Source organism: Tenrec ecaudatus, chromosome 12 (genome assembly GCF_050624435.1).
Source record: "Tenrec ecaudatus isolate mTenEca1 chromosome 12, mTenEca1.hap1, whole genome shotgun sequence".
Taxonomy (NCBI): Eukaryota; Metazoa; Chordata; class Mammalia; order Afrosoricida; family Tenrecidae; genus Tenrec; species Tenrec ecaudatus.
In genome coordinates, this window is record NC_134541.1 from 11,978,796 (window position 1) to 12,264,830 (window position 286,035).

Sequence of the window (286,035 nt, forward strand, 5' to 3'; positions counted from 1 at the left end):
GGTAGTGGTTACACATTGGGCTACAAACTGCAAGGTCAGCAGTTCAAAACTACCAGCCACTCCTCAGGAGAAAGAAGAGACTTTCTACTCCCATAAAGAGTGGCAGTCTCAGAAACCCACAAGGGTGGATCTATCCTACCCTATGGGGTCATTATGAGTTGGATCAACTCTATGGCAGTGACTTGGGTTGGGTTTTGCCTTCTAAATTGCAAGTGTTGGCATGGAAATGATTAGTGCAATATACTAATGAACAGGAATATCAGCTCCACAATCCTGAGACCAGAAGAACTAAATGGTGCCGGCCACCCCCACCAACTGCTCTGGAAGGGAATCGCATTAGAAGGTCCTGGATAGAGTAAGAGAAGAACGTAGAACAAAATTCAAACTGTTAAAAGGAGATCAGGCTTACTGCTCAGACAGAGCCTGGTGGAACGTGTGAAACCATGGCCTTTGGTCACCCTTTGGGTCTGGAGAGGAACTTCCCGCTACTGCTCAATTTCCAGCCAAACAATCAACAGGAAACAGCAACACCCTAGGAGGTACACACATCTTAGAATAATCAACCATTTGTGATGTCAGGGGCAGTATTTCCTAGGCTGGGAGAACTGGAAGCGGAAATCACAGGGAGGACGAGGGATAAGTGGTGTTTCATTGGGTGGATTACAATGAAACCCAAGAGAAAGTGCCAGAAGAGAGAGGGAGTCACTCCCATGCCTGTGGCTGTTAGGTGCCATGGAGTCAGCCTTGGTTGACAATGGACCCTGGGGCAGTGATCTGTCAGATCAGCAAGTCTCCCCCCCCCACCCCCGCAGAGCCGCAGGGGGGTTTAAACCGCCCACCTCTCAGTTTGCTGCAGAATCCTTAATCACCAGAGGCTTTCCTTCTTTCAGGCTTAAACAAAAGACCAAACCCACCGCTGTCAAGTCAATTCTGACTCATGGGCACACTAATGGAACCGTCCCATGGGGTTTCCAAGGCGGGGATCTTTATGGGAAGGGCCATGGTGACACAGGGATGAAGCACCAGGTTGCCAGCTGAAAGGTAAGGGGGCTGAAACCCACCAGGCAATCCTGGGGGGAAGTATGTGGCAGTCAGCGACCATAAAGGCTATACCGTTGGAAACCCCCTGGGCAGTTCCGCTCTGAGCAGACACCATCAGGGGCTGGGGGTGCAGCCCTGGGGGACAGCAGCAGCTGGCAGTTGCAGAGAGGGTGCTGAGGTGGGTGGCATCACTAGCATCCATCACCTCTCTCTCTCTCTCTCTCTCTCTCTCTCTCTCTCTCTCTCTCTCTCTCACACACACACACACACACACACACACACACACACACACTCCAGTCAGGGTACTGTTGGGCACTAACAGGCCTGTGATTGGGCAGAGAAGACAGTTTCCCCTGGCAATAGGAGAGGAGAGGTGCTGTGGGGAGCCATGAGGAGGGCAGGGTTGATGGAGTCGATTTGCAGGGGAGCCTCATAATTGGGGGGCGCAGTTGGGGAGGGTGTTGGTGACTCCAGTGGCTATATGTCACCATCAACTGGAGGACAATGGGTTGGGTTTGGGTTTTGTTTGTTTTTAACCTTTAAAGCAGCGGTTCTCAACCTGTGGGGTCGGGACCCTTTTGGGGGTCGAACAACCCTTTCACAGGGGTCACCTAAGACCCTCAGAAAACACATATTTCCCCGATGGTCTTAGGAACCAAGACAGGGCTCCTCTATCCGTCGCCAGGCAGGTCCACCCACATGCAGATATGCTCACCTGCAAGTCCCCGGTGTGAAGACTGGGGCCCAGGCTACAGCATGCTTCAAGACAACATTTCATTTATTTGTCATTAGAAGTAAATATTTCACAATATAGAATTACATATTGTTTTATAATTAAACATTATGCTTTAATTATATTCAATTTGTAACAGTGAAAATACACCCTGCCTATCAGATATTTACATTACGATTCATCACAGTAGCAAAATGACAGTTAGGAAGTAGCAATGAAAATAATTTTGTGGTTGGGGTCACCACAACTTGAGGAACTGTATGAAAGGGTCGCAGCATCAGGAAAGTTAAGAACCACTGTTTTAAAGGAAGCCACGGCCACACTTTCTCCTGCAGAGTTGCTGGTGACTTAGCGCCTGAGCACTTGTCCACTGTGCCATTAGGGCGCACTCTCCTGATTAACTAAAAAAACCAAACCTATGGTCATTGAGTGGATTCCAACTCATGGTGACCCCTATAGGACAGAGTAGAATTGCTTCCTAGGGTTTCCAAGCCTGTAACTCTCTAAGAGAGCAGACAGCCTCATCTTCCTCCCACTGAGGGACGGTGTGTTTGAACTGCCGACCTTGCAGGTAGCAGTTCAAGGCTTACAGTTGACTGTATCTCCAGGACAACGTCTGTCCATGATTCCAAAAACGCAAAACCAAACTCATTGCCACCAAGTTGGTGCTGCCTCACAGTAAATCTGTAGGACATATAACTGTCCCTGTGGGTTTCCAAGACTGTCACTCTTTATGGAAATAGAAAGCCCCATCTTTCTCCCACAGAGCGGCTGGTAATTTCAAACCGCTGACCTTGCCGTTAGCAGTCTTTTGAGACATCATCACAAAAAGGGTGTATCTTTTGTGGGCAGTACGTTCAAGGGATTGTTGGGGCTGTTTCTGAAGCTGCTCACCGAAGTTCCCTTCTCCATAAAATGCAGATGGCACAAAGGCAGTTACCAGGGTGGACTGATAGGAGGCCTACAAGACACCTAGCACACGCCTGACACACGATACGTTCCCCACACATCCTCCTCGGACTTCCTGGGACCACTGTTACCTGATATTTCTTTCATTTTGCCTTGCCCCCAGTTAGACACTTTTTCACTGATTGCTCCACTCCCCACAAATCGTCAACACTGCCAGCATACTGTGCAGGGTTGAGCCCTACAGGGCTCCCAACCATTGTGGTATTGAAATATGTTTCCTTCCTCCAAATGTCAATCAACTCCACCTTGGGACACGGTCGCTCCTGCTGCAAGTGTGCCCTTGACATTCACCTGCCTTCTTGTCCGAAGCCTCACAAGCACGTGTGTGTGCACGCATGTGAGCACAAGGCATCCATTTTCTGTCATGCCTTGATCCTAGAATTCATCACACTCTCTTGTCATTGCATTTAACTTCCCAGTCTCCTCTCCTGTGGGACCTGGCAGATTAGGGGTGCTGTTTTTAGTACTTAGTACTTATAGGTCCTCACCAGGAATAACCAATGCATCCTTAAAGTATTAAAAAGTAAAGATGCCATCTTGAGGACAAAGTTGCCCTCCCCTGAGCCACTGTCCATGCCAAAGCTAGATAATGAAGAAGGAAAGCCAAAGACCGGATGCCTTTGAATGACGGTGCTGGTGACGAAAGTGGAGTCCACCGTGGCTGGGCAGAAGAGCAAGCGCATCTGTGCTGGAAGCAGTGCACCCGAATGCTCCTGAGAAGCAAGGATGGTGAGCCTTGGCCTCATGTACTTTGGTTATGCTATCAGGAGGGCCCAGTTCCAGGGACAGGACATGGTGTTTGGTAAAGGAGACAGTCGCTGAAAAAGAAGCAGACCCTCAGTGAGATGGATTGGCACAACGGCTGCAGCAAGGGGCTCAACATAGCAAGGATTATGAGCACCCCACAGTGTTTCCTTCCCCAGTACAAAGTCATCGTGACTCAGAACCAACTTGGCAGCACCTAATGGCAACAACAACAGCAACAGACGTTTGGTAAACGCTCAACAAGTTCACGTTCATCATCACTGGTCTTTGGAAATGAGGATCTGCTCCTGGTTCTGCCTTGGGAGGTGGCTGGCTTCCCTCCCCTCATCTTCACAAACAGGAAGATTGTTTTAGTGCGATGCCTTTTCTATTGGCCTGCTTCCACCCCGGAGGACAGAAACGTGACTTGCCTTTCTTTCCTGGAAAACAGTCCAGAGCTTTACTCCAGGGGGATAAGGACGGGGAGGAGGGGGGGAGGCCCTTGCTGTGTGCCTGGAACACTCTTAAAGGAACAGGCAGAGGAGTTCATGGGAAGGGGTGTGTGTTAGTCTGGGTGGACTAGAGAAACAAATTAATAGATACTCATATGTGTATCAGAAACAGTTTTATATACAAGAGTAATTGAATATTGAGAAAACATCCTAGCCCAATCCAGATCAAGTCCATAAGTCCTATATAAGCCCATATGTCCAATGCCAATCTGTTTGGGCCGAGTCCAGACCATGCAGCCCCTTCCCCCAGCCTCTCAGAAAGACAGGGGATCTGCTGGACTTTGCAGGCCCTGCCTCCAGCATTCCAAGGAGCTTATCTCTCCAGGCAGGGTCCACACAGCCCCTTATCCCCCGCCTCTCAAGGCCAGAGCTGGACTGTACAGCCTCTTCCCCACATTCCAAGAAGCTGGTCTGTGAAGGACTCAGACTGCTGCTGCACACCAGGAAGCCTCCCTTCTCCTCGTTGGCACAAGCACCAGCAGCTCTCTTCACCTCATTTGCATATTTCCCTGACTTAAATCCTACAAATAGCCCACTGCCTCACTGATGGGCGTGATTTCCCTGACCTAACTCTTTGGATCTCGCAACTGCCCGGGAGCTCTAGATGTTCCCATCCCTTTCTCTGCTCTCCCTTCCCTCCCGGGAGCTCTTCCCTGCCCTAATAACGCCGCTCTTAACCTCGCATTCTTTGTCTCAATTCTATCTCCATTCCGTGTCTCAGTGTTGACCTCTCACAATCTATGAATTCCTCTTCAGACTCACAAAACACATGCAATGACGCGAAATGCAGGAAGATCACAGGCCAGTGGGTGGAAGGTCTTGTGGATCCAGTGGTGGTGTAAGCATCTCAGCGCTGGCAGGTGTCTCCACGTGGCTCCTCCAGCTCCAGAGCTCTGGCTCCATCAGTGTAGCTCCCTCATGCTCGTTGTCAGTAATGTCTCACAAGGAGTGAGTGTGTGTCCTGCTTCCAGTGAGCTATTTATCTCCTTAGCGCCTCCAAATGAGGTCATCAAGCTGCGACTAGATTGACAGGCTAAACTCCACCCCTTCATTCCTAAGCCTCAAATTGAGAACAGATTATGTAACTACCACAGGGGCACACCTATTGGGAACCTGGGTGCATCAGCAATGGAGGGGGACATGACAGAGTGAAGAGTCCCCACCACGGTCTCTGCATCAGCAGGAACTGGGGACAGCCTGGGAGCTGAAGCTCAGAAGTCTGTCTGTCAGGGCTTGAAACCTGCACTGCCACTTAGCACTGGTCACTTGGGGCAAGTTACTCAACCTCCCTGCAGCTGGTTCCTCCTCTGTCAAACATAAAGAGTCACCGTGCCTGCTGGAGGGGCAAGGGAGGGTGCTGACACAAAACCAAACTCCCGCCCAGCCAGTCCACTGTGACGTGTGGAGACCCTGTAGGAACAGGGTAGAACGGCACGTTGTAGGGTTCTGAGACTGTAACTCTTTACAGTAGAACTTGCCTCACCTTTCCCCTACAGAGCGGCTGGTGGTTTCGAACTGCAAACCTTGTAGTTAGCAGCACAATGCACAAGCCATGGCACCCCCAGGGCGCCTCGTGCTGAAACCGTGCTCCATAATAGTTGTTGTCACTGCTAGGTGCCATCGAGTCCCTCTGATATCACAGGGAGCGGTCACAGAGCAGAATCTTCCCCATAGAATCTTCTTGGCTATGACCTTCAGGAAGACACAGATCGCCACAGCTTTCTCCTGCTGGGCAGCTGGGTGGCTTCAAACGGGTGACCTTTCCATTAGCAGCTGAGTACCTCACCACTTGTACCACCAGGGCTCTGCAGCCACTGGTAACACTGTATTATTATTATTAACATCACTGAATTCAAAAAAAGGGAGAGGTAAGAAAGGGTGGGAGGAAGCAGAGAAGACGTCCTGGAAGAGGAGGGATTGAGGGAGGAATAACTGAATGGAGGAGGTTCCATTCAGCAGAAACGACTGAGGAGATGACACTGGGGGTAGAAATGGCACGGGCTGGAAGAGATCAAGGCAGGTTACAGGTTACGCCGCGCTTGCCACTCCTCAGCTCCCCTCACTCAGTACCCCACGTAACTGGTTGGTCATCAGGCCACTTGCCCTCTTTTCAAGGACCAATGGTCAAGGGCCCTGAGAACACCCCTCATCTCGCCCTTGGATTCTGAGACAGACTGTGTCCCCATCTCCATGCAGCATGCACCACCACCACCTAAAGGTGTTCCATGAACCCCAGGACTTAGGATGAACAAAATTCTTGATTTCCATCTTTTCCGCCCTGCGAGGGAAGCATGACTCTCCATGCAGTACAATCTATATAACCTGGGCAGCATCTGGGGCCCCGGAGTCCCTGACTCCTCCCCTCCCTCTGGGGGTGACTCACTCACTCACTGCCATTGAGTCAATTCGGACCTGTGACAACCCTGTTAGGACAGGGTGGAATGGCCCCTGTGGTTTCCAAGACGACAACTCTTTATGAGAGTAGAATGCCTCCTCGTCTTACTCCCTCAGAACAGCTGGTGGTTTCAAACAGCTAACCTGTGGTTAGCAGCCCAAGGAATAACCACTATGCCACCAGGACTCTTCTGGGGGTGATAGCAGAATTAAAAACCAAGCACACTCGGGATGCAGGGTAGAGTGTCAGCACAGTCAAACTAGAGACCATGTACTGAATGTCACACAGGAGAGGGACTTCAAAGTGTTCATGGGAAAACTCCCTTATCTTTTGATGTCATTTTGCCATGCACTTTCTGCAGCCCTCTTATCAATCTCCAGACCTTAGGCTCCTCCGTGGCACTGGGCTATATTCTCCCAGGCCAATGATCAGCTGAGCCGGGGAGTCGTTCATGCTGGTATAACGTGTTCATTCTGGTGGGGTTCATTCTAACTCATAGTGACCCTAATTAAGTACTGCAGGAGCTCAGTCCCCAGGAGAAGGAAATGGGACTACTGTGCCAGTCCTGGGCCTCCCTCACAATCATTGCTGTCTTTGAGCCCATTGTGTGGTCACTGCATCATGCCATCTCATCCAGGGTGTCCATTTCCCTGACGTCATGCTTACCGGGCATGATGGCCTCCTCCAGGGTCTGGTCCCTCCTGGTCACATGTCCAAGTGTGTGAGACAAAAATCTTACTCTTCTTGATTCTAAGTGGCACTCTGACTGCACTTCTTCCGAAGATAGATATGCGCATTCTCCTGGCATTCAATTGTCCTCCTCCGCACCAAGTAAAGGGTGTGCCCCCTTCCCACTCTGAAATTAGGACATGCCTTCTCTAGGTAACCGTAGCTCTCCATGGCCTCTCAGTCGGGTCCTCTGCCTGTTCACGAGTGGCCTCCTTCCCGTGGCCATTTCACTTTGTCACTCCGGTAATCACAGTGAGATAGGCAGAGATGAATCCCCAAGCCCACAGAGCTTGGAAACGGCAAGGAGGAACACTCGGAGACCCACACTGGTGCCTGCAAACAGCAGCCAGGGGCTCAACTCATCAGCCAGGACTCCAGGGGTCTTCCTGCAGGAGCTGACAGCTTTTATGTGCCTGCAGGGCTGGACACTGAGAGCTGAGTACCCGGGGAAAATAAATGGTACGTGCACACTCAAAGGGCCAGGAGACGTGGCCTGTCTGCCGAGCAGAGGGCGTGTTAAGCCAGACACAGACGAGGAAGAGGTCAAGGTGAGGGAGGTCTGTTGGAAGGACACTGTGCGACGTCTCAACTGCTGAGCTGAGCCTAGGCTTTTTTCACAGGAAGTACAGGGCTGTCCTTTAGGGTGAAAGTCCTGGTAACACCACACAGAAAGCTTTGGTTCAAAGCAGCAACAGCAATAACTCAGCTAACCAGCTCAGAGGACCCGGTCATTTGGGGAGTTACGGTAATGAAGAAATACAATCCCTAAATCCCAAAGAAATCTTTTCAATCCAGGCAGAATGCCAAAAACCAAGGAGCAATGAAGGAGGAGGGATTTTTGGCGCTCCTGGCTTGGCCTCTGTAGAGGAATGCGCTCCCTAACTTTAAAGTATTCTGAAATCCAATTTTCTAGTTCCTCCAGGCAGTGACGCAGCAGCTGGCCCGTTGTTGGGTGCCAGACTTGCACATGGATGAAGACAGGTCTGGCCACACTGTTCCAGACGTAAGCTCTCCCAGCAAGACTTCCCCCACCACCAGCCAGGCAAGGGGCCATGTTTCTCATCTGGATCTGCAAAGCAAAGTCAAGTTCCCTTCCTTCTTCAGAGACTGCTGGCTCGAAGCCCTCACTTGCCCAAATTGACAGGAGTCTAGACATTCCCCCAGTGGACACCCCCATCTGCTTATGAACCCACTCCGCATAAGCTGTTTACACTGATGATTGAATCTAGCCACAGGCCTGTCTTCAAGTGAGGTACTGTGTTTCAGGGGTAAAATTTTTGCCATCCACACAAGAGAAGACACGGGTTCAATTCCAGCCAATGAACCTTGTGTGCAGCCACCATGCAGGTCAGTGATGCCTTGTGGGCTGCTATAAACCTGCACAGGCTTCCGGGTTAAGGCAGACTAGGAGGAAAATGAAAAGAAATCCACAAGGACCAAAGTAGAACCTTGAGCAAATCCCACCTGAATTTAGAGACCATCTCAAGAACAGCTGTGACGCATCGAACACCAACGGCCGAAGGCCAGATGAGTCTGCATATACATCACGTGAACATCATGCATGGAGAAAACAAAGGCGCATTACAAAGACAGGAAAGAAAGAAACTACTAAAACGCATGTCAGAAGAGACGCTGAGATTTGCTCTTCAACACAGAGTCACTAAAGCAAATGGAAGACAAGATGACATGAAAGAGCTGGGAGTAGATTGTTTCAGTTTAGCTTTTATTTAAAAAGTAAAGCATTAGAATAAAATATGCAAAAATCTGGAGTTAGCAAACCAAAAGTTAAAGCATGTTGGCATTTCTCAAAATGAAAGAATGGAAGAAGAATCTTCAGATCACAAGTTGCAAGAGCAAGGATCCTGTGGGAGAAATGCTGAGCGATGCAGAAGCGTCCAAAGGCGATGAAAGGAGTACACTGAGTCCCTGTGCTAACAATAATTGTTAACTGTTCAGCCATTTCGGGGAGAGCATATGATCAAGAACCAATGGTATTAAAGGCAGAAATTCAAGCTGCACTAAAAGCCTTAACCAAGGCTCCAGGAATTGGAAGAATAGCAACAAATCATGTTCCTACAAGCAAGCACCATGCTAGAATTACTCTATGCCAGGAGATTGGCCAACCAACTGGAAGAGATCCAGACGTGTGCCCCTTACAAAGACAGGTGCCCCAACAGAATAGTAAATGATGGAACAATAGCGTGAAGATCGTGCACAAGTGAAATGGCTGACAGTAAGTCAAGCATGTGCAGCAGTATGTTGACAAGGAACTGTCGAAAATTCAAGAAGATATGGAATGAAGGATACCATTGCTGATATAAAACGAGCCTTAGCTGGAAGTGGAGAATACCGCTTTCCTGACTATGCAAAACACAACTGACTATGAAACACAACAAATTATGGATGACATTGTGAAGAATGGAGAACAGCTCTATTGTTATGTAGAACTGGACATGGGCAGTCTTCAAACAGCGAAAGGGGAAGGCAGCGTGGTTTCAAGTCTGGCCAGGTGTGTGTCCGGGTTTAATCCTTTCACCATACTTGTTCAGTCCGCATGCTGAGCCAGCAGTCCTGGGAGCTAGAGTATACAACGCACAATAGGATTGGAAGAAGACAGCACCTAGCATGCTGAAAGGGAGGGTGGCTTGAAGCACTTAGTGGTCAAGAGCAAAGACTGAAGCTTCCAGGGTGGGTAACGTGCCAATACAAAGAAAATGAACATCCTCACAATTGTACCACTAGGCAACATCGTGATAAACAAAGAAAATACTGAAGTTGTCAAGGGTTTCATTGTATTTGGCCCCACAATCAACACCCACAGAAGCCGCAGTCAAGAAATCAAATAACAATGAAAAAACGAGGAGCTGATACCAAGGGCTCAAGTAGAAAGCAAATGTTTTGAGAATGATGATGGCAACAAATATACAAAAGTGCTTGACACAATGGATGGATTGTGATTAGAGTTGGACTAGCCCCCATTAAAATGATTTTTTAAAGAAATCAAATAATGCATTGCCTTGGGAAAATTTGCTACAAAAGATCTCTGTAAAGTGTTTAAAAGCAAAGATGTTACTTTGATGACTAAGGTTCACTAACCCAAATCCTGGTATTCTCCATGGCCCCAAAAGTTGGACAATGAATAAGGAAAGACCCAAGAAGAAGCAATGTCTTTGAACTTCGGTGTTGTCCAAGAATATTGAAAGTATCATGGACTGTCAGAAGAGCTAACAAATCCAACTTGGAAGAAGGATGGCTTCTTCAAAGCAAAGATAGGGGGACTTGGTGTCTCAAACTTGGGACCTGCTGTCAGAAAAGACCAGTCTCTAAATAAGCAGCCATCTAGCTGAGAAGCAACAAAGTCCACATGGAAGAAGCACACCAGCCTGTGTAATCATGAGGTGTTGAAGGGATCAGGCATCAAAGACTTAGAACAAAAAATCATATCATTGTAAATGAGGGGGAGTGCGGAGCGGAGACCCAAAGTCCATCTGTAGATAATTGGACATCGCCTTACAGAAGGGTCAGAAGGAAGAGACAAGTAGTCAGGGTGCAGTATAGCACTGATGAAACATACAACTTCCCTCTAGTTCTTTAATGCTTCTTCTCCCCCCCCCACCCCACACACACACTATTGTGACCCCAATTCTACCTTGCAAATCCAGCTAGACCAGAGCATGTGCACAGGTACAGATAAGAGCTGAAAACATAAAGAGTCCAGGACAGATAAACCACTCAGGACCAATATTGAGAGTAGTCATATCAAGAGGGGAAGGGGAAAGTAGGGGTAGAAAGGGGGAACCCATCACAATGAGCTACATATAACCCCCAGGGGGATGAACAACAGAAAAGTGGGTGAAGAGAGACATCAGTCAGCATAAAACATGAAAAAATAACAATAATTTATAAATTATCAAGGGTTTCTGAGGAAGGGAAGGTGGGGGGTGGAGGGGAAAAATGAAGCGCTGATACCAAGGGCTCAAGTAGGAAGAAAATGTTTTGAAAAGGATGATGGCGACAAATGTACAGATGTGCTTGACACGATGGATGGATGGATGGATGGATGGATTGTGATAAGAGTTGCACGAGCCCCAAAAAAATAATTTTTAAAAATCATTAAAGTGGATCAGTAAAGTGGAAAAAGCAGAGGGTCCTCACTGAGAAAGACTGGCACAGCTGCCACGATCCATGCAACACGGGCAAGCCCACCAGGCTGGTAGGACCAGGTGAGGCTGCACTCTACAGCACATGAGGTCCCGGTGGGTTGCACCAACTCAATGGCACCAAATAAAACCAAAACTAGGAAGAAAGGCCTGGCGAGCTATTCCCAGAAATCAGCCAGGGATCGCAATGGCAGTGCCATTTGGGGCTGGCCTGGGAGCAGGCAGCATCCCATCTCGTTTCATGGGGTTGCCATGCATAGAAGGCCAACTCCATGCCAGTTAACAAGGACAAGCACCTGTTGCCCCATGGCTGCCTTCCGCAGGGCTCCATGCTTCAATCCAGCTCCCGACCTCATTTCCCATCTCTCTTCCCAGAACAACTGACAACAAGAGCATCCATTCTGCTGACAACCTACCCACCGTGGCTTCATCTGACAATCGCCAAAGAATCCACAGTGGAGGTGCTTCCCCACGTCTCAGCAATGCAAGTTCAGGTTCATTCAAGGGCAACCTTTTATGCACAGATTCTTGACATTGTGTGGGGGTGAGGGGGAAGGGGGGGGGTTCGTCTTTGTCTGTCAACCACTTGAATCTTGCATCGCGTTTGACAAGAACCTGCAGCCCTGAGTGCTTTCCAGAGCAAGAATGAGAAAATAGCCAGCCACGTGGCTCAGAGCAGGTGGGGTTGGTATCACTGGTTTGGCAGGAAGCGCGCCGGTTGCAGAAGTAGAGTCACCATGAATGCTGTGTGCGGAGACGCCGACTGCTGACGTGTCGCTGGGTTCCCTTGCTCCCCGGTGAAATATCATGGATGGGACTGTGATCGAGAACTGCATCGCAAACTTAATAAGGAAGGGGGGAAATCTTGTTAAGCGGAGAGTCGCCCTATATTTCATAGTAATTTTTCTGGAAGCATGATGAACTGTTGGGGAATAATTAGATATACTAACTGTATTGTTTATGTCTAACATCCCTGCCAAGACCCACTGCCGCATTTATAGATCTGAGGCGGGTTTTTGAACTTCCCAGTCTTTCCCAAAGGTCCTTATTTTCATCAGCCCTTCTCTCAGAGAAGCGCCATGATAGCTGGTGGACGCAGGGTGATCTATAGGGGTGCAGAGGGAATGCATTTTGGTTTCATTTTAATTGAATAATGCTGGGGAGTCTTGTACTTCTTTGGCTACCTTGGGTTTGTGGCTACGAAGGGAGAGTGGACTTCTATTTCCTATAGTGATTGAAAGCTTTAAGTGTTTGTTTTTTAATTTGAGTCTCTGAGTGGCACAAAGGATTAAGCACTTCATTGCTCATGGAAAGGTTGGTGGTTTGAAGCCGCTCGGAGGCACCAGAGAGCTGCTTCCCGAGAGCCACGGCCTTGAACCCCCTGGAGTCATTCTCCCCTGCACACATGGAGTCACCATGCGTCGGAATCGATTGGATAGCAAAGATCATTCCCCAACCCAGAGCCCTTGGCCATCAAGTTCATTCTGAATCAGAGGGCTTCCTAGGCTGCCATCTTCATGACTTCAGACTGATGCACATCTTTTCCATGGAGTGGCTGCTGGGCTTTCAGAGGAGCGGGGGGAGGGTTGGCAGGAGTTCAGAGGGACCCTCGGAATAAGGGTGCTTACAGCTAGCCTGGGTCCTCAGGGAGGCAGAGCCTAATCAAGACTTCTAGGGCCACTGGCCTTGTAGGTGTATGACCTGCACAGGGGCACAGGGCCCTGTGCCCAGAAGGACACTGTACTTGGACATCAAGGTCCATCAGTAGAACACAATCCCCAAAGACAGGAGCTCTGGTGGCGTACTGATTATGTGTTGGGCTGCCATCCGCAAGGTTGGCAGTTCCAAACCAGCAGTCGCTCCTTAGAAGAAAGGTAGGGCTTTCTACTCCCGTAAAGAGTTATAGTCTCAAAAAGTCACAGGGGCAGTTCTTCTGTGTCCTATTGGGTCGGGTCGCCATGAGTCAGAGTTGACTGGATGGTAGTGAGCAGAGCACAAAGACAATGTTCTCCATCTGACGGGTGAATCCAGGGTCTTAAAAGCTTGTGGAAGCCATGGGAGGGTCAACTCTGGGTCTCTCCCCACCCAGAGGAAAGAAACGCGAAGAGTGGAGAAAACAAAGGACACGTGCAAGCACCAAGTCCAGTGGACTTGTGTCACTATGTCAACAGCAGCCTCCACAACCCCGAGACCAGACGCATGTGGTTTAAAGCAACAGAAACGTATGATCCCTCAGCCCTGGAGGTCAATGTCCGAATTCGGGGTGTCAGCGGGGCTGAGCTTGATCAGAAGGCTCTAGGGAAGAGTCTCCCTCATCTCCTCTGGCTTCTTGTAGCCCTTGACATTCCCTGGCTTATTGAAGCATCTCTTCCGTGTCTGCTTCCACCTTCACCTGTCCAGCTTCCTCTGTGTCTCTCCTGTCCAACTGATTAAGACCCAGTCGACTGCCAACATGATGACTTCATGCTAACTAATGACATTCACAAAACTGCCATTTCCAACCCAAAATTTCAGCAGTGCTCAGGCTGGGGGAGGGACAGAAGGAAAACAAACAAAAAACCCTGGTCTAAAAACATAAGGTGTCACAGGTCATAGTACAACCCCAGATTAGAAAGTGACTGCTACCAAGATATGGAACCAAGGACTGGGGGAGCTGGGACTCATACGTGGGTGGCCTCCAGCAACCCCTGATTAGCCCCTGATTGAGAACGAGAATAGTCTCCAAGTCGCAAGCAGAGGAAAAGACACCTCTCCCTGAACCCCCACCAATAAACTCAGATCCATGACTCCTTATCAATGCTGGAGACTGACAGCAACCCGGGGTGTGGGGGGGCCTGGCTGTTAACCCCATGTCTGGGTACAAAATGCTTACTCTGCATATGAATGCCAAATCAGGACAGTGAGCTTCCTTCTGGGCTAGTGGCCCAGACTGCCAAAGAGACTGCCCTCTGCGGCTTACACCTTGGCAGTCTCAGGCAATGTGCCTGGCTCCCCTTGGAGCAGGGACCACAGGGTTCTGGCCATGGGGTATCTCAGACCAGCTAAAGTAGTGAAGGAACCCTGGTGCTTAAGTACTTGGCTATTAAAGGCTTTTAACCAAAAGTTGGCTATTTGAACCCATCCCAGTGGCTCCGTGGGAGAAAGACATTCTTTGAAGATTATCGCCTATAGGGGCATAGTCTCAGCATGTCTGTATCAATCGACCTAGCATGATTCTTACAAGCAATATTGCATGCTCTGTTTTAATGAGTATGGACTGGGGTTTTTTAAGTTGGAAAGCAGCCATCTGAGATAAATTATTGTTCTCTTGCCCCGTGGAGCACAGAATAGTGAAGGAAATGAAACTGAAGAGCAAAGAAAGACTCAAAAAGATAATTGGTCGAAGAAAGAATGGGCCACGTGACTCACAGTCTCCACGAGCCTGAGACTAGAACTAGATGGTGCCTGGACGGATGGAGCCCCGGGATGGAGCCCCGGGATGGAGCCCCCGAGACTAGGGTCCTTTGACACCCTTCACACCTGGAACTGAACCCACTCCGGAGATCACCTCTCAACGGAACAGTAGACAGGCCTATGCGGTGTGCACCAAACGCTCAAAGAGCATTTACTTAAAAACAAAGGCCCAGGAGCAGGAAGGGGCAGGAAAGAGGGAATGGGAAGATGGGACTGGGAAGCCAGAGAGGAAGCAGGAAGAGTAATGGTAATGATGAGGGGATTGAAACCTGCGTCACGTCGCAGGTGTACAAACTGTCGAATGGGAAGTGAATCTGCTCTGCAAATGTTCACCCTAAACCCCGATAAAGTGTTAAAAAGAAAAAATGACAGCCTAGGAAAAGCCATGGGACCGTTCTACTCTGTCACAATGGGTTGCTAGGAGTCAGACTCCACGATCCACAACATAAAGGAGTGTGTGAACCCCACCCCTCCAAATAATTCACTTCAGAAGACAGCGCTGAAGCTACAGCTCAGGGAGAGGGACATGTCTGATCAGAGCACACGGGAGCAAATGAAGGGGGAGGAAGAGAGAGTGGAGCACATCCTGGACCACCAAGCCTTGAGGACGATATCCCCACTCAGAGCAGCCAATGCACAGAGAGGACCACATGGACAGCCCCACTACAAGACACGACATTCCTCCTTGACCCATAACCCGACAGGGGACAACACTGGAGACAGAGTGTGGGAATTGTGCCCGATCTGACCCCACCACACCGAGGCAAAACACTAAGGACGTGCAACAGAATAGCAAGGGAGCAGAGCAAGGAAGTCCCGAGGGAAAACCAAATATAGACTTTGGGGCCAGGGCGTGGCACCCCATCAGACTCGACTGGAAAACACACCTAAAGATTAACAAACAGAACTTGAATTATTTACAAGTTTCTCTCTTTTTTTTGTCATTTTTATGTTGTTGTTTTGTTTTCTTTTGTTGATTTGTTTTGCTCTGTTTTGTTTTTCTATGCATATTATTATCTCTGTGGGTCTATCTAGAAAAGATAGGCTGGATAAACAATTTGGAGGAGGAAAAAAAGCAGGACCGATGGTTCTGGGGGAACATGGGAGAGGGGAGGTGGGGGAAAGGAAGTGGTGTTAACCAACCCATGGACAAGGGAACAACAAGTGATCCAAAATCAGTGGCAAGGAGGGTGTAAGAGGCCTGGTAGGGATTGATCAAGGGCAATGTAACCGAGGAATTACTGAAACCCAAATGAAGGCTGAGCATGATAGTGGGACAAGAGGAAAGTAAAAGGAAATAGAGGAAAGCACTAGAAGGCAAAGACCATTTAAAGAGGTCTAAATACAGGCATGTACATATGTAAATATATTTATATATGATGATGGGGAAATAGATCTATGTGCATATATGTATAGGTTTAGTATTAAGGTAGCAGATGGACATTGAGCCTCCACTCAAGTACTCCCTCAATGCAAGAACACTTTGTTCTATTAAAATGGCATTCCATGATACTCAACTTACTGACACGATTGCTGAAGACAAATGGGTGCATAAGAAAATGTGGTGAAGAACGCTGATGGTGCCCAGCTATCAAAAGATATAGCACCTGGGGTCTTAAAGTCTTGAAGATAAACAAGCAGCCATCCAGCTCAGCAGCAACAAAGCCCACATGGAAGAAGCACACCAGCCTTTGTGATCACAAGGTCAATGGGATCAGGCATCAAAGAACAAAAACTCATATCATTGTGAATGAGGGAGGTGCAGAGAGGAAACCCAAAGCCCATCTGTAGGCAACTGGTCATCCCCTTACAGAAGGGTCACGGGGAGGAGATTAGCCACAGGATGCAGTGTAGTGAAGAAACATACAACTTTCCTCTACGTCCTAAATGCTTCCTCCCTCCCCCCCAATATCATGATCCCAATTCTACCTTACAAACCCAGCTAGACCAGAGGATGTACACTGGTACAGATGAGAACTGGGAACACAGGGAATCCAGGGCGGATGATCCCTTCACGACCAGTGGTGAGAGTGGCAATACCGAGAGGGTGGAGGAAAGGTGGTATAGGAAGGGAGGAACCGATTACAAGGATCTACATATAACCTCCTCCCTGAGGGACAGACAACAGAAAAGTGGGTGAAGGGAGATGTCGGACAGTGTAAGATATGACAAAATAATAATAATTTATAAATTATCAAGGGTTTATGAGGGAGGGGGAGCAGAGAGGAAGGGGAAGAAAATGAAGAGCTGATACCAAAGGCTCAAATAAAAAGCAAATGTTTTGAGAATGATGAGGGCAACAAATGAACAAATGTGCTTGACACAACAGATATATGTATGGATCGTGATAGAGTTGTATGAGTCCCTAATAATAATGATTAAAAATGAAAGAGTGTGTGAGCCCAGAATACAGGATGGTCCATAGCCCCCTTCCAGAGAAGACAAGGCTTGCTACTTCCACTAAGAGTCACAGTTTGGGAAACCCACAGGGACAGTTCTACCCTGTCCCACAGGATGGCTCTGTGTCTGAGTGGACTCCGTGGCAGCGGGAAATAGATATGAGCTGAGTAGTCTCCCCCACGCTCTTTCTGCAGCGTCACAGGAAGCAGAAGCTGAGTCCTCAAGCTGCCTCCCTCCCTTACCCCACAGGCGATGTTCCCATTGGCTGGAGGGAAAGAGTGAGGAGAGCTAACCACCCTTTGAAGCTTTTAATAAATGGAATCAAGATCATGTTACAAGGCCCCCCAAAACTGAGGAACCTGCACATTGAGGGGTTTTCCATCGGAAACCACAGTAAGTGGACTGGATGGGCTAAGAGCGCCCCAGGCCCAGGCTTCCTACATCTTGCATCTATAGCTGGAAGTTCTGAATCAGCGATGAAAACATGCACAGGCTGCTGAGAAGTCTAAAATTACAAGGTACTTCTGAATCTCATTGCAGCTTCACCCCCACCTGGGGAGAGACGCCGAGGGAGCCGCACTCCATTTGACAGATGAGTTCTCTGGGCTCAGAAGACATCATGAATGACTTGCCCAAGGTCACACAGTGGGTAAGTGGCAGGGCAGGAGTTCACATTCAGGCTTCAGAATTCTCAGTCTTGTCATCATTACATACACACTGTGGGGAAGGTGAAAGCCTGCCCATCGTGATGGCCACATCTCTGGTGGAGCCCCAGAAATATCAGCGGGAGGAAGGATGCTGGAGACACATCAGGATGTCGGGGTTCCTCAACTCGCAGTCATCGGTCTTCTGGAAACAGTTCTCTTCCCGTGGCTATCCTGAATTCCAGTAATTATTCCCTTTGCTTGTTCCATCGAGCCTACAGGTGGTAACGGCTGCTCAGAATCCACAGTCTGTCAAATGGTAATAGAAAGCTAAGGAGAAAATGAACAGAGAATGGAGATGGAAAGATCTCAGAGTGAGGACGCTGTTACAACGTTAAGTCAGGAAAGGAAGGCCTCACCGTAACGGTGACATTTGAGCAGAGACTGAAAAAAGAAGAGAAAGATCACATCACGTAGCCCCCTTGGGAAAGAACTTTCCAGACAGAGAGAGCAAGCGCAAAGCCCCGGTGTGACAGACGAGGCGTCTGGTGTGTTGGCGCAACATTAAGAGGAGTTGGAGCAAAGAGCAAGATGAGGTCGAGGCTATGACTGGACTGATGGACCTTGGTAATGACCCAAGTGCTCTGGGGGATTGTAGATGGGACATGAGCCAAGGGCAGATGTAAGACTGAAGATGCCGCAGCACAGCCACTCTATGTAGTGAAGCATGCTACCTTGCCGAGATGATGTTCTCAAAGCACTCACAAGAAACAGATGTCACTATTCAGTGGCCCTCCAGAAAGTCAATGGGCAAAATGCCTTGGGCATCCAAAACTTTCTTGCCATGACCTTTGCTCTTGATCAGTCCACTTTTGCTTTGACTGGACCACGTCTTTTTCTTCGTGGCCACTGCTTTGATTGTGCTTTGTCTTCAGGATCGTACTGGTAAAGCCATGTTTCGTCTCCTATTATAATTCTTCAAAGACATGTGTTAGGACTTTGGCTCCACCTGTTTGAAATCTCCATGGAAAGCTCTGCTTTTGTCTGCGGCTGATCTGGGTGCAAGAGTGGGGCACTCAGGAAGCAAAGAGTTTGCTCAACTTTAATTTTTCAGTCAGAAAGTGTAAGATGAACCAACTAAGATGTCTATGTCTATAAGATCTCTTATTTTAGCAGAATTCATGTTGCTCTGATGGGGTCTCTTTTCAATTGATGTCTGGTCCTTCTTAATGCCTCAAACTAGTTCCTGTTCAGACAAGTTAGTATAAGTAAGCTAGATATATATATATATATATTTTTTAAATCCAAGTAGGGTTTTTTCTCATAATTTTCATTTCCCATGAACTTTCCTAAAATGACCCTTCCTATATGTGAGCCCTACCTACCACCAACCAAACCTACCTACCACCAACCTGCAACACCCTCAGGTCTTCAGAGTCAAACAAAGCTCTTACTTCCATTGACAGCTGCTCAGAGGCCCCTATGCGTCGCTCAGAAAGATGAGTGAGGGCCACCTACAGCAGAGATGGTGTTAAATGCTAACTGCTGAGGGGAAACCTTGTTAACAGCTTGACACACTCCCGAGGTCCACCCGCACCCCACTAATATGGATGCCCAGAGTGCTTCTGCAGGACTAAAAGTCTCAAATTCACCGAGTCGATTCTGATAGGGTAGAATGGCCCCTGTGGGTTTCCAAGACTGTAACTCTTTACGGGAGTAGAAAGCCTCATCTTGCTCCTGTGGAACACCTGGTGGTTTCGAACTGCTGACCTTGCAGTTAGCAACCCGACACGTAACCACTAGGCCACCCGGGGTCCAGTTACTACAGGAATAGTGGGGCAAAATCTCTACCCTGGGACCTGTATCTTCTCCTGTGCAGGTGACACAAGCACTGTACGGGTGACATAAGCAAGACTCAACCACCCTCATTTGTGCCAGAGAGATACAGAGGAGCGGTCACTACCAGGCAGACTAGAGCCAGCCTGGCCCAAAGTAGTGGTGGTTCACTAGACACTTGCCTCCAAATAACCATGATAGAAGGGAGGCTGTGGGGTTCAGAAATTCTCTTCTAGAAGAGGGGGTAGGATGGAAGCAACAGTCATTTGTTCATCCATCCGCTCATTCATACAGCTGCTCATTGGGCATTTTCTATGGGCCGGGAAATATGGCAGCCCCCGGGCTACTGCCACGAGGAAGAGAAATTAGACGCGAGTAGAGCGGCCAGGTGCTGCATACTTGGCAGGGGCAGCAAGGACAAAGAGGAGAGAAGTTAGTTGCCCAGACTGTGAAGGGTCTGGTTCACCCTGTTTGGAAGCCAGAGAGTTAACTTGTTTTCACGATGCTGCAGGCGACTTCTCTGTCAGAGACAAACTACTCGCAGTCATAGAATAACCAGAGGAGGCTTGCTTGGTTGTCCCCGTGCCCCCAAACCTAGTTCCCATAGGGCAATGCCAAGGCATGCCGTGAGGGGCATTACAGGTGAGAGCCCCTGAGCGCAGGGAGCCACTATGTTTCGATTGTCCTTTGATCCGGAGAGGGGACTTGCTTGCTTGCTTCCAAGGCTGTTTGTGACACAAGCACCCTCTGAAAGATCATTTGGGAAAAGGAATTCAGTGTCTCTGTTGACAAGACCTACAGAAACGTGACGGCCATGGGGAATGTTCTCTTAACCACTCTGAGGCCAGAAAGAGCTGTTCCTCCACCCAGCCCTCATTCAACACACGTCCCAGCCAGCAGCACAACCAACTGACTGATGGGGGGATGGGAGAGAGGATGGAGATGTTGATTCAGCTCTAACGGGGGACCTTGTGGGAACCCAGGGTCCTGGCTGGTGTTCAGAGGAAAGACTGTAAAGGGTGAGAGGGGACATGGCCATGAGTGACTGGGACTGGGGGTGCTTTCTATGGTGGTCAGATAAGGGGATCTTGGAGCTGAGACCCCAATGGAGAGAAGGTGTCACCCCATAATGCCGGTGGTCGGTGCATCAAAAGAGGTCCCCAGACCTGACAAAAGTTGAAGCCTATTATGTCTAGGAGTGACCCTGGTAGCCAGGAGACTAGCCTCAGCCACTCACTGTGCAATGCCTACTCCACCCTCGCCCTCTCTGGGCTTCATTGGAACTCCTAGAAAAGGGTGGACCAGATAGCCTCTGCAGCCTGTCCACTTAGGACGACCCCGGGGCATCTGACAGGACACAGCAAGAAAACATCGACTGCAGGACAGGGTCTCACCACAGCAGCAAGAGAAAACACACCCCGGGCCAAGGGGAGGAGGACTGAGACTCCCTGGCTCTGACAGCTTTACTGCTGCAAAATGAAGATGTTCCCCTGTCTCTGTCCCCGGCTGCAAGAACAAAACAAGGTGGCAGCGACCCAGAGCGCTCCCCTTAGCTGTCGGCAGCCCTCCGACCGGCTGCAGCCTTGGAAATAAATGGTGCCGTCAGCTGCCAGGGCGGGTGAGCTCAGGGTTTCAGATGAAAATGAAATCAGGGAACACAGCCCAGAAGCAATGCAAAGCAGCAGACGGGCACAAAATCTTCCACTGCAGCAAGTCGACGCAGGCCTGGAAGTGGGGGCACAGAGAGAATGAGCTCATGTGTCGGGGCAAGCTGGGGGGTTCCTGAGCTCTTGGGATCTCTGCAGTGTCCCAGGGACCCTGGCCCCGGGCCACTAGGACCACTGCTGTCTTGCCCCACCTCACACTCCTCTTGCTGAAAGCTTCACGCTGCTGTCTGTGAATCCAACGGTCTACCAAACCAGACACACGCACACCCCACTCAGGTGGGCCGGCCAGCGGACCCTGGGTGCAGAGAAGGAAGACGCAACCTGGCTGACTTCCGATGGCAGGAGGGAAACAGATGACAAGCGTAGGCAAGCGACAGCACAGGGCAGTCAGCCCTCCTTGCTTTGGGGCGGTGGGCAGACAATAATAAACACCGTGGTTAGCGGCTCAGGAGGAAAGACATGGCAAGCTGCAGTCCTAGAAAACCTCCGGGGCAGCTCCACTCTGTCACCTGGGACCTGACGAGCTGGAATCGCCTGGACAGCACGCCGCGGCACGGTCACTTCCAATCCTGCTGGGAAAAAAATAGTGTTCTGGAGGGTTACGTCTGTGTCGAAATGTGTTTTCTGGCTCTGGAATTCTGAGGAAATGGCATATTTGGGGTCTCCGTTCCCTCTTCTCTAAAGCAAGGGGAGGAAACAGCAATAGGGGCTCTGGTGCTGTGGCAGTTAAGCTTTCAGCTGCTAGCGCAAAGGGTGGAGGTTCAAATCCACCAGCTTCTGCAAAGGTCAGCAGTCTGGGAAAGCAATGGGGCAGTTCTACTCTGTCTGATAGGTTCGCTATGTGTGTCAGCCTCGGCGGACAGCACGGGCTTATCACATGCCAAAAAATCCAGCTCACTGCCATCGAGTCGATGGCACCTCGTGGCAACCCCCTAGGACAAGGTAACACTGCCCAGAGAATTTTTTGAGACCGTATCTGCCCCGTCTCGCTCCCTTATATGTTCACTCACTGTCACTGTCAATGCTGACTCATAGCGACCCTCTGGGTTTCAGAGACTGTATTTGTAGTAGAAAGCTCAGGCTTTCTGCAACAGAGCTGCTGGTGGTTTCGAACCAATGCTTAACCACTCCACCACCACATCTTCTTACGTGCAGTTACGTGATATTAAGTATGAAAACTCCCTGGCAGGTATCTGACACACGGTGAGTGCCCTCCACCAGTTAGCTCCTTCTCATTCTACAGGCAGAGCAACACAGGTCTATGTGCTAAAAGACCTAGGAAGAAAAGCCTGGTGATCTGTCCCCATAAACATGCCAGTCAAGGAAGCCCTATGGGGCCATTCTACTCTGTAGCACCTGGGGTCTCCGGGAGTCATGGCAACAGACTCTGGAGACCATGGACGGCACAAATGGTGAGGCCCTTGACTCCCAGCAGAAAGGTGAGCAGTTCACCAGCCAGGCCTGGTGATCTTGCTTCCGAAAGAGGACAGACAGCCTTGAAAACCCCATGGAGCAGTTCTGACCTGCACACAAGGGTCATCCTGTGTCAGAATGACCCCACATCAACTACCATCCACATGTACACACTCAAGACCCTGCAGGGCAGGGTAAACTCCCCGCTTTGAGTTCCCGAGGCTACAAACCTTTATAGAAGCAGAACACATCATCTTTCTCCCTGGAGCAATGGGTAGATTTGAACTGTTGATGCTGCAGTTAGCAGCCCAATGAGCAAACCGCTATGCGAGCGGGCCTCCCGCACATGTGCTATGTGATACTAAGTCCTGCCGGTGTAGACTGATAGTAAACCCCTACCTACCTACCTCGCCCCTACTCTCATCCACCCAATAATACCCTGCCCTTACACAATTTCCCGCACCCAGCTTCCCACTGGTGGGCTACCTTTCGTCTTTAAGAGAGAGAAGAGTTAAAATGCAGGGGTTAAAGGGACAAAACACAAGAACATCAGGCAAGCCCAGGAGGTATATTAGAGAGTACTGGCTTCAGCAAACTGGGCAGTTCATGCCTCCACTAGAGGAAACTGAGGCTGACAGCTCCAGCCAGTATGGGCCTGGCAGCAATGCAGGCTGGCACGAAGGGAAGCCAGAAATTCAGAATTTTGGGGTGACATCTCCTACTGTTCAAATATTGACCCATTACCCATCCTTTCCAAAACATGGAAGTGCTGACCAAATGACCCTATTCATACCCCCGGAGTCAAAAGGGACGGCGCCCCCCCCCCCCCAGTCTTTCTGACTGTGGCCTCGCGCTGCAAAGACTAGAACATCCTGGCTTGGGCAGAAGCAACCGGAAACTCTAGACAGATCTTAATTAAGCTCCAGGCGACACTGGCTATTCTCGGATAGAGTTTGTGAAGAAGGGTGGAGACAGGTGGCTGGAGGGGCACAGGGGAGGTGGGCTGGGGGCTGGCTTTCTGGGCTGACAGAGCGAGCCGCAGTTCAGAAGAGGACCCAAGCAAGACGAGAGGAGAGTAAGAATCGACTGGAAGGTTCTAAGCCGGAGGGCTGCCGGGGGAGAGCGGATCTAAAGTAGCATAGCAGCACTGTCGAGGGGGATTCTGTTAGGAAGAACAGACAGGGATCTGGGTGCTCCCCACCGGCTCTACTCCTCAGATACCAGCTTCTCCTGGAGCAGAGGCTGCTCTGCGGTTCTCCTGGGCTCTCCGCTTCTCCACAGCCCCCACCTCCTGCAGACTTGTCTGCACTGGCCGGTGCATGTGGCCTCTGCCTCTGTCCATCCTTCAGGGCTGGAAAGAGGTCTTTGGTATCCTGAATGCTTGCTCCAAACACATGAAACAGCCACCGCGTCAATTCTGACTCAAAGCAACCCTCGGTGTTTCTGTGACTGTCACGCCTCTTTCTCCCAGGGAGCGGCTGGTGGGTTTGAACTGCCGACCTTGAGGTGAGCAACCCAACGCCTAGCCCACAGCACCCCCACGGGGCTTGGCCAATAATCCATGACCATCGAGCGGATTTCAGCACCCGGTAACCCCATGTATGTCCCAGTAGAACTCTGCCCTGGAAGATTCTCGGCAGCTGCAGTCTTTCAGGAGTTTGCCAGGTCTTTCTTGGGTAGATTGGAACTGCCAACCTTTTGATTAAGAGCCAAGGGCTAAACTGCAGAGAGAGAGAGAGAGAGAGAGAGAGAGAGAGAGAGAGAGAGAGAGAGAGAGAGACTACTGCTTGGCAAAGACAAGGTCCTTACCGAACACCGTTGTAGGATTTGTCAAATGCAACCAAAGAACAAGAAGCAAGACATCACAGGAGAACATGCCCATGCTTCCAAAACTGAAACTGAGCCTCCCCACACCCACCCACCCCCAAACCCGCCCCTCCCCCCCACAGGGCAGCGAGAAGGAGCCCTGCTCTCAATGCTCACTGCAGAAGGTGACATGAAGACTTGTTTGTACACAGGAATATCTCACAGGTGGGGGGGGGGACCATGAAAAAGACCAAGACAATCCCTAATGACCGTAGTACATGAACTCTAAAACAGCCCCAGGCCCCTAGGAGATGGACATGCTGTACAAGGTAGTGGGTGTCCCAGATTGTCCTGGACTACAGCCAGGTTTGCTCCCATCCTGGATGCAATAAGCACTCCGGGCCCAAGAGGACTCCATCCAAAGCAAATCCAGTGGCATGCGCTGGACTAGACCCAGATCTCCTCACTCTCAGTTGAAGCTCTCTCCAAAGATCCCAGGACTAGGAGCAGGGCCACGGCTAGTGGGAGGGCAAGGGAAGTGCTCACCTGGGAAGCAAATATTCAAGGAGGTTCCAAAAGCTCGGTGAGCAAGATAAACCACATGTTGATACAATGGCATTGTTTTGTTTTTAATATCAAAATCAGAGCAAAATCAAAAAAGTAAAATCCATGGGGTACGGAATATCACATTTTAAAGATCCTTGAATCAAACAGGGCCCTTGAATGAGCTGGGACCCCTGCCCTCTCCCTGGTCCCGGCCGCTGGACCAGGGTTGGAAGGGTGGACACCTGGGTGGAGGTTTAGAGACACAGGCTGCAGCATGGCGGGCCAGGTCACCGCGTCTGGAGTATAGTGGCTGCGGGCAGATGGCAGGAGACTGCTCCTAACCCAGCCCTCTGCCGACTCCCAGAGCAGCTGTTTTCTTCAGCGATCTACACCCAGGGTCACTCCGTTAGCTCTCTGCCAGGGAAGCTACCTGGAAGAGCGAAGCCTCCCCCGCCACCCTCTCCCAGACTGCCCTCCTAACTCAATCTTTCCGATCTAGGTACGTCCATCTCAAGGCCAGATGGATGAGAACATTTAGACAGTGAGGGGGCCGGGGGGAAGCACACAGCCCTTCAGACTACAGAAAAACAGCCCAGGCCTTTATGACTTACTGACAGCGGGTTATGAATGGGAGAGAAAGCATAGCCTTAAAGCACTGACAGTAACTCCCTTTTAAGGCGTTTCCTTCGAGCCAAGGATGATACAGCCTCCTCCTGCCCCCCTTATGAACAGCAGCTTGTTGGTCAGGGACACTCTTGGGCTTTTTGGCCAGGGCAGGCCTGAATTGGGCTCCAGCCTGGCCATGTACTTTAGGACCCGTGACAATCTGCCAAAACACGGGTCCTCAATTCAGACCCTCCCAGGAGCCAGGCGGTCACTTCCATGAGCCTGTGTGGGTTGAAGGTCAAATGATCACACCCCCCCCCCAATAAAAACCAAAACCATGACTGTCAAGTCCATTCCGAGCCAGGATGGCCCTGAGGGCTGTGAAACAGGCCCACCTCCCAAAGGTTTTCAGGAGCAGGTCGCCAGGCCTTTCTGCAGCCTTGCTGGGCCGCTTGAACTGTCAACCTTTAGACGGGTAGTTGAGTGAAATCACCGGGGACCCTGGGGAATAATAAAACGGGGGTGGGGGCCCAGGAGAAGCGGGACACGCTGGGTACCGACAGACTGCTTGCATGAGAGATCTCAAAGCAACTTCCAATTTCTCAAACGAAAAACGCGTGTGAAATCTCCTGCTTTTTAAAGATGGGCAAATCTATATCTATTTTGATGTTTAACTCTCTAGGGTCACAAACGAACTCGCGTTCTAGACCAGAACCAATGGGCCCCACTTGCGCCCCTAATAGCTACACACCCTCCAGCCACTCATCTGGCCTCGCTAACTACTCAGCAGACCAGCCTCCTTCTGGTCTTTTTCTCCGAGCTTCCGAAGGCGCCCCCAGCATGGGCTGCCACACAACAGCTTGGGAAAGGCCGCCTCTCAGAAGGGAAAGGAAGCCGAGAAGAGAGCTGAAGATCTGGGCGGCTCTCTGGAAGGAGGATGTGCAATGTGGCAATACCTTAAAAGGATTTAAAGGGATTGTATTGGATGCCGTTGAACACGCGTCAGGGATAAGACCAAAACCAACCAAGCCCATCACCATGGAGTAGATTCCAACTCATAGTGAGCTTATCGGACGGAGTCGGCGTGCCCCGCGGGCTTCCAAAGCTGTTCGTGTTTGTGGAAGCAGGCGTCCAACCTCTTCCTCCCTCAGAGCGGCTGGTGGTTTTGAACCATCAACGTGTTGGTTAGCAGCAGAACATTTAACAGTGGCACCATGAGACCAGGCAGTCATGTAACCTAGGACATAGCAAGTGAATGTATGTCCAGGAGAGGGATGGCGAGGGAGTAGACGAAGGGGGTTTGTCCTTCCTTACTGACAATCCCCACAGAGTGTCCGCATGGGCTCTGTCTGCAAGTCACCCCAGCATTTGACTCAGGTGCACAGGGACTCTGATAGGTCCAACCCCCAGGGACAGTCCCTCTTAAGAGGTGGCCCAAGAGCCCACCTGTGCACAGACATAAGGCAGGAAAGCTGAGCCTCCCAGAAATCCTAGGAACTAACATGGGTTCCGAAGGTACGCTCAGCTGGGATCGGGTTTGGCATCCTCCCCACTCTCGAAGGGTGCTTGCTTCCCAGACCCCGCAGCATCAGTCTCAGATGGTCCCTGGAGCCCTGGTGAGTCAGATGCTTTGGGGGGTGGGGTTCCAGCAAGACTTGCAGGCCCGAAATAAAATAGCTGCTCTTCCTCCTCAAGCTGCCATCTCCCTGAAGCCATCAAAGCCCTGCCATACATACGACCCAGCTCAGTATGGGTCTGGCAATGTGGACAATGAGGGGGTGGGGGCAGCACACAGTCCCTGCCCTGATGGAGCTTGAAGTCCAATGGAGAAACCACGATCCACAAGTGGGCGGAAATGCCAACTTCCAGATGAGAGAAGCAGGCAGGGGTCAGACCCATCAGCCAGAGCTGCGGTTCTCGATCCAAGACCCCCTGACACCAAAGGCCACCTCCTGCAACCCCCTCTCCGAACCCTCACTTCTCCCTCAACCCCTTCCTTTCTCCTGCCTCAGGGCCTTTGCTTATGCTGTTTCAGGCACCTGCTCAGACCCTTCAAAGATGGATTCCTCCAAGATGTTGGGGGCTTGGTTGACCTGAAATCATTCTGTCTCACGGGATCAACATTCCTTCCCTGGCACTGTAGACCTCCATGCCCTCTCAACTCTGCCAGCCGCCCACTCTCTGCGTCTCCTCCAGCAGAAGCTGAGTTCTTGGGGGCAGTGGCCGGTCCCTGTGGCCAGTCCACCAGTGGCTTCCCATCACTGAATGCATGAACAACTCAATGCTGTTTCTTTTCCTGTCTCCACACCTCCCAGGCCTCCTTCTAACTCATAGTGAGAGGTCCCAGGCTGCACTCAGAGGTGGGTGGCAACTGAACTCAAAGAAAGGAAAGAAGAAGGCGGGGGCAGGCACTCTGGGGGGACCCTCTCCAGCAGACTACCCATATCTGAAGCTCCCAGCAGCAGCACGGGGCCTGCTCACCACCACATCGCTGGAGGACAAGCCTGCCCAGAGGCAGGGCAGCCAGGCCCCAGCTAGGGGGCACCAGCTAGGGCTGGGATGTGGTCTCTGGGGCATAGCAGGGACTCATGGGGTTCGTGCAACTCGGGGGGGGGGGGAGACAGTGGCTTAAAGAGTCACAGACAGTGATGCACGTGGACATTGTGGCCAAGGCACGTGCCATGGCCATGTGGCCCGGGGACAGTGGCGCTCCGCCAGGCACAGGTGCTCGCTAGTTGTGTTGGTCCCCGGAGATGGGTTTGCAGACTGGGTGGGCAGCGCTGCCCGGTAGCCGGCAGGGATGGGGACTGGGTGCAGGCCACTCCACCCCCCTGTCCTAGCGCCCCGACGACGCAGGGTCAGCGTCGCCCTGACTGGGTCCGGGCCGAGGGCGAGGCAGGAGCTGTGCTCTCCCCGCCCTGCGCGCAGTCCCTCCCTCCGTCCCGCCTCCTGCCCGCGTCCCTCCCTCGGCGGCAGCCCAGCCGCGCGGCGCACTGGAGCCGGCAGGGACCGGGAGGCAGAGGCGGGCTGGAGTGCTGGAGTGCCGAGGCGAGCCGGGCCGGGCCGGAACCGAAGTTTGGCCGCGGCGCGGGCGGCCGGGGCGGCCGGCCGGCTCTTGCGTCCTCGCGCGGGTCCCTTGGCCACGCGGGGGGCACGGACGCCGCGGCCCGGCCAACTCTGAAGCGGAGACGCCTCGCCGCGCCGGGAACTTGAGGTGGGAACTTCGCGCGCTGAGCCACCTAGTCGCGGCCAGGCCCCCCGCAGACCCCGTGGGACCATGACCCCAGGGCTGCTGCGGGAATCTCGAACCCCGCCGAGTAGGGAGGCCGCGGAGCAGCCGCAGGCGGTAGCGTGGAGCACGCTGGTCACGACCATGGACGTGGAGCCGGCTTCGGCGCATCGGGAGTGGACCCTGGGGTGTCAAGTGGGGGCATTCGGAGCCAAGGTGGCCGGGATGCCCCCTCCCCAGAAAAAGCGCACATCCTGGCTTCAGGCGCAGGGCAGAGTGGGGGGTGGCATGGAAGGGAGGGGAGATTCTCCAAAGGTGGGGAAGGAGGGGAATTTGGGGCACGTGTGTCACTCCCTAATTCACTCTCTCCATCACATCTGACTGGAACGTCCTGCCAGCAACTCATTCTGCCTTTATTGAGCGCCTACTGTGTGCTGGCCGCTGACCTGCAGGGACATCTCTGCTCTCTGGAGGCTTCTGTCTGCGGCAGGGGAGGTGGTGGCCCTCTCGCCCGCCCCCTCCCTGGGACTCCTTACAAAGGGACCCACCTGGGTGAATTGGAGTCTTGGGGTGGGGAAGGAAAAAGAGCTCATTCACCCTTCCTGGACTGGGCCCCAACTCAGCTGCCAAGTGCTTGGTGTCTGTTCCGACCCCTTCCACTCCTTCTTTCAGCAGACACGGCTGGGGCAGGACAGTGACCAAGGCCACGAGGTGGAGTAGGGTATGGTGGACAGCTGTCGGGCCTCTAGCGGGAAGGCCGGGTTGAGTTTCAGCCCCTCCCTGGAGGAGGCGTGCTGGGTGGGAGACCAGCCCAGCCCGCTGCAGGGTGCTCACAGACAAAGCTCACTGGACATGCAGCAGGGGCCATTGTTTGGTTCCTCTATGCTGTGCATGGGGGTGGAGACCAGAGCGGTTGGGGATGGGGGGAGGTCCTCCGGAGGCACCTGGGGAGGTGATGATGGGAGGAGCAAAGGCGGAAGACCGCTGGTTTGACCTTAATGATGCCCATGGACCACCAACCATGGGGCTACTGACAGCTGCACACACAGCTGGCATTTTCTGAAGCCCTAGCTCTATGTAAGTGCAGAGAGGGAGCCAGGGCCTGCTAAGGTGCCAAGGTCGCCCAGGTGGACAAGAAGATGGAGGCAGAGCCTAGACACCTCGGTTAAGTTCAGGGTGGCGTAGGTGCAGGGAGGGCCAAGAACTGCTCTGATTCCTAGGGGTGGGGCTGCCTTTGAGGGTCTGAATGTTGTATATGTACCCCTCAACCCCTACACACACCCACACTACACACACACACACTGGTAGTACGTTGCCAAGGGAGTTTGGCACTCAGAGAGGTGCAGGCACTATACTAGAGTGTGGGTTGGGCACCTCCCTACGCCACAGCCAGCTTTCTGGGGCAGACTGCTCTGGCCCATTCCTGCTATGGCTTTTGGAGCACTGTAGGGGAATTCACATGTGGGGAGGGAGGGGAGGTGTGTTGGGAAGGCAGACCAGCAATGGCCCCTGGGGGTGGCCTTCCCCTCCTAGACCAGCCCATTCCAGCAGAAAGTACCATGCTCTCCCCCCAGGGAGCCCTGAGTGCATTGGAAACTCCGAAGCCTGGTTCCTCCCCTGAGATTGAGGACTGAGGCTGGGGCGCCCCGGAGTCTGGATTGGGTTAGACTTGGGAGTGAGCCTCCGGTTGGGCTGCACCTTGGGATTCTCTGGGCTCTGGCATGTGGTAAGGGGAACACCCTGGGGATGGGAGAGCAGAGGGGTGATGTGGCCTGGAGGGTGAGCTGGAGGAATTCAGCCAGAACTCAGGAGAGCCCCCTACTGGGCCCCTAAAGTCTGTCTTGGGTGGCCTGTCCTGCCACCTCCCCTTTCCAAGTAGGTACAGGAGACTCAACATTTCCGGGCGTGGGGTCCACTCTTGGTTGACTCACTAAGTGCAGAAGCAGAGCCCCAGGTTGGGACTGGGTGCCGGGACTGAATGGAGAGGGAGAGGCAGGAGCGGGGACTGCCGGCCGTTTTTATCACAACAGAGCAGGCTGTGTTTGATGAACAGGAGCCGAGCATCAAGCGAATGTGCTGCAGAAGGGAGTCTGAATTGTGCCTGAGATACACACACACACACACACACACACACACAGTATGGTGACTTTGGCCTCACAGCCCCCATCCCTGCCAGCCAAGCAGACCCCAGAGACCATAGCATTGCAGGCTCCCTGCCTCAGGAGGCCCCCGTGGCTCCCCCTCACCTGCTCCTCCACCACCAGGAGGGCTGCCAGGAGGTAAGCACCGAGCAGGCTCCGGCTCCCACCCACACCTCCGGTGGAAGGCCAGCTTGCACTGTGTTGCTGCCAGCAGCAGAGCTGGGGGACCAAGGAGCGCTCAGTGTTGCTCACAGGGAGGAGACTCTGGTTCTTGTATTCATTTGGGGGGAAGAGACGGAAGAGGGAAGACCCCAACTCCTAGTAAACCACCCTGGAGGAAGCAGGCTTGAGGTCCAGCATGCTTGGACCGTGGCAAAGACAGCAAGTGGCCAAGCCAGGCTGATGCCCCACTCAGACTTAGCAGCTCTCAGACCCAGCATGCCAGGGCCTGGGCCAGGCTAATGGCTGGATCCTCTCCTGAGTCAGCCCAGCCAGGAGCCCTATCCCTGACAGATGACAGGGCCGCTGGCAGTGACAGGCAGCAGGACAAGGGGAAAGGCCAGGAGACAGCCCAGGTGCCCTGGGCTGGCGAATAGAGTTAGGGGATGACTCAGGTCAAGAGCCGTGGACCAGTGAAAGAAAACAAAGTCCAGGCGCCCAGAAAGGCAATGCTTGCCTTCTGGGAAGTTGCCTTGGAGTGGGTATGTGTTTCTCTGTGGCTACAGTGACAAATGACCACAAGGCAGCCGCTGAGCACCATGCAAGGGGTAGGGGTCTGAAGTCTGGCCTCACTAGACTGACAGGTGGTGGCAAGCCTGGGTCCCTTCCCAACCTGGGGAGAGGTGGGAGGCGGGGAGCAGAGAGTGTCTTGAGAGGTCACCTGCCTTCCTCAGCTAGTGTCCCTGCATCACTCCAGCTGCTACTTCCATCCTCCTGTCTCCTTCTCTGCCCCTGGCCCTCCTGCCTCCCTCCCCTAAAGACCCTGTGATGACAATCATCCCACTCATTGATTCCGGATACTGCCTTCATCTTCATCGCACCGGCCAAGTCCTTTCTACCGTCGGAGGTGTTCACCGGGCTTGGGGATTAGGAAAGGAGCCTTAGGTAACGGCTCGGCTGCTAACCGAAAGCTCAACAGTGTGAACCTACCTGCTACTCACTGCGAGAGCAAAAGATGCAGCCTCTGGAAAGCCCCGTGGGGCAGTTCTACGTGGATCTAGAGAGTCCCTATGAGTTCTAATCCATCAGCTTGACGGCAAGTGAGCGACATGTTTGGGTAGGGGGATGTGATCCTCTTGATGGCAGAGGTGTGTCTGGCTACCGTGTGACAGGCGAGGAAACAGGGCCCGTCCAGGTGAGTAGCTTGCCATCAGTGCCAGGTGAGAGGGCGAGCCAGCCCCAAAGCCCAGTCCCCTGGGAGGCATCCTCTTCCCACCTCCCTCTATGGAAGGAAAGGGTCCAAGCTTGCTGTCTGTCGCCGTCCTGGGACAAAACGCCTTTGTGCAGCCCTTACAGTGTAGCTGGCACAACAAACAAATGAGCTGATCCACAGCCTTGGGAGGCGGGAGCAGGGGTCACCCCAGTCCACAACACAGAGGGGAGGTCATCGGCCTCTAGGGGCACAGCTGGTAGGGTGGTGAGCTGGGCAGCCTGTTCCCCAGTGCCCACACCTGAGTCGGAGCTGGTGGCTGACTCCATCACATAAGAGCTCTTGGTCCAGAGACCATGTGGCAGCCTGGGGCTGACAGGACCCCAGGTCTAATGGCTCTCTTGCTCTTTATTTAGAAATAAAGATGGCCCCTCCCCCAAAATGGCAATTGATGGCTACTCTCCTACTCCCTTAGATTTCCTGAAGCTGATCTGTAAAAAATGGAGGCTGGAGACCCAGTTCCAAACTGGCCCCGCAGGCAGGAACCAGTGCCCCAGGGAGAATGGAAAACGCAGAGGTAACCAGGTCAGGCTCAGAGTCCCATAGAGCTGGCTTGAATCTGAATGATGTTTCTGAGAACAACTCCAGTTTTCTTGTCTATAAAATGAGGGTGTTCACAGGTGTGGCAGCCTCGGAGGAAGGGGGTGGGCTTATGGCAAAGGACAAACCGAACAGAGTCGGAGAGAACCAAGAGAGGGGCCGGGCCCCGGAAGGATATGAACTGCTGAGCTCAGTGCACTCAGTGGACCCTTTCTTGACCTTGCTGAATGTGGCCACGGGGTCTCAGCTAAGACCTGGACAGCCTCCATCCACTGCATCTGCACACCAGCCTGGGAGGTGGGCCCTGTGGCCATCCTTTGTGGGTAGGACACAGGTTCAGAGAGAGCAATTAACTCAGGAAGTGCACAGAGCATGGGTGATTCGCAGGGGGTCTTGCACCAACCACAGAGAAGTCTCGAGGGGTGGCTCCATGTGGAACCCAATCTGATTTAAATGATCGTTTACCTGTAGAAAGGTGTGAGCTGCCCGTCACAGCCTGTGAACGTCATCTTTTCCCCGAGATGAAATTGCCCTGGGAACGTAGCAGTGCTGTGGGCAGAGAAAGCAGAATTTCATTCAAATGAAAGCTCCCCCAGAGGGAAGACCCACAGAGCTTTCCAGGAGCCCCCCAAAAGGTTGAGAGGTTGGCCAGAACCAAGAGCAGCTCCTGTACTTCCAGCACCTGGAAGGGACACCCAGTCATTCTTATAACCCCACTTTCTCTCGCTCCTAAGCACTCGTACCTAGGACGCTCCCTGATACCAAGCCTCCCACCCCCACCCCCACCCCGGGATTCTGTTTGAAAAGACCTTGGGTGGAACCCTGGAGGGGGCATCTCCTCTAAGCTCATGGTGACTCCGAGGCCGGGCCCTTGTGTGAGTGCCCTTGGTTTGTTTGTGTGTTGAAGTCTCGTTTTAAACCAGGGTCCTGGTAGCCAGACCCTGCTGCACAGCACTCTTCCCAAGACCCCTCTTCTTTCTGCTCCCAGGGCTCAGTCCCCTCGACGCCCCGCCTATGCACACAGTTGCTATTGGGCCTCCAACATGCCCGGCATCCTGGTAAGTGATGCCATGTATATGCTGACGTACATGAATAGCAGGGTGCACTACACTTCTGCTGCTGTTTTTGCACTCGGCACTGCTAATTCATTGCTTGTCGCTCCGGCAGAGGGTTCTGCAGTCTGCAGCTACTCAGCCTGGCTTGTCCATTCCCCTGGGAAGACGGTGGGGGGCACCCACTCCCTAGCACCACAGACACACACACACCCTCACATACCTCCAACTCCCAGAAATCCGTCCTAAGTCAAGGGTTCGAGAGCAGACTATTTACTGTCTGAGGGCTGCCTTAAGCCCGAGTCTGGGAAATAGGCCCAGGGGTGGGGTGGAGGTGGTCACAGGACAGAGACAGCCCTCATCCCCCCTCTCCACTTTCGGATTAACAGGGGCTTTCTGAGGGAGGCTACACCCCTCCAGCAGTGGGTTTGAGAGTCAGACCATGCGGGGTTCAAATTCTGGTGCATCAGACCAAGAAAGGAGTTATTCTTGATGATGCAGGAGTCTCTAGGGGTGGGGTTGCTTCCTGGCATTTTCCAGCTCTTAGAGGTTGCCTGCACTCCTTGGGTCATGGCCCCTTCCTCTGTCTTCAGAGCCTGACCTCGGTTTCCATCATCACATGGCTCTCTCACAGGGTCCAAAGATTAAGACATGGACAACTTGGAGCGTGAGCATGTGTGTGTGTGTAAGATTCTACCCACCTCACAGAACCCCAGGGATGGTAACCTGCACTACCTTGTCGGGCCTGATCTGCTGCAGCTTCAGCCAGGAAGCAGTTGAAGTGTGGGCCAGGTATGGCCACCGCCCCTGGACAAATGCTTCTGTGTGTGGCTTCCTGCGCTTCCTCCCAGCTCCTTCAGGTCAAAGCTGCCCAGCTGGGCCAACTTGAGTTCCCCGACATCTGTTCTGGGTTGAGTGGTGCCTCCTCTCCCCCACGCTACCCCCCATACCCCCTTAAAAGACCTTGAAATCCTAACCCTATGTCCTTGAGACAGCGACCTTCTCTGGAAGTAGACTCTTTGAAGATGCGCTCAGCAAGCATGAGGTCAGACTGGGTTGGAGTAGCCCCCCCTCCCCCCGTGTCACTGGTGTCCTTACAAAGCAGGCGAGACACGGAGGAAGGTGCCCGTGTGACTACGGAGACGGACAATGGAGTGACGCATCTATGGGTCCAGGAAAGGGTTTCCCAGAACCATAGAAGCTGGACGGCATGGCCAGCCTCAATTCAGGCGCCTCCCCTCTGGGCAGAGGCGAAATATTTCTGCTTTACCTCAGCACGTTATTACAGCAGCCTATGAAACGATACATCAGCCACACACACGAGACGCCCCCGTGTTTGCTCTCTTCGCCCAACTTTGCCCACTTCCACCATCCCACAGCCGGGAAATGCTTCTGCCAGGGCGCCACCTATCTGCCGACACGGAACATGGCACCACCACAGCATCCTGGAGTGCTTCCCTCCCCCTGAACACCCTGTCCCTCACTCAGTTCTCCCTGGCTCCTGCACCCTGTGCCCGGGGCAGGCCTTTGTTTGGCGCCTTTCCAGAAAGATCCCAGCAGCGTTCAGCCTGATCTCCTCAGGCTGTCCAATCCTCTCCCCGCATAGGCAGCTACCCCTGGCCTCCCTGCCCCATGAAGAAGGAAATCCCACTAGATCCTGCCAGCCTGGCACTGTAGGACCCCAGGCCCACCCACCTTCCACCCCACCCTCCACTACCACCACCGTGGCCTTCTCTGTACTCTCTACCACCCAAGCCAATTTTCAGCATCGGGGAGAGCCCTCCTGCTGTGAACCTCCTCACCCCCAGACACCCTCTCCCTCTCCATGAGGCCCCGCCCCAAGGCCACCTCCTCCCAGAGGCCCTCCCTGACCACTCCCACCTCATCACTCTCTGTCCCTTGTTCGAGCGCCTTCACCCTGCTCCCCACAGCCTGAGATGCTCTGTGAACCTGCTTGATGACTGACTGCCTCCCTATAGAACGTCGGGTCCACGAGGACAGGGGACTCGGCCCGCCTTGTCCTCTGCCATGTGCTCTCACTAGGCACAGGGCCGACATGTGGGAAGGGTTCAAAATCCCGCAGACCCTGTGATGTTCTGTCAAGTCGACTGACTTGTGGCAACGCCACGTGCACTTCATGGGGAGTTCAAGGCTGCTGCTGGGGGAAGGAGCTCCCGGGGCCCTTCTGAAGTACCTCAGAGAGGATTTGAACCTCCCACCTGTGGGCTAGCAGCTAAGTACACTCACCATGTGCATCTAAGGGCTCGGTCATTGCTCCATCCATGAATGGAAGGTCCCTCTGGATTTCTCTTCCCCTCCCTTGCCCACTTTCTCAGCTTTCTCGTGAGTAGGCCCTCAGAAGGGGGATTATAACACTTCCATGTGCTTTAGAAGCCACTAAGCTCCTACTGCAGAGAAATTGTAAAAGACCGAGTCTTTGAATGGTTATCAAGCCAGTTGAAAGGTAGATTTGTCTCCCAGAAGCATAGGCTTCGGGCCTGTGTGGTTTGCAAACTGCCCGCCCGTTAGAGCACATGGGGCCGGGGAACAAATGTATGCCATTCCTCCCTTGGGAAATCCCAGGCGCTTCTGAGAGGGGTCCTCAACATGTTCACTGCCCCCATGTTGGAGCCCCCCATAGGAGACAGGACAGTTTTCCATATGGGATGCTGAGGCCCTATCTCACCATAGGGATGGCTGGGAGGGGAAACCAGGGGTCACTGATTGGGGAAGCTTGTGCTGCGGGGCAGAAAGACATTCTAGGCAAGAAGAGGTAATAGACCAGTGGGGATTTTGCCAGGTCCCCAAGGAGCTTAGAGAAGAAAGAAATACTCATTTCCTCTGTCACCATCCTCGCCAAGCAGAATGCCATCTTTCTCCCACTCTTGTCTTTGATGGCAGAGGGAGTATTGGCATGGAAAAGCGGTCTCACTAATGTGCAGTGCCTGGAAGGGATTCTAGCTCCAGGGACCCTGGCTGGCTTCGCTGGAGAGACGGCTTCCAGTTTGCTGTGAAAATCAACTCCTTTTTATTTCAAACACAGGTGTATCCTAGATGTATCCAAAACCCGATCTGTAGAACCGTAGATTTCTCCAAAGATTAGTGAGCGAAGTGGTGTGTGTGTGTGTGCGTGTGCTTTGTTTTTTGTTTTAAAGAATTCTTACAAAGCGCTCCTTTCAAGCGTGAAAGCATTAGTTGGGCTAACCATAAGGCCAGCAGTTTGAAACCACCGGCTGCTTTATGGGAGAAAGATGGACTTTCTGCTCCATAAAGATGTAGTCTTAGAAACCCCGGGGCAGTTCTCCTCCATCCCACCAGGTGGCTATGAGTTGGAATGGGCTCCGTGACACTGGGGTCCGGGGTGAAACCCTCCCTCTCCTGTGCCCCCCCCCCTTTGAAAACATGTCTTGCCCATGCAGAAGAGAGAGAGAGAGAGAGAGAGAGAGAGAGAGAGAGAGAGAGAGAGAGAGAGAGAGAGAGAGTCCTGCACATGTCCACAGCACAGACTGACCCTCGGGTATTGGAGATGGGTTTCCAGTTAGAATTCTGATGCACTTTGCTGGCAGCACTGGCTCCCTTTGGAGACTGGGCTAGGAGCGGGGACACTGGTTTTAAAAGGTGACATACGGGACTCTTGTTGCTTTGCTATGCATCGGCTTACTTCTGAAGAACATAAGCCAGGCATCTCAAACTCACATGGCTACAAGGTCAAATGTGCAGGAGTCGGAGTTGAGGGGATGTTAGGAAAGCGATGATAGGGAGTGGTGAGGACGGTAGTGGCTTGGCGCATGTGTGCTCCACCTAAAGGGGACAGCCATTTCTCAGCTGGTCCAAGTGCGGCCAGACTTTCAAAGGATCTTCAGGTGCAATTTGTCCATTTCAACCAAAGTATTTGTGACCCAAGTTCAGTGCATGACCTATGACTGAAATCAGACATTCCAGTCTAGCGCCCAACACTTAGCCTTGAAGGTCAGGAAGGGAGGAATCTAAACAAGGAACCTGCCCTCAGAGTCTCAGCCAGACCCTCATCAGCCTGGCCTTACCAACTGGAAACTGGTTCATGCCAAGAGCCTGTCTCTGAGTTTTTGAAGGGCTGGGTCCCAGAGGTAAGAAAGCACAGGTGCTGCCCACAGGTCGTGAGGAAGGCGTCACAGGATGCCATTTGGATGTTACTGGATGCCCCAAGGAAAGCTACCTGGAGGAGTGAGGGTGCCCATGTGCTGCGCCCGTGTCCTGAGGATCATGTTTGCTGGTACAGGAGCCAACCTGGCTCTCTTGATAATTTGGTATTCCTTTGTACTTTGCTGTATTTTATCCAGGAGGAAGTCTCTACTCCCCTGAGGAGCGTCCGTCCATCTCAGAAACTCACAGGGGCAGTTCTACCCTGTTCTATTGTGTTGCTATGAGTCAGCTTCGACTCAATGGCAGTGAGTTTGATTGGCCTTTTATTTATGAGAGGAACCCTGTGGCATCGTGACACCATGGGCTTTGATCCAAAAGGCTAACAGTTCAACACCACCAGCCACTCTAAGGGAGAAAGAGGAGGCTTTCTACTCCCGTAAACAGTTACAGTCTCAGAAACTCACAGGGGCAGTTCTGCCCTGTCCTATAGGGTCGCTGAGTCGGCATTGACTCAATGGCAGTGAACTTGGGTTTTATTTATGGCGAGTGCTGTGGGTTTTCCATTCATGAACGTGCCAGGGGCGTCTTACGATAAATCCTAGTATACTGTGGCAGGAACACACACCAGTTGCTACAGAGTGGCTTCTGAAGCTCGCATGTCTGTCAGAACAGCACGGTGCGCCAGGCTTGTCAGGGCCTGAGGTTTTAGAAGTAGGTCACCAGGCCTTTCTTCCGAGGCACCACAGGCAAATATGCCGGGCAGGGTGGTGCATGTTCGTATGTCCACAGTTCATTAAAACCTCTCAGTAATCCTGCAAAGTAGGCTTGAATACTGCCGCACTGTGCTACCTGCCTCTACGAGTTAAATAAGCAAAAACATTTCATCGATTTAAAAGAATAAGCAGCTAATAGTACAGGCACTGCATGTTGAAGGAGCCCTGGTGGCTCGTTGGCTAAGAGCTTGAACCTACTTGATGGGAGGAAGGTGTATCCATCTGTTTCCATAAAGGTTTTTGGTTTGTTTATTTATTTTAAGAAAAAAACAAGAGGGGAGGAAGGAGGGAGGGAAGGAAGGAAGGCGAGATAGAGAGAGAGAAAGGAAGAAAGAAAAAGAACCTACTGCCTGAGTCGTTTCTGAAGCCTTGGTCATCCTAGCAGACGGTTTGCTCAGTCCTATAAGGTCAGCTATGGGTCACAACTGACCCGACTGCCATGGACCTGGGGTTTGCTCCTGTTGGTTTGAAAGGACGGCCCCAGTCTTGAGGAGGCAACCCGCTGGATCTGTGTGCACTGCTGAGCGCAGTGTCCTGCTGTCAGACTGTGGAGCCTGCACTGTCAGCCAGATTCATGGGGCTCACTCCTGTCTCCCCCACAGGTCTGAGAGGGATGTGAAGACCCAAAATGACCCTCCTGCCGGGCGAGAACTCGGACTACGACTACAGTGCGCTGAGCTGCACCTCAGAACCCTCCTTGAACCCCGCCTTCTTCCAGCAGAGTCAGCCCCTCAAGGGCGCCTTCTACCGCAGGGCCCAGCGGCTCCGGCCGCAGGATGAGCCCCGCGCGAGCGGCCAGCCCCGCCGGATCATCATCAACGTGGGCGGCATCAAGTACTCGCTGCCCTGGACCACGCTGGACGACTTCCCGCTGACGCGCCTGGGCCAGCTCAAGGCCTGCACCAACTTCGACGACATCCTCAACCTGTGCGATGACTACGACGTGACCTGCAACGAGTTCTTCTTCGACCGCAACCCGGGCGCCTTCGGCACCATCCTGACCTTCCTGCGCGCCGGCAAGCTGCGGCTGCTGCGCGAGGTGTGCGCCCTGTCCTTCCAGGAGGAGCTGCTCTACTGGGGCGTCCCCGAGGACCACCTGGACGGCTGCTGCCGGCGCCGCTACCTGCAGAAGATCGAGGAGTTCGCCGAGATGGTGGGCCGGGACGACGAGGACGAGCCGCTGGACAGCGAGGACTGCGGCAGTGAGGGCCCGGCCGAGGGCGAGGGCCGGCTGGGCCACTGCATGCGGAGACTGCGCGACATGGTGGAGCGGCCGCACTCGGGGCTGCCGGGCAAGGTGTTCGCCTGCCTCTCGGTGCTCTTCGTCACCGTCACCGCCGTCAACCTGTCTGTCAGCACCTTGCCCAGCCTGAGGGAGGAGGAGGAGCAGGTAAGCGCCCACAGCCCGTGCAGCAGTTAGGGACAAGGACCCTGAGGACCGGGCAGCCAGCGTGCGCACATAGGCCCTGCTCCACATACGGGCCTGCGGGCATGTGGGCCGTCTGGGTCCCCCTGAAAACGCAACTTCCAGAGGACAATGGCCACGTCCATCTTCCTCGCTGCTGTGTCCCCAGGGTCCAGACCATGTCTGGCACAGCAGAGGGGCAGGATAGGCCGTCCTCCTGAGTCGGAGCAGTAACTACACCAACTGCCCCCAGTGCTGAGTCAGTGAATACTCCGAATACTGATACTAGCCCGCTTCACCCCCGTTGGCTCAGCAATCGCTACTCTGAGCATGCGCGTGTCCGCAGAACGCCCCCACCCCACCCACCACCCAAAGTGCCAGGAATGCTTTCAGGACTTATGCGCAGGTTCAGTAGGGTGGAACCCGCACATGCGCGAATCTGACAGTAACGAGCCAATGGGTGAATCTATTAAAAACAAAAATAAAATCTCACTGCCAGCAAGTCGATCACGACCCAGTCGACCTTGGCGGAAAGGGTAGAACTGCACCCCCGCCCCCCACCTCCTTGAGTTTCATTGGCTATGTTAACTATTTATGTCAGTAGAAAGCCTCATCGTTCTCCCTCAGGGTGGCTGGTGGTTTCGAACTGGTGACAAAGTTAGCAGCTGATCACACTCCCATGACAGATGCAGTCACGGAGGCCCAGCAGCTTGCGCAAATCCGCGTGGCTTCCGCAGAGCTACCTGGGGCCCCAGGGCCTCCTGAGGAAGGATGCGGTCAGCATACAGGGAGTTTCCTAAATATGCAAACTCCCAGCTTCTCTGAACAATGATGAGGCCAGACCCAGCCACTCTCAGTGGGACTCTAGCCCACGTGTAAGCAGTGCCCAGGTCAGCAGCCTGACTTTGAGTTGGTGGCCCCTTCCTCACACCTCGGAGTGCTGGTGGCACAGTGGTTAAGTGCTCAGCATTGTAAACCCAGCCACCCTTTGGGAGAGAGAGATGGCAGTCTGCTTCTGTCTTAATCACGCTGCCTCGGAAATGCTATCGGGCAGTTCTACTCTGTCCTCTAGGGTCCGTGAGTCCAAATGGACTCACTGGTAATGAGTCTGCAGCCCTTACACATGGGGGCTTCTGGGATCACGTTTTAAGAAAGACTGGAGGTTCTGGCAACCACAGGCATGAGTGAAATGAGCACAGACATAAATAACATGCCAGCCAGCATTCCCCGGGTTGCATTCCTGTGTGCACTGTGCTGTTGGCATTTCATGAATTCTAATTTAACTCAAGAAACACCGTGTTTCCACGTAGTCCATTATGAAGTAGCTATCGCTGTTTTATTTCTAACCCATAGAGGGTTTCGGTTATTTTCTTATGCATTGAAATATATATATATATAAACCCTTTTATTAGGACAGCAATTCAACAGTTCAGTCTTATCAAGAAGTGTTGTACAATTGCTACCACAATGCACCAAGTTTTTAAAAGGTATTACAATAAATAAAAACTGCACTCAACCAGTAAAATTAATGGTTGGTGAGAAGACTGAGTCTTGGTTTAAGAGGGCGGGCTGGAGCCAGACTGCCTGAATCCCAATCCCATGTCCAATCTCCACCCTGGTTCTGTAACTGAGGGCAACTCACCTAACCTCTCTGTGCTTCCATTTCCTCACTGGCCCCAGGGGGCAGTGAGCGATGCATTCAGTGAGTGAATGCCCGTCGGTGGCTTTGGCAGTGCCTGGCATATAGCCAGTGTGCCGCCCCTGCTCCCCACAGCGCTTTTGACTCCTGACTGGAAAGATCCATACTTGGAATTCATCTCTTCTCCGCTCTAGTATCTCTGATCCTGGTTTTATCCGCAAAGTTCTAATAAAACGTCTGTTTTATTTAACTTCGGATACTTGCCTTTTTTGTTGTTTTTTGTGAGACTCCCTGGAATTTTTCCGAAGCCCATGAAAATGATGTTCTTTCGCTTCCTTGCGAGGACCAGTGGGGTTCACGGTTCCAGTCCCTCCTTCTGCATGTACTTGAGTATCTAGTGTGTTCAAGTACCACAAGGGAAGCAAGGTGACCAGGAGTTGGAGGGGGGTGGAGGGGGGCTAGTGACAGTCACCAGAAACCTAAGGTGCAAGATGAGAGGGGTCTTGAGAGTCTCCCCAACAGTGCCCAGGACACTCAGAAGAGAGATCCAGGAAGGTTTCTCAGAGCACTAGCACTTAGTGACGTTAAAAAGTGCCACCACAGATTAACGCATACCTCCAGCTTCCAACCTCTTTCTGGGGAGAGAGATATGGCTCCAGGGGCCTTAGAACCCGGCCATCCCCCCGAACCTATACACTGCCCCAGACTAAAGCCTCTCACCCTTTCCCTCTGGGCAAAGGCCCCCTTGAACAGAAGGTTCAAAGCCACCATGAACTGTCCAGAATCCCAGGACTGTCCAGGATACTCAGACCAGAGAAACAAGTTGTCCCTGACTGAATCCACCACCATCTTTAATGAGGACATTCCTATAAGGGCCGGACTCCCAGTTTCTCCTTGAAGTCCAATGAGACAGCCTCCAGCCTTCTTTCTTGGGGGCAGTTGCCAGGCCGTGCTGGGCAGGACAGGCACAGACTCTCAGGGATGCCAACCCACTCAGCCCACCCCCAGTTTTCTTTGCTTTTCAGTTTGCAGGCCTGTCTGAACCCCAGTTCAACCCTCCCCCTTTCCTTCCCCTAGGCGCCAGGCCTGTTTTGGGTGCAGGGTGAGAGCAATGAACAGCTGGAGCCAACCACCCCACCTCGGAGGGGATGGGGCTCTAGTGCTCTGGGTGGGGCAGGCAGACAGTAAACCCAGCAGAGTTTGTTCAAAGGTGGCGAGTACTAAAAAAGGAGACTTGGGTAAGGAGAGGACCGAGAGGGGCATCTTCAACTAGAGGCTCACGACGCCTCAACAAGGGGTTGAACAAAGGCCTCGGGGAGAGAGGGGAATGATGTCAAGCTTTAGGGTGGAGCAGTCCAGCTGAGGGGCTGGGGTGCCCTGGAGTCTAGGGGAGCAGGGACGAAGCCCAGGAGGTCAGAGCAAGGGGGAGTGTAAGGAGGAAATCAGAAAGAGAGCGGCAGGGCTGGTGGGAGCCATGGATGGTGCTGGGCAGAGGATAGACAGACTCAGAGTTGGGCTCATACAGGACCCCTCTGGTTGCCATAGAGAGTGGGTGGTGCAGGGTGAGAGCTGAAGCTGAAGCTGGCCTAAGCAACTGCAAAGAGGGAATTGCCAAAAACCAAGAAGGGGACCCTCTGGGTGGTGCACGTGGCCAACACTCAGCAGCTAACAGGAAAGCTGTAGGTTTGAATCCACTCGGAGGCACATTAAAAGACCTGGTGAACTGCTTCCTTCCCCCCAGCCAACAACCACTGCCATCGAGTCAATTCCAACAGTCAACAGACCCTAAAGGGCAAAGTAGAACTGCCTCCCCCTCAGGAGTTCCAGAACCAGAACCTCTATGGAAGCAGACCGACCCGAGTTTCTCCCGCAGAGCAGCTAAGTGCTTCAGCCACTGAACCCCCCATGACCCCTTCAGAAAGATCCCTGACACTGAAAACCCTAGAAAGCACAGGGGGGACACACAAGGGCCATCAGGGGCCAGAATGGATTCACTCAACCAAAACTCGTGCTCTGAGATGGGAGGGCCAGAGGTGGGCGGGTTTGAGGTGTGGCCAGGCCCCTGGGGGACCCCGGCAGGAGTTGGAGAGAAGCCAGTGGTTGACAGTGTGGAAGTGGCACTCTGCCCCCAGGCCTGGGCGTGGTCACCCAGGGAGTGAAAGGGTCAGACGCCAGGAGGGGGACACCGCGGTGACCTCTCCCTCTCCCCCAGGGCCGGTGCTCCCGGATGTGCCACAACGTGTTCATCGTGGAGTCGGTGTGCGTGGGCTGGTTCTCCCTGGAGTTCCTCCTGCGGCTGGTCCAGGCGCCCAGCAAGTTCGCCTTCCTGCGCAGCCCTCTCACGCTTATCGACATGGTGGCCATCTTGCCCTACTATGTCACCCTGCTGGTGGACGGCACGGCCACGAGCCGCCACAAGCCGGGCACGGGCAACAGCTACCTGGACAAGGTGGGGCTGGTGCTGCGTGTGCTGCGGGCGCTGCGCATCCTGTACATGATGCGCCTGGCCCGCCACTCGCTGGGCCTGCAGACGCTGGGGCTCACGGCCCGCCGCTGCACCCGTGAGTTCGGCCTGCTGCTGCTCTTCCTGTGCGTGGCCATCGCCCTCTTCGCCCCGCTCCTCTACGTCATCGAGAACGAGATGGCCGAGAGCCCCGAGTTCACCAGCATCCCCGCCTGCTACTGGTGGGCCGTCATCACCATGACGACGGTGGGCTACGGGGACATGGTGCCCCGCAGCACACCGGGTCAGGTGGTGGCACTGAGCAGCATCCTCAGCGGCATCCTGCTCATGGCCTTCCCAGTGACCTCCATCTTCCACACCTTCTCCCGCTCCTACCTGGAGCTCAAGCAGGAGCAGGAGAGACTGATGTTCCGGAGGGCCCAGTTCCTCATCAAAACCAAGTCGCAGATCAGCACCACGTCCCAGGACAGTGACATCTTGTTTGGAAGTGCCTCCTCGGACACCCGAGACAACAACTGAACCCAGAGGGCACCACCGCCGCCAGGACACTCCCTGCCCGCCCACCCTGAGGCTTGAAGCTACGCCACCTGCGACGGGCCACGCTGCTTCCGAGGTCAGCGCTGGAACGGCTCTGACAGGCTGGCCCAGGGCGGACCCAGCCAACACTGAGGCCGTCGAGGGACCCCAGCACACGCCCACCCGCCTGCCCAGCCCCAGTGGTGCCTCCCCCGCAGAGGGATGGCCTAGTCTTTCTGCCATGTAAATAATATGCTTCTCGGAGCTGCCTGGAGAAAAATACAAGCAGCAACACCCTGTCTGCCTGTGTGTGCCTCTTTTCAATTACACAGTGGTTCTCGACCTTCCTGATGTCTCCACCCTTGAATGCAGTTCCTCATGTGGTGGTGACCCCCCAACCATAAAATCATTTCCTTGTTGCTTCATCACTGTCATTTTGCTGCTGTTACGAATCTGGTGACCCCTGTGAGAGGGTCGTTCAACCCCCAAAGGGGTCACAACCCACAGGTTGAGAACCACTGAATCAGCGCACACCAGAAAGAGCGCTCCCACTGGGTGCTCTTCAAAGAGGAAGCTCTGTTTCCCTATATGGTGCCCTGGTGATGGAGTGGTTACTCGTGGGCTGTTATACCCACAAGGTGAGCAGTTCAAACCCACCAGCAGCTCCACCAGAGAAAGATTGGGCTTTCTACTCCTGTAAAGAGTTGCAGTTTCGGAAACTCACAGGGGCAGTTCTACCCTGTCCTAGAGAGGCACTAGGAGTCAGCATCGACTCGATGGCGCCGAGTTTTCATTTTGTTTTTGAAGTTTGGGTGGTATCTTGTGGTTGGCTCCCACAAAGATGACAGCCTTGGAGCCGTTAAAGGGCAGTTCTGTTCTGTGCGGTAGGATGAGTTTGGACCGTTTTGTTTCGTGGTGCTGGAGAGTGCCACAATGGCACATGTGGCTGCTAACTGAAAGCCCACCTGAGGCACCTTAGAAGGAAGGCCTGGCGATCTGCTTCCTAAAGACCTGCCTTTGAAAAACCCGTGGCACACAGTGCTGTCTTGGCACTCATGCGCAGCCAGCCTCTACTCGACGCCAGGCGCCAGCCTCTACTCGACGGTTTTGCTCGTCCACTTCCCAGCCAGGCCAGCCTGCAGGTCCCGGAAGTGAATGTCCAGGCTGGCTGGGAGCCCATGAAGTTAAGGACCAAGGGGAAGAACAGATACTTTTAGGGAATTTGCCACTGACTACAAGATCCGTCCCACCTGGTTTCTTTTTGGATTTACCGGCCCGCCCCGCCCCACCCCGCAAGGCCATCCTTGCTCCCTGCTTTTTCTCCTCCTCTACCTGCCCCCTCCCACCATTCTCGTTTCTCCAACATTTCCTCCAAGGGACCTCCCACCCTTGAGAAGCAGCCCCAGAGACCTTCCAAGGTGGCTGACGGCAAGGCTCCGTTGTACCGATTTAAAACTGTGTGGATCTTCCACTCCACTTCCTGCGTAGTTCAAATATCGCATAAAAGGCTTTAAACCGCTGATCCAAATCTAAGTTTGAACTGAATGTGGGGTCATTGAGCCTCAGAGCATCCCCCACCACCCCAACCCCTTCTTCCTCATTCTCTCCCCTCCTCTCCCTCCTTCTCCTAAGCTCTCCCTCTCATCTCGCCCTCCCTCCCTGCCTTCCCTCTTGGGGTGAGCTCAGCCTACTGGTAGCCACGTGGTGACAGAGAGCGGAAATACCATCTGAGTCACGAGGGCCTCATTAAGAGCTCCCCTGACACCTGCTTCCAGTGACTCCTGCCTGAAAAGTAAGTTTGCAGACTAATTATCTCCCCCTCCCCAGCCCTGTGGGTGCCTTAACAATCTGCATGGCCATCATCAAAGTCACACCTGAGATTTATGAAGTGGCCTTTCCCCTCCAAAGTGGCTCCCGGAGGCAGGAGGCGATTGGAAATGCTAAGCAGGAATGTCGCTGAGTGTCAAGTGGAACCCTTCTAGACTTGAGAGGGGGAGGGGAGGGGAGCCAGGCAGGGCTCTGCCCCCCACACTGAGGACAATGCTGGGGCTGGGCACAAGAAGCAGGTCCCCAAGGACCTGTGTGTTCTTGGCATTCCTGCCAGGTCGCCGAGGCAGACACCTGGTTGTAGGCACCCCCAGACCTCACTGCAGGGTCCCAAGAGGGACCCTCACACCCTGGGTGGGACTGGTGGGCCTGCCCCAAATGAATAAGCAGGGCGGTGGCCCCAGTGTTTCCATGCCCCCTACATCCGCTGGCTCACAAGGGATGGGAAGCCCTCCCAGAGACAAGCCAGAAAAGTCCCTGTACAAGGAAGACAGGGCCGCCCAAGTGGGGGTCAGGGCTGACCTGGAGCCACCTGCCTCTCCCCTCTGTCCTTACCAGCAGTGGCTGTGAGACCTTCCGGTGGTGGAAACGTTTCTCTCGACATCGACCAGAAGGCGTGCTTCACGCTCAGGAATGCAGGTGTCTCTTGTCAACGTGAGCGGATGTGATGTGAAGAGGCAGGATGTCCTTTTTCCAAAGAGAAGGCAGGGAGGCCTCGGGACCACTCCCACACTGACTCTAGGGCCAAGCGGGGTTTTCAGAGGGGGCCCTGGCTCTTTCCTGGCCTCCTTAGCCATCAACCCTGATACTCACAGACACAGGAACTCGGCTGCAAAGCAGATGGAAGAGGGGCTGTGCTGGCAGTGGGCTCGGGGACAGGCTCTGAAAGAAGGTCTCACGGTCAGCAAGTTCATGCCGACTCACCGTGACCCTTTAGGACAGATTGGAACTGTCCCTGCGGGTTTCCAGAATGGGACTCTTTAAGGGTGTGGAAAGCTCCCTCTGCCTCCCTCAGGGCCGCAGGTGTTTCTCGAACTACTGGCCCTGTGGTCAGCAGCCCACTATAACCCATTAGGCCAGCAGGGCTCCTGGGGGGCTGGGAGGGGGGGAATTCCCGCCTTCCACCCTGATGGGCCTCCTTTGTGACCCTAGTCCAGCTGAGTCCCCCAGGCAGGGACACTGTGGAAAGGACCCCTGAGGGCCAGCCAGCAGAGGATTGTGGCTGTTGTTGGTGTGGGCTTATCTGCCATCTCTGACCAGGCTCGGTGCTTTGGCCAAACTCAGGGTCACGGTGGGAGGGAGGGAGGCCAGCCAGCTTCACAGTGCAGATTCCCAGGCCTCCCTTCTGAGGGGTCAGGGAGGGGGCTAAGAGAAGGTGCCAGAATCCTCAGTGCTCAAGATAAATGGTCATTGGGTCCAATGTTTAAAATCTCAAACTTAACAAAGCTATGAAGACAAAGGGTCCCATTTTAAATAAAACTCCATCTGCCGCTGATGGTGCAGAATGCAGGCTCATCCCCTCACCCAGATCAGGTCCTGTCCCAGCATCAGCGGGTCCTCCGAGGGGCTAAGCACAAGTCTCCAGGACAGGAGGTGTGTGTGGGGGGTGGGCTGGGGGGGGGCAGGTAGGCACCACCAGCCCCTGCTGCTGCACTGTTACAGGGACCAATTCCCAGCAAGCCCCTGCCCTGCCAGGGCCACTGTGTAAGAGAGGGAAGGACCGCCCCAGCCCAGGAGGTGAAGTTTAAAGAGATACTAAGAGGATGGGAGCCGTCAGCCTTGGAGGGCACTGGGGGCAGCAGCATGGCAGGGGAGGGACCAAGCCTCGTTCATGCCTCCAGCTGTGGGATCCTGTGGACACAGATGCCCACTGCTCCCCAGCACCTCCCCAGGAGAAAGCTCGGGTATGCAAAGTCCACCCCAAACAAGCATCTCCAGGGTCCTGCTCTGAGAGTGGTCACAGCAGTAGGGACACAGAGCAAACACACACACACACACTCACATATACACACATACACACACTCACATACACACACATACATACACAAACACACACATAGACACCACATACAAATATACATATATACACATACATACACATGCACATACATAAACACACACATAGACACCACACCACATACAAATATACATATATACAAACACACTCACACACACATATGCACATGCACACCACACACTCAAACACAACACATCATACACACACACTCATACACAACATGCATACACACCACAACACACACAATACCACACACACAAGCCCAGGACCCTGGTGGCAGCTGCCCATTTGTGCCACACACACTGCCGTACACGTTCTGGTTCTGGCCCACAGCCACCCCATGAACCACAGTGTGAAACACCGCCTAGTTCTGCCCCATCCTCACAAGGGGTGCCATGTTTTAACCCATTGCTGCAGCCATTGCGTCCACCCGTCTCCGTAGGGGTCTTCCTCGTTTCTTTGGCTGCCCGTCTCCTCTATCAAGCACGACAGCCTTCTCTAGGGACTGGCCCCTCCTGCTCACGTGTCCAAGGCAGCCGGCATGTGTTTCCTCACAGTGGTGCTCTCCCGAAACCCAGGTGTTGGCAGTGTTAGTTTTTATTGTGTTCTCCGAGCAAGGGCTCACCTCGGGCAGCTCTCACCCAGCTCCTGGTGGCTGTGGGCAATGCTTAGCGTTTCTTACATTTATGTGATGCCCTTCTGGTGGCCAACTAGAAGAGTCCCAGCATATCTGGGGGCTTCACGAGAAGTTGAGACCACGATGTGATGTTCACCTTGTGAGCTTCAGAGATGACCTTGAACTGCACTCCCACCCCATTCTCTGCCTCGGTCTCCCCATTCTCTGCCTCGGTCTCCCCATGGCCTTTGTCTCCATGTCTTCTCTATGGACACCAGCCATTGGACTGCGGCCGCCGACAGCTGCGGGGGCCTCCTGCTGACCTGTGCAAAGACCCTGATCCCACTTCAGTTCACATTCTGAGGTTGAGGGTGGCCAGACCTGCACATCATGCTCACTTTCTGCTCGGAACACCTCAGTGGCGTCCCCCTCACTCACGGTCAAAGTCTGAAGAATAGACAATGGGTGGTGACATTCAAGCAGTGATCAGGAGGGTGGTGGTGGTGGCGAGGGAACCATGCAGCACTCTGGGAAGAGGAACCACCGGTGCAAAGTCCCCATGTGGGAAAACCAGGCACCCCTGCTTCCAATTGCCCAGGCTGTCTGCCAGTCCCCTGTCACTATCTCTGCTCTCCAACCACTAGGTGTCTACTCTGGTCATTAAACTCCCCAGGCACACTGCTACTTCAGGCCTCTGCCCTGGCCCTTCCCTCTGCCTGGAACATCCTTCCCATGGTTACCCACGGGGCTTGCTCCCTTCTCCTCATTAGACACCCTAATCTGCCCAGCCCCAGCTCACGATAAAGACCAACCACACCCCTAGCTCTCAGCATGGCCCATCCCACCCCCGACCCTTTTCTGTCCTTGACTAAAGCCTGAGCATCACCAGGCACGTTACATTGCATGTGTATTTCCTCGTGGTCTCTGTCCCCATGGGGTGGTCCGCTCCAGGAGGGCAGCAACCCCAGGCGAGAACAGTGCTCGATAAAGATCGGCTGAGTGCATGAATCAATGAGCTCATCACCTCGCTACAAAAGATATGCACGCACGGTCCACGAGGGTCCTCATTCTCTCAAATATATCCTGGCATGAATCTCATTCAGAACCTGGATTAAGACTGGCACGCTGTTAGCCCAAACCCATGGCCCGTGAGTTAACTCTGCTTCCCGGCCACCCTGCAGGACAGAGCAGAACTGCCCTACGGGGTTGTCAAAGCTGACCTCTTTAAAAAGCTGACTGCCGCTGCGGGGCTGTTGGTTAGCAGCCAAGCGCTTTAACCCCCTGCACTGCAGGACTCGCAAAGCCCCCGTGATCGCCTGATAACTTCCGCATGGAAACAGCACCCACCATCCTTTCTCAGCATTCTTGCACACGTGTTAAATGAATGCAAAAGTACTGAAGGACGTGTGTGCGACCCTAAGACAAAACCCAACAGAATTTCTGTTTTCTTTTTCTGAAAACAACCTGTAAAAATGGAAGCTCACTTGGTTGAAATAAATGGAAAGCCACTGAATGGCCTTGAACTCTCTATTAAAAAAAAAGTCAAGGTCATTAAGTTGATGCTGACTCATGGTGACCCTAGAGATGCTGTCTATGGGAATAGAAACCCTCATCTTTCTTCCACAGAGTGGTTGATGGTTTCAAACTGCTAACCTTGTGGTTAGCAGCCCAACGCATAACCGCTATGCCACCAGGGCTCCCCCTAGACCAGTGTTTCCCAAAGTGAGTGGAGCAACCCAGGGGCTACAACAGCAGATGCCTACACGTTATCCTGTATTATGGGCTGTCAGACAAGTTTTAATTGTCAGGGGTCACTGAGCCTTTTTATGTTTTTATGTAAAGGAGGCAGTAGGTCAAGTAAACCTGGGGACCTATGAGCTAAATATATCTCTTTAAGACCTAAATGGAACTGCATTTGGGGTCTGAATTATGGTGCTTGATACCTATCTAATCCATGATGCTAGTTTTTATGTATGTACCTGGGATACGCATACATGCCAAAAAATAAAAGAAAGAAAAGAAATAGCTAACATCATTGTATAAATGACAAGTCCGTTGAATGTTGTTGTTGGTGTTAGGTGCCTTGGGAGGCAGTTCTGACTCATAACGGCCCTGTGTACAACAGAACGGAACACTGCTGTGTGAGTCCAGGTTGCCTAGAGAAACAAATCCAGGGCTTTAAATCAAAGAGCAATGTGGTATTAAGAAAACATCCCAGCCCAATCCAGCTCAAGTCCTTAAGTTCAATATTAACCCATATACCTGCTACCAGTCCATAAATTCCTTTCCCGACTCATGTAACACATGCAATGAGGCCGAATACAGGACCATCACAGGCCAGTGTGCAAGGTCTTGTGGATCCAGTGTGGGTGGAAGCATGTCAGTGCTGATGTGGGTTTCCATGTGGCTCCTCCAGCTCCAGGGCTCTGGCTGCCAAGCTTGATGTGGCGAAATAGATGAAACGGAGAGAATGTGTGTCCCGCCTCCAGGAAGGAAGTCAGGAGTTCCCAGAATCCTCAGGAGAAGGCCTTGCCCACACAGAGGCATGATGGACAGGCTAGACTCCACCCCTTTGTGCAAGTTGACAGAAGATTATGTAATTGCCACAACTTCCGAGTCCTGCATGATCCTAATTCTTGTGGTTGAGCCCATCGCTGCAGCCACGGTGTCAATCTCTCTTGTGGAGGGCTTCCCCTCTCTCGCTGCCTCTCGGCTTGACCAAGCATGATTGAGTAGGTGGCCAGAATTGCTAAGTGTACTCAGGATGCTTCTACCTAAAGTCGATTAGATCGGAGATGGGTCACACTAGATGCCCAGGCGCTTTTGCAATTGACCCAACAATTACTCACAGTGACATCCGGTGTTGACGTCTAGGGGTGGTTATGGGGGAGGAAGAGGGGCCCCCAGAAAGGAAGCGCCCGGTCCCTTCTGTTGTCCTTGGTTGGCGAATTGTACCCCATCCGGGGATACTGGGCTGCGTTCTGCTTTCAACAGAGAATGGATTGTGAGGTCCAGCCAAAAGGCCAGCGGTGTCCCTCAAGCTGGTGTTTCCCTCCCACCCACCCGTGGACACCTTCCTGGACCAGATCCCCTGGAATCCTCCATGTTTAGGGGCTCCCTGAATCACAGAGTCATTTGTAAATTTCTGAAGTGTACGGTCGCTTAGGATTGTATGAATACAATCAACCTCATCGGTTTGTAAAATCTTACTATGTTGAACTACAAAATGGTCAGTCCCTGAACCGATGCCCAGTGGGGTTTTCCCCTTCTTTTCCTTGAATTACGACTTCAGTCTCAAGGGGGGAAAAAATTCTTGATAGAGGTTCACCAATACTCATGACCACAGTATTGTAGCTAAAACACCAGAAAAATCACCACTGGCCCATCGCTACTCTCAAAACAGCAGCTTGTGACATATTGTAGGGAGTGCAGAAGGAGCCACGTGGCTCACATCGCGGTGCTTGTAACTGGCTGATAACCACAGCCCTGCCGGTAGCACATGAGAAGGTTCAAGAAGGGAAGCCGCATTGAGTTTTAGTCTTACAGGAATCTCGATACATGTAAGCTGGGTTTACAACGAAGGTTTTTGTTGTCATGGCTACATACCAGAGATGTTCGTAACCACATGTACCAAATGATGCCCCCAAATAGTTAGACTGTCATTTCCATGTCACCGCCCTTATCTACACCCTTGGGCCCCCTAGCGACGCCACTGGGAAAGCTAGTTTTTTGCTGGGTGACCCTGGGCAAAATCCCTGAATGTCTAGCTCCTCCTCTCTAGGCAAAAAAAAGAAAAGAAAAAGAAAGAAAGAATTCTAGTACCCACCCTCTTGGGGTGATGGAGCCCTGGGGGTGGTGTGAAACCAGCTGGGCACCCCGTTGGAGAAAGGTGTGTCCATCTGCTTCCACAAAGATTACAGTCTGGGAAACGCGATGGGCAGTTAGTTGTACTGGGTCCTGGAGGGGAGCTGTGGGCTGGCCAGCATGGACTCCACGGAAGGGCACAGGTCCTGGGGTGCCCAAGAGTGAAATGGAATCACGCCTGAAAAGCATCAAGAAGAACACCTGGTGCAGAGTCGGTGCTCAATAAATAGACTGTTACTATTGCCAATCGCTCCATCGGAGCCCGAGCGGCGGCAAGGGGAAGGAGTGGCTAAATTAACAGCACCCATGAGACAGCAGGGGATGATGAATGCTTTAACCTAATTTTTTTCCCTAAGTATTCTAAGCAGCATTCACACGTTTTTCTTCTGCCCCGCGGTGGCTGCTGCTAATTACAAAGCATTTTCCCACTTTGTTACAGCAGGCTCGGCACAGTCGTTAGGGAAGGAACTGCGCCAGTAACTCTGGGATCCAGATTGTGCCCCAGACCGCCCCCACGCGGGCCCAACCACGCCCCCCTCAGTGAAGTCCCTCTGCTGCCTCCCGGAGGCCACATCTGGGAATGCAACACAGTGGGTGTAAGGGATGGGAGGGGGAGGGGACCACTCACTAGCTGGGTGACCTTGAGCAAAGGGCTTAACTTCTCTGAGCATTCAACGTTTCACTATAGGAGATGGTGCATGAGCTTGCAAACTTCACGTTTCAATTCCTGAACTGAAAGGCAGAGAATACCCAAGCATAAGTGCTAAGCACAAGGATTCTCTGTATATAAGTCTCTCTCTCTCTCTCTCTCTCTCTCTCTCTCTCTCTCTCTCTCGGCCCAAAGCAGAAGGATTTTTATCGTTCCATGACACACAGAAACAAGGACACTTGCTTCTTATTCGAGGCAAATATCAAACTTCAGATTGGCTGTTTGGTACTTTCTGTCCTCATTCAAGGTCAAGGGGACATTTTGAACTAGTGTTCACTGAATACCCCCATCCTGATTGGCTGTCTTCAATTCCCAGTCAATGGATTGAGTTGAACTCCAGCTCCCGGGAAGCTCCAGCCTTTGCAAATCACAGAAACGGAGGACACCCTGCAGGCACAGCCGTCGTGGTTGGCCAGTGCTGCCACCGTGGGGACATCACAGTGGTGATGTTAGCAAACGAATGCATTCTCTGTTGTTTAGGAGGCTGGGAGTCCTGAGTCAGAGTGCCGGCTGAGGGGAGGATTTCTCACTGTCAGCTCCGGGCAAGGAGGGCCTTGTCCCTTGAGGTTCTGGTCCTAGGCTCCTGCTGCCGCTGTCAGGCTGGGGTCTCTAGAGAAGCAAAGCCAGGGACGCTGACATGCGTATCGCATGGAGCTGAGATTCACACAGCTGTGGAAATGGGTAAGTTCAGGCCGCATCGAGTCCGTGGGTCAGATGTAAGCTGGAGGCTTCTCCTGCCCGCTGAAGTTGTGGAGGCTGGTGAACAGGAAGCAGGGAGATGAATCAGAAAGACCCCAGGCCGGTGGATGCCGAGATGAATGAATCCGAAGTCGGATGGGCAGGCGATACAAAGGGAGGTCAGCGAACCAGATGCAGGATCCAGATCTAGCAGTGAGAAGTGAGCTAGCTTCTGCACACTGCCAATTGGTCCTAAGAGTAAGGCACACCCCCTCCCTCGGTTCTATCAAGGCTGTGACCAGATGAAGGAGGTCTGTTCTCCCCACAACTGCTGGACTGCTTCACAGGAGAGCTCTTGGGGTGGAGCTGACCACCCTGTGTTAATAGAAACCCTCACTGTCGCCGTGACCCGACCCGGCCTCTGCCTTCCCCTCTCTCTGCCTCTGCTCCTGTGTTCCTTCATCTACGGTTTTAGATCTCAAAACAAGGCTAGCTTAGAACACACCCTGAGACATCCTCATTAACACAACCCAAACTCCATAGCCATATCATAACCACAGGTCTTCAAAACTAACCCAAACCCCTTGCTGTCCAGCTCAGTTTGACTCGCAGTGACCTCATACAGATTCCCCATAGGGTTTCAAGGTGACAAATCTTGATGGAAGCCAACTGCCTCATCTTTCTCCCATGGAGCGGCTAATGGGTTTGATACCACATTGTAGTCACTGCCATCAAGTCGTTCTGACTCATAAGGGGTCTATAGGACAGGGGAGATCTGTCCCTGTGGATGTGCTGAGACTCTCTCTTTGCAGGAGCAGAACGTCTCATCTTGCTCCAACTACTGCCCTTGTGGCTAGCCGGCTAACGTGTAACCCACGGCGCCACCAGGGCTTTGCTACCACCCAGGTCTTAGGATTCACAACACACAATCAGGGGTGGCACACAGTTCAATCCACAACAGTTCATTGATTCCACGTGGAGCCTGGTTTATTCAGGTCCGTGGTCCCAGGGCTGTGTGGAGGTGGGGAAAGGAGTCTGGCAAAGAGATCTGAAGTAGCAGCTTGTCCCTAATGCCATTGGGGAACCATGGGAGACCCAGGGCCACCCCCTGTAGGGGAACCAGGCACCAAGGGAAGGTGACCACCAGACTGCAAGATCGTCGGAGGACAGTATAGTGTGGGAACAAGGCTGGACCCCAGCAACACCCCACCCCCACTCCACAGCCTGCCACAGTTCTCGGGGTCTGTTCCTCCTGCAGCATCCCTCTAGCGCCCTCTATGGAGAAGTCTGTACATTGCACCCTGTGAAGAAAGGCGGAACCATCTGTCCCAGCAGAGCAGATATTGAAGGGTGGACCAGGCTGCAATAAATCAACAAGTGACACCTAACCCCAGGCCCAGTGCCACGGAGCTGGCTCTGGAGGGACGTCCACCTGGCAGGAGTTGGAGACAGAGATAAACCCTGTTCCCCGAGCAGAGAAGGACAAGGCACAGGTCCCAGGCAGCCTTCCTTTGCAGTCCCAGCCAGAAGCCAGCGTGGTGCAGTCCTGGGGCAGAGAAAACGGGCCTGAGGAGCAAATAGTGGCCATCCATTTTCAGAGGCGGCCCGAGCAGGCCGGACCCTCACCGGGGTCTCACACTGCCCGGCTGACTTACACAGCAAGGGATGGGGTGAACAGACTACAGTGGAAACCATACTCTTCCCAAAGGATCCCTGGGAGTCCTTCCAGAAGCTGCCACTACTTGCTGGGGTGGGGTTGGGAGGTCAGGGGGGTGGGGAAGAACTTCATCCTGTGCCCAGCAGGCAGTCCAGTACCAGCTCACATTCCGGATCATCTTTCATTTGCACACTGCCCTACTGCTAGGTGGGGAGTGGGAGGGAGGAATGAGAGAGAGAGAAAGCAAATACAGCCACACCCCTCCCAACAGGAGAAAGGCCAAGCGAAATAGCAGTGCCCATGGTGGGTGGGTGCCGGGCGCTGCTGGTGAGGGAGAGGGAGGGAGGGGGCGTGCATTTAAAGCAGAAACCTACTCTGCAGCTGATTTTCACTGAAAACTCCGGGCTGGGCTAATCCAGTGGAGGAGGCAGGAAGTTATGTTCTGCTAGTTATGGTTACTAGTTGGGCTGCTAACGACAAGGTCAGCAGTTCGAAACCACCAGCTTCTCCATGGGAACAAGATGAGGTTTTCTACTCCCGAAAAGAACTGCAGTCTCAGAAACCCACAGGGGCCATTCTACCCCTGTTCTAGAGGGTCGCTGTGAGTCAGAATCGCAGGTGAGTTTGGCTCCTGGTCAGACATAATCTGTTGTCAGTTTGAGAGGATTAAGAGTGAAGGGCTGGAGTCTAGCCTGTCAATCAGTTCATAGCTTGATGACCTCATTTGGAGGCACTAAGTTGATAAATAGCTTGCTGGAGGGAGGCACATGTTCAGTCCCTGTGAGACATTCTTGTTGACAAGCCACATGGAGATAGGCTAATGGAAGCCAGAGCCTCGGAACTGGAGAAGCCACATGGAGACCCCTGCTAGCGCTGAGATGTTTACACTGCCACTGGAACCACAAGACTTCCCACCCACTGGCCTGTGATCTTCCCGCATGCAGCATCATTGCATGTGTTTCGTGAGTCTGAAGAGGACTTCATAGATTGGGATCAGACATATGGACTTGATCTGGACTGGACTGGGATGTTTTCTCAATATTCAACGGCTCTTGTATATAAAGCTCTTTCTTATACACATATGAGTGTCTATGAATTTGTTTCTCCAGTCAACCCAGACTAACACAGGGCCCATCTTCCGGGCTTGAATTCCTGGCTTGGCCACCTACTAGGTGTGGAGGACTTGGGCCACTGTACGAGGATCTCTGCATCTAATGTCTTCATCTATCATGGGGCAGCGATGACCTAGCCTCGGGATTCAGAATGAGAACATCAGACCAGCACTGGAGAGCTTGTGGGATATGCAGATTGCCAGGCCTGGCCCCCTGACCTACTGAGATGCCCCAGGTGTGGCCCTGGCTTTGCAGGGAGGGTGAAATGAGCCCCACCTGCTGAACATGTAGAGCATGCCTGGCCAGGCACAGAGGCAGACTGAGCACCAAAGGGGAGAGCGAGGGGCCCCTTAACATCAGGTTTACCATGCGGGGACCTTCACACATTCACGTGTTCACAATCCTCGCCGCTAGCTTGCTCCCCAGCATTTTCAACACCCTAAAAGGGAGCCTCAGACCTATCAGCAGTCACTCCTCACTCCCCGTCCCAACCCCAATCAATGGGCTGTCAGTGGGGCTTTCTGTCTCTATCGTGTATGATTGCTGGAAATGGTCTTGGGCACTAGGCAGAGTCTCCTGTCCGACTTCTTAGCAAGTGTCCACAGGCCAGCCTCACCATGGCACTCAGCAGAGTCACATTCCTCCTGATGGCCACACGCTCTTCCACCGCTGGCCAACGCCAGGATGGGTTGAGCCATTCATCTGTTGATGGGCATTTGAATGGTCCCCATGTTTTGTCGATGGTGAATAGTGCCGCTAAGGGGCAGACTGACTCTGAGAAGTCTGTGGCCAGCTTCCAAAGGGGGCAATGTGATGCAGCTTCAGATGCTGCTTGGCGTCTTATTGACTGAGCACCCCCATGACAGGGGCTTGAGCCTCAGGGCCTTAGCTTCCTGAGAAAGGTGGCGTTTCAGGTTGGGAAACCCCCCAAAATCAAACTCACTGCCATCAAGGTGATGCCGACTCATAGGGACCCTCTAGAGCAGTGGTTCTCAACCTTCCTAATGTCATGACCCTTTAATATAGTTCCTCAGGTGACCCCCAATCATAAAATTATTATTTTTTACTACTTCATCACTGTCATTTTGCAACTGTTATGAATCGGGTGACCCCTGTGAAAGTTATCATTAAGCCCCCACAGGGGTCGCGACTCACAGGTTGAGAACCGCTGCTCTAGGCTAAGGTAGAACTGCCCCTATGAGTTTCTGAGACTGTAGCTTGGTGCGAAGGAAGAAAGCCCCATCTTTCTCCCACGAGCAGCTGGCAGTTTTGAACTGCTGACCATGAGGTTAGCAGCCCACCGTGAGTGAAATCTCCCAGGTTCCTGGTGGCCTCCTTCCTTTCCCAGTTAAAGGGCCAGTAGCAAGTGTTCCCAGAGGTAGGAAGTGGGGAGCCTAGAGCAAAGCTTCTGAAACGGCACGTGACTGAGTACGGGAGAGGGTGGGTGTGGAAACAATCCAGCAACAGCCAAAGGTCCCTAAACAGGCATCAACTGATTCAAAGTCAGACACACAGCAAATCCCCTGGGTGTTGCTGGCATGCTTGCCGTGTTGCAAATTCCGCAGGCCAACAGGGGTCACGAGTGGGAAAAGTTTAAAGAGTCCTGTGCTAGAGGCGTGTCTGTCACTGTTGGCCAACTCGTAGTGACACCCTGCTGCCCGGTCCCGTGCCGTCCCCAAGATGGGCTACAGGTTGCACCTTAGGATCTGAAGGGTTTTCTTTGGCTGACCTTGGAAGTTGGTCACCAGACCTTTCTTCCTATGCTGTCTTAGTCTGGAAGGTCCACTGAAACCTGTTCGGCATCATGGCAGCATACGAGTCTCCACAGACAAGCAGGGGGTGGCGGTACATGAAGCGCATTGCTCAGGAATTGGGCCCGGGGCTCCTACGGAAAGGTGAAAACTCTGCCACTGGGCCACCGCATCTCCACATGCAGGCCCAGAAGCACCTTATAATGCCCACACATTGTTTGTTGAGTTGCCAACATTTTAAAGCCTGGGGCTTTCGGGCAACAACCAGAATGCTGCTTCTCCACAATGCCAGGCCTGGGTTCCCACAAAGCAAGCACAGGTCAGAGGTGAGTACCAGCGACCCCTGCAGAGAGGCATGTGCTGTCCCTGGCTCACAGTGTCTGCAGCAGGAGATCTTGTCCCTGGCTGACCTTGAGCCAATGTCTGTTGCTCATTCTTATGGATGTTGCGTTTCTCACAGTAAAAATTCCTTCTTGGACCTCTTGATTCTTTTTCCAAATGGGAAAATGGCGTAGGTTGGGAGAGAGATCGTGTTTTTTGCACCCACCCTGCTTCCGCTCATTGGCACCTCTGCACACACCCTCATACAGTCATGGGAGGCTGGAAGGAGAAAGGAGTCTCACATGGATGCCTTGACCCCTGCAGATGCTACCTAGATCTCTAGTTACCCCCTTCTGGAATCTGGGATAGTTAAGCTTTTGTGTGAATTTGACTGGACCAGGATTCTCAGTGGTTTAGAAGTTGAGTTGCAGTAATTTCCCCTTGATGAAGATCTCCTTTGGGGTGTGGCCTGCTTCCAATGTAAGTGGATGCTGTGGAAAAGCTTACTTGCTTCTTGTTTGGATCGTGCATCAGACCTCCAGTTTTGTGGACTTGGGCCAGCAGCCTGTTGTATTGCCTTCTGATCCTAGGAGTCAAAAGCAGCCTGTCACTTTACCCACACACCTCATTTGCCTCTGCCGCCAGAAGTCTGCCATCTGACCTGCCCCTACACCTATGTGAGCCAGGAGAAGCCTCTGGACTGATAGCTGACTCATGGACTCAAACGTTGCTCGCATCTACAACTGTGAAAGTCATTCCCTTGATATCAACCTCTCTCTCTCTCTCTTTCTCTCTCTCTTTCTATACACACACACACACACACACACACACACACACACACACACATATATGAGTATCACTTGGTTTGTTTCTATAGATAAGTCAGCTTAAGACAGAGCACCTGTGGGCCCAGACATATGACATGTCCCAGAAAGCAATGTTTATTACTTTTAAACTTACAAATAGACTCAGAGAGGGACCGGGTGTAGTCTGAATTATGAAAGAGCCTGGTGGCACAGTGTGTAAGCATTTGACTACTAACCGAAGGTTGGCCGTTTGAAGCCACCAGCTGCTCTGTGAGGAAAGACCTGGTGATCTTCTTCGGTCACTATTTCAGCCATGGAACGTCGGTGAGGCAATTCTATTCCGTCACAAGGGGGACTATGGGTTGGAATCCATTTAAAGGGAATGGGTTGATTTGGGGGGGTTTGTCTGTTCCTTGTCCTTCACCCCCACCTACCGGTTCTTTCAAGAACTACAACCTGAGACAAGACCTCGCTGCAGGGGTTGCTTGTGACCCTTGGCAGTATCAATGGTTATCAGGTTATCTGGTTGAGGCTTCATCTGCACTACTGGAGCAGACAGAATGGGGTTCTGGCTCATCTTGACACACATACCCACTGAAGTCGATCATACCAGACTTTGGGCCTCCAACCCAAGGGCTTCTTCAGAGCACAGAGCAAGGAGCGCTCTCCTTGCATTAACATGACAGGTTTTGTCAGCTAGGCGAGGATCAGCCCTTGTAAGGAATGTTACAGGAATGTAGCGCCAACCCCTGAGCTCAATGTAAACAGAGCTTGATCAATTAAGAATCAATGTGTACAAAGCAACAACTCATGGATTTCAGCTCACAGTTGGACTATAGTCACAATAAACTCCTCATATCAACAGTATCTCACATTTTGTCACTGGATAAATTATTGATGTTATCAATGCAATCACCTTATCCCCCCAAGGAGATAATGGACAATGTTTTTCTGTTTTGTTTCTTTGGATTTTTGTCTTTCTGCTGTTTGTTTTGTTGTGGTTGTTCTTGTTGGTTTGAGGTTTGGGTTTTATCCTAATAATATGACCGCCAAAGTAAACCAGAGTTGCTTGTAACCCGTGGATGAGCAGATGGATTCTCAGTTTCCACTTAATTCTAACACCAATCCAAGAACAGCTGGTTCTTATAGCATGGCCCTGTTCAATATTCGCCTTAATAAAGAGGCCACTGAAGATAAAGATAGTAGAGCAAAGTGTGGTGAAGAAAGCTGATGGTGCCTGGTTATCAATTGGAATACTGTCCAGGGTCTTAAAGGCTTGTTGTATTCAAATAAGCAGCCATGCAAGAGAGGAGTCAACTAAGTCCACATCAGAGAAGCACACAAGCCTGCGTGGTCCAAAGATGACGATAACAAACCCCGTTGTGATGAAGGGAAAGTATCAGAGCTTTCATTGTGAATGCCCAATTTGTAGAACTGCTTCGAACTGCTGGCCCCGAGGTGAGTGGACTCGACAATGAGTCTGGGCGTTGGTGCAGGGCAGAAAAGGCAGAAGGATGGAAGACCGACGCTCGCTCTTTCCCCATCCTGTTGGTCGTAGATTGAACGGTGCACCCTCAAAAATATGTCGATGTCTAAATAAGGGCTCCTGGGGGGCGGTCGTGGGGGGTGGGGACAAAGGGGAGCTGGTATCAAGGAGTTCAAGCAAATGTTTGAAAGTGATTGTGGCAGCTCGATGTGCTGGAAGTCTGGCTCTGATCTCTGTAAGAGTTCCCAATAAAATTATGTATCTATTCATTGATGTCTCGCCCTCACCACCGCTGAATGTGGCCTTATTTGGAAACAGGATTGTTAGAGATGTTCGTAAATTAACTTAAGGTCACTGGGCAGTAAAGTGGATGCTAATCCTGTGTGAGCGGGGTCCCTTTCCTGGTGTGGGGGGGACAGGGGAGACTCGCAGACAGACAGACAGACAAGGCATGGGGGAAGCACGTGAGGAAGGGAGCAGACCCGGATACTGAGAGCTAAGCGGGGCCAGTACGAACCAGGGATCCCCCGAAATGACGGGGAACCGCGAGGAGCTGGGGGGATAGAGGGAGGGTCTTCCTGGGAGCCCTCAGAGAGAACGCGCCCTGCGTGCTCCGTGGTTTGGGGTTCTGGGTCTCACCCCCCGAGACGATCCACTGCTGTGGTTTTCAGCCTCAGCAGCCCAGGATGGGGGAATAGACCATCTCAGGTGTGAAGATGGTGACAAGCCTTCCAAGAGGCACCATCTCCATGCCAACCACGGGGCGTGGCCTACGGGTGGGAGGGGCTTACTGAGGAGCCTACCCACCACATGCCCCACCCCCACATACACACAGAGAGGCCACCTGCAGCCAAGTCCTGGACAGCTAATGTTCTCCTGGGAATGTCCAAAGGCTTGTGGATCCCAGTGGGGAAGCTCACCTGCCCCTGGAGGGGGTTCCCCTGGGCCCTAGAAGCCCCCTACCCCAGGTTGGGAGTGAGGACTTTGCTGTTGCCCAGTCCCCAGCAGCTCTTTAGAACGCACCCAGTCTTCCTCACAGTGGCCTGACAGACCTCCATGCTCAGACCCTGACTTTGTTTGTCCTGGGCCTGTCTGCTCCTTTTCTTCCCAATTCCACCAAACCCGCCTCCATTCTCTCACCAAATGCACTGAGCTTCTTCCCATTTGAGACCCTCGACCTTACTGGTCCCTCTGCCCGGGTGGCCCCCTCCCCAGACAGGGTCCAACAGGGCCACTCCCTGCCACTGTCTCTCTAGCAGGCACGGTCCCTCCGACCCCCCTGCTGCCCTGCTTGAGCCAACAAGGGTTATCACCACTTTACACGCAAGACAATTCAGCAAAATTGGGAGCTGGGACTAAGGCAGGTCCCTGAAGGTCATGTCTTTGACCTCTGTCACACTGCGCAGACCGATCATAGTGGTCCCGAAGCGGGGTTGGGGGATCTTCAAGGAGACAGCTGCCTTCATTTCCTCCAGCTGCCATAACCCAGGAGCCCTGGTGACCTGGCAGGTTATGAGTTAGACTGCTAGCCACAAGGTCAACAGTTGGAAACCACCCGCCACTCTGAGGGAGAAAGATGAGGCTTCCGGCTCCTGTAAAGAGTGACCACGGGGCCAGTTCCACCCTGTGCTGTAAGGGCCCCAGCAGTGGGCAGTGGCTCCAGGCGGTGCGTTTGGGAGATGTTGTCATGACAGAAGCAGCAGGAGCTGGTGCCTTTCAAGCGCAGGGCCTGAGGATCTCAAAGCTGTGAAGGAGCTGGAGGCTGCATGGGGCGGAGGCCCGGCCTTCTGCGACGACCCTCAGCCCTGAGGGTGCCTGCACGCATGGACAGCCCTCACGTGGCATCCAGGGCCTCTGAGTGTGCAGCCACATTTACTCTGTCCTTGGGAGACGTCAACCCGCAGATTTAGGAGCCGTCTGCTGCAGTCAGACCACACAGACACGGCAGAACCAGAGCCCTGCATTTCCAGGTAGGGTGAGATCTTTCACATATTTTTTGGGGCGACTCCCTGCAGTCGGTCACAACTGCCTTTCCCTAAGGGGGTGCCACCCCTCATGCCTGGCTTCCTCCACTCTGGTGATGGATGTCGCTGGGGTCAATCTAGTCACTGGTTGGCTCCCGGGGCCAGCTCCTTGGGGACACCACCCCCCAAGCCCGTGACTCATTTGACTAACATTGTCAAAGCGGTGTCCACTGGGTCTCAGCGGAGCCGCTCAGTCAGTGCGGAGCCACGGGCGACTCCTTCCTTCAGCCACTGGGTTGGCAAATGCTCTCATTGCCTCCGGGGACCGTGCCCCAAAAGGGGGGCCTGTTCTAGACACAGCAGGCTCCCTGGTGGCATAGTGGGAGCTAACCACAGAGTCATCAGTTAGAAAGCACCAGTTGCTCAACAGGGGAGACAGACCAGGCTTTCTACTCCTGTGGAGAGTGACCGTCTCAGACACCCACAGAGGCAGCCCTACTCTGTCCTGCAGGGTTGATATGAGTCAGAATCAACCCTAGGACAGAGAGTGGGAAGAGGGGCGAAAGATTGATTGATTGATTGATTGATTCTAGATAATTCTTCTAGGTACACTCCACATGTTCTCTGCAAATAGTCCCAACATTGACTCAGTCCCGACAATAGCTGCCAGAGCAACATGATTCTGTCATTCCTTGGACAGGTAGTTACTGGGCACCTACTCAATTCCCCCAGGATGGCAGGATTGGTTGAGCACTTGGCAACTGACTGAACCCACCCAGAGGGGCCTTGGAATAAAGTCCTGGCATTCACGTCCAAAGGGTCACAGCCATGAAACCCCTGTGGAACACAATTCTCCCCGATAGCAGCTAGCTGGGTGATTGGTTGGGTGGGTCTAGACCAATGGTTCTCAACCTTCCTCATGCCACGACCCTTTAAGACAGTTCCTCATGTTGTAGTGACCCCCCCAACCATAAAAGTATTTTCATTGCTACTTCATCACTGTCATTTTGCTACTGTTATGAATCGGGCTACCCCTGTGAAAGGGCCGTTGGCTCCCCAAAGGGGTCGAGACCCACAGGTTGAGAACCACTGGTCTAGACCCTGGGGCTGGAGCAGGGGGTGACCTGGGAAGTCCCAGGCCCTGCCGAGCTATTGCTCTAGTGGAGGACACAGAGGGTAGACCCAGAAACAAGCACAGAGGAGAATCAGAGCATGGAGGTGGAGGCAGGGGTGGGGGGCAACCTTCAGCTTGGGAATTAGGGGAGGTCTCTCAGAGAAGGTGTCATGGGACAATGGTCCCCTGAAGAGACCATCAGGTGCATGGAGGCCGAGTGAGCAGAACGCGTGGAAGATGCTGCCAGAGAAGGACACAAGGGCAGACCTAGTCCTCCTGGGCAGTGTGCCCTGAGGGAGATGGAGCACATATGTGACAGGGCCCCAAATTCTCTGCCCGAGAGTCATTTCCCACTCAGAGTGACCCTACAGGACAGAGCAGAACTGTCCCCCTGGGTTTCTGAGGCTCTAAGTCCTTATAGAAGCAGACAGCCTCATCTTTCTCCCACGGAGTGACTGACCGGTGGTTTTAAACTGACCTTGCCCAATGCATCACCCACTACACCACCAGGGCTCCTGACGGGACTCTCACTGGTGGTAAGGGAAAGACGCAGTGGTGGTTCAGAGGTAGAGCTGTCCCCTCCCGTGCGGGGACCTGACCTCCATTCCCAGTGAGTGCACCTTGCTCTGATGCCAAACCAGGAGCCCGGTGCTGTGGTGCTGAAGGGCTTGCTTGCTAACCAGACACTTGGTGATTGAAATCCACCCAGCGGCTCCCACCTGGCCACCTGCTCCCGTGAGGATGACAACTGAGAAAACCCAATGGGTGGAGCTCCTCTGCTACTTGGGGTGCTGTGAGTAAAAAAATGACTCAACAGCACCCAGTCACAATGTTGTTGAAAAGGAAGTGGGTGTTAACAAACCCAGGGACAAGGAAACAACAAGTAATCTAAGATAGATGGCGAGGAGGGTGTAGGAGACCTGGTAGTATTTGATCAAGGGCAATGTAACCAAGAGGAATTACTGAAACCCAAACGAAGGTTGAGCATGATAATGGGACAAGAGGAAAGTAAAAGGAAATAGAGGAAAGAATTAGGAGGCAAAGGGCACTTATAGAGGTCTAAATACAGGCATGTACATATGTAAATATATTTATATATGATGACGGGGAAATAGATCTATGTGCATATATTTATAGGTTTAGTATTAAGGTAGCAGATGGACATTGGGCCTCCACTCAAGTACTTCCTCAATGCAAGAATACTTTGTTCTATTAACCTGGCATTTCATCATGCTCACCTTCCTGACACGATCGCTGAAGACAAATGGGCACATAAGCAAATATGGCAAAGAAAGATAATGGTGCCTGGCTATCAAAAGATATATTGTCTGGGGTCTTAAAGGCTTGAAGGTAAACAAGCAGCCATCTAGCTGAGAAGCAACAAAGCCCACATGGAAGAAGCACACCAGCCTATGTGATCACGAGGTGTTGAAAGAATCAGCTATCAGGCATCAAAGATCCAGAACAAAAACATCATATCATTGTGAATGAGGAGGAGTAGGAAGTGGAGACCCAAACTCATCTGTAGGCAACTGGACATCCCCTTACAGAAAGGTCACGGGAAGGAGAGGAGCCAGTCAGGGTGCAGTGTAACAACTCTGAAGCATACAACTTTGCTCTAGTTCTTAAATGCTTCCTCCCCGACTATCATGACCCCAATTCTACCTTACAAATCTGGCTAGACCAGAGGATGTACACTGGTACAGATGATAACTGGAAACACAGGGAATCCAGGACAGATAAGCCCCTCAGGACCAATAATGAGAGTAGCCATACCAGGAGGGGAAGGGGAAGGTGGGGGAGAAAGGGGGTTCCTGTCATGATAATCTACACAGAACCCCCTCCCAGGGGGATGGACAATGGAAAAGTGGGTGAAGGGAGACAACAGTCAGTGTAAGACATGAAAAAATAATAATTATTATAAATTATCAAGGGTTTGTGAGGGAGAGAAGGTAGGGGAAGGCGGGGGAATGAGGAGCTGATACCAAGGGCTCAAGTAGAAAGCAAATGTTTTGAGAATGATGATGGCAACAAATGTACAAATGTGCTTGACACAATGGATGGATTGTGACAAGAGTTGTATGAGCCCCCAATAAAATGATTTAAAGGAAAAAAAAGATTGACCCAGAAGGGGAGGGAGGGTGACTCACTAACTAACGGGCAGGTGCTCCTGGTGGAGCAGTGATTACTCCTTGGGCTGACATCCACATGGTCGGCAGTTTGAAACCACCAGCAACTATGCTGGAGAAAGACTGGGCTTTCTGCTCCTGAGAACAGTTACCGCCTCAGAAGCCCCCAGGGGGTTGCTGTGAGTTGGCAATGGCTCAATGGCCGCGAGGTTTGTGTTTTGAGTATCCGCTTGGGTAATGGACAGGGGTAGATTTGCACCCAGATCACAATTTTTTAAAACAAAGAAAATTAAGAAGACCTAGGTCTGCCTTTGGCACTGGAGTCTTAAAAAAAAAAAAAACAAAAACCATCTATCTAGGACCAAAGGGAGCCTGATGGCGTAATGGTTATGGATTCGGCTGCCATTGGTAAGACCGGCAGTTTCGAAACCACCAGCTGCTCCGTGGGAGAAAGATGGGGCTTTCTGCTCCCATCGAGAGCTTCTACCCTATCCTATAGGTCCATGTGAGTCTGAACGGACTCGGTGGCAGTGAAAGTTTTTTAACATAGGACCCAAGTGACAGCGGAAACTGGAAAGATTAAATGGGAAACTTAGGGAGCAGCGAGCAGATGTTAATGGGGAAGGAGCACCGCAGAAAGTGAGCGTGCCGCGGACTTGCACCGACAGAGACAGTGAAGTTGGTGTGTGTTTGGTTCTCAGCAACAATAGAGAAACGTAAAGAGATCAACAATGCTGTAACAGAACAAATAGAGAACGCCGGCGGCCGTGAGCAGTGTGTGCTTCTAAGAAGTATCTATTTAGGGTCAAAGTGCCCACAGCCGCTTGGACGGTTAGGGGGACCTTGCAGGGCAGTGAGGGCGAGACAACCCAGAGAGAGAGGGCAGGCATGTTTGTCATGGACGCGCTGTATAATACAGGCAGTGACAGTTGAATTGGTATCTGTTTGGCTGTGTCTACTTTCAAAACGACAAAATCCCTTAGAAACAAAGATGCCAGGTTTAGGTCTCAGCACCTGAACGATGGAGGTGCCATTTGGATGGGGGTGGGGAAGGGGTGCAAAGAGCCATCAACAGTGCAAGTCAGAGCAGGAGGATTTGGGGGGGGGGGGGAAACTGGGTGTCGATCAAGCCCAGGTTGCCTGTATCCGTAAAGATCACCCCAACACCCCCCTCACCCCACACCCCTCTCAGATTCTCAAACATCAGCTCAGTGCCTCGGAAAGCGGCTCATCTCCAGTCATTCGCGGGCAGCACAGAAAAACTGGCCATGGGTGTGTGTGAACTCAGAAGAAACTCCTGCTGCCTGAAAGGGGTGACGAAGTAAGCAGCTGGGGGCCAGAGAAGGATGAGCACCTGCTTCCTTCAACCCCTGAAGCATCTGACCCACGAAGGCAGTGCTTTCTAATTAGCAAGCCAGCTGCCTTGGGAGGGACACAGACAAGGAGGAGGTGGGAGAAGTCTTCGAAGGCCCAGAGTGATTCAGAAGCTGACAGTCTCCCCTCTGGAACTGTCCAGATGGCAGCTGCCCTACACGGGTGTCTCTCGCTTCGCCCGAAGCTCGGGCCCCCAAGGCGATAACCATCCTGTTCGCACCTAGAGACAAGCCTTCTGAGTGACTCCACTTTCTGGGCCCCGCTCCTGGTGACAGCAGGACAATTTTACACGGGGCAGGTGGGCCCGGTGCCAGGGGAGGTGTGAACAGCAGCCCCTCATCAGCTGTCACTTTTCCTTGATGGTGCTGTGGCGTGAATGACGTGGCAGGTGTGGCCTCTCCGTTCCCTGTGGCCGGGCGCAGAGACGCCTGGAGATTTGGGGGTGAGGTGGGGGTGGGGGGTGATCCCAAGATGAGAGGAGCCAAGAAGCCAGGAGCAGTAAATCCTGGCACTTTCGGGAGTGTGAGGATGGAAACTGGTCCCTGTGAGCAGGATCCTAATTTGGTAACCGAAGCTGCTAAAATGGGTTTTTCTGTCATGGACCGCTTTGGTTTCTGCCGGCCCATCGGCCCTCCCTCTCCACAGCTTCTGGCCAAACAGGCTGAATTTTTATTTGGAGAATCCCTCCTCCCCAACATCCATTTCACGGGGTTGGATGGGGCTCATGTGTCCCTCCACCCCTCCAGTCCAGCCCAGATCCAGGACTCAGGTCTGGCCAATCAGATCATCCCTTTCCTGCTCAGCTGAGTGCCCATCAAAAGTCAGCCCTGAGACGATCCTGGAACGGCTAGGAGATTTTGTGGGTGTGGACAATCTGCACCTCTGCCCACCACCACCCACGACTTCATTCTCAAACAGACTAATTCATTCTCAAGGGACTCGGGCCCGGGTGCCGTGGTGGGGCTATATGTTGGATGGCGAACTGCAAGGTCAGCAGTTTGAAAGCACCAGCTGGTCCGAGGGAGAAAGATGAGGCTTCGACTCTCGTTCACAATTGGTCTCAGAAACCCACAGGGCCAGCTCTACTCTGCCCTACAGGGTCTCTAGGAGCCGCAGTGATTAAAAAGTATCAAGTATTTTGGGCAGTGTTGATCCACCCTGAACGGAACTGGCTCACAGTGTGCTGTAATTATGCCTCTGGATAGGAAGGAAAGGGCCTCTCATATAATGCTGACATTTTTGAACTTGGTAAAAAGTCGGAAACATCTGACCTAGGTAAGGAAGCAGGCCCCAAATGGATTTCCCTGCAGCTAAGCAAAGACCTCCTCAAAGTAACCTTTCAGCCCACTGGTTCTCAACCTGTGGGTCGAGACCCCTTGGGGGGGGTCGAATGACTCTTTGATAGGAGTCACCCGATTCAGCACAGTAGCAAAATGACTGATGAAGTAGCTTCGAAAATAATTTTATGGTTGGGGGGTCACCACAACATGAGGAGCGATCTTAAGGGTCACGGCATTAGGAAGGTTGAGAACCACTGTTTTAGATGGAGATTTCTTTCTCAATTCGAGTCAGCAACTTCCGGCCCACAGCTGGTCTTTGTAAATAAAGTTTTATTGGCACATAACCACACCCACTTGTCTATTTATGGTCCGAGGCTGCTCTCCTGTAACAACGGCAGAGCTGAGTCAGGGCAATGGGAAGCAGGTCGTTTGCAGAACCAAACGTATTTACTGTCTGGTCCTTTACAGAAAAAATGTTTGCAGACCTGTGTTCCAATTGGGACACAGTTCGCAGTGTGGGCTTCTGGACATGGCGCACAGGCTGGGTGGCATGCTGGTGAAGCTGGCAGCAGCGTTCCTTCCGGTTGTGGTCTTTCGTGATGCCATAGCCCGGACTAGAGGAGGGAGTTGTGAGGGCTTCGCGTGGCTTGGGGAGCTGGTCAGAGCTGGAACTGTGAGCCTGGGGCTGGGGCCGCTCTATCCACACGGCACTATTCTCTGTAAGTCTGTTGGCCTGTGTTCTGGGTGGGGCATTGGCTTGGAGAGAGCCAGTGGAGTAAGCTTGACTGTCATCTTTATGGAAACTGACCACCAATCTTGGAGGGACCTCAGCGCTTCAACTGCTAACCGTTTGGGTCCCAGCCTGCCACTACCTTCCTCTTTGAGCTTGTTAAAGAGGGATTTCCCGGACACTGATGCCACCTCTGAGATCCCAAAGGAACTTGACCTTTCCCCAGGGTAGCCTCCTGGCTGCAGCTCCTCTAGCTGGCATCGGAATGAGACACTTCCAGGCTGTGACTGGGCGGAAGAAGAAATTGGGGAAGCTGAATCTGAACTCTCATTGCTGTGAATTTACAACCCAGAAGGGCAATGGGGATTTGAGTCCAGCCTTTAATTCCTTTGGACCTTAGTTTGTTCGCATTCTCAGTGACAAGGGTGTTAATTTGTCTCTGGAAACATAATAGAGAGAGGCTTTCTGTTCAAATATGGGCACATCCACCGTGGGGTTTTATGACGCGAGTGTGTTTAACCTCATTGAGGAACCCCTGGTGAGTTACACTGGCCAACAAAGCTGGCCGGAATTGGAGATGAGAAATGAAATCGGGAATTAATTTTCAGTGTGGAGCGTGGAGCAGCTTTTGTATTGATTGGATGAGCGTGCTTTTCCCAGCCCTCGCCCAAGCCGGTAGGACCAGGGGACTCCCAAAAGAGCATTGGTTGACATTGGGGTTCAATAAAGCAGGGTCAGGACTAGACAAGAAGACTGGACCCCCCCTCCACAGGAGTGGTCATTATGCCAAGCTCAAGAGGACGGGGGGTGGAGGGGACAGTTATCTGTCACTCTTCAGGATTATTTGGTGGGGTACCAGGCAAACCGTGAGAAGGGGCCATATCTGACCTCCTCGGGCTCCCCTATTGCCGTGAAGCCGAGGTCAGACATCCTTTCGTATGTAATCTGACCTTTCGTATGTAATCTGATATCAACCGTTCCTCACCCGGCACTCGACTTCTCAGCTGGGTTGGACAATTCATTGTCATGGCCACACTGAGCTCACAAACATACTCACACTTTAGTAGGGGGTGGGGGTGTTATTAGGGATGTTAACAAGTTCCCACAAGTTAGGATCAGTAAACAGTAAGGATACAATCACTGGTCAACAGCCCTGCCTCTTAGCCAGCTAAACCTTGGTCTGATCCTTCCCCTGGTCCCCTGGCCTCTGCCTCCATGAGCCAGGAAGCTAGCCCAGGGCTGTCTCTCCAGTGCTCACTCTCATAGCCTGATAGTTTCGATGCTGCTCCTCTGTTCCATCTCATGGTCTCCTGGCCTCGGCCTTTGGTCTCAGCCAGGCTCCTCTGCTCTGCCCCATGGTCTCAGTGCTGCAGCGCTGTGCCTCTAGTCTCAGCCTCCTCCACTTGAGATAGAGGGCTCCAGCATTCCCCACTGATCCTCTCTTCTGATGCTCTTGGGATGTCTCCGCTGCTGCAGCTTCAGAGATGGTGCTTATACATAGAGAAATGGCTTGGATGGAGGTGGGGTTGTCTTTCAGCAGACCATACCCCTAAGGAAACAAAGGAAGGTCATATGCTGACCTTGCAGTTGGCAGCCCAACATGTAACCACTATGCCACCAGGGCTCCTAGAAGGGGCATATTAATTGACTGCATCCCAGGCACCTCCATCAAAGCACTGGTTCTTAACCTTGGCGATATAATGGGATCACCAGGGGTCAAAGGATAGACAGATGTAGCCACTTGGTGAATGTTTTGTTGTGAATATTTTTTGCCACAATTAGAAATATATATATATATATATATGAAAAACAATGAGTATGAGGAAGAAAATGTTCTAGAATATGGTGATAATCGGTCATCTCTTCTTGATATAATTGAATTATTGTATGACCTGTGGAGGAAGTAGTGGGAAAAGGAGGTGGTGTTAACAAACCCAGGGACAAGGGAACAACAAGGGATCCAAAATCAGTGGCAAGGAGGGTGTAAGAGGCCTGGTAGGGCTTGATCAAGGGCAATGTAACCAAGAGGAATTGCTTGAAGCCCAAATGAAGGTTGAGCATGATAGTGGGACAAGAGGAAAGTAAAAGGAAATAGAGGATAGAACTAGGAGGCAAAGGGCACTTATAGAGGCCTAAATACAGGCATGTACATATGTAAATATATATAAATGATGATGGGGAAATAGATCTATGTACATATATTTATAGGTTTAGTATTGAGGTAGCAGCAGATGGACATTGGGCCTCCAGTCAAGTCCTGCCTCAACGCAAGAACACTTTGTTCTCTTAAACTGGCATTCCATGCTGCACACTTTCCCAACACAATTGCTGAAGGCAAATGGATGCATAAGAAAATGCGGTGAAGAAACTGATGGTGCCAGCTATCAAAAGATATATTGTCTGGGGTCTTAAAGGCTTGAAGATAAACAAGCAGCCATCTAGCTGAGAAGCAACAAAGCCCACATGGAAGAAACACATCGGCCTGTGTGATCACGAGGTGTCAATGGGATCAGGTATCAGGCATTAAAGAACAAAAAATCATATCATTGTGAATGAGGGGGAGTGCAGAGAAGGGACCCAAAGCCCATCTGTAGGCAACTGGACATCCCCTTACAGAAGGGTCATGGGGAGGAAATGAGCCAGTCAGGGTACAGTGTAGCAATGATGAAACATACAACTTTCCTCTAGTTCTTAAATGCTTCCTCCCCACACTATCATGATCCCAATTCTACCTTACAAATCTGGATAGACCAGAGGATATACACTGGTACAGATCGGAACTGGAAACACAGGGCATCCAGGACAGATGAACCCTTCAGGACCAGTAGTGAGAGTGGCGATACCGGGAGGGTGGCGGGAAAGTAGGGTAGAAAGTGGGAACCAATCACAAGGATCTACTATATATAACCCCCTCCCTGAGGGACAGACAACAGAAAAGTGGGTGAAGGGAGATGTCAGACAGTGTAAGATATGACAAAATAATAATTCATAAATTTTCAAGGGTTCATGAGGGAGGGGGAGAAAAAATGAGGAGCTGATACCAAGGGCTCAAGTAGAAAGCAAATGTTTTGAGAAGGATGATGGCAACAAATGTACAGATGTGCTTGACACAGTGGATGGATGGTTGGATTGTGGTAAGAGTTGCATGTAAAATCAATAAAATGATTTTTTTTTAAAAGAGCCAAACTGTCCTGTTAAGCTTGCATTTCAGAACAACAACTTTTTTCTTTTTTTTAGCCTGAGTGCGCCCTGCACTCTCTGGTCTTGTGGTGTCAGCTGGGAGTTGGTTCTGGCCCATGGTGGCACATATATGCAGAGGAGAGCCGCTCCCCGGGGCCGGCTTCCGGAACAGATGGCCAGGCCTGCCTTTCTCAGCTTGACCCAACAGAGCTATCCACTGAAGTACTGGGTGCTGTTGATTGGATTCGGACTCCTGCGCTGGATGGAAAGTGTGCTGGGGGCGGGGGGGGGGGCGGGACTTTCATGGCTGGGATCTTTCAGACGGAAATCTCAGGTGTATTTTCCAAGGAGCCTACCTTCTGGCCAGTCTTCAAGGGCTTCACATTCACATCTGAAACATACATTTCACTGGGCATCCTGTCCTTGATCTGGCAAGTAGGTAGAGAAGACAGTGGTTAAAACAAAACCAAACTTAGGCTAGGTCCTGCCCCCAGAGATTCTGGGCCTCGATTGGACTGGAGTGCTCCCTGGCAAGGGCTGGTGATTTTACTCTCGAGCAAGGTGGAACTCACGCCAACGAGGCAATTCCTAACTCAGGGCGGCTCTCTGGACAGCACGGACTTGCCCCCTGGGGGTTTCTGAGACTGTGAATCCTCACAGAAGCAGAAAGCCCTATCTTCTCCCTTGGAGAGGCTAGTGGACTCAAACTGTTGATCTTGTGGTTAGCACCCCCCTCCCCCCCCCCCCCCCCGTGTGTAAACCGACACCACCAGGCTGCATTCCCAAACACCCTGGCTGCTTGTGGCTCTCAACCCCCTGCAGGGGAGGATGACAGTAATCTGACTGGAAACCCTGGGAAAAGCTTGATAAAGCAGCTCCCAACTGTGAGGTCAGCCTCGAGGGTCAGGGGGAGCTTTGTTCCTGGAGGGTGAGCCTGCAGGCGAAGGAGAGACTTCACTGGGGGAGTTGGTGAGTGCTATAGTTTATTGTGCCAGCCTGGCCAATAAACACAAGTAGGATTAACTGAAGGGCAGAGGGATAAATGGCTTGGTGAGCCTCACCTTGGTTGTTCTGTGCCTCAGTTTAAAGGGGTACACTACCTGTGGGATGCCTAGCCTGTGGACTGTGTCGCTGTAAGTTGAGGTCCCTTTAAGCCCACACGATTGGAATGTTCATCTCTGGAGCTGGGGACGACAGTTGATGACAGTTGGGGACCTGCCTTGCTGTTTTGCTGCCTGGAGATATATAGCCCAGCTCTCTCTACAGAAGGGGACTGGCAACTGGCGGCTCTCAAGCCTTAAAGGACTCCTAGTGTCTCACTGCTTTATAATGTAACTGTTAATTTCTTGTATTATCTATCTGTATATAATTTAACGGTTCATTTCTTGAATTATATATCTATCTTTATAAATATATTTATATATAATTACTAGCAATCTGGTTTGTCTCTCTAGAGAACCCTGTCCAATACAGTGAGCATCATTTTATCAAGGCTACATAGCCATACCTAAGCCATGCCAGGTAAGCTTTAGATGCTAACTGCAACGTCAGCAGTTCAAACCCACCTTGAACTTGCTGTTCCTATAAAGATGAAAAGATACACTACTTTAGAAACCCTTTGTAGCAGTGGTTCTCAATTTGTGGGTCTCGACCCCTTTGGGGGGGGATCCAACGACCCTTTCACAGGGGTCGCCTGATTCATAACAGTAGCAAAGTTACAGTTATGAAGTAGCAATGAAAATAATTTTATGATTGGGGGTCCCCACCACATGAGGAACTGTTTTAAGGGGTCGCAGCCTTAGGAAGGTTGAGAGCCACTGCTCTATAGGGTCACCATGAGTCATAATCAATTCAGGGCTCTGATTGCTTATCTATTCTGATTAGCGATTCCTTCAAAGGTGCTTCATAATAATATCTTCTTGTCTTATGTGTGCTGTTCTCATAATGGATGTGATTATGCCTTTAAGATGCACATACGTATAATGGTATGGAATTTTAAACATACTTCTTTTGAAATGTGTATGATTCATGTAGAAGAGCCAAGGTGGCGTCGTGGTTATGCATTGGTTGGGCTGCTAATCACAAGGTCAGCAGTTTGAAACCACCAACTGCTTCTCAAGAGAAAGACAAGGCTTTCTACACCCATAAAGAGTTACCATCTCGGGAACTCACAAGGCAGGCCTACTCTGTCCTACAAGGGTTGATTTGAGTCGGCCACCAAGTTTGAGGGATTTTTGTTTTGTCTTGTTTTTTGATAATCTGATGAGGTTTTGGTGATTAGGATGATTTGATTGTGTTGACTTGTTCTGAGGTCACTACTTTAGTAGAGTTTACATATAAACACATGACATCATTTTGCTCATGAATTATCTTTTTTTTTCTTAAGTTTCAACTGGACGGCTGTGGATTCGGCCGTTTTAAACACCATCTCCAAGTAGCCTTTCTGCTCCCCCGAGCGAGGGCTGAGCCACAGGACCGACATCCAGCTTCTCTTCCGCTCCCCTCCTGCCATCTCCAAATAGTTTTTGAGCACCTTCTAGGCCTGAGCAGTAGGAACACAGCAGTCACGAAGGCAGATTGTGCGCTAAGCACAAGCTCCAAGCGGTTATAACAAGAGGCTATCGAGTCCCTTCTGACTCCAGATGAGCCTCCAGTGTCGGAGCAGAACCGTGCTCCACAGGGTTTCAGGGACTGTTAGCTGGGCCGGGGGGGAGGGGCGGGGGGACGGGGCTAGGCCAACTGACGTGTCTCTGGGTGGATTTGAACCTCCAACATGAACAGCGTGCGCCAAGCGAAGCCTTCTCATTTAGATAGGTGGCATTTCCACCTTTGTCTCCCTCAAGGAGGGAAGTATGTTACACATCTACCTCCGAAAGCCCCAGCATCTGCCACCTTCTCTCCTAATGCCAAGGCCCTTCCCTCAAAGGAGTCGCCCCTGGACGGATACAGCCCTAGGGGTTTCTCGCAGCCAAATTGTCCTTCATTGACTCAGCTTCTCCACCTTGCCCTCTGGATGCCTGGGGACCGATTATTCTTTATCACGCTGGTCGCACGGTGCAGCATCCTGGCCAACCCTACTCGCTAAACACCAGGAACAACCCCCACCCCGACTTGAGACAACCCCAAACGGCTCCAGATGCTGCCAAGGGTCCCCTGCGGGGCAGGAGGGGTAGAATTGCTGCTGCTTGGGAATCCCCAGACGGAATTTTTTTCAGTCAGCTTCATGGACAGCCGACCTAGGCGGTCGCTCCCCTCCACTGCCCTCCCCCCACACACAGAAGGGGTCCTGTCTTGCTTTAATGATCCATCTGCTGTCACCATCTTGAAATGCTCAGGAGTCTCTGAATGTGGGGGCCTACGACTGCCGGAGCGGGTCCTGATCTCCAGCCTTGCGTTTCCATGCTTCCCCAGCCCTGCCGTGTGGGCTGTCAGGGCAGGGTGTCTGTCTTGGTCACCATGGGTCTCCCATGCTAATGCGTAGCAAGTGTTCAAAATATATTTGCAGAAGGCAGGAGGAGAGTGAGACAGAAGCGGGGCCTAGGCCCTGCCGCTCAGCCTGGGCTCCAGGGAGTCAAGGGCAGAATAACAGTGGTCCAGGGAACATAAGCTGCTCCATTCAGCGGCTAAGCCTTCCTTCCCTGGCTGCAGGGACATTCTCCTGAGCTTCTCGTGCATATCAAGTGTGCCCTGTGTGGTCTGCGGGCTTTCTCACGGCCCTCCCAGTACGCCGAGTCAGGGGACCCAGCAGTAACCCCAGCTGTAATGGACTGGAGGGGAGAGTCTTGGCGCTGTATTGCTGAGTGCTACCCGTTCAAGCAGGCCTTCGCTTGGCATTTGTTTGGCTGGTCCTCCCAGCCTTAAGTCTGTGTCCTCCGGATGCATTTGTCAATACAGGGCAGCAGGTCCTTGCTCTCCCTTGTAACTGGCTCTGCTGAGCATTGAGCCATGTGGAATAGGGACTGGAAGGGGGGTGCAGCGTCTACTGTGCCCTTCTTAGGGAAATAAACAAAACTCTCAGTGCACTCCCACCTGACCCCCCTATTAAAAAAAAGGTTGATCTCTAGTTTATCACCCATGTAGGCATCTGCTTTTGCGGGTGTGTGGGCAGTGTCACCCATGTTGGGAATCACTGATGTCGTTGCTGCTGTTGTCAGCTGCCGCTGAGCCAGCCTCTCACGCGTACCCAGCAACACAGGACCGGCAGGACCCACAGCACACAGGACTGGTAGGACCCACAGCACTTGGCTGGTCTTCGGAAGCAGATCACCAAACCTTTCTTCCTAGTCGCTCTAGAAACCTGTTGTGCATCATAGCAACAAGCATCCACTAACAGATGGGCGGGGGCTTGGCGGGAAGTGCACTGGCTCAGGAATCAAACCTGGGTCTCCCACCACACCCACGGGACACCAGAATTCTACCACTGAGCCAACTGTGCTCTCAAAGTAAATCACAGCAGGGGGAAAATCAGGCCATTCTCTTCAGACGGAAACCAAAGTTTAGTGTTTCCGTGAGTTGGTTCCTATCACATTAGCTTTGCTCTGAAGCAACAAAAACCAGACACAATCTAGGGCGATTTCAATGGGTGAATGGTTATATAAACGGGGGTATGTCTATAAAATGAAAAACCCACCCACCCACTGCTATCACATCGATTCTGACTCATAGCCGCCCCACAGGACAGGAGAGATGCCTTTAGGGTTCCCGGATTGGCGTCTTTATGGACATAGATCATCGGGTCTTTTATTCTGTGCAGGCACGGGGTGACTTTGAACCTCTCTGTTGTTAAGCAGTCCAAGACACCCATACATACACCAACAGACACCAAGCTCACTGCCAGCAAGTCACGTCTGACTCATGGGGACCCTAGAGGGCCAAGTAGCACTGCCCCTGTGGGTTTCTGAACCTGTAACCCCTGACAGGTGGAGGACGCTGGTGCTTTCGAACCGCTGGCCTTTCGGGTTAACAGCCCCGCAGGGAGCCGCCACGCTGCCAGGGCTCCTACACAGACACAAGGGGATTCAAAACGTGCGTGGCAAAATTCCATCACCTTTTCAACAAACCCCCTGAAGTCCCTTCGAATATAACGTAGAACTGAGCTTGACATCAAGGACTGTCTAGACTCGTGTGTAAGCCGAGTTTTTCCAGCACATTTTAATGCCTTTTTTTGTGGTAAAATTAGGTGCCTTGGCTGCTTTTCGGATCGGCTCATACTCAAGTATACACGATCAATACTACAGGTTAGCTAGAAGCTGGAGGGTAGTGTCCCTACAAGCCTAGGATTTTCTCTAATGATTCACGGTACGCACACAAAGCCAGTCTTTGGTTTTTGTTTGTAAAGATCCAGCTCATCTTTGTTACTGTTCGGCGCTAAGCATATGCCTAAATCTGAAATCCTTTAGGATAAAAACATATGAGGGATCATTGAGAAGTTTGTGAGAAAATCCCATTCTCTTTTCATTCAGTTTTTCCACAGACTTTTTGAAGCCCCCTGGTACTTTCCCGAGTAACAGAGATCTGATATGTGCACCTGGCTTTCAGAAATTCAATGAAGGAGGACCAGTTCTTGTGATCTGCTAGTTTTTCTAAGCCAGGAAACGCAAGTGCTAAGTTGTAAGCATAAGCATGTAACCTTTTTGGCAACCATTTTAAATAATAGGTTCTGTGCAACCCACACAGAACAAACATCGCACTTACAGCTTATAACCCAGATGACCCGAGTGCCCTGACCCCGCACCCCCACACACACACTCCGCTTTAAAAGAAGGCAGAGGTCGGACTGCAGTGGTTCTGACCCGATCAGGACACCATCAGAAGCGGGCCCACAGAGTGCAGGCCTCATTACACTTGCAATTCTTTGTGCTCAGAAGGCCCCACCACGGGGCTTCAGAACATCTTTCTTGATGATGAGCAGGACATATAAAATACCAGCAACAACCGAAAAATTCACCCGGCTGTATAATAGAATCTTCTCAAAGATGCTCTCGTCGGGAAAAGAACCTGATGCCACTAGTGTCAGGGGAGTCTGCTCTGAGAATGGAGCGCCCTGCCAGCTCCCTGAATCCCGGGGGTGGGGGTGGGGGGAATCTATTGTTGAGAAGGACAGGTGAACAGTAGGTGAAGGAGACACTCTGCAGCGCACGATTGTGGAATGGTTACATGAAATAGCGTAGGTGGGAAAGACTGTAATTCGCATGTGCAAAGTTGCAAAATGAGGCAGGAAACCCTGAGAGACCCCTGAATTTTAATCTTCAGAACTTGGTCAGTGCCTGGTACCAAGTCTGCAGAATGCATTTATTCAAAATCCTTGCTAAGAAGCATAGATTTTTTTTACCCCCTTCAGTAGCTCTTCTTAAGCGTGCATATTAATGACAGAGAATGCAGTTGAACAATAAGCTAAGGGGAGGGGTTAGGGAGGGAAAATAGAGGAGCTGATACCAAGGGCTCAAATAGAAAGTAAATGTTTAGAAAATGAAGATGGCAACATATGTACACATATGCTTGGAATGTTATAAGAGCTGTAAGAGTCCCCAATAAAATGTGTTTTTTTTCCTCCTCCCAGGGGGACGAGTAACAGAAAAATGGGTGAGGGGCGACAGAGGACAATGTAAGCTATAGAAAAAATAATCCATAACTTATCAAGGGTTCGTGAGGGAGGGCGGGCGGAGGAGGGAGGGGGAAGACATGGGAGTTGATATCAGGGGCTCAAGTGGGAAGAGAATGCTTTGAAAATGATGATGGTGGCATATGTGCCAATGTGCCTGATTGTGATAAGAAATGTTAGAGCCCCCAATAAAAGTACTTTAAAAAAATCTCAGTCTCGAAAGGTTACATTCTTCATGAGTTTATGTCTGTAATGTTTTAGGGCAGGCAAAAGCATAGGAACAAACCCTTGACTTCTAAGCACGCGGGGGAAGTAACAGGGTCTGAAAAAGAAGGGACCGTAGGGGGGACTTTTGGAGGGTATGTTTCCTATATTTTTCTGGTTGTGATGCAGGCTATAAGAATCCATGCGTGACAAAGGATGTCTGTATGGATTGTGATGAGAGCTGTATGAGCCCCCAATAACATGTTTTTTTTTAATGGAAAAAACGTGTTATTTCTTTAAAACTTTATTTCAAAGTTATTTGCCTCTCTGTTAATAAATGTTCTGTGCCAGGTATTACTAGGCCTGCCCATTGCTGACAATGGACTTTGAGAATACTCATTTCCTGGCACCCAACAGTTAAATTACTCTTTTCAAACCATACCGACTCCCAATACTTGCAAAAGTGTTCCATGCACTGGTGCCCATCAATTTTAAATGTGAACTTACATTATTGATCTCTATCAGTGGATGTTAAAATGCAGTCATTTTAACAAAGTGTGACTGCACAAATCAAGATCCTACTGGATAATATTAGACAAGAGTATTTTACAAACACTGCATTACCTTGCAATTTGAAACATTACATTTCATATTCGTGTAATTATTTTTGATAACTGAAACTTCAAAGAAATTAAAAGCAGATAAAGTTTTAAACTTTTAATTCTGTACATTGGTTCCAACTATCACTGTTTTTACAATCTATAAGGTTCATGTCATGTTCACCACCAAAAAGATCTGTAAAACTGTTTAGTGTTCAAAAAAAAAAAACTGTTTAGTGTTCTTCTCCATCTCATGTGATAGTTGGGTTTTTTGGTCTTTTTTTCTGAAGGTGAAAATCTGAGGAAATGCTTGATAAATTCTACTTCTAGGCTTTAAAGTAGATTATGCTTTTGGGCTCAGCAGACGGCGTAAAAATGTGGGCTGCACCTTATTTTCAGCGGACACATCGAGACAAAAAGAAAAGAAAGAAGACTTGCACCACCATGGATTTAGGTCGTCAGGCTTTAAATTGGATTCACAACACTGAACCGTTGGGAGTAACCTAAGAATGCCCTGCGCCTTCACCTTTTTGCTTTACATTTATAAAAAGAAAAGTCAAGATTAAGCAATATCTTTTCAAACTGATGCACTTTTTAAAGCCTATTAGCCCACACTGCTCAAGATGACTCAAAACAATGAACACAATGAATTGGGTTTCTCCTACCACTAGATTGGCATAAATCAAAATGTTAGAACACCACTTGAGCTGCTTTGAAAGGGAGCTTGACACTGCCTGGCGACATGAGGTAAGTGTTGGGCTGCTAACCATAAGGTCCTTGGTTCAGACCTACCACTCAGAGGAAGAAAGATGAGGCAGTCTTGCTCCTGTGTAGACTGACAGCTTTGGAAGTCCTGTGTAGGATTGATCCTGTGAGTAGGAAGGGACTGATGGCAGTGGGCTTGGTTTTGCTTTGTTTATTTAAAGCATACTATTGGCTAGCATTCCATTCTAGGTTAAAAGACTACAGTAGCTCTACATGCACTGACCTCACACGGACCAGTGTATATCCCCTTTTCTTTTTTTTAAATCGTTTTATTAGGGCCTCATACAACTCTTATCACAATCCATACATACATCAATTGTGTAAAGCACATTTGCACTTTCATTGCCCTCATCACTCTCAAAGCATTTGCTCTCCACCTAAGCCGCTAGCATCAGCTCCTCATATTTCCCCTCCTCCCCCTTTTCTAAAAAGCAAGCTACTGTATAGGAAGTCTGAATGAAATGTTGCCATTTGCAGGGGTACCAGCAGGCGCCCGCATGGACCACAGCAGGTAACCATGTCAGAGGGTGATGCATAGTGACAGCTTGTAGAATGCTGGGCAGTGTCTCAGCAGAAATGTATTATTCTTTGGAAACCTGTATTTTGTTAAAACAAAAAGGTGGATGAGGAAGCCCAGCTTACATGTGTCAAGATGCCCGCAAGACTAAAACTCTCTTTTGCTCATTTTTTGAATAATCTAACCTGCTCTGGTCGGAGCTGTTATTACTCAATCACAAGGATGGTTTGAATCACGTGGTCTCCTCTACACGGCTGTGCGCAAGTGCTGTGTGTAGCTAGCGTCGACTGTCAAATCTCTGAGGTTAGCTACCATGTTATGATAATATTTGTGAAGCTATTACCATATTTTTGGAGAATCAAGTCATAATTGAAAGGCGAAAAAAAATTTAAAGGTTTCTGCTCGGTTATTCATAGTATTGTAATTCAAAGTAAAGTTTTTACCGAACAAATTGTTGCTAGGTGGCACTGAGTTGGTTCTGAGTCACAGTGACCCAGGCACAAATGAACGACCACCGCCGGTCCTGCACCATCGCACGATCGTTAGGTTTGAGCTCCACATTGGAACCGCTGTGTTGATCCACCTGAGGGTTTTCCTCTCTACTGTTGCCCCTAGGACTGGTCTCTCCGGGAACATGTCCAAAATACATATCCATGAGTCTAATAAATATTGCCTTTACACAATTTACTGCTACACCATCTATTAGCCTATCGTGAAAATTGATCAGACTTTACTATGGATTCTGTCCGCTGGGGCACAGGTCTACGTGGGTGCGGGTAGTGGTGAGGGGAACACCGTGAGTTACTGCACTGCGTGACACCAACCCTGGTGACCCGACTGGCCATTTGTGTATGAATCACCACAATAGCCACACAAATGGTCTCTGCGCAGGGAAGGGGAGGGACTGGGGGCCAGGAGAGGGAAGAAAAGACTTAAACATTTTCCTGTGTCGGGTCACTTGCTTTCAAACTTTCTATGCTGTCGTTCCTATTTATTATTTAGTTGTAAGAGTTGCAAAAAGATAGGATAGCCTTCATGAAGCGTCTCCTAATGGATAATAAAAAACCTCATTTTTAAGTAATTATATGGTCGGTAAATCTTTTTTTTTCTTCTTTAAATGTAAATCCATTTCTTTCTTTCTCTGGCCATCAAGGTGTGGGTCTAAACAAGTAGGAAGGGGAGACATCGTGTCATGGTACTTTAGGCACAAGTTGGAGCCAACAGTCGCACCTAACACAAAACCAGCCTCAAGTACTGCAGGTTCAAGTTTCCAAAAGTACCATGTGCCAACTCTCCTCTGACGGAGCCCTGATGGCACTCTGGGTGACCAGTTTGGTTGTAAACGAGCAGTTTAAACCTACCAGCCAAACCAAGGGAGAGAGACGTTTCCTCACCCCCCATAAAGATTTTCAGTCTCATATTAATTAAAATTTTTTTATTAAAAAATTTTTAATTTTCAGTCTCTGAAACTCAGGGGCAGTTCTACTTTAGTCTTACAGGGTCCCTGTAAGTCAGAATTGACTTGATGGCAATGAGTTTGGTTTTTTGAGTTACACCCTGATTATTATGCAGCTACATAAGAAATTCCGTTCAGACCATTCATCAAATCTGGCAAAAGCTTGAAAGTACATGATGCACCTTCAGTTTTGTAAAAATGTTAGTCTATCAATTTAGATGACATTAAAATGATTGGGGGAAAAACAGGCACTTTTTTTTATATTTTAACTGAGGTGATTAGCTCATAAATACAGTACAAATGAAAAACACAACCACAAATTTTCAAAGCTGTTTTGGGCTTCCCCAACACTCAGCTACCCTATGTCCACTTAAAAAAGACCCAACACATCCATCTTTCCTTCTCTTAATGTGCAGTTTTTATTGAACTGGGTGGGGGGAGCTTATATATCAGATTCACACCTCCTTTCCACTTAAGCCAAAAGGCTTCAATCACCCTATTGTGTGTTTCATTTGGGAGACATCAGAATGTTTGACTTCATTGTTTAACACAACATATTTGGGAAAGAAAAAAAAAGCCAAATGTTAAGATTTTCTTAAAACATTGAAAACTTTGGAACCACTGTCCATACCACATTCCACCCAAAGTCCGCTGGGAAAGTGAAATTTCAAATAACAGAAAGGGGCTGGGTGGTGGAACCGCAGGTCATATTCTTTAACTGTTTATGAGACAGTCACATCTTGAGTACTGCCCTCCTCCTGTAAAATCCCGACTCCCTTACAGCACGGATGCAGGCACCCCATTAGACTCTGTCCGACACACTGTACCCAGACTCCGATTCAGAAGACAGCGACAGGCAGTCACTTTTTGTAGGGTTTCCCTGGTTCTTTCTCCCTCAAAAGGCAGTCACGAGTGGTGGGCTTCCTGGGAAAGCACCCATTGCAGGTCAAGAGATGGGAAGGTAGAAGCAGCCATTTCTGTAAAACCTAATGGGTGGCCCCACATAGGCCAGCCCTGCACTCTCCCCTCCAAGATCCAGTCATGTATTTGAAGAGAAGCAGTCAGCGCCTGTTCCCCCTTTCCTACAGCAGCATATTTGTGTGGACTGTCTTTTCCCAGTAAGCAGGTGATGACTATTCTGATCTTAAAGTTGCAAATTTGTTACCAGCAAGATAATCTAGCCTGAAAAGTTTTTAAAACTTTAAAAAAATTTTTACTTTGCCAGTAGATAAGAAGATTTCACATTTACATCTAATTCCTGCCTTCTCTTGCGGGGGGGTGGGGGTGGGGGGGGGGAGAAGGAACAAAACAGATAACCTGATGGCAACAGGTGTTGGCAACAATCAGCCAGAAACTAGAAACCCCCTTTTGGCAGGGCATTTGATTTTCAAATTGCTACTGATACAGACTCAGGTATTAAGTACCTACTTTTAATTTTGTTTATATGATTAAAAGCTGAGCATGAGAGGTTAGGTCTTGGACTATTCAAAACGGGTAACTGTGTGATGCTTCTCAAATAATTAAAACAATTTCTATATTAAAGTGCTTGTTTCAAAAATTCTAGAAGAAACCACACCCAAATAACTTACTAAACACAAACAACCAGAGCTTGGTTTGCTAAGTGTCTGCCTCTACATCCCAGTTCCAGCCCTACAATGGACCATTTAAAGAGCCCTTGGGGTAAACAGCAGGTGAATAAGTGAATGATCTGCTGGTTCAAAATACAAAATCCTATCCCTTAGTATTACAAGCATAGACTCAAATGATGCAAACAGGAGGAGGAGTGGGGGTGGTCTCAGAAACAGTACTCTTAACTCCTGCAGAGGAAAAGGGCACCCCAACGAGCCCTATTAAAAAGCCCTTCATAAAAACAGGACCCAGAATATTTACAGAAATTGTAGAATCCCAGCCTCCTCCACACATGATAGAAGAATGCAAATAAATACATCTTTGAGGTATTATGGCAATTCATATTGTCCAAAGTCTGCCAAAGCCTGCCATCTCAGTACTGTGGAAATGTCTCATCGATCTTAGCAGCCCACGCCATGAGCCCCCCAACAACGTCTTGCGCTGTTAGCGCGTCTAGCTCATGGGCCTCCATTAATGCCTGCAGGATCTTCACAGCTTTCTGGGAGTCGTTTCCCAGCTTGCAAATCGCATAGATGGGGAGAGCTGCCCCTTCCTGCGTGCCTTGCTTCCCTTCTCGGATGGCTTCCCGGAGGAGCTTCAGGCTCTTGGCCTCCCTCCGTTCTAAATGCTTCAAGGGGATGTGCAGGGCATGTGGCAAGCGACAGATGTCCACCTCCACTTGAGGCCTCACATCCAGCAGCAGGTGGGGCGCCCCAGAATCCAGAAGTCGCTGGTAGTCGGTGACAGAAACGCGTTCCTTTGGGCTCAGCAACTGTAGGGAGCGACACTTATCGGTGGCTGAGGAGCCACAGAAGGCTTCGTAGTCCTGCAGGTCGGTGACAGTGGGCCGCTCCCCACAAGCTGCACAGTCGGGCCTGCGCTTCCGCAGCCGAATGGAGCGGAAATACCCTCTGAGGGCATCGAAGAGCAACAGGCTGCCACTGTACGACGGGCCCAGGCGGGCGGCGATCTTCAGCACTTCCAGCGCTTGCAGGCAGCCCAGCACCCCAGTCACCACCCCGAGCACCCCACCATCTGCGCAGTTGGTCACTGTCTCCGCTGGGGGTGGCTGGGGAAAGACACAGCGATAGCAAGGCCCGCCGTCATAGTGGTAGACCGTAAGCTGGCCCTCGAAGCGCAGGGCGCTGGCCGACACCAGAGGCCGGCCCGCCAACACACAGGCGTCGTTGACTAGGTAGCGAGTAGGCACGTTGTCCGAACAGTCGGCCACCACGTCGTACCGGCGGACCAGATCCAAGGCTGTGGCTGGCGTGAGGGCCTGCGCATAGGGCACGCACTCCACCGCAGAGTTCAGACGGCGCAGCGAGGCGGCTGCGGAAAAAGCCTTGGCCTGGCCGGCCAGTGCCTCACCATGCAGCACTTGGCGGGCCAGGTTGCTCATCTCTACGACGTCGTAGTCCACCAGGCCGATGCGGCCCACGCCGGCCGCGGCCAGGTACTGCGCCAGTGGGCAGCCGAGCCCACCACAGCCCACGACCAGCACCGACGCGGTCGCCAGGCGCAGCTGTCCGTGCACTCCCAACTCAGGCAGCACGAGCTGCCGGCTGTAGCGCAGAATCTCCTCTCGGGACAGAGCGGCCTTTGGCGGAAGCGGCGACACCGGAGTCAGCCCTTTGGGCACAGATTCCTGCTCCGCCAAAAGAGCCGCCGCCAACTTCTGCTTCAAGGAACTTAGCTCCTCCTCACGCAGGGCAACTTCAGCCCTCAGAGCGAGCACCTCCTCGCTAGCTGCCATGGTGGCCTCTGCCGGAAGTTGCGAACGGCACTTCCTTTTCCGGTTTCCCGCCTCCTAGCAACTGGAATAAACTACAATACTGCAGGGAGCGTAGACAAAGGTAATAAATATAAATTCCATGAAATTGCCACAGATGTTACTTTACAGATTCATAGATCATAAGCACTTTCAAGGTTATTCTATAGAAAACCTGAGAACGGGATTTTTTCCCCTCTTCCCGTACTTGGTACGGCCCGGCCAGGCCCCTTCCGGCGCCGCGGTTACGTCATTCCGCTTCCGGCTTCCGCCCAATTCCGTCATGGCTTCTGTGGGAGTGAGTCGTAGCCTTCCTCGGTCTCGCCGGGGTCCGGAGGGGCGAGGCTCGCGGCAGGACAAGTTCTCGGTGCTCCTACCCACCTACAACGAGCGCGAGAACCTGCCGCTCATCGTGTGGCTGCTGGTGAAGAGCTTCACTGAGAGGTAGCGCTCCCGGCCGGCCGCCCCGCCAGGAGCTGAGCCGGCTTCCCCCGTCCGAGTGGCGGTCGTTGGCCGCGCGAGGCCGCCTCGGCCAGCCCCTTCTCATCTGGCGCTGGAAGCCTCAGGGAGGAGACGGCTGCGAGGAGTACGGGCGGATACATTGCGTTTTCCCCGCGTGCCCCGGCGCTCCTTACCTGCCCTTTGCTTTGTGAGAAACACCACTTTCTTTTTCCACTTGAGTCGGCCGTTCTTTTCCTTGGGAGCGAGGCCGACAGCCAGGCCTCACTCTTCCCTAGAGGCGGTCAAGGTTGCGTGCGACCGGAGGCCAGGCGAGTGTGCCCACTCCCCGCCGGGTGATGAGCGCTTCTGTGAGACCGAGGTCTGGTCTTGGTGGGCGGGCTGACGGCGCTGCTGCACGGGAGAACCTTTCTTGAGAGGAGAGAACCGATCGGCTTCTACGCAGGTCACATGAGCCTAGAACATGGGTGTTCCTTGTGCTTGATAGAAACGGGGTGGGGGCGGGAGGTGCTGGGGTGTGGGTTTTTTGCGTTGCACAGGTTTTAGAGAACTTTTGGAAACCCTTGAGCCGTACGAAGTACCGGTAACTTGGTTTAGGGTTCCACCAATAGGATCAAGCTGCCCACATCCTTGAAGGTCTTCTTGTATCAGCACAGACCAGCAGCAGATTGATTTGAAAGTTGGGTAGTAATCCATATGGCTGTGTTGTCATACTTTCAGGCGGGCTGAACGGTGATCACAGATTATTTTCAGAGTTTTTTGTGTTGTTTTGGCCTTCGCTTTACAAATAACAAACGAGTTTATGTCACACATTTCCAGCATTTCGAAAAAAAATACTTAATATCTACTGTTCCCTTATAAATTAAATCTTGCACCAGATGCACTCCTACTTTTGGGAGAGTATGCCGGGGTGAAGTTCCTACAGTGGATATGCTGAGTCCACTGAGACGTGCTCAAAAAAATCCTGGACCACTTTACAGCTCTCCAGCCATCCTAAGAAGCTATTGGAGCCTTGCTTACATTTTGGAAATAAGTATTTGGCAGAAGAAAATATTCTGTATTTGCATTTCTTTGAGTGAGATTACTATCTCCACATTGATAGCCCCTCAAAAAGTTTTCTTTTATTCATAGCATTTCCATCTTTTAAAAATTTAGTTGGGTATCCTGTTTTGCTTTTGATTTCTGCAAGGCCTTTTCAAATTGGGGGAAATAACTCAGTTTATCCCTGGGTTTCTTGATTTTCATGTTTTTACCCTCCTTTTAACGTGCAGTTTATCTTGTTGTGGTTCCTGTGCATATGTTCATGAAAATTTAATTCCAGGAAACAAATAATTTTCTCTTGACGTAGTGAAATTACCTAAAGGCAGCTCAGCTTGACTTCTTTAAGCTCCATCACCCCCAGGTGTTGTGGGTGCTTTGAGATTGGGGGTGAGAGGTAGTTTTGCCTGTGAGTGACGCAATATGGGTTATGAATTAGCTCTCTTAAAAAAGGACATACCAAAAAAAGGACACATCTGTTGGACTTGTATATTTTGGCTTGTAAAACACTATCCAGTTTTAAGATATCGTAGGAAGCTAAAGTCATTGTACTTAACCATCTTCCAGATTTGCTGGGCAGACACTTTTAAGCGTTTAGCTGTGTGCTGTGTTTTCTGGTTGAGTTTCACAATGTTTCCGAAAGCCTGGCCAGGAGGAAACAGTGCTGTGTTGGGATTGGCTGTACCGCCTTCTCCTTTCCTCCTTTCTCTTCAAGTTTCCCAAGAAAGTTAAAAAGAAGGTCCTTTTAGAAAAAAAAGGTGGTAGGTGATCAAGGGTACATCCAGGTCCTATTAATCTGCCAGGAAGTGTTTCTCTGGAGCTTTTTTATTTGAGCCCGTGGAGTGGAAGTTGGTGCAGTGACAAAGGGAAGTCGCAGTTGCCATCAGGGCAGTCAGCGGTCTCCCTGTGCAGAGTAGAAGCAAGGCTGCCTTTTCAGAAGGAGAAACTTTTCTTTCTTGGGGGCGGGGGGGGGGGGGCGCTCTTGAGATGGGTTTGAACTTCCAATCTTTCATTTAACCGTCTCAAAATAGAATTATTTTATGTTTTGAATTTTGTTGTTGAAACCTTGTGTACCAGCAATGGGAAGGGTATTACGATAGAAAGGATTTTGATGCAATTAGTGAGAGGCCTCTAGTCAGTGGGATGAGACTCCTGTGGATTCACTTAGTGATAGCGCTTCCTAAAATGGGATGCATGTTCCCACTAAATCAGAGGGAGAAAATGTAGGTGGTCACTATATGTACCACAGGTCATGAATTAATAGTTAACTTTGTGGAACCCAGGATCTCCAAAAAGTAACAGATACATTTCTGTGAAATCTTGAGTAATCATTTGATGCTGTGAGGTGGGGGGATGGGTACAACTGTTTAAAGTTGTCTCAAAAGATTTTTTTAAAGACAAATCATCCTAAACTAAGATTTTTGTTTTTTAAGGGTGTGATTGAGTCTGATTTTATTCCCAATTACTTTTATAAATCAACGTGGGCTTAAAATTTTAGATGATTACTTAAAGCAGTTCCGTTCATTCTGGGTTTCTTGAAATTTCTTTTGAAGTCTCTTACATAACTATGATTTAATATTAAGGTTTCACAATTCAATTTCATTTCCTTCTCAACCTCCTTTTCTGAGTTGTGTCTCCGGCCTTCTCCCTCCCCCACCCAGTATGTTCACTGTTCCCTGTTTCTTATCTAATCTTGAAAGGTGCTATTGTGACTTTGATCATATCAAAGCCAACCCACTGCCATCACTTGAATCCAACTCAATGTGGACTCTATCAAGCAAAGTAGATTAAATCTTTATGGGAGCAGACTGCCACACCCCACTCCAGAGGCAGGGCTGCAGGGTGCAGTAGCAGCCCAGAACTTCACTGTGATCATGTACAGATCGTTCTTATAGAACACAGTGCTCAAGGCAGGCATTTTTCACTCCGCCAACTAAAACTATTGTTTGCTTTTAAGACGACTTCCAGTGGCATTTTTGGTTTAAGGTTTAAAGATTGTATCGGGTTTATCCAACCTTTAAGGTTCTTGGAAGTCTGGGGTCCTTGAGACTTTGTATTCTCCTTTGCATAATTATTATTTGAAAATACTGTCTCCAAATACTAACTCAGACTTAATGTTTCTTTAATTTTAGTGGGCTCAACTATGAAATTATAATCATAGATGATGGAAGTCCCGATGGAACCAGGGAAGTTGCTGAACAGTTGGAGACTATCTATGGCTCAGACAAAATTGTAAGTTATAGAACCTACCCTATTGCATGTGTTCATTTCACGCACAGCGAGCACTGGAAACCCACCGTGCTTATCTTTCTCTTCATAGGAGCTAAAGAAAACCCACAAAGAGCCAAAAGCCACTGCCATCAAATTGATTCTGACTCATAGCAACCCTTTAGAGGGTTTGAACCACTGACTTTGTGATTAACCAGCGAGATAGAGTGTGCGTGTGTGAATCTCTTGGAGGAGGAAACTGAGTAAAGAGGGCAAGTCACTTTGGAAGTTGAGGCCATGATCATTTCTTGATGAAAACATACATAGTCTTTACTCCTATAGCTAAATATATTCCTGTGCAAAATTTATTATAAAGAATGTTAATTTAGTTCATTAGATTACTCACCTTGCAGGCTTTCTTAATGCTTCATATATATTGAGAGCAATGTAAGGTATCCTTTCTTCAATTGCAATATATTTTCAACAGTGTTCAAGAATCAAGGTGTCTGTATAAGGGGAAAAAGAGAAATTGAGGCCAAAGCAACATTGACCGCAGGTGTCTTAGCTGCTGGCAGTGGTTCCAAGGCAGGTGGGCCCAGCATCCTAGAGGGCTGCAGCCTTTCCTTGGGGGGTTTCCATAATGTTGATTTAGGTAGTTGGCTTCAAACTGAATTCAGATTAAGTCACCAATATTGTGTCATAATTTTCTAGTTGAGTAGTTTACAAAAATTGTTCATAGTAAATAGTAATGCATGTTCATTTTGTTTAAACATTGAACATAATGTTTAGATCTGACTGCATAAAAATATTAAAATTCTATTCATCCCCCAAATATCAAAATATAATCTCTAATTTAAAAGCACACGCACGCACAAACACAGGCCTCACACAAATAACCAGAAACAGATCATTTGTTAGGAAAGAGCTCAAAATGCTAGTAAACATTAAAAAAAAAGGAGTCACTGGTAAGTGAACAGTTGTAAAATCGGAGAGTGCAATTACTCTTTCTTAGTTGAAGGTCTTCCTAGTTTTTTTCTTTCAAGCAGAAATACTCAGCAGTTTTGAGCCTGTGGTTTAAAAAAAAAAAAACACCTCAAATAACTGTGGTTGAACCTAACATAATGTACCATTTTTCTGAATAACACCTGATAGTCATCTCCCAATCCTCAAATTTTTCTTATCCTTGGTGTGCTGCAAGCATAACAAGCAGGCTGTAAAACTTTCTGTCTTTCAGTACATTCATGGAACTGTTGTTGCGCGACATATTTTATTGGGTCTGTTTTCAAGATGTTTGTTTTTGCCAAATAAGCTTCTTTTCAAGTATTGTGGTATGATCGCACAAGGTACTTTATACGCAGGTATGGAGAACTTACTGGGAAGTGTAAGTACGGGGCCCTCTTCCCACATGCTGCATGGATTCAGTGCTAATGCTTCACTGCAGCCCTAGGAAGTCTGCTCCACTGCCTCCGACGTGGCCACGGTCCCACAGCAGAGTGCTCTGTGGCTCCTGAGTCTGTGCTAGCAGCACCTGTGCTGCCCTGCTTCACGCAGAGAAGAACAGCCAGATTGATGTCCCCAGGTGGAGTCTGACACAAAGGACACTGGAAGTATGAACAATGTAGCTAAGAAGTAGGCTGCTGTACTCTTGGTATAAAATGCAAGTTTACCAGTAAAGAAAGCTACAGTGCAGTGGCCTTTGGTGAGCATCTCCTGATAGGCTTTGCAGTCCCTTTCTTAGTAGAGACTCTGCTTGGCAGTGGAGCCTTGTCCCGCAGCCCTTTCCTGGGCATGCGTATCTCTCCGTCTCTGAAAGTCTAGGTCGTGGACGCGTGGGGTTTATTTTAAACATAAAAGACACAGGCATACTGGACTATGTCTTGGAGAGCTTTCCTATTACCAGATGAATTGTCTCATAAAAGTGTACTATTTTCAGTATTGCTTAATACTGTTTATGTAAATGGGCAGTCTATAAGATGCATATAACAAGTTATCCCTTAACAGTTACTCTCCATGGGATGATAGAAAATCTCAGGGGAACTTTAAATGATTTAATTTCCAGATCAGATACTAGATGTGATGTTTCATCTATTAACTATCAACAAGTTGGATTTTTTTTTTGCCACAAAAACAAGTAAAACCTAGCTGTGGGTTATAATAATGCATTTGACTTTGTTTAGGAAAAAAAACATTTTTTCAATCATTTTATAGGAGGCTCATACAATTCTTACCACAGTCCACACATACATCATGTCAAGCATATTTGTACATTTGTTGCCATCATCATTCTCAAAACATTTGCTTTCAACTTGAGCCCTTGGCATCAGCTCCTCATTTTTCCCCTCCCTCCCCGGCCTCCTCTCTCATGAACTCTTGATAATTTATAAGTTATTATTATTTTGTCATGTTCTTACACTGTCTCCCTTCAGCCACTTTCCTGTTGTAGATCATTGTGATCGGTTCCCCCTGTCTACCCAACCTTCCCCTTACCCTCCTGGTTTCGCTACTCTCATTATTAGTCCTGAGGGGTTTATCAGTCCTGGATTCCCTGTATTTCCAGTTCCTATCTGTACCAGAGTACATCCTCTGGTCTAGATGGATTTGTAAGGTAGAATTGGGATCATGATAAGGGTGGTGGGAAGAAGCATTTAAGAACTAGAGGAAAGTTGTATGTTTTATCGTTGCTACGCTACACCCTGACTGGCTCGTCTCCTCCCTGCAACCCTTCTGTAAGGGGATGTCCAATTGCCTACAGATGGGCTTTGGGTCTCCACTCTGCACCCCCCCTCATTCATAGTGATATGATTTTTTGTTCTGATGATGCCTGGTACCTGATCCCTTCAATACCTCGTGATCACACAGGCTGGTATGCTTCTTCCATGTGGGCTTTGTTGCTTCTCAGTTAGATGGCCACTTGTTTATCTTCAAGCCTCTAAGACCCTAGACAATATATCTTTTGATAGCCAGGCTCTATTAGCTTTCTCAACACATCTGCTTATGCACCTGCTTTGTCTTCAGCCATCGTATTGGGAAGGTGAGCATCATGGGATGCCACTTTAATAGAATAAAGTGTTCTTGTATTGCGGGAGTACTTCAGTAGAGACCCAATATCCATCTGTGCTACCTTTATACTAAACCTATAAATATATGCACATGGATCTATTCCCCCACCATCATATGTGAATACATTTACATATGCACATGCCTGTATTTACACCTCTATAAATGCCCTTTGCCTCCTAGCTCTTCTTTGCCTTTTACTTTCCTCTTGTCCCACTGTCATGCTCAGCCTTCATTTGGGTTCCAGTACTTCCTCTCGGTTACATTGCCCTTGATCAAGCTCCACCAGGCCTCCGACACCCTCTTCACAATGATTTGGGATCACTTGTTCCCCTGTCCCTGGGTTTGTTAATACCCACTTCCTTTCCCTCGCTTCCCCCTCTCCCATGTCCCACGGAACTGTAGGTCCCATTGTTTTCTCCTCCAGATTGTTTATCCCTGCCTATCTTCTCTAGATAGAACTGCAAAGATAATAATATGCACAAAAAACAAGACAGAGCAAAACAAAATACCAAAAGAAAGCAAAAAAACAATGACACACAAAAAAGAAAAGCCTGTAAATGGTCCACGGTCTGTTTGTTGACCTTTACGAGTGTTTCCAGTGGAATCTGATGGGGTGACTTGCCCTACCCCCAAAGTCTGTTTTTGGTATTCCCTCGGGACTTCCTTGCTGTTCCCCTTGCTGTGCTGTTGCACACCCTTAATGTTTTGCCTCAGTGTGGTGGGGTCACATTGGACACAATTCCTGCACTGAGTCTCCAGTGTTGTCCCCCGTAGGGCTGTGTGTCAGTGAGGGATGACGTGTCTCATAGTGGGGTTTCCATATGGTCCTCTCTGCTTTGGCTGCTCTGAGCAAAGGTAACCTCCTCAAGACTTGGTGAGCCAGGATGTGTTCTACTCTCTCTCCCCCTTCATTTGCTCCTGTGTGCTCTGATCATACATAACCCTCTCCCTAAGCTATAGCTTCAGTGCTGTCCTCTGAAGTAAATTCTTCTGGGAGGACTGGGGGCTGTCCACATAGTTGGGATTGGGGCTGGCCCCTCAGACCTCTCTATTGTTTCCCTGCTTCATGGTGGTGTGTTTGTTTAGCAAATTTTAATAATAGATAAGAGCATTAATTTTTTTCCTCTTCCATATGACAGGAATTTATTTTGGTTTTTTGGTTTGGTTTTGTAGGAATATATTTTGTGCACTTTTGTTTCTCCTAAGACCTGCAAAAATCAACCCATCCTGATAGACTTGAGGGGAGCCTTACACAAGGACAAATGCGGGCGGTGGGGAGGGCATTTCATGGTCACTCAACCCCGCTGCCATCAATCATCTGCATGGATGAACTCGGTAGGACAGAGCAGAAGGGCCTTGTTTTCTGAGACTGTAACTCTTCATGGGCGTAGAAAGCCTGGTCTTTCCCCTGATGTGGTTATCAGTGGAGCCCGTGTCTCAAAGACTCAGGATTCAAAATCCCAGTGTTCTACTAAATGATGAAACAATAAAGTTAGGGTCCAAATATGAAGCAGAAATACAGAAAGACTGAGTAATTGCCACACTGTAAGAAAGGTGCAAGAATGAAAACTTCATGTTAATAGCATTCCACTAAAGCCATTCCATTTGATAAAGAGAAAATGAAATGCAATCATCCAAGCATAAAGTCAAAATGCTAACTTGAGAAAAGAGTCCTGTCTGTATTTAAAATCACAAAGGAGGTTGAAGACGGTATAGGATACATGTTTTCCTTCAGTTTTCATAATTGGGAATCAGATATTCAAGTTTATAAGTAAGAGGTTAATAAAAGCATACAAAGGGGCTTCAAAAAGCTCTTGGGAAAATGGAACTCAAAGATAAGGAAAATTTTCCATGAACATTTTGAACCCCACCCCACTAAAAAATATTGTTTAAAATTTGGCCTGTGGGCTTACAGTGAAAGACTGATCTTATTACTAAACGCTTGTGTTACTTTGACCAAAAATGTGCTTTCTCTCTTTAACATGTAAATGTAGTTATATTTCTATTCGTATAACTGGGCGTTATGGATGAGTTAAATCTAAAACTAGTCCTCTTTGTTTATTTGAGTTAAACTTGTGTCTTATTCATGCAGCTCCTAAGACCACGAGAGAAAAAGCTGGGACTAGGTGAGTAGAATTTTATCCATCATCTCTAGACTTGCCCTTGCCTTGGCTAGATTATCCCAGGCATGGTTTCCCAGTTTGAAACAGGGCCATGATACAATAACCTTCTATGATGTCTTTTAATAATAATCTTAATACCATTTAGATGGCTTGGCTTAGGCTGCAGAAACCATTGTTAAGTCTTTTCAGTATAGGGAATGTAATGGTGGGAATCTGGTTACACGGGTGAAGGAATGCTGAGAAGCCAAGTGGAACAGCGAGGCTACCCAGAGATTAGAACAGCTGGAGGCCACTCTCTTCCCTAGGGTCGGAGCAACAATGGAAGAAGATGGAGTTTGGGGAGCCCGGAAACTGGGCCTACCCCTAGGGAATTAGAACCCCAGAGTGTGGGCTACTCGGCAGGAATTGGAGCCATGGACAATCAATACTCAGCTTCTGCTGGGAGACAGAGTGAGAGAGCTAAGACACTTAGACTTTGCCCCTCCCCTTCCTGTAACTTCCCTGTACCTCCCATTGGCCAGAACTGTTTGGAAATCAGTTGGCAAAAGAACCTGGGAAATGTAGTTGATTACAATATAGGGCAGTAGCTGGAAGGGCCAGAGAGATTCTGATGTGAAGGGAAATAAACAGCACGCCACCTTAGCTTCTGAGATGAAAATGGAAATACATGTCTGCCGACTTGTCGATATGGTTAGGTTCCCATGAGTAGGCATTCTATGAAGATGAAGGATGACTACATCAATACCTGTCAAAATGACAGGGTTACGTAGCGGCCAGACCACTGAGAATTAGCAGCGGCGGCACAGCCATGCTGACACAAACCTTAACCATAGTCACGTTCACTCGTTCCTGGTGCTTGTTGCAGCCAGATGTGTGTTGCTAACACACAAAATAGTCAGGTAATAGATTCTGCACTATTTTTGTGCGTGCAAAATGTCAGACAAAAAAAATTTTTTTTTAAATGTCAGACCACAAGCATATGCGCCCTTCTCTCTGTTGTTGTCACAGTTGCTCATTATTGAGAATTGTTATCATGTTGGTGAGAAATGTGGGAGCTGGGAGGAAGCACAATTCTTAAAAGTTGAATATCAGTTTATCAGGTGATCCAAAAGTCTGAATCCAGAAAGTCCTTGAGGAAAGTATCACAAAAGCCGCCAAGAATTACTGGTGAGACATCAAGAAGACTGGAGATGCTCACAACGTAAGAACAGTTGGAAGAGTTCAGCCGGCTAGTAGGAGCTGTGATAGTTAAGCGCTAGGCAATGCAAGTGTCCCCAAATTCTGAACCTGAGCAGGATCCTTACCTGCCAGCTCCCCAAGGGACTGGTGTACCTAAGGTGACAAATTAACTGATCCTTGTGTATCTGGACCCAAACATCAGAGAAGAGTGCTGTGCCAAACATGCAGTGCAGAGATGGACGCGGTGTGCTGGGAAGAAGTGCAGGAAGACTTGTCCAAGCACCATGGGCAAAGGGTGGAATTGAGAGATGCTTTGGATGTAGAGTACATAGGACTTGATTTTTGTTTTAGAAATAAAGGCAGGAAATCCTGGCTCACCCCTAGGCTTGTAGATGGAGGGATTGGCTAGTTGGTGGCACCGTCTGCAGAGTGGTTGCTGTTTGAGGGTGAGGAATGGAGAGTTGGTGTTGGAATATGTTTATTTGTGATTTCTGAGTATCCAAGTAGTGCGTGCTGTGTTGTGCTCTGAAAGGGCTGGCCTAACTACGGGCACAGAGTGACGGCAGCGGCTTGCACCATGAGGTAGGAACCGTGGGGCTGGCGAGTCCACATGAACAGGGACAGGAAAAGCTCCTACACAGAGGCTGAGAACGCAAGTGGCGTCACTGAGTTACACGGGCACAAACAGCTAAGTAGGTTTGCTTTGTTGTGTTACATGCTCAGCAACAAGATAACATTTCAAACAGTAATAAAACGGGCTAGCCTGTAGGGAGATGTTTAGGAAACTCCAACATAAAGATTTGATTGATTTATTTTACTACCAGAATAGGAGATTTTTTGTGTAGACTTTTGCCGTGTTTCCCTGCTAAACTGAAATACAGACCTCAGTGTGTGTGTGTGTGTGTGTGTGTGTGTGTGTGTGTGTGTGTGTGTGTGTGTGCGCGCGCGTGTGCTTTAAATCAGCACCCGAGTTCGGGTGAGAGGGGAGCCGCCACCTTGGTTCTCTGTACTGTATGTGGCCCGTCTGCTTTAGCAAATGGCCACCAGCCCGTCTTACTCGGATCACCTTTGAAGCACTAGCTAAGCTTCTCAGGGCCTGATTAACCACTTCTTTACAATCTAAGTGTTCCTTAAGCTTCTCTGGAGATTTTCTTCTCATTGGCATATGTGCTTTGATTTCCAGGAACTGCATATATTCATGGGCTGAAACATGCCGCAGGAAACTACATCATCATCATGGACGCTGACCTCTCCCACCATGTAAGTGGTTTGCTTCTTTGTCAGTTCCTTCTGGGTAATTGAGCCGGTTTTACTGACTTACTGTTTATTTTTTCTGAATTTCAGCCCAAATTTATTCCTGAATTCATTAGGTAGGTATTGAAGGAATTTTTATCAAAAATGTACCTGTTGTTTTATGTTTTTAATCCAAGGTATAGCCATTATATAGATTTGAGATTCGTGCAGGTAGAGAGGTATGACCAAATTATACAGTTTAGAAGTCCTGAGGGGCAGATCAATATATAATTGTATTTGCTACTTAAATTCTTCAAGTTCACAGAAAAAGTAAACTCTCCTCATAAATGGATTTAAGCCCTGAATTGTGCAAGCTAAACCCAGTGAACAAGTTGGGCTTACCCCAGTGATACCTCAATGCTTGAGCCTGGGGAGTCTGTCAGCATAGTTCTTTTGGGTGTTATGTTAGCCAAGAAGCCAGGGTATTAACCCTGTAGGTGCTAAGATTTAGTGATCAAGTTTAATAGCCATTTCTAGTAAGAACATGACAGTAGAAAGAAGAGGGAAGCTTCCACCCACATTTGACAGTCCTGACACTGACATCTTACCAGCTGGTGAGAAGCTGTAGGCGTCTGAGTAGACTTGTCAGGATGGAAACAGGCGATGTTTGAGTATTGTGGCAGTAGCACAAGGGCCCAGTAAAGGTTGGTAAAGGCATCTAGTTCTCCCTCTTGGCAGATAGGTCAGTGGAGGCAGCGATAGACCCTAACTTGAGGGTCACCTCGAGAATCCATAGTGTGCCTCCAGCTGACCCCTCAGAGGCGAAGGTCAGACATGCCTCCACCCTTGAACCTCTGCCCACAGCACTCTGCTTCTCAGCGACCCATTGCAGTGACTACAGGACTCACCGACTGTTTAGTTTAAGGAAGCAACAGGCTGCGACTCGGAATCAGGCAGCATGTAGGGGCGCCTCCCTACTTACTGCAGGGCAGACTCTTGGCCCTGCTGTCTGTCACCACTGAGTTCAACAGGGCCCCTTCCCGCCCTGTCCCCTCCAGGTCTGCTCCTGAGTCTCATTTGAGCCGCTCTCTGGCTCTGATGTTACAGCCCTTGGCCCTTACAACTCTTGGGGGGTTCCTTGCTGCTGTCTTCCTGCTGCTGTCCTCACCTTGTCGATTTTAAGGCTTGAACCCCTCACGACAGGAAGGGGTACAAACTGACAGGGTGCCTTCTCTGGCCACAGCTGCTTCATTTTGCGTGGTCTGTTAACCAGTTCCTGCACGATGCTTAGCAATCACAGGGCAGGTTACATCTCAGGGCCCAAGAAAAACCCAAAGTTGTTTACAGTTTACCCAGGAAATACCCATCAACCTGGACAGTTAATAAAGCCTCTGGGGTCAAAAACTAGGACACAGGTGAGTCCTCAGGGCTTAAGGGGAAAATCTCTCAAGCTGTTTTTCCAGAAAACGAACGCGAAAGGTACTCTCATTTCACCGCACAGTGAGATTCCTTCTCAGAAATCCCGAGACTCCACAAAACTCCTCCCGTAATAGGAATTTGCAAGTTGTTCTAAATGTAAGCAGAATATGAAAAACCCAACCCCTAACTCACTGCCCTTGAGTTGATTCTGACTCTCAGTAGCACTGCCCCTGTGGGTTTCTAAGACTGCAACTCTCTACGGGAATAGAAAGTCTTATTTTTCTCCCTCAGAGTGGCTGGTGGATTCGAACAGCTGACCTTTTGGTTAGCAGCCCAGTGCATAACTAGTCCACCAGGGCTTCTAAACTGAATATACAAAACCCAAATCAAATTATGTCAAAATATAGCTGAGAGTTCCCATTACGTGTCTGGGGTAATTCATAGTCCTTCCCTTGCCCTTCAGGGCGCTGTTTGGTCCAAGGTCACCTGGTGGTCCCTTCCTGTGCTTGTGTAAGATGTCACAGGTACCACTGTGATGTTCCTTTCATGGCTGTGTTCACACAGCTCTCAGCCCCCCCCCCCCCCCCCGGCTTGGAAAGTTCTCTTCTTGCTGCTCAATGGCTCACTACTTCGTATCATAATCTTGCCATAAAGTCACCTCTGAAAGGTCTTCGCTGACCACCTTGTTTTTTTACCATAAAGTTAAAGATCAACCAAGAAAACTACTTGCACAGTTCAAAGGGCTTGATATCTCTGATACACAGAAGTCCCCTCAACCTGCTGTGGAAACAGAAGCTGTGGAGTAGAATATGAGTGAAAGAGACAGACAGGCTGCATGTAGAAGCAATCCACAACACGAAGGGCAAGTTTCAACTTAGGGTCTAGGCACGGACATGTGTATTCAATTAATTGTGTGTGAACTATTGCCCGCGAGTTTGTTAGAATGAAAGCTTTTAGCACAGTGACAGCCAGTGCCAATGAAAAGGGTGGAAAATGGGTGCACGCATTGCCAGAGTGTGAGTTGCTAGAATTTCTGAGGATATTAAAACTACTCAAAAGACTTGTTTTAAGCAGTCTCAGTATCTTCCTCCTTGTGGGGCCTGCGCACCAGTATATCCAGGGGTAAGATTGCTGATTGCGGCAGTATTCACGTGCCCTGGAAACGTCCATGTGGGTTTGTGGGTTGGATATTCTACGAGCTGCTCTGCGCTACTAACGGGAACAAGAAAGATCTTTATTGCTTCATAGGCCTGCCTGTGTTAGGTATTAGTAACTGGTGAAAAGTAAGCTGCAAAATGTGCTTTTAGATTTCCAGTTACTAAAAGCAACCAAATACTGTATGAGTATGTGTGAATTCTCTGTCTCCAAGCAAACAGGAAGAGCTAAAGGAACACCAGGCCTTTAGCCAGAGGGGCAGGTGTACCATGTGTTCTCAGGGGAGGGGAAAGAAATAATTAATAATCTCATTAATACGATTTTGGATGGTTTCATGTGGTGCAATCCATTTTTCTCACTTAATTCAATAAAGAAAAAGGAAGACATTTCAAAAACTTGCTTTGGAAAAAGATTTTTCAGTGGAATAATCTGCTTGAAGTTCGGGTTGTTTTTTGTTGTTTTGTTTTGTTTTTGAGCATTTTATTATGATTTGGGTGAAATTTTATAGAGCTAGTTCGTTTTCCATCCAGCAGTTGATTGGTTCTGCGGAGTGAGTTCTCATGCGTGAGCTACTGATCGTTTTGTGTAGGCGCCCGTTGCTTGGGTGTAAGGTGATCACAGGAGCGGGTTTAAAGGGTGGCTAAGGACCAGACAATCAGGGCTTCTACCGGTCTCTATCAGGCCAGTACGTTTGGTCCATTTTGATTTCTACATTTGGCTTTATGATTTTTCTATGCTTAAAAATTCTGTGTTGCCTATGAAAATAGCAGCTGAGAGTTCCGTGGTTGTTTCTGATTGACAGCTACTTTTTCCTGCAGGAAGCAAAAGGAAGGTGATTTTGACATTGTCTCTGGGACCCGGTACAAAGGAAACGGAGGTGTATATGGCTGGGATTTGAAAAGAAAAATCATCAGGTACATTCCTGTGGTCTCGTTTCTGTATCTTTCCTTGTAGCTCCTGCAGCTGCGTTACGTGTTTCGATGGCATTGTCACGCTGCCTTGTGGTTTAGGAGCTCGGATTTTAACTGCTGATCAAGTAGTCCCAGTTACCTTCCCATCTGCAGTGTCTTTCCTCTTCTCTTTTACATATTCCCATTTTAATCATTTTTAATAAGACACATCTCAACTACTATTAAGCACCCTAAAGTATTGTGGCTTTGGATCCTGATTATGTCACCACACATATGTTAACTTTTCTAAGCTTCACTTTTCTCCTCATAGTATGGAAATAGAGCCTGTTATTCTTGCATCATAAGCTTAGTGGCATTGAGCACCATGAACTATTTCCCCCAATGCTATCGCTGGGCCAGTGCTGGTTTCACTGAGTTCGCCCATGCAGCTTCCATCCTCAGGAGGGTCGGCTGGTCGTACTAGAAGGGATTAGCAGCCTCATTTGTAGCCTAGCAGCTGGCACTGGCTGGTGACCTGGGCCATTTCTCTTATTCACTGGGAATCTCATCAGCCAGAAAGCCGGGCTGGTTTTCCTCACAAGGCACTCCCAGGACAGCACTTAACAGTACAGAAGCAGGAGACTGCGGGGCCTTTGACCGGGTTTGGTCAAAGCAAACCCCTAATCAAACAGGAGGGAAATTGATACCACCTCTTGCTGGGAAGATCTGCAAAGAGTTTTTGATCATAGCTTATCAGCCTTTCAGAGTTGTTGGAGAGATGACATGAGTTTCTGTCTGTCGGGGTCTATGTACTTATTGCCATCGAATTGATTCCAACCCATAGCTGCCCTGTAGAACCAAGTAGAGCTGCCCCACAGGGCTTCCCAGGGCTGTAAGTTCTACAGAGGCTGGCCATCGATCTCTCTTGGAAGGGCTAGGTGGGTCTGAACCTCCCTCCTTTTGGTTAGCAGCTGAGAACTTAACTACTGTGCCACCACGGTCCCAGGAGAGAGAGAGAGACATGATGTTGTTCAATACAGTGGCGTTGATTTCGACTTACAGCTGCCCTTCAGTGCAGCAGAACGACACTGCGCCATTCTCACACTTGTTATTTTTAAGCCCGTTATTGCAGCCACTGTGTCAGCCCATCTCACCGAACTAGTGCATGTTCCAATTATTAATGGATGTTTGCAGCCATGTCTTTTCATTTTGAGTCTTGCCCCATCAGCAAATGAAAGCAGAAAATGTTTTCCTCCGTGCACATCATTGAGGAGGAGTCTCCCTTCAGGAGGCAGCTCTTTGCCCAGTTGTATTTTGTGTGCCTTCCAGCCTGAGGGGCTCATCTCCTCCCTCTCTCTCTCTCTGACATTGCCACACTGCTGTTCTCAGCCACTATGGAAACCCTCACTGATGTTGATACGCCTTATCACCGCAACAATCCTACTGAAAACTTCACTAAGTTACCCTCAGCTCTGTCTCTTAGCTAACTGTACAGCTACAGGCAAGTCAATTAAAACACTGAAGAGTTTTAGTAGTTTTTGCAGTTGGATTAAGATCTTGTCTTTCAACCCTGGGTTGAACATTGGCATATAGGACAAAACACACATGTACACGTATATGTTCCCTTTGCCTTGTTTCATGAAAAGACCTCAGTTTTAAAATGCATTACCTGGAATAGATGTACAAGCATGCACATTTAGACACTATGACATTCTTTTGCTTAAACTTACTTGTGGGAACATATATATAATATATATGTATGAATCTATTAGCCACCTGCAACCGGAAATGTGTTTTATAGCTGTTATCCCAATGTTATCTGTATGGCATGTACCTAAAAATGATTGCCATCTGGTCAGCTCTATCTCCTGTCAGCGAAGCTTTTTCAGTGGGTAAGTTTTTACAAAGTAGATCACCAGGCCTTTCTTCTGAGGTGCCTTTGGGTCTACTCAAACCTCTAACCTTCTAGTTAGCATCAGCATCGAAGTGCTAACTGCCTGTATATGTCACCGCGGACTCCCACGGCATCAGTCTAGCCTTGTGTTTGTTATGTAATGATAATCCTTCCACAGTTCTACTCTGCCCTGTAGGGTCTCTATGAGTCAAAATTGACTTGACAGCACTAGGTTTGGTTTTAATTGCAATCCTCCTAAGGGTCGGGTGGGGGGTTTGGCTGTGTCTGTGTCCAGAGTGGTCCCCAAAACTCTGAGGACACTCAAGTGGCTGCAGCACTCAAGTCTCTTCAGACTCAGGTCACATCTTTTGAAGCTCGCTGTCACTGTTGGGTCACTAAGAGCTCACAGCTGAGTGCTAGTGTTTGATGCCCATACCCTACTGGAGATCCATTTGCTGGGATTGCCAAACACCTGAGCCCTAACTGGCCATCCCACCTTTGAAAGCCAGAAGGTGGGCCATTTTTATGCAGATGTACCCATTACCTTGGTGGAAACACAATCACTTGCTCTTTGGAAGCCAAAAAGGAAACTCAATGGCCCACTCTCTGCTTTCCTTCTGACAAGAGGGAGCTTCAAAAAGTTTGTTGGGGGGATGGCACGTTTGTGGAAAAATAAAATTAAAAGATAATAGAATTTTTCCACAAAAACTCTGAAGCCCTTTGTATTTCTAAATAATAATGGTTTGTAAATGTTATCAGCCTAATTTAAACATCTATTTTAGTTCCTAAAATACACTAGGATGATTCATTCTGAGAATTCTTTCTAAATTTCCTTTTCAGATCAGAAAAAGTCCCAATGTAGTCTTGTAAAATCAAGAAGAGGTGTCGTCTCTTTTCACTGACTAAAATGTAGCTTGCAAGTGAATTAACATTTTGGTGACGTTAGGGAGGAGACACTCTTTAGTGTCTTTTCTTGGCTGTGTCTCTGGAGTCAACTATTGTAAAAACGGTGTTGTTTTCCTTGGCAGCCGTGGAGCCAATTTTATAACACAGATTTTGCTGAGACCAGGAGCATCGGATTTAACAGGAAGTTTCAGGTATAGAGAAAACGCTTTTTAATTTTGTATTGCTTGATTTGTGCTTGCCTACGTTTCTTGCTTTACAGTGAGGTAGTTCAAGGAAATGTTTTGCACTTTTACCTTTTTTTTCCTCTAAGATGTCCAGAAAGCAGACTTAGAAGCTGATGGTGAGTCTTAAGCTTTTCTGTTAAAGGGAGAAAGTTACTTTTAAAGGTCATCAGTGGCAGGGCTTAGGTCAGAGGGAATGCACCTTGCATCAATAGTCAGCTCCGTTGGAGGACCCCAGGGCCCAGTGTGCTCAGAACCACAGACAGGCTGGTGGGCTTCTGCACTCGCTGTGACAGTAGCATTGTCTGCAGAAAATGTGAAACTTTGAGTATTCCTGTCAAAGTTTGTCCGCTAAGCACTGCAGTCTGGCTCACAACAACCCTTTATAGGAGTCCCAAGGCGTGAGAAATCTTTATTGGCCAGATAACCCCGCAGCTGGAGAGGCGATCTGGGTCCCACGTAGTGAGAGCCAGGGTGCAGCCTCCCTGTGCACATGGTGACTTGACAAAATACAAGAAAACGCTTATCTCCTCAAAAGGTTAATGATCTATTAAAAAAAAACGTGTATTTTTATTTATTAAATACATGCTTGGAAGTACAACTTGTCATTTTATCTGCTTTTTACAAAATAGGAAAGGGAATCTGAAAAACAAACACAACACTGCGGTCTGCCCTAACACTGTTTAATAGCAGACAGCTGGGTGATCTTCGTTAGAGCTTATTTGTTGGATCGTGGCTTCGTGTATCCTGTCATTGCACTACATTCGTCATTTTCTTCAGCGTATTCTGGCAAAGAAGGGGCAGGGAGGCGAAATAAATCTCTTTTCAGAAAGTGACCCTTCAGGAGAATAAAAGCAGAAGGACTCCTAGCCCAGCCCAGAGTGTATGTTCAGTTCGCTGCTAAGATCCCACAGCATGGAACCAAAAAAAGTCATTGCCGTTGAATCAGCACTGACTCTCAGCGACCTAATTTAATTGGCCAGGGTAGACCCTCACCTGGGGATGTCAGAGAGTGTAACTGTTTACTAGAGCAGAATGTCCGGTCTGTCTCCCTCAGAGCAGCTGGTGGTTTTGAACTGCTGACCTTGCAGTTAGCAGCCCAGCTCTTCGCCACTACACCACCAGGGCTCCTTTAATACATGCAAAGATGCCTGTAACTACAGCAGGTTCCTCAGCCTTTACAGTTTTAAGTAACTCTCCCACCATCAGCTTCTGTTCAGTGCAGACGGGCTCGTTGGAGTGCTTTAGGAACTTGTCCACATGCCGCGTCCCGGGCTCTTCTCAGGGCCATGCAGTCTGGTGTCAGATAATCAGTTAGGAGCTTCAAATGCCAAAATGCAGTGGCCTCCCAGGAGGCGGGAGGGGAGGAAAGGGTTGCAGGTAAAAATCCTTTGGCGTTATAGTGACAGGTGGTCCTGATAGTGTGCTGAGACGATAATTGTCTTAGACCCAAAAAGAGCCACTGCTGTTGAGCCAATTCCAACTGAGAGCAACTCGATGGGCTGAGCAAAACTGCCCTGTCAGGTTTCCAAGGCTGTCCGTTTTCTACAGAAGCCGGGCACTTCATTGTTCTTTGGCAGAGGGGCTGGTGGATTCAAACCACCAACCTTGTGGCTGACAGCCAAGCACTTTAACCAGGGCCTTTGATCTTCTAGAAGATATGTTAACTTTCAAAAGTAGTTAGCACCTATCTAGTGACAAATGTGTTGTCATCAATTATGAGCACTTTGTATGTAACAAGGGGTAAAGAAAGTTATGAAGAGTCAGGATATATGTGGATATTGTGTTTATCTTAGTGTTCATATATAATCTTTTTTCTTACAGATTATACCGAAAAGAAGTCCTACAGAAATTAATAGAAAAGTGTGTTTCTAAAGGCTATGTCTTCCAAATGGAGATGATTGTCCGAGCAAGACAGTTGAATTACACTATTGGCGAGGTACGGGATGGAAGGTGATCATATGTTAAACTCCTCAGAAAGAAACAGTATGGTTTTGACTACTTAATAAATGGTTTTAACATCTATATTAATTAATGTGGAAAACTTCCAGTTGTTTAGAATGTCCATCCACATAAGAATGAAAATTCAAATCCCTTTTACATGTGCTTAAGCTGACCAAGGGTTAGCACATGAACAGAAGGCAGCACTCACACTGAAGTGGTGAAAAGTTGCTGGTACCCACCCTCTGGCCTCCCTATGAGTACAGTGAGTCTCTCCATTGCTTGTCCTCTAGCGGAGGCCAACCACCACCTTGCTTTACCATGACTAGTGACTCGTGTTGTGCCCACTTCCTGTGAGCAGCTGACAGCGACTGGCAGTGACTAGGGACTACAGAGCAAGGCACGGAAGAGGGTAATATTTAGGGCGAGTTAGTGAGCTCCCGAAGACTGCCCTCGTTTAACACTCAGAGCAAGCAGATCTCTAACCTAAAATGCCATAAGTCTTTTCACATCAAGCTAAAAGCACAGTTGTAGCTAAATTTGACACAAGCTTTTTACAAAACTAAGTGAAAAGTCGTTTTACCTGTGGAATATAATTTTCCTGTGACTGCAGCAAGACTGATTTTCATGTATATTTTTTTTAACTAGGTTCCAATATCATTTGTGGATCGTGTATATGGTGAATCCAAGTTGGGAGGAAATGAAATAGTCTCTTTCTTAAAAGGATTATTGACTCTTTTTGCTACTACATGAAAGAAAAGTGTTCATGTCTGTTTATCATGTTCATTTCAATTAAAGCTTAAAAGCCTTGTTGATGATTTTTATAAAATGTATACTTAAAGCATAAATCATAAAGGTATATCATGTAATTTTAACACTGATACTTCAAAATTAGGAAATGAACAATTTCCTCAATTTTCATTTATATTTTACTGTATGATCTATAAATAAATGTGTATTATTTTCCTTTGCATAAAATAGTGTTATTTTCATTGGAGTATGTTAATGTAGAATTTACCATAGGGAAAAAATGTTAAATGCTCTTTATAAAAACTGAATTCGTAGCTCTTTGTACCTAACATGTCAAGAGAAAATTATATTCATGAGATACAAATGGCTGTTTCTGTATGAAGTGTGGTCGGGGCAGGAATATACATCTTTGCTCTTTTCTCTAAAATGTACCTTAAATTCACAAATTTTTTAAACCAGTTAAAATAGTACATTTAGTTCAAAATTGGAAGGTTTTTATTTTTGCGACTCTTGAATCTAAATGTTTCATCCACCAAAACACAAGTTTATTTAAAGTATGTATTAGAAACTAGATCAGCTTGGTGGCAATTCACTGCATAGCTGGTTGTTTTTTTCTCTTCTGAACCTCTTATCAGTAAGGAAACAAAATGAAAACATTGAGGGACAAACTTAGTGCCTATAGTAATTTTTAAATATCTTACTGAATTACTTTTATAAAGATCTTTTCCTCAAGTCATTTGTTTTCATATTATTTTGAGGACCCTGGAAAATAACCAGGCTGATTTGGCTGTGTCTGATTTGTCATTTGGCATGCTCTTCAAACAGATGCTACTAGATATGAATGCCTGAGTATAAATTGTTTCCTGACTTTTTTAACTTTTTGTGATTTGCGTTAAAGTTTACATAGCAAATCAGTGTTCTGTTCAACAGTTCCTACACATTCTGTTTCACTAATGTCACTTCTCCAACCTCCCCTTGTTCGAATTTCCAGTCCTCCTCCTCACCATTCTTCCTGACTTCATCCAAGGGCTAATGCTGCCCTTTGATCTCAAGTCGTTGATTAGTCCAAGAGTGTTTACCTCTTTAGTGTTATTGCTCACTTTATAGACCTATCCACCACTTTGCTGGAAATTGAGCCTGTAGGCAGGCGGGCGGGAGTTCAGTTTCAGGCCTGAAGGGTGACTAAACACCACAGCCATGGGAGTTCCACTGGTCTGTCTAGCCAAACAGCCTGGTCTTTTGTATGGTGTTGAGTTTTGTTACACGTGTTTTTCCTTACTCTACCCAGGACCTAGTGTGATCCCTGTCAGAACAGTTGGTAGTGGTAACTGGGCACCAGCTAATTCATTGGAATAATTCTAATGCATCTTGTTCTTTGCAAGGGGTGGGGAGAGACCAATCAGTGCACCTTATGATAGCCCCTCCGAGTGCTTCAGACACCTGTCACTGTTCTCTTTGCTGTCAGAGAGAACATGAAAAGCTCCTCTCCTTCCCTCCCATAGCTGGTTGCACAATGCATATTCCAGTGAGGCCTACTAGCTTCCTTTTGCCCAGAGCTGTGCAGCTGACCCACCAGAGACCCAACTTCATGGAAACGATTTCTCTTGATATCTCATTAATAACTATAAAATTGATCAGTGTTTGATATAAAACTATTGGTTTTAAGCAAATCAAATAGAAATGTACGTATGCTTGTTTCTCAGTGTAACTCTGTCCCAAATCTGTGCTTCCTAACAAACCCAAAGTTACATTTTCAGTACCTAGTGTGTGGAGCCAGAGTTAAGTACCGCAGAGAACCCACTGTGAAATGGAGGGGGTTACCCACCTTTCTGACCGCACAAGAGTGCTCCTTTCCATTCTTAGTTCCACAGTTATTACAACATGATCACTATTGGCATTGGTTGTAAAGAAAGTTTTTGAGCAGTGAAGGCTCTGGCCATTTGGAAGTTATTTAGAAAAGAATGTAGACTATTGAGATGAAATTTTGTAGTAAATCTGATGACTTAAATACTGTAAAACTCTCTAAACATTTACATCTGAATCCACCATCCCTCTTTTGCTTTCTGAGGTCAGTGTGGGCTCCAGGTACCTTTGTGTTTGTAAAGATCACAGTATGAACTCTAAGCATATCTAAGGAAAACCAAAGGCAACCTTTTTTGCTCACTTAATACTAGCTTTTGCCTGTCTTAAAAAAATTGTACCTCCAAATCAAATTATTTTGCCCCACTTAAAAAAAGTTCTTTTTTCCGCCATTGTTTTCTCATGAAATGCTGATTTAGGTTTTACCCATTAAGAAATTAAATGAACTATATTGAATGTTTGGTAAACTAGCTAACCAAAGTCTTAGATGCTTAGCTCATTGTAACCACATGTATACGATTTTCAATGTAGTCAGATTCTTTTGAGATGTTAAGTATGGCTCAAGTATTTCTTGAAATTTAGCAAAAACAAATGTAGTTAAGAGGACATATATAAAGCAAGCTAGCCAAGTTCATCCTTCCCAGTTGGTAGGGTTTGTTTTGCCGATTTTCATTGTGGTAGACTCGCACTTGGTCTCCGGTGCGGTGGGTTCGGAGCTGTCGCTAGTGCATTGGTTGCGTGGGTTGGCCCAGGTCCACACAGGTACGACTGCAGGGCCATGAAGTCATTGTGTCACCGAAGCACTGGTAACTTTTCAGGTGATCTTGTGGACGCCCATTGGGAACAACTTAACCGAGGAGTTGTTTCCTTCAGGCCAAAGACCGTTGTCCTGTAACTTGTTTTCCGGGACAAGTTACTTCTGTAAAACTCAGCCTCCATCCACCACCGGGAAAGGGTTGGGCCTTCCAGGGGTTGGTCTGATCTCCAGTGTGAAACAGGAGGCCTTCACACCTCGTCTATGGCAGGTGGTGTCAGGCCCCTGCGGCCAGGTGCTGGGCTGCTTCCCGCCATTGCTCTCCTGTAGGCTTGGGGCCTCCTGGCACGTGGAGCCGCCCCGGGCGGCCCCTACACCCCCTCCCGCCAGATGTAGTCCAGGCCCAGCTGGGCCCGCGCAGGGATTCCCAGCACGGCCACCTGACTGAGCGCCGGGCGTGCTGCGGCCCGCTGCTGCTGCTGCCTCCGCCAGCCGCCGGCTCTGCGGCCAGAGGAAGGCGCCCGCCTTGCACACGGGCCCTGGAAGCGCACTGCGGCCATTATCCGCGGCGCCTCCTAGTGGGTCAATGGCGAATGCGCCTCGTTCTCGCGAGATCTCCCTCAGTGGGGCTTATATAATTCCCCTCAGGCGGGGTTGGAGTGTGCTGGTGGCACCCTCCCTCAGGAAAAGTTAGGGACGAGAGTGGGTAGAAGTAAGAGATATCCTTGGGGTTAGGGGGTAGAGGGGGTGCTGCCCCCCACTTGGCTGGACAATGAGTCCTCTTATGCTAATGAGTCACTTACGTCACTTCCGCTCTTTCTCGGCCGCCATTTTGGCTAGGGCAGGTTCGCGGACTCGCTCCGAGGCGCTTGTATTGTCTACCGAGGGGAGACGCGGGATCGGCCCCCTCCCCCGCCCGTTGCCGCTGCCGCCTCCGCCGGCCCGGTCTCCCCTCCGCCGCCCGCCGGGACCCATGAGCTGAGCTCCCGCCCCCCCCCCCGGCCGCCGCCATCTTGTGCCCCCTCCCCCGCCCGCGGGCAGCGCTCAGGGAGATTTTGGCGTCTCCTCAGGCACAGCTCCCTCTCTCGGTCCCCGCTGCTGAGGAGCGAGAGGAGCGCGGCCGCCGCCAGCCTGCCCGCGCCGGGGAAGCCGCCTCTCCCCACACCCTGCGTCTCCGCCCTCCGCCCCTCCTTTGTCTGCACCGCTCGACGACGCTGCCGCCACCGCCGCCGCCGCCGCCGCCGCCCGCGCGGGGACTGGAGGGAGCCGCTCGCGCCGCCGCTGCCGCCGCCGCCCGCCGCTCTGCTGCGCCCGCCGCGCCCCCCGGCAGCAGCCGCGGCTGCGGCGCGAGCCGGAGCCCGCCGAGCCGGAGCGCACCGAGGCCCGGGGCGCGCCCTCGCCGCCTCCGCCGTGCCGCCGCCCGCCACCCGCCGCCGCCGCCCGGCCCCCGAGCACGCCGGCCCCGCGCGCGCCTCGAGGCCGAGTCAAGGTAAGCCCCGCGCGCCCCCCCGAGCGCGGCCCTCCCGCCAGCCCTCCAACTGCACCGGCGCCCGCCTGCAGCCCGACTCCTCGCCACCCCCCACTCCCCGCCTCGGCGGCGCTCAGCGCGACCCCCGGCCCGCCCAGGGCCCGACACCCACCCTCCGCCGCGCAGCTCGACCCCCGGGCCGAGGGTCGGCCCCCCGCCGGCCCGGCCTGCAGAGTGGCCCGCACCCCAGCCCCGGCCCCCCGGCCTGCACAGCCGCGCGCGAGCACGCTGCGCCCCAACTTTGCAACATGCTGCTGGAAAATGTCAGGGCGGCAAGCGGGTCTGAGATGCAATGAATGGGGAGCAGTTCTGTGAGCACCCTATACTTCACCTCCTCTCCCCTCCCCTCCCCCGCCCCCCCAAACCTGCTGGAAAAAGCGCGGTGGCCCCTCTTCCTCTTCTGTCCGAAACCTGCCCGAAGGGCTGAACGCCCTCTTGGCCCCACGCGCTCCCACACGAAGTTTGCCCGGGCAGCTGGCACCTACCCATGCCCCTGGCCGGGTCTGCCCTCACCCCATTTCTCAGACAAAGGCTTCGGAGGGAAATCCCAACCAGGCGCTTCCTGTGCTTGCCATTTCCATGGCTGGCCATCCCCACGCCCTCAGCCCCATCCCTGATGCTCCTCGGGCCTCTGCCTTGAACCTTCTAGAGGGGGCGGGCGGGGGTCTCCAGGATAGCCTGAAACCGTTTCTTTATGAATCTGCATTGTTGCTTCTGGTTTATGGCCATGAAGAAAATACCAGCCCCCACCCAAAATGCACCGCCGCCAAGTCGGCTAAAGGCAATGAGTGTTGAAGTCAGTAGGGGGCGCATTCTCTGCACTGGGCAAGGCTGCAGAGGGGGGAAGGGCCCCAGAGTTATAACAGGATGTGCTTCACAGCGCCTTCTACAGACCATGGGAAAATGGGCCCAGCAAGACACACACACACACTCACACTCTTAGTTGGTGAGCTGACAGCAACATGGCGAAGGATTAAGTGAGTCAAGAGCAGTGATTTTATTTCTTGGAAAGAATCTACCCTGCATTTGAGAAGTTCTCTCTTTTTACTTTTTCAAGTCTGTTGACCCTCAGACAGTCCACATTGTCTCTTGACATATCACCTTGGCACATCCTTGGTACACAGATTTCACCTGCTCTGGAATTCTTCCACCATAAGCTTTGGATGTGTCACCCTTTCTTTTTCCAAGGTCAGGCTATAATGGGGAAGGTTTAAAACCTGAGAGCAAGAGCTGTGTGGCCTTGTTGACTACCGCCTTTCGTAGCCCAAGTCTTTCCAACTCTTAGAATTAAAATCCTTCTTGGGGACGCCAGGCTTCAGTGGGGTTGGTGACTTGCATAAGCATGTCCATGGGTGTCATGATTTGCAAAGCCTTGTTGGTAAACATCAAGCCCGCGTTGAGTACTTCATTGTGAAACTCAACAGAGTTGAGTGTACATTGTTCCTTTCCACCTTCGGATGTTTAATTGTCATCATCATCCTCTCAGTAGCCAACTTCCTTTGGGAACAAGTTGACCCCAATCTTCTGTGAGTACACATCTCCTTAGGGCATGTTGATTTCTATAGATTTTACTCCTCTCATTGTTTCCATAGGTGTGAGATGTACAATTCGAAATCTAGGCCCCAGCTTTTGCACCATGATGCACAGGGTTGTACTTTATGTACTGAACTGATAGGTGGCCTAGTGGTTATGCCCTGTACTGCCATACCACTTTGAGGATCTGGACTCCGTTTCCCACCTTGCTCTGTGGACCACATTGTCAGTTCACACCGGTGGGTATATTCATATTGGAGGGAGGTTATGGGAGGGAACTACAGCAGGGAAGCCAGGCTTCTTACTCACCATGAAAGCCAGGGCCTCCGGCATTTAAAACTACCCAGCTCATTTCTCAAGGAACCTGCTTAGTGCTGGAAGCTCTGCGGGTGGACTTGTAGAGAAGTGACTTAGGACTCAATTATGAAAAACACTTTGAATTCATAGTATTGTTTTTTCATTTTCATCCTGCATGCTGAGGTATAAAGTATATTTTGTACTCAACTGTTAGTTCTATGGACCAGTCTCAAGAGTTGCTGCACTTCCCATAACCTCAAAGATTACTCTTCCAGAACAGGTTTTTCCATGAACTTTTGTCTTGCTACCAAGGATTGACAATTGTTGATTCTAAGGAATACTCTGAAAACTTCCTTCTACATTTCTTCTTCAGATCTACCAAGATGGATTGATAGAAAACTGAATGGGCTTGCTTTTGATACATAGTTAATCAGTTGGTGTGTTGGGGGCGAATTCTCTTTGGATGGTTGCTACTAAGTAACATTTTAGTGAGCAGAAAAAGAGGCTGCTAGAGGCTGGAGGGCCAGAGTCAGCCTGGTTTTGATATTTGTTGTTGGAGACATTTGCATTGTTGGAGACATTTGCAATGTTCTAGCAGTTTCAAAAATAAGATATTTAATCTAAATGGTAGTGTTCATAATTTTTAAAATACTGTTTCATATTAGTTTAAAAATTGATGCTGCTTTGTGTTAGGTCTGTGGCACAGTTTTACACAAGCTTTAAAAATGAATAATCTGAAGACAACATACCTGAAGGTATGTTTAAGTTTGAGGCTTCTGAAGGTGCTTTTGTTAAAGTAGATTAGATACAATGTAATATGAACTGATGTCTTAAAGTGGGAATAGCCACCCCCCCACTGGAAAGTATTGTGAACTCAGAAAAAGCATGGATTCTTCAGTTCCATAGGGTTCCCAATTTTTGACACCTCAAAAGGGAGGAGGAACAGAACATTTGGATTTGAAGGCTGGAAATCATTACATTAGATCGATTAAAGATTATTTAAAGGGCTGTGGAAAGCTTCTCTGAATTGGATTGCGGGCAGATGCGTGTTCTGTTTAATTGCGGCTTAAGTAAGTAGAAATTCTTCATCTTGACTCTGGTAGAATTTTTTTCTAAGATCCCTTACTAGAGGTTGCTATACACTGGACTGCCTCCATCTGTGATGGTTGAACTTATGGTCCCTGAGATCACTGATAGGGTTATTTCATGATGCCCTGAAGTCTATATGTGGAAAACTGAGCTGTGAATCTCTTTTAAGACGACTCCTGGTTTTGCCTATCCTGCAAGTCAGTTGCCCCAAGTGGGCCAGACTGCTCCTGGGGGGGGGGGGTGTTTTAGAACAGTTCGCAGGGCTGCAAGAGTTATTCATTGACAGGAGTGTTGCTGAGTATCTTTTTTCCTGAAAGGGGGGGAGTTGGTGGCTGTAGGTTGAAACCCTATACTGTAAGGCATTGGTTTTTAACAGACCTGTTACGAATTTGTTTTGCTTAAATCCCTTTTTTTTTCTCCTCAAGCCAGGATGAAGGAAAAGTTCTGGTACTATTTGTACTAAAAATAGAATTTCAACTTCTTAGGTTGGTAAAGTACCACTTGTACATACCCAACCAATAGACTTTTGCCAAGTAAACTTTTTGTAATATTACGTTTGTGATTTCTTAAAACATAGACTATTGTTGCTTTCCTTATAGCTGCTTTTGAAAACACTTGGACTACCCCGCCCCCCCCAAAAAAAAAAAAAAGCTCCATTGGGTGGAACTTTTGTGGTACCTACGCAAACAACTTGCTCTGAGTTAGTGCACTCAGTGGTGTCACCTGGGGAGGTTCTCTCTGGTCACTGAATTTTTTTCATAAAAACAGTTTCACTGGAACCTTGTTTTTTGTGATAGCCGATTTACGAGAACAACATGCAGCTGTGAACTTCTGTTTCCCGCTTGGTGGGGTGGGATGACGCCGAAACTTGTGATGTTGAACACAGCTTACAAGGACAGGACTATAGGAAAAACTCAAATATATGAATGGTTTTCTTATTTCAAAAAAGGAAATGTCGATTGATGACAAATCCCAGAATATCCCTCAACTTCCTGAACTGACAAAAATACTGACCTATCATGCATTTGGAGTTGTTCCAACAGGTCAGACTGTTAATCAAGCTTTTTATTTAGAGGTTCGGAAAAGATAGCGTAACAGTGTGCAACAAAAAAAGCCTGATTGTGGCAGACGGCCGCCTTGGCAATGTACCTGCTCACTCAGCCATCTCTGCACCAGTTTTGGGTAACAAACAAACAGCAGCATGCCTCTCTGGCCCCACATACCTTACTCTCACCTGGCCTCCCTCTGTGCTACTTCTTTTTGTTTCTGCAAATGAAGAGAGACATGAAAGGACAGCAACTTGATGAGTAGGAAGAGGTGAAGAAAAAAATGAGGGAGGTGCTCACGTCAGCCATCCAAAAAGTGTTTCCTAGAATGTTATCTCAGGTGTGACAAGTAATGAAAAGTACTTTGAAGGTGATAAAGTTGTTTTGTGAAAAAAATTAAATACATAGCCTTGAAAAAAAATCTCTTATTTGGGGGGGAGGGTACCCCTCGTACCTATTTAAACCATAATTTTTATAGTACTTTGAAGATATCTTGAAATATGTGGATTTGATAAATTAAGATGATGTGCAGATGCTATATTTTTCAAAAGTACAGTTTAGTAAGAAAAACAATTTTTACTTATTAGAAAGGAGAAAGTAAGGATTAGTATTTGGACAACCCATATCCATTGAGTTGATTCCCACTCACAGCAACCCTATGTAAGGGATTCTGAGGCCGGAACAGTTATGGGAGCAGAGTGCCTCTCCTTTCTCCCTTGGAATGGCTGGTGTGTCTTGTAGTTTGCAGTCCAATGCTTAATTGGGTACAGGAAAATTAAATGTAAAGAATTTTGAATTTAAGGATATTTGAGAAATCATGTAAGTGACAGAATTGAAGTTATAAGACATTAAGTCATAAATGATTCCCTTAATTGAGGTGTAAGTATGTATGTACAGAGATACACATAAAGTACACTCCAGTCTTTTCAAGTTGGTAATTGTGTTCCTATGATTAAGTACCAATAAAAAGCCCCCTTTCCCAAACCCCCGCCCCGAGTATTAGAGATGTAGTTTGAAGGCAATGCATGTAAGCTCCAAGAACTGACAAATCAGAATTGAATACTATTTAACTTAAGTTTTACTGAAATAAATAACCTTAAACATTGTCATGAAATAGTGATGATTTTGAAATTGTCATTTTATATGGTTTAGAAGCCAATTTGTGGTTTACACCAAGGTGCCCGTGGGAGTCTTGTGCAGTAAGCTCCTCGCTCACCCTGGACCTTGCAGTGGAAAGTCCTTGTACTGTAAAGGCTGTCGTGAGGTCCATTGCCTTCTGCAGAAAGTAAAGCACTCTCGTGAGAGTTTGCCCCACACTTCTTGCCTCAGAGACATGGCGTGTGTGTGCATTAATAGACACTTTCCTCCCCTGAGTACCGTATATACTCGAGTATAAACCAACCCAAATATGCTCCGAGGCACCTAATTGTACCACAAAAACGCATTTAAAATGTGCTGAAATACTCAGCTTATACTCAAGTATATACGGTAATTTAATTGTAGTGACTTGATGTCAGCTTCGTGTAAACATAAAAAAGTTTTTCTTCTCCTAGTTTTCAAGAGCTTGTGGTTTTAAGTCTGAGCATATTCTGTATTTTGTTGGTGTGTGTCCCTGCCCCCAAATCTATTTACAGCTTTTATGTTGCTGGGGAACCTGGTATTTAAAAATTGATGAACGAAGTCTCACGCTGACTGAGTTTGAATGAATGCAGCTGGTCTTTTTGTGTGTACATGACACTTTTTCACCTTGAGCACTGAGCTACACCGTCCAAGTTTTGCCCAGCGTGAGGAACTAGGGACTTCCAGTTGGGTTTTTTTAACTTTTGTGCCTGATCTTGATAATTAGAAAGCTCGGTGATTCCTCCTCAGGTCTTCAGTGTAACACGTAACTGTTTTTTGTTGTCGTTCTGTCAGACTTGCCTTCAGTGTCTGCCAGTTTGGGAATCAGCTGAAGTGAGGATCCATATTCTGCTTCACTGAAAGGAGAAGACTCTTAACATACTAACTTTTTAAAAAAATGTGATATATGCAATATCAACTTGACCGTGTGGGGGAGGTGTGGCATATATAATAGGAAGCCAGGTATAAAGGGGGATCCAGCTATGTGGAGTCACCATCTTGCTAGGCAGAGCGCAATTGTACTCTAAACCAGTGTTTCCCACAGTGGGCCTTAACCACCCTTTGTAGGGGGTACTGCTGCATAAGCAGATACCTGCACTTTATCTAGAATTATGGTTTATGGTACAAAAGTTTGTCATTGCTAAGTTGGTTCTGGGTTTTGGGGGGAGGTGGTTTTGGTTTTGTTTCTTCCCAGAATGAGGGCACAATAAGCCACTTAAGTTTGGGAATCTATGCTCTAAACCAGGGGTCCTCAAACTTTTTAAACAGGGGAGCCAGTTTACTGCCCCTCAGACCCGTTGGAGGGCCGCCGGATTAGAGTTTAAAAAAACTGAACAAATTCATATGCACACTACACATTTCTTATTTTGAAGTAAAAAAACAAATGGGGCAAAAACACCCGCAGGCCGTAGCTTGAAGACGCCTGCTCTAAACTTTATAGGGTACAAAATTCTTATACTGGGTAGGAATTTGAAGGTGCATTTACAAGTTTCCTTGGTATTATTGGTCCCTGGCTTAATTCCTAGATGGTAGCTCCAGAAACCCTGGAACCTCTTAGAATTCAAAGTTAATCTCTACACATCCTCTCCTGTAAGGGGATGGACCTGTAATTAAGTTAACTGGACTGTGTATGTGTCATGTTCCTTATAACATGCTTGATGCTTTTAGTAAGGACAAGGTGGAAGTCTAAAGGCCCCTTGCTGTCCTTTTTTTATGGCATAACGTAGTACTGATGGCTTGCTCATTTCATTTTGCAAGCCCTTTATAAACCATTCTTAACTCTCCCAGGATTGCCCTTGTTTCACACGTAGGGAAGTTGAGGTACTTGCACTGTGCCGAGATGAAATGAGCTCAGTGGAATATAGGTCTGGGCTGGTTCCCAGGCCTCCTGGAGGGTGACATGAATGCATCAAAACTTCCTACTTGGGCTTCCGAGCTGGTTCGTTCTGGTTTGACCCCTGCTAAGAGTTTGCCTTTTCACCCCAGATACCTTGTATCCAAATCTGCATTAGAACAAAATCCCCAGGTGATTCTTAAGGAAATGTAAATTCTTTGCAGGGGTTCTAACCCACTGGGACTAGATCTGAAGACTGCTTCCCTAGTGGTGGCCTGTGCTCACAGCCACAGATCCCTAATGAACTTTCCAGTTAAGGATGCTGGCCACACCACCAGCAGAGCTGAGGGAGGGTGTGTAAATTGTGCTAGTGGCCAGTAGTTGAAATTGTCTGTAGAGTACGCTAAAAAGAGCTTGTCTGTGGCCCCGTGTTTTGCCCAGCGTTGTAGCTTTGGCAGTCTTCTTGATAACTTTTGACCATGAGTTTGTCCTAAGCAGATGAACTACTAACTTTTTGCCCTTTCTGTCGTTTTCTGAAATCCCTGCACCTTGTTAAGACCTTGGAGACCTGCCTTCCCTTGCGAATGGGTTTGGTTCTCTTTTTGCAGTGGGAGCTGCAGGCACCTCTGTGAGTAGGCCCCTGCATGCTAACCTGTGTGAGGAAACTTGTGCCCAGCAGTAATGAGGGGAGTTAACAATGTCCCCTGGAATTGCACATTGAAACTGATAATACTCTCTTTTTGAAAGAATGATTAGGAACTGGAGGTGTCCTAATGTAAGAAGGACTCATAACCCTGACCCAAAGCCATTTACACGCCACCAGGGAACTACAGATACACTTCTACAGGGGAGCCAGGGCTGAGCCATCGAGTGATAAAACCTGCTCTCGTAAAAACTGCCTGGGCTTCTCCTTGACCCTAGGAAATGTTAGGAAAACTTGAGAATGTGGCTTAAATAAATCATTTTGTTAAGAGTGGTGGGGGGAGGAATATATTTCATGTTACTCAGAGAAAGTTATTTTCATGTAGTTTTGATAAAACAAAAGAAATTTAATACGGTATCAAAAATAGCTTGCTCTTTGTCTTCTGCCGTGTGGCTATGTTTCTGGAGTGGTTTTAAATGCACATATCTGAATGTTGTCTTCACTTAGCCTGTTTGTGATTTGTTTCTCTTAAGTCTCATAAGCCAGGTTGTCTGCCTGTATTGACGGCTAGCAATTCTGAGCCTATGGCTGACTTCGTAAGCAACAGTGTGCTGGAATCACTGTTTGCAGTGTTATGGCTCTGCATTGCCCATTGCACACTTTCTCTAAAACCTAAGTTGCTAGAAGTGTTTGCAGCTTTTTTCTTTTGTAAAGAAATGAAGCCTCGTGTCTTTATTCAAATAAAACTGTATTTGAACTTTAGTCTTGATAAAAGGGTAGGGTGCCAGACCTCTGCCTGGTCGTCCTTCACTTTGCCTGTCAGGCACCATTTTTTTTCTCCACAGCATGTTTTGTTCACATTGGTCTGTGGAAAACCCCACGGGCCGTCTGAAATCCAAGTACTCAGAGTCAGCAGCCACAGGATAGCAGGCTCCCGGACTAGTGTTTAAAGCTGAAAGTCCTCTTTCAAAGGGGGAACCGCATTTTAAGATATGTAGTGTGTGCATAATACAGATCATACCTTTGTGTATCTGAATTCAGCTAGGTTTATCGTGGGTAGTTGCGAATATTGTCCTGCATGGTGGGAAATGTTCTTTAATGGCCATTGAGCATGTGAAGCTACAAGTAAGTTTCCTCTAACTTGATTGGCTCACATAAAGGTATTTAAAATGTTGTGTAAAAACACTTCTGTATTATATGTAAGTATGAATACACATTATGTGTGTTGGAACAGGTGTTGTCATGGCAACCACATTGGATTCTCAGAACGATAACATTACAGTGTTATTTAAAGACCATCTTTTGATATGAACTCGTAATTTTCAAAGTGATTATTGTAGGATCTGTTCTAGTTTGAGGTAATGGTACCTGTTTGAAGCAGTAGCTTTCCATCATCTCATTTAATCCTAGTGTCTTTACAGTATGGTAGACTAGAAGGAAATGGAGGACTTCAGCTAAGTAACACTCCTGGTCGCTGCTTGTAAATGGCATAGCCAAGATTTAAATACAGGTCTGTTCTTTCAGCTCTGGGACTGGATTCTTAATCACTACATCTGACTTTTTCTTTTTTCTTGCATGAAAAGAAAGGCTGTATGGTATCCCCCTCCTGTTAGGGAATTATGAAGATACAAAACTGGGGAGACCCTCCCTGTGGGTTTCCCAGACTAACTGTTTACGGGAGTAAGAAGCCCTGATTTCGAACTGACCTTTTGGATTGCAGCCCAACATTGTAACCACTATACCACCAGGGCTCCCCTTATGTTTGAAGATAGGCCATTTTTTAATTCTTATTTTTCTTCTTTTTTTTGCTTGTGGATAATAGGTCATATACAGATTGCCCTTGCAAGGCATCGAGTCTTGGAGGAATGGAAACAGGAAACCCAGGAGGAAGTGGGACGAGTGGTGATGTTGCATTAAGACAGTGGCCATATGTGCGATGAAAGAAAGTGCGTGAACTGTTCCAGTGTCTGCCTGGTGAATTTTAAAGATAATAATGTAGTCTTGACTAGAAAATACAAATCCTGATTTAGACGTCCCCTGGGATCTTTCTTTCCCCCTTGCTTTTGCTATCATTTCAATCTCTTGCCTCACACCTAAGGTTCTGGTGTTTTCACACACCTCCTGGGTCTGGAATGAATGATCACCCTCAGGTGGTCATCCTGACTGTTGGCTGTGTCTGGTATGCTCTCCTCTTTAAATGACTTCCTCCGGCCCTTCTCTCTTTTTTTTTAAACGTTTTATTGGGGCCTCATACAACTCTTATCACAATCCATGCATACATCAATTGTGTAAAGCACATCTATACATTCATTGCCCTTGTCATTTTCAAAACATTTGCTCTCCATTTAAGCCCTTTGCATCTTCTTAATGGGACCTGCTGAACACCCTCAAGTTAATCCTCTTAAAGTGCCATTAGTTCCTGGAGTGGTTCTCTCCTTCTTGTTGTCTGTATTATCTCCTCAGAGTCCCACAAGACTCATACTTCACATCAACGGTCCTCCATCTTGCCCTGCCCTGCCCTCCCAACCTGGCTACTCCTCTTTACTCCTAAGGTTGACTTAGCAGCCGCTGGGTCTGGGTAGTAGGTCCTAGAACGTACTCCCCTGCCTCTGGCACTGTGCCAGCTTGGTTTTTGCAGAGGCTGCAGATTCTCTACCTGACTTAGCAGGTCCAGCCTGGCTGCTCCTTCTGGCTCCCCTGTCCCCTGCTGAGAACATGGCTCCCTCTTTGTGGTGACCATTTATTCAGTCTGCATCTACTGACTAGCTAAAGAGAGAGAGAGAGCAGGGAGGACAGGCCAAAACCCGTACCTCAATGGCGCCTTCTTTGTCTGAATGAAGTAGCAGGCACCCTTGCCCTCCTGTGTATTCAAGGCTGGCAGTTGAAATCAGGAAAATTAATCTTTGCTGGGGAAAAGAAAGATGCATCATAATTTTCCTCCCAGAGATTATTTTAAGTACTTATTAAATGTGTGGTAGATAATTAAGTATTTCGGTTATTTCAACAGTCTTTACATGTGTAGTTCGGTGATTTTAAATGTATATTCATTGGCTATTTTAACGATTGCTGAATTTTCCTGTCACCTTGAACCAAAGCTCAGTGTTTCAAACACAGTGATTCTTTCCCCCAGCAGTGATTGTACAGGCAGAACTCACTCACTCACGGCAGCCATCACTTTCAGTTTTATTTATTTACTTATTTATTGGGTCTCTCCTCTGTTTGCAGTTCTGTCCTTGCAACTCCTTGGGAAAACATGGTGAGTTGGAAATGTAACACAGGAGAATCCTCGGGTCATCTTTTCTGTTCTAGAATCATTTTACTTTTGCAAAACTAAAACGAGCTGAGCTTCTCAACTGGGTTAAATCCATATTAGTTCAGATTGGTGGTCTAGAGCCTTTGACTTGCTAAAAAGGATGGGTGTGTCTCACTGCCTCTGGCCTCTTGGAGTGGAGCCATAAAGGAGCTCTGATTTTTTAAAAAATATTTTAACAGATTAGGGCTATTCACTTTCATTGAACACACAGAGACATTAAATTATTATTTTATTTAACCCACTATGGCCAAAATATTGTTGTTTTCACATGTAACCCCATATTCAAAGGATTCTTGGTTGATAGTTTACATTCAATTTTTTTTTCCATACTAAGTCTTGGGAATCCAGAATGTCTTTTATATTAATGCAGATCAGTTCAAGCCAAGCCACATTTTAAGAGCTCAATAGACATTTGTGACTTAGTGTCTAATTAATTAAAAAATATAGAATCCTTTCCCAAAAAAATCTAAGCTGAAGGTCGGAGCTACTGAGTGTGTTTGACTCACCAACTTCCTGTTAGCAGCCTAGCACTTCATTCAAAGTGTACAGTTCCAATGAGATATCTTATAAGCACCTTTTGCAGCCATCATTACAACCAATGTTTATAACATATCCCTAAAAGAAACCTCTTTGCTATTAACAGTCACCCTCTGGCTTTTTCCCCGCCCCACCCAAAAAAAGAAAAACCTTCCCCAAGTCTTTGACAAACTTTTGTGTCTATTGTCTTTGGGTTTGCTTATTTTGAATATCCCTCTAAGTGGGTTCATAAAATTAAAGCCTTTTGAGACTGGATTCTTCAACTTAGCATCGTGTTTTCAAGGTTCATGGTGTAGTTACCATAACAGTTCCTGGTTCCTTTTTAGGGCTGACTAATACTCCATTGTAGGCTGTGCTACATTTTCTTTATCCATCATTTGATGGATATTTCGGTGGTTTCCACGTGTTGGCTATTATGAATAATGCCATAAACATGCATGTAGTTACGGATTTTTACTGACTTTTGTTAACAGCAAAAGAACTGTTACTTGACTAGCATCATGTGGCTCCTACCTTCTAGAAAAGGAGAAGAATCATCGAAATCTTGACTTTTCCCAGGTGATCCTCAAAGGATTTGGTTGGAGAGCTTCAGATAGTGGGATAATAATAGAGCCAGGGGATGTATCTGTTTTTCAAAGTGACAACTGGTTTGGCTTATTTATTATTTGAGGTTACTGGGCTGTGGTTGTCCATTATATGATTTCGATTGGAAGAGTTTCTCGGGCGGGACTGGTGACTGTTGGCCCCGTGACGACGGGAAGCGTGCCTTGGGCAAGCACTCGCAGAGCCCAGTTCTTGTCCCCCCCCCAGCCTCCGAACTGGGTGCAGGTCCTCAACCTCTGTATCGCTGCTTTGAACTGGTTGGCTGGACTGGTTAAGGTCATTCCAACCTTGAGTATGGATGTTCTAGTATTTGCTCTCTCCAATGCATGTATATTACACAGTGGGCTGGTGTTTGGGTGGTGGGGGTGAGTGTAGAACACCCATCATGCCCTCTCCTGGAGTAATGGGAGGAGCTTCACATCCGAGATCTGGAACTAGGGCCTTAGGCCAATTGCTAATCTGTAAAATGAGCATGGTTTAATTCAGCAAACTTTAGATGCAGTGGTTCATGGTGCTGCTTTTCCTAAACATTTCCATGTGCACTGTGATTTCGAATCTCTGACTTCTGCTGCTTGAGGCCTCTGCTGAACCAGTTGTTCCTTTTTCTTTGCAGCTGAGCTGCCCCTATAATATGGGAAGACAGGGAAGCCTCATGGTAGCCACTTCTGATCAGATGCAGAGTCAATAAATGCCAGGGTTTGGCCAGGGAAGTTTCCGTTTCTCCAGAGCTGGGCAACTCATGCTTTAAAAAAAAATTTTTTTTAAGCACACATTTTAAAAGGAAAAAAAGATTGTAGTTGATTAGAGCACGTGTAAAGTAGCTGCCGCCAACGCAAAATGCACTCAGGGAGCATCAATCGTTTAAAGGTGACGTCCAAAAATCTGGGCTTTGGCATACTTCCTACTCTCTTGATGAGGACAGCACACCTGAACAGCAGTTCCTTCAGGGCGCTGGAGATGGACATCCTGGAGGGGTAGAATAGCCTGTGAGGTGACAGGGAGAATGGTGTGCTGTGAATAATTAATTTGGGGGAGAGGGAAAGGCTTTGGAGTGGGGCGTCTCGATGGCTCATTGCTGAACTACGAGCGACTGATGGGTTACAAGACGTGGTCAATACCGCTGTCTAACATGCACAGAGCGGCCCAGTGAGACGACGTTTTCCCTCGCTAGAGGGTCCAGGCAGGAGTTATTTGTAGAAAGGAGCCACACATTGTTTACAGAAAAGTGGCAGTGTTTTCCGGTCACCAAACATGCAGGATGCTATTTATATTTAGACAGACTCTTTGCCAACTAAATGTTATTAAAGTGATAAAGAATTACCAAATATTAAAAGAATTTAATAATTGACGTGATTTAAAACTTGAAACAAATTAGGTGTTTTTCCTGCCTAAAGTGAAAGCGATTTTGTGCTTGAAATGTTTTAAATTGTTTATCATGCTGCAAGAATAAAGTCTTTTGCAATTAATAGTTGAGTATGCAAGAAAACAAATTGAATACACTTCCTGCCTTTTTTGTCTTCAACAGTGTTCTACATTTGATACTATTCTTCAGATTTCAATTTTGGTACAAATGTGCCATTGTTTACAAAGGGTTTCTCTTTCAAATCCGCTTGGCCTTTCCAGAGTGTCCCCTCTTTTAACCTTAACACTGCTGTACATTTCCCAGTAAGATTTCGAAGCAAAACTGTCTTTCCTTCATCATGGAGCACAGTGATACTTCTTGGTCCAGTAGTAGAGCATTCTGCCCCTAGACAACAGAATTACTTGTTCAATGGTGTTTGGGATTGGGGAGAGAGGAGGTGGAGATGGCGGTAGAGTTACCCTTTTAAAAAAAGTTTTGAAAGAGCCTCTGACATCTGAAAGGTCTTTTGCCCAAACTCTAGCAGAGTGAGCACGCAGCAGCTTCTGTTCTGTGCTGTGTTTTCAAAGGTGGAGTGGAGTGGTGATTACGCCCAGGCTGAACATGGGCTCTTCATAGGCATGCATACTCATGCAAGGTTTACGCAATAAAATGATACAGCATTAAATATATTGCTGTGGGGGAAAGCAGGGGAGATATAAGGGTGTGTAAGCAAGAGGGTGCTTTCTTTCTATAGTTTTGATCTTAATTGGACCGAATTGTTTCCCCAAAGACAAGATCTGTGTTTTAACTGTGGTCATAGATAGCAGCACAGTACCTGACCACTCTGATCCTCTTAGGGAGGCTTCTTAAATAAAATGCCTTGTCCCACGGAGGGAACTGCCCGCACAGCTTATCATTCTTTAGTTAGATCTGTGCTTTCAAGAAACTTCCAAAGAAGCTGACTCTTTAACCTTAGCATAGATTCTAAGATATCACGAAAATGCTTGCATCAGCATTAATTGGAGCACTTGGTTTTAAGTTCAGTAATTCTGAGCCAAACATCTGTGTCTGCACTTCTTACAAATTGTGTTGTTACCAAAGATGAAATTGTAATAGCTTGAACATCTTCCTAAATTTTTTTGGTGCAGAAGCAGCAGCTACCAATTTCATTCATAGTGTCATCATTTCCAGCCTTTGGTTCATGAACTGATCTTTAGGGGTACTGTAAAGGATCTTGTAACTTCAAATTCTGGTCAGATTGTAGTTTTATTTAGGGGAGAGATTTTGAGTAATCTTTGTAGAATTATGGTATAGCCATCAAATGTCTAACTCTGGTTGATGGCTCCAGTAGGTCCAGATTCTGCATAGCAGTTGGCTACCTGGGCATCCATTTGCACGGGGCGTTGTTTAGATTGGTGATTATTTCAAGGAGAGGCTTCAGAGCAAAGCACTTTCTCCTCTGACCCATTTGAGTATTTCCATTCTTTCATATATGTATTTTTTGTTTTATTTTTTAAGAAAAATTTAAGTCTTTTTTGGACTAAGCAGTTTATGTATAGGTGCTATAGAAAAAGCTGTATGCCTCTGGCTAGCACCTGGTGTGTGTAGTATTAAGGTATTTCTTACCATGAGAAATGTAGCCTTGCATTATTATTAGTACACCGTAGTTGTTGCTCTGGGTAGAGATTTTGGCTCCCTAAGTATTAGGAAGTCGCTATACCCACAGTGGATAGAAACCAGGACATTATGGTAGTTGTTGCTAAATATTGTGACTTGTTAAATTAGTACTAAACACTTTTACCAGGGGTTTGGAAAACTTTAAATAATAATGCCGACTTGTTTGGGGTGTCCCCCCCACCACCACCAAGTTTGTTTTTTGTTTTTTTTTTGAAGATGCCGTGTTGAACACTTAGGTAACTTTAAAATATAATATGGACAAGTTTGATTTCGTTTTCTCTCTTGGCTTATTGCCTGGTCGAGAAGTTTAAGGATTGCTTCCTTTTCTTTGATAACTTTCCAATGGCACAGTTCTGTTGACCTCAGGCCCACATATGCTTTTTCTGCTTGTCTTCAGCTCCTGATAGTGGGGCTGTATCTGGTAGCTTAGCAGAGGTACTACATGGGCAACCCACATTGGGGCTGTGTGTCAGGTCCTACAAGTTTTTCCTTGAGCCTGCTGACTAGAGCCAGAGTTTGGGGCAGAGCTGTTGTATTACCAGAGAATACTGAATGTGCCATGGACTGCCAGAAGCAGAAGACCCAACAAGTCTTCTCTTGGAAGGAGCACGGCCAGAATGCTCCTGGAAGTGAGGGCTTCAGACATGTTAGCAGGATCGTGTTAAGCATCGTGCTTAGTGAAAGTGGCTGGCCACCAAGAAAAGAAGCTCCTGGAGGAGATGGATTGACACAGTGGCTGCACAAACTCAAGCACAGCAATGATGAGGCTGGCGCAGGACTGGGCAGTGTTTAATTCTGTTGCACATTTAGTTGCTATGAGCCAGAACCAACCTGGTGGCACAAAGCACTAGCATTGGTCCATAAATTACTGTAATTAGGTATCTCAGTTCTTCGCCAATTTGGTTAAGTAAAGCTCATAATCATTGCTGTGTACTGCCTCACTGTGCCCCACTCTTTTCCCCCGTACAGATCTCGAGTAAAGGAGTAACTTTTTTGATGAGGGAAGGGAGGGAGCATGTATTTAAATTCATTTGTAACTTTGGGCTGTGGCTGTCACATTTTTATTTTGTCCCACTGGTGCTTTCCATGTAGGGGTGTGGCCACAATGTGTAGATACCAATATAAGAAGCCAAACCCGAATGTAAACCCATTGCCATTCAGTTCAGTCCGATTCTTAGGAGCCCTACGAGGCAAAGGAGAAGTGCCCTGCCCAGGGTCTCAAGGCTACAGTCTTGACAGAAGCAGGCTCCACAGCTTTCTCTTGGGCAGCAGCTGCTGAGAGCTTAACCATTACCACCAGGAATCCTTGGATACAAGGAAGACCAACAGCGAACTTAGATCGCTTTCAAAAATTGGTACTTTTTAAGTCTGGTTCATCAGATAGCGTGCGATTTTTTTTAAATAGTTCTCTTAAATTATGAATAAGGCACTTGAAATGTTGGCCCTATTCTTAGGTCTTAATAGGTCGTTGAACTTGCCCATACTCTTCATAAACTTTAGAAAGGTGTGTTGGACTTTTTCTACACAGTATACTTTTTGTTTTAATGGACTCAAGGGCCAAAGCATCTTTAAGAATGACATCTTCTGGGAAAGTATTCTTCCTTCATGGTCAGATTCTCAAGTGTAATTAAGCTGTTCCCTTTTGTATGTTCCTACTGCCCAGTGGGTCTTCCAAGACTTTGCCAGTCATGTGAACTAAACCAGTGATATGAACTAACGGACTTAAGCAAAAATAAATGTGATTGCTCATGTGTCTGAAAAGTCTGGGGGGTGTCTACCCAGGCATAGCTGGATTGAGGACCTTTCTCCATGTGCTTACAGCTCCCGACTTGCCTTTTGAGCATCACTGTCACCCCTGTTTGAGTCACATATCTGTCTTCGTACTAAACACTGTCGGGAGATAGAATACACTTATTGATCTTCCTGGACATGTACGCCCTGCCATAGTTGGCAGCACATCGGTGGTGGCAGGGACTTTCAGGATGACACTGGGCAGGTAAGAATAAATGTCTGTATTCTTATGGCAAAGGCTGCTTGCTCTGAGCTTTAGCCCCTGCCCTCTAGAAGTGCTGGATTGTTTTGTTGAGGGAGAATTTGGTGTCTTCAACTCTATTCCTAGCTCACAAATGATTGCACAGAGAAGCAGTTGCACCGCTGATTTCCATGAAATCGGTGGCTTTGGTTTTGGAGGTTTCTCATTGAGCTGAAAGCTTGGGAGCTGCTTTTATCTTAGTAACAGGGCTTACTTACCTGGTGGCAATGCCCCTCCTGCCAGCCAAGGAGAGTGACACAAAAGGATTTGTCATTGAGGGACACGTAGGAAGAAGGTAAGCTTCTTCATGGGCTTCTTGTCCAGATTTCCTAATGTCATGGCGTTGCCATGGAGAAGTTCTTAAGAAGGTTTTTAAACTAGAATAAATAGCAATAATGAACTTGGGTGATTTGACCGTAAGTTTCTTAGTAGTAAGCTGGGAATCCTTAAGTTTCTTTTACTTATTTCCCATAATAATTCTAGTGTGATTGCTAAGCTTGGTCACATCTTTGTCTCAAGGAATTTTGGCTTCTTTCAGGCATCGAAAAGCTCCAAAAGTACATATAAGCAGTTATCCTTGGGTCCTTCTGAAGAGGGGGGCTTGAGTGTTCCTGGACTTTTAACTTCATGGATAAAATCTTGGAAATGGCTTTCGTAGCCATATTTGTATAAGGCCACCTCCATTAGTGGGGAAAGGGGACAGATTGATGGGATTTCCAACTTTATCATAACCTAAATCAGAAGTGTACATTTTGATATGGGCTCTTCCTAGTTGTTAAGCATGGACCAGTGAACCCCAAATGTTACAGTTCTGGCAGCCAAGCCTCCTTGGGGAGCACACGTACTTTCACCCAGCTGCAATCAGTTGGGTGCTGACCAAGCACTGCGGTGCTTTGTGTGGTGGGCACTTAGGGATCTGGTGTTCACCACCCCATCCCACCCCCATCACCAGTTGGGACCTCCCATGATCTTTTCTAGATGTAGGTAGCCTCAGAAGTGACATTTCAAAATTGTTCATCCTGTTTTCTGGAGATGTTGAACTCTATCCTGGACAGAGGACACCAACAATGGCTACCTTCTGAGCCTGTCACGGCTCTTAAAGTGGGGTGGGCTTTATTTGGAAAGCTGGCCCACAGAGTTTACAGGAGAGTACAAACAAGTTCGCTCTTGACTTGACTCAGGTGTGCACAGGGCAGGATTAACCCCTAGCACCTTGGTTTTTCTGGAACATTTTCTATCAGATGATGCTCTCTCTAAAAGACCTGATTTGTGGGAACTATTATTAAACAATTCATTTTATTTCCGTCTTTCTGGTTTTAAAATACCAAAGAGATCCTTTAAACAAATTTGGCAGTAAAATTTCCACAAAATTAGTGTAATAAATGAATTCTACCTTAAGTGCCCATGAATTACATTAGTAACAACTTCTCCTTCAGCTATTGCCTTACCAATAAATATGCAAATTATGAGTGGGGCTGAGAGAGCAGTTGGTAGCTGTGAGTCACAGTGGGCCCCCCTGCCTGGTAGCATTTCCATCTTCTCTCGGTGAGAGGTGGTTCTCTTTGGGTCCCAGTTAAACTTCTAGTATGTCTTGTACATCCTGTGAGACTTCTAAGGTCTGGCAACACACAAATCCAGAATTCCCAATATATTATTGTCTGTTTGGGTAGGTTTCTCTTTTCCCCTCAACTTCTCCATAGTTAACATTTATTGTTCCAATTTTTAAAAAATAACGAGATTTTATTATGTTTACAAGTGGCAATGACATTAGAGAAACAACAGCCTTTATTGATTAGAAAGCCAAGTTTACATGTATCAAATTTTAGTGCCTGTTGCTTTGGCATATTTTGTTTTGTTTTGATTTGTACTTGTGTCCTGCAAGAAGCCCTGGTAGCTGGGGCCACTGAGAGGTTAGTTATTGAAGTTCATCAGACATTTTATATAGTAGAAAGATGGGTGTCTGCTCCCTACGAGATTTAACATTAGAAAACCTCCTTGTAGAGCCATTGGGAGTTAGAATTGACGCAGGGGCATTGAGTTGGGTTTATGTCCGGAAAAGGGGACACGAGGTGAGTTGGGTGTAAATTAAATTCAATCCTTGATTTCCTTAAAGGGAATATTTATTGGATAAGCCGCATGGAGGCCATACAAATGCACAGCTGCCCGCTTTTCAGTCTGTTTTCATATTAAAGAGAAAGTCTTGGTTGTGAAGAACTTTGGGGAGTGGATTTAAACTCAGTTCCTTTACACATGTAGACTTTTTATATTTCAAAAGTACTCTCTGCTTCTTTGTATCAATACGATCTCTAACGGGTGTTAATGTGCTCAGAAGCCACCCGCTTTCCCACTCAGCATTCATTCATCCCCTGGCAGAAGGGGGAGAGCCTTTGGCTCCGGTGTGGTGCTGACAGGGGGGTCAATTGCCCGCCCACTAGTGTTTCTGTTGGGGAATAAACAAACTTCTAGGGTGTCTCTTTGAAGATAAAATTGCAACATGCAGGAGAATTCCCAGACAAGGAAAAGTTCGCCCTGACAACCAGAAACATATGAAAATGATACTGCTGTGGTGAACATTTTCCTGTTTTCAGAATTTCAGCATAACAGAAAGAGCCACTCACACTTGAGTTTAAAAGAATTGGTTGGTATTGGTTCTCTTATTCCCAATTTCAGTTCATCACGGAAGTAATTTTTTTTTTAGAAGTCTATATATCCCCATCAGAATTGGGAATCTAGGCGGGCTCAGCCAGTCTCACCCAAAGCAATTCCTGTGACAGACAGCACAGATCAGGGCCTTCCACTGTACATCCAGAGCATACGAGCTAAGGAAGAATACCTTGATGCCTGCCTTTTTATCAGACTGGGTGAGGGTTTGTGATCGCTCCTTCCTGCCATTAGTGGAATTAGTAAATATTACAAGTTGTACATGTTTTGACTTGACTTAAATTTTTTTCCCCACTAGAAACTATGTTCCAACTTCCTGTCAACAATCTTGGCAGTTTAAGAAAAGCCCGGAAAACTGTGAAAAAAATACTTAGTGACATTGGGTTGGAATACTGTAAAGAACATATAGAAGTAAGTAGCATGTCATTTTTTTTAACTTTATTTTAATGTGACTCAGCTTCTGAGCCATTACCTTGCGTCAGCGGCCATGGTGGAGCGTTCTTAGGTGGGATACTGAGTCTCAGCCACAACATTAGCTTCACCAGAGCTTTGTCAGTAAGCCTCATTTATTCCCTTCTCCCTAAAATGGACTAGTTTCATCTTTGCATCCTGAAACAAAAGCAGCTACCATTGAGTGACTTGTGTGAGTCAGGTGTTCTAAAATGATCTCTAAGTTAGACCTTAAAAACAGGCCCTGGGAGAGGGTAGGAATTCTTATTTCCAATTGATGAATGAAGAAATCAGTCCAGCCTTACACAACTGAGTGGGTGCCACAGTGGAGCTGACTGGTGTCGAGGCGAAGCGTGTGTGGTGGTCTGGGTGCTGGTTGTCTCTTTCTGTGGGATCACCTGAGCCTCTGCTGGGCCTTTGACCCCTCATAGAGCACATCTTCCCCTTGTAAGACAGGTTAGGCTGAGCCTGCATTTTCTAGGTGTTTCAGTCTCTGAGCCTGTGAGATAGCCAGGGCAGTGCCACCTGCTTTTCCAGACCTAACGGGTAGCGGGTCTCGGAAAACCTCAGATTAAAGAGAGATTTCAAAGCTGTTTCCCCACTATCCTCTTAAGTTCTGCCTGGAGACCCTAGCTACCTTGCTCACCTGTGTATTTCCCCAGCATCTAGTTGCCTGCTCCCTCACGGGACAGAATGAGAAGTGAAAACGCAAATGCCTTCATGCAGCATGTCTTTGCTCGTTCCCCACTCATGTCCTCTAGGGATATAGCGTGAAGCCTGCAGTCCTCCAGGGTGGGCTTCTCTGGTTATGTGGTCCCCAGTGTAGAAGCAGCCTCTCTCCTCACCACAAAGTCCGGTAGCTCTGCCCAGGTAAAGGAAGCAGTCCGTTCATGAACGTGGTAAGGTGGTCTTCACAGGGATGTTGAGGGACCTTTTCTGCCCTGCATTTGAGGTGTTCTTTTAGCGCTACACCCACAATAGACTGACATATCATAAGCAACTCTCCCACACGGACTGACTGAGCCCTGTAGAAACAGGGGTTTCCCAGCACGCGGTCTTCCTAGTCTCTGAAGGGATGGGCCATGCCTATGCATTTGACATCATGCTGCTTATTTGCTCTGTATAGATTCCTTTGTCTCCTTTTTGACTTCAGAAATCTGCGTTTTCTTCTGGGCTACCAGTCCAATTTCCCACCCTCGCCCCACTAGAGACCATCATTTCTGCAGAACTAAAGGGGACTCTTGCTGTCTTGGCCTCTATTTCAGTATTGTAACTGATGAGGTGCAGTATTCTAATGAAAAGTGTTTGGGTGTTAATTTTTGGCTGATTTTTACTTAGTTAGAGCCCTTGGTGGTTTCCATGGCAACCTGGCTGACCATCAGGGGAATGTTTGGTTGAAATTAAATATTCAGTGCCACTTCCATATGCCTTGTGGCTAATTTCGTTCTTGGTGGGGCTGGTTTTCTTGTGCCTCTCCTCGGCCCCTTTCCCTCTTAATTAAGTGGTGGGATTTCTATGCAGGGTTGGGCTAGAGTGATACTGCTATGTTTTTTGTAAACTTCTTTCACTGTTTTCTAGGATTTTAAACAGTTTGAACCTAATGACTTTTATTTGAAAAACACTACATGGGAGGATGTAGGACTATGGGACCCTTCACTTACAAAAAACCAGGTAAGTGGTGGGGGCGGGGGGGCTTCCCCACAGGGCAGCATTCACGGGAAGACCCCTTTCCAACCCTAGGCCTTTGTTAGTGGTGCAGGGTTTGTAGCCAGCAGTCTCAAGTGCAAAGGCTCAAAAGTGTGTGTTCCAGGTTTCCCTAACTGGTAGGGAAACTGGGACACACTTTTGTCTTTTCTGTCACTGGACTGCACTGTCAATCACGAGAAAAGGAACTGCTGTTTAAAAGTGCCAGGCCCTGATACACACCAGCCCATCCCTTGCCCCTGCTTTGACACATCCATTTCCTCTCCAGCATTTCTGTTTCTTCAGTTTCCATCCCTTTTCTCTGTTTCTAGAGAGAGGTGGGCTGGTCTCTTTTCCAGGAAAGCCATTAGATGATTGTAGGCTGGCAGTATCAAAAGAAGTGTGGCATTTTAAGTTTTTAAAAATCGACATTAAAAAAATGATGTCCGCATGCATCGGTAGCTGAGCAGTGTGCCCGCGGCCAGCAGCATGAGTTGATGTTGCCGGGGGTCGGCCCCTCTGGCAGAGCAGGCTTAGAGAAAGATCTGGGACCTGGGGTCTCAGCATTGCAGCACAGCTAGCTGCCTCCTTTCGCTGACGTGCTTCAAGAGACGGTCCCCAGCAATTTTGAAATGGGGGGTGTGTGTGGTTTTAGTTAAAGATGTCCAAACAGGAAAGGGTGAGCTTTCATTTGGGTTCAAACCAGTGTCTGGGACCCAAGTCAATTTCTAGTGGGGAAAAATCCTCTTCTTAAGCATGTGTTTGCCTTGTCTTCATCAAAAGAGCTCCTGAACATACACTCTGACCCTACTTCTAAGCATTAGTCTCTGGTAGAGGAGATTCTGTAAGGCAGTGTTGGGTTTAATGCCCTGCCCTCCTTGCCATCTGTAGAAAATTTTTAATTAATTAATTCGAATCAAAGCATGAGTTCTTTGGAAGCTGCTTTTGAGAAGAAACAGCGAAGCTTGTAGAAGAAAGCTGTCTCTTTTTAGACCAGTGGGTTTTGTTTTGTTTTTTTTTTTTTGATCAGCAATGAAATATGAATGATACTATACTTCAGAGAAATATGGGGGTGTTTTTGAAGGTGTGGGGTTTTTCCTGTGGTAAGAAAAGAGTTTTGGCCCTTAAAACTGTCTAATTGCAGTACAACACTCCAGCCCCTTTCTGCTGTAAAGTCAATCAGCTTGTTGTTGTACTGATGCACATGATTTCTCATGGTTCAATCTTGACATTTCTCATAAAATTCTCATCTTTTGTTTATCTAAAACTAGTCAACAATTGTGACTCTGATCTTCGCTAAGCATGGGGTTTCTGATTTGTACTTGGAGCTCATATGAAAAGTACTTAATATAAAACTTAGTGAGTTTTCATAGATTAACACTGCGACGAAGGGAAACTAAAACCATGACACTGAAGTCCTGCACCGCGGCGTTCTGAAAACTGCTGCCGGGAAATGTGGGCCTGAAGTTGCTGTCTGAGGTGGCACTCTAATCCCAGCCTTTTATGTCTCCTTCAGGACTATCGGACAAAGCCTTTCTGCTGCAGCGCTTGTCCATTTTCCTCCAAATTCTTCTCTGCCTACAAAAGTCATTTCCGGAATGTCCACAGTGAAGACTTTGAAAACAGGATCCTTCTTAATTGCCCTTACTGCACCTTCAATGCAGACAAAAAGACTCTGGAAACACACATTAAAATATTTCATGCTCCAAATGCCAGCGCGCCAAGTAGCAGCCTCAGCACTTTCAAAGATAAAAACAAAAATGATGGCCTTAAACCTAAGCAGGCTGACAGTGTAGAGCAAGCTGTTTATTACTGTAAGAAGTGCACTTACCGAGATCCTCTATACGAAATAGTTAGGAAGCACATTTACAGGGAACATTTTCAACACGTGGCAGCACCTTACATAGCAAAGGCAGGTGAAAAATCACTCAATGGTGCAGTTCCCTTAGGCTCCAACGCCCGGGAAGAGTGCAGTATACACTGCAAGCGATGCCTTTTCATGCCGAAGTCTTATGAAGCTTTGGTGCAACACGTCATCGAAGACCACGAGCGCATAGGCTATCAGGTCACTGCCATGATTGGGCACACAAACGTGGTAGTGCCGCGGTCCAAACCCTTGATGCTGATTGCTCCCAAACCTCAAGAGAAGAAGGGCATGGGACTTCCTCCAAGAATCAGCTCCCTTGCTTCTGGAAACGTCCGCGCTTTGCCATCGCAGCAGATGGTAAATCGACTCTCGATACCAAAGCCTAACTTAAATTCCACAGGAGTCAACATGATGTCCAATGTTCATCTACAGCAGAACAACTATGGAGTCAAAGCAGTAGGCCAGGGGGGCGGCTATGGTGTTGGCCAGTCAATGAGGCTGGGGCTGGGTGGCAATGCCCCCGTTTCCATTCCTCAGCAGTCTCAGTCTGTGAAGCAGTTACTTCCCAGTGGAAATGGAAGGTCTTACGGGCTTGGGTCCGAGCAGAGGTCCCAGGCTCCAGCCAGATACTCCCTCCAGTCTGCTAATGCCTCTTCTCTCTCGTCAGGCCAGTTAAAGTCGCCTGCCCTTTCCCAGCCACAGGCACCCAGAGTGTTAGGGCAGTCCAGTTCCAAACCTCCTGCAGCTGCCACAGGCCCTCCCCCAGCCAATACTTCCTCCACCCAAAAATGGAAAATATGTACGATCTGCAATGAGCTTTTTCCTGAAAATGTCTATAGTGTACACTTCGAAAAAGAGCATAAAGCTGAGAAGGTCCCCGCAGTAGCCAACTACATTATGAAAATACACAATTTTACTAGCAAATGCCTCTACTGTAATCGCTATTTACCCACAGATACCCTGCTCAACCACATGCTCATTCACGGTCTGTCCTGTCCATACTGCCGTTCAACTTTCAACGATGTGGAAAAGATGGCGGCGCACATGCGAATGGTGCATGTTGACGAAGAGATGGGGCCTAAGACGGATTCCACTTTGAGTTTTGATTTGACATTGCAACAGGGTAGTCACACTAACATCCATCTCCTTGTAACCACTTACAACCTGAGAGATGCCCCAGCTGAATCTGTTGCTTACCATGCCCAAAATACTCCTCCTGTCCCTCCCAAGCCACAGCCAAAAGTCCAGGAAAAGGCAGATGTGCCTGTTAAAAGCTCCCCTCAGGCGGCAGTGCCCTATAAAAAAGATGTGGGGAAAACCCTCTGCCCCCTCTGCTTCTCCATCCTGAAAGGACCCATCTCCGACGCGCTCGCGCATCATCTGCGAGAGAGACACCAGGTCATTCAAACCGTTCATCCGGTGGAGAAGAAGCTCACATACAAGTGCATCCATTGCCTCGGTGTGTACACCAGCAACATGACCGCCTCGACCATCACACTGCATCTGGTCCACTGCAGGGGTGTGGGAAAGACCCAGAATGGCCAGGACAAGACCAACGCTCCCTCTCGCCTGAATCAGTCTCCCGGCCTGGCCCCTGTGAAGCGCACGTACGAACAAATGGAGTTCCCCCTGCTGAAGAAGCGCAAGCTCGAGGAGGACGCCGACGCGCCCACCTTCTTCGAGGAGAAGCCTGAGGAGCCTGTCGTCCTGGCGTTGGACCCGAAGGGCCACGAAGATGACTCCTACGAAGCCCGGAAAAGCTTCCTCACCAAGTACTTCAACAAGCAGCCCTATCCCACCAGGAGAGAAATTGAGAAGCTGGCGGCCAGCCTGTGGTTGTGGAAGAGCGACATCGCTTCCCATTTCAGCAACAAAAGGAAGAAGTGTGTCCGCGACTGTGAAAAGTACAAGCCGGGTGTGTTGCTGGGCTTCAACATGAAAGAATTAAATAAGGTCAAGCACGAGATGGATTTTGACGCCGAGTGGCTGTTTGAAAACCATGATGAGAGAGATTCCAGGGTCAATGCTAGTAAGACGGCTGACAAGAAACTCACCCTGGGGAAGGAGGCAGACAGCTCCTCAGACAGTTTTGAAAATTTGGAAGAAGAGTCCAATGCTAGCGGTAGCCCCTTTGACCCTGTTTATGAAGTTGAGCCTAAACTCCCTCATGACAATCCAGAGGAACACATAGCAAAGGCGAGTCCCGAGGATGCTTTAGAAACTAAAGAGAAGCCAGACCAAAAAGGGGAGGAGAGTTCCAAATACGAAACTATTCATTTGACTGAGGAGACGCCCAAACTGATGCATGGCTCTTCCGACAGTGAGGTTGAGCAAGAGGATGTTGTTGAGTGGAAGGACGGAGCTTCTCCCTCTGAAAGCGGGCCAGGCTCCCAACAGGTGTCTGACTTTGAGGACAACGCATGTGAAATGAAGCCAGGTACCTGGTCCGATGAGTCTTCCCAGAGTGAAGACACGAGGAGCAGTAAGCCAGCTGCCCCCAAAGCGGCGGCCGTGCAAGGTGACCGAGAGCAGTTGAAGTGGAAGAACAGTTCCTATGGAAAAGTTGGAGGGTTTTGGTCAAAGGACCAGTCACAGTGGAAAAACGCATCCGAAAATGATGAGCACTTGCCCAACCCACAGATTGAGTGGCAGAATAGCACAATTGACAGTGAGGACGGAGAGCAGTTTGACAACATGGCAGATGGGGTCGCTGAGCCCATGCATGGCAGCTTGACCGGAGTCAAACTGAGCAGCCAGCAGGCCTAGGTGCCCAGTGCCCCAGTATCAGGTCCTGCTGCTGCCTCCTGGAACTCAGATCCCCCTCCCGACTGACTGCAAAGCTCTCTCCTAACTGGTACTGCCCTCTGAGTGCTGGGTCATGAGGCTGGTGTGGACAGGCCATGGCAGTCCCAGTGGTTCTTTCTGAGTATCTGACACACGGTTGGCTGAGACTGCTTCGGGGCCTGCTGTGACAGTGACTGAATGTGGACAGCCAGTGTGCTGGTGGCTGCCGTGAGTGCACACGAGGAAACGCCGGGCTGCGCCTCACCTGCCTTTTCACCGTTCTTTGCCGATGTCAATGTCTGCGTGGATGTCTTTGAGGAGGAGTGGTCACCCTGACTCTCAGCGGTAGTGTAGGGCCAACATACAAGCTACCAGCTCAATGTGTACAGTAGACTTTGGGGAAAATTTAAGAAAACAAAACTTTTTTTTTCATGTATTCATTCTGAATAGTTGAGATGTATATTTGTACAGAATTTTAGACCTATTCAAGTGATGCTTATGATATTGTTATTGTGTACCCACCCTAGGTTTGTTTTCTTTTTTAGTGTTGCCCTTGCTGTGTAATAAACGCTCTTATCTAGCTTACCTAGCAGAAGCTTGAAACCACGCTAGTATGGACTTTTGGACAGACTTAGTTTTTGCACATAACCTCGTACAATCCTGCAACAGAGGCCAGCCACGTAAAGTATATATCTGGACTCTCCTGTATTATAGAATTTTTCTTGTTCTGAATACCCTTGACATTACAGCTGACAAAAAACAAACACACAAAAACTGGTATTTCAGATGTTTTCTGAAATCTTTTAAGCGAAAAATCACATGCCAGAATTGACTTTGCAGCTACTAATTTTGACACCTTTTAAACCTGTATAAACAGTGTGTTGTGTTAAAGCAGCAAACCAACGAGTGCTGCCATTTGGATATTTGGTTTCTCTTGAGTTCAACACCACTCTGGTGTCTCCATTTACACCATCTAATGTATGACACTGTTGTAGTATGTATAATTTTGTGGTCTTTATTTCCCTTTGTATTCCTTTTACGCATCTAAATAAATTGCTGTATTGTGCTTCATGTAAAGATTTGCTTTCATTACACCTGACAGCCCTGTGCCCTCTCCATCTAGTGCCATTTGAATCCCTGGCGCGCTCTCTGGGCCGGAGCCGCAGTCGCCAGCAGAGAAGTGGGAAGCCCAAGTCCGCCGCCTGCAGAGGGCTTTCTCTCGAGGCGCCTGTCACAAGACCTTTTGTCTCTTTTCCCTACCCCCTCCATTTTTTAACTGCTCTGATGAACATCCTTGAGTTTTTCAGTTCCCCCTTTGTTTGAAGAAGAGCCTGCTTATCTATGTAAATGTCTAAACGATTAAAGGATGTAAACATAAATTGGCATTAATTTTGCAAGCAGAATCTTAATGCCTGGTGGTCTTTCTCTGAAAGAAACGCTTTCACCTTGCAGTGGGAGCAGCTGTACTAAACAGGCAACCACTCTGCCTTTGTTAGAACTCTTGGCCAGCTTGCTATCAAAGAAAGACAGGCTGTGGAGGTCACACACGTGGAGGGCTGTCACGATGGAAGGAGGTGGCGTCTAGTCCTCAGATTCCCTAGAGCAACAGGTCCTAACGAGCTGAGGCCTTGACCAGGAGGTGGAATTGTGCCAGCGTTTCCACAGTTACAACAGTGATGGATGTTCCAAACCAAGCATCTGTCAACCTCTCAGGGATGCCGGCCTACAAATTGTGAAGTGGCTGGTTTCCTTAACTGCTAAACCCTCTCCAAAAGACCTGTCTTGTGGCTTTTATTCCCAGAGATGTGACTGGCTTCCCCTTAAAAGAGAAACACTCAAAAGACTGCACGGGAGAGAAAGTGGGTTCTTGGGGGTAGCATGGACCTGTCAAACAGGTAGACCATACACTCGAGACCAGTGATACCCCCCAATTAAGATGCTGTAGATTACCAAACACGGGGAAGGGCGGGGAACCTGTGGCATTTCGAAGTTTGTCTGTCTTTGGACTCGGAATACCAGCTGGATTTATGCCATCTCATATTTGTTTGGAAACGACTGCCTTTAATTAACAGGTGGGAAGAGCTTTCCCCGGGCTTAGGCGTCACCGCGGGGAGCACGGTGGAGATGTGTGCAGAGTAGCAGGGGTGGCGAGCACTCCTGTCCAGACATGTGAGCAGGAGTCCGCTTCCTCCCGGGCGGGGGGGGGGGGGCGCCTTTTTGGCATTCAGAAAAGGGTTTAGCCGCCTAAGAGTTGGAAACAAGATTCCTGACTGGAAATGTCGCAAAAGCCCTAAAGTGTCTCAATAAAAGCCATTTTGAAAGACTGTTGTTGTGTGTGTTTGGGGAAAAGCCGGGCGCTCTGCCACCTTCCTGCGAATTGGAGGCTGGACGGGTAGGCTGAGCAGTTGGCCTCCAGGTCTCAGCTGGAACAGGGCAAACCCCAAGTCCTCCCAGGGTGCTTGGCCACTTGTCCACAGTTTTCTTGGGGCAGTGCGTTTGGGGGTCAGGGGCTAGGACTTGTTTTCCTTCACTTCAGCACATCTGAGCTGGGTCGGGCGCCCCATCACTGGCCCTTGTCGTGGACAGAAGTCACCTTGTCATATAGCTGCCGGTCCCCTCATAAAATCAAAACCCCACCCTATCCGTTGCAGGTAATTTGGTCCAAATGGCCGGCCCTTCGGAAATAAGTGGAGTGAGTGTCCGTTTGGGAATGCTCCTCCGGAGCTACTGAAGGTGGGAATGAGAACACTTGCAAAGGAGCCAACCCACTTCTCCAGTCAGCACTGCTGCCCACGGGAGCCCCACGGCACCGCTTAGCTGACACTCCAGAAGCGGCTGCCGAGTGCCAGGTGACCCAGCAAGCAAGGGAAGCACAGGCATGCTTCTGCTTACTGGTACGGAGTGAGCAGCCTTTCTCCCGCCGTTCGACAGATGTGCCAGGGATGGTTGGTACCAGTCTCCGTCTCCAACAGGGACGGGCTGCCGCTGGTGCGTTTACTAGAGTGAACAGTTTAGCGTGTTACTTCACCGGGTGTGAAGGTGAGCGACACATTAGCAAGCACAGATAGAAGCGCCTGGTGCTCACCTTGCTTTATTAGGTAATCCACGCGATTGCTTCTGCCTCTCCTTAGGCAATGGCTTTCTAACCTGCCCGGCTGCTCACTGGGCGTCGCCTATATGCAGGATCGTCTCAACGGATCAGTCCCTCAGCCCTTGGCGATAAGATACTGCTGCTGCTCTAATTGTGAAAAACAAACCCGCCATCAAGTAGGTCCCAACTCGGCCGGAGCAGAACTGCTGCAGCGGGTTTCTGAGGCGAAACCTCTACAGGCGAGCAGCCTCGGAGCCAGATGACGAGTTTAGCAGCCCCGCGCGAACCCGCTGCCGCTGTGTTCTAGCAGACAGATGCTGGACACATTTTGTAGGTGGAACCAGAGGCAGATCTACAGCAACTTGTAGATAAAATGAATCCAAATTTGTACCCAAAGAGGGTCGACCTCTTGGCACTTCTGCATCCTGCCAACGGCCAGCCGCTTTGCCCCACGTTGTAACGTGGACATTCACCACGTCGTGTAGCTGCAACAGCGTGGGCCGCGTTCGAAGGTTGACCTGTTAGAAAAGTTAGGTGCAGTCAGAGTCCCTCCCCGAGGTTCTCGAGTGCGCGGCTTCTACATGCTCCAGCTGTGGAAGGAAGAGGGCCGTAGCCCTCTCCGGGTCAGGCAGCTGGAAGGAAGGGCGGCAGTCTTGCACACCGCCCAGTGTGGTGGTCTTGTGGGTTCACTGCCTACGCATCTGATGTCAACTGCCTCCACCGCAGTGCATTGTCCACCCTGTTGGACTTGAGGCCGTTTAAACCTCCAGACTGCCTGCAGTTGGACTCTCTGACCTTTACGAATATCTTAGCGCTAAATGACACAAAATGGTCACCTCTTGAACATAGATAAAGCCAGCGGCGAGCTTCCTGCTAGAAATAACAGGCTTTTCCAGCGTGCTGTAAGCATTGCACGGGCTGCCACCTAGACTGGAGCAGAGTGTGACAGCTGGGTGCGGGAAGCAGCCATCTGGGAGTCTAGAATTTGAAAGTGAAACCCTTGCCTTGGAGAGCGCTGGTGGGGGGCAGGGGGAGGAGTGGTGGCTGGCTGGCAAGCTGACTTGCATGGCAGCCCCGGTGGGCCAAGCTACCGGCATTCCCCGGGGGAGCACAGGTCAGCAGCAAGTTCTCCACCAACAGGAGCCTCCGTCCAGTGTGAACTGTTTCCTAATGCAGGTCAGTGGCCCAGAGGCCAGGAGTCCAGCGATGGGCTGGACCGCCTTCCTGAGCAGTATTTCTCCTACAGTCACCCACCCAGCAGGGCACATCGTGAAGCCTTGTCTCCTCGACACCATGCAGCATGGTTCCTGCAACTAGGGGGACACGGGCTCCGAGAATCTTTGAGACGTCCCAGTGCTGCTGCGTTGCAACTGCCACCCCCCAAAAAGTTACTTCCTGCCAAGGGAATGTTAGCCCCGGTGTCAGATGTGGACACGGGAGCTCTGAGAAGCTAAGTAACTTGCCCAGACCTCTGCAGGCGAAGGAGAGGTGCACATTGAAGGGGGGTACTGGGGCCCATCGAGCTGAAAGCTCACTGCCGTGAAGTCCACTGTGACCTAGCAGCCCTGCAGGACGGGGGAGAACTGCCCCGGTGGGTTTCTGAGATGAACTCTACAGGAGTAGAAAGTCTCATCTTTCTCCCTCAGAGGGACTGATGGCTTCAGACGGCTGGCCTTGTGGTCAACAGCCTCGTGTGTAACTCCCTACACCACCAGGGCTCCCCCGGGTACGCCCAGCTTATGCCACACTGAAGAGGCTTCCTGAGACAGGTTTCCCCAGCTGTGAGTGCTACGGTCACGCCACCACCTGCCCTGCCAGGGTTGCTCTGAACGAAAGGGTCTGTGACCTGTGATGTACACAAGTGTAAATGTAATGCCAGCTGACCCTTTCGTAGAAACCACCTCGCCTCTACCCAGCTTTGCACGACATCTAGAAAAAACACATTTCCTTCTCCCCGCCTCAGGCTGGTTCCTTTATTCATGTGCCGCCTCCCGCCTCATGTTTCCTTCTTCCCATGGGGACCTGAAGTCCTACGAAGAGGAGGTCTCAAGTGCCAGTTGTTTGGGGACCATCACTAAACCCACACCCTGCACTTTGACTGACTGCCCCCCCACCCCCACTCTCCCACCTTCCTGAGTTTTGGCCACATCTACTCAACATGGGCATTATTTACCTGGTGCGTGTCAATTCCCCCTTTACTAAACTACAGGTGAGAACCAACCATGCTTCACCATTCATGGAACGTAACCATAAAAGTCAATCCAAGAAAAGTGAAATCGTTCTAAATCCCTGCTACCTGCTCTGGGTCATAAGCTTGACACTTGCTATGCTTCTTAAGAAAGGAAAATTGGAGCAGTGGCCGGGGGGTAGGGTGAAGTCCCATTGAGTCCGTTTTCCATTCCCGGTACCCCCACAGGCAGACAGAGCAGCACGGCTGCCCCCTCGGGGCTTTCCGGGCTGCCATCTCAATGGGACATGACTGCCCAGTTTGGTCCCCAGTGGTGCCATTGGGCAGATTCAAACCCCCAACCTAGTGGTTAGCAGCTGAGTGCTTAACCACTGAACCACCAGGGTTCTGTGCAAGGCTGACTGGTACCAAGCTATGACTGAGCCCTGAGCCCAGGCTGCAGTGAAAGAGCTAGGTCAGCCTGCTCTCAGTGTCACTCAGCACTGGTTGCATTATCAGTGACCCTGGGCAAGGCGTCCAGAGATAGAACCCAACCCCAGCTCGGGCCGTGACTCAGAATGGTTCCAGGAGAGTCTTTACCTATCACTGGTCAGCCAACTTCCTGCCCGGGGATTAAACAAAACAAAGCTTCCATTGAACGGGACAGGCTAGAGCTGCCCCTGGGGAGATTCTGAGACTGTCGCTCTTCACGGGAGTAGAAAACCTTATCTCCCCCCTGGAGAATGGTTGGTGGTCTTGATCCTCAGACCCTCCGGTTAGCAGCCCAACGCATAACCACTACGCCAACAGGACTCTCACTGGGCATTAGACCTATTTAGTATTAGGCTCTTTCCCTGTGCAAATAACAGGAAACCCAAAGGGCTTAGTAAAGGGAGTTAGGTGAACTCGGGTAGTACAGGCTACTCAACATCACCTGGGCTCGGGGTCGTCGGCACCTGCACCCACACGATCACCATCCTGGACAGGTGCCCTGGTGTTCACGGGGTGCTCCTAGTTCCCACACTCAGAACTTCTCTCCCTCCCCTCTCTACTGAGCAAGTCTTGAGCCCTGAGCCAACTGGGCCATTCCAGAACACGCCCCCCGGGGTTGCAAGCTCCTTGGTCCAGAACCCATCTCTGGAGGGGGGGTGGAATGGACCCAACCCGAGCCAGAGAAGGACACCCCATGCGTAGAGAGGCCTGGAATGGTGGTTCAGGACAAACGGGACTCTCCCTCAATGAGTCAGTCCTGTGCAGCCTGGGAAGCAGGTGCCCCCGCTGAGGAGAGGTAGCGCCCCTCCTGGAAAATGTCTGGCTTGGTGATCTTTGAAAGCAATCACCTGGGGAGTATTAAAAACCAGTGAGGCCGGATCCCTCCTCCCCGGAGACACCACGGAAATTGGTCTGGGGCCAGGCCCAGGTGTTACCGATGCGCAGACGAGGTTATACAGACCCACAGGTGATAAAAAACAACATCAGAAAACATAGGTCTCCCTCGTTAGTACACTGGCTGACAGGAGTCTCCTGGGTCAGACCACTGCGGCACATCCCCCATTCAAGACACCCCTGTCCGCTCTGCACTCAGACTGTGCGTAGAAGACGATTCTACGGACGCTAAGGCTGTGCCTGCTGAAGCAATGGCCGGGTCAGATGCCGTGTTTCATTGGGTAAAAGTGCAGCAAGAGGCCTAACCTCAACAACAACAAAAGCCAAGATCTCACAACTGACCAAACCAGAGTCTTCGCCATCTCCTCGGTCACAGGGGGGAGCTGCACGGTGGGGAAGGTCGCAAAAGATTGGCGGCATGTGAATCACGATGTTGTCGAAGGATATGAACTACACTGTCAGAAGAGCCTTGGAAGAAATCCCACCAGAATGCTCCTTAGAAGCAAGGAGGGCGGAGACGCTGCTCGCTGGCTTTGGACGGTGCTCAGGAAGACCGGTTGTTAGCACAGGATCGCGAAAGACGAGGACAACACTGCAGGCGACGGATGGAAGGACCGGCAGAACCGCCAGTCATGGGCTCAGATGTATGTATCAAAACTCGGGGGGCTGGCGCAGGACTGGGCAGCCTAAGGTCACCATGAGGCCGAGCCAACGCCAACAGCAGCTTACAACCAACCACTCCCACTGACTTCACCCTCAGCTGGGCATGAGGTCAAAAGGCAATAAGCACCAACCTTGCTGTGGGGGTCACCCCTCCGCATCTCCTCGTCTCTCCGGAGCCGGGGCCCGATGTCCTGTGAGGTGCAGTGCTGACAGAAGCTTTAGCCTCCCCCCGCCCCACCCCGAAGCACCCACCGCTGCTGGAAGTCCCAGTCAGAAGGCGGAGGCAAGCCCAGGGCGGGTCCTCGCCCCCACTCCATACACCTGCCAGACCGAGGCACCCAGTTGGGGACTCTGGGCCTGGAGTTTGGCACTTTGCAGCCCCCAGACTCCAGAGGCGATTCTCCCTCGAGGAAAAGGAGCAGCCCATTCTGAGAAGCCCTTGGCTGGCCGCCTTGGAAAGCGATGATTCCCAACGCCAGCTGTGCTTCCAAGCCACCTGGGGAACAACTCGAGCTGTGCGGCCGCCTCCCCCAGTGTGTCCTTGGCTGGGGTGGACCAGGTGATGCCTACAGACAGCCAAGGCTGCGGGCCACCAGCTTCAAGAGGCTCGCTGACCACGGGGGCCACAGGCGGGGCCTTCCCCCAATGCCCGTGTTTCTCCGGGAGCGTTTCCACGTCAGGCCACTTCTCTGTGCACCTGCCAGGCAGCTGCCAAGTCAAAATGGCTTTGAGCTCTTCCCAACCCAGAGATGGTGGTACCCTTAACCCCAGAACAAGCTTGTCATTAGGTGCTGTGGCATTGGTTCTGACGCACGGCGACCCTACTACGTGCAACAGAACAAAACCCTGCCCGGTTCCTCGCCATCTTCACGACACGGGTGGTGTTCAAGCCCACGGCTGCGGTCACTGTGTCCATCCATCTGATCGAAGGTCTTCCTCTTTGTCGCCACCCCTCCACCTTCCCAAGCCTGATGTCCTTTTCCTGACGACAAGCCCAAAGAAAGGCGAGGCTTTCTACTCCTGCCAAGACTTACTGTCTGAGAACGGCCTAGGGGCAGTTCTGCGGTCCTGTGGGGTCATGGTCAGTTGGAAAGAAAGGGACAAAGTTGGACTTGCTTTCAGAAAACCCAGTCCCACTCAGAATGACTGATACCCTGCCTCAGAGGGTCCCTAAGGCCGCCATGCTTTGGGAAGCTGACTGCCCATCAGTCTCCCACAGAGCGGCTGTGGGGTTTGAACAAGCAACCTTTCGGTGAGCAGCTGAGTGCTTAACTGCAGCACCACCAGAGCACCTCCTTGTTCTCAGAAGGGGAGGGGAATTCCTTTAGGCCAATGCCTCATCCCAGGGTCTCTGCAATCCCTGGATGTAGGTACATAGGTTCCTTAGCCTCTAGCACCCGAGAAACACCCCTTCTCAATCCAAGAAAGGTTTCTTTAAATCATGGCTGGGGGTGTGGTACTTTGTCAAACGCATTTTCTGCATCTATGGAGATGCCCAGGTGGGTCTTGTCCTTTAGCCCATGAACGTGGTATCTTCCATCGATTGCTTTGCTTGGGTTACACCAACCTTGCCTTCAAGAAAAGAATCCGAGGCCAGCTCAAGCCGGGGAGCTGGCTTGACTTTTAGCAGCTTAGCCTTCTGTGGCTTTGTTACTTACGCTGCAATTTCAGGACTTCCCTTAAGACACTCACTGCGGAGACCCCTGGGAACCACTAGTGAGTGGGGAAATGCAGCAGAGTTTTCCCAACAAGCAGTCGTCGTTGCAGCGACAGCTGCCCAATCCTGAGGCCTGGAGCCAAGCGTGCCAGGGGCATCTCATGCCAGCCCCCCAACTCAGCATGGAGGTGCTCCCACTGTGCTCTGCGATCCACAGAGGTGGCTGGGCTCAGACAGGCTGAGCAACTAGCCCAGAGCCACACAGCTCAGATGGGCAGGACATGGCACTGTCACTTGGGCAGGCAGCTGGCCTCAGAGCTTCCAAGCCATCTGCCACAGTCCTGGGGGACTCTGGTGGAGGAAAGCGATGTTGAGGCCTGGCCCCTGGTTCGGGGCACAGAAGAAAGAAGACAGGGGCTCTGGCTGTTCATGACACTTGGCCTCTAAGAAGGCAGGGCCCTCGATGCTTGTCAGAAAAACGAACTTTCTGTTGAAACTAGACTCTTGTCAGCAGACTGAGACATAATGAGCATCTAAGCTTCTCATTAAGCAGTCCCAATCAACACGGCACCATCATGAGAATTACAGATGGACAGCATTTTATCATACCACGGGTCCAGCCCCCAGGCAGAGGGTCAAGGCACTGAGGGCAGACACCAGCGGCGCACACTGCAAGTGTATCTGCTATCCGTACTCCATCCAGTATTCTCCATGCTTCCATGTCCACTCCGCCCAGACTCTATTCATACTCCCACCCATCCTGTATGCTCCATGTATTTCCATGTATACTCTACCCACACCCCATTCATTCACCTATTCATACTTCTACCCATACAAGTACTGGCAGATGGTGTTAGTTGGGGTGAGGTCAGGTCGGGTGGGGCAAGGGGAGACTGCTTCTTGGAGAGGAAGGGGCTGGTCCTAGTCTGGGTAGGAGTAAACAGATGTGCTCCACTGGTGGGGATCCAGGAGGCCACACAGCTGGGTGCATCTTTTTGTGTGTATGCGAGACTTCCATACAAATTTACCGAAATCATCTCAGTACTGAAATGCTGCTCTGTCTTTCATGCCGTTTGCCTTAAAACTGGCAAGACCCATCTCTCTCCTTTTCCTGCGATCTTGCCTGACTTACTGAGATTTCCCTGCAATTCTGCAGATTGGGGTGTGGGGTGTGTGTACGGAGGCCGGTGCGGCTGGTGTGTGTGTGTGTATGTGTGTATGTGTGTGTGTGTGTACATATACGTACGTACGTGTGTGTGCGTGTGTGTACGTATGTGTACGTACGTATGGAGGCCGGCGCGGCTGCTCCGACTGGCCCCCTCGGGAGGAGGTTGTGACGCTGTTCTCACACCGGGCCCACACGTGACCTCTGACCACTTTATTGAGATAATTGCAGGTTCAGGTGGGGGTACCGATGGCCCAAATCCCCAACAAGGAGGAGAGCCCAAGCAAGCTGCCCCACATGTGCAGTTCCACCATCGATGTAGCTGCGGGAGAAGCTGGGGCTCCCAGGCCACTACCGGGCGTGACAGCGTGCCTCTCTTTCGTCCACGGGAAAATAGTCCTCTGTCCTGTACAGTGTGGGCAGCTCGTACGGTGGGGGTGGCTTCTGAAATGACAAAAAGGGGGTGCTATCAGCGATGTGGGGGGGCCCAGGGTGATGCAAATGACCGAGTGCTCGGATACCAACGGGAAGTTGGTGATCCCAGTCCACCCAGGAGCCCTGCAAGAAAGGCCTGGCCACCCCTCCCAGTGGCCCGGCTCTGCCCTCACTCAAGTGGGACCCCCAGGAGTTGGAATTGCCTTCATGGCAACTCGTGTTGTTCGCAGGCCCCTAAGTTCCCCCTCCAGGACGCACTGGGGGGGTGGTGGTGTGTGTGAACGAAGAATTCTGAGAGCAGGAGGAGTGTGGCCCGTGAGGTGGGGGGTCTGTTGGCTGTCTCTACAAAGGGCCGCCCCGGTGGGGGTGGGGGTGGGGGTAGGGGTGGGTGGAGCAGTCTGGGCATGTTGGCTCAGGAAGAGGGACCAGCAGGTGCACAGGGCACAGGCATCAAGGCCCCGGGCAGGCACAGCAGCTAGGAGACCTGCCCTTGTGCGTCTTCAGGACGCCACTTTGTGACGCTGCTTGCTTCTGGGTTGACTCTGGGGTGGGGGTCAGAAGGGGTGGGGTGGGCTCTTTCTGCTAGGGCAGTCCTCCCTAAACCGTACATGTTACCTGTGAAGCTCCAGGAAGGCCCAGGGTGACTCAGGCCCACTGACAATAGCTTGCTCTGGGCTGTGGCCTGGACATGCCAGTATTTCAAACCCCCCCCCCCGGGTGATTCCCAAGCAAAGCCAACGCTGACCCATGGACCCCAGTGAGGAAGGCAGGGACCGCAAGGCTGAGGGGGTATGGCTGGGGTTGTGGCCCCTAAGGGAACCCAACCAGGATGTGGTGGGCATGTGGGGTCCAGGGGGAGGAGTCCTTTCTCCTGGCTCCTGCCTTGGTTCCCACTCACCACTCCCTCTGCAGCTCCCTGACGCCCCATCTCAGGCCCCCTCCAGCTCCTGTGCTGCTCAGGAGGCGGCCAGCTAGGGGCCATCTCCTGTAGCCCTGGGCAGCCCTGGGCGCCCGGCCAGTTGTCCCCTTGTCTTGTAAGCCACTCATCACTCCCCCCACCCCACCCCCACCTGGTCCCAGAGGGGAAACCAAGGCCTGGTGACTGACCCCAAGTCACAGTTCCTCCAGGTCTCCTTAAACTCTGTGAGGCCCACACCATGAGCCTGCAGCCCCCAGACCCAGGACATGGCTGAGGGCAGGGCAGGCCCAGCCACCCTGGGGCCCACTCTGAGTAGGGGAGACACAGCAGCCATGGAGGGGACATCACCATGTGACATGAGTGGGTGGCATGGAGACCCAGAGGGGACCACTGGAGTGGCACCTATCGGGGGGCCGGGGGGGCAGGGGCAAGCAGGGAGGCTTTCTCAGAGACACCAGCAGTCCTGCCAAGAAGTCGCCCTGGGCAGGGGCAGAGGGGCACCAGGAGGGACGAGGTTGCTGGCTGAGTGAACCACCTGAGCTAAGTGGGCCGTGATGGGCATGGGGGACCAGAAGCAGTGAGTGGATAAGGGCCCAAACCAAACCCAACCCACTGCCATCAAGTCGATGTTGACTCAGAGACCCAACAGGGCAGAGACGTAACTCTTGATGGGAGTAGAAAGCCAGTCTTCCTCCTGAGTGGTTGGGGGTTTTGAACTACAGATCTTGCAGATCACAGCCAATTAGTAAGCATTGTGCCCCAGGGCTCTTAGAGGGGGGCCAGGTGAGGCATGTAAGCCAGGCTCAGATGATGGATTCCTGAAAAGGGGGGTGGGGTGGGGTGGGGGTGGTGTGTGTGTGTGAGAGAGAGAGAGAGAGAGAGAGAGAGAGAACTAGAACATGTGTACTTCAGGAAGAGTAAGCGAAGGGAGGGGACCCCAGAGTCCAAGCATGGTGAGGAGTGGGGGCAGGGGTGAGAGTGGTCAGACTCTCAACATCTGAGCTCCCGAGGCCTAGAACTTTCCAGCACACCGAGCTGGTCCCTCTTGCCGAGAGGAAGATCTTTAGCAGGCAGAGCATGCTCCAGTCTCTGGGGCTGTCACCCCCACCCCCAGCCCTGAAAAAATGAAGGCAGGTTGCTCACTGTGGCCACGAGTCACCCTCACAGAAGGGTAAACAGAACATCCCACCCAACGGCCCTCAGTCAGCCCCCTCTGGGACAGTGCCGGGGGACCCCTGAAGGCTAGGGTCCCTGCTCACATGGGGAAGGGGGTGGCTGGCGGTCGAGACACAAACTGGGAAACAAAGCAGTTATTTATAAAAAGTCACAGGATGCACCTCGAGGTCACACGGGTGGCACTGTGGCCTGGCCACGCTTTGCACCCCTCCCCCCAGGGGCCATCTAGGAGAAGTCAGCGTTCCAGGAGTAACCATGGTTCAGTGAGCAGCCCTGTCCTTTAGACACATGGCCTTGGGGCCAAGCAGCATTTTGTGACCCTAAGAAGACATGTTCCCTTTGCTCCCAACCCTCAGACCTAGCCAGGGGGAGGGCTATGATGCTTTGCTGTGACCCATCCCTGCCCATCTTTCTGAAGGGGGGGGGGCCAGGGAAGGGCAGACACTTCCCCAACAGGGAGGGAATCCTTGGGATTATGCAGGAGCCAGTCGTGAGAGACCTCTACCCACTTCAGCCCCACGCTGAGATACCATGATAGCAGCAGGGTCATCTGTGGAGGACAGGGTTCTGCAAAACTTCCAAACAAGAGAGGTGAGGAAGAAAAGGCTGAGCGGCTTCCAGAAGATAAGCTACTGGGTGCACCCGACAGATGTGATGCCAGGAGAACCTTGTCCGGCTCCTTTGCTTTGTGCACCGGATCAGGATCAGCCTGTGGAGGAGGGCCGGCCAGGGTGAGGGAGGTGAACGGGCACCAGAGCGATAGATGGCAAGCTGCTGGCCCAGTGAGGAGGGCGACGTTTCACGCGGTTCCACACCATGAGGTCACACTCACCCCACAGCAGCTGCCCAACCATCAGCTTATGTAACGACAGGGGGATCGAATGCATCACATGGACTCTCCCCTGGGACTGACAGGGAGCCGGCATTCCTGAAGGCAACGGGCTCAGAGCTGCCTGGAGAGGCCGGGAACGGCCTCCGTCTGTCCAAGGATGACCACGCAGCTGCGGGGGTCCTGCCCACCCCCGACATGAAGCCAAGTGCTTCTCAAACGTGACGCGTTATTTATATCCACCATCTGGACACCATCTAAACAGGATCATAGAGGAAGTGTACTTTTGTGCCCAGCGTCTTTAATGTGGTCTTATTCCCCGTAGATTCGATTAAGTCGTTTTGTGTACAACGGTTGGCTCGTCTTTAATGCTGTATAATATTCCATTGTCTGAATAAACCGCAGTGACGTCAGCCTCTGGGGGCCACCTCAAAACAGTGACCGGTCGCTAGGGATGCACAGGCCTCAGGCCGAGCCAGCCCCATCCCAGACAGCTCCCTTCCCGGTTCCCAGAGCCTGTGGCCCACGTCCCCGGGGGCATTTGCAGGGCACCGTGGAAAGTGGTCACAGCGTACGGGCAGCCTGGAAGGAAGAGCGCCAGCCTGGCGAGATGAGTGGCCATGTGCGTGGTGCCTGCCTGGCACTTGTCCGTCTCAATCAGCATCCTTGCAGCCCTGAGAAGTCCACCTGCGTCCCGGCTCCTTATAAAACCCGCCCCACTATTGACTGAGCAACCCCTCCCCTGTCCGGTGATTGGCTTGAGGGCAGCATGTGATCCAAGCTGGCCAATGAAAAGCAGCCTTGGGACTTGCTACTAGGTCAGCAATGCTCCTCCCATGAGGTTGCTGTGAGGTGGCAGGTGTGAGCCCAGAGGCCGGGGGTCGTACTGTTGGGGAGGTGGGGAAAGGCAGGGGTTGCCTGATGGGGCAGGGCACACAGGAGCAAGCAGAGGCCTGACAAAATTATTTAAGGACCTGAGTCTGATTTGGCCTGAGGCTAGAGTTACTGGGGAACAAGGGACAGAGACTCCCTGTACATGAGCCACGATGAAACCAGGCCACTCCAGGCACCACATGGACTGGACCATGCCTTCGATGGCGAGGATGGGGACAAAGGCTCATCCTGTGCTACACCATGACGTCACAATCAAGGTCAACGGCATCCATCAGCTTTGGATGTAACAGTATCTTTACATCATTTTGACCTGAGGGCTGTCGTGCCTCTGATACGAAGCCACAGTGGTCCCAGGGAGGGCTTGGGGCAGCTCCCCACCCACCCCAGGAGGCCAGGCCACGCCTGGCTCCCTGAAGCCTCGCCAGGACTGTTTCCCCAGATTATCACCCCAGTCTACAGGGTGAGGAGCTGCCTTGTGCCCTGAAAATCACAGGAGTTGGGGGGCTGTGGAGCTGGTTCCACTCAGGGTTCCCCCATGAACCCAAGCCAGGTCTTTGGGGACAGAACAGCAAAGCCAACCCCTCCCAGGAAGGATCCTTCACCCTTGGGAATCCCAGACATGGCCTCTTCCCAGCGCACCCCCTACTCCACAGCTGGTCGGAAGCCCCCTCATACAGCTGAGATTCCAGGTGAGCAAGGAAGTCCTGCCTCCTCAGCTGACAGGAGCCTGAGGAGCTTCCTGGACATGAACGGTTTCCCTGCTGCCACTCCCACAGCAAGGAGCCCCTCTTTCCAGCCTCCTGGGCCTGGAGAGGCCTGGGCACAAGGAACCTGACACCCTGGCTGAAGGCTCAGCCCATGCACACACACTGGCCCTCTTTGCCACGCATGCGCGCACACCCACACACCCACACGCACACACTCCTGGCCCTCCTCTGGAAGAGGGGGCCATCTGTGGCTTCTGGGCCCGGTGTGGTCTCTCAGGTCCATCCAGGACATCCCAGTTCTGAAGGCGCTCAGCCTGCTTGTTTGTTTTCTTCTTTTTTTTAAAAAATAGAATTCATTGCGAGCATCTACAAGTCAGGAGATTCCACATGCAAACCAGGCTTCCAGCTTCTTCTCTTGGCAAACACGGTTCCACGTGGCCCCAGATGGCCGAGCTGAGAAGCAGCTGTCCCTGAGACAACAGCAGTGGGCACTCCTGTTTGCCCCTAGCCCACCTGGTTGCTTCCCGTTTCTTAAACCTGAGGCTCGCAGTTCATCTTCGAGAACACCCATTCCCTGCCCCCTCTCCCACCCCACCCCCAAGCCGATCCTCTCCTCACAAAGATGCCTGTCAGAGCCTGAGACAGGACTCAGAGACCCTCTGAAGCCCCCAGTCAGACCACCATTTGAGGCCCCACAAGACCTCTCAACACGCTATATACCCGAGCCCTGCCCCCCACTCACACTGGCTCCCAGAAATCCTCCAGAGCCCTGCCCATCCCAGCACCTCCCTCTTGGGAAGCTCTCTTTGCACCCAGCCAATCCCAGACGGTTTCCTGAGGAGGCCAGTGGTGGAGCAAGCTTTCTGAGAGGGAGCAGGCAGAAAATGAGTGAGGATCTGTAGGTCCTGTGAACTCAGTCCTGTAGCACAAAAGAAAACACTTACTTATCTGCCACTGAATCAGCTCTGACTCACGGGGTCCCATGTGGGTCCAAGGAGAACTGCACTCCATTGAGTTTCCAATGGGTGGTTTTTCTTAAACAGATCACCAGGCCTTTCTACCATAGTGCCTCTGGGTGGACCTGAACTTCGAGCCTTTCAGTGTATAGCAAGCATGTTGTCCGTTTGCACCACCGGGGACAATTCACTGACAGTGATAGCAAGTCGAGCATGGGACTCACAATACACGCATGTCTGTAGCCACTGAGAGAGGAGGAAACTGAGGCCCACAGAGACAGACCACCCAGCTGGGGACTGGCAGCAAAAGGTTCCAAACCGGGGTCTGCCTAGCTCCAGGATCTGAGAGATCCTGGCAATGCACCAGATGTAGGTATCCTCCACCTGAGCTGGGCTGAGGCTGGGGCCTCAGAATGTCTATGAATTGTCAAGGATTCAGGGAGAAGGGATGAATGGGGAGGGAGGGGGGAAATGAGGAGCTGATACCAAGGGCTCAAGTAGAAAGCAGGTGTTTTGAGAATGAGGATGGCAACATGCGTACAGGTATGCTTGACACAACTGATGTATGTATGGATTGTGATAAGAGTTGTAGGAGCCCCTAATAAAATGATTTTTTTTTAAAGTTAATCTCGGGAACTCACAGGGACAGTTCTACGCTATCCTAGAAGGTGACTCGGAGTCAGCATCAACTTGGTGGCCGTGAGTTTGGTTTTCCAACCTGGGGACCCAGAATCCTCTCTTCCAGCCCTCTCAGATGGCAACCTTTGGCTGAGCTATAGCCCATAGACCCAGTGTGTTTGCCTCGTGTCAACTTACAAAGGCGTTTGTTGAACAAGGGGATGTTGCACTTCCCGATCTCAAAACCGACTACACAAAAGCCCAGCACTGGAACAATGGCAGACGCACAGACCAATGGAACCCGGAAATACGTCCATCCACCTGCAGACAGCTGATCTTTGCCAAAGGGCTGCCACTCGGTAAATGGGGAAAGGAGAGTCTCTTTAACACATGGCTCAGGTGAAATTGGATGTCTACTTGCAGATAAATGAAACAAGACCCATATCTCTTGCCAAACCAAAAAAAAATTCAAGGTGGACCAAAGACCTAAATGTAAACCCTAGAACTAGAGATTGTCCATGAAAAAAAACCAGGACAAACATAGGGGCCCTGATGTATGGCATAAATACACAATCAGTGACAAAAACATAAACAGCAGGGGACAAAAGCGATGGCTTGGACCTCCTAAACTGTTATGAGCCTCAAAAGACTTCACCAAGAGAGTAAAAGGGAAAAAAAATTTTTTTTTAAAGAGAGTAAAAGGAGAGCCCAGAAGTGGCAGGGGGCGGGGTGGGGGTGGGGAATAATTGGCAATCGCATATCAGACAAGGGAGGTGATCTAAAATGTACAGAAAACATCAACACTTGAGCAGCAAAAAGACAAACACTCCAATTTAAAAATTAAGCAAAGGACGTGAACAGACACTTCACCAAAGAAGTTATTCAGGCGGCCAACAAATAGTTGAAGAAACTTGCCACCCACTGGGCAAAGGCAAATCAAAACCAGATTGTTGTTCAACCCACCTTAAGCAAAGTTAATAATGATTTTTAAAAAAGCAAAACACACCAACTGCTGGCGAGACTGTGGGGATCCTGGAGCCCTCATGCCCTGTTTTAGGGGGGTGGGGCTGGAAAGAGTTACAATCACTGTGGGAAAAGATACGGCACACACTTAAAAAGTTGGAGACAGAAAATACCATAAGACTGGGCAATCCTCTGCTTGGCATTTTTCACTGGGGAGGGTGGGTGGGGGCTTCAAAAACTTCCCACTCAAGACCCATTTTCACCTGAGATTTCTGCAACAGGAGCAAATTCAGCTCCATGAACTTTGGTCACTGCATGTTCAGAAACCTCTCACTGTTGCCAACGTTTCCCACACCCCTCCCTTCAGTGACACCCCCCTCCCAGATGGGTCACAACTCACAGTTGCAGAAGCTAGGTCCCAGAGAACGAAGAGCCATGACAAGAACAGATGCACACACACCCATGTTCATCTCAAGAACAGATCTGAAACGTGGCTCAGGAATGACTGCAGGCCAGAGGTGTGGGATGACATCAAGAACATACGCCAAGAAGGCGCGAGGTCGTTACAAAGACAGGAAGGCAATGACAGACTCCAGTGGGCATCAGGAGACTCCAACGTGCTTTGGAACGGGGAGTAGCTTCAGAAAATAGAAGGAACGGTGAAGTATCTGAGCTGAGTATGTCAAAGGTGAGCTGAGGGGTCGGTGTATGCTAATGAAATGTGCAGTGACCCGGAGCCGGAACACCAAAAAAGGGACAACATGCTGGGTGCGTGTCCAGCTGAAAGAACCGAAGAACCAGCCACGCCTGCAGTCGAGATCTCGAAGGGTTCTACGGGCAAAAAGCAAACGAGGACAGAGGAATCAAAAGGCGAGGGAAGGAATGCACAGCGTCACGGAACCAAAAAGAACTGGCTGACAGTCACTCACATCACATGATGTGATCCAGAGTCTATGGTAGCGAAAGGAAGACGGTCACGCTGCGCTGAAAGCGCCAGTTACCAACAAGGCGCGAGGGATTCACGGGAATACCCACACAAATATTTCAGCGGGCTCACACAGCCTTGTCTGTGCCAAGAGATTTGGATGACAGCTACCTGGCCGGCAGACTAGAAGAGGTCCATGTTAGGGCCCATTCCAAAGGAAGGTGACTCAACAGAATATGAAAATTATCAGACATTATGATCATCACATGCCAGTTAGAGGCTGTTAAAGATCATTCTGAAATGGTCGCAGCGATACATTGACAGGGAGCTGCCAGAAATGCGTGCCAGATTCCGAAGACTTGGAAAGGGCGACAGCATTGCTGACATCCGATGGATCCTGGCCGGGAGCAGAAGAGTAGACGAAGGCTGTGTACTTGTGTCGTATGCATTCAGCTGTGTGTATGCTAACAAACTACGACTGTAGCCCTGAGGAAAACGGGGGTTCCAAACACTTCCTGGTGCTTATGTGGAACCTGTGAGCTAAGCCGCGGTCCTTGGAACAGAGCGAGGGAATCCTGTGCAGTTTAATTTCAGGAAAGATGGAAATCAAGATTGCACCCTGGCACGGCACTTAATCAGTCTGTATGCTGAGCAACTAACCCACAACCTGGACTACGTGAAGAAGGATGTGGCGTTAGGATTGGAGGGACGCTCGTTAAGAATAACCTATGAGGTGCAGACGACACAATCTTATTTGCTGAAAGCAAGGCGAACTTGAAGTACTTGCCGATGAAGGTCCAAGGCCACACCCTTAGTAATGGATCATCACTCAGTGTAGACAAAAGGAAAGCCTCACGGAAGATGACTTCCGGAGAAATGGAGAAAAGGCTAGTTTCGTCTTTTGGGCTCCATAATCGACAGTCAAGAGATGAGACCATGTGTTGCACCGGCCCATCTGCTGCACGAGGCCTCTTTGAAGATGTTGCTTTGAGGGCTAAGGTACACCTGACCCAGCCACGGCATTTTCAGTCACGTGTTACACATGTGAAGCTTGAGCGATGAAGGAAGGACAACCGATGCGTTTGCATGACGGTGCTGGCAAAGACCACTGGAAACAGCCCCAACTGCCCGCAGGACCAACAGATCTCGGAGGAAGGACAGTCAGAATGCTCCTTTGTCCCACAGAATTTGGACACGTGATCAGGAGGGACGGAGCACTCCCTGGAAAAGGCCGCCTTGCTTAGTGAAGAGAGAGAAGGCCAGCTAAAATGAGGGAGACCCTCTACCAGATGAATCTTTGAAATCCCTCAGGGCCATAGTCTTAGGGGGCATGTGGGTCCGTCCGCACAAGACAGTGCCCTCAATGTTCAACACCCTCCTTCCGCAAGTAGCAATCAGGGTCTTAAAGCTCCTGAGTGGCCATCTAAGTTGCAACTCATGCTCCCTCCCTGACTGAAGGAAAACAAGAATTCTTTAAAATTACAAACAGCCTGGAAACAGATCTTTCGTGTGCTAACAGACAAGGGAATGCCAGTCTCCACGACAGTGAGACCAAAAGAACTAGATGGTGCCCGGCTACCACTACCACCAACTGCTCTGAAAGGGATCCCACTAGAGAGTCCTGCACACCATGGAAGAGAAAAACGTGGGACACACTCAAATCATCTGAGAGACCAGGCTGGCCGGGGAAGTCCTCAAGACTGTGGCCATTAGTCACCCTTCAGCTCTGGAAACGAGCTCACGTTTCAGCAAACAATAGGCAGGTGATTAAGGGGAACACTGACATGAGTGAGGTACACATCTTGGAATAATCTACCCTTCGAGATCCACCTTGGAATAATCCTCCCTTTGAGATCCCAAGGGCAGCTTTTGCCCAAGGACAGATTTCAGGGGGGTAGAGAAAGTGCAGCCATGGAAACAGGAAAGCCAGGGAGGGAGTGGGCGGAGCAACGTCAAGGTGTGCAAACCTCCATCAGCGTGGGGAAGCACAGTGTGTGAGTGCAATACTGGATGGAAAAGTGACTTGCTCTCTGAACCTTCGCCTGATTCACCACGGAATGTTTTCAAATGCGGAGGTTGTTGCCAACCTTGGAGGTTGGGAGGTTTGGAGTACGAATCCAGGCTCTGATTCATCTGGAGATGCGGAGCTTTCTGGCTTCCCTGGGCCACGTTCACGCAGGGTGACAAAGCGCTGGCCCTGTGGATGGGCCAAAGGACCTGTCCAGCCCTGCGGGCATCTGAGTTGGCAGCCACTCCAGGTCCACATGGCTCAGACGAGTCTCCAGGCGGTTGTGGAGGACTCTGGGTGGGAAAACGGCTCTGCTTTTGACTCCTGTACCCCACCCCACCCCTGGGTGTGGGAGCTGCCACCTAAGGGCACCATCAGGAGCAGCAGCTGCTAACTTTAACTCCCACCATCTTTAGTGTCCACAGCAGCCGCCAGGCAGGCACTGTCCCGATGCCCTTAGTACACAGGAGAGAGCAGGCTCAGATAGGATGGGCGCAGGTCATGTGCTCGAGGCCTGAAGCCAGTCACGGGCTGAGCGAGGATTCAAGCCTCCCCCTGGTCCTGGCTCCCTTCGCTGTGCTGGGTCTGGGTTTCTGTACCTCCGGTCACACCCAGCTGCCTTGCTTGCAGTGTCTGCGTTTGATCAAGGGGCTCCAGAGCCTTCCAGAAGGCTCTGACAGCTGTGAGCGGAGCCCCTCCCACTTCCCTGTCAGCAGGCCCTGTGTGTCCAATCCGGCCGCGCAGTTGGACTGGCCAGCCCAGCAGAGCCTGTATGAGAACGCCAGCCTGTCCCGGCGAGAGCCCTCCTGCCCCGCATGGCCCGGCCCAGCCCAGCCTCTGGCACACCAGGGCCATGGCAACTGGGGAAGCAGGAGGCTCTGGGGACAGGCGAGCCCAGTGGGGAGCTCGTGGGACAGTGGACCACTGCCTGCGGTGTCCCTAACAGAGGAGACAAGCTGGGGCTCACGTGCTTGGACCCATGGTGGCAGCTCACGGGTTCTGCTTTCTACTGCGGGGGGGTGGGGGGGGTGTTAGCCTGGAAGCCATGAGGCAGAGCCCCCAGAAAGCCAGTGGGAAAATAGATGACCAAATCCCACCCACAGGGTCAATGTGCAGCGGTAGGGACAGTCAGGCTGGACAAGCTGCTGTCAGGCACTTTCCCCGCCCCCTACAGGAGAAGGGGTCTCTCAGAGACTCAGGCTCAAATCTCTAATCTTGGTGACAGATGTGCTGTCATGTGCGGAGCCCTCTCCCCAGAGTCCTGGCTCCCCCTCCCCCCCAAACCCTTAATTGATGGCTTGAACTGGGGTCAAAGATTCTTTCAAAGAATCCTGATTGGAAGGTGAGGGAGAAAGGGGGAACAGATTACAAGGATCTACATATAACCTCCTCCCTGGGGGATGGACAGCGGAGAAGTGGGTGAAGGGAGACATCAGACAGTGTAAAACATGACAAAATAATAATTTATAAACTATCAAGGGCTCATGGGGGAGGGGGAGCAGGGAAAGAGGGGAAAATGAGGAGCTGATTCCAAGGGCTCAAGTAGAAAGCAAATGTATTGAGAATGATGATGACAACAAATGTATAAATGTGCTTGACACAATGGATTGGTGTATGGATTGTGATAAGAGTTGTATGAGCCCCCAACAAAATGATTTTTTAAAAATAATCCTGATTAAAAGGTGGGAACTGTGGAAGAAACCGTCGAAGTCTCATCAATGTGAGGCTTTCTGGTGCCACAAAGGCTAGATGAATCTCTTGCAGTTATTGCCCTTGGATCAGCTTTAAACCTTGGACCAAAACATCCTTGGAGGTTTTCTTTAAAAAACAGATTCACTTAATGAGGAAATAGGAGTCCTGGTGGTGTGAGAAATGCACACTGGGCTGTGATCGGAAAGGTCGCCAGTCTGAAACCCCCAGCCACTTGTCCTGGGGCTGTCTGAGCCTCAGTTACAGTCTGAGAAACCCACAGGGGCAGATCTACTCAGTCCTCCAGCATCGACTCAATGGCAGTGAGTTTGGGTTTGGGTTCTGGTAGCATAGAGGGTTATGTGTTGGGCTACTAACTGCAAGGTCACCAGTTGGAAACCACCAGCCGCTCCACAAGAGAACGCGACTTTCTACTCTTGTAAAGAGTTAGTCTTGAAAACTGAGGTAGTTAGTTTATTGTGCCAACCTGGCTGATAAACACATGTGGGATTAATTGAAGGGCAGAGGGATAAATGGCTCAGTGAGCCTCCCCTTTCTAGTTCTCAGGTCTCTTGCTTTCTGATGGTTGGACCAGGGTACAAGCTGCCTTAGCCAGTTCCCTGCTTTAGCTGGCAAGGCTCACTTCAAGACATCCCTGAGGAGAAGCCACACGGACCTACCCCAATGCAGCCCTGGGTGCTGGAGCAGCCATGTGGGGACCCCTGCCAGCTCTGAGATACTTACACGCTCACTGACTCGGCTTTCCTCCTGCAGTCAGCATTATTGCGTCTGTTTTGTGAGATGGAGGAGGACTTTGTGGATTGGTGTCGGACATATGGGTTAATGTTGGCCTTGTGGGCTTGAGCAGCACTGGGTTGGGATGTTTTCTTGATGTGCCCTTAACCTCGATATCAAACGCTCTCTTATGCACAAGTTTCTGTGGATCTGTTTCTCTAAAGGACCCAGACTAACACAGAAGCCCCCGGGGCAGTTCTCCCCTGTCCTTGTGAAGCAACATCAACCTGATGGCACTGAGCAGTAGAATGGGGAAACAATGTCTGCTGTGAGCATGAGGCTCCCTTCAGAACCATCTAGAGGGACCCCCACTTGATCTTTCTGGTTGCTGAAGGCAGTAATCTGACAGCAGCAGCTGTGGAGATTAAATAGGGACCCTAGGAGGGGCACTGAGTTGGCGTTAATGGGGGAGGGACAGCTTAGGGACGAAGGACATAGAACGGCCACACACCTCTTAGAACACCGCGATGCCACTGAACTGGACACGTAGAAGCCGTTGAATGATGCATGTTTTGCTGACTTCATCTCAACAAAATTAAAAATTTGTAAGGAAGATTAATAAATGCATGCATACGAGGGGAGTTGCAGAAAGCTCATGGGTGTGCAGGAAAGGGGGAAATCTACTGTCTGCTCACTCCATCTCCCCCAAACTTTCTGAAGCCCCCATGTATGTATTTCAATATTTAGCACACCCAACACTGCGGGTTCCTGAGGTTTGACGACTGTTTCCATGGTGATGTGGGAAGATGCCAAAGGGGCAAAATGGAGCAGGGGAGGGTGGGCAGGGCCTGTCTGTGCTATCTTGGTGCATTTCCTACAAATCTAAAATTGTCCAAAGTTAAAAAAAAGGGAGGCAGGTCACATTAAAGTAAATGAAGTACATGCGAGGTGGCCTGTGACCAGAGCTGTGAGGGCACACGGATGTGGCGGCTGTTGGGGAAAGGTGACTTTGCTTGGGCTTCCAGCAACCCCGCCCCCCACCCCCACCCCGAGAGGTGCTCCACCGGTTTCCCAGGCTGCAAACTTTACAGGATGGAGCCCTGCTGGTGTCATGGCCATATGTTGGGTTACTAACTGCAAGGTCAGCAGTTCAAAACTACCAGCCACTCTGTAGCACGCTGGGGCTTTCTAGTGCCGTAGAGAGATCGTCTCTGAAACTCACAGGGGCAGCCCTGCCTTGTTCCATAGGGTCATTCTGAGCCTCTTTGGAAGTTACATATTCTGGTGTCAATTTGAGAGTATTAAGAGTGAAGGGGTCTTGGAGTTTAGCCTGCCAAGCAGGTTACAACGTGATGACCTCACTTGGAGGCCCTACAGGGATAAACTGCTGAGTGAAGGCCAGATGTACTCTCTCTCTCTGTGTGGCATTCCTGTTGACAAGGCACATGAAGCTCTGCTGGTGGCAGCCAGAGCCCTGGTGCTGGAAGACCCACATGAAGACCCACACCAGCGCCAAGATGCTTCCACTGTCACTGGATCCATGTGATTTTCCACCCACTGGCCTGTGATCTTCCTGCACTCAGAATCATGGAATGTGTTCTGTGAGTCTGAAGAGGAAACTATAGATTGGTATCTGTCATATGGGCTGATGTCAGACTTACGGACTTGATCTGGACTGGGTTGGGATGTTTTCGTAATGTACAATTACTCTGTAGATAAAGCTCTTTCTTAAATACATGAACGTCTATGAATGGGTTTCTCTAGTCCACCCAGGCTAACACAGTCGGCATCAACTTGGCGCGGTGAGTTTGGCCTTTCAAACTCTTTATGGGGCAGGTAGCCGGGTTTTTCTTCTGCAGAGCCACTGAAGGACACGCCCTGCTGACAGCCTCTGGGCTCTCTCACTGCCCTCCCTCAGTGCTGGCCCCCAGGGGTCCCGTGGACTTCTGAGGGTGGGCCTGTTGACACAAGTGGAAGCCCCGTCTTTCTCCCTTGGGACTTCTGCTGGTTTTGAACTGCCAACTGCACAACCACTCCACCACCACTGGGGCTGCATAGCCTGTGGGCCAGCAGCCTTTAACCATGATGCCCAGGGCTCTTCACACCGCAGATGAGAAAGCTCTTAAGTCATAATAGTGACACCGGTCTCGTCATCAAACATGACCACCACCAACTAGCCCTACGTTACCGCAGCAACCCCACTGGGCGGTAATCCCCCTGACAGACGTGGAAATGAAGACAGGAAGGCACACAAATGGGATCCCTTGTAAGTGACCGATCGGACTGTGTCCTCGAGCGTGTCGTCCGTTTAAGACTCTGTTCTCCCGTCTAGAAAATCTTCATACGTTTTGACCAACCAACCCAAAATAAACCAGTGGCCCCGGTGACAGAATGGTTACGTGCTGGACTTCAGGCTGAAAGGCCAGCTGTCACAGTCCACCCACTGCTCCGGAGGAGAAAGATGAGGGTCATAGTCTTAGAAACCCACGGGGGCAGTTCTACTCTGTCCTGTGGGGTCACCATGACCAGAACTTTCAACTGACTCAATGGCACCGAGTTTGAGTTCTGAACCTTACACGAAACCTACTGCCACTAGGTCGGTGCTGACTCGTAGCAGCCTTTGAGGATGGCGGGGCTGTCCCAGAGGGCTTCTGAAACACGCTCTCTCTGGGGGCAGACTGTGACTTCTCTGCCCTGCGGAGCAGCTGGGGGTATGAATCACCAGCCTTGTGGTTAGGGGCTCCCAGGTTCTGTTCCAATGCTGGAGCTCAAGTGCCCGGATGGTGTTCTCCATCAACCCCATGTTGCGGCTCCGAAGGCCATTCGTGGGAGATTCTGAGGATGAGACCTGAGCATAGAACAAGGTGAGGTCTGGAGTGACATCCTCAGGGGGACAGACGCCGCCCCCAGGCCCACCCTGGGGCACGGAAAGGAGGGCATGCTCATAGGCCAGCAGCTGCCTGAGGACCAAGACCCTCCTGCTCGCTCCCCAGGGGACAGCATGTCACACACACACACACACACACACACACCACACGCCTCTGCGCGCATACACACATGCCTCTGCATCTCCGTGCAGCTCCCAGGCTGCTGCCCACCTGGCCTGTCCACAGCTGGCCAAGCTCCCGCCACTGGCCACTGTCACAGCCAGAGTTGCACAATGTCCACTGTGATGTTGAATTACCCTAAGAATGCCTCAGCGGTTTTGCTGGCTGGCCTCAAAGGTGGGCCGGGTCCACGAAAGAGTGGAGAAAATTGCAACCAATTAACACTGGGCAGCAAGAAGCAAACACAGACACAAGCTGCGATTTTCTTTAAGTCCCAGAAAGGCCGCTCAGAGGAGCCAGTAGTCCCTAAAGTGGACAGCTGTGGTTCATTAAATAAACACGCCACAGCGCCACCGGAACCAGCAGGTGGGTACCGGGCCTCCTCTATATGCTCCCTGGCCTTCCCCTCCCACCTTGGGACCGGGCAGCCACCTTCTCCTCACAGAAAGGAACAAGGGCCAGACCCACCGGGGGCTGAAGGACAAAGCCAGCCTGTCACGGGGGGGTGGGGGCGGGGGGGGGGGGCTCTGCTCTTCCTCAGGGTTCTAGCCTGTGCCCGTAAGCCTCCTCCCCTGGGAGGCCTCCGGGTGGGCCCCAGGCCTGGGGTCCCATGCAGGGAGGTAGTCTCCGTGGTCCCACCAGAGGCTGCAGCCCCTTGACCCAAAGAGCCCTTGCATCTGGAGCCTCGAGGAAGCGTGGTCCCCTCTGCTGCAGCCATCTGTCCGTCCAGGGGGAAGAGGCTGCTTTTCAAGGTCCGGGGACAGAACCGTCCAGAACCAGAAAGAGACAGGAATGGCAAGAGCAAATGGGATGTGGGCAATCCAGTCCGACACAGGGAAGGGGGCACCAAGTGCGGGTGGGAGGGGGCGGTCATGGGACAAAAGAGAGAAGGGGGAAAAGGGAGGAAAACTTAGTTTTTCAAAAGGGCCCCAAGCAAGGGAGAAAATACAAGCCAATTGGGGCGGGGGGCATTCAGAAAGAGCAAGAAATGGGAGAGAAAATGGGAGAAGAGGAGAGAGGGAGAAATGGAAAGGGGGGTGAGGAGAGGGAGGTTGGGGGGCCTAAGAGAGCACAGAGGCAGTCAAGAACAGCTCAGGGAGAGGAGCAGAAGGGTTTCCAGCCTGTGTCGAGGACATGAACAGCAGTCCCCCACACCCCCATCAGTCAGAGCAATCTCCATTTACTGGGAGGAGAGCATCTTGGGAAATGGCTGGACTCAGCTTGCCGTCGGGGTATTGCTTCCTTTGGCTCTGAACCCGAGGTGAGACCCAGCACTGGGCCTCAGTGTGTCCCTGGTCCTCCGAGGATGCAAAGGCTCCCCCACAAGGAGCATGTCCTGAGTGTCGCCACGTCCCAGGTCCACCGTGGAGTCCATGCAGACTCATTGGTGACCCTACAGGACAGGGCAGCACTGCCCCTGTGGGTTTCGGGACTGTCACTCTGACGGGAGTAGGAAGCCTCCTCTTTCTCCCTCGGAATGGCTGGTGGTTTTGAACTGCTGATCCTGAGGTTGGCAGCCCAATGTGTAACCACTGTGCCACCAGGGCTCCAAAGTGGATGTTGAATTCATGCCTGCCTGGTCCTCCAACCTCCTGTCTCCCCCAGGGCCCCTTCATCCCCCCTCTCCTGGATGCCTGCAGCCCTGAGTTCCACTCCCAGATCACCCAGGTCAGTGGGCGACCCCGACAAAAATCCAGCCAGCCAGACCACAGCTTCACACAAGTGGGGTGGGGCCTCAGGGACTCCTGCCGAATGACAGAAGCCATTCCCCAAGGGTGCAGGCTGGGTGATTCCATTTATAGAACATTTTTGAAATTTTAGAAATGTGGGGCGGGACTGGGGGAGGGAGGGAGGGTATGGGAGGTGGGCAGGGTTATCCGAAGGAAACACCAGGAATGCTCGGGGGAGGGATTGGGCTGGTTTGGGATCTGGACCTCGGTGGTGACACAAAGCAGCACTGAACTCCCCCCCCCCCGCCCCCCCACCTGCCCCCCATGAGTTCGTGTAAATCGACAACACCTGCAAGGGATGTGTGGATGGTATCACTGTCCATCAGCTGGCTGTGATACTGGACCATCAAAAATTTCATGGGAAAATGGAGCTAAGATACTGGAATTTTTCTGTGAGCTTTTTGAAATATCCATGGTCTTCTGGTCAATCCGGACTCCTGGTAACCTGGTGTGTGTCGGAGCGGAACAGCACGTTCCAGGGTCTTCAATCTTCTGGAAGATCAGCAGGCCCCCTCCCCTCTGAGGGGACCACCAACCTTTCAGTCTGTGGCTGAGCACTAACCAATGTACACTCTGCCCGGCGGGGTGGGGGAGGGGTTGTCTACTGATGGGATGACCTAGCACAGGCGGAGCCTGGTTGTCTATGATTTCTCATCACCCCATGAGAAGCTGAGGAGCCCTGGTGGCATAGTGGGTCATGCGTTGGGCTTCCAACTGCAAGGTCAGCAGTTCAAAACCACTAGCCACTCCATAGGAGCAAGGGGAGGCTGTCCACTCCTGTAGAGTTAGTCTTGGAAGCCCCCACGAGTCAGAATGGACTCCATGGCAGTGCACTGAAATCTACATGTACTGCAATCAAACTTTCAACCCCCCCACGCACACATCCTGAGAATTGGCCACATCGCCCACCTCCGCTGTCTGCCCTGATCCCTTACCCTGCACCAGTGCCCCGCACGCTCTGCCCTTCGCAGGCGGCCAGGGCAGATTCTCCACCACCTCACCCTGAGAGGATAAGCCCAGGGTCTTCATGATGGCCCTGAGCATGCCCACCCTCGCTTGGCACTGAAGCAGGGAACCTCGCTACTCCTCCCTCTCCGAAGTCCCCCTCCTCACCAGGGGAAACCCTCCTCTCCAGAGTCCCTGCTCGGTGAGCTGTGTCCTGACTACCCCAGCACGAGTGCCACCTGCCTGACCTCACCTTCCTCCACAGCACAGTGACCCGCACAGGACCCGACAGCACAGCAGGAGAGCAGGGCGGTGCCCCTGTCCCCTTCCCGCCCCCACCTTCATCCCCCTCAATTACCCAGGATCTGAAACAGTCGCATCTAATATAGAACCTGTAATCAGGATTTGATGGGTGGATAGACAGAAGGTGGGGTGTTGGGGGGTAAGGAGCTGGGGGCCTGGAGGAAGGAGTCGGAGGAGGGGACGGGAAGCTCCTAGGAGGTGGGGGTGGAGTCAGCAGGCACAGGGTCAGTGAGGGCCAAGGTGTGGTGAGAAAGAACCGCTGACCAAGGTCCACAGGCCCAGCACTCTGTCCAAATCTCTCACACAGCTGCAGCGGGCCCAGAAATAGCTCAGGACACACCTGGGGTCTCCTTAGAGCTTAGGGAGCCAGTCTCCATGTGTATGTGCATGTGCGTGTGTGTGCGCGCGCGCGTGTGTGTGTGTGTGTGTGTGTTGGAGGACGGGAGGGAAGCGGATCCCATGCCTTCCTATGTGGCTAAAGCAGTTTAAGGCAGGGGGAGGGGTGATCAGGACCTGGAGGCAGGCCACAGACATCACCTCATAGCCTTGCACAGTCATCTGTGTCCCAGTTCAAATCCTCCAGGCGACCTAGGTGTGTGACCTTGGCCCACCACTTAGCTCTCTGTGCCTCAGTGCTTCCACCTGGAGATCACGTCCAATCAGAGTTCCTGGCCCCCAGGGCGTTATGAGGGGATGCTCTGGGCTCAGAAATGAAGGTGGGCATCGAATTTCCTTATGATTATGGCCCCTGTGTTCATATTCTTTTTTGAGCCAGTTGCTCGCTTGTGAGCCACACAAGTGTACAAGTTTTTAACACTGCATTTGTGGTATACACACATTCCGTTTAAAAACACTAGCATTTACCGTACACATTCAAATATAAGCCACCCCGACTATCAGCCAAGTCACCTGCATAAAAATGTGCTGAAAACTCGGCTTGTATCATCTAGCTGAGAAGCAACAAAGCCCAGGGTCAGTGAGGGTCAAGGTGTGGCGAGAAAGAACCGCTGACCAAGGCCCACTATCATGATCCCAATTCTACCATACAAATGGGGCTAGACCAGCAGATGGACACTGGTACAGATAAGAACTGGAAACACAAGGAATCCAAGACAGATAAACCCCTCAGGACCAATAGTGAGAGTAGCAACACCAGGAGAGGAAGGGGAAGATGGGGGAGACAGGGGAAACCAATCACAAGAATCTACATATAACCCCCTCCCTGAGGGACAGACAACAGAAAAGTGGGTGAAGGGAGACATCAGACAGGATAAGATATGAAAGAATAATAATAATTTATAAATTATCAAGGGTTTGTGAGGGAGGGGGTGCAGGACGGAGGGGAACAATGAGGAGCTGATGCCAAGGGCTCAAGTAGAAAGCAGGTGTTTTGAGAATGATGATGGCAACAAGTGTACAAATGTGCTTGACACAATGGATGGATGGATGGATGGTTGAATGGATGGATTGTGATAAGAGTTGTACGAGCCCCCAATAAAATGATTTTAACAAATTAAAAAAACCTCAGCTTATCCATGAGTATGTACGGTACATGAAATCATCGTTGCTGGAGCCAACGGGTTGCTTTGAAAGGTAAGTTACATGGTGCCTCAAAAGTCAGAAATGCCGGGACAGAGGTGTCACTGCCTTCGGTCAGTCAGGGGGACACAGGGGACTCGGTCCGTGCTTAGTGACTAGTTGATGCCGGTGCAACTCTTGATGGGAGCAGAAAGCCTCATCTTTCTCCTGCAGGGCGGCTGGTGGGTTTGAACTGCTGATCTTGCAGATCACAGCCTAACTCATAACCACTATGCTGCCAGGGCTCCTATAGTCACCAGATAGCCAGCAGCTGCCCACAAGCAGCAACCTTGGTCTGTGGTCTCCCAGTTCTCCTGGTCACCCACCAGGCACATGCATCAGTACTCCCTCCCTGCTCCTGGGTACTGGCCCCTTCGACCAGGCTATGCTAGGTCAGCAGGAAGGAAGAGGTGGTGCTTGGCCACAGGGCTGTACTGCTAGGGCCCCCAATACAGGTCTCCAAGAACACTTAGCAGGGAGCCCATGGTGATAACCTGCTTCTGCCAGCACTTCCCCATCTCCTGACTGAAGTTACCTCATGGGATTCCCCAGGTAACAGGAACTTTGGCCTAGACTTCGGGCCTGGCAGCATGACAAGGTGTGATGGTATCGGGATGGAACAGGCACCTAGACAAATTGACTGCTTAACGAGACGTGGTTGATTTTCCTGGCGGAAAGCTGGCTGCAAGCGATGCCAAGTTCAAGGGCCTCCCGGGCTCCTAGGGCGCCAGGGTCCTGCCCTCAGCTGTGGGACTCACCTGCACATGGAACCTGGGCTCCTTCATGATTGGCCTGCCCACCTCACTAGCAAGTGGTCTGTCTGTGGCTGAGCCTGCTTCGGCCAGGCTGAGCCCACCCGTGGGCCATGTGGTCCGCAGCCCCTTCCCCAGTCCCTTTCCTCTCCATCTCGGGCACACGCACAGTCAGAAGCAGGTGGTCGCCTCAGAATGAGCCACTCGCAGCCCCTGCCTGTGAGTTTCTTCTTCTGGGGAGACCCAGAGCGCCTCCAGGGCAAGCCTTGACCTCCCATTTCTTAGTTCTTCGAGGAGGCTCTGTTTACAGCTGCTGTCACTAACAGCGGCCCCTGTGCCTCCTGCTCACAACATGCCATGCATGCCCCTGAGGGACCTTTCCAGGGGGCTACTCATCAGGGCACCAGGGCCCCTTTACACAGAAGTGAGGACCCCCCTCCCCTCCACCCAGGAGACTCAAATGGCCAGGCTGGGAAGGGAAAGGGGGTCCTCGCTGCAGGGTTTCATGTCCTGGGTCCGCAGGATGCTTCTCTGTCACCAGCACACCAGTGCTGGCCACCAGGGACCCAATGGCTTGAGCAAAGTGCTGGAATGCCCCTAACTCATTCACACGGCCCTGCCCTGAGCAGCCCTATGGGCACAGAGCAACTGCCAAGAACCCAGAGCTGTGAGGCACTGACCATACCGGCCATGGCCGGCAGTCACCGGTGCAGGATGGTCCCACCCCCTCTGCTGGGCACGGCCAGACTCCAACCCTCTTGGCCCCCTGGGTCAGCTCCCTCCCTTGGTGAACAGACCCCGCACCTCACCCCTGACCAGGCTCTGTGCCCTGGCACTAACCCACAGCAGAGCAGCAGGCCACTGCGAGAGACGGTGGGCCCCGGCCAAATCAGCCACATCCCCGAAGGAGGATTCTTCGAACCCCGATCGGTGGATTTCAAATCCGCTCATCTATATCCTCAACCTCTCTTCTTTCCAAAGGAGTAGGCAAGCAGGCCAGCCGGAGCCTTTACTCCTGCTTGGCCTCTTCCGTTGGCCACAGGCCCCACCAGCCCCTCTGCTTCCCTCAGTGTGCCACTGAGACAGGTACGTATTGAGTAATTCCTACCTGACCAGTGGTGTAAAGGCAAGGTGCACTAGCAGGGAATACACGGCTGGCTGCCTGGCCCAAACAAGAGCCCAGCAAATCAGAGTTAAGAAAAGGGCCAGACGCCTAGACAGGGATCTGTTAGACAGGACCAGACGGCTAGAGGAGAAGAGGCACAGGGCCTGGGGGCTCAGACCAAGTCAGCCGGCGCAACACAGTCCACGCAAGACATGTTCCACACCCAACGTAAGTGAGTAGGGACTGAGATCTGACGACACTCGTGAGGCAGCGATTCTCAACTTGTGGGTCATGACCCCTTTGGGGGTTGAACGACCCTTTCACAGGGGTTGCCCAATTCATCACAGTAGCAAAATGACAGTGATGAAGTAGCAATGAAAATAATGTTATGGTTGGGGGTCACCACCACGTGAGGACTGTATTCAAGGGCCGCAGCAGTGCAAAGGTGGAGAACCGCTGGTCTAGGGTGTAGCCATGGGTCGACAATGAGCCCAGCAGACTGAGGGCCCACCGGAAACATCTGTCGCCACCACCCTGAGACCAGAAGAACTAGATGGTGCCTGGCTGCCACCGCCAACTGCTCTTCAAAGGATTACTTTGGAATGGTGGTTCTCAACCTTCCTGATGCCTGGACCCTAATTCATGTGGTAGTGATCCCCAACCACGAAATTACTTTTTTTACTACTTCATGACTGTAATTTTGCTACTGTTATGAATCATCACGTAAATATCTGATTCGCAGGATGTGTTTTCATGGTTGTAAATTGAACATAATTAAGGCACAGTGATTAATCACAAAACAATATGTAATTATATATTGTGAAATATTTCGAATGACAAATAAATGAAATTTTGTCTTGAAGTATGGGGTAGCATGGGTAACAGTCTTAATATAACAACAGTAAACTACATCACTACATTTTGTGGCAGTATGTGTAAAAAGCCAACATCTTGGCTCCTAAGACTGTCGGAAATATGTGTTTTCTGATGATCTTAGGCGACCCCTGTGAAGGGGTTGCTTGACCCCCAAAGGGGGCAAGACCCACAGGTTGAGAACCTCTACTTTAGAAGGTCCTTGGTAGATGGGGGGAGAAAAATGTGGAGCAGAATTCAGACTCAACAACAAAAAAGAGACCAAGCTCGCTGGTCATCCAGAGACTGGCAGAACCCCCAAGACTAGGGCCCCTGGTCACACTGCAGGTCTGGAAATGAACTCACCCTTATTCCTCGACTTTTCAGCCAAACCGCACCCAGATCTCTAAGAGGAATGGGCTGTCAATCACTTGAGATCAAAGGGGCAGCCTTTACCCAAAGTCCAGCCAGGCTAGGAAAGGAGGAGGAAAAACAATAGGACGCACGCCAACAGGGGTTTCCACCTTGCAGGGTTCTGACTCTTGCAGATCACACACACACACACACACACACGCACGCACGCACGCACGCACGCACGCGGATGTAGAAAGGTCCGGGTGCACTTAGGGATGGCAAAATCTTAACCTGCTCAGCAAAAAGGTATGCTAGCACCCTATCCTATTGCTGAACTTCTGGGGGCAGCGGGAATGGGGTGGGGGGACAAGCCTTTTGTCTTTCGTGTCCTATGAATCCACTGTAAATGGAATCACATCAAGGTATAATTTCAGGCGGCAGCAGGAAGGAAGCCCAGGGAGGGAGGGTTGGTTCGTGATGGTGCGCAGATGGTGCGGCCGTGACGGGGAGGAGATGAAGTGTGTGGGAACTGCTGCTGCCAACCAGATCTGCCCTGTAAGCCTGCACCCACTTCACCGTAGAAGGTTTTCACAAACAAACATAAACGTTTTAAAGCAAAAAAGAAAGAAGAGTCTGGATAGCTAGCTGCTGACCCAGTATCCCATTACCGACTGTTGGGGAATCAGGAGTAAGACGGCGTCCCTGCCCCTGAGATACCAAAGCAGGACAGATGCGGTGAACAGGACTGCGGAGTCGGGGGATCCAGGTGGTCCCCAGAGGTGGTGCCTGCCATCTGACCTGGGCCTGGACCGAACCAGGAGAGAACAGGACAGGCATCCTGGCAGGGGGAGAGCATCTGAGAAGGCCTGGGGGGGCAGAATGATCCCCTGCTCCCCCAACGACAGGGCTGAGCCCCAGGACTGGGATCACAAGGGGATGCCCAGACCATTGGGAGGAGGGTGTCCTGGGTGTGCCCCACCACCTCGGTGGGGGGGGGGAGAATGAAGGCTGGGGCACCCCCAGGCCAATCGATCCCCTATACTTCTCCACAGAGATCCCGTGCCATTCCCACAGAAAAGGCTTCCTAGTGAGCAGGCGCTTCCTCCACGCTCACCCTCAACATCGGGCCACCAGTGCGATACTGAAGAGACATCATTTGGTTCCCAAACCAGCCAGGAGTCCCCTGCCCCGTTCCAGCCTCAAAGACCCCCCCAGGATCTGGAGCGAAACAAATTCTTGGTCAGTGGGGGTCAGCCGTGAGGTGGGAGCCGGGGACATGCTACTTTACCACCAGCCTCCGTGGCGTTGAGATTTGCCATCTTCTCAGGTTGCATTCCCTCCCCCCCCCCCCCCCCGCAAGGGCTGATGGGGGCAGAGGGAAGGGCAGGCTGGTGCAGGGCCAGGGAGGCGCTCCAGGCTCCCTAGCTACTCCAGGGCCTGCGCCTTTCCATTCCCTCAGAGCCCAAGGCAGGGGGCCTTCTCCTGGGAGTCTGCACTCCAGGGACCAGGGAAGGGGGAGAGGACGGCTGCCAAGGGCAAAGCCTCTCTTTAGACAGGCCAGGGTGGGGGTGGGGTGCTGGGGGAAGGGGAGGAGCCAGAAGCCTGGCACTGAGGACTCCTGCAGGCGAAGGCAGGCAGGACAGTCCCTCCCACCGCCCGCCTGCTGGGGCCTCCATTACAGCCCCAGAAGCCACCCTGGTGCAGGGAGAGAGGGCCCCCAGGATTCCCGACCCCACACTCTGCTCCCTCAGGATCAGGCTCTAATTGATATTTGCTGAACACCTACTATGTGCTCAGCTGGGGCAGGAAGCTCCTCACAAATCCCACAGGCAGTTAGTTGCTGGGTGGTGGCTGGGCAGGACTCAGACCCAGGCTCAGGGTCCTTCAGGACCAGCAGGCCTTCTTGGGTAGCATCTGATCAGCCCCTGTGGCAATGCACCCAGATGAAAGTCTCTGCCCATCAAGCTGGTGAAGAACCCTGGTCGGTGGGGTGACTTGGGGCATGGGTCCCCAACTTGCAGCCTCAGCCACAGGGGCCTTGGTTCTTGTCATCAGGGATGGCCGAGGTGGAGGGGGGATGGTGGATGGGGGGCACAGGACACAGAGCTGGACTTAATCCAGACTCAGCTGATTCTGCTGTGCGACCCAGGGCAAGTGGACTGGCCTCTCAGAGCCTTAGGTCCCCTCAGGTCACTGTGCAGTGCTGCAGTGCTTGTGCCCTGGAGTGGACGATGCCAGGCACAACCAAACCAAATGAAGCTCGGGCCCCTGGGATCAGACACCGATCATCTGGATCACTGTGACCCAGGGGGGTTTCTTTGGAGACTGCCAGACCTTTCCTCCTAGTCTCTCTGGGTCTGGGGGCTCTGTGAAAGCCTGCTCTGAACCGCAGAGTGATGTGAAAACTCTTCCCGGAAAGGTGTGCACTGGCTGGGCACGGGGTGTGCTGGCCAGGAGTCGCCGGGGTGAGAATTCCACCAATGACCTGGGATTCCCTAGCCAAACTCGAGTGGATTCTGATCCATAGATATTCTACAGGACAGGCGAGGACTGTTCTTGTGGGTTTCCAAGATTGTAACCCTTGATGGGAGCAGACAGCCCAATTTCCCCCCTTTGAAGCCACTGGTGGTTTTGAACTGGTGACCTCACGGTTAGCAGTCCAACTCATAGCCACTAGGTCCCCAGGGCTGCTCTGGTGCTCAGCACAGTTGCTGATTAGTGCCACGGTACTGCCACAAGCAAAGGGGCTGCCACTGGGGTCGGCGCAGAGACATGGAGAAGGTAGCTCCAAATCCCCCTTCCCAGGACTTCCCCATGGGGGCCGGAGTCCTAAGTCCAAAGCCAGGGAACAGGCTGGGTGTGACCCACAGGTGCAACAGAATGCTCCCCACAACATTTAGAAAAATTAATTCCTGGCTTTTAGATAACAGAAAGTTCGTGTGAAACTCCATATGTCCCCCTCCGCCCCTCTCAGAGAGGAAAGCCCGCCCACCCTGGGTGCCCATTTCTACTAGGTGGTGGCTGGGCAATCTCCCGTTGGCGGAAGACGTGAGCTCTGGGACAGACCACAGTCCCCGCCGCTCCTTATGGCCTCCCCACAGACGAGAGCAGGCTGCCTGTCTGGGCGTGGAGCTGCTGGTGCAGAACAGGATAAAGCTCACACCCTCTGCCCCTGCCCCGCTGCCCCCAAGGCGCCCTGTGGCCTCTTCTGCCCATCTCTCCTCCATGCGGGCCTGAGCACCCGAGCTGTGGCGGGTGGCAGGTGAGCAGGGCGGGCCCTCACCCGGCCGCCTGGCTTGGCGTGGGGATCAGGACTTGGCCCGCTGGCTTTCCTTTTGGCCAAAGAGCTTCCCTTGGAAAGGGCCACGCGCTTCACCATCGGAAAAATTAATCTAAATGACACCTCGTGAACAAGATGTTTTGGCTCGGCAGAAAACAAACAGTAGTTTACAACAAATTAGGGAGTTCTGCTCTGTGCCTCTGGGCACGCACGTGCCAGGAGGGGGGCCGGCTCCTGGGGCAGAGCAGACTGGCAGCCCGGGCCCTAGCCTGGCGGGGCCCGCCTGCACTAAGGCTGGAGGAGTGTCCAGCTCCATCCAAATCACACTTTCCTTCCCACGTGGGCCCAGGACAACTTCCAGATGTGACAGCTCCTTGTGCAGACCCTCCCCCTCCTCCTCCTCCTCTGAGACCCCAGGCCCTTGTCCAGACACCTGAGGCTCCTACCTGGGATCTCCTTCTAGGGCCACAGGGCACAGCGAGGTGAGGGGCCCCAGGGGGGCTCAGGGACCTGAGTCAACTCCCTAACAGTGGAATTCTATGGCTTGGAGGGCCCCCACATGCCCCATCTAGCATGCCCGTGCAAGCCAACAAGCCGCCCCAGACCCACTGTCCGACTTAACCCCTCGCACTGCCCCTGAGGCAGCTCAGACTTGAAGTGAAGCTGTGGACATAGGAGTGCTGGCCCCTGAGGGTTCTGAGGCTTTACCTCTTGATAGGAGCAGACTCAGTATGGCGAGTGGCTTTGAACTCCTGACTTTGTAGCTAGCAGCCCAATGCGTAGCCCACTACTCCATCAGGGCTCTTGGGTAGAGAATGGGCCCTGGCAATTTTCCAAAAGAAGTCAATGTGACTGACACACACACACACACACACACACACACACACACACACACACACACACACCACAACATGTTCTAAAACTTTCTAGAGCAGTGGTTCTCAACCTTCCTAATGCCATGACCCTTTCATACAGTTCCTCATGTTGTGGTGACCACCCAACCACAAAATTATTTTCGTTGCTATTTCATCACTGTCATTTTGCTACTGTGATGAATCTGGTGGTCCCTGTGAAAGGGCTGTTCGTCCCCCAAAGGAGTCATGACCCACAGGTTGAGAACCGCTGTTCTAGGGCTCCCCACTGTCCTTAGCGTCCACACCTCTCCATATGCCTGGAAGTCCTGCAGAGCCCATCCCTGCCACCCCTCTGCCCTGAGCCTCTCGCTCCACTTCATCACCCTGTCCCCAGTTCTGAGCCTCTACTGGGCGGGACATTCTTCATTCCCCAGCTTCAGCCGGACTCTTTCTCACCATTCAGGCTCCTGCTAAGGCAGCCAGGCCATTGAGAGGCTGGGGGAGGAGCCAAGTGACCTCTGGGGTGCCCAGGAACCTGCTTGTCTCAGAGCTCAACATTAGAGGAGGGATCCCATTAGGAGATGGCTTCCCAATGGCCCCAGGTCTCCTGCAGCCAACTGCTCAGCGGGCAGGGCCAGGCCTGGTGCCTGGTGTTGCAGGGGACAGGCACTGGACCCCTTCTAGCCCCATCTACCAAGTGAACAAGAGGCGAGGAGACGAGGGGAGGGCAGGGCTGATGGATATTTAAAGATAACAACAACAAAACAGACGAGCTTGCTCTCCTAGAAAACGCCTGCTCCAGGTGACAGACCAGCCTGATACGATGTACCCCAAGAGACCCCTTCACAGCTCAAGGGGTGACATTTGAGGTCTCTCCTTCCTGGGCCCCCATCCCCCTAGCTCTGGCAGGTGGGAGCGCAGAGGCCCTTTGGGGAATGGGATTCTTGGGGCCAGCCATGCAAGGCCCCCAAGGCCCCCACCCCACCCCCAGCCTCCTCTACTCCAGGGGACCCTGGATGGAGATGAGGGGGGCCTAGGGAATACGGGAGATGAAAGGGGGTTGTGAGAGCAGCAGCCGGGATCCACGTGACAAGGCCCACCTGTCTGCAGCTGGTGCCTGGGCTCTGTGGCCGCAGACTCCACCCTGACACCCTGACTATCCCTCTGACAAAATGGGGGTTCATGGGAGGAGGCAGCAGAAACCAAAGTTCTAAATCCTTGGTTGCTTGAAGCCCCCAGGCCCTGGTAGAGCTGGCACACTGTGCGCCGCTGGCTGGTCAGAGCCAGGTGTACAGCGGGCCTAGACAGAGCTGGGTGTAGCTTGGGCCAGGCAGGGCAGGTGCACCGCGGGAGGGCCTGCTGTGACTCTGCTTTAAAAGCATTCCAGCTCTGAGAAGGCAGCGGCCACCGAAAGGAATGGTCCCTTCCTGCGCAGCCCTGCGGGACTTGAGACAGCACAGAGGCCCAGCTCGGGAGGGCGGCCCCCAGGGAGAAGAGACAGAGAACCCCAGCATGGTGAAATCAGGAGAAGTGCCCACTCTGGGCTCGGGTGTCACGAGCTCGGGTCTGAGCTCCACCAAACGCAAGGGACCTTGGACTAGCAGCTCATGTCCTTGATGCCTCCGTCTCCTCGGATGTCAAGTAGAGGCCAGGATGGCCCTCTTTCACAGAGAGGGCTGCTGGGAGTGAGGCCCCATGGGGGGGCCTCAAGGGCCGTTCCAGGGGGCGCTTAGTGGCCCCCACACCCCTGTATTCAGGGGGCCATGTGCATACCCCCTGGCATTACCTCCCACAGACAAAGCCTCCCTGCGGCCAAGTTCAACATGGAATGACTCACCACCGCTAGCTGGACCGTTTCCTGGAACAAGTTGCCACAGGTAGGCCTGAGGAGGCCTCTCCACAGCCCACTTGGCCTGGAATCTGGCAGAGATTGAGAGGGTGCAGGTCCCAGCATGCCCCAGCCCCACCCAGTGGGGTCCTACAGCAGGAGTGGGGGCAGGGTGGCCTGGGTTCTAAACCCCACTCCAAATTCAGACCCTTCTGTCTCTCTCATGAGCCAAGTTCCATCTCCACCTTTGTAAGTAGGACTCTGCATGAAGCCCATGCGGACAACCAGGTGGACAATGGAGAAAGTAGGTGAGGGTCCACTCTCAGCACATAAGCTACAGGCCATGGACAACCAGGAATCTGCCCTTACTCCCCCAAGATGCTCCTAAAACTGACATGGATGCTCTCCTGGTGACGGAGCCATGGTCCCCAGAGCCCGAGAGAGAGGCCATGGGAACAGCTCACACTTATATAACTTCCCTGTGGCTGGAAGACAGATAATGTTCGTCTGGGGAGGGGGCAATCCCAGAAGGCTTCTCACAGGAGGTGGCATGCACATGGGCTCTGAAGGATCCACAGGCGTTCCTAATGGAGATGGGGGTGACTACAGCCCAGCTGTTAATGGCCTGGGACAAGTGACGCATCCAGGGGCAGACATGGGAGGGAGCAGGCCAGGTGGAGTCACAGGTGTGGCAAGGATTGGAGAGTGTGTGCCAGTGTGAAATCATGTGACACCAGAAACCTCCCGGGCGCCTGTCCTCCATCTGTAAAACGGGGGCAGTGTGCATGATGCCAGGCATAGGATCATGTCTGACTAAACTATTGAAATACATGATATGTGAATTATATGCCAACAAAACAGTTTTTTTAAAAAACTAAAGACTACTAGGACTGCCAGTTAAAAGAGAAAAAAAGGATTGCTGAAAGAATGAACCAATGACGACCCTCATCATCATCACCATCCCATCATCACCATTACCACCATCACCACCATCACCATCACCACCATCACCATCACCATCATCACCATCATCACCATCACCACCATCACCATCACCACCATCATCACCACCATCACCATCATCACCATCACCATCACCATCCCATCATCACCATCCCATCATCACCATCATCACCATCATCATCACCATCCTATCATCACCATCACCATCATTGAATGCAGGGTGGTGAACAGCACGCCTGGCCCCTACCCACTAGATGCCAGGAGCATCACCCCCCCTACGTCCAGCTGTGATGAGCAAGGTCTGCAGACATTGTCCAGCGTCCCCCCAGGAGCAAAACCAGCCCCCAGGGGAGAAGGTCTGGACCAGAAAAGACAGACATCCTGAGAAACAGGCTGTGTCTCAACCAGCAGAGGCCTGCACTGCAGCTTGGCCTCACTCTTTCATTAGTAAAAGGGACACAGCGATCCTTCCCTCTGGGGGCGGGGGGGGGGAACCTCAAGAGTGCAGCAGGGCGGTGGAGAGAGAAAGGCTCTGTATGTAAGCCACCAGGGACCCCAGGCAGGCTGGTCACCTCTGCTGGAGGTTGCTGGGCCACAGGAGGGAAGGCCTGGCTGAAACATGGCTGGTGGTCCTGAGGATGTTCCTTAGTCCCCTGGACAGAGTGGGAGCAGGGCTGGTCTGCCCGCTCCCCTGATAAGCCCAGCCGTCTGGTCCGCACAGAGCAAGTACTCCATAAATGTTCATCGAGGGCCTGAGCAGGCAAAGCTCTGGAGTTCAGGCAAGAAGCGCATAGGAGGTGGCAGAGACCCCCCATGTGCTGGCCAGTGGGGGGCGGGGGCACAGACACGACTTCCTATCTGCAGAAATGAAACGTGCCCTTTGAACTCGGCTTCCGGAGACCTCGGTTGGGGTGGGAAAGGGCCCGGTTCTCATGGTCCTGAAGGTGGGCAACCCCAAGGAGGCCAGCCACTGCCACAGCGCCCCGGGGATGGTGGCATGGTCCTGCTCGGCCTGCAGCACGTGGGCTTCCAGGAAGGAGACATGGTCGCCCACCATCTTGACGAAGGCCTGGTGGGGGAGAGGGGGGAGCAGGCAGCTACACGGGCCTGGCTCCGAGCATATTCCTGGCTGTGCCCTGTGGCTAATCACTGCCTGCTGCCTCCTCCCTCTAGCCCTCCCAGCCGACCCCGGGGACCCCAAGCTCCACCTGGCTGGAGGGATCCTTCAGAGGCCCAGGCAGGAGCTCTCAGTGGGGGTCCAGCCATGTCACTCCTGTGGCCTCCCACTTTCTCCCTGCCAGGACTCTCCATTTCACAGAGAAGAAAATTGAGGTTCAGAGCGGGGATCAGATATACTGCGCAATTTCAAAGCCCTTCTTGGGGTAACCTGGACTTTCACAGGTTTCATTAATTGTGAGAACACTCACCGTACTGATGGATGCACAGCCAAACAAAAACCAAGCCCGCTGCTGCCAAGTCCAAGCCAGCCCACAGTAACCCTGGAGCTCAGGGCAGGCCTGCTTGCCGGGCCCCATGGCCACCATCTTTATAGAGGCAGAGGTCTCGGCTTTCTGCTGAGCTCAAGTAGCCAACCTTTTGCTTAGCAGCCAAGTACTTAAACACTGTGCCATCACGGCTCTGCCTTGTCGTGTGTCACCGAACCTACTGCCACTGAGTCAGTGTCCTGAAACTACTGCCCAGAGTAAAAAGCCCCGTCTTTCTCCCCAGGCGCCGCGGATGGTTTTGAACTGCTGACCTTGCCGTGAGCAGCCCAACTGGTGTCACCTCTCAGGTGCCAGGGCTCCTTCTCAAAGCACTCGCTTCAAGCAAGACACCCCACGGGACCCGTGAGTCAGTGAAGGAGCGGAAGCTCCCTCAGCCCAGGGCCGCTTCCCCACCCCCAGCACAGAACTCACAAATACAGAAAGAGAAGTATGACATCAGACGCTGCCCCAGGATCTAAGTTCAGCCACAGTACACGTCTGCCTGTCACATATTGTTAATCTCCACCAGCCTCAGTTTCCTCATTTGTGAAACTGGCGGGGCAGTGGGGGGGCAGGTGATGGCAGTGGCAGGAATGTAACAATTCTAGTCTTGCTACATAAGCAGATTCAAGAGATGCTAATCTTTTTTAAATGGGGGATAAAAGATATTCAGATTTTATATTAAAATCTCCTAATTAAGAAGAAAAAAAGACAGTGGTAATGATGAATCCACATTAAAAGTAACAATTCCATGCATACCCTGTGGCATTCAGCTGTGGGCTGTGGGTCTCAGCTCACCTGTTGGTGACGAGTGCATGACCGTTCACACCTCTCACTATATCTGGGACGTGTTGTATGTTCCTTGCACACATGCCGGGGAGGGGGGGGTGCGTGTATATGGTGTGTGTGTGCCAACCCAACCCACAGCAGTTAAATGGATCCCAACTCATAGCACCCTTAGGGGTCAGTATAGAACTGTCCCTCCGTGGATATCGAGCCTGCCCATCTCCAAGGAGCAGACAACCTTAACTTTCCCCCAGAGAATGGCTGGTGGGCTTGAACCACCGACCCTATGGTTAGCAGCCCAATGCTTAGCCTAATGCGCTACAAGGATTCCTTAGGTTTTCTGATGAGGCCACCCAAACCAGTGATGCTGGTACCCTCCTGGATAAGTCCTCTCACCCATGGGCCTTCTCTCTCCCAAGGAACACTGAAGAAGCTTTGTCATGTTGGAAAAGGAAGGAAGGTGTCTCAGAGCTGGGCACCGACAAAAAAGCTCCTCCCTCCCCCCTGGAAGGAAACCCCTGCCTGCCCCACCCCCACCCCACCCATCTCTCCCCCTCAGCCACATCCCAATAACCACCCCGTGCCCTCCTCGCTGCTCTGACCAGTAGGCTCCCCTGTCTCTCAGGCCTCCTCCTCAGAGACGCTGCTCATGGGCACTCAGCTGGACACAGCTGCCACGCCCCTGGCCACCAACCAGCCAGGTCCCTCAGTGCAAGGCCCTTAGATTTCTCATGGCCTACCACAGCATTTCACCGCTGGCAGGGACCATGTGCTTTCCAAGAAACTTGGGGTGCCACGGTGGCATTTAGGAAAATAATTTGGGGGGGTGTGACTAAAAAACAAAAGTTGAAAAAGAAAAAGAAAGGTTGAAGGCGCTCATTATCTGCGCTTAAAGAGGGTCTCCCCAGCCTGCCCTGCCCCTGGAGAGCGAGCTCTGAGCGTGGACTGCCTCCCTCGGCCTGACCGGAGGCTCGCTGGACAGCCAGCAGGGGCTCAGCTGGACGCTGGAGGCACGCACAGCCGAGGACTGGGATGAAGCGAATGAATGAATGAATGAATGAATGAATGAACGAACGAAGGCACGCATCCTTCAAGAGAAGACTGGACAAATCCATGATGGCAGCGCCCGTGGTCCGGCTGCGGCTGCCCGGCAGCAAGGCGGAAAGGCCAGCCACCATCACCGCGTCTCCTGGGGGAGGGGGCACCGGGGGCACAGAGAAGCTTCCCCACCAGGGCTGGGAGGCTGCGGGGCCAGCACATCTGGTCGTAAAACGCAGGAAAGCGGGCCTGTCCTCCCTTCCCGTCCTCCAGCCGATTCCAATTTTATGCTCCTGCGCTCTGGCCAAGCTGGTGGGGAGTGAGGCAGCGTCCCGCCAGAGGAATGCGTGCCTCTCTCTCAATCTCTCTCTCTCTCTCTCTCTGTCTGTCTGAAAAGCCTCCAGAGTGCCAGCAAGGGTGGCCTGGCCAGCCACGCCGCCGGGACCTGGGCATTAAAGCGACAGGGACACACAGGCCACGCCTGTAGGCAGACAAGGGCGAGAAAAAAGGCACAGCTTAGTTGTCCGGTGGAGGGGGGGCGGGGGGGGCAGGATTAGGAGAGCTTCACATATTGCTTCTCTTCAAAGAAAATGTACTACTTTTATAATCTGTTGGAAGCTGGGAAAGCCGGAGGCAAGGAGGGAGGGGAAGCAGGAGTGTGGAGAAAGGCTCATTGTGTGTGGATCTCCCAGTGCCCAGGGCCAGGGCCAGGGTGCACCTCTGCCAAGGGCCCAGGCTGGCTGGGGAGCAGGCCTGTCCAGCGTGGTCAAGGGCATGGTTGGTTCTCGCATCCTGGCTCCACTGCTCCCTCCCTGTGTGGTCTTGCACTTCCCCGGCCTCTGTTGCTTATGCTGTAAAATGGGTCTGATGAGCTCCGAATCCTTCTCCCTACACCCAGAGGGTCCCCACTAAACAGCAGTTGTTATCGGTAACCCTGATCAGGTGCCAAGTCTGGCCTCAGAGGGCATCCTGGGGCAGCCATGCCCTCAGCCAGGGATGGCACTGGTGAGAGAGAGGGGTGGTCACGGGCCCCTCCCAGGGGCCGTCCCAGGCCTCACCCCCACCAGCCCAGGACATTCTGCCTCTATCGGCTTTGTGGGCCATAGCAAAGACACAATCATTCCCACAATGCACAGGATAACCCATTCTCACCACCCCGCCCCAATTACAGAATCATAGGACCCCAAATGCCCCTCGCTGAGATGCCCTGTCTGAAGCCTGTACTTGGACCACTAGCTGGCACTGGCTTCTGACCAGGGTCCCTCCTCTCAGGATCCAGGCCTGAGGGTCAATCTTCCCTCAGATGGCCAGCCTGGCTCAAGCTGCCCCGACCTCTGCCAGTGTCTGGTCCCTTCAGTTTCTTTCAGTGTCCTAGTCCCTAGCCAGCCACAAAGCCCAGCTCTCTCCGCAGCCCTCTGCCTGAGTCATGCCCCCTGCCCAACTTCTGCTCACCATCCTGGGGGTCCTGCGGTGTCTACCCCTCCATTCCAGCCGTCCTGGACAGCACTGTCCTACCTCTATATCAGCTATGACCATCACAGTAGGTAGGAGAATGGCCCCAGAGACGTCCACATCCTAATCCCCAGAACCTGTGATTATGCCTCCTCTCAAGATGGGATCTACCACCCCACCCCCCAGAAAGGGGACTTGGCAGTCAACAGCCCTGAGATGGAGCAAGGGCACAGGATTATCCAAGGAGCCCGTGTCACGGCAGGGTTGAGAGAAGATGTCAGGGTAGAGGCAGAGGGAATGGAGGGAGGGCGTGTGCTGGCTTTGAAGGGGAAGGAAGGGGCCACAAGCCAAGGAATACAGGGGCCTCCATGGCTGCCATCAAGCCTCCAACTTGTTGCGGCCAGGTCTGTGCCATTCCCGCATCGTGTGCAGATCAATCAGATCACTGTGACTTCTGGAGTTTCCGTTGGCTGATTTCAGAAGTGGTTGCCCGGCCTTTCTTCCTAGACTACCTGAGCCTGGAAGTTACACTGAAAACTTTTTAAAAAAATCATTTTATTGGGGGTTTGTACAACTCTTATCACAATCCATCGTGTCAAGCACATTTGTACATTTGTTGCCATCATCATTCTCAAAACATTTTCTTTCTACTTGAGCCCTTGGTATCAGCTCCTCATTTTTCCCTCCCTCCCCACTCCCCCCTGCCTCATGAACCCTTGATAATTTATACATTATTATTTTGTCATATCTTACACTGTCTGACATCTCCCTTTACCCACTTTTCTGTTGTCCATCCCCCAAGGAGGGGGGTATATGTAGATCCTTGTGATTGGTTCTGCCTTTCTCCCCCACCTTCTCCTTACCCTGCTGGTATTGCTACTCTCATTATTGATCCTGAGGGGTTTATCTGTCCTGGATTCCCTGTGTTTCCAGTTCTTATATGTACCAGTGTACATCCTCTGATCTAGCCAGATTTGCAAGGTAGAATTGGGATCATGATAGTGTGTATGTGTGTGTGTATGTGTGTGTTGGGGGGTGTGTGTGTGGAAGCATTAAAGAACCAGAGGAAAGTTGTATGTTTCATCCCTGCTATACTGCACCCTGACTGGCTCATCTCCTCCCCGAGACCCTTCTGTAAGGGGATGTTCAGTTTGCCTACAGATGGGTTTGGGTCCCCACTCCACACTTCCCCTCCTTCACAATGATATGATTTTTTTGTTCTTTGATGCCTGATACCTGATCCCTTCAACACCTCGTTATCACACAGGCTGATGTGCTTCTTCCATGTGGGCTTTGTTGCTTCTCAGTTAGATGGCTGCTTGTTTATTTTCAAGCCTTTAAGACCCCAGACAATATATCTTTTGATAGCCAAGCACCATCAGCTTTCTTCACCACATTTGCTTAGGCACCTGCTTTGTCTTCAGCAATTTTGTCAGGAAGGTGAGCATCATGGAATGCCAGTTTAATAGGACAAAGTGTTCTTGCATTGAGGGAGTATGTGAGTGGAGGCCCAATGTCCATCTGCTACCCCAATACTAAACCTATAAATATATGCACATAGATCTATTTCACCATCATATATAAATATACTTACATATGTGCATCTCTTATTTAGACCTCTATAAACTCCCTTTGCCTCCCAGCTCTTCCCTGTATTTCCTTTTACATTCCTCTTGTCCCACTATCATGCTCAGCCTTCATTTAGGTTTCAGTAATTCTTCTAGGTTACATTACCCTTGATCACACCCTACCAGGCCTCCTACACCCTCCTCACCATTGATTTTGGATCACTTGTTGTTCCCTCATCCCTGAGGTTATTAAACGCCCACTTCCTTTCTTCCTGCCTTCTCCTCTCCCATGCTCCCCCAGAACTGTCAGTCCGTTGTTTTCTCCTCCAGATTGGTTTTTCCTGCCTATCTTATTTAGACAGACCCGTGGAGATAATAACATGCACAAAAACAAGACAGAGCAAAACAACGCAACAAAAGAAAAAACAACAACAACAAACCAATGGGAAAAAAAAAAAAGAAAAACCTGTAAGTAGTTCAAGGTCTGTTTGTTGACCTTTAGGAGTGCTTTCCAGTGGAATCTGATGGGGTACCACACCCTGGCCCACAAATCTATTTTTGGTATTCCCTCGGGACTTCCTTGCTCTGCTCCCCTTGGTGTTCTGTTGCACATCCTTAGTGTTTTGCTAGTGTGGTGGGGTCAGATCAGATGCAATTCCCGCATGGTTTCCAGTGCTGTCTCCCATAGGGCTATGGGTCAGTGAGGGATGTTGTGTCTCATAGTGGGGCCGGCCATATGATCCTCTCTGTGCACTGGCTACTCTGAGCAGGGATATCGTCCTCAAGGCCTGGTGGGCCTGGATCACACTGAAAACTTTTGTCATCATAGCCGCTGCAGGCCTCTTCTGAAAGGGTCGTGGCTGTGCATGATCAGTGCACTGGCCGGGAACTGAACTCAAGTCTCCAATGTCCTCAGGAGGCTTCTAGACGCTAAAGAACTGGATCTCCCCCTGCTCCTCAGCCCCGCAGAGATTCCAGACGGAAACAGCTATGCCAACACTAGTCCTGTGAAACCCACATTAGACTTCTGACTTCCAGAACTGTAAGGTAACAAATGTGTTGTTTCGAACCTCACGTTGGTCAGTGATTTGCTACAGCAGCCACAGGAAACCCATTCACAAATGCTTTCACGACCGATGGGACATATAGTGCCCACCTACATTTCCTACTTCTCACATTTAGTGGGAAGCTCCTACCCCACTTTTAGTCAGTGCCACATCTAGTGGGGGCCATGTAAGGGTGAGAACCTAAAGAAACAGGCCCCGTCCCACCACTCCCAGCACCAGCGACCTATGTGTCCCTCTAATTATATCAAAATCCAGATTACTGCTCCCCACCCACATGGCAATTTTTTTTTCATTTCATTCAAAATGAAACCCATGGTCTCACCAAAAAATTAAAAGCAGAAAACAATTTGGTCTTGAAAGGGTTGTGTGTGTGTGTGTGCGCACGCACACCTGTCTGACCACAAATGCTTTCTCTGTCCCTAATGCTCCTGGTGGCGCACAGTGGGTCTGCGATAAATGCCAGCGGGCTGACAGCTCAGAGAATTGGTCTCCAGGACTAGGCCGGCCCAGCGAGGCAGGAACCAAGACCAAGAATCTTCACATGTGTGTTCCTCCTCCCAACACGCGGAGTCAAATTCAAATGAATCAGCTATTCCAAGGGCAGGGTTTTAATTATATTCCGGCCTCATTCTCTACCGACAAGAATGCTAATTCTCTGCTCACTCCGATGCCAACTGCCATGCTCCCCGGGCCCCCTGCAGATCAGAGGGTTCCCGACCACATCTCCTCTGCACAGGTAGACTGTCCTTAAAACAGGTGACTGCCACGAGGTCTTCCTGGCATCCCCGAGGGACCCAGGTTGAGAAAGAATGTAGGGTCTGGTCACTGTGAGTTCAAGTCCTGGCTGTACATAACCGGCTGCGTGACCAGGAAAGTCACCTGGCTCCCGGTGACATGTGGGCACTGTCTGCACCAGGTGGTGAGGAGGAATTGAGACGTCTACCCAGTGTCAGATGGGCCGGCAATAAAGGTGAGCGCGGGCTTAGGAGCGCTTACCTCCTCACGCGGAGTGAAAACTTTCCTGTGGCGTTTGTGACCCTCCACATCCACAGGTCTGCTTTCAGGTCTGGCTGGCACCTGTCTGTCTCCCAGTCCCACAGCCCCGCCCTCTAGACTCAAAGCCTCTTTTCTGATTGACAGTGCTGGCCAGGTGGGAGGAGCCAGGAAGCCAGGCAAACAGGAGTCACTCACCATATGACGGAACCATGTGAAAGTGTTCCTTGCAGATTTGCAAGTAAGGCCGTGCTCATGGTGCTTCCTAGACAGTCGGACATCGCAGCCGAGTGCCCAGAGCGTGAGGCCTGCAGGGAGGAGACACAGGGCAGAGTGGGGACTCGTCTAAAGGGGAGCTGCCAGCCTGTTCTACCCATTCTTTCGAGAACTCGAAGGAACACAGCCCAGAAGCTGGACACGTTCTATTTCCTGACTTGAGCCTTCCCCACAAGCTGTGTGACTGTGCCATCCAGCTGACGATGCCCCTCTAGAACAAAGCAGAACTTCCCAGCAGAGAGTGACCTTCATGAGACAGATCACCTGCCAGTGGGTCTGAACTGCATGTTCACACATGTAAGAATTCCCTGAACGACACGCTTAAGATGTGTACCCTTTACACTGGAAACTCACTGCCACGGAGCCGGTGCCGACTCACAGTGACCCTCTGGGACAGAGAAGAACTTCCCGTGTGGGTTCCCAAGACGGTAATGCTTTACGGGAGTAGAAACCTGGTCTTTCTCCAGCGGAGCGGCTGGTGGTTTCAGAATGCTGACCTTCTGGAGGGCAGCCCAGTGCCTGACCACCCCCCGCCCCCCAGGGCCCTGTGCCCGTTCTACACAAACATTTCCACCTTGAGATTAAACAGGTGACAGTAAGGTGGAGGGATGGAGACAGGGAATCTGGGTAGCCCGAGGGTCTGCTCCATAAACCTTCATCTAATTCACAAGAAAAAGGTTTAAAAAAAATAAAATCAAGTATCGAAAGGAATGTGGGCTATCAGGTCTTCTGAAATGTCACCAGCAGCTTAGAGTTTGGATTTTTCTATCAAAGTCTCCCAACGGTTCCAAGTCGAGAGCAAAATGCATGATGTGTAAAGCACCAAGTGTGGGTGGGCCTCCTCGCCCCCCCTCGCCCCCCTCCTCCCCGGGTCTAACACCTAACACCTAACTCCAGGCCTCTTGGGAATCGCTTGGGAAAGAGGACAGAGGGGCAGAGCACGTCCTCGCACCCCTTAGTGTGGCCGTTAACATCACAAACCTCAAGCTGGTCGGCTCTGGCGTAGATGCCATCATCTCCAACACCTTGGCCTTCAGGAGTGGGATGTCTTCCTCCAAGACCTGCGTGACGTGTCGCTCCTGATCTGAGGAACAAACAGCTCATCAGACCCTCGACCCATCTGAGTGCCTCTCACCTGCCCTATGGGGCAGCCCAGGTTCAGTGACAGATGTGCTGATGGCCAACAACTGGCCCAGGAACAAGCGCAGGGCCCAGAGCAGTCTGATCTCACATCCCTCTTGGGACCCACACCAACCTGAACACAATGAACCGACCTGCAGCTGGACTGTTTCCCCTCCCATTGGTCAGACATCCAGGCCGATGGGAGAAGAAAAGTCTCTTCTCGGAGCCGGCGTCGAGGCAGGTCACTGGAATAAATGCCAGGAGCCTCCATCAATTGAGGTCGTGAACCACATGGTGGACGCGCTCAGGGCTCCCTACCTGCAGGCACTGCTGGGCATCATCTTACTGAGTTCTCAATTCACGGCAGAACCAGCGCGGACTTTCTGAAGCCTCGAGTACCAGGAGCACACACGTCAGCCTCTGTCTCATCTTAGGACCCCGTCCAGCTCGTGCGCACGTGTGTATATGTATGCACACATGTGTACACATATTTCTATGTTCATGTTCACACCGCCGTGGACAAACGGTTCCCTGTTTCTGGGGAGGGTTTGAACCTTCTGGGTTTGGAAGCCTGGCAACTGCTGACACGCAGGCCCTTCGGAGCCTGGTCCAGTTTGTCCGGAGTTGCGTGAGAATCTGTGTTTTGGGGCTGGGACTTGGAGACGGCGTTGGAGCTGTGTGATCTTGGGTAAGCCCCTGCATCCCTCTTCGGCCTGCTCTCCAATTTAGATGTTGAGGTGGCTCAGACGGTCCCTGCTTCTTTGGAATGCTCTGATGATCCACTATGTGGCACAGAGTCTGGCCTGGGCTGTGTGGCCCCCCCAGTGAGGCCCTCCTCCTGAGGTCACATGCTCTCGTAACACCCTCCCCGAGATGATGGCTGGACCCAGTGACACTTCTAAAAAAAACCTGTCAGTGAGTCTGACTCACATCCTGGAACAAGAATTCAGCATGTGATGAAGGGCAACATCTAAGACCAGGTTAAAAGGCCTGTCCCTCGTCTCGCTAGCCCTCCCCATGCCCCCCCCTCTCTCCCGTGCCCGCTCCGTTGTTTGCTGCGATAAAGTAAGGTTCCACACTGGAGAGGCCCATGTGACAAGGAACTTGGGGTAGCCTCAGTCAACTGAGACCATGAAAAACCAGCTCGGCCACTAGCCACCGAAGAGTTCAGCCCTGTTCCACTGACCCTTTAGAGCAGTGGTTCTCAACCTTCCTAATGCCAAGGCCCTTTCATACAGTTCCTCATGTTGTGGTGACCCCCACCCCAGCCATAAAATTATTTTCATCGCTACTTCATCACTGTCATTTTGCTACTGTGATGAATCAGACGACCTTTGTGAAAGGGTCATTCGACCCCCAAAGGGGTTGCGACCCACAGGTTGAGAACCGCTGCTTTAGCCCAGCCAACACAAGGGGGTGAGGGTTGGGGGGAGCCTGGGAGGAATCCTGAGCAGGGGACCTGGCCAGGCTACACTTGGATTTTGCCAGTCAGATGACAAATGTCATTCCTTTAAGCCACTGGGCTTTGAGGTCATTTGTTCTATAACCGCAGGCCACCATCACAGGAGGACAATGCAATACAAGATCTTAATTTTTTTCAGAGCTGTCCCTGTTTTTCCTCCTCTTCCTGCCAAAGTAGATGAGATTTCTCGGGGCTTCCCAAGGAATTCTGCCCTCACCGCCATTTGGATGGAGCCTCAGGTACTAACGGCTTGGGCTGCATGGCCATCCTCCCTCCCGAGGGGACCTGAGCTCCCCAGTGTCTATAGTCTCCACCCTCCCTGCTGTCTCACACTTGCCCCTCGCTCATCTCCAGGCCCTGCCTAGCCTCTGCAGGTACATGCACCTTCACCCCGTGATAGGGGAAAGTCCTCCATAGCTCCTCTTTCTTCTCCAAGACCAGATTTCTTTTTTCCCCCAATCATTTTATTGGGGGCTCATATAACAACTCTTGACAATCCATACATCCATCCATTGTATCAAGTTCATTTGTACATTTGTTGCCATCATCATTCTCAACACATTTGCTTTCTGCTTGAGCCCTTGGTATCAGCTCATACCCCCTCCCTCCCCGCTCCCCTCTCCCTCATGAGCCCTTGATAATTTATACATTATTATTTTGTCATATCTTACACTGTCCAATGTCTCCCTTCACCCACTTTTCTGTTGTCCATCCTCCAGGGAGGAGGCTACATGTAGATCCTTGTAATTGGTTCCTCCTTTCTACCCCACCTTCCCTCCACCCTCCAGGTATCGCTACTCTCAGCACTGGTCCTGAAGTCATCATCTGCCCTGGATTCCCTGTGTTTCCAGTTCCTATCTGTACCAGTGTGCATCCTCTGGTCTAGATGGATTTGGTAAGGTAGAATTGGGATCATGATAGTGGGTGGGGAGGAAGCATTTAGGAATGAGAGGAAAGTTGTATGTTTCATCGTTGCTACACGCACCCTGACTGGCACCCTGACTCTTCCCCACAACCCTTCTGTAAAGGGGTGTCCTGTTGCCTACAGATGAGTCCTGGGTCCCCACTCTGCACTCTCCCTCATTCACAATGATTTGATTTTTTGTTCTTTGATGCCTGATAGCTGATCCTTTCAACACCTCATGATCGCACAGGCTGGTGTGCTTCTTCCATGTGGGCTTTGTTGCTTCTGAGCTAGATGGCCCTTGATGGCCGCTTGTTTACCTTCAAGCTGTTAAGACCAGATTTCTAATGAGAATGCCATAACTCGCAAAATTAAGCTCAGGAGAAAAGCTTTAGGATACAGCAAAGAGCAGATAATTCACTCTGTGGCAAAATCAGACCACCGTGGAACAAATCTAGCCCTTTCCTCTCTGTTAATCTCCACAGAAAGACATAGGGATGTGATTAACCAAAATAACACAAAAGAGGAGACACTACAACTGACCCAACAGAAATAAGAATGAATGGTGACGACTGCACAACTCTTTTAAGATGATTAAACCACTGGATTGTATGATCGTGTAAATTATAGGTCCATCAGGCAGTTTTTAAAAAGACTAAAACGTAGGAAGAAAAAAAGAGATGCAAATTAATGACTGAATATTATGAACAACCATGTGGCAATAAACTGGATAACCTAGATGAGAGGAACACATTCTTAGAAGGACAGAATCTACCCAAATTTACTCATGAGGGAAGGCAGAGTTCCAATAGACTTATAACCAGCGAAAAGACTGAGTCAGTGATCAAAAACTTCCCCCCAAAAAACATCCTGAACCAGATGGCTTCGCTGGATCACTCTACCAAACATTTTGATAAGAGTAGACACCAATACTGTTTAAACTATTACAAAATACAGAGAAGGAATAAATCCTCCCCAAGGCATTCTATGAAGCAAACAAAACCCTGACGCCGAAATCAGGCAGAGACCTCACAAGCAAAGGCAACCACAGGCCAATATCCTTGATGGGCACAGATATAAAAGTCCTCCACAGAGTACTAGTGACAGAAGCTAACAGTGCATTACGTGTCATGTGGTGTGACCAAGTGGGATTTATCCTAAGAATGTCAGGATGGCTCAACCCTAGAAAATCCATCAATATAATACACATCAATAAAACAATGGGAAAGACTGCATGGTCATCTCAACAGACGCAGAAAACACATTTGATAACAATCCAACACACTTTCTTGAGGAAAACCCTAAAGAAGATGGGAACCGAGGGGAATTCCTGAATATGACTCAGGGCATACGTCAATGGTCATCATTCACCTTCACGGAGACTGGGCGTATTCTCCCTGAAACCAGGAACAAGACATGGGTGCCAGCCCTCACCAATTCCATTCAATATCGTATTAGAAGTTCCAGCCAGTGTAAGAAGACAAGAACAATAAACAAAAGGTTCCCAAACGGGAAAGAAGCAACATCATCTCTATTTGCAGATGTGAGCCTATATATAGAAAATTTTCCCCAAACAAACCACAAGCGAAGTTCTAGAGATAACAGAAGAATTTAGCAAAGTTATAAGGTGCAAGGGCAACAAATATCAGTTGGGTTTCTAGATACCCAGGGATAAGATGTTTAGGGAGGAAAAAAAGAAACAAGAAGTCTGGGGAGAAATAGGTTCATTTTCAACAGCATCTAAGGGAATAAAATGTCCACGAATAAATTTAATCAGGGATGTTACTGCACAATGTTTTATACACAATGAGAACTGTAGAACACCGCTAACAAGAGTTAAAGAAGACATATAACTGGGAAGGGTCCATGCTCATTAATTAGAAGGCTTAATATTATTAAGATGTCAATTAACTTGAGATTCAATGCAATCTTGATCAAAGCTTTCTTTACAGAAATAGAAAACCAAATCCTCAGCTCTGTTTGGAATGGCAAGAGGACCCAAATAGCTAAGACACATGATCAAAGGGAGGAGCAAAGTAGGAAGAACCACTCTTGTGATTTTAAAACATATGATGCAGTTATCATCATAGATACAGCCTGGTACTGGTGTCATCATCAACATAAGGACCATTGGAATAGAACTGAAATCCAGAAATAAGCCCACACATTGATGATCAACCAATTTTTTATAAGGGTGCTACTTCCATTTGGTGGGGAAAGAAGTCTTTTCAATAAATGGTACCAGGAAAATGGGACTCACACATGTGGAAATATGAACCAGGATCCATGCTCCATGTTACAGTCAAGAACATCGGATCACGGACCTCAACATACAAACGAAGACCAAACAGTTCTTGGAAGAACCTTGGGATAATACCAGCAGGCCTTGCCTGCAATGATGAATTGACTAATAACAAAAGCACAAATGCAGCAAAAGACAAAATAAGCAACGGCGCTCCATTACAATTAAGCACATTTGTTCAGCAAAAGATTTTACAAAAAAAACAAACAAACAGACAAGCTACCGACTAGAGTAAAACTGCCCATCTGACAAGAATTCTATAGCCAATATATTTTTTAAACTTCAAAAATTTAACAACAAGGAGGACAATCAAGTCGTAGCACAGGAAAAGGACTTGAATGTTGATTTCACCAAGTGAATCAGGACATCGAAATGGCCACCAAACACATGAAGAGCTGCTGGGGGATCAGCCACGAGAGATGTGAGGCAGAACCACAAGGAGATGCCCTTCCTGTCCCACGTAAAATCCAGAAAATAACAAACGTTAGTCAAGGTGGAGAAAAATTGGAACCCTTAACCATTGCTGGAAGGATTGCAAAATAGTCCAATGGTGATGGGAAACAGTGTAGTGGTTCCCCTGAAAACCCATAGGACCTAGCAATTCCTCTCCTGGGATATACCCCCATACACAATTCCCATGTAACCTAGCAATTCCACTCCTGGGGTGTACCCCCAATACACAATTCCCATGTAACCTAGCAATTCCACTCCTGTTAGATACCCCAAAGACTTGTGAGCAGAAAGTCAGAAAGAGAGTTGTACACCAATGTTCATTGTAGCACTAGTCACAAAAGGCAGAAACGATGTAACCAGCACCACCAGATGAGTGGAGAGGTAAAACCATACATGTAGACAACAGGCCACTCAGCCAGTCGGAGAGAAGCCCCAGTCCATGCTGCAGTAAGCATGGAGCTCGAAGACATCAGACTGAGCAAAATAAGCCAATCATGAAAGGACGAGCATTGTCTGCCCTCATGTATATAAAGAGGTAAGAAAAGGCAACAAAGTACAGAGAACAAAGTTTACTTGTTTAGTGTCTACCAGGAATAGTGGGGATGGGGGGAAAGGGGCTTATGATGATGGGGTAATCACGTTGATGAAGGGTAGAGTTACAGAGAGGCCTAGTGAAATTGCAGTAAGTTGTACACCTAAAAACTGAATAGTCAGGAGTTGTGATACACACATTGTCAACAACTTTCCAACAAGAAGCATCTGCTGGGGCTGCTCATGCACAAACACTTCATGGGACTTGGTTCTTTGGTCTGGAAATTCAGGTTAATGGGACACTCCAATTCAGTGGCCTAGTAACCTGCTTAGCGCTTCTGTTCCCGTTTGGTTGAGCAGTGTATGGAGTCTTAAAAGTTTGCAAGAGGCTCCCCAAGGTACAACCTGGAGCCACAGAGGAAAAGGTGGGTCAGGAAGAGGAGAAGACAGAATGTGCCCCTTGAGACCAGAACGGGATGGTGCCTGGCTATCATTACTGAACATTTTGATCAAAGATTCCACAGAAGAATCCTGATCCGGAGGGGGAAGATGTGGAACAGACTTTCAAATTCTCTTGCACTTTCGGCTTCCTGAGCTTATGGAGGGTGGATGAACCCCTCAAACGACTACCCTCAGATTATCCCTAAACTTCAAACCAAAAATATCCCCTGAAGTCCTCTTGAAACCAAACAAGAGTTCAGCTTCCCTAGTAAAAAATGGTCTGCCTTGAGCACTGTGCTTTTAAAAGCACTCTCTATATGGGATGGACTGGACAGCAGCAGCAGCAGCAGCTTGAAAGATGAGGTGGGGACCGTACCCAGGAGAAGGTGTCTATGGTAATGAAGGGGGGAGGACTCGGAGAAAGTGGCTGAGAATGGGGGCATGACTTGAAGAATGTCCTCAGTGGCACTACATTATCTGATCCATGTAGCAACTGTTGATGGGTGCGGTGAGTAACCAACCGGCTATGGCGTCTCTGACCACAGCCTTGCAACTCACACTGGATGACTTTTTCCCCAAGGGGTCTGAGTAAGAGAAGGTGGGGGAAGATGCTGGTGGATTCTATGGTTCTGTTGTGAGTGATGGGTAACAGGGTTAATTGAATGAGGGGATTGGGCAATTTTGCCATCTTGCTGGGCTTAAAATGAGTTGTCTCAGCAGCGGGGGGTGGGGTGGGGGACAGAGGGGAGATCTTGCAACCATCCAGAAAAAAAGAACCGAGTGGAGGTGCCCTTTGGACAAGATCCCTGGACATTGAACCTCACTGATCCAGGGGTAGAAGCTGTGACTCCAAGGAGGGGCAGCAGCAGCAGAGCCAGAGTATGAGACAGCATGGCGGCTTCCTGGCCCAAGGACCCAGGAAGATCCTTTGTGGAGTGGGATGCCTCCAGGCACCTAATTGGTCGACTAGGTTTTTGGACCCACTGAACTAGAACTGAGTTCCTCTGGGGTGATGCTTCTGGCAGAATGGTGTGCCCTTTGGGCACCTGTCAGCTGTGCTAACCTAGGTTCCTGACACTGTGTGAGCAGGGCAGTGGCCCAGCCAAGGGCCAGAGAGAGAGGCCAGCGTGCAGGCATGGTTGAGAAGAGGCTGTCCTGACCAAAGAACTGCACCCTGAGTATTCCTGATTCTGGATTACAAAGCCTGTTATTTTCCGTGATAAACCCTATAATTGTATTGTCTGAGAGGCCTCCGAGGCCATTACAATGTATTCTCCAGTCCAGCAGCAAGGGGGTGAGAATTGGCTGTGGGGTGGACTAGGGTCTGACCTCAGCCACAGGTCTCAGCATTGGACTGACAGGTGAGAGACCCCCTCTGGTTGTACAGCTGGTCGGAGGAGGTTTGGTGCTGCCCTATACATTTTTTTAAAAATCAAATGATTGTTTTGCTGGGTATATTCTCAACAGCAAAATAAAATAGAAAGAAGGCAAAAACAAACTCTGTGGAGCACAATCACCTAGATGGCAACTGGTCCTTGACAACGATGCTTTTAGGAAGCTGCTTACACCTGTTCAGAAGGTAGGCTGCAGTTACTGAGAGGATAGAGGGAGATCACTGGGGGTGGGGTGGGGTGAGGGTGTAGGGGAGGGGCCTGAAAGGCCTTCCAGAGGTTTCCCTTGCTTTGCCATGGGGGGCTGGGCCCCATGACTGGCGGGTAAAGAAAGGTTCATCAAGGGGGTGTAATACATGATGGAACAGCCGAGAGTTCGGGCCACATGTCGGGAGCCAGTCCTGAGAAACAGACTGCTGTATCTTCCGCCTTCTTTTACAGGCAGGGGCACTGAGGCTGCGCAAAGCCAGGCGAGCTGGCTCACCGTCACACTGGAGTACTCTGGGCCAGGTGGAGACCCCAAATGAAACCAAAAGCCCAGCCAAGTTAAGTCTGGGATCCTTCCCTTAAACACAGAAGTCAGAAGACCTGGCCTCACTGAGCCCAGGGCCTTGTGGCAGCCAGGGGTTGGAACTGGGTGACAGATGCCCCCCCTTTGGTTGGCCCCACAACCCCCCAAAGTCTTCCCAATATGGAGTCTGTGGCGGACCTGTCACAGTCTTTCTTATAGGGCAATCCAATGGAAAAGAACACATTTCTTTTCTCACACCGAACCCTCTTCCCATCTTTATGTCACCCATTCCGTCCCCGGAGATGGGTGAGTTTGCCGGCCTTGCAGGGCACGCTACTAAGAGAAGCAAAGCCCAGAGGCCAAACTCGCTGTCATCGGGTAGATTCGCACTCAGCAACCCGTAAGACGGGGTAGAACTGCCCCTGAGGGTTAGGAAGCAGAAAGCCTCATTTTCCTCCCACATAGCAGTTGGTGGTGTCAAACTGCTGACCTTGCGGTTGGCAGCCCAATGCATAGCCCCCCTCTGCCACCGGGGCTCCTTTGAGAGCAGTCGAGATCATTGCTTTCAGAGCCTCCGCCAGGACAATCCCCAGCCAGGTTCCGCACATGGGGTCTGGCTGATCTGACCCCAGCCTGTTCTCCCATCTTTCCAGGGCTGGTCTCGGGAGCCCAGAAGTCTGGGCAGCGGGTGCTGAGGTCACCGCAGAGCACAGACGGCTGTCTGGAATGATTCAAGGTCCCCAGGGAGGGCCAAGCCAAATGCACTTGACCCCAGAATATACACCCATGCCAAATGCAGCTGTTGGGCTGGGGCCAGCAGGAAATGGGCTTGGTTGGTGCGAGCCCAGTAAGAGGCTGCTCCCTGAAGAGGGTACCTCAGAGGGGCCATCTGAGCAGTCCCAAGGCCCCCCGGGAGTCCCCGAGCCGGAAGGCCTGACACATGCAGTAGGTGACCTGTGGGCAGCATGGTCAGCCGTGGCCTTGAACACGCTGATGGCACAACCATGGCGGGAAGGGGTCACTGTATGTGGAGGGAATCCCCGACTTACGACCCATGGAAGTCATAGTCAGCCACACTCTTTTGGCTTTTCTTTTCCATCTTATTGTTAGGAATCATGTGGGACCAGCTCTGGGATTGTGCTCGGGCCAGTGGGCGGTTAGCCACACAGCGGAAGACCTCCCTGAGATGGAAGGCCCCAGTGCTGTAAGCGTGGGCTCAGACATAGGCAGGAGCGTGCGGGGTACGCTCAGTGCCTCAGCCGGCTACACGCAGGCTTGGTACAGGTCGCTAGACCAGGCTCCATGGCAACAGCCCCTGATGGCAGCCCTGCTAGTGAGGCGGGTCACACACATGAGCTCAGCAGGGTGGCATGGGCTGGGGTTGGTCACTGGCATGTGTTCAATGTTGTGACTTCCTGTTTAAAACCAGGTGGCATTTTGAAATGAAAACAAGCCAAATAACCAAGCATTTGCATACATCAGCACCGACTTAGCATCGATAGGGCCATTGGGGCAGGAGACTGCGGCTAAGTGGGACCTCCCAGTGGCTTTTCACTGTGGCTAAAGGACAGACATTCAGGTGACCCCTTCTGTGAACAACTCCATGAATCTGTGAGTGTGCTGACGGAGATGAGACAGCGATTTACTGCCTTAGAGACCCACAGGGAAGTTCTCCGGGGTCTCTGAGTCAGAATGGGCTGAGTGGCAGCGAGTTTGGGTTTACACCCCTGTAAGCATCACCCAGATGAAGGTACAGAGATCTTACCACCAAGTCCGTCTCCCTCATGCCTCCCCCAAGCGTGGCCCTCCCTCCGACCGCTAACCACTAACCTCATTTCGCACTGTTGATTCCATCTCATAGAGACCTAGTGAGCGGCGCAGAACTGCCCCTATGGGTTTCCGAGACTGACCTCTTCGTGGGAATAGAGAGCCTCCTCTTTCTCCCGCCATCATGGATTCATGTCAATGGAACCAAGCGGCAGTTCTTGCTGTGTCAGCCTTCCACCCAGCATCCATCTCTGCTGCTGTTTCCAGCAGCTCGTTCTTGCTCAGTGCTGTGAGGTATTCCACGCACGAATAAACAACTCACTATTGGTGCACTTGGGGACTGTGTTCAGTTTGTGTGCACATCTGGGTGTGAATGAGCTTTCATTTGCCTTGGACAGTCACCTCGGTCTAGAAATGCCATGACACAAGGCAAAGCGTGTATGTATTTTTTTTAATGGGGGTGTTTCCCAAGTGGCTGCAGCATCAGCATGTCCATCAGCGCCGTACAAGAGCTCCTGGTGTCCGACACCTTCACCAGCACCTGGTATTGCCAGTCTTTTACATTTCAGTCATTCTAGTGGATGTCAAGTTCACACCCTACATCTGCATCAATTCCCCCAATAACTCTTTGGAAAAGCTGATGGTGCCCGGCTATCAAAAGCTATAGCCCCTGAGGTCTTAAAGGCTTAGAGTTAAACAAGCGGCCATCTAGCGGGGAAGCAACAAAACCCACATGGCAGAAACACACCAGCCTGTGTGATCATGAGGTGTCAACAGGAAGAGGTATCACAAGTTCAAAAAGCATGCATCCAAATTGATATGAAGGGGGCTGGATGTCGTGGAGACCCAAAGTCCACCAGCAAGACCATTAGACAGACCCTCTCAGAAGGGCCTCGTGGAACGGAGGATAATCCAGGGTGCGGTGTGACACTGATAAACCACACAATCATCCTCTAGCTCTTTCGCATCTCCTCCCCTTACCATTGTGGTCCTGATGTGATACATCTCACGGGTCATGTATACACATTTGCTCGTTTAAGACCACTCAGTCCGTGGCAGTCAAGAGAGATGACCCCTCAGAGACACTGACAGGAGCAAGGGTTCCCAGGGGGCACGGAAAGTGAGAGGTGGAGGAGGAAGGGGAGAGGGGTCATTGATAGCATTGATGACTGTACCGCTTCACCCGATGGGACAGAACAGCACTGTACGGGACGGGAAGGGATATATTGTAGAGTAAGATATGCCAATAAAAAAATTAGACAAAAACTAAGATATAAATAACTCTTTAGAGGTGGCTACCAGCAGTATATTAAAGACGGCTAAAAATGCTTTACATGCCCTCCAGGAAGGGGTGGAGGCAATGTCCTCCCCTTGTCAGAGAGTGCTGTGTGGCCACTCGCGGAAGCAGCAGCGAGAGATCAAAGGACACTGCACTGGGTCAGTCTGCTGCACGAGACTCGTCACGGTGTGGAACAGCGGGGATGTGACTTTAAGGACTCAGGTGCACCTGACCCAAGTCGTGGCATTTTCAATCGCCTCATAGGCACGTGACAGCTGGACAGCGAATCAGGAAGACTAGAGCATGGGTGATTTGGATGCTGCTGCTGGAGAACCGCAGAGCAGGCGCCATGGACGGCCAAAGAGCAAACACATCGGTCTTGGAAGAAGCGTGGCTAGAGTGTGCCTTAGAGGCAAAGCTAGACAGCTACCTACTCTCCTAACTTGGAAAGGGCACTGTGTCCACTTCTATACCCTGCCCCCCAAAGACCTGACTCAGGCATGCTGGCCCGGGAGGCGGCCATGCTGCCGTGGGCAGATGAGGAAGCCCAACTCAATGGGTGACTAGGCTTAAAGGATGCCAGGAGAGAGGGTCATGCTAACCAGTCCCCAATGACAGTAGCCCCACAAATCTGGGCATTCCACCAGCAGAGAGCAGGAGGCACCTGAGACCTTTCTGCCCCCACAGGGCCACGGGGTGCAGCGCCGACAGTGCCTTGGTCAGGCCCTGGCATTCAGCGCATCCCAGAGGAGCATCAGACAGCAGGCGGCACAGACAAGCTGCCCTTCCATGCCATTTTCATCCACACAATACATGGATTGTTGCTCTACACTGCTAATTTTCCCCGCCTTTTAAAATTTTCAGTTGTGATGTACCTGAAAGTTGAATGCGCGGGCTGGTTTTGCACTCCATCCCGACCCCTCCTGTTGTGTGACCCCAGCTGCCACCCCCACGTCATGTCACGGGGCTCCTCGTTTCCTCCCGCATGTCCTCCCATCTCCCTCCCCTCCCTCTCCCAGCTGGAACCTTGGGCAAACACTGCTGCTCTTTGCATCTGGGATGGCAGACCCGTTCCCGCCTCGCCTGCGTTCCTGTCCACCTTGTAGGCTTGTCTGCTGCTGGGTGGCGAAGGGCCAACATGGATCCCCACAGTCTCGAGGTGGCGAGTCAGCCTGGTCTTTCTCATGGTTTGGGGTTCTCTCCCACACTGCCCAGCTCATCTTTCTGTGGTTCGTCTCAGTGGCTGCCGGGCACCACCTAGTTCTTCTGGGCTCAGGGTCCTGGATGCCACCATTCACATGGGTCCCTCAGTCCTTCAGACTGTTTCCTATACCACTCGTTGGGGATTTGCTTGATGTAGCAATAGATAAGCGAGCCCCTGTGCCTGTTCTTCAGAGTTAAAGATAAAGGTTTAAAGAGGTAGAGTGATATGCCCTAGGCCCCCCAGTGGGGAGGATCCGAATACGAACTTAACTGAGCACAAACAGTGTATCAGTCTGGACTGACTAGGGAAACAAACCCAGAGACACATGTGTTAAGAGATAACTTTATATGAAAGAGCAACTGTACATTAAGAAAATATTCCAGCCCAGTCCAGAGCAAGTCCATAAGTCTGATATTACCCCATATCTCAATACTAGTCTATATAAATTCCTCTTCAGACTCACACAGCCATGCAATGACGCCAAATGCGGGAAGATCACAGGCCGGTGGGTGGAAAGTCTTCTGGATCCAGTGGTGGTGGAAGCATCTCAGTGCTGGCGTGGGTCTCCACGTGGCTCCTCCAGCTCCAGGACTCTGGCTACCGTCAGCATAGCTCCATGTGGCTTGTCAGCAGGAAGAAGCAGAGAGTGTATCCCCCCTCCAGGGAGGAAGATAGGAGTTCCCAAAATCCTCAGAAGGCCATGCCCACACAGAGGCCTCATTGGCTATGGCCTGATTGACAGGCAAGACTCCACCCCTTCACAAGTTGATAGGAGATTATGTAACTGCCACAAATGGTATAAAGCTCGACTACTTAAAGGTGAATGGTTCAAACCCACCCAGAGGCCCCTCGGAAGCAAGGCCTGGAGGTGTGCTTCTGAAAGGCCCTGGCCTGGGAAACCTTCAGAGCCGCTCACCTCTGCACGCGTGGGGTCACCGTGAGCTACAATCGCTCAGAGGCAGCTCCCGAGGATGAAGTTCGAGCAGCGCCCGGGACCAGCGTCGTGAGCCCCATCAGAGAGAGGGACCAAGGACCCGCTGGCGCCAGGATTGGTGCCTCACACAGGGCGCTGGACACAATGACCAACCGCTGGGTTCTACTCGAAACGAAGCAGCTGCATCTGGACTGCGCAGCAGAGCCTGGCTGGCCTCACGCTGCCCACATGAGCCAGGGTTCCCCAGGGTGAAGGCAGGGACCCTGTGGATAGAGGGGTCCACGGAATGGCAGCACTCTGGAGGCCTCCGGGGACCCCGGACTGGAAAGGGAAATGGTAGTCCTGAGGAGCTGCCCTGGGATGACCGGAGCTCTTCTCTATGAAGTGCCCGATAATGTGTCACAGACGCAGAAGGTCGAATGCTGGTGGCTGTTCCATTGAACACCTACACCTGAGGTGACAGTCGCGGGGGAGGGGGTTCTCTTTGTGATCTCTTTGGGATGAGGCCTGGACCCATCTATCTGTGGGTTTCCATCTGCGCACGCACCGCCCCGTCAAGGTGCAGTCCCGGCAGGCCCGCCTCGGAAGCTCGGCGCGACCCTGGTTTCTCTCACTCACCGTGTCTCAGACTGAGCAGGCCCAGAGGCCAGCAGCACAGATGGGGGAGGAGAGACATGGTGCCACGTGAGACCATCAAGGAAGGAATGCAGACACGGAAGCTGAGGAGTGACAGGGACCAGGGCCCTTTATCCGCACAGAACTCAGAGAGAGGAAAGCCCCCACCTGGCACCGGCACTCTGAAGTCTGAATTCAGATGTCAGGCTTCCTCCATTTGTGTTTGTTAAAACCACCCATTGGTGGGTATTTCTGACGTCATGACCCTAGATGACCAAGCAAGCCTAGGGGCAGGGACTGTGAGCTCAAGGGGCCTCCAGGTGCCTCAGAGCCTCTGCAGTAGCAGAGCAGACCAAGCACGGCTTAGCAATGTAGGCACCCTTGGCTTGCAGGTCACATGGGAATGGTGTCACTTCCACAAGGAACAGCTTGTTCTCATCTGTTTCTTGAAATGCGGGGCGCTCTTGGTCTGGTTTTAATTTTGCGCTTTCAAACAAATGCACGGAACGTGCTTGACACAATGGATGGATGGATGGATTGTGATGAGTTGTACGAGCCCCCAATAAAATGATTAAAATAAATAAAATTTTGCGCTTTCAGTAGGTGCGTTTGGTGAGAACCTATCCAGCAGGAACATATGGGATTAATCAGGACGCAGTTTGATTGGAGGCAAAAGAGATAAACGGCACTTCAAGTCCCGCCGCACCCCCACCCCTCACTCTCTGCTTCAGCTAGTTCTCTGCCTCAACCTGTGTGCTACGCTCCCTGTGGGCCAAGCCAACCCATGGATTGAGTCGTTAGAGCTTGAGGCTCCTTCGAGACCTGCTTCGCCCCGCTGCTGGTGCCCTATCCATCGCGTGAGCTTGAGGCTGGTGGGTCCTGTCCCCTTGCATTGCTTGTGTTCAATATCCCACCAGGGTCAGCTTTGCTAAGCTCCTGAGCTACTGATTGTTGCTGCTGGTGGGCAGACTCTGTCTGCCTTGCCTGAGGGCGGACTCCACTGTCTGCTTCCTTGACCTTGAACCCAGCAGCACATTTAAGTTGAAGGTCTTCCAGTATATTAACTGTTCCATGAAAGTAAGTTGAGCTGAGCCTCTGTGCTGCTGTGTGGACTAATTAGCTGTTAAATTCCTTCCCGCTGGTGTTAGACAGGGTTCTCTAGAGAGATAAAGCCAGATTGCTGATAATTTTACATGTATATTTCTAAAGATAGATATATAACACAAGAAATGAACTGTTAAATTATATACAGATAGATAGATACATGATACAAGAAATGAACAGTTAAATTATAAAGCCGTACAAATGGCTCCGTGCAACTCACTCCCGTGAGAGAGTTGTGAGACACTGGCAGTCCTTCAAGTCTTGAGGGCCTCCAGGTAGTCCTCTGTAGAGAGAGCTAGGCTATCCCAGCACAGGCAGCCAACAGCAAGGCAGGTCACCAACCATCAGCCAGGTCACCAAACAGCTCCAGAGATGTACATTCCAATTCTCTGGCGAGACAATTCTTAAAGGGACCTCATATTACAGCGACACAGTTCACAGGTTAGGTTTCCCACAGGTAGTGTAGTTTGCAAACTGAGGCACAGAACAAGCAAGGCAGCCACACATTGGTCCAATGATCAAAAAGCGAGAAAGACGAGGCTCACGGAGCCATTTATCTCTCTGCCCTTCAATTAATTCCACATGTGTTTATTGGCCAGGCGGGCACAATAAACTATCTCACCGCTGTATAAACTTATCTATCTAAAATCACAAGTGTCCTGGTTTTGTGTCTCTAGAGAACTCTGCCTACACAGTAGGATGAAGGCCCAGAGGTACAGAATTCAGTGTGAGGGTGAAGCAAGCTGAAGGGCACATGGGCTGTCTATAGGGTATGGCCACTAGGCAGGCTCACCTCCCATTTTCCCAGAAAAACCTAACAGATAAGGAAAACTAATATGCAGGTGGGATCGGGCCCTTGGATCACCTGTGTGTGACCTGAGCATCAATCAATGAATACCACAGCTCCGGACTTCCAGCCGGGAAAGACTCTTCCCAAGACCGCATCCCCCGCCCCCTCAGGAAAAGCCAACGTTTTCAAGGCAGGCATGGCATAGGCCTATCTCCACCTATCCCAGCTCTGCTCTCAGGCCAGATGGTGGAGGATCTTCATTCACAGGACACCCACCTGGACGATGGGGCTGAGACTGGAGAACAAAGATGCCCCTGGAGTCACCAGCCCCGGGGACCTCCTTGCCTCTTCTCCAACATCCTCCACGTGACGCCCACACATGCCGTAGTCACAAGGCCCTCTTGCCTTTGCACAGCCTGGTCCCTCTGCCCGGGTCCCCTCCCCCTCGTCTGCTGAATTCTGTATGTTCCTCCCCTAAGTGGGTGGGCATGCCCTGCTCTGCCTGCCCGATTTCCCAGGCAGAATGGAATGCCTCCGACCGGGGCTCCCTCTGTGCCTCCAGAGCATCCCCCCCCCCCCCCCGACTGCACCGGCTGGGAAGTCCTGTGCCCAAGCTGGTGTCTGGAACCGGCTGGGGGACAGAGGGGGATCCCTCCAGCTCACCAAGGGTCCTAGGCGTGAGAAGGGTGGTGAAGGACAGACAGGCCAGCCCGTTGAGAGTCTATCTAGTTTCTCGGCTCCCACTCGGACCCACATCTAGACTCAAAGGCTGGCTCTAGGGTGGGGAAAGCCACACAGATCCTCTGGGGGCACTCCTCGTTGTCCACTGCTATCTCCCCAGAGGCTGGGCCACAGCAGGGACCCAAAGGCCTGCGGGGTAAATGGGGACTATCATGGTGGCCACCCTGCTGGGGTGCTGATCCTAGGGGAAAAGCAGAGGAGGCAGGAAGCAGCCTTCGTACTGTGAGCAGGTGTTCAACCAACATCAGGACAGTGGTCTTGTGACTCCCTCGGCGCTCACAATACCTCGCAGGCTGGAGGCCTGGGCTTTTGCTCAGGCACAAATGGAAACCACTGGGCTCCGACAGGCAAGCTTCTGACCTCATGGGTGAGGCAGAGCCTTGTCCCAACTCGGAATCACCCCTGGGGTCTCCCAGGAAGGAGGCCCCACTTGGAACCCTGGTTTGCCTTTAAGGCGCTTGAGAACACCCATAAAATTCCATCCTGGCCCCCAAGGGACCTGCTAGGCCCTCACTGTCAGCAACGGCGACAGAAGAGTCGCAAGGAGCTTTCCAGAGCCTTTGGGTGGAAGCTGTGCCGTGTGAGGCCTTCCATCTCTTGCCTGCCTAGCCAAGGGGGCTTCACCCCACGGGGCAGGGCAGGGGGCAACAAGCCGGGGGAACAGGATGCCGGAAAGAACTCCATGCCCGACCGTGCCCCAGGCTAGTGTGGGCAAGAGGCGCCTCCCGCGGCTCAGAGGCCTGGAGCCATTTCCTGCTGTCTCCATGTTTGCACTGCGAACTGCACGGAGCCAGGGGAAAGTTAAATATAGTCCCAGCATCCCCGCGCCGAGCGGCTCCCCGCATTGGTGCCGAGAGTGCCACCTGGTGGCTCATGCCGGGCTCCTCGGTGGAATAAGAGCCATCTCAGGGGAAGGACGCTACCAAGATGGCCGCCCCAGGAAGCACTGGAGGTTGAGAGAATGTGTGCGGGGGAGGGGAGGGAGGGGGAAGTGTGCGTGTGCGTGTGCGTGTGTGACTGTGCGTGTGAGTGTGCGTGTGCGTGTGTGTGCACCTGAACACGGTTTCCCCCTCACCCCTGGTTGCTGACACACTACCAAAATGGCTTCCTCAGGGAACTTGAGGCAGGGCCTGCGGGTGGGTGGGGATCCCACACTCACCATGTCCGTCAGGCTGCAGAACTCCTCCAGCCGAAGCAGCACCCCCTCGATGGTCTCCTCCACCTCCTGCACCTGAAGTGACAAGATCCCGGAGGTCAGCACCTGGTTTCCAGGGAGACAGATGCCCCATCTTTCTTTTTTTTTAGGAACAGAGTCTTGGGATGACGGGCCCTGTCCCTTCTAGACTTCCTCTTTTCAGCACATCTGCGGCCTCCTGTGCGGAGGTGGCTCACTGATACCAAGCCGGTGGCTCCGCAGGGAGGGCTGGGCCACACCAGAGGAGCAGGATATCGGTCCCCCACTTCATGCCACCTTCAAAACAGACTTTTAAGTGCCTCGGGGAAACAACAAAGCTCTTCTGGATGGTCCCATCACAGACGAGACCACCAAGGACAGAGAGGGGCAGATGAGCCCACAACCTCCAGGCCCACTCCTAGGAAGCCTGTGAAATGCGACAGAGGCACCACCCAAGGCAATGAGTAGCCGCAGGCTATGTAAACCTATCTTTATACCACAAAAAAATGCATGTCATTCAGCAGAGGAAGCCCTGGGACAATGGCTTTCCAATTAACAGTTAGGGGACAGGCTTCCACTCCAGCACCGACCCGTCTGTCAGTTTGTAGGATCAAGGTGGTCGGAGCTTGGCTGCGATGTTGGAAGCTAAGACCAGCAGGGTGGCCCACGGTAGATAGGTTTCAGAGGAGCTTCCATACTTAAGCAGACTAGGAAGAAAGGCCTGGTGACCAGTGGAAGCAAGCCCTATGAAGACCAACAGAAGAGGGTCCAGGGCAGAGCTAGGAGATGAGCCTCGAGGCCGGAAGCCACCACAGGAGGCTAACACATAAGAGCAACCATGAAGATAGCGCCAGACCAGGCACCGGCTCGTCCCGTGACACTAAAGAATTACACTTGAAATGATCCATCTTGAAACGCGGATCAAAGTGGTCATCCTGCTGTTTATCTGGCCACCCCATCACAGGTGCTTACTAAACCCAGGGAAAGGTGCCAACCGCAAGGTCAGCAGTTCAAAACCAACAGCTGCTCCGAGGGAGAAAGATAAGGCTTTCTACTCTTGTAGAGTCTCAGACACCTGCCCTTGTCTGGCAGGGCTGCTGTGAGCTGGACTCACCTGGCTGTGGGGCTGAGGCCAGGAAAGGAGCCCTGTGGACTGTAGTTCAGCACTGGGCGACCAGCCTAAAGGTCAGTGGTTTGAGCCCACCAGGCACTCTGTGGAGGAGATGTGGCAGTCTTCTATGAAGATGATGGTTACGGAGGCCCTCTGGGGCGACCCTACGCTGCCCTACGGGGCCACTGACAATTTGGCATAGGCTTGACAGCCACGGAACTGGCTTTGGGTTTTAGAGGCCCTAGAAGCCCTGGTGGCAAGCTGTTGTGACCCAAAAGGTTGGCAGTTCAAACCCATCCAGCCTTGGCAGAAAAAAGGTCCCTTGATGGAAGACCTGCTCCCATAAAGAGGACATCCTAGCAAACCCACGGGCAGTGCTACTGTCGCCCAGTGGGGTTGCCCTGCCTCGGAGGGGACCAGATAGTGCCACCGGTCACTAAGCTCAGGGGAGCTGGAACTGGGGCACGAGATCGGACAAGGGGGGCGGGAATGGCATATATTACTATCTCCAAAGTTGCTGGGTCCAGGTGATCTCAGACAGGAGCGACACAGGCCAGCCAGGTTTGGGGCAAGTTGGACAGGTGCAGCTTGTTGTTCTTGGTTGGCCCCGGCGATCAGCCAGCCAGAAATGCACAATTTCCAGAACGTTCTGTTTTCCAAGGGATGCCGGAGACTCTAAGGCAACGAGACGCGTCCCGAGTTTGAAACACTGGCACAAACGACAACCCAGGCAGAGATAATGCCCCAGGGGCAAGCAAAACGTGGCTGCAAGGACCTGCCCACCCGCCAGCCTCCGTCGTTGTCACCAGGGGCTGTGGAGTCACTCAGACTCAAAGCGACCCGACACGCAGTACAACAGAACCAAACTCATCCAGGTCGGGCTTCCACATCCTGATAAAGTCAGTGTCCCCTTTCATCCCCTCGGGAATGTGTGCCTGCTGGACCTGTGACAGACCAAGCCCTTCCCCCGCCTCCCCTCTCTAAATTAGCAGGGCGGCTCAGAAGGAAGTTCACTGAGAACATGAACCACGTTCTCTGGCTGCCCCAGGCCACGGAGGCGGTCCCAGGCATTTCTGGACAGGCCCGGTGGCCACCCCGACACATCACCTGAGCTTGCCCTCACCCCTCCATCCCCCTCCCCCTGGAGAGCCACTCATGCCAGACCCATGCCTGCTGCTTCCAGCGTCCGCCATCGCCACCATGGCACAGAACGCATCTTTCCGGCTGGAATATAAATAAGCACTCTTTCTGCCCCTGAATCGGGTCCCGCGGTGGGAGAGGACCGTGGCAGCTCTCCCCCACCCGCCTCCCTCATGTGTCCACGGAGATGACTGCACTGCACTCTGCGGAAGAGGGGGGACAGAAGGGAGGGCTGGCTGGTGGCTCCCTGTGACTTCACGGAGGGCCAGAGACAGACGACAGACAGGCAGCTAGAGGCTCCCTTTGGACACCAAAACAAACCCACTGCCCTGCGGCCATGCCAACTCGTCCTAACCGACCAGACGATGCAAAACTGCCCCCACAGGGTTTCCAACATCCTCCTCTAGACAGGGGGCCACCTGTCCCACCTTTCTCCCTCCCAGCGGGCAGCGGAGGCATTCAAACAGAGCACCTTCACCTCGGGGCCAGCGGGACCGCCTCTCTCTGAACACAGGTGCAGACCACGGGACCCCCACGTAACCCCGCAAAACCCGTGGGGGAGACAAGATCCCACATCCCTGCCGGAGGGGGAGGCCCCCTTCCCCAGACGCTAGCTCTCTGCTGGTAGGAAATGCATCCTACAAGGAAGTCAGGGCATCCTGGGTTTGAATCCCGTCTTCTCGCTTGCTGGCAGCTCACCGTGGTCCCTCGACTTGCCCTCTGCCCTTCTGACCAAGCTGAGATGGAACCACCAGGCCACGTGGCAGGGTGGCTCTGAGGTGACAAGGCGTGTAGCTAACCCCCTTAGCAGGCACGCGCCAGCAGGCACACCGAGGGGGCAGTTTCCTGCACCCCTCTCACGAGACGACAGAACAGTGGATACACAAGACAAGCGTGCTTCCAAAAACCCACGGGGAGAGAGGGGATGAAAGGCAGCGTTGAGTCAAACACCCCTGACCCACACAGTGGTCTCTGGTTCCCTGAGGCTTCCTCGCCCCCACTGTCATGACCCAGTGCTGCCTCTTTCTGCCGGCTAGCCCGGAGCATGTCCGCAGGGACAGATAAGAGCTCACGACACACGGAGTCCAGGAACAGGAATGGGAGTATCGATACCAGCAGGGTAGGGGGAAGGTGAGCAGAGGAGGGAGGAAGGGGAACCCATCACAATGATCCACACATAACCACACCCCAGGAGGACGAACAACAGAAACCGCGAGGGCAGGGAGACCGCGATCGGGCGTAAGATATGAAAATAATAAGTTATAACTTATCAAGAGGTCACGAGAGTGGAAGGGGGAGAGGGAGGGGGAAAAAGAGGACCCGATACCAAGGATTCAAATAGAAAGTAAGTGTTCAGAAAACGATGGCAGCGCATGTACAGACATGGATATTCCTAGCGCCCCAATAAAGTGATCTTTTAACTGAGAAAAAGAAGAAAGACAAGGCAGCGGAATCGCCCCTGGGCCGTGGTGAAGCCTCGAGGACAGAAGAACTTTACCCTCAGCGGTCAGCGTGTTGGCCGAGCCGAGCCGTTGCCAGTTCAGAGCAGCAGGGTCACCGGACGCTCACAGACCCGGAAGAAAGGCTTGGTAATCAGATTCTTAAGACTGAGCCAGTGAGCCTCCGGTGACCGTGGTGGATGGAGATCACCCGACACGGTGCCGGAAGTCAGGGCCCCGGGCAGGAAGGCTTTTCACAGTAGGTGCAACGAGGGGCTCACGCCGCATGCTGGTCACAGACATGGTGCAGGACTGGGCAGCGTGGCACTCTGGTACACTTCTAGGAAGGCACCAAACACAGGAGACATCGGTCCCTGGAGAACGGCAGTCTGCTTGGAAAGCAGAGGGTCAGGGAGGAGAGGAAGGTGCCACATGAGATGGGTGGCCCAGTGGCTGCAACCGTAGTCCCAGTGGAGAGGGTGGCACAGGACGTGTGGCAGTTACATCATGTCTTGTCAACTGGGGCGAAGGGGTGGAGGCTAGCCTGTCAATTAGGTCATAGCCAATCAGGCCTCTGTGTGGGCATGCCCTTCGCCTGAGGATTCTGGGAAATTCTTCTTCCTCTCTGGAGGCAAGACACACACTCTCCCTGGGAGACATTCCTGTTGACAAGGCATATGGAGTTATGCTGATGGAGCCAGAGCCCTGGAGCTGGAGGAACCACGTGGAGACCCACACCAATGCTGAGATGCTTCCACCACCACTGGATCCACAAGACTTTCCGCCTACTGGCCTGTGATCTTTCTGCACTGGGCGTCACTGCATGAGTCTGAAGAGGAATTTATAGACTGGTATCATACATAGGGACTAATATCAGACTCATGGACTTGATCTAGAATGGGTTGGGATGTTTTCCTTTTTTGTTTATTTTGGGGTTTTTTTGTTTGGGGAGGGATGTTTTCTTAATATACAATACTCTTTGATAGAAAGCCCTTTCTTACACACATGAGTGTCTATGCATGTGTTTCTCTAGTCACGCAGACGAACACAACCAGGCAGTGTTTTGTGCCGTGGTACTCGGGGTGGAAAGAGACTCTCATGGCACCTACGAACGACGACAACAGCAAGAACGCAGCAGAGCAGCTCCCCCCCCTCCACAATGTCCCCACTGGCTTTGTTTCAGGCAAACAGCAACAAGGGTGTTTAAGTAACACCCCACCCTCCCCAGAGTCAGAGGAGACTCACCAGCAACCAGTACGACCACCAATGCAGGGTGACCTCCCGTGTCCTCAGAGGAGCCCTATCCGGTGGGTGCTGTCCTCCCCACTCTGCCTCAAGGGGAAAAGCAAAGAGCCACACAGCCAATCGATAACGAAGGGACAATTTGACCCTGCCCCAATCTGACGCTGCAGTCAGGTCTGTCGCCCCCTAAGATGCTCCTTGGGAGAAAACTTGTCATCTTTCTTGCTGCCCCTCCACTGTGGTCGCCTTCCTGCTCCCTAGGGTTGTCCCCCAAAGCAGGGGCTATGAAAAAGCCCTGCTAACTAGTCAGCGACGGGAAGAACAGGTCCAATCTATTTCTAACCACAGGAAGGAGCTCAGATTAGCCACCCCACCATGCCCATGAGTCATTAACAGGACAATTTTCCCTCGAGATAATCCCCTAAATGGCCTCTGAGAGGGCAGCCTTGCAGGCTGCAGCCCACAGGCCTCTTTAACACAAACCCCCACCCCCACCCCAAGCTCAGCAAAGTCTGGTCCCTCACAGCTCTTGGCTTCAGCCAAACAATTGACTCAGAGGGCTCCTCTCACACCCACCCGGAGGGAGGCCAACCGCTCACTTTAAGCAGAATTCAGGGCAAGCAGGCCCTGTGGATCCTGCTGCAGGCTCTCTCCTTCCACCGCCCCTCCTTGCCCAAAGCACTGTGCCCAGCTTCCTGCCCAGCATGCCAACCATTCAACAAGGGGCTGGCCCTAGCCCACCAAGCACCGGGCACAAGGAAACAAAAACCCTTCCATCCTTGGTCTCCTCCAACTCAGCCATGGGCACGCTGGGCACCAGAGGCTCAGAACCAGCACTGTGGAACATACTCAGGTCTCCTCCCCCTCAGCCTCTAACCCACCCCGCCCCCAAAGCCACTCTGCCAGCAAACCCTCCCGGGTCTACCCTGAGAATGGCTCCCAAGTCTGTCCCTAGCACCCGGCGTCAGGGCACTGCCATCCCTCACTGGGACTGGTGCAGTAACCCCTTCTGCCCCCCATCTGCTCTGTCCCAACAGCAGACATGTGGATTGTGGGCATCACGCACCCCCGCCAGTCTAAAATGTGGAGAGCTTTTAAAAAGAGAGGGTTCCACAGGAGTCCTGACGGTTCTACTTCATGTCAGCTTGGCCAAGCTTCTCGCAAGATAAGATTCTAACATGGGGTGGGTCAACCCCAGGCTGGGATCTTCTGTGAAGCAGCCGAGCGGTTGTGGGGAGAAGGGACCTTCTCAGTCTTGAGATGAGTGAGGGCGTTTCATGCAGGCCATGGCCTGCTCTCAGTATAGACTGACCGTGTGTGGAAGCTCGTGAGTTTCTGCTGCTGGATCTGAATCCTGCCTCTGGTCCATCGACCTCATGTTCTATCACCTGCCGACCTCGGATTCATTCAGCTGGGCATCCACCAGCCTGGGGTCTCCCTGCTTCACCTTCCTGCATCCTGTTCATCAGCCCCTGCGGCTTCAGGAGTCAGGAGAAGCCGCCAGCTGAAGTCTGACCCACAGACTAGAACCGGACGGGACTCACCCACTTCCACAGCAGTATGAGCCATTGATTTTTTTTTCCTAAACCATTTTATCAGGAGCTGATTCAGACATATCGTTGGATCAGCCATGTCTTGATAGAAATCTCTATGAACACACACAAACCAGTGGTACTGGTTTCACTTCTCTACAGAAACCAGCCTGACATGGCGGTGACGAGCTCAGCTACTGACGGAGGTCAGCAGTTCAAATCCAGCCAGATACTCCAAGAAAAACCCTGGCGAAGGGCTCCCGTGACGGACAGACCCAACCCCGAGCCGCAGCCATCAAGTGGACTCTGACTGGGAGCAGCCCTCCAGGGCAGGGTGGGCCATCCCCATGGGGTTTCCCAGGCAGTCAGTCTTGACTCAAGAGGCTGCCTCCTTCGCTCGCCCAGCAGCTGGTGGGTTTGAGCCATGAGCTTTAGGGCAGACAGCTGAGTGCTAAACTGCTGTACCAGCAAGGCTCCTCCCGTAAGGGTGACGGCCTCGGGGTGCCTGTGGCAGTTCTGCTCCGTCACGCGTGGCCACAAGCAGGAGAGTCTACTCAATGGAATCTAACAGCCACATACCGTACATACTCGAATATAAGCCAACCTGAGTATAAGCCAAGGTACCTAATTATTACCTGGGAAACCAGAAAAACTGATTGACTTGAGTATACGCCTAGGGTGGAAAATGCAGAAGCTATTGGTGAATTTCAATAATCAAAACAAATGAAAATAAAATTACTAAAAATTGAGACATCAGTGGGGTAATGTATTTAAATATTTATTTTAAATAAAAAAACATAAATAAGAGGACAAGTCATTTAACATTAGTAAACCAGCACAGTGAGTGGAAAATAGGTTCAGCAAAAACAATAAGGTGTCAACAATGATACCTTAAGAGTACTATTCCCTGAGCTCAATCAGCAACCAAGCTAAATGTAAAGAGTTAAAATCCTTCAAAACTGGATTCCTCATCATCATCTGTATCCCAATGCAGAGCTTCAGCTGGTGTGAGATCATCATAGACGCTGTCCTCACTGAGATCGCCATCATCACCATCCCTGCTGTCATTTTCATACAAAGCGCAGTCTTCACTGCCATCCAGAGCATTACTAATACTACATTTCTGGAAGGCACGTCGCACCATGTCTTCTGGAATATCTTCCCATGCATCTCGAACTCATTTTGCTATTAACTCTATGTCGGGCTTCATGAGATTTCCTCCTTTTGTTAGTCGGGCTTGGCCAGATGACATCCATTCATGCCACATCCTTCGCACATGGTCTTTAAAAGGCTTATTCAAAGATACACGTCATAGGATGGCTCTGATTGGTTAGATGTGAGTAAAAAAACATTCAAAGCCCTGCAGTGTCAGTGGGGCTTTGAATGAACAGTGGAGGAACGGCAATCACCCACGAGATAACAGGTGTTACACCTCGCTGGGGTACCAGCGACCCATGTATAAGCCAAACCCCAGTTTTTCAGCACATTTGTGCTGAAAAACTCAACTTATACACGAGTATATATGGTAAGGACCGAATGAAACGTACCTGTGGGCTCAACATGGCCTCCAGGGCCCCCGGTGCATCGGCACCATTAAAACACAAAAACATGCGAGGTCCACAGTGGGCAAGTCCCTCGTGATGAAGAAACGTGTGGCTGCTGAGGGCCGTGACAGGTTACAGCGAAGAGGTGTGTGGTTCTTCTGGGGCAGTGAAAATGTTCTGACATGAGCCGCAAGGAGAGTTACTCAACTCTAAAGGAAACTAACCTGCATTGTACGCTGCAAACAGGTCAATTATAGCCCACGAGAATCACAGCTCTTTAAAGCTGTGAAAACACACACGGACAAAAACACTCCAGAACCTTCTAAGACCCATTTGGCCTTGGCCAGGAACTAGGCCACCTCTCGTCATAATATTTGCAAAGAGATGCCAGAGGTTTGGGTTCTCGTGTGAAAGTCCCGTGTTTTAAAAGTTGCCGACCACATTGCACTTTCTTATCAAATCGCCGAAGCAGCCAGGGGGCACTTCCTCACAGCCAGCTTCCCCCTGCCAGGCTGGGCCAGGCCAGTGGGTCAGGCAGGAGATGAGATGGAGAGTGACATCTTGCTTCTTTGAGATAGCTCACCAGGGCTCCCATACACAGAGCGGTGACAGCAAACACAGAGCATTCTCCATGTCTCAGTCGGCCCCTTCCCCCGGCTGGGCCAGGTAGTGGCTCCAGCCTCACCTGGGAGGGGGGTGATGAAAGGCAGGTGACCTTGGGCTGGGTCAAGTCCAAAGTGATTCTCCAAGCAGTCTTAGGCGGGAGAGGGAGACCAGGCCAGACTCGCAGCTTGTACTCCGGGGGTCCTCCCCTCCGCACTCGGGAGCTCCGCATGCCTCCCTCCCAGGTCTATGGAGCTTCCAGCTCACCTTCCTGAGCTGGAGCCTCCAAGCTGGCAGGCTAATGGTGCCGAAAGCACGGTCAGTCCACTTTACTCACTTGGACCCTGTCACAGCCCGTTAGGTCAAAGAATGTGGTTGTTAAGTGCCATCAAGTTGGTTCCGACCCATAGCGACCCCGGGCACAGAACGGACCACCGCCAGGTTCCGCACCACCCTCACCATTGTTCCTGGGCCCACAGTGTCCAGCCACCTCCTCGAGGGGCCTCCTCGTTCTGCTGCCCTGTTACTTGACCAAACGTGATGCTCTTCTCCCGGGACTGCTCTGACAACACCTCCAGAGCATGTGAGGCGAAGGCTCACCATCCTCGCCTCAAAGGAGCATTCTGGTCCGACTTCCTCCAAGCCTGGCCTGGCTGCCCTTTTTGCAGTCCACGCTGCTTTCAGGATGCATTGCCAGCACCACAAAAGAGTAGCTCGTCTTTTCTTCTCGTGGTGGCTCCAGAGGGAGGGCCTCAAGGAGCCGAACTGACAGGGGCTGAAAGCGTTGGCTCCGGCGTGACCAGGGCGGTGAGGAAGATGAGGAGCCAGGCGGTGTTTTGTTCTGCTGTGACGGGGCTCGGGGAGCCAGACCTGCCCGATGGCACTGACAAGCAAGAACACACGGAGAACAGCCTGATGCAGAAGCAGGGGAGGCAGCAGGTGGCATCTGGGGATACACCTGCCAGATGTGTAGGCAGCAGGTGGCATCTGGGGATACACCTGCCAGATGTGTATCCGGAAGGAGGCATAAGAAACGCCGGTGGTCTTCGTGGAGGGACCCAGGGACTGAGGACAGGGCTAAGAGGAAGCTTGCTCATCATGCTGTGGCCACTGGGGCCTTCTGCATTTTGTCACATGTGTACACTGCTGCTGTGAGCTGTCGCTCAGTGGCCGACTCGTGGTAACACGCCCAAGCATAACACAATTACTTGCTACCCAGTCTTGTGCCAGCCCCAGGGGATCAGACCAGAACATCCACAGCATGGTCAGGGGCTGGTTTTCAGAAGATTGTCAGGCCTTTCTTACTGGCCCACCTTTGTCTGGAGCAGTGGCTCTCAACCATCCTCATGCCGTGACTCTACAATCCAGTTCCTCATGTGGCGGGGACTCCCAGCCATAACATTGTTTTCATTGCTACATCATCACTGTCATTTTGCTGCTGTTATGAATCGGGAGACCCCTGTGAAAGGGTTGTTTGATCCCCAAAGAGTGAATCGAACCTGCGTCTCCCACGTAAAAGACAGGACTGTCACGCATGGGGCATACATTCTGCATTTTTAAGACCACTTATGTTAAAAACCCCCAACAGCTCTGGTTTCAGCTTTCTTTAAAAGAACCACGGCCATATTTCCCCCGTGGCCGCTGCCGCTGCCGATCTACAGGAAGAATGTCTGATCTCAAGCTTACGAAAGCTGGAGACTTGGGAGCAAGCGTCAACTGCTGTCTTGCAAACCAAAAGCTGGAACACACGGCTGGTCTCATGCCCACAGTGCAGAGAGGGAACAAGAGTAACCTCCAGTCAGCAAGCAGGAAAGGCAGAGAGCCTTCCCTTGGGCTCCAATGGAGAGGCCCGGGCCCAGGGTCTGTGCCTCCAGCCCGCTCGGCAGACCGTCCAGAGGATAAATGGAGGCTCAGTCGTGAGTGGGCCAGCCGCTGCTGCGCAAAGTATTTATCAGGAATCATTGTGTCTTTTGTACAGACACTGCGAGATGAGGCTCTGGGAGAGGCCCTGAGCCCATGTCCCACCACCGAGCCAGTCCTGGGGGCCCGGACACCTGGTGAAGGATGCTCTCTCCATCCTGACTGTGCTGCTTCGTACTAGGCACTGTGGGTGCACAGCGAGCCCCTCAGGGGCACCGGGGTCCCTGGCAGGACTGGCACAGGTCCTGCTGGCACACTCACGGGCAAGGCAGCCTTGCTCGGGTCCAAGGCCTCGGGAGTCACATGGGGAATGTGGGAACATCCGGCCCTGCAGGCCAGCTTTCCCTGGCTCCCGGACCGAACAGGCCATGCAGGTCACCCGCGGGCTTCACATGGCCCTGGAGGCCCCTCCCAAGCGTGTGGGCCAGACGTCCCGGCAGCAGTGACGTCAGGATGTAAGGGGATGGAGCCAGGGTCTAATTAAACCTGCACACAGTTAACTGCAAGTGGGGAGGTACCTCAGAAGACAGGCCTGGTACTCTGCTTCCAAAGCCTCAGCAGGGAAAACAGTCCCACTCCGACTGACACATGGGCAGGATCAACTTGAAGGCAACTAGCTATTCATCCCTACATGGAAATATGTTACCAAAACAGACAGAAAATATGTTGCGGGTTTAGACTGCGGTTGGAAACGTTTTATGGAGCCCAGGGGTGTGCGGCACCCAGCCCGGCATCTTGCCCTTGCCCTCAGCACTGCGCCCTGGGGAGGCCTGCAGATCCCCAGGGTGGAAGCTGACTCATGCTACAGCCACAGCCCTGCCGGGTTCAGGGCCTCGTTAGGGCTCCAGCCCCACTGACAGGCCTCAAGGTTACCTCCCATCTTTGCAAACCTGTTTGTTTGAAAGCAGCTTCACTGATGGTGTGGAGGCCCAGCCACAGGTAGCCCTCGGCCCAGGCCCAGGCTGACCCCGACAAGGTCAAACACGAGGGCCTGTGACCAGGGGTGGGGCAGTGGCTCTGTGGCTGGAAGACTCCCGCATCCTGCCAAGGAAGCTGCCTGCTGTGGGTGCCCAAAGGGACCCTGGCTCCTTACGGCCGGCCCAGCCCTCATGCCCTGCAATGGCCACTTCCTCCAAAGCCCCCTGCTGCTGCTCTCTGGGTCTTGCCAACCCATTTCCTGCAGCCAGGGTGGCTCTCTACTCCAGAAACCGGGTCTCACCCGGCTCACCCCTGCTCCTAGCTTCCACCCACAGCCCTGAGATTAAACGCAGGCCCTGCAGGCCCCTACCATGCCCTACACTCCTTGCTCACCAGTGTCCACCCTCAGGAACCCCTACTTCATCCTCTTACCCCGCTGAGTGTCCTTGGGTTGCCAGACCTTTGCCCAGCTGGTTCCTTCCAATCCCCCTGGAAGGGTCCCTCAGGCATGAGGGCAAATGGGAAGAGGTGGCAGTCTGACTGTGAGGGAGGCAACAGGGAAGAGTGAGGAGTGTGGTGAACTGGGGCCACTAGTTGGGAACAAGGGCCGAGTAACCCTAGGTCTCCTCTGTCTCGGCCACAGCCCCTCAGTGTGGATTTCAAGGCATCTGCCGCGACTTAGAAGGGATCCTGGTGGCACTGGGGCTAAGCAGCCAGCTGCTAACCACAAGGATGGGGCTTCACTTCTCTGAAGATTGACAGCCTCGGAAACCCCACAAGGCAGCACTCTCCTGACCACGGGGTCACTGTGAGCCAGAACTGACTCAACGGCGATGGGTTTGGTTTGGGGCTTTTTAAACCCACAGTTTACTCAGACAAGTTGGTGACTTATCAGCAAAGCCAGCTCTTCGAGGGCAAGCATGGTGGCTGCCTCACTGGTTTCTCCCCAGAGCCCAGCCAGGGCCAGGGCCAGGCACTGGGCAGCAGGGCTGTACAGACGGGAGGATGAAGCTCATACTGAATTGCATCTTTCAGACCCAGCAGACTGTGCCCTGCGCGGCCACCCACAGGCTTCTCACCCCAAGGTCAAAAGAGCGATGCCACTCGGGTCCGGTGAGGCTGCCCACAGACCCCAACCCATGTGGAGCTTGGACACCACAGAACAATCTGTGCTTCTACAAGAAGCGGCTGCCTTCTCCTGGAAACCAGGGCCATGTTTGGAAAATGTATGCCCCCCTACATTTGTGAACGCTTCAGAGAACGTCCCCAAACAAGGGTAGACGTTAACCGACGCCAGCCCGACTACTGGGGAGAGAGCAGAGGAGAGGAGGGCGGTGGGGTGGGGACACCTAGGGAGCACAGACGCTCGTGGAGCAGCTGACTCACAGAGAACGTGGAACAAGGCAGAACGGCCCCTCTGCATTTCCGAGGCGAAGGAAGTCTCGTCTTTTGCCCCCAAAGCGGCTGGTGGTTTCCAACTTATGACCCATGACACCTGCTGCCGGGGCTTCTAACAGCACCAAATTCCAGTTTTTAAACAAAAGCCAGAAACTCTAAACATTCTCCACTTTAAGAATCCCTATGTGGACAGAACTACTCAGATCTCAATATTGGACCAGCCTCCTCCGCCCTGATGGTGCCCACCTGAGGCGGGGAGAAGTCCCAGGTGCTTTCTGGGCCGCCGTCTTCTGCTCACTCCGGCAGAAGCCCCTGCCTTCTTCCAGCCTGGGTCAGAAAGGGCCAGCTACCTCCCTTCCCTCCCCTTCACACCACCTCCCCCACATCCCACAAAAACACCAGGGCACCAGACCCTGCCACCGGGAGGCCCCTGAGCTCCCTCCCTCGTGAATGAGTCACCAGGCACCCAGAGGCACCCGCACCTCTCCGAGCCCTGCCATCTTGAAGCAGCTTCCGGAGGCCTCCTCTAAAACTGCCCTCAAAGAAGAAGTGTCAGAGAAAACAGAAAACCACAAAGGTTCTGGAAACAGTACATGCTCACCTGCCCGTCCTACCTGTCCTGCCCGGGACTCCAGGGGACAGCCTGGGAAGTCTGTTCTCTCCCCTTCCCCTTTGGCCTGCTGCTCTTCTGTGTCCCACCCTGGCCAGCTCCTACTCACCCTACAGGGTTCAGACTAAAATGCTGCCGCCTCGGGGAAGCCCTCTCTGAATACACCCAGCCAAGGTGGCCCCTCCCTTACGGCCCCCTCTGGGGTCTCTGCACCTTCCACGGGGTGACCATTCTGGCTCAGCTTTCTCTGATAAACCCCTACCCACTAGCCCCCAAACACACACAGATGTGCAAGCTCCCTTGTTCTCTGTGCCAACCGTCCTGGAAGCTTTATCTCATGATAATTGCCAGTCAGCGCCTGAGGGCAGGGACGGCTGTGCCCAGTTGGTACGCTGGGCAGGGCTTGGAGCATGATACTTGACTCGGAAATTGAAGCCATGCCCTAGGGCGGGCCTGAGCCCCTGACTTCCCCAGCCATAGACAAGCCTCCTGTGACTCTGGGAGAAGGGTGGGGTCCCTTTCCAAATCAGACTTCCTCTTTCCCAGCTCCTGCATCCTTCAGGAATCATGCAGTGGGCGCTGGGATCTGTTCATGAGCGTGACTTTAAGGAGGGGCTGTGCATGCCTGCTGGGAGTCGTTTCTCCTTGTAAATAAACTTCAGCAAGGGCTCTAAGTGGGTTTATTGCTGCTCGGAGCTAAAGGCTCTTCATTAAGGCCCCAGGAGCGCCGCAAGCCAGGGAAGGGAAGTCAGCGCAAGCAGGTTCCCAGCAAGGCCATCCCTAATAGAGACAAAATGAAGCTGGGGTCTGGCAACTGGACAAGGACATCACACTGCACGTCCATGGGGGGGAGGGGCTCCAAATGAGACTCAAAAACTCACTGCCATCAAGTCGATGCCGAGACAGCGGCCCTCCAGGGCTCCATCCTTCCTGACAGTACATCTGTAAAAAGCCACGTGGAGTCCTTGGATGGGGAGGACCATGAGCATGCCTGGCTGCTAACCAAAGGCTATAGATTTGAGTCCCCTCTGGAGGCACCTCAGTAGAAAGGCCTGGTGATCTACTTCCCAAGCAGCAGACATTGAAAACCAGGGTGGGGGAGGGGTGGAGGCAGTTCTGTCCTGTGCCCCTATGGGGTCACTATGAGTTGCATTTGACTCGATGGCTACTGGTTGGTTTGGCTATGTCACTTGGACTGTTGGAGACTCAGTTTCCTCAGCTTTAAAATGGACATAATACCTAAGTCTCTGGACCCAGCCTGGACGAAATGACATTGTGCATGGACAGCTCAGCACTGCAGGCACATCTATCTATGTGCTCCGGTAATGGGAGCAATAATTACTTCACTGTAGAAGCAGGAAGCCAGAGAATAATGTGGACCCACTCTACCCCACACAGAGGCCAGGTGTGACTATTGTCGTCGTTAGGTGTCAGTAAGTTGGTTCCCACTCACACCATCCTTAGACACAACAGAGTCAAACACTGCCCGGTCCTGACCATCCTCACAATCTTTCCTACAAGAGGTACCCTCCAAAAATGGGGGAAAGCTCCAGGGGAGCAAGGTTTCATAGCACACGTTTTTCCTTGGCAAACACTGTGCAACTCGCTCTGTGTTAGTACACCCAGTGGCGTTGCCTGGGAAGGTTCTCTCTGTTCACAGTGAATTTTTTTGGTAAAAGCAGTTTCGCTTGAACCTTGTTTTTTGTGATGGCCCGTTTAAGAGAAGAGTGTGCAGTAGTGAACTTTTGTTTCCTGATGGGTAAACATGCTGCAGAAACTGTTGTGATGTTGAACACAGCTTACAAGGGCAGCTTTTGGGAAAACTCAAGTGTAGGAGTGGTTTTCTCATTTCAAAAAAAGGTGACGTGTCGACTGATGACAAACCTTGTCCTGGATGTCCATCAACTTCCCGAATGGATGAAAATGTCGACTCATAGTGCATTTGGAGTTTGTCCCACCAGGTCAGACTGTTAGACTTTGTATTTAGAAGTTCCATAAAGATTGCGTAACAGTGTGACCAAAAAGGCCTGATGTGCAGCAGATGGGGGGCTGGTTTTCCCACCACGACAATGTACCTGCTCACACAGCCATCTTCATGCTCCAATGTTGGGCAAAAAATAGCATGCCTCTCTTGCCCCATGCACCTTACTCACCTGACCTCACTCCGTGTGACTTTTTTGTTTCTGTGAATGAAGAGGGACATGAAAGCACAGAGATTTGATGACACAGAAGAGGTGAAGAAGAAAAAAAACGAGGGAGGTGCTGTCAGCCATCCAAACAGATGAGTTTGAAAAGTGTTTCCCAGGATGGAATCCCAGATTTGACAAGTGTATTAAGTGTAATGGAGAGTACTTTGAAGGTGATAAGATTGTTTTGTTAAAAAAATTTGTTTAATACATAGTTTGTAATTTGGGGTTTTTTTGGGGGGGGGTTCTCCCTCACATTTGTCTGAGCCTACCCTGTCCATCTACCTCATTCTCTTGGGAGAGTCTTCCTCTGTTTTCGCTGACCCTCTACCAAGCTTCATGGTCTTCAGGGCTGGTCTCTCGTGATAGCGGGTCCTGTGTATGTCATCCTCCCTTCTAAGGGCTTTCCACGACAGGTTTGTCGTCACTCTTCTGCATAATCAATATTCTTTGCAATACCACGATTCAAATGCATCGATCTTTTCCTGGTCTTCCTTGTTCTCGTGCATCAGAGAGGGCTGAAAATACCATGGCTTCGGTCTGACGCGTCATTACCCACAAGGTGACATCTTGCTTTTTAACACTTTTTAACACTTCGAAGACGTCATTTACCAAATGTCCTACTTCATGGGATTTCTTCACTGCCGCCACCCAGACCATCCCCAATTGAGCTGTGCTCTTCCATTGAGGAATCCCTGGTAGCATCATGGTCATGTGTTGGACTTCTATCCACAAGGTCAGCAGTTTGAAATCACCAGTTTCTCCAGAGAAAGACAAGGCTTTCTACTCCTTTAAAGAGTTATGGTCTCAGAAACCCACAGAGGGAAGTTCTATCCTGTCTTATAGAATCTATATGACTCAATGACAGGCAGTTGAATATGAGAGTTCAAAATTATAAGCCTGATTTGGAAAAGTTAGCACTAAGACTATAAAATGGTCTTAAATATTGATTACATGTCAAAATGACAGTACTTTGGATACCCCAAGTCATTTTAATGGTGTCCTGTTGGGGCTGTGGATTAGGTGTAGGGTTCTTAACCACAAGCCCTAAAGTTCAAATCCCAACAGTCACTTCTTAAGAGAAAGACAAGGATGTCTGCTTCCACTGAAAACCCTATGTAAAGTCACTATGACTTGGAATCAGATCTATGGTGGTGGGTTTCTGGGTTGATGCTATTTTAACTATATTCAAATTAATTTACCCTATTTCTCTCCTTTATTGACTTTTGCTTTTTTTTCAACAGTGTTTTGGCACATGATTTGCATACATAATTCAAAAGCTCAACCATTCAAACCTATTTCTCTGTATGTGGCTCTCAGAACACCGCCAATTACACAGATGGCTCGCACCTGTGGCTTGCATTCTATTGGTTGGATAGGGCTCGTGGCTCGTTTCAACATGGGAAGGCCTGTGCTATTTTTTTTAACCTTGAGATATAACCCACACACCATAAAACATGGTCTCTTCCACCTGGTCATCCCGTGGGTTGCAGGAGATGGGGAAAGTTGTGCAGCCATCACCACTGTCTAATTCCAGAATGTCTTCATCTCCCCAAAGGAAGGCTAGCTCCCAGAAGCCCGCACTTCCCATTTGTCTATGCTATTTTTCACCAAAGCAAGGCAAGCTGCTGATGCAGCCATCCCCAAAGCAATGCTAATGAAAAACGAAGCAAGAAACACTAACATCCAAGCCCACTCTGCTTCAAAGGGGCAATATGGGGCAGAGTAGAACTGCCCCTGTGGGTTCGAGACTATCGATCTTAACCAACCTAGAAAGTCTCCTCTTTCTCTGCAGAGAGACTGGGGGCTTCGAACTGCTGACCCTGCCCGTAACAGCAGCCCAACCATAACCCGGTGTGCCACCAGGGCATCCCTGCATTCTCCGCGTTTGGAATGATGCGCCCCAAACTTTCCCAAATGGTTTTCTCTGAGAACCAAATGGTTTTTTCTGAGGCGGGGGTGAAAGGGCCTGCACATTAGTATTTATTTTAAATACTTCTCTGCAGGCTGGGAAAGGATTAAATAAGAGCTCGTGGTGGGTTTCTGGCCCTGAAGGTCGCCTGGCGAACTTAGGTACCTTAAATGAGTGACTTGGGCAGGGCACTCGGAAAGGCCGGGTTCCAGCTGAAGACGGGAACGCTCCGCTTTGGAAACAGTAAGCTCAGAGCTCCGCTCCCTCCTAGCAGCCGAGTGCGCCCCGAGTTCTCGGGCTGCCCAGCGCCCCGGAGCCAGCCCGCAGCTCCCCGCGCGGCGGGGCGCGGCCCGCAAAGGGCCGGCAGCTTGGAGCGCCCGCTGCCCGGCGCTCCGGGGCGCGGGTCTGGGCCCCGGGGCGGCTCTCAGCTGGAGCAGGGGCAGTAAGTAGCGCGCTGCCGCACATCTCCGGGGGCGCGGGCAGCCACCGCTCGAACAGCGGGGACTCCGGCTCCCTGCCCCGGGCCCGAGGCTCCAGCGCCGGCGCAGAGGATGCTGCGAAGCCGAGGGCGTCCGCGTCCGGAGCGGACGAGGCCAAATTCAGGCTTTCTGGGGACCCCGCCGCCCCAACCTCGAAACTCCCGGACCTCCACGCCCGGCCCCTACCTCGGCCCCCGGCTCGGGCGTTAGGAAGGGCGCGAGCTCGCGCGCCCCGCTGCGCACCGGCTCCGGCCGGCCAGCGTCCACGAGCAGCATCCGGAGAGCGGCGGGGTCCGGCCCGGGGAGGTTAGCGGGGACCTCGGAGGCCCGCCCCTGGCCCCGCGGCTCGCTGGTGGAGGCGGGGCAGGTGCGCCTGGCCGCCGCGACTCTCGGAGCGCCTGGCTGCGCGGGCGGCGACACCCAGCGGCGCCCGGCGCGCACTGCGCCCTGCGCCCTGCCTCCGCACTACCCGGTAAACCAGCAGTCCCGGCGTCGCGGGAGAACTAGGACCGTGGGGGGTTGACTTTTAATCCCGGAATCCAGACCACTCACTACTGCACGTGCGGGTGGCACCTGGGCGAAAGTGATTTTTGAAACTACCCAGGTGATTCCAACACGCAAGCCAGTGTGTGGATAGGAGCGCAGACCAGCCCTTCTCAGAATCCCCCGTTAGGCATGGAAGGGTTACTAACCTGGGTAGTTTATTTGACTCTCCTGGGGAGCTCTAAGAGGCCGGAAGCCAGGCCTCACCTGAGTCCTATTAAATCAGAACCGTGGGGAGGGGCTTGGACAAGTTTGTTTTTGTTTTGAACTGCCTAGGTGACTACTGTCGGAGCCTCCTCGGGCTGTTAGGTAACTTTGAAACCGCCAGTCCCTCTGAGGGAGGAAGAAGGAAACACGCAGGGGCAGTTCTATCCGGGCCTTTCGGTTCGGAGTCAACTCGATAGCAGTAAATTGAGTGTGAGGGATATCTATAGGAACCCTGGTGGCGCTGTGGGGTCAGCGTTGGGCGACTAACCTCAAGGTTGGCAGTTTGAACCCACTGTCATTGAGTTGACTTCAACTCACAGGAAGTCAACTCCTTAGATAGGATTTTTTAGGCTGTCGTTTTTATAGGGTTAGACAGCCTTCGAACCCTTGACCTTGTGGTTAGTAGCCCCGTGCTGAAGCCACAGTGCCACCAGGGTCTATGTATTAAACTGAAACTCCCATGCCCTAAGGGGCTGGTTTAGACCCTTTAGAGGATCTAGGGTGAGAGAGGGTGTAAAAAAGCCCAAACCCACTGTCTCCAAGTGTACTCGGAGTCACAGCACACTGCACAACAGAGTAGAACTGGAACTGCCCTCAGACTTTCCAGGGTGGTCCATCTCCATGGAAGCCGACTGCCCCATCTTTCTCCCTCTGGAGCAGTGGCCTGTGGGGTCAAACTGGTGACCTTTTGGTCCCCAGCCTCGTGCTTTAGCCACTGCACCACTAGGGGTCCTCTAGACAGCCTTGTCTTTTACATGGGAGACTCAGGTTCGATTCCAGGCTGGTGCCTCTCATGCGCAGCCCCCACCCACATGTCAGTGGAGGCTTAGGTGATGCAATGATACTGAACAGGTTTCAGAGGTGCTTCCAGACAAGTGGTTCTCAGCCTGTGGGCCACGCCCCCTTTGGGGGGGGGGGTTGTCGACGGCCCTTTCGCAGGGGTCCCCTGATTCATGACAGTAGCAAAATGACAGTTATGAAGTAGCAATCAAAATAATGTTATGGTTGGGCTCACCACAACTTGAGGAACTGTATGAAAGGGCCTCGGCATTGGGAAGGCTGAGAACCCCTGCTCTAGAGAGGGGCTGCTTCACTCCCCACATAAATGCTAAGGAGAACCATCCGAGAGCTGTGTGGACCAGGCTGCCTCTGGGGATGACCTTTCTTTTAAAATGTTCAGTTTTTTTTTCCTTCTTTCTCTGAGATGGTCTTGTTTGTCACTAAAGACGCCAAGTCAGTATCACGTTTCCTCCTTTTAAAAAAGTCACTCAAACCACTATTTAACTGTGAGCAATAAGGGATCTGGAAGAATTTTTTTTAAAGAAATATTATATACAAGGGGGTGTCCCCCAACAAATGAATTCCTCCCTGCCCCAAAGCTATGGTTTAATGATTTTTTTTTACAAAACCACCGTATAACCTTCAAAGTACTCCCCATAACACTTAATACATTTGTCAAATCGGAGAATCCATTCTTGTAAACATTTTTCAAACTCACGGTTTGGACGGCTGTCAGCACCTCCCTGGAGTTCTTTACCTCTTCTTTGTTGTCAAATCGCTGTCCTTTCATGTTCCTCTCCACTCTAGGAAACAAAAAAAATCACACGGAGCAAGATCAGATGAGTCAGGTGCATAGGGCAAGAAAGAGAGGCATGCTGTTTTTTTACCAAAAGCTGGCACACTGAGATGCAAGTGCATTGTCATGGTGGCAAACCCATCCCCCGTCTGCCACATATCAGGCCTTTTTTATCGCATACTGTTACACAATCTTTACAGAACTTCTAAATAGAAAGTTTTATTAACAGTCCAAACTGGTGGAACGAACTCCAAATGCACTAAGAGTTGACATTTTCATCCGGAAACTAAGAGTTGACGGACATCCAGAACGAGGTTTGTCATCAATCGACATTTCACTTTTTTTTAAAAAGAGAAAACCATTCATACACTTGAGTTTTTCCCACAGCGCTGCCCTTGTAAGGTGTGTACAGCACAACAGTTTCTGCAGCATTGTTCCTGAGCAGGAAGGAAAATTTCAGAGCTGTACACTGTTCTTTTAAATGGGCCATCACAAAAAACAAGATTTGAGTGAAACTGCTTTTATGAAAAACTCACTGTGACCAGAGAGAACCTTCCCAGGCAATGCCACTGGGTGCACTCAGAGTGAGTTGCTGGATGCTCACCTAGCAGGGGTGGGGGTTGTGTACCACAAAAACCTCACTCCTCCCAGCACAATTCTGGTTTTAGGGGGCACCCCATCTGTATATGTAATAAAATTAACAATATCCTATTAAATCCTCCATTTTTTAATTTAAATCTTATAAAATTGTTTTTAAGGGATAAAGCCCTCCCCGATATGGGACAGGTCACCAGATTTAGCAAGTGCAAACAGGGATCACACACACACACACACACACACACATGACAGTGGAATCCTTCCTCTGAAGCCCACTTTTCACCCGATGACCCATGTAGGCTTTCTAAACCTTTGGCAGGGATCTAAACTGATCTGCCTGATCTGGCCTGTGAGGTAATCCCCCAGTGTGCAATGCCCACTTCCACATCTGCCCACCCCACTGCTAAATTTTGCCGCCACCCCCTCCCAAACACTCCGGCCTCCAAGCCACGGTCATTTTCTGGAAGATCCTGGCCAGAGACCTGGGTCTCAGGTGCTTGGGAAAAGGAGTTTGATGGGAGGGAACTCGCTGAACCTGCTCATGGCCATCCATCACTGTAAGGATGCTCCTACCCTCAGACATGCATCTGGCCCACTGCTCCTGTCCCTGCCTGCCTGCTCATCTGCCCAGGATCTCCCCCTAGGAGAGCCCCATCAGGCCTCACTCAGTGCCAAGGAGCCATCTCTGACTCATGGTGACCTTAGAGGACAAGGTAGTAGGCTCAGATGGGTCAACGGGACAGAGCACACAAACCTCCCTGATGGATAAATTTTAAAGCACATAATGCTAAGGAAAAACACAAACAAAAAGGCAAGTTCTTGATCAAGGGCAATGTAACCAAGAGGAATTACTGAAACTCAAATGAAGGCTGAGCATAAGTGGGACAAGAGGAGAGTCAAAGGAAATAGACTAAAAAACTAGGAGGCAAAGGATATTTATAGAGGTCTAAATATAGGCATGTATATATGTAAATATAGACCTATGTACACATCTTTATACGTTAAGTGCCAAGGTGACGGACAACCATTTAATCTCTACTCAACACAAGAACACTTTGTTCTAATGACCTGCCATTCTGTGATGCTCACCTTCCTGACACAATCACTGAAGACAAAGCGGGTGCATAAGCAAATGTGGTGAAGACAGCTGATGGTGCCTGGCCATGAAAAGATATAGTGTCTGGTGTCTTAAAAGCTTGAAGGTAAGCAAGCGGCCATGTAGCCCAGAAGCAACAAAGCCCACATGGAAGAAGCACACCAGCCTGTTTGATCATGAGGTGTCGATGGGATCAGATATCAGGCATCAAAGACCCACAACAACAAAAAATCATATCAATGTTAATGGTGTGGAGTGTGGAGTGGAGGCCCAAAGCCCATCTGTAGACAATTGGACATTCCTTACAGAAGGGTCACAAGGAAGAGAAGAGCCAGTGAGGGTGTATAGCACCAACAAAACACAACATTCCTCTAGTTCTTTAATGCTTCCCCCCCTCCACGACTATCATGACCCCAATTCTACCTTACAAATCCAGCTAGACCAGAGCATGTACACTGTTACAGATAAGAGCTGGAAACGGAATCCAGGACGGATAAACCCCTCAGGACCAATAATGAGAGTAGCAATACCACAAGGGTAAGGAGAAGGTGGGGGTAGAAAGGGGGAACCAATCACAATGATCTATGTATAACCCCCTCCCAGGGGGACGGACAACAGAAAAATGGGTGAAGGGTGACAGTCGGTGTAAGACATGAAAAAAAAAAAAAGAAATCATCAAGGGTTCATGAGGGCGGAGGAGGAATGAGCTGATACCAAGGGTTCAAGTAGAAAGAAAATGTTTTGAGAATGATGATGGCAACGTATGTACAAACGTGCTTGACACAGTGATGGATGTATGGATTGCGCTGAGAGTTGTACGAGCCCCCAGTAAAATGATTTTTAAAAGACAAGTTGCAGAAGGGGCCGCAGGCCATGCTGACATTAACATGGAGGGTTAAAAGCAAGTGGGAAAAAGATATGCAAGGTTGTTTTGGGAAACAGGCAGATGGAGTTACAGTGGAAAGCTGATCCTGAGAATGGGGCACACCACATTCTGCAAAGGGATTCTTCTGGGGGGCAGTGCGGAGGGAAACGAGGAGCCCTGGGGATGCAGCCATTCCCAGTTGGGTTGCGAACAACATGGCCGGCAGTTCGAAACCGCCAGCAGCCCCTCAGGAGAAAGACTGGATTTTCTGCTTCTGTAAACAGTTATAGCCTCGGAAACCCACAGGGGGGTCGCTATGAGTCAGCGCTGCATCGTTTTTTTTGGAAAGGGAAATTGGGGAAGGGTACATTGCAAGCAAAGAGCCCTGGGACTAAATGGTTAAGTGCTAGGCTAGTGCCCTGCAGCAGCTGGGGGGGGAGGGGGAGACACACCTGGTCATTGCTCCTGTCAAGGTCCTCTCTCCCACTGCCCCCCTCCAGCCGATTCACTCATAGCCACCCTGGAGGACAGCGTAGAACTGCTCCTGTGGGTTCCCCAGACTGCAACTCTTCATGGCCCTAGAAAACCTCGCCTTTCTCCCTGGGAAAGTATGGGGGTTTCAAACTGCTGACCTTGCAGTTAGCAGTCCAACAAGTAACGCACTATGCCACCAGGGCTCAGGGCTCCTCCCTGTTAAGCCTGGTGCCTAGGAAAGCTTGTGGGGCAGCTCCACGCACAGCACAGAAGATGGGTTTCCAGCCCACCTGTACTGCCTTATTCCTTCAGTGGTGTTGCTTATGATATTTAAACTTTCCGAATGCCTGAATGACTCATTTTTAGAAAGTCTAGAATAGAGGCTCAAAGTGTTGACTACTGAGCCCCTTCCCCTGGGGGAGTTCTACCTGGTCCTATGGGGTCACTACGAGGCTACGTCCATTCAATGGCAGCGAGTTGGGGGTTTTGTTGTTTTGTTTTTCTCAGAGGAGCCTGGGCAGTGGTGGTCTGTTGTGTTGTTCTTTGGAAGGAGATCGTTTGAATTTGAGCCCCTTGATGGACTGTCTCATCTCACCCATTATCTGATGTAGATGAGTCACAAGGTGAGATTCCTGATTTGAGTCTGCAGTGGTGGTGGGGTGTGTGTATGTGTGAGTTTGCTGTGATGGGTGCGTGGGTGCGCGTGCGCGTGTGTGTGTGTGTGTGTGTGTGTGTGTGTAGTGGTTATACAATGGAAGCCATCTTCTCTGAGGGAGAAAGAAGCAGCTTTCTATTCTCGTAAAGAATGACAGTCTCAGAAACCCACAGGTACAGTTCTGCCTTGTCCTATTGGGTCACGGAGACTCAGAATTGACGTGATGGCAGTGAGTGTCTTGGTATTTTGGGGTGATGGGGTGACTGTGTTTTGCAGGTGGGAAGGGCATTGCTAGGGTGGTCTGGGAGCAAGTGGGGGGCTGGGGTTTTGCGTGAGCGTCATGTCTGCCATCCCTTGCCCTGTGTCCGGCGCGCTAACCAGCGGCCAGTCTGCTTCTCACCTCTTTCTTCCCGGGAAGGTGTGGCTTGGCTTGGAAGGGCTCTGCTGCAGAAGCATCGGAAGCCTTACCCCAAACTTTCTGAAACCAAGTGTCGGGGTGGGGGTGTCCCTGGGCACCTTTGCTTTACAAGCGTGGATGCTGATGCTGATGCACACCACGGTCTCAAGCGCCCTTCCCCCATCGGTGGGCCCCACCCTATGGCCGGCATTGGCAGGACCCAATGCATCATTGTAAAGAAAGGGGCTTGGATTTTGAGAAATCTCCCGTTTCTCAGCTCCTGTCCCAGGGGTCCTATCCTCCCTGGTCCCTGTCCCGGGGCCCCTGGGCCTTTAGGGAGGGACCCAGGCAGGCTGCAGGGCTGAGACCAGGAATGCAACCAGCCAAGGCCGCACCCTGCCCGAACCAGTTTGAACCAGCTCGGGGAGGAGCGGTGGCGCGCCCTCTGGCGCCTAGCGGGTTCCTAGCAGCTGCTCCGCCTGCTGCTCGCGGGCGGGCACCAGGCCTGCTGCGGTGGGGTGCGGTAGGCGGGGAAGGATGGTGGCCCAGGGGGCCCTGCAGCCGGACACAAGGGCCTGGACCCGCGCTCCCCACCCCCATCCCATCTGGCCTCAGCCCTGACCACAAATGGTTGCCTGCCCGTGTCTTTTCAAGGTCAATGCGCCCAGCTCAGGCCTCAGGCCCACAGGTTCTATCCAGACCAGCATGGTGCGCCATCCAGGGACACCCCAAGAGTATTGATGCGGGGGCCCCCACCCCCAGAGTTTGTGACTGAATTGCTCTGAGGCGTGTGGGAGTTTTCAGACATTCTGAGGTGCCTGTCTCTGCAGGGGCAGGCAGACAGTTACCCTGTTTCGCTTTTAATCAAAAGGCTGGAGGACCCAGAAGTGCTTACAAGAGAGGCCTGGCGACTTCCAGGAAAACGAGCCACTGGAAACCCTACGGCGCACAGCTGGACTGCAGCCATGGGGTCGCCACAGTCAGAACGGCCTTTCAGCTGTGATGCCCCTCAGCCCGAAGCAGCACTGCATTGCCCAGACTGGGCTCCTGGCTGGTCTCAGGGGTCTGGGCTGGGTGCGTTGCAGACAGCTCCTGAGTGCTGACACGGGCCAGGCACTGTTCGAAGCCCTTTGCATAGCTGCTCTCTTGTGAGCAGACCCTGCCATGATCCCCATCATTCCAGCGAGGAAACTGAGGCACAGAGACCTAGGCACTCCTCTAGGACCAGGATGGAGAGCATAATATGGTCCAACTGTGTCCATTCCTGATTCCTCTTTTCCCAAATTGTTCTTCCCACTCCCCTCCACTTAACTGCCTCCTAGCCTGACTTGATGGCAGTGAGTGAAACTTCCTGTCCAATCTCTTCAGTTGCTGCTGCCCCTAAGAGATCCCAAGTCGACAGCCTGCCCTGAGCTCAACACAGGGCATTCCTGACTAGTTAAAACGAAACAACGGCTCAGTTTTAATATTTCAGGGGATATGTTGGTTTCAGGGTTAAAGATTAGTTCAGAGGCTCACCCAGCCTCCAAGGGTTTAGAAAGCCTGGTAGGATTTTGAATACAGTTGGTTCCCATTATGCCCAACAAAGTCTTGAGTAAGGGCATGCCCAAGTAGCCTGGCTCTAGCACGCATGCCCTGCTCGGAGCACGCCGCTGTCCACAAGTGACCCACCCAGAAAACGCTGTGATATTGTGGTGGGCTTTAAAAACACCTTGCAGCTACCAGGTGAATTTGCAAACCTGCAAATAATTGATTGGTGTAAACTGTTCGCCTTATAGACCTGTCTGTTGTTTGGCTGAACACTGAGTGATGGACGTGAGATCAGCTGCAGCCCTGAAGGGTGATGAAAGGCTATGGTCGCCTCTCGGGGTTCCACCGGCCTCGATCTGACCAGTCAGCCTGGTCTTGTGCATGTTTTTGAGCTTTGTTCCACATAGTTTTCCTCCACTCTATCAGGATCTTTTCTCTTCTTCTGACTTTTTATTGTGAACTGGGCGAGGTGTTACAGAGCAGACCGCTGCTGGTTTGACACCCAACACTTGGCACCCATTTTGTTCCACCTGGTCTACTGCAGTTCCCCTCACTGAACCACCAGCGATGCCATCTCTCCCTGGGTGCTTATTATCCGGGACTTTTTCCAGGGATCCCTTTTCAGGGCCATTGGGAGTGGCTGCCGTTAGCACTAAATTCTTTGGTCTCAGGGCCCTGGAGCGGGTCGGTGTTCATAAGGCCAGTGCACAAATTGTTACCGCATGTCTTCATTCTCCAGCCCTCCTCTTTGCTCGGGACAGAGGGAGACCCATAGTTGCACCTTACATCACTGCTCATGAGCTTGCAAGAGCGCAGTCGCCACTCATCAATGTAGTCTTAGTGGGCCCTGTCATGCACACTGACTGCGGAATTCCCCAAGACGGTGGCCCTGAGCCCCCAGACCCAGCCGCTCAGACTCATTCCCTCAAGGTGTTTGGTTACGTCTAAGACGTTCTCATGACCATGCCCCCTGTGATTGTACTAACAGATCTATGTGTGGCAGCCAGGGTACACAGGGGGCTGCTGTGTCAGTAACATGGGCCCACATGGGAGTTGTGACCAAAAGGGGGCTTAGCCACAGGCGGCCGAGGAAGGCAGAATTCTAAAATGGTTCCCAAGATGCCTGTCCCCCTGCTGTGCACAGCCCGTATTACTCCCTCCCCCTTGGTCATGGGCAAAGGAGCCCCAGGGGCACGGTGGGTTAGGCGTGGGGCTGTTTGCTAATGGCGCGGTGGGCGGTTCGGACCCACCAGCTGCTCTGTGGTCAAGCGATGAGGCTGTCTGCTCCGCTAAAGGTGTACAGTCTCAGAACCACTGAGAAGTCGATCTCTACTCTGTCCTGTCCCCCTAGTTGCTGTGATGAGAACCAACTTGAGGGCAGTGGGCAGGAGGACCAGGGACAGTGATAGGCAGCGGCCCCTGTGAGGACGCTTCCAGTCAGTTGACTGAGTTAATCAACAGAAAGACATGATCCTGCATGGGCCCAACCTAAACAGCTGAGCTTCTGAAACAGGGCTTAGCAATCAGAGAGAGAGAGAAAATGGCTGGAGGCCACAGCCGACCTCCAGTAGGGAGAAGGGGAGTCCAACGTCATGCCAACTCAAGACATTGGAGGACAGACATGCCTCCACCCTCCATCCTTTCACCCTGTTCTGATACCAGCCATCCCTCCTCCCATTGCACTTCCCTGCTGGGCTCACAGTCCGGCAACACAAAGCTCGCGGCTCACAGTGATGGGGACTTACTAGGGACGTTCACAGGCCAACCCAGTCAAGAAAACATGACGGACATCATCGTTTGTCCACAGCAGTTGTCTCTTATCAGCTAGCCAAGCCTCTCTGGCCCTCAGCCTCTCAGCCACCTGGTCGGGTAGCCTCTGCCTTGTCCTGTGGGCGGGGTCTCTTGGTCCCTCTGCGCTTCAGACGGGAATCCGCGCGCGCCCCTAGTGGCCGTTCATTCTTGATGCTCCTGGGATTCCCCGCTTCCTGCTTCTGAGATGCTTCATTCTTTCACCCACTAACCCACCCCTTCCACGATTGTTTCACACACCCTGTGTGCATTCCCGACCCCCCAGTCGCTCGGCGGGAGCTACAAACGCGTGTTTAGAAGAGCCACGCCAAGAAATGTCACTTCGGCACAGAGGTGGAGGAAGCCAGCGGGGCTGACTGACTACTGTTGGCCTGTAAGAAGCAAACTGCTGGGCTGTGAACTAACTCCCCGTGGCGGCCACTGGCAAGGGACTGGAGTGGTCTCACTCTTACACCAAAAGAGAGGCATCCTGCCCACACTCGCTGAGGGCACAATTCAAGCAGAGTGCCCTCTCAGACTGTCTCTAGAATGGTCTACACGAGATTTTTGCTTGGGGTACAGCTAGGTTCCCTTCTTTTACTTGGCCCATTAGCCCCTTTTCAAGGGGAAAAAAAAACTACTCAGCACCCCCTGGCCATGAAAAACATTTGTACTGTATCCCATAATCTGGAATAAGGGGCAGTGATGTGATTTTGCACACCCCCATTCTTCCATTGCACCTCCAAGCTCCCCCCACCCCTGCCAGTGGGGTAGAGTGGCGTCCATATTGGGAAACACGGGGTAAAAGTTTGACATGGGGGGCTTGTAGGCAGGACTTATGGTTTGGATAAAGGGTTGAAGACTGTGTCCGTGCTTGTCAAACTTGAACCTACACTTGACTCACCTAGAAAGGAAGTTACAATGCAGGTGCTGATTCAGCGGTTCTGCAAAATTACCGAATAGGCCCCTAGGTGGTACAAATCTCCACACTTAGCTACTGCGTTAGGCTGGGTTCTCTAGGGAAGCAACACCAGTGGCGATAATAAGTAACAATTATAGGAAAGTCATGGAAAGCATGAGAGATAGAAGAGCGATAGAAATAACGGAGTCAGACACATTTCATGGTAGCAATGCTCACCTCAGCCTCACTTGGTGGTCCACGTGGAGAGAGAGAGATTTAATGCTAGCCAAGGCTTTTATAGTCTCTGGTGACATGCAAGCCCCCTAATTACAGGTGAAGACATACGTCAAATGAAAGGGTTGTGCTATAGGTAATACAGAAATGGGAGGGGTGGGGTGGTCTAGAGGTATACACACAATAGGAAGAGGAGGGATTGGGGGTATACGTGTGACAAGATGGGCGGATCCTAGATTCAGGCTGGCACCCTAACTTTGCATGTCACTGAGCCGGTTTGGCCTGTTCCCTGGCACCATTATCAGTAGGGTGTAAACTCCACCTACAGGACCCAAATAGATGACTGCAAACCTCTAGGGAGAAGTAGCCCATTGACCTTAACAGCAGGGAGCAGGCCTACCATAGTCTGGTGACTGACTGCCTCCAGGGAGGGTGTCTGTAAGCATCTGACCTCCCCCATATGCTAGCAAAAAGCTAATTAATTTTTGGCATGTCTTTGGGGGGGACAAACCAGTGATGCTTCTAGATGTGTGTTTAGAAAGAAATTTCTATCAAGGAAATGGCTCACACAATTGTGGAAGCAGGGAAGTGAAGCCTGGTTCAAGTCCATTGATCAGCTGTTAGGCTGGAGCCTTCCCCTGACTCATAGAGCTGCTGGGAGCTGCTGATGAACCCAAGATGGGCAGGAAGGAGATAGGCTGGTGATTGGATTGTAGAGCTGAATGAGTCAAAGGTCGACAGGTCAGACGACAGGCCAGTGATGACTCCCAAGGTCGGCAGGCAATATGGCGGATCATTAGCTCAAGTCCAAAGAACTGGAGGTTGAAGAGTCACATGCAGGATCCAGAAGCCATAAAAAGTGAGCAAGCTTTCCCTGGCATCTATTTAGATAGGAAGTAGGTCCCACTCCTGGGGGGTGGGAGGAATGTCCTTTCAATTGCATCAAATGAGTAAGGGAGTTGGACTTTACCTAATCCTCTTACAACGGATTGGCTGCTCACAGCAGAGCCCCTCAGGGAGTTGATTACATTGTATTAGGTCCCATCATGGGGCTTACCAGGCTTCAACTGCCAAACCACGGAGAATCCTGACCCAGCCAAGTTGACACACAACCTCACCAGCACAGCTGCTGATCTACAGCTTAGTGGTTGGAGCTCACCCAGCAGCCCACGGGAGAAAGGCTTGGCAATCTGTGCCCATAAAGATGACAGTAGCCAAGAAAACCCTCTGAGACATGACAAGGGTCCCTATGAGTCAGCATTGACTCAATGGCAGTGAGTATCTACAACTGTACAACCTGATCTAATTTTTATGAAGAGAGAAAACATATATACAACAAAATGCCAACCATGGCAATTTCCAACTGTGAATCCAATTTTCTTCTTCTGTATTTTTAAAATGATCGCTGTGAACATATATTTATTTTTACAATGAGAAAAATATATTTTTTCCCTTAAACAAGTTATTCTTAACCATGAAAGGTTGTACTTTCATAAGGGGGAGGATCTGCTATTGTTAATATTTCTAAACATCCTTCTGGAACTCTTATCCAATCATGAGGAAGCTCTGCTTGGGCAGTAGCTGTTTATTAAGTAACTTTATACAGTTGACACAGCCTGACTTGCTGAAAGTGAACAGGCCATGAAGTAGCTACTTACTGATAAAGATGAAAGACTACAAACAGCCTGATTCAATATGAATTACTCCTCAACACAGAGAAGACAAAGTCCTCACAATGGGACCAATGAGCAACATCGTGATAACTACTGAAGTTGTCGGGATTTCACTTCACTTGGACCCACAATCAGTGCCATGCAGTGGTAGCCAGTCAAACGAGGCGTTGCCTTGGGCAACTCATCTGCACAAAGACTTTTAGTGTGAAAAGTAAAGGGTCACTTTAAGGACGAAGGTGCTCTTGACCCAAGCCATAGTTGTTGTTTTTTAAATCATTTTATCGGGAGCTCATACAACTCTTATCACAATCCATCCATTGGGTCAAGCACATTTGTACATTTGTCGCCATCATCATTCTCAAAACATTTGCTTTCTGCTTGAGCCCTTGGTGTCAGCTCCTCATTTTCCCCTCCCTCCCTGCCCCCCTTCCAAAGTATTTTCAATGACTTCTGCTTGTTGGGATTCCCGGTGGTGCTGTGGTTACTCCTTGGGCTGTGATCTGCATGGTTGGCAGTTGGAAACCAGCAGCTCCTCCAGAGAAAGACCGGGTTTTCGACTCTCGTTAATGGTTCTGGTCTTGGCAGCCGACAGGGCTTACTATGAGTCAGCATTGACTTGATGGCAATGCATTTGCGTTTCCTCTATCCCTGTGAAAGCTGGACAGGACACACGGAAGATCAAGAGGAATCGTGCACTTGAATGACCATGGCGAAGAGGAGCATTACATGTGTCACAGATTGTCAGGAGACTGGACAAATCTGCTTTGGGGGAAGTACAGCCAGAATGTTTCTTACAATCACGGACGGCAAGTCTTTGTCTCATGTACTTTGGACATAGTCATGAGAGGGACCAGTCCCTGGAGAAGGGCATCCTGCTGGGGGGAAAGAGGAAGACCTTCAACGAGGCGGATTGCAATAGTGGCTGCAGCTATGGACTCAAATCAAGCAGAGATTGCGAGACTGTCTCGGGTCTGAGCAGGATTGGTTCTCTTGCACGTAGGGTCCCTATGAGCTCTTGTTAGAGGCCGCCATGTTGGTTCCAACTCACAGTGGCCCGGTGTACAACAGAATGAAACACTGTCTGGTCCCGCGCCAGCCTCACAATTGTTCTTACGCTTGAGCCCTTTGTTGCTATAAGTAGACACTGACAATAAAAAGAGCAATATCCAAATGGAGAATATAATGGTAATAATACATGCGTTGAATGAGTCACACTGGGTCTGGGAGCTCAGGACTATAGTCTTGGGGGAACATCAAGATCAATTGGCATAGCGTAGTGAACAAGGACTAAGGGGTACCATGTCCTCCTTTGGTGAGCAGCAACTAGGGACTTTAAGAACTTTATGCGTGACCATCTTAGGTGTAACTGTTAGACTCCTCGGTGGGAAATGCCTTGGTTCTTGGCTTCGCACAAGAAAGAATTCACGCAGAAGCCAGGTTTGTGATCCAAGTGGGTTTTTATAAAGGACAGAAAAAGTTTCAGGTGTGACAGTAACTGAACACAAGCACCCTCATGGCACTGTACCCCCACATGGCAGCCCGAGGAGAGAGAGAGACAGAGAGACAGAGAGAGAGAGAGAGAGAGAGAGAGAGAGAGAGAGAGAGAGAGAGAGAGAGAGAGAGAGAGAGAGAGAGAGAGAGAATGGCCTAGCCCGGCTGGGCAGAACTTCGGAGGAGCAGCTGGAAAAGAGAGGGTGGTCTCCAGGTTCCATCCTTTTTGGGCCTTTCGGGTGGGAGGGGTAGTTAAAAGTAATGGTTGATCCCATTGGCTGAATTAAACCCACCTGGCCTAGTTTGGGCCCCCCCCAGGTGTACCGCCTTCTTGACTCCAGGGCCTGAATTTGTGCATGCCCTTTAGCCTTTTATCAGCTTCCAACTTCCATAGGGGGCCCCTAGGCATGGAGAGATACAACCCCCTATCTTGCTACCTAACATAACTAGTTTCTCTCCATCTGGGAAAAAGACAGAGTGAAGAAAATAAAGATACAGGCAAACAGGTAGTCCAGTGGACTATGGACCACAGGAACCTCAGTGCAGGGCAGTGAATTAAATGTGGCTCCTTTATTGCCAGTCTCTAACTCCCACCAAATGACCTTTCCCTGCAGGGGCCTGTTCGGAAGGTGGTGGAAGATGCTGATACGTTCCCTGAGGAGGAGTGGTGAACAGGATTCCCTGCAATACCATCTTGCTGTGAAGCGCTCTGAGAAGGAGGAGTGGGGATATCATTACCAGTAAGAGTCAGGAGTGGAGCTGGTCCTCTGGACCTGAGGTCCCTATGCAGTGACACTCCGGGATCCAGATGATGGCTGTACCAGGGGAGGAGCAGCTGTCCCAGAGCATGGGACAGAGGGATGGACTTCCCACCCCATGGAGCAAGGAAAGCCAAGTGCTTTTTGTGTAAGAGGTTGAGATGCCTGGGGGCACTTAATGCAGCAAGTCGGCCTTGCTGACTCACAGAATGGAGCTGCGTCTTGGCTTACTGGAGTGGGGTGCTTCTGAGCACTTAATCCGGGGAACTGGGTTTGCTGATCCACCGTGCTTAATGCCACGGAAATGCCTTTGGATAGATATTTATATTAGAATGGTATGTCCTTGGAACATTTCTTAGCACACTTGGCACAACTTTGTAACATATTCTGATAAACAACTCAACTGTGGGCATCTCTCACGGGCATTGCAACGTGTTCACTTCCTTAATAAACCCTTGGATCGTGAGATTGGTCTGTGAACTCGGCATGTAGCTGTCAGAGGTAGAATGGAGAACATTGACACTCACTATTTGGGACTCTGAGACGAGAATAAGGAATCACAATGAAAGGTCCAGAATAAAACGGTAATAAAATAAACAGGGGACAAAATTCACAATCATAGGAGACCTGGCTCACTGGTCTGCTAGAAGCAGGTAGAATCCTTGAGGCTGTGGCCCTGAGCTGAACCCACCTCTGGAAATCAAGTTCCTCCCTAAGGATAGGCAGGTCTCTAACAACCTGGAGACCAGGTGCTCCTACAATCAACCAGCCACTTGAGATCAAGGAGCAGCATTTGCCCAAGGACAATTTTGGGAGCACAGGCAGGAAGGGATAGGGAGTAGCAGTAAAACGCGGAGGATGTACTTTTACAATGCAGTCAGTGTCGTGAAACAACGTGTGTATGAATGGTTGAAGGGAAAATCAACTCGCTCAGTAAACTTCCATCCCAATCAGATGGAAGCTTAGCAAGGAACGTCCTTAACTAGGAACAAAAGCTACAGAGACGCGTAGGACATTCAGACTCTGATGACAAAAACGAGAAAACTCTATTCAAGAAGATCAAGGAAGAAACAAATGTGAGGATGTAAAAGATCAGATCTCTAAAAATATTTTGAATTCAGAACCCGACATGAAAGGACACGCTCTCCTTCTCCCGGTCAATGGATCGGCTACAGAAAGGAGCCTTACAGGCCACAAGGGAAGTTCCCAGGAGAGAAGAAGGCAGGGGGATGCTCTTCCATCCCAAGGCAGTACAACTAGAAAGGACATTTAAAAAGGAAAGCTCCTTTGAAAACAGACTTTCGAAAACACCTTGGGGGAAAGAGGAAGCACAGAGTAAAAGGGCACAACACGTAGGAATGAGCAAGATGAACACACAAGGCCGCAGAGCTGGTGGAGGGCACATAAAACTGCCCCTTGAAGACAATTTACATCCTGAACTATTTCTGAGTGAAGAAGGCGAGTATAAATAAAATCAGCAAAGTACAGACGTTAGAAAGACGCCATAAATAAGGCAAAGGAAAGGGGGGAGTGAGTATATATACATTCATATATATATATATATATAAAGTTATGTATGGGGACACTAAGTCCACTGGTATAACTTGGTTCACAATGATGTTCTAGACCAGTGGTTCTCAACCTTCCGAATGTCACAACCCTTTCATACAGTTCCTCATGTTGTGGTGATCCCCCCAACCATGAAACTATTTTCATTGCTACTTCATCTCTGTCATTTTGCTACTGTGATGAATCAGGCGACCCCTGTGAAAGGGTCATTTGACCCCCAAAGGGGTCAGGACCCACAGGTTGAGAACCACTGTTCTATCCCCTAATTTGGTGGACTACAGGAGTCTTTTTTTTTTAATTATTTTATTGGAGGCTCATATAATTCTTTTTTTTTAATTAAAGGATTATTTTATTTGGGGCTTTTGCAGCTCTTACAACAATCCATACACCAATTGTATCAAGCATATTTGTACAGATGTTGCCATCATTATTTTCTAAACCTTTACTTTTTTATAAATCATTTTATTGGTGCTCATACAACTCTTATCACAATCCATACATACATCAATTGTATAAATCACATTTGTACATTCATTGCCCTCATCATTCTCAAAACATTTGCTTTCCATTTAAGGCCCTGGCATCAGCTCCTCATTTTTTCCCTCTCCATCCCTACTCCCCACTCCCTCATGAACCCTTGATAATTTATAAGTTATTATTTTGTCATATCTTACACTGTCTGAAGTCTCCCTTTGCCCACTTTTCTGTTGTCTGTCTCCCAGGGAGGAGATGATATGTAGAACCTTGTAATTGGTTATCCCTTTCCACCTCACCCTCCCAGTATCACCACTCTCACCACTGGTCCTGAAGGGATCATCCATCTTGGATTCCCTGTGTTTCCAGTCCCTATCTGAATCATTGTACATCCTCTGGTCTAGCCAGATTTGTAAGGTAGAAATGGGATCATGATAGTGGGAGGGAGGAAGCATTTAGGAACTAGAGGAAAGTTGTATGTTTCATCGTTGTTTGACTGCACCCTGACTGGCTTGTCTCCTCCCCACAACCCTTCTGTAAGGGGATGTCCAGTTGCCTACAGATGGGCTTTGGGTCTCCACGCCCCACTCCCCCTTATTCACAATGATATGATTTTTGGTTCTTTGATGCCTGATAACCAATCCCTTTGGCACCTCAGGATCACACAGGCTGGTGTGCTTCTTTCATGTGGGCTTTGTTGCGTCTGAGCTAGATGGCTGCTTGTTTATCTTCAAGCCTTTTTTTCTTTTGAGAGCTGTGCTCCATCAGCTTTCTTCACCACATTTGCTTATGCACCTGCTTTGTCTTCAGCGATTATGTTGGGAAGGTGAGCATCATGGAATGCCAGTTTAATAGAGCAAAGTATTCTTGCCTTGAGGGAGTACTTGAGTGGAGGCCCAATGTCCATCTGCTGCTACCTTAAATACTAAACCTATAAATATATGCACATAGATCTATTTCCCATCCTCATATATAAATATATTTACATATGTACATGCCTGTATTTAGACCTCTATAAATGCCCTTTGCCTCCTAGCTCTTTCCTCTATTTCCGTTTACTTTCCTCTTGTCCCACTATCATGCTCAGCCTTCATTTGGGTTTCAGTAATTCCTCTTGGTTACAGTACCTTTGGTCATGCCCTACCCTGTCTCCTACAATCTCCTCACCACCAATTTGGTTCACTTGTTGTTCCCTTGTCCCTGGGTTTGTTAACACCACTTCCTTTCCCCCCACCTCCATCACTCCCATGTCCCCCGAAATTGTCGGTCCCATTGTTTTCTTCTCCAGATTGCTCATCCAGCCTATTTTATTACAGACCTGCAGAGATAATAACATGCATAAAAACAAGACAGAGAAAAACCAAGCAACAAACTAAAACAGCAACAAAAAGCCAATGACAAAAAAACACACCACCAAAAGAGAAAAGCTTGTAGTTAGTTCAAGGACTGTTTATTGGCCTTTAGGAGTGTTTTCCAGTTGAGTCTGATGAGGCGCCAAGCTCTGGCCCCAAAGACTATTTTTGGTATTCCCTGGGGACTTCATTACTCTGTTCCCCTTGCTGTTCTGTTGCACCCCCTTAGTGTTTTGCCTTGGTGTGGTGGCAATTCCCACACTGTGTCTCCAGTGTTGCCCCTGTAGAGCTATGGGTCAGTGAGGGATGTTGTGTCTCACCCTGGGGCCGGCCATATGGTCTTCTCTGTGGATTGGCTGCCCTGAGCGGGGATATCGTCCTCAAGGCTTGGTGGGACCACTGGAGTCTCAAGCGCTTGTGAACAGCCATCTAACGTGCAGTTATTGGTGTCCCTATGTCCAGGGAACCATGAAAAAAATCCAAGACCCACAGTAACAATTAGTCCAGTTGACTGATAGACCAAATACTCATCCGTCTGCATGGCCCTGACACCAGAAGAACTAGGTGGTGCTGGGCGACCACTACCAACTGCTCTGAAAGGGATCACAGCAGCAAACCTTGGGTCGCCTGGGAGAGAAATAGGGAACAAAAGCCAAAGTCTTGTTGAAGTCTGGGATTAGTAGTCAGCTGGAAATTGGCAGAAGCCGTGAGTCACCCTTCAGGTTTGGAAGTGAACTCAGCCCATGACTCTATTTTCATCCAAACAATAGACAAGTTTAAAAAAGGAAACAATTACCCAAGGGAAGTGTACACGCCTTAAAGAATCAACCATTTGAAATCTTGGGCAGCTGTCACTGCAGGACAAAGGCCTGGAAACCGGAAGCACAGGGAGGAAGTGAGATAAGTGATGTTACACGGTGGGGATTGCAAATCAATGGTGTGAAGCAAAAGGTGTATGAGTTCTTGAATGGAAAACTGATGTGCTCTGTGAACCTTCACCTAACTGATAATTAACAAAAGAGAGAGAACAAAACTCAGATATTTAGATAGACAACAAGGGAAGAGCAGAAAGAATAAATCTAAAAGTTAGCTGACCTCATCAAAGACGGGAGAAGGTTCAAGTACATTATGAACTGAGTAGGAAAACAACGACAGAAAGAACACGAGGACAAAAACCCCAGGAGACAGTTTTGCTTCCATGTGCCTATCCTGAATAGAAAGGACAATTAACTGGGAAAATGTAATTTGGAAAGAAAGACTCGAAGCAGACTGGTTTCCACAGGGAGAAATAAAAAGCACCAGGTACAGGTGGCTTTACAAGGGAATCCTACAAAATCTTGAAAGGATAGATAATCACATCAGACTTTGAACTGTTTGAAGTGATAGCAAAATTAAAACTTCTCAATCATTGCTGAAAGTAAACAGAACGCTCATACAAAGTCAGACCAAAGTTATACACAAAAGAAAATGAGATCTTTTTATGAATTTTGGTAGCTCCTTGGGGAAAAAAAAGACCCAGCCTCACACCTACCTTAGGCTATACAGGTTAACTTCCTTCCACATTTGTGGGAAATAGGCACGTATGGGATTTAGGCATTGTGGTAACAGCATGTAATATACATGCAGTCCCTGTACCTTCCCTAGTTAAATCCCTGGGAAGCCTATTATAGGAACACCTCATGGGAGAGCCCCAGAGCCAGAGTGCTGTGTCCAAAGGATTCAGGAGAGCAGCCTGGCTGGGTGTGTGGCTAGGCTGCGTGGGAGTGGCACCAACAACCAGATGGGGACTTCACCTACTTCTGGGAGGAGGAGGGGAGGGAAGCCTGCAGAGGTGACCCAGAGCTGTTTGTTGGTGCCTGGGTGCTGGAAGGCTAGCTGGCCTGGTGGCGGTGGCTGCCACTGCCCTGTTGGTGAAGCTACTTCCTGTTCACCCATGGTCACCACCAGAGCTAGAGGCGCAGGCCAGCAGGAGCAGAGCAGGGGCAGGTCTGCCCAGTGCTGGGAGGGCATGGCTGCATGGCCAGTGGTTGAGTTAAGGGCAGAGGAGGAGCCAGAGGAGAGGCAGCCTGGACTTGGTTCACTGCTGCCTGTTCAGTCTGGGGACTTGGGGCCTTCAGAACCAGTGTTGCTAGCAACCCCGTGTGCAACAGAACGCACTGCCCGCTCCTGTGCAACAATCACACTTGTTACGTGCGGGTCCACGGTTGAAGTCACTGTGTCAATCGATCCATTTTGTGAAGGGTCTCCCTCGTTCTGGCTGACCCTCCACCTGACGAAGCACGATGTCCTCTCCAGGGACTGCTCCCTCCTGGCCACGTGTTCAAAGTACCTGCGATGAAGTGTCACCACCCTCACTTCCAAGGATCATTCTGGCTCCACTGCAAAGACGGGTTGGTTCCTTCTCTGGCAGTCTCTCCATCCATGCCCGAGCTGATGTCCCGTGCACCCGTTCTTCTGGGGTCTGCCCGACTCTCCTGCAGCTTGCACATGCTGGGAGAGCCCCGTGGTCGGCTCAGGTGCCCTTTAGGTCTCAAGGTGACATCTTGTTAAAATCATTAGGAGAGGATAACAGAAGGAGGAGGTGCCCTGGTGGTAAAGTGAGTCAACCTTTGGGCTGCTAACAAGAAGGCTGGTGGTTCAAACCCATCAGCTGCTCTGAGGGAGAAAAAAGAGGCTGTCAGGTTCTATAAAGACCTATGGCAGCGGTTCTCAACCTGTGGGTTGTGACCCCTTTGGGGGTCGAACGATGCTTTCACAGGGGTCACCTGGTTCATCACAGTAGTAAAATGACAGTGATGAAGTAGCAACGAAAATAATGTTATGGTTGAGGGGTCACCACCACATGAGGAACAGTATGAAAGGGTCGTGGCCTGAGGAAGGTTGAGAACCGCTGACCTACAGTCTCTGCAGTTCTCGGTCCTCGAGGGCCACTCCTTGATGGGATAAAAGGAAAGGCGCTTTCCCTCAAAGGGAAACAGGAAACGGACAACCTGGTGGCGTCACAGATGTCTGTGGTCCGATGTTGCCAGAACAGATGTTAAGCCACATATACTTGTACTACAAGTAAACCAGAGGTCAACATGTTAATCAAATGAAGACATAACTGTATACAAGTAAAATAATAATTCTTATCTTAAAACCTCAGCGTATGAAAGCTCCTATTATGGCAAAAATCAAAGGCGGCATTTTACTATCAAAGGTAAAAGCTACTGCGTGGCAGACAACACTCTGAGCATATTTGAAAACAAAGTAATGATATAAAAGCATGAGCTGTGGTGGGAATGACATGGTAGTTACATGGGTGTATTTTACTTGTCAGAATTCAATGAATTGTACTTCCAAATTAGATGAATATTATCCATGCACATTATGCTTCAACAATGATTTGTTTTTTATTCACAAACAATCTAAAACTTATCAAGGGTTCATGGGGGAGGGAGGGGAAGAAATGGGGAGCTGATATCAGGGGCTCCAGTGGGAAGAAGAGAATGCTTTGAAAAGGATGATGGCGGCATACATGTAGATGTGCTTGACACACTGGAGGACTGTCTGGATTGTGATAAGAGATGTAAGAGCTCCCAATAAAAGTATATATGACAAGCTGGGGGAAACTGTCGACTCATAGTCAAAAGGCTAACCCCTGCCTGTTCCAAAGAGCGGCTAGGAATCGGTAAGGAAGCATCAACTCAGGGAAGTATACAAAGCTTACAAAGTGGCATTTATTCAAATGACTCACCATCATACAGGTTCTTGAATCGCCAGATTGGGGGAGCTTTATAGGCGCGCTAAGGCTCTGGGCAAAGCTTGTTGAATCAAAAGGAGAGCAGGCCATCAGTGTTACACAGAGGAGATTTTCACACACGCCCACTCCCCCCCCCCACCCCACCCCACCCCCAATGACTGGATAGACTGTTGGATTGGGTGTCTGAGACTAGGGCATGTTAGGTCCGAGCTTCTGGCCAGTAAGGGGTGGTATACCTAGGTGGGCGTTACACCTGGATTGGCCCATCTAAGCCAGGTGAATTTGATTCAGCCAATAGAGTAGACCAGTATCCACCACGCCTCCCAGTGGGGGTCCCTGAAAAGCCAGAACTTTTGCTGTCTGGCTCTCTCCCAGCAGCTGCTACACAATGCAGCCGGGCTGTGGTCCCACAACTGTTGCACAGACTGTCTGGCTTGTGTACCATGTACTGTAAAACCTGAAACTGCTTCTAACTTTCATACAACTCACTTGGATCACAAAGCAGGTTTCAGAGACAGGGAGAGAGGGAGAGGGAGAGGGAAAGGGAGAGAGAGAGAGAGAGAGAGAGAGACCACAGAAGTCCAGCCAGTAGAAGAAGACCCACCAAAGCCAGCCTAGCTGAATATCATGCTTGGCTCTATATTCTGCCACGACTTAGACTCGCTAATGACCCTGCTGGCACAGTGGTTAAGCGTTGGACTGCTAACAGCAAGGTTGGCATTTCAAAACCACCAACTGCTTCTTGGGAGAAAGACAGGGCTTAAGTCTTAAGAGCTGATCTCAAAAACCCAGAGGGGCAGTTCTACCCTGTCCGATGGTCACTCTGAGCAGGAATGGCCGCGGTGGCAGTAGGTTTGTTTTGCTGTGAGCCAGCGTTGACTCGGCAGCACACGACTACAACAGAGGGGCGCAGGAGTGAAATGGATGCCAGCAGCAAGAATGGCTAGAAACTAGAGGGCCACTGATGAGGAATTGGTTTAATCAACTGGCTCAGTATTATGGACCTTTAAAAATGAATGGAGGTGGAATGCAATGTAGTATCCCAGAACAGGAAAAAACAAACAAATCAATACTAGTGGCAACCTGGTGATATCCAAATAAAATGTAAAGTTCAGTCAATAATACATGTTAATTTCTTGAGTTTTGACAAATAGACGTTGACCAGGTAGGACTTGCGCATTATTTTAAATGTATGGCAAAGGGGCAAAGCCAGCACAGCTTCCATAGACAGAGTAAAAAGGAATGGGGAGCACCTGCGTGCCAATGTGGAAGGGTTACCAAGATACAATGGGGAAAGCAAAGAGCAGGGCCGCTTCGGTTTATAGACAAGAAGGGGAAAATGAAGTGCATTTGTTGAGTTCTAGCTACATTTGATAAACTCTATGAGGAGCCCGGTGGGGTAGTGGTTACACATTGGGCTGCTAACTACAAGGTAGTCAGTCAGCAGTTCAAAGCCACTAGCTGCTTGTAGGGAGCGAGACCAGGCTTTCTACTCCCATAAAGAGTTACAGTCTCGGAAATCCACAAGAGCAGTTCTACCCTGCCTGACTGGGGCGCTATGAGTCTGCATAGACTGGATGTGACAGTGAGTGAGTGCGTGTGAGTGACCAAATCTAGGAGGAGTAAAATAAGAAACGGATCACATGATTACCTCCTGGAAGGGAGGGCAGCTGGATCATTTAGGGGCCCAAATGGGAGAGAGTATTTGCACTGCATGTGCACTTAAAAGACAAAACAAACGAACTACACATTTGTTGTTTGAGGCTCATGAATTTATGAACTGTTCAAATAACTACATAACTTTTTTAAAGTCACAATGAGAAAAGGAAAGACATGTTTTATTAGCTCTTAAAATGTACTTTAAAGCTACCATAATCAAAACAGTTGGAAATCATTCCAAAGTAGACAAACAGATCAACCAACCACCAAAATGACTCAGCCACAACAAACTCAAAAAGAACGTTTAAGAATGTAGTACATGAGCAATGATAGAGGTGACACTTCTAATCTGTGGGAAAGTGGGGCCTTGGCCTGCGTGTGCACGTGTGGGTTCTGAATCTCTTAATGAATGAGGTCTGTATCAATTCTCGTGCGGTGACCGAGGAGCTACACAGCAGAACATACGACCGTTCAACAGGTTTACACGTATAATTCTGCGACATTGGTGGCATTCTGTGAACTGTGCCACTTCTCTCATCCTTCTTGTCCACATTGTCCCCCCTCCATTGACATCAACTGGCCGCCCCTTAAGTCCACCCCACCCCCACCCCCACCCCCAAGAGGGTGCACCCGTCCTGGAGGTACTGCAACACGAGGTCAATGCATGAGTGGACGGAGCAAGCCAAGCTCCTGGTCCATCTTCTAGGTGCAAAAATACATTTAATATGTTGCCTTCCAATAGAGGACGGATCAGCTATTAAACTGATAAGAATAGGCACTACATTTGATCTTAGCCAAAAGGCTGAGAAGTGGTTGCCCTTGTTTCTTATCTAATCTTTGAAGTTGTTGTTTTCAAATTGGTCTAGGCAGACCTTCTGTTCTAGCTAAACTCTTGTTTGGTTTCAAGAAGACTTCATGTTTAAGGTTAAAGATTATCTCAAGGCAACAGTTTCAGGTCTTCATCCAGTCTCTGTGGTTCCCCAAGGTCAAGGTCCGGAGACTATCCCCACAAATTAGCAGTTCTGTTTTACATCTCTCCCCTTTGGACCAGGAGAAAAGTAGTGTCTTAGTCAGTAAATTATGTTGGGACAATTAAAGGAGCATTTTATCATGGGCAAGTACTTTTCAAATGGATTGGCTACTTAAAGGTCAAGACTATACTCTAAAAAGTACAGTACAAGGAGAGAAATATAGCTAAGTATTCATGCACTTTTGAGGTGGGGAAAATGATTAAAGAAAAACAGGAAAACAGTATACTACAAAAAATCATAAATTTCTATTGTAGAAGGCCACAAAAACATCAGAGAGAAAACGACACATTGAGGGGGGCGGAAGGAAGATCACCTACAGGCTGACAACATGACTGTGTAAGGCCCTTCCCTGTATTAAGAAAAGGTCAATATCTCATTTTAAAGGTGTGCAAAGGACACGTGTGCCAAGCAAATAAGAGACGAGGAAAAGCACACCTTAACACTAAAACACACACACACACCTTTTGAACGAATAAAGGTGTGCAAAGTGAAAGAACAATGAGAGTGTTTTTTCCCTACTATCAGAGGCTAAAAATAACAAGTCTGGTATTTTCACGAGAGAGAAGACACTCACACAGACACCTGGTAATTAGAATAATGTTTGAGGGAGGAAATTGGATATAGTCACAAACCATTCCCTTGTTTTCCGCATATACTTTTACCCAGTAGTTCCTCTTCCGGGAATTTACCCTGGGGAGGTTATTGGACAGAGAACCCAAAGATGTTTTTGACGAAGTTGTTTGCCACAGCAGGGTTTATGGAAATGATCAAACGGGGACACCTAATAATAGGGAGTTCATTTTCACAGACGACGGGTGACCTGTACAATGACAGCCCAGAAAGCCATTAGCAACAAGGCAGAGAAAGGACATTCCCAATACTCTAGATGGTTCTCTTTAAGGAAGAGATTACAGGACAATTTGTATCAACAACCTGATCTCCTTTTGGTTAAAGTACACATTCGGTCATTTATATTGATGGGTACATATGTGGAAAAACTTAAAAATGGTTTTCTCTGCATAGGTCATTTTGGTGGGGGGTCGTTTTGTGTTGCTCGAAAATGCCTCCTGAAATCATCTATTCTGCAGACTAAGTAACACTGATAGATACAAACGTGAGTCTTTGTTTCTTCGCAGGCATGTAGGGTGACATGTCTCTGAAGCTCTGAGCAAACCGGGAAGGGGGTATAGAAACAGGAAATTCTTTCTGCAGGTTTTACTGCTGTTGCCCATTGATGAGCACAAGTACAAAGAAGTACTTCAGAGGTGGCAAGGGGCTCCATGATCTAAGTGCTAGGTTGCTAGCCCAAAGCCCAGCAGTGTGAACCACCAACACCGGGTGGCAGAGAAGAGGAAAAAGAATCCCAAATAAAGAATGTTAACCCCCACCCCCCAAAAAAGCCTCAGGAAGCAAAGAAAGGAAAAAATAAGCACAATGTCAACTTGCTAAGCAGACACAGAGGTTTGATGTTCTCGGAACACCTAATTGCGAGCAAATCATTATGCTGGAAATGAACATCAACTTAGGAATCAATTATGTATAGCCACTGTTAAATATTTCATCCATCCTTAGCCATTATGCGTCTTTGCATAGCTACGAGGAGAAAGAACAATATAGCCCCATCTTAAGCATTATCGGTCTTTTCATCTATTTTTCTTCCCCCATCAACACTCAACAAGGACTCTTCCAAGAGAGGGAGGGAGAAAAAAAAAAAACACAGACAAAACGTAGCCATGATTGAAATCAGAAGTCACCTTGGCAGAGAGAAGTGCAAATGCAGGACTTGATTGAAGGGTGGCCAGGTGGCCTCACCTGCCTCCTCATTTGTCTCATCCCTCAACGTCATGAACCATTCGCTCTGCTTCATATGCTCTGTTCCAGGTGATGGCTGGCTGTGTGTGTGTGTAGGTGGGGGGTGGGGGGGGGTGTATTCCCCTGGCCCCCGAGCAGCGAGTGGGAAAGGCCTGTATCAATGTGAGGAGCTCCCTGTCAGCAGCTCATGTGGCCCATTCCATCTTTCCCCAGTTGGCCGGCTGCCCGGACGCTCTTCCTGCGTGCCTGGCTCTTCTCCCTTGACCGTTTATTTCTTCCCTCACCGTTGGCCGGGTGGCGCGTCTGTTGGGGACACATGCCAGCCCCACTGGGCACGAGCCCTGCGAACAGGAGCCAAGCACCCTCGGGCTGGAGGAAGGGCGCCCAGGCCGGCTGTCCAGAAGAACTTGTAGGTGTTGCAACTGAGTTGCAATGGTCGCCTTCCATGGGGGCGATACCCTCCCAGTCCAGGGCCATCCTGGAGGGGGTGATTTGGAACCGCTTGTCTGTCTTTCTGTACTGCGGACTGGGCGAAGATCGACAGAGTAGATCATCAGTTTCACATTCAACAACTCATTCCATCCACACGTGGTCGGGGTCCGCCGCTGCAATCCCCTCACGAGCATCGCGTGGCCCACTTCCCGCCCTCCGCTTCCTGTTTCCATCCCTTCTCTGCGGACCCTGCTGAACCTGGTCCTTGGGTAAATGCTGCCCTCTTGATCTTAAAATGATTGCTATAGTCTTTTTTAAAATTTAACTTTTAAAACGATCTGATTATTCTAAGGCACAGCACCTCTCTCTAGTAGTATTGTCCCCCTGGAATCACTTTGCGAGTCCTGTTTGGCGTTGTAAGCGTGTGCACAAAAGTGTCATTTCCCATTCAGATAGCAGAGGTGCATGCGTGTAAATGCATCTGTTGCTACTTGTGGGGAGTTGATTCCGACAGAGGTCAAAGGCTGTGACCTTTCATAAACAGATCACCAGACCTGTCTTCCGGGTGCTCTGAGTGTGTCCCAGATTCCCCCCTTATAGCGAGTAGCTGGACGCTTAACCATGTGCGCCACCCAGGGGCTCCTGGAAGTGCGCAGGCCCAAGTGAAAACCGTCTCGTGGAAAGTTGTGTGCACGTGTGTATTTGTAGCTCAGGATTGAGCAAATACATCGGTATTCTTTGAAGGTTACCCCAGGAGTGACGGATTACCTAGGAATGATGGATTTGCCTTGCTTCCTGATTCTGGTGGGTGATAGGTGGGTCCTGGGTGAGTCTCGGGTCCACCAGTGCGGTGCAGCGGTTGCTGGGCTTGACTGGGCTCTGCAGTCACCACTGTGCCATGACAGGAAGCCCCTTCTCACGCCCTTAGCCACGCTCTGCAGGTATTTCACCGAGTTAATGATTTAGTCCCTGAGTCACTAGGAACACAACATCTAGCCTGAGTCAACTTGGGGCTGGCATACCTCAGAGAGCCGCCAGAGGCCTGGAATGCTCTCCAAAACCTGATCGGCAACTCCGCCCCCAGTGGCCGCGCTGTCAGGGAAGAAGCCTGGGAAAGAATGGCTGGCTGGCTGTTACATAAGAACAGCGCCTGCCCGGTGAGTTTCAGGGGAACCTGCTCCAGGTCAGGAACAATGACACGAATGCTATTTCCTCGTGGTTTCGGGGCCTGATGAGAGGCTGAGTGGAAAGGAATGCAGCCCACACTGCCTGCTCAACCCAGGGCTCTAAGAGCAGGCGCTCTGCTCTCCAGATTTTCTGGTCCTTTCTTTGGGCCAACAACCCAGCCCGCTCCCAGGCTGGAGGGTCAGCGGCTCAGTCAGCCCCTTGGGTCCAAGCTGCAGACCACAGGGAAGTTCGCAGCTGCTGGCTAAGGCTGGTGGTTAGAACCCACGGAGCAGCTCCTGTGATGAGCTCAGCCAAGGAAGCCCCACGGGGCAGGTCTCCTCGGTTTCTGTAGGAGTTGGCATGAGCTCGATGGCACGTACCTACAAGACCTCCAAACCCACCGGCACAGCGTCGATGCACACTCCTGGCACCCTACAGGACAGGGTAGCACTGATCCTGTGGCCTTCCGAGACTGTCACTTCACAGGAGGAGGTTTCCACGTTCTGTGCAGTGGCTGGGTGATTTTGACCGTGACCTTGTGGTTAGTGACCCAATGCTTACTCCACTACACATAAGCCCAGAGCTCCCTGCACAGCACACACATACATGTTTAGGAAGTGGGTGTCCTGCACAGGGCACCTGAAGCTTGCTGTTCCCAAGTGGACTGGCAGCCTGGGGCAAGCTCCAGGACACATGCTGATGGTCAGGTCATAAGTCTGGAGCGGCGCATAGTTAAGCATGTCATGCTAACTGAGGGGCATCTGTTGGAACCCACTGCTAGCGGCTCCGAGGGACAGAGATGTGGCAGTCGGCTATCTCAAGACTACCCATTACCCAGGAAAGAGTAAGGATGAATCTGCAAGACACCTCCCCAAGCACGGAAGAACCTGGGGGGCGTTATGCTGCGTGGCATCAGTCAGCCAAAAAGGACAGATACAGTTTGAGACCGCTATTATAAATAGTGAATAGGAGGTTTCCACCCTAAAAGAAACATTCCTTGATGGCTCTCAAAGGAAGGAGGAGAAGGGAGGGCGGGGAAGTCACTTTCGAAAGAGTAGGTAAGTGTTCACGTGGGCGAAGAGAGAGGCCAACAAAATGATGGAAGCAGGGTACGGCTCTGCAAGTGTCACAGGCATGCGAGGCAAGGTCTGCTACACACACACGCCCACAATAGCAGTGATTGAGGAGTAGATTCTTGGGTAGGCACATAGGCTGAACAGGTGTGGGAGGGAGGATGGGTGTGCATACCTATGGACATAGGTAGACTTGACAGAGGCTCTTTATACACGTACTGCGAACATATTCACGATAGGCTGGAGCACCCGGGGGCAACGTAATGAAAGTGTCTTAGACCAAACCCAAAGCCCTTGTGGAACTGATTTGGACCTCCCTCGGGACCATAGTCTTGGGAGACACCAAAGTTAAATGTCACAATATAAATCGCAAAGACAGCAAACACGCTACATCCTACTTTGGTGGGTAGGGACTAGGGTCTTCATAGCTCACGAGGAGCCTTCTAAGGTGCAACAGGTGATCTTTCCCCACCTGGGGGGAAGAATATTGAAAATCAAGACCCCTGAAAACATTTAGTCCAAAGGACCGATGGGTCAGGCAAGCATCAGCCTCTGCAGCCCTGAGACCGGAAGAATCAGATAGTGGTGGCCGGCTACCACGACCAACTGCCGGAAGAAGATCACAACTAGAAGGTCCTGGATTGAAGGGGAGGAAAATATGCGAGTGAACTCAAATGCATAAGGAGATTAGGCTCATCGGTCAGATAGAGACCAGGGCTCTCAGTGAACGTCTAGAGCTGAACTCCCCTGTAAGTTAAGAGAAAGGGGCAGCGTTCACAAGGAAGACGCTCCGAGGGCTAGGAAAGAAGGCGAGATGGAAATGGAGGTGACTGGATTGGCTGCTGATTCCAGCGCACAGCCCCCAGAGAGGGCAGCCTCGAACTGTCCGTAGGGCTTCTGGGCTGTGAATGTTTACAGAAGTGGGGGCCGCCGCCACATCTTTCTCCCTAAGAGCTGCTGGTGGGTTTGGGCCTCCCCCTCTTCCGTTCACAGCATTACTTAAAGACTGGAAACCCCAGGGGCGGTTTTCCTCTGTCCTATAGCGTTGACAGGAGTCAGAATGGATTCGACGGCAACAAGTTTGGTTTCAGGTCTTTTCCTAAACGCTGTAAGACGCAATTGTAAATCATGCTCATTAAGCATCCGTGCTGTTGGACAGATAGCCCCTCCACCGAGGGGGTGAATGACAGAAATGTGGGTGAAGGGAGAAAACAGACAGTGTAAGACACGAAATAACAATAATAATTAAAAATTGATCAAGGAGTCCACAAAGGTGGGCGGGTGGTAAATGGAGGGGAGAAAAGAGGAGCTGATACCAAGGGCTCAGGTAGAAAGAAAATGTTTTGGAAATGTTGATGGCAACTTATGTATAGGTGTACTTAATACAATTGAAGATCAGCAGATCAAAGCCACCAGCCGCTACTCAGGAGAAAGACGGGGCTTTTTGCTTCCAAAGTTACAGTTTTGCACCTGATCTGACCCCACCACACTGAGGGCATGCAACAGAACAGCAAGAGGAGTAGAGCAAGGAAGTCCCACGGGAGTAACCAAAAGAGACTTTGGGGCCAGGGTGTGGCAACCCATCAGATTCTACCAGAAAACATTCCTAAAGGTCAACAAGCAGACCTTGAACTATTTACAGGCTTTTTTTGTCCTTGGTTCTTTTGTTGTTGTTGTTTTGCTTTCTTTTGTTTTGCTCTGTCTTGTTGGTTTTTTTTTTGTTTGTTTGTTTTGCTCTGTCTTGTTTTTTGTGCATATTATTATCTTGGCAGGTCTATCTAGATAAGATAGGCCGAGATAAACAATCTGGAGGAGAAAACAAGTGAACTGACGTGGGAGGGGGGCATGAGAGAAGAGGAGGCAGGGGAAAGAAAGTGGTGTTAACAAACCCAAGGACAAAGGAATAACAAGTGATCCAAAATTGATTACGAGGAGGTGTGGAGGCCTGGTACGGCTTGATCAAGGGCAATGTAACTGATAGGAATTACTGAAACCCAAATGAAGGCTGAACATGATAGTGGGACAAGAGGAAAGTAAAAGGAAACAGTGGTAAGAACTAGGAGGTAAAGGGCATTTATAGAGGTCTAAATACAGGCATGTACATGCGTAAATATATATGATGAGGGCAGAATAGATCTATGTGCATATATTTATCAGTTTAGTATTGGGTAGCAGATGGACATTGAGCCTCTAGTCAAGTATTTCCTCAATGCAAGAATACTTTGTTCTATTAAACTGGCATTCCATGATGCTTACCTTCCTGACACAATCGCACAATCACTGAAGACAAAGCGGGTGCCTAAGTAAATGTGGTGAAGAAAGCTGATGGTGCCCAGCTATCAAAATAGCATCTGGGGTCTTAAAGGCTTGGAGGTAAACAAGCAGCCATCTAGCTCAGAAGCAACAAAGCTCACATGGAAGAAGCACACCAGCCTGTGTGATCACGAGGTGTCAAAGGGATCAGGTATCAGGCATCAAAGAACAAAAAAAAAATCCTATCATTGTGAATGAGGGGGAGAGCAGATTGGGGATCCAAAGCCCATCTGTAGGCAACTGGACATCCCTTACAGAAGGGTTGTGGGAAGGAAACGAGCCAGACAGGGTGTAGTGTAGCAACAATGAAACATACAACTTTCCTCTAGTTCTTAATTGCTCACTTCCCCCCACTATCATGATCCCAATTCTATCTTACAAATCCAGCTAGACCAGAGGATGTACACTGGTACAGATAGGAACTGGAAACACAGAGAATCCAGGACGGAGGATCCCTTCAGGACCAGTGTTGAAAGTGGTGATACTGGGAGGGTGGGGTGAAAAGAAGGAACCAATTACAAGGATCTACATATATCCTCTTCCCTGGGGGATGGACAACAGAAAGGTGAGTGAAGGGAGACGTCAGGCAGTGTAAGATATGACAAAATAATATTTATAAACTATCAAGGGTTCATGAGGGAGAGGGGAGCGGGGAGGGAGGGGAAAATGAGGAGCTGATACCTAGGGTTCAAGTAGAAAGCAAATGTTTTGAGAATGATGATGGCAACAAATGTACAAATGTGCTTAATACACAAAAGATGTATCAATTGTGATAAAACTTGTATGAGCCCCCAATAAAATGATTAAGTAAAACATACAACTTTCCTCTAGTTCTTTAATGCTTCCTCTGCCCCCCACTATCATGATCCCAATTCTACCTTATAAATCCAGCTAGACCAGAGGGTGTACACTGGTACAGATAGGAACTGGAAACACAGGGAATCCAGGACAGATGAACTCCTCAGGACCAATAATGAGAGTAGCGATACCAGGAGGGTAAGGGAAGGTGGAGGGGGCAGAAAGGGGGAACCGATCGCAAGGATCTACATATAACCCCCTCACTGGGGGGCAGACAACAGAAAAGTAGGTGAAGGGAGACATCGGACAATGTAAGACTTGACAAAATAATAATAATTATAAATTATCAAGGGGAGTGAGGGGAAAAATGAGGAGCTGTTACCAAGGGCTCAAGTAGAAAGCAAATATTTTGGGAATGATGATGGCAACAAATATACACATATGCTTGACACAATAGATGTATGGATGGATTGTGATAAGAGTCGTACAAGCCCCCAGTAAAATGATTAAAAATTTTTAAAAATTAGTCTCAGAAACTCACAGGGGCAATTCTACCCTTACAGGCTTGCTATAAGGTTGCATTGACTCCACGACAGGGAGTTTGGATTTTTGGTTTATAGTGATCCTTTTCACTCTTCCAAGTACTTCTATTTGTTTAACAACTATAATTACCCTCATTCAAGGTCACTTTAACTTCTCTCATCAAGTACAGTATGGATGTGAGCCTGCTGGTCAAGAATTATAAATCCTTCCAGGGAGTAGACAGCTCCCTCTTCCTCCCTGAGAGTGGAAAGTGGGTTTGAAATGCCAGCCTCGCTGGTCAAGAAAGGCTGTCTTAACAAGGAGAGTGAGTTTAGATTTTTGTGACCCAAAATTATTTAAACATTATCATACTTATCAATCCTGTAATTAAAAAGAAATGTTATTCACCCTCTGGACTTACAGTGAACTGGGCAGTCGGGGGGTTAGGCTTGACTTTCTATTACACCGTAAAAGCTGCTTGTGGAATAAGCACCATGCTCACAGAGTGCTTTTTAAACAACTTATGTGGGGAAACGTCTATGGACACGTAATTACAAAGACAGGTAGCACAACTTTATTATTAATTTATAAAACACACATCACGTGTTTTAAAATAGGCTGATAAAATACATTTGCCTTAAAAAGTGATCAAGTTTTATCTAGATTTTAGGGAAGAACCTGGCTGACCACTGCTGACGGGGTTGAGGTTCCCAGCTGTTGAACTGGATTCATTTCCTTCATACGGGCCTTTGGACAGACAGCCAGGCTGCCACAGAAGCACCCGCACTCTCTGGTGTGTGCACTGCCGAGGACAATGCGGACTTAATTCTGGTTTCCAGAGGAACTTTTTTTTAGGACAGCATTTAGGGCGTATAAGTGATCTCAGAATAGCTAGGAGGCCTGGCTACCTTCTGTTCTACCTTATAGGTAACAAGGCACCCTCCCCAAGTGTTAGGCTGCCACAATAGAACGGCCAAGTGCAGACCTGCCCTTTCTTAAAAGCACCATCTTTCCAAGCTTGTGCTTGGAAGAGTCCAGCTGAAAAGTCATCGATAACCATTCTTAAGGTTCTACCACCTGGAATCACACCTTTCAGGATCTGAAAGATGGGAGAATCAAATAAGCAATGGCTTTCACCAGTTGCTGCTAAATATTACTTTTGAGTACTTCAAGCAGACACACCTAACACCTGGTCTGGTTTCTTTTCAAAACTAAAGGCCATTAATAAGCTCTTACCCAGAACTGGGAATTTGGCAGTGGCAGGGCTATGAGGTACCAACATTGGAACCCCATGTGGAGGGTTAAAGGGAGGTTTTATTTCCATATTACTATTTCTGGGAGGTCTTGGACGCCCAGAGCTATGTACCAAGCACAGCAAGAACCCAAACTGTACCCATGCAGTGATATGAACAGTTCTACTTATGTGATGCTGAGCTTTATGCTCACAGGGTTCAAAATGTTTTTTTTGTTGGGGGCATAGAAGTGCAAGGTGACTTTCCAAATTGATAAGGAGTTGGTGCAGAGATCAGCTAAGCCAATGGCACTCATTCACTGCCATGGAGTCGATGCCAGCTGATGGCAATCCTGAAGACAAGGTCGTTCCCAAGACTCACCCCTTACTGGGAGTAGAAAGCCCAGTCTTTCTCCTGAGGAACGGCTGGTTTCCAATTGCCCGCCTTGCAGACTGCACCCCATCACCTCTCCACTGTTGCCACCAGGGCTCCATCAGCCAATGACAAGGGGGCTACTTTGGGATTTGATCTCTCTCAGGACAAGGGTTTTTATTTCAGGTCCTTTAAATATTTCAGTACAAACTTTATTCAATCCATTACCTCAGCCACCCCCGCCACCCCAACAACAACAACAACAAAAAACCAAACAACCCACCCAAGTTCACTGGCTCATGACTCTACGGGAAAGAGAAGAATCACCCGTGGGTTTCTAGGCTGTAAATTTTTATGGGAAAGCCTCATCTATCTCCCGGGGAGTGGCGAGTGAGTTCACACTGCTGACTTTTTGCTTCAAAGTCCAATTCATAACCCACCACACTACCAGGACTGCTTACCTATGTAGGATGGTAATAAACATAACTCCATGAATTAGAATTCTAGAACACAATGAACTGTCTCCTTACAAATCATTTGTCTTATTTAAAATCATCTTTGGCACCGTTCAAGATAACTTTGGGTGACCAGCAGGCTTAGTCTTGTCCTTTCAGAATCAACTAAGTTTCATGTCACCTTCTAATCTACTGCCACATACAATGGGGGGAAATCCTTTGATTTTTTTTTTCCCTCCAACGTTTGGGAGTCCATTGTATATTTTCATCTACAGTTGCAGTAAGTTTACAATTTCTCTTTTAATAAAAGTCACGGAAGCAAGAATCTTGTTCTAACTTAGTCATTTTCTCCCTGTCCATTTATGTAATGAGTGCTTGGTAAGCACCTTGTGATTTTTCATATTTCATATTTTAAAACAAGAAAGTAGCCTTTATACAAGTCCTTTTATTTGTAAAAATAATATACAACTAAAGCTAATTTGATTATTTAAAATCAAAGGCCATTCAGTGATAATGTACATTTTGTAATAAAATTGTAGTAAAATACTGACATTTGATAGTTTAAACAAAGTATATCATTCATGTAAAAATCATGTTGTAGCATGTAAAATTTAATTAGAAAATTCATAGTTCACAAAAGTACATATATTTTGTTGACAGCTCATGAGAACATTATCATAAATTTACATAAGAAACAGAACAAAATTCACAGTCAGGCTTGACATTTAGTACTAGAAAATTTGGGGCTGAATCCACTGATATATTGGTTAATAAGGTACACATGAAATAATCAATTCACACCACCAAGGAATTGATCTCTTATTATAGAACCAAGACCTTCTGGTTTTACAATAAGGTCTAGAATCAATTATTCCACCAGTAATTTAAATGACAACAATCTAGTTGAAAAACATCACCGACATATACTCTTAGCAGGATAATTAAAATAGGAAGCACTAGCAGCTTTGATGTTCTTTCATGAGTACATATACAAGATAAATTTTGTATTTTACAGTTAAAATTCGTACAAAAAGTCAAGCCCTGAAGTTAGTTCCCACCCCCCGGAGAGGAAACTTTAGATGTTAAAACTTTGTTTTAAAAAAAGAGAGAGGTAGTGTGTGAAAGCATTCTTACTTAAATGTTGAACCCTGCACCATTTAACGTTAGAAATGAAATTGAACTTCCTAAATACTAACATCATTTAGTGGCTCCAGAGTCAAAGTTCTAAGACTCACGGAATGCGAAAGCTGGAATAATCACTTAAAAACAAAAACAGAAGTGGTAAGTGGTTTATCAATGGAAGCGTTTCAGTGACTTCAACAACAAGTAACGGCATTACATGGTGTGCAGTCAGCTAACGGTGCAGTGATAATATGCTTAGTGGTAATAATGTGGACAAAATACATTTAAGTATTCTGAGTCAAGTGATTTTATTTAATCAAAGGTTTTCCTTTCTTTTTGTAATTTTACCCTAGAGAAAATATCCTTCAGACAACGGAGTCAGTTGAGTTCTTCATTGTTTAATAGCACACAGTTGTTATAATAAAGATATTCAGACGAGCCCTACCGTAAAATTAGTTAATAAATAACTCTGGCCGGAATGTCCATAAGCCATCGGGCAACTTATGCACACTATAACAGGCCTTAATTTCTATATACAAGCACACTGCGGTGTTTGTGCACATTGTACCATGACACGTACCAAAGACAGCAGGCCAGGAATGAACATTAGCAGCCTCCCTCTCACTTGGTCTAAGTGGATGCATTGGAAAGCAATAAATAGCCTCAAAATTAACAGTGATCAATGTTACCTGTCAGAGTTTCTTATACAGTATAGGCAGTGTTCCTCGAAACCCCATTAAAGAAAATCCAATATTGTGTGTATAAAAAGTGCACGCGTTTGCCCTGTGTGTAAAAAATCTCTTAATTTGGGTGTATTTTTTTCATTGAAAACAATTCAAACTACTCAAATACATTGCCAGAGTATAAAAGCACACTAATGAGACACACACACACACACACTCAAAACAACCCAAGGCAAGTTTGCCAGTGGAGGTGGGAATGAGGACAGCAGGCCGGAGGAGAGCGTCTCCCACCTCACTGGCCAGCGGGACTGCTTTTAGTCTGCAAACACATCCGCTTCAGGATGGACAACTGGTGCAGACTTTCATAATCCAGAACCAGGGCCTCAAACCATCAGCATGAGACGCAACTCCTCCTAAACACAGCCAACTCATCAGATTTCTTAAAAGGACTTAGGAAATAATTGGCTACCATTAACAAGACAGGAACATTTAAATAAAAATCACAAATAAGATGCTGGGAACGTAGGAAGGTACCGACAAAGAGATCGAGCCAAATTTCTTCACATATTTAAGAAAACAAACAAGCAAAACACAGTCCAAGAGAAAAGTAGCAAGGCTCTGCACAGCAGGTTCCATGTGCAACCTCTTCAAACGGAAATGACTGCTCTTCTCTCACACAGAGCTCTGAAAACATGCTCCACAATCCATTTTTCCCGACACAACAGCAGAAGCACATGATCATCGGCAGTGGGCAGCCCTGCTGCTCCGCCTGCCACTCACCCCGGATCCACCCAGGTTCACAGTATCCAGTGATCCAACGATCATCTTAGCACGGCCTGTTAAGCTTACAGGCTTCTGTTTGCATGCCTGCTCCCCATCATGGGTTCAGGGGACTAGGCACGCCTTCAACTCACCAAAGCAACAAGTCCCCGTGGCATCCTCTCCCGGACCCCCCCCCCCCCCCCCGAGGTTCTGTGGTTTCATAGCGTGATGATGGTTCCATCCTCCTCTAAGAGCTTTTGATTGGGAGCACGTGTTTCGGACTCGGCGTTGGTGCCACCTGCTACGGGTGCCAAGTTCACTTCCCGAGAAGGAATACAACCATTCTGCCCAGGCTCAAAAGTGAGCTCGATTTGTGTCAGTGACTCCAGGCTCTGGGCTGTCGGGGTGGCTTTGGGGATCTGCTGTGGCATGCCATTGTCCTCAATAACGATGTCCTCATCCTCGCTATCTTCGTCCTCGGGCTCAAAGCTGGGCTCCGCCTGCTGTGAGGCGCTGAGCAGGCTGTTGTCAGTGGACTGGCCGGAGCTGCCAGAAGTCCGACTGTGGCGAACCACGTTATTCCTCTGGTTTGCGGGCCTCACGGTGATGATGAGGTTGCGGCTGTTGGCGATCATCATGTCTGTTACTTGATCGAGACTCTTTCCTGACACTTCGATGCCATTGACTTCCAAAACCTCATCGTTCACAGCCAGCAGCCCCGTGCTCTGAGCCAGGCCTCCGGGGACAAGCCTGGATATGAAGATCCCCGGAACCTTCTCCAAGCCGTGTGGTGTGACCCGGACGCTGGAGCCGTCCCGGATGTAGAAGCCGAGGGGTTTCTCCGTGCCGTACTTGTACAGCCGGACCCTCCGGTGTGTTTCTGGGAGAATGTCCACGTCTATGATGGAAGACACAGGTCTGAAGTCCTGGGGCATACTGATGACGATGTGCGGCTTTTTCCTGTGGTTGTCAGGACGCAGGACATTGGTTAATACGTTCTTCTTCTTGATGAGCGTGTCTGTGCCGAAAGCACTGTAGTCGGCTTCCTCTGTTTAAAATGAAAACAGAACAATGACAGACACACTGCTTTAAGAAGAAAACAACAAACACCACCGCCACTTATTTATCTGCAGCTCAAATCTGTACAGAAAGGCTGTCTGAAATGCTGTGGGTACATAAACAAACTAGTTAAATATTAACTTATGCTAATCAGTTCATAATGGTAGTGTAAGACTCAGATGTGCCATACCCAAAAAGAGCCACTAGGGGGAACTCGCGGACACCGCCCCCGCCCCCAAGGAACAGTTGTTAGTATGAACGTTGAACAAAAATGCAGAAAAGCAGGACTCAGAATGGACACAGAGTATCTTGCCCGTCACCTTATTAGATGCAGCAACCGCTATCTGTGGCAACATTTTCCACCACGGTGACAAGAAAAACAAAGTACGTTCACTGGCCTAGTACAACTCTGCTTTTAGAAAGAGCCACACCAAGCAGGCAAGCAAGTGAAGTGGGTGCATATCAAATACAAGAATTTGGTCTCTGTAATCGCAATCATGCAGCCTCCGCCCTGGGTTTTCTGGGGGAACTTTCAGACCTTCCTGTCCCCATTTCTGAGAGGGACAGAGGTGCAAGGGTTTGGATTTCCTGCCTGTGAAGTGCGGCAGTGCCCTGGCATCTTGTGTTTGGTGGGGACGGGGTCAGCAGGGGTGGGAAGGTCTCTGGTGGCCTGGGGAAGGTGCCTGTGGCGTCTGTGGCCCAGTTGCAGCCCCTTCCCTCCCCTCCCCCTGGCCCTATCTCAAAGGGGCTGTGGGGAATCATGGAGAAGACTACACCTGAGTTTTCAAGAGACCCTGAAAGCCAGTTTTTATGTAAAGCCATTCCTATTTAAATGCTGACAATTAAAAACAAACTAACAAAACCCTTGTGGGGGTTAAATAAACACATCTGGGGGTTAAAATCATTACACCCAAACCCACACCTCTCTCTGCTGTCAACAAGGGCAAACAGGCCTGGGAATGACTGGGCAGGGGGAGACCGGCCACCGGCAAAAAAGTCAGCAAAAAGCCGGGGCTGGGGGCACGACAGTGATGTCAGCAGCAAAGAACATTGAAATCACGTTTTTAAAAGCCGTCACCCATGTGTCTGAATGCATAAGCTGTCAGAAACTGATGACAGCGGAACGGAACATCAAAAGCCAGGGCCTCAGGACTAAATGACTACAATCTTCTCCATGGGTCTGAACTACTGAATTGAATACGCCAGTAAAATGGTGGGGGAAAACAAGGCAGTAAAAATCCGAGATAAAGGGCTCTTCTCACAGAAAGGTCCCAGCCTCACCAGCACCTGTGAATGCGTGGGCGCCCCAGGTTAGCACCCAGAGGGTCCCACCTCACAGTCAGCCTTACTGCCTAACACCCACAATCCCAAAGCAGATCTGCTGCTTTCCGGAGTCTGACTCGGTCTGACCCTAGCCCCGAGGGATTCCCGAGCTGTGGATGTTTGCACAAGCAGACGGCCGGTCAATGTCCCTCCCGTCATTGTCCCTCCCGAGGTAGGGCTCATAGGCTACAGAAGCTGGCCTTCTGGCTAGCAGCTGGCTGCTTTAACTGCAGCGCCACCAGGCTCCTCACAGCTTTGCCTAATGAATGAGAAGAGTCAAGCTGGTGTCAAACTGCCGTTCCTGGTGCTGCTTAGTCTTCCACAAGGAGCCTCAGAGGAATTCAAGACTGAGGGCCTGAGTTTTTGCTATGCCCCCCACCCCCAATACTTGGGGTGCTCGTTTATAAAGTATTTACATCGAGTTCTTACTGGCAAAGAGGTCTTTGTAATTGGGCTTTGGAAATAAAGCCATTAACACAACAGTATTTCTTTGGCAAGAGCTGGCCAAAATACTATCAAAAACAGTTGTCTATTGAGTGTTTTCTCAAAACTGAGTATTTTCACTGAACAATAATCTATCATGAAAGCCTACGTAACCAGGAGGAAGCACATTCCAGACCACACAAACTGAGAAGCCAACCGAGTTGCCCACATACCTACTCCTGGGAAACCCGACCCAAACAGCCCCAAATCTGCATAATTTGGCAGCCCAGCCAGACTAGTTTGAATGCGCTCTGCCTAATTCTCAAAAGCAATGTGCCCCGGCACAAAGGCACCTTTGTCCGCCCATCTAGCTAATCAGTTTCCAGCCACTGGGAAAAGAACTATTCTGGCATAAAGCCAGGGCTGCAGGGTGTTCACCGAAAAAGTGTAAAGGTGAGGGTCCACGGGGACAGAGCACACGTCCTGGGAGGGACTGCGTGTCGAAGTAGGGGACTGCTAGAAACCCCAGGCACTGATACAAAGCCCAGTTTATGCACCCACCGGTGACAAGCTTACTTACGGGCTACCCCCAGCCAAGTGGAATACCCAAAGACCCACCCAGGAGGCTTCCCAACAGTCAAATCACCTCCCTCACCTCCTTGCACAAAATCATGCTCCCAGGTGCCCCCTCAGGAGCCTTTCACACTTCAAACAAACAAACTAAAGTCACTGCCAAAGAGTGGATGCTGCCGACTCACGGCAACCCCACAGGGCCAGGTTGCACTGCTCTCCCGTGAGGCCACAGCATCTTTCTCCAAGGAGTGGCTGGTGGTGGTGAACTGCCTACCCAACATGTAACCACTAGGTCATTCACTCTTTAAACAGTGATTCTGAAAGCCTGGTCCCCTTCCCTCCCAGAGGGCAGGCAAGTCAGAGAACTGGGCCACATGGCGCAGGATAACCAAACATGACGGCCTGCCATAAGTTAAAGGCAAACCTCCCTGCACAGTAGCAAACAACAGTTCCTGGTATTGGCATCAAGGAAGCCTAGCACCACGTCCCGTTTGATGGTCAGGATTTTGGATGGCAGGGAAAAAAATTAAAGAATTTCTTCAGGGTTCTAATCCAGGACCTAAGAAATCCTTTCTGTAAAGAGTCAGAGAACCAATGTTTTAGGTGCTGCAAAGACAACATGTAACTGAGCTTGGTTGCTTTCCAATAAAACTTTATAGAAACAGGCAGCCTTGTGGACTCTACCCAATCTTTGTTCTAGTTCAAAAGAGTTCAATGAAATCGATTTGGCACACTTGAAAATGGATAGACATCATTTAAAGTAAGATTCAGATTTTAAAGACTTTTCCTGTTAAGAAGAACCCATCACCAGATACTGAATAAGCACCTATGTACCAGGCCCTGTGCTCTGTGCTGCAGAGTCAGGAAACAAGAGAGATGTTGCCGGCTGTCCTGGTGCTCAGAATTGAGAAGACAGCAGCTAATACATACTTTCAAGTGACTGCGTGCTTCTGCAGTGGTGTGGGAAAGCTGTGAAGGAGGCCATGCTGTGGGGGGTGGGGTGGGGAGTGTGAGGGTCGTCCCTGGTTTGAGGGAGAAGGAGAGGCGTCTCAGGAGGGGAGTGAGTTTCGTGCACGGAGACTGGAACAGGCCTGCTGGAGGAGATAGTCCAGCAAAAGGGAGGGGAGAACATTCCAGGGTGGGGGTGGGGTGGGTGAAGACTGAAAGGAGGCTGGAGACTGGGGCCAAGCAGACAGACCTCCAGGGATAGGCATGGCTGGGGGCTCTAGCATGAGGGCAAAGGGCAGCGGAAGAAAACCTAGACTTTCAGCAGGCCTGGCTGGTAATGGCCATCTCATCAGCTGCTTTGCAAACTCACTCAAACCACAAACTGGAGAATGGAGGCCTGTGTGTGTGTCTCTCTCTCTCCCTCCCTCTGTGTGTGTGTGTGTGTGTGTGTGTGTGGAGTGGGGGTGGAGCGGGGAGCTACTGAGGTAATTTATGACAGTGTCTTGGCTAGAGCAGAGGCAGTGGTGTGGAGAAGACAAATATGAAAAATAATTAAAGACACTTAACAGGCTTGGTGACTGGTTCAAAAATAGTTATGTGACACATGCAGGTCATGAGCAACTGACGTCATCTTCTAAGATGTTACTTCACCTTGTCTGTCTTTCTTTTTTAGCTTTCTACTCCCATAAAGAGTTACAATATTGGAAATCCACGGGGCAGTTCTACCCTGTCTTACAGAGTTACTCGATGGCAGTTTGATTTTGGGTTTATACCTTGAGCCAAACTAGTGAGCTACTACTGAAATTATATATACATATATCTCCTTTGACTATTTTAAAATGGGACTCTGACTCATTCCCATGTAACCCTAAAATGCCTCTATAAAATACAGGTCAGGGCCAGGGAAAGGCCCGAAACGCTGCAGAAGCCGTCACAGGCGTCTGCTTCACAAGGCTGCGTGGGGACCCTGTTTAGTGCAAAGGCCATCCATCTGCTGTTTCCAACAAATGTCCGTGGCTAAGACCCGGATGTAGCAGTGTGTGGAAGAAGGATGGAGGTACAGTGGGCCCTTCTGGGGGGTGATCCTTTGAGCAGCTCTGGAGATGAGGTGCCAACGGGTCCCAAAGCCAAGCTGGGAGCCTTGCTGTATTCCAGACCAAAGAGGCTGGGGCAGACCCAGTGCTTCAAGGGCCCTGTTAATGTTAGGAAACCGTGTGTGCCATGCCAACTACTTCAACCAGAAGCCAGGCCCAGGCCCGCTCTGTGCCTTATCCTCCTTCCCCTCACATCAGGAGGCTCTAACCCCAAGAAGGGGAGGAGGGAGTTTATGTGTCTGGGGGGTGGGGGTGGGCAGAGGATCTCTCTATGAAAATCACTTTCAGGGAATCAGGTTTTTGTTTTGCTCGGCTTCCACAATAGTCTGAGAAAAAGAGCCCAGGGTTTTTCTTCTAACAAAATGATTTTAAACCAGAAAACTTCAAGATAGGCAATATAACACTCTTTCAAGGTCTGGCCATCCACATTCCATCTTGAGGTTGAACTTCAAGGAAACGTTCAATAGCTGAATGTATCAGATTTCAAAAGACCACTTGGTCCCAAATCATAAAATGTGTTTATTTTTTTCTCTAAAACAATCCTTTGATACCCTGCCCCATGTAATCGCTACCCTGTTGATTCCTTAGTTGGCGTCACCAAGTCAAGAAAAAAGGAAACCTGGGGACAAGCGGTAAGTTTTGATTATGTTTCACACAATGCTGAATTTAGCATCCCTCGAGGTTCACATAAGAAGCGTTGGTGACAGTGAGTGTTTAACTGCTAAACCTCAAGGTTGTTGGTTCAAACCCAAAGTCACTCCCAGAGGCCAAAGATGAGGCTCTCTGCTCTGGGACGCCTTATGCAGGGTGGCTCTGAGTCAGTCAGCACTGACTTGATTGATGGCAGTGGGTTTTGGAAGGTTCACGTGAACTCAGCTTGCTACTGGGTGCATCTGTTGAGTGTCTTGACATAAAGAAAGGAGTACCGAGAAGAACCACATGGCACGGGGGTGCTGGGGCTGCCTGTCACCCATTGAGATGCTCAGTGGTAATAAATGTGAACAAGTTAACTCCCGGTCTTCCTGAATTTGGGGAGCTGGTAAAGGCAGGCAGTTCAAAACCACCAGCTGCTCCCTGGGAGAAGAGTGGGCTTTCTACTCCTGTAAATGGTCCTGGAAAGCCACAGAGGGTTGCTGTAAGTCAGCACTGACTGGACAGAAGGGGGAGTTTTGGTTTGGGGTCATGGTGGGCGGGTGCACTTCCCTGAGGAAGTTGTTTCTGGAGTGGGATGGAGAGTAGCCAGGGCAGCCCTTCAAAAAGTAGGCTGTCCAGGTTTGAGGGGCGGAAGGTGGGCCTGGGTGGCTGGCTGTGCCGCGGAAGCAGGAGATCGGGAGAAGCTGGGGCTGGGCAGGCCTGGTCAGGTGACCAGCACCTGGTTGTGACGGGAAGCCAGAAGGAGCATTCAGGCAGAAAAATTGGCCAAATCACTTTCACTCATTGCTAAACTCATAGCCGTATTACATTTTTAATTTTTTAAATGAAAATCTTTTACTGAATGGACTGTTTACTTCAAAGTCCATGGGTTAATATTTTGGCAACTTTATCTCAACTACACAGAAAGCTCTGGTCCACACAGGTATGATTTCTAAATTACAAAACAAAAACCTTCCAACCAAAACACCAAACCAAATCCACTGCCATCAAGTCTGTACCAATTCGTGGGGACCCTACAGGACAGGGTAGAACTGCCCCCTGGGTTTCTGAGGCTGTAACTCTTTCTGAGAGTCGAGAGTCTCCCTCTCCTCCCATGGAGGAGCTGGTGGTTTTGACCTGCTGCCCCTGCGGTTAGCATCCTAATCAGTAACCACTATACCAACCGGGCTCCTAAAAACCTTCAAAGGGTTTAATAGATACAAAGGTAAGACATCTAACTCCAATTTTATACCCAAACCAAAAAAATCAAACCTGCTGTCAAGTCACTTGCACATCATGGTGACCCTAGCGGACGGAGTAGAGATACTTCACGGGGTGACCAGGGCCATCATCTTTATGAAAGTTGTTGGCTGTATTGTCCTCCTGGGGGGGAGTGGCTGGTGGGCTTGAGCCCTGGAGCTTTTCCTTGGCAGCGGAGGGCTCTAACCACTGCACCACCAGAGACCCACTCTCAAAAGCTGCGACACTGACCCCACCATCACAGGTCATTGCTCCATGACACACAGGCCTGTGGTGCCATAACTTGGCGCCCACAGCCTTCCTCACACGGGGATAACAGCCAACGGTTATCAGATGGCTCCAGCTTAATAACAGTCATTTTATATTTGTGTACGTAACCTCAATGGCAACGACGTTTTCAAAGAAAATTACAACTGTAATTTGCTAGCACCAGGAAGGCCTGTCATTCAGCATAATTATTCAACGTCTTCAGCCAAAAAGGACCAAGTGCCGCAACTTCCCCGTTCTCCTGTCCTGGTGGCGGTCTTCTCCTGCGTCCCATCCGCTGCCCGCCCCAGCTCCCTCTCCACTCACCCTGTGCCTCCGCCCACAGTTCCAGCACTTCCCAGTAGGTGGTCTACTCTTTCTAAGTGCCCGTCTACCGTCTTCGATTTCCTGCAGGCTGTGCCCAATTCACCGGCCTCAGCATCTTCCGGGTTCTACAACCAAACTCATCACTGTCTTTCCTGGATCCATCTCTCTTCCAGATCCCACTTGCCACCAGGCTCAAAACCATACAAGCGAGTCTTCGTTGGTTTCCCCTTGGGCTCTCTGCCACTCTGCGCTGGGCGCGAGAACCAAGCTCTCCCTCCCCTTTGCCTCCACTGTCCCTTAAGGAACCCTGGAGGTGCAGCAGCTAAACACTGGCAGTTCAAACGCCCCTGGTAGCCCTGCAGCCGAAAGGCCTGGCATGAGCTTCCACGGGATCACGGCTGAGAAAACCATGCTGGTCAGTGCTACTCCTTCACGTGGGTTCCCTGTCTCAGAAAGGACTTGACAGGAGCCAGCAACCAGTTCCCACCATCCTGCACGGGACACCGGACAGCCTCCCAGCAGCTACTCCAGCTCCTTGTTCCCTAGTGTGAACCCCTGCTGCACACGTCTTCCTACTCAAACAGCCAAGTCCCTGCCATCACCTCCCTGTTAGACAGCTCGGGCATCCACTGCAGGCGGGGGAACGCCTGACTGTGAAAGCCAAGTCATGCACGCTATGTTACCCTGAGAGGTTTATTTTGTCACTAGACTTTAGTTCCTCCAAATCCAGAGAAGTCAAGATACACAAGCAGTGGAATGTCAAAGGCCTGGGAGTGGGCCAATGCTTATCAAGGGATTCGAACTAGTTTCCCTTCCAGGGAAATCCCTTACCCATTCTCACAAGCCAGCTGAGCTTCTTTCTACAAGCTGACTGGTTTACTACACGGGAAGACTTTAATGATCTCACCCACACTGGGCTCCCCACTCTGACCAGGGATGCTCCAGGAATAAATGGCAAAAGCAGGATTCCTATCAGACACATATACACGTGGGAACGCACGGCCATGATTTCAAAGGCTTTCTGGCAAAGCAACCATCAATGTTCACATCGCCTAAAATAATTATTGGCTCCCTAACTTCCAGGTAATTATAGTTTTATATTTTTCCAGTGGAAAATATTCTAAAACCTTCCCCGAGTGCCCACGACAGGCCAGCACTGCGCTCAGCTCATCTGGTCTCATGCTGGCACACACTCATGGACCAAGACTCAGGAGAACTTCCCTCCGTGTACTTATTCGGCAGAAAACCTAAAAGCTGGGATGTTTCTCTACCTGCAAAGCTACACACTTTCCACCATGCCTTTCTGAATGGACAGCAATCACTCTAGGAGTCAATAAATTCCTAGTTTCTACAGAAGGCCAAATGAGTCATCAAAAACATAAATTATCTAGAAGTCTTAGGTAACTCAGTGCAATGTAAAGACAGGAATCAAACCAATGCTCCCAAATGTTTTAACCTACCGTATATACTCATGTATAAGCTGAGTTTTTCAGCACTGGAGTTTGACTTATACCTGGGTCAGTGGTACCCCAGCGAGGTTTAACATCTCAGTGGTACCCCAGCGAGGTTTAACATCTCTCGGTGTTTGCCGTTACTCGGCTGTTCATTCAAAGTCCCGCTGACACTACAGGGCTTTGAATGTTTGTTTACTCACCTCTAACCAATCAGAGTCATCCTATGACGTGGACAACTCCAATTCACAGAAGCACTCGTAGTGATTCACTTACGTCGGCAGCTGAACTGGTAAGGATGTGTCTGTGGCTGCGCTCAGTCTCTCCCCTCTGGTCTCTGTGTTAATTCACATCCTGCATTTCCCACCCTAGGCTTATACTCGAGTCGACCAGTTTTTCTGGTTTCCCAGGTAATAATTCGGTACCTCGGCTTACACTCGGGTCAGCTTATATTCAAGTGTATACGGTACTTGTTAACATCGGAAGATGATGTTCACAACACATTGTCACCAAGTCTGTGACAATGTCTATCTATGTGCCTCTCAAGGGGGAAGCAAGTGTGTCTGACACAATGTCTAGTAGAAAGTGTGGTACTTACCCTTCTTTTGAATAAAAATCCTCAGCAGCGGATTGGCTGTTGAGACGGCTTTGTGGTAATTATCATCGTTATTTATAGGTAGTAAGTCTCCGTGGATGTCTGCATAGCCCACTAAAACATCCATGTTGGGGATCTTATGAACATGTTGTAGCAATCCGTAAAACTCTTCAAATTTTCCAGGTTTTGATCTTTCCAGCGAAAAACGACGAAATTCAGCTCCAAACTGTAAATACGACAAACACACAAAGGTTTGGGAAAAAAACAAAAATACCAACCAAACACGACAAACAGCTTCTACCTAAACCACAACACAATGCTTAAAAAAAAAAAAAAAAAGGTGTGCCTACCCAGGGACACCAAAATAAATAAATAAAGGATTAGCAGACCACCTTTCCTTCAGAAAGAAGCTATGCCTAGTGCCCAAGCCCACTGTCATAAACCTTATTCTGAGGAGGGAGAACTCCACATGGCAGGCCCAGCAATGTGGGTACCCGCTCACCATTAACTGCTGCATCTCTGAAAGAGGTTAATCCCTGGGGATTCTGCCTGCCTGCCCACCTGGGGACTGTCCAGACTGGTGACTAGGCTCCAACAGTGCCTGGAGACCACACCCTGACAGCAGAAGGCTCCTGACAGCGAGCGGAGAGTGGCCCACAGATGTGCCCGTCCTTATTTCGAGCATTAGCGGCAAAAAGGGAGCAGCTGCTTGGCCTCTCCCACAGACGGAACCCCAGTCACGGGATATGACGAGGGCTCGCAGCAAGACACACCAAATTGATGGTGCACTCCTTGGCATAAGGTTACTATACAAATGAAGTAGATGCAGTAAAAAAAGAAAGACGAGATCAGTAGCAACTCTCTCCTATGTTACAAAAAGCTTTATTAACACACCAACTATATGCCCGTTATCCAATGAATGCAACAAATGTTTATGTGGCTGATGCAGAACTAGGCCCAAGAGACTGAAAGGCTCACTCACGCCTGCTCCAGAAACTCTCCAATTAGTGGTGAAGAGAACAATTACACCAGAGAGCTATCACGGGATCAGACACGCAGGAAGGGGCCCGCCTCCATCAAGGCGGCCGGTTCTCCCCCCAGTTCAGTTCCGCAGCTTGGCCTCCCTACGCCACAAGGGCACCTCTTCCTTCCAAGTGCCGGCATTCTCCATCCAGCCCACAAGCAGCAGGACGTCTCCCTCGCTATGGGACTAGCATGCTCTTTCCTCAGATGTGGAAGTCTAAGGAGAAAAGGTTCAGTCGCAGTCCCTTAAGTTTTAGAACTGTTCAGGCATGGCTGAGGAAAACAGCGTTCTAAAGGCTAGCTTCACTTTCAGACTAGAAATCAATCAATCAATCAATAAGCAAATGCTTTTTGGAGGTCTTTGTCCACGGAACCTGTTTTCCTTTGATCAATTATTAGCAAGAGAGAACTGCCGAGACAGCCCGGAAGCATCGCTCACGAGGGTCCGTGGCTCTCCCCACGGGCTCCACGGTGTGTGTGGATCCCCAGTCTTCTCAGCTTCGCCCGAGTTCGCCAGTCTGCAGTTCCACGCACGACTCAGGGGTATTACTGGTAGGTTCGACCATTCAGCAGTCGACCCATGCTTGCCTCAAATAAATCATCAGAAAGTTTCCAAAACACATTCCTGAAGCATAAACATTAACATTGCTCTGGAGAAGAAGGTGACTCACACTGAGGGCTCTCAAAACTGCGGTCACACCTTCACGGTTCAGTCAATAAAAACTCGGGGAACACCCTTCCTATCAGTTAGTCTTCCGATGTTATCAAAAGTCTTAGCTTCTCCTCCATTTTCTCAATTCTGGGCTCATGCTGGGAAGCGGCCACTGCTCCCCGACTCCCACCAGGGCTCCTCACTGGCCCTGCAGTGTGAGTGGGAAGTGCTGTTTCTCTGAGCCGCTGTCACAGCAACCCCGGCAGGCAGAAGAGAAGCCACGGAAAGTTCCTGGGTTCCCAAGGCTGTGCCCTTTCAGAAGCAGGTCTCGAAGCCGTTTCCCAGGCACCCCTGAGTGGGCGGGAACCACCAAGCTTGGGGCAGCAGCCTGGTTTACCCATTTGTGCCACCTATCAACTCTGGTCATGGGAAGGGCACTTAGCAAGGGAACACTCCCATTTGGGGGCTTCAATGTTTTTTGTTAAAGCTCTGGATAAAAATTCTTTGCTCAATATTAGATTTTTTTAAACTCATGTTTGAAATATTATCATAAACACAATAAGGAAATTGTATGGCTTCTCAGTCGCTGTGCCTTTTTGCAAACGTTGGCAGGAAAGGACACACAAGAGAAATTGTTACGCTCTTTGCTGCAAAACAGTAAGATTAAGAGAACTTTTTACTCCCTACTAAGATAAAACTCAAATCCATTCAGCAACTATTCACAAAATGCACCATTGACAACTAGCCTCAGGGACCCTGTAAACCCCCTATGTGGTTGGGGTCCGGATCCACTCCAGGGACGTGGAATTTAGTTTGTCTCAGCCTTTAGGAAACCATGATTCCTCTCCCCAGCTATCAGCTGGCCTCCTAGAAATGCACCCTTAACGCGACGATTCTTTTAGCCTCTGAACAACCGCTAGGAAGTGTTGTCATTGCCTCTGTGGTTAAAGCACTGGGACGCAAACCAAAAGGTATGAAGGCCGCCAGCCACTACTCTGTGCAAAGAGATGTGGCAGTCTGCTTTGGTAAACCTCCTAGGCTTGGGAATACCACAGGGCATCCTCCTCTGTCCTGTAGGATTGCCGTGAGTTGGAATGGGCATCAGGGCCTCGGGTTTACCTTGGTTCAAAGACTGTTCCAAGGTTAAAGGACACCACTGGGTTTATAGAGAACTTTCTTAACTCTGGAGAAACAATTAGGAAGATAAATCAGTTACCAAAGACAAAACCACATGGCAGCCAGTATCGCAGACCCAACAGGTGATGTTTGCACTTCCCATTCTTCCACTATCTGTACCATTAGCTCTCCCCTCCAGGAGCAAAGATGATAAAGGGGATGATTCTATTCTGGATGTGGAACAAAAAGAAGTCGTAAAACAGGAGAGTTCTGTTTGCGACCTGATAGGTTTTGTGGGGAAAATATGGTGAGAACATCAAAGCAGTGTAAAAGGAAACACTGCTTCAAGAATCTGCCCCAGAATTTTTGACAGCTGCTTAGATGACAAGCAGAGAAGCACTGGTGGCCTAGTGGTTACGCGTTGGGCTGGGAACTGCAAGGCCGGCAGTCCGAAACCACCTGTCACTCCGAGGGAGAAAGAAGAGGCTGCCAAGCGTCATGAAGTCTTGGAAACCCACAGGGCAATTCTGTTTTGTCCTCTAGGGTCTCAAATGACTCAGGCGTGACTTGAGAGCAGTGGGTTTGGGAAAATGACAACCATTAAAAAGCACACGTGTTACAACAGACAGCAGGGAAGTCCCTGTGCCCGCCCATCATTACAATAAGGGAGCTGGCTCCCATGCCATTCAGGCATGCTCTCAGGTGGCCTTGATTCAATAGTGACTTGGCTCACTCAAAGGGTGCACCAGACACCACGGATACCAGGGGTGGGGGTGAGGGGGCGCTTCAAACAGTTTGTGGAATTAAAAGATAATGGAATTTTCCCATGAACTGAAATCCCCTTGCAGTTTGCTTACAGAGTATGATAGCCCCCTGCCATAGAGTGGATTGCACTACATAGAAACTCCTATGTGGGATTTCTACACTTGATCTTAGCCAAAAGGCCGAGAAGCGATCCCATGTGGGATTTCTAAGACTGTAAATCATTACTGAAGCCAACAGCCCATCTTCTGCTGGTGGGCTTGAACCACCAACCATGTGGTTAACAGCACACCGCTGACCCCACATCACCTTCCGGAATATGAAAGAATCAAAAATAAACTGCCAGAAGAGGAAGATGGAAAGCCTAAGGTTCCAGTTTCCAAATACTCTAAGTTGCCTAGTACTAGAAATTTGATCGTGCCGATCAGGGCACATAGACCAAGCTCTATTCTCAAACTCCGACTCATTTCCTCCCGCAATAAAAGATGAAGTCTGTGCCATCAGGACCGAGACAACGGAATTTTAAAACCATGCAACATCACAAGTGTTTTTCTTTTCTGAACCCCAACTCCCCCAAATCCCAACCAGGCACATCACTGAACTATTATCACATTAAAGTCCAGCCAGTGGGCACAGGGCCACTCCTGCCTCCAGACTGCTCGAGGAAAAGTTCTTCCCATTCCCAGTCAACTTAACTCTTCATTTGTAGCAAGCCACTTCCATTTACTATGGCAGGACATGCGGACCAGAGTACACACTGCTTAATTACAGAGTAGTCCCAGAAAACAGAAAATATCCAGCCATGCGGTTCTAAAGTGGCAACGTTTTCAAATGAACACACATTTGGATACTCTGTTACAGCTGCTTCCAGAACTTTGCTTATCAACCCAAGGCAATAAAAACCAGGGTCCACAGGCTCCTGAAAGTTTTCGTTTGGGATTCCTCTAATCCAGTGGTTCTCAATCTGTGGGTTAGACCCCTTTGGGGATGGAACGACCGTTTCACAGGGGTCGCCCGATTCATAACAGTAGCACAATTACAGTCATAAAGTAGCAAAGAAAGTAATTTTATGGTTGGGGGGGGTCACCACCACATGAGGAACTGTATGATAGGGTCGGGCGTTAGGAAGGTTGAGAACCACTGCTCTAATCCCACCTGGATTTTGCATTCACTCTCAGTGGGCATGTACCCCAGGGCAGTTTTGGGTTGTTTCCCTCCCTAAATCGTTCAATTGGAAAGAGGTCCACTTCTATGTGAGCCCGGTTCCTTTCTGTTCTGCTCTTCCTAGCTCTATCCTGTACGTTCTTGGGGCCCAGCCAGAGCACTGCTTTGCATTCTCCAGTGGCTGGCTGGTGAAACAGCTTTCAATCGGCTTGAATGTTTCTGTCCCCCAAAGAGTTTCTGGAAGTTAGAACTTCACTGCACTTCAGCCTTTCTGGCCTGTAAAGCGCGAATCAATCGGACTACATTACAGATCATCTCCACTCCTCTTGGAGCTTAACTCCGGAAGGGGAGACTGAAAACCGGCCCGTGACTGCCGATCACCTGCAGTCTGCTTCCAAAGGTCCCCTGCAAAGCATTCCCTCGCTAATCCCTCGGGCCCGTTCTGCCCGCTCAGCCTGGCCATTGAGGAATTCGGTTGAGACCGAGGTAACATCCGCAGGTTGGCAAACCGCTCGCTGGTCGGGGTGAGGGCGCTGGTTGCGAAGAGGTAGTACGAAGGACTGGAAAGAGCAGCCAGCCTCCAACTGGAAAGCGCTGCTCGGAAGTAAGGTGATAGCGCTAATTTCGGAGATTAAATGCATACCAAAGTTGGTGCTGGATGAATTCCTAGCAGGAGACGGAGCTAACTTTTCAAAAGGCTCTCTCGTTCTCGGGGGCCAGCCCCCGAGCCACCAAAGGGGTGGCACCGTTTGAGACCCCGGGCTGTTCTCCCACCCCTCTGCACGCGCGCGATCGCTCCCGGTCCTCACTCCCACCCGCGAGCCAGAGCAGACACACACAGTCCCCCGCCCGCCCCTTCCGCACCCCCGCTCCCCGGCAGCACCGCGGGGTCCCGCCCAGCCCCCGGCCTCGGGCCGCGCACCTTGCTCTTCACCTCCATGGTGCCCAGGCAGCCGCTGCCAGCCCCGTGCCGGTGGCTGCGGTTCATGCTGAGCGCCGAGCCCGCGGCGGCCTCCTCCCGGCGGGCCGCTCCTCAGCTGCGCGGGGAGCGAGTGCGCGGCCGCGGCGCGGCGAATCCTCACGGGCACCTGCGGAGGCGGCGGCGGCGGCCCTGGGCTCCCTTCGGCTGGCTCCTCACGCGACGGGATCGAGGGTCGGACTGGTGCTGAGGGCGAGGACGCGCACCCTCCCTCCCGGCCTCCTGGGCGGCCGTGACGACGCGGGAGCGGGAGGCGGAGGAGGGGGCGGGGCGGAGCGAGGGCCACCGGCGCCGCAGCCTCGCTCCCGGCAGCCTCCGCCGCGTGCCCGCGGGCGCGTTCCCGAGCCGGCGCCGGAGCCGCAGCGCGCGCGCGCTCACCTGCAGCCTCCGAAGCCGCAGTTCGCGCTCCGCCCACACCCAATAGGAAGCGCGCACCTGCGCCCGCGGCGCCAACCAATCGGCGCACGCCTCGCCCCGCGTGTGGGCGGACCGCCTTCGCGAACATTTCACCTACCGCAGTGTGATTGGTCCAGCCTGCGAGGGAGGGGCGGGATCACCTGAAGCCAAGGGCCTCCTCTCCTGGGCGAGCCCAGAGACGCATGCGCAAGCCGTGGAGTTTCCGCCCTGAGAAGGGAGTGGGGTGAAGGCCGCCCGGAAGCGCGAGCGCACCTGGAGCAGGACGTAGGCGGGTGGGCTTTTTGCGCACGCGCACGCGCGCGCGCCTGGGAGTCGGACCCCAGCTGGGAGTTCGTGCCGCGAGGCGCGCGCCTGCTGAGGACTACCCTGGGGACGCGCTGGACCGAGGCTCCCTGGGGCGCTAGGTTCTGACCTAGAACCCCTCGCCCTGCAGCCACTCAGGGATGCCGCTGCTCCCATCGGCCCCCAGCCACCCGTATGCGTCTTTCTAGCGTCCAGCTGCAACTCTTGGTTGCGAAAGTCAAGTTTTCCCGCCTCCGCAGTAGATAACTGGAGGCTAGGTTTTGTCCAAAGAGACTTTTTTGAGCCCTGCACCGCCTTCAGTGCGCCAGGCCCCGGGAGGGAAGGAGGTGAGTCGAGGCCCGAGGTAACCCTTTGGGCGCAGCCTCCTTGAAAGCAGCTCTTAGACTGGCCCTTTTGGGCTCTTGATGTTTCTTTTTCATTTTAGCTGCTGACGTCTTCCCCTGCCCTTGTGTTTTGCTGTCTCCCTAAGTGCCAGCTCGTGTTTGCCTCCCAAAAGGCCATCTCCTTTTCCCAAAAAATGCCTCAGAGCTGGGACTCTCTCACACACCGACCTGATCAGGATTGGCCAGGTCAGGGGAGGGAGGTGGGGCCCTCTGAAGATTATGACTGGAGGAGACCCCCACCCTGCCAGCTTCTTCCTTCAGAGCACCTCCCCCTCACAGGAGTGTAAAGGATGAGACTGCTGCTGCTCCCTCCTCCCTGGGGCCAGGAACAGATGCCATCCCTGCCCACCCCCACCCTGGGCTCACAGTCCAGTCAGGTGATCACACTCTCTGCTGTCCGCCCAGTCAATCCTGACTCACAGACCCTCTAGGGCACAACAGCCTTACTGCCCCCATGGGTCTCCAAATCTTGACAGGAGCAGAAAACCTCGTCTTTCTCCTCTGGAGCTGGCTCTTGGGTTCAAACTGTTGATTTTGCGCCTAGGAGCCCAACTCATAACCACCAGGGCTCCAGAGATGGGCAGCGAACAGTAAGAGGTGTGTGCTCCTGAGAGGAACGGTGTTAACTATAGGAGACCAGAGACAAAGGCTTGGCAGGAACGGACAACCCAGTCTTTCTGGAGCAGGGATGGTTAACCTGAGATGGTCCCCAAGAGCAGGAGAGAACTGGCGTGCATCATCCAACTTGAGGTTTGGGGACTTTCCTCCCAAATCTTCCTGCCTACGTCCAACCCCACCCCCTAACATCTCTCCTTACACTTTATACCTTCTCAGAGCCTGAGACAGTACCAGTTCACCATTTGTGTGTGTGCCCTTGTGTTATGTTTTTTTTCATAATTATTTTCTTGGGGACTCGTACAACTTTTATCACAATTCATCCATCCATCCATTGTGTCAAGCACATTTGTACATTTGTTGCCATATCATTCTCAAAACATTTGCTTTCTACTTGAGCTCCTCATTTACCCCCCTCCTTTCCTGCCATCGTGTTTTTTTAAAATGAGGAATCTACTTCCACCCTAAGATGAAGGCTTCATGAAGGCAGGGACGGACGGCACCTGTCTGCATGATGTTGAGTGTGGCTCAGTGTCTAGCAGGCACTCAGGTCTGTCTTGACCGGAGAAGGTATGCTTTCTCTACGCTGACTTTGCCTTGTTGTAAAGGCAAGAAAGCAGCCCATGGGTCTCCTTTCTCTCTCTCTCTCTCTCTCTCTCTCTCTCTCTCTCTCTCTCTCTCTCTCTCTCTCTCTCTCTCTCTCTCTCTGTGTGTGTGTGTGTGTGTGTGTGTGTGTCCCTGTAGAAGTACAGATGGGAAAGGACACCATCCCAAGCTGAGGAAACGCAATAACAGGGCTGTCCTTTTCGCCCCCCTGTTCCAAAGCACCTACTATGTGAGTCAGACTGTGAGGCCTCTAGGGAGGCAGCCTCCGGGCCAGTAAGGCAGCTCTCTGGACTAGGAACTGCAATGACCAAACGTTTTTACACTCTCCCTAATTATGGAAGGCCCCTCAATACTTTATGTGCGTATGATTGAACTGTTGAACTATTATGCTATGTGGATTAAGTACCAATAAAATTAAAACAGATGTATACTTTATGTGCATGATGTCTGTCGGTATTTATTTGTTAGGATGCAAACAGAAACGTTTTGAAGCTCAGCACATAGGCCTATAGTCATCAGTTGGTAACCTCACCTGTCATGTTCCCTTCTGGAAAACTATTGTGTGCCTGTGTGACAGTGAAGAGTCAGGAGGGTGTGTGAAACTCGGGAATGATGAGAACTCCGGCCTTGCACATCCTCTAGCCAGTGAGAGGTCTCGGGAGCATTCAGAGGACCTTGGACTAGAACCCATGGCCCTCTTTCCAGTGCACAGGGCCTTGCCCTGAGAGGTGAGTGAGGTGGGGTGGTGGGGTTTTATTGCTGTTATTATCGGTCCTGAATTATCAAACCCTTTTCAAAAGGAAGTTGGTAAGTGCCAACACACCTGTGTGGGCCCCCGGATTCTTGGAGGTGTTGTCATGCCTCTCTCCCCTCCCCCAGGCGGGCAGTCTGCCCTTACTTGGACTTTCCTTTCGAGAAGGAAGGGCCAGGCCAGAGTTTGCTCTGAGGCCTGCGTCATGGGCGTGCTTGGGTTGAGTAAGGAAGGAATGTGGAAGACAGTTTGACTTTGATAAAGGTGTGTGGCTCTGCGCAAGCGCATGCCCAGAGCCGGTGCATGCGGCGCAGGTTCCTTGTCAGGGGCCTGAATTCCAGCCTTTCCTGGGAGAGCTAGAGGAACAGCACAGAGAGAGGCTGGTATTCCTGCTTCGAGGGCCCAGACTGACCCTAATCTCATGCCTGTCCATCATCTCTCCCCACCCCCAAATCCTCCCACTAAAGCTGCTCAAGGCAGGCCTAGCAGGAGATTAATGCTCCGGGGGTAGAGAGAAATAAGTGTAGGGTGATATGAACGTTGGGAATGTGATCACCAGGCCCCCACACCCACTAGCAGGCACCTTCGGCCCAGGTCACCCTCCGGATGAAGTTAGTGTTTCAGCCCCTGCTTTTTCCTCTCTCTCAGAATGATCTGTCTTTGTGTCTTACAAATACCCTATGGAGTTCGTCTGAAACCTACCGGCGTTCTCTCTCTCTCTCTCTCTCTCTCTCTCTCTCTCTCTCTCTCTCTCTCTCTCTCTCTCGCTCACACACACGCATACACACACACACGTTGTAATTTTCCATGATTAATTCACATCTTACATAATATTACCTTCCTCCCCATCCCCCCACCCTACCCCTGGCCTTTCTCTTCCAACTCTGTGTTAAAGGGGTGGGAGCGTCTCCTATTGGGGTTTTTTTCTGCCCTCTGCCGGGTATGTCTCCAGCCAGTCCTTTTGTCCCTTGATTGCTTGAGCTGGTTCAGATGGCGCTGGTTAATAATTCTCTGAGACCAAGAGTGGAAGGAAGTGTATACTTAGGAATCACAGACTACTCACCAAGGCATTTGACGCCCTTTAGCAGAGGTGGAATGAAATCACATGATCCGTGCTCTGGTTCATAGTTCAGAATGCTTCACGCCTCTGTGTGCGGGGGCGGGCTGGGGTGCTTGCCGCAGCAAGGGAAACGGATGGATTCTCAGGAGATAATTCACTAGCCTAGAAGCAGCCAAATATACTTTGAGGTAAACACTCACCTTTGTGGGAGGTAGTAGGGGTCTGGCCCTTACCCAGCCACAAGTGTGCTTTATGACCCTTTTCCTTCCCGGGACTCAGTTTCTCCATCTGCAAAGTGCTGGCACCGGATGAGATGAATTCATCCTGCAATCCCTTCCAGCTCTTGCTGTGGTACCCCAGGGATGGAGGAGGCGGGTCGTCATCTCAACATGAGGAGGGATGAACTGGAATGGCAAGAGTGAGCTTTCCCTCAAGGTCGGCAAACAGATTGCACTAATGAGTCCAAATCTCCCTACTTCCTACAGGTGTGCAGGAAGAGGGTGCTCAGGAACCCTTAGGAGGGTTTCACCAAGTGCCACGAACTGGGCCAAGTGGTTTCCCATGGACCATTTCATTTAATTTCCAGTAGGCTGAAGGGCCATCCTATTTTAAGGCAGGCAGATCTTAATTTTTTAACTGATACATATTCCTTTGCGTCTTTGCTCTGCTCCTGGCTGCCAGGTGATCTCGACTGCTCAGAGCAGTGGTTCTCAACCTGTGGGTCATGACCCTTTGGGGGTTGAACGACCCTTTCACAGGGGTCACCTGATTCATAACAGTGGCAAAATTACAGTTATGAAGTAGCAATGAAAATAATTTATGGTTGGGGGTCATCACAACTGCAGCTCAGGGAGGGGGACATGTCTGATCAGAGCACACAGGAGCAAGTGATGGGGGAGGAAGAGAGAGTGGAGCACATCCTGGCCCACCAAGCCTTGAGGACGATATCCCCACTCAGAGCAGCCAATCCACAGAGAAGACCATATGGCTGGCCCCACTATGAGGCACGACCTCCTCACTGACCCATAGCTCTACAGGGGGACAACACTGAAGACACAGTGTGAGAATTGCACATGATCTGATTCCAGCACACCGAGGCAAAACACTAAGGATGTGCAACAGAACAGTAAGGACAACAGAGCAATGAAATCCCCGGGGAATACCAAATATAGACTTTGGGGCCAGGGTGGGACACCCCATCCCACTAGACTGGAAAACTCTCCTGAAGGCCGACAAACAGACCCTTAACTATTTAAAGGCTTTTATTTTATTTTGTGTGGTTTTTTGGTCATTGGTTTGTTGTTGTTTTGTTTTCTTTTGTTGCTTTGTTTTGCTCTGTCTTGTTTGTGTGCATATTATTATCTCCACAGGTCTGTCTAGATAAGATAGGCTGGATGAACAATCTGGAGGAGAAGACAACAGGACCAACAGTTCCAGGGGGACATGTCTCCTCACATAAAAGGCAATGTCGGACAGCACTGAAGCTGCAGCTCAGGGTGAGGGACATGTCTGATCAGAGCACACGGGAGCAAATGAAGGGGGAGGAAGAGAGAGTAGAGAGGGGGAGGTGAGGGGAAAGGTTGTGGTGTTAATAAACCCAGGGACAAGGGAACAACAAGTGATCCAAAATTGGTGGTGAGGAGGGTGTAGGAGGCCTGTAGGGTGTGATCAAGGGTGATGTAACTGAGAGGAATTACTGTAACCCAAATGAAGGCTCAACATGATAGTGGGACAAGAGGAAAGTAAAAGGAAAGAGCTAGGAGGCAAAGGGCATTTATAGAGGTCTCAATAAAGGCATGTACATATGTAAATATATTTATATATGACGATGGGGAAATAGATCTATGTGCATATACTTATAGGTTTAGCATTAAGGTAGCAGATGGACATTGGGCCTCCACTCAAGTACATCCTCAATGCAAGAATACTTTGTTCTATTAAACTGGCATTCCATGATGCTCACCTACCCAACACGATCGCTGAAGACAAAGTGGTAGCATAAACAAATGGGAAGAAAGGTGATGGTGACCGGCTATCAAAAGATATAGCATCTGGGTTCTTAAAGACTTGAAAGTAAACAAGTGGCCATCTAGCTCAGAAGCAACAAAGCCCACATGGAAGAAGCGTAGGGGGCAAAAAATCCCTTAAAATAAAATGGAAGTTTATCATAAACCATTCATATTGTTTTCACACTGGGAAACTTTTTTTTCTATTCTAAAACGGTTATCCTTTAAAACATTAGTTGCTATTCATACTGCTGTACAATGTTCTTCCTGTTTTTTTGGCACTGGAATAGGACTGAATTTTGCAATTATATAGTGGCCATCTTTGCTTAGAGAGGTTGACAGGTAGCCCTCAAACTCTCAGACTCTCTGCCATCAAGTTCATGGTGACTCCTCATGACCCTAGAGGACAGGGTAGAGCTGCCCTGGGAGTCTCTGAGACTGTACCTCTTGAGGGGAGTACAAAGCCCCTAGCGGTTTCCACTGGTGTTAGCAGTTCCCGACGTCACCAGATACCTACGTTCAGGTCCTACACCTGCCTCTTCCTAGCTGTGTGCATTCGGACAAGTTCTTGACTTCTCGGAGCCTCAAATAAAGATTGTGTGATTGTCTTCATTCACGGGCAATGCATTTGGAAGAGAACCCAGAAAGAGGGATGATCCCATGAATGTTATTGGTGACCATTCTTGATGTTCAAATCTTTTCATTGCTGTTTGCCTACTAGTGCGGTCAGTTGTCTTCACGTCCATGCTGACTCATGGCAACTTGTCCCACAGCGCTACCCGTAGTGGGGTCTTGCACCGCCGTCCCCATCATGAGTGTGTCCGGTCCATCGTTGCAGCCACCATGCATTTGCAGTGTCAGTGTGACCTTAGACAATATTTTGTGGTGAGTCCTAGGGTTTTCATTGGCTAATTCTTAGAGGTAGATCACCAGGCCTTTCCTCCTAGTCTGTTTTAGTCTGGAGGTGCTGCTAAAACCTGTCCACCGTGGGGGATCCTGCTGATATTCAAAGTATCAGTGACATAGCTTCCACGGCACGTGCAAGTCACCATAGAACGACCAACTGATAGAGGGGAGTGAGCTACCAGGGTAGAAGCTAATAATTCACCCAGTATTTATGAAGCCCAACCGTGGGAGTTCGTGTGACATCTAACTGTGGTTGGCTCACAGGCAAAGAAAACAAAAAAGCATGAAGATAGAATTCCTACCATCCTGCACTTCACATTCCATGTACAGAGCGACTCAGCAGATGTTTCCTGAGCACCTACAAAGATCAGATAAGGAGATATGAATATGTAGAGGGCAGAATTCTTATGGCGGGCAGGGTGGGGGTGGGAGGGGTGGACTTTCAGGCTAGCTGATGAATCAGTACTTGAAGAGTGGACAGGGTAGTCTCTAAAGGGTGGATACTGAATGGACCACGGTGTGGGGGTCAACCATAACCTGAGGTGGAACTGGAACTCTGGCCACGTGCTTTGGGCTGCCAATCTTAGGGTCAGCGGTTCAAAATCACCAGCCACTACTTGGGAGAAAGATGAGGTTTTCAACTCCCATCAGCAGTCTCAGAAACCCACAGGGCAGTTTTGCCCTGTCCTGTAGGGTCAGTATGAGTTGGCATCATCCTGGTGGCAGTGAGTTTGGTTTTGGAACTTGGTGTCCCAGTACATAAAACACTATGCCACCAGGGCTCCTTCGTTTTGGAATTTAACGGTCACTTAGCTCAGGGGTAAATGCAGAAGGGAATAATATGGACCTTCTAACCAACTAAACTCACTGTCATCCACGACTGGATTCTGACTCAAAACAACGCTATCAGGGACTCCAGGACAGAAAAACCCCTCAGGACCAATAATGAGAGTAGTGATATCAGGAGGGTAAGAGGAAGGTGGGGGAGAAGGGGGAACCGATCACAAGGATCAACATATAACCCATTCCCAGGGAGATGGACAACAGAAAAGTGGGTGAAGGGAGACATTGGACAGTGTAAGACATGAAAAAATCATCATAATTTATAAATTATCAAGGGTTCATGAGGGAAGGAAGGAAAAAATGAGCTAATACCAAGGGCTCAAGTAAAAGGAAAATGTTTTGAAAAATAAAAAAAGAACTGGGTAGCGGGGAAACAGGGTACTAACTCACCCAAAGGGAGGGTATTGTTTATATCGCCACAAAGAAAGACCAGACTTCAACCTGGTGCTCCAAGATGTGAATGCAACAGGCCGGCATGGAGTAGGGAACCAGTGGAGAGGTATAAGGGGCAGGCCCCAATCCCAACTATGTGGAACCTGTCCCTCCCCCCAGAAGAATGTATTTCAGAGGACAGCACTGAAGCTGCAGCTCAGGGAGAGGGACATGTCTGATCAGAGCACACGGGAGCAAGTGATGGGGGAGGAAGAGAGTGGAGCACATCCTGGCCAACCAATCCTTTATGATGATATTCCCGCTCAGAGCAGCCAATCCACAGAGAAGACCATATGGCTGGCCCCACTATGAGACATGACATCCCTCATTGACCTATAGCCCTACAGGGGACAACACTGGAGACACAGTGTGGGAATTGCACCCGATCTGACCCCACCACACCAAGGCAAAACACGTGGAACAGAACAGCAAGGGGAACATAGCAATGAAGTCCCCAGGGAATACCAAAAATAGACTTTGGGGC

General features: G+C 50.4%; 6 protein-coding genes and 1 non-coding gene across 10 annotated transcripts; 3 read left to right on the forward strand and 4 right to left on the reverse strand.

The window, feature by feature from the left end:
- The first annotated feature begins 28,671 nt into the window (after nucleotides 1-28,671).
- Nucleotides 28,672-45,186, forward strand: KCNG1 (potassium voltage-gated channel modifier subfamily G member 1). Its single transcript, XM_075527741.1, has 3 exons — nucleotides 28,672-28,868; nucleotides 39,543-40,330; nucleotides 44,197-45,186. Exons 2-3 carry the CDS (start codon nucleotides 39,569-39,571, stop codon nucleotides 44,965-44,967), a joined length of 1,533 nt encoding a protein of 510 aa, XP_075383856.1. The 5' UTR covers nucleotides 28,672-28,868; nucleotides 39,543-39,568; the 3' UTR covers nucleotides 44,968-45,186.
- Nucleotides 45,187-83,713: 38,527 nt separating this feature from the next.
- Nucleotides 83,714-87,989, reverse strand: MOCS3 (molybdenum cofactor synthesis 3). The gene has a single exon (XM_075528541.1). The coding sequence runs from the start codon at nucleotides 87,104-87,106 to the stop codon at nucleotides 85,724-85,726; it is 1,383 nt and encodes a 460-aa protein (XP_075384656.1). The 5' UTR covers nucleotides 87,107-87,989; the 3' UTR covers nucleotides 83,714-85,723.
- On the forward strand, nucleotides 87,385-107,805 carry DPM1 (dolichyl-phosphate mannosyltransferase subunit 1, catalytic). Its single transcript, XM_075528542.1, has 9 exons — nucleotides 87,385-87,565; nucleotides 90,751-90,850; nucleotides 95,979-96,012; nucleotides 98,372-98,448; nucleotides 98,533-98,558; nucleotides 101,814-101,909; nucleotides 104,808-104,876; nucleotides 106,731-106,845; nucleotides 107,496-107,805. The coding sequence occupies exons 1-9, from the start codon at nucleotides 87,405-87,407 to the stop codon at nucleotides 107,598-107,600; spliced, it is 783 nt and encodes a 260-aa protein (XP_075384657.1). The 5' UTR covers nucleotides 87,385-87,404; the 3' UTR covers nucleotides 107,601-107,805.
- Nucleotides 107,806-111,556: 3,751 nt separating this feature from the next.
- Nucleotides 111,557-139,320, forward strand: ADNP (activity dependent neuroprotector homeobox). Of its 4 annotated transcripts, none has more exons than XM_075528544.1 (4): nucleotides 111,557-111,700; nucleotides 131,764-131,876; nucleotides 133,494-133,586; nucleotides 135,115-139,320. In XM_075528544.1, exons 2-4 carry the CDS (start codon nucleotides 131,769-131,771, stop codon nucleotides 138,229-138,231), a joined length of 3,318 nt encoding a protein of 1,105 aa, XP_075384659.1. In that variant the 5' UTR covers nucleotides 111,557-111,700; nucleotides 131,764-131,768; the 3' UTR covers nucleotides 138,232-139,320. The 4 variants fall into 4 exon arrangements, with proteins under 4 accessions (XP_075384659.1, XP_075384662.1, XP_075384661.1 ...); XM_075528546.1 differs by lacking the exon at nucleotides 111,557-111,700 and adding an exon at nucleotides 113,493-113,511; XM_075528545.1 differs by lacking the exon at nucleotides 111,557-111,700 and adding an exon at nucleotides 128,594-128,768.
- A 9,262-nt stretch (nucleotides 139,321-148,582) lies between these two features.
- On the reverse strand, nucleotides 148,583-224,578 carry BCAS4 (breast carcinoma amplified sequence 4). Its single transcript, XM_075527742.1, is given in 6 exon segments — nucleotides 148,583-148,801; nucleotides 179,725-179,892; nucleotides 188,469-188,500; nucleotides 188,503-188,563; nucleotides 206,192-206,269; nucleotides 224,433-224,578. Coding segments are annotated over 6 exon segments (501 nt in total). The 5' UTR covers nucleotides 224,523-224,578; the 3' UTR covers nucleotides 148,583-148,729.
- A 23,868-nt stretch (nucleotides 224,579-248,446) lies between these two features.
- On the reverse strand, nucleotides 248,447-248,641 carry LOC142423490 (U2 spliceosomal RNA). The gene has a single exon (XR_012779136.1). It is a non-coding gene; the product is annotated as a U2 spliceosomal RNA (small nuclear RNA).
- A 13,177-nt stretch (nucleotides 248,642-261,818) lies between these two features.
- Nucleotides 261,819-277,445, reverse strand: PARD6B (par-6 family cell polarity regulator beta). Its single transcript, XM_075527743.1, has 3 exons — nucleotides 277,173-277,445; nucleotides 271,537-271,759; nucleotides 261,819-262,649 (listed from the first exon to the last, which is right to left on the reverse strand). The coding sequence occupies exons 1-3, from the start codon at nucleotides 277,236-277,238 to the stop codon at nucleotides 261,820-261,822; spliced, it is 1,119 nt and encodes a 372-aa protein (XP_075383858.1). The 5' UTR covers nucleotides 277,239-277,445; the 3' UTR covers nucleotide 261,819.
- Between the last annotated feature and the right edge of the window lie 8,590 nt (nucleotides 277,446-286,035).

Excerpts from the sequence above, each read along its gene's own strand:
- MOCS3 (XM_075528541.1), bottom strand. The coding sequence starts at position 87,106 with ATGGCAGCTAGCGAGGAGGTGCTCGCTCTGAGGGCTGAAGTTGCCCTG.
- PARD6B (XM_075527743.1), bottom strand. The coding sequence starts at position 277,238 with ATGAACCGCAGCCACCGGCACGGGGCTGGCAGCGGCTGCCTGGGCACC. Across the intron at positions 271,760-277,172 it reads CCATGGAGGTGAAGAGCAAG|TTTGGAGCTGAATTTCGTCG; the intron begins GTGCGCGGCCCG and ends TCGTATTTACAG. Across the intron at positions 262,650-271,536 it reads GATTTTTATTCAAAAGAAGG|AGGAAGCCGACTACAGTGCT; the intron begins GTAAGTACCACA and ends CATTTTAAACAG.
- DPM1 (XM_075528542.1), top strand. The coding sequence starts at position 87,405 with ATGGCTTCTGTGGGAGTGAGTCGTAGCCTTCCTCGGTCTCGCCGGGGT. Across the intron at positions 98,449-98,532 it reads ACGCTGACCTCTCCCACCAT|CCCAAATTTATTCCTGAATT; the intron begins GTAAGTGGTTTG and ends TCTGAATTTCAG. Across the intron at positions 98,559-101,813 it reads TTTATTCCTGAATTCATTAG|GAAGCAAAAGGAAGGTGATT; the intron begins GTAGGTATTGAA and ends TTTTTCCTGCAG.
- KCNG1 (XM_075527741.1), top strand. The coding sequence starts at position 39,569 with ATGACCCTCCTGCCGGGCGAGAACTCGGACTACGACTACAGTGCGCTG. Across the intron at positions 40,331-44,196 it reads TGAGGGAGGAGGAGGAGCAG|GGCCGGTGCTCCCGGATGTG; the intron begins GTAAGCGCCCAC and ends CCTCTCCCCCAG.
- ADNP (XM_075528544.1), top strand. The coding sequence starts at position 131,769 with ATGTTCCAACTTCCTGTCAACAATCTTGGCAGTTTAAGAAAAGCCCGG. Across the intron at positions 131,877-133,493 it reads ACTGTAAAGAACATATAGAA|GATTTTAAACAGTTTGAACC; the intron begins GTAAGTAGCATG and ends ACTGTTTTCTAG. Across the intron at positions 133,587-135,114 it reads CTTCACTTACAAAAAACCAG|GACTATCGGACAAAGCCTTT; the intron begins GTAAGTGGTGGG and ends TGTCTCCTTCAG.